Below are 285,854 nucleotides of genomic sequence, written 5' to 3' on the forward strand. Positions count from 1 at the left end.
AAACGCCCTAACTATACTGCAGTACAATGATAATTGTGGCATGAGAAGCGCCCCTCGTGGGCTGTGGAAGAACTGCGCCCTATTTCTTTCCCCAGAGCTAGAGGAGCGCAGTGTGCAGTGCAGTGGGATTTTTTTTTTAATAAAAGAAAATAAAATAATTTATATTTTTTTAGAGAAATGAGATTCGTTTGCTGCTATACTACAATAGGCTACTTTATATAGCGTTAATCCAAATAGCATACAAGAGTCTCGCACAACGATATCATTCAGTGTGTTTTTATTCAAGAGTAAACATTCCCACCATTACAAAAATTTCATACTTCGCAACAATTTTCCTTCCTATTTTCAAGAAGACATTACATTGCAGCAGGCAGTAAAAATAAAGAAATATCAAACATATAAAAGCTTCTAAACACACAAACGGAATAACTTATCCCTGCAGAGCTGCAAGTTTAACCAGTCTTACATACACTATCTAGACAAACCGGCCAGGAGGGCAAAAAAAAACATGGTAATATACAGGGTGTCCGTCTCCGTACACAGGGGAAATGAACACCTTTTAGCAAACTGTCTTCCAAAAAATTTCCAAAATACTTATTTTATATACTATAATATACTCAATACTATAGTTTACATCTGGTGTTATGCATGTAATCGCGTGAAAGACATGCAATTACATGCATAACACCAGATGTGTGACACGAGTTCATCTTGAGTGGGAGAGATGACTCTGTGTGCGTTTACAAAGAAATCATGTACAGGAAGTTTTGGAAATAAAGTTACACTTTGCTGAAAAATAAAAAGTGTTAATTTCCCCCATGTATGGACACTTTTGGGACACCCTGTATTTTGCAGGGGAAAAGAGACGCTTCTTGTCCTAAACCTTTCAGCAATAAAAAAAGGGCATTTCAGGATTAAATTTAGAGACGTCTTGATTACATGCTTGCCCATTTCCTCAAAGGGTATGGACAACTTTGTGCAACTTTGCATAACTTCGTGCAACTTTGTGCTCTATTCGTCATGTGCACTGTGACAGGAGTGCGAGTTCACTTTCACTTATCACTTTCTATAATTTACATATTTTAATTTTATTTTACTACATTATTAATGATTAAAATGTGTTCGTGTATATAAGATTAAAACATTCTAATAATAACATAAACAATTAAAAAATAATTCCACAGTGGTGATTTGGGTCCCCCTAGCGTCCTGGTGGGCCCATATGCCCTGGCATACTCTGCATCCCCCAGAACGGTGCCTCTGGTTGCAGGCAGGCCATAAGACTGCAGGGGCACGATCAAAGGAAGAACAGGAGCCAACAGAGATTTTGACTGCTCAGTCTCTTGGAAAGGAGAGAATGAGTGCCTTTACTGTGATGGAAAGCAAAATAGAGGAGCTGGCAGTGGGCATGGGCTAAATGCAAGAGCTATTAACAACAATGCAATGGTTCAGTGAAATGCAGAGCTCAGTGGAACTTAGTACAACTGTCTCACATTTAGAGACAGACCCTGATGTAATTTTTGTTGCTGCATGTCATTCATTAAACTTGAAAGACATTATTGTGATGAAAGACATTACTGTGACATATACACATGCAGCACATTGAAATTCATTTCTTTGCATATCCCAGCTTGACAGGACTGTCAGGTCAGAGCACAGGGTCATGATGATGACATAAAAATAGATGCAAGTCATCATGATCATACTGATTTGGGTAAAACTAAAATGAACATAATCAAACATTCCACACAGCCATGATTCAGCACACCAGGAGCAGAGGGTTAAGGGCCTTGCTCAAGAACCTGAAAGGGGTAGCTTGGCAGTGCTGGGGCTAGAACTGCTGACCTTCTGATCAGCAGCCCAAACCTTAATCACTGAACCACTGATGTTCATCTGTATGTAAATAGAGACAATCACCATGTAGCGTTCACAGACAGGACAGAAACAATGGCAATGGGCCAGAATGCGTTCAGGTTTTTCCCACTGTCACTGCTACAGTGGATCAAAAGGTCTACACATCGCTGTTAAAATGTCAGGTTTTTGTAATGTGAAAATGAAACCAAGATAAATAATGTCAGACCTTTTCCCATCTTTAATAGGATATAGCAACCAACAGAATTCAAGTAAAAAACAAAGAAATGTTTAAGGGGGAAAAAAAACAATAACCTGGACACCCCTTAACTAATTCTTTATTAAAACACCTTTTGCTTATATTACAGGATTATAAATAAGATTATAACTAATTTCTCTTTTTCGACTCTACTGTATCGAACCACTGGCCAGCCACTCCACTGTCAACAAACCTGAGTGAACTTGTGAACTCATTAAATCCCATCTCTATGCCCATGAACCCTCCAGATCTGCACCTTTACCTAAGAAAAAAATATTAAGGCTTGACTAATCAAATATGTTTTCAGCCTGGACTTAAACACTGAGACTACATCTGAGTCCCGACCACTAATTGGAAGGCTGTTCCATAACTCTGGGACTGTGCAAGATAAATCTCTGCCCCCTGCTTATTATTCAAGGTACCAACAAAGAGTCTGCACCTTTTGTTCAAAGTAGGCATGGTGGATCATAAAAGACTCGAAGTTCACTCAGGTACTGTGGTGCAAGGTTATTCAGTGCTTTATAGGTCAATAGCAGTATTTTATAATCAATACGAAATTTTACTGGGAGCCAATGCAGTGTGGATAAGATAGGGGTGATGTAGTCATATCTTCTTGTTCTAGTAAGGATTCTGGTCGCTACCTTCTGGACTAACTGGAGGTTGTTTATGGACTTACTGGAACATCCAGATTGTGGACATTATACAAAATATAATTCCGCAATCCTGTTGGTGGGATCCCCAGTGTAAAATCATCTGTCTTGTATAGCAACATGTTATTGTATTTCTCTTATTTCGAGGGGGAGAATCAGAGTGAAGAAAACTGAAACATGTTTGGGGCCCTTAGTTCCAGTAAAGAAAAATGTTAAAGCTACAGCATACACAGACAGTTTATACAATCGTGTGCTTTGTGCAACTTCATTTGCAACTTTGTGGCAATAGTTTGGTGCAGGCCCACGGTGTGAGGGTCAGGTGTCCACAAACTTTTGGCCATATAGTGTACTTGTCAGTACCCTATATACCTATATTTAATCTTAATTAGTATTATAATATTTAGTATGCTCTCAGTAAACTTTGCTTAATTTGCTTAATGTTTCCTATATTACATTACTTGAATATATATTGAAGCTAAACTTGAAATGTAATTACATAAATTACATAATTACATAAAAAAATAAAAATACCGAATTCCTCATGGAAACCGGAAATAACGTTCTGAAAAGGCTTTCCGTGATCTGCAGCATCCCCATGAACACACACACAGAGAGCGAGCGAGCGAGCGAGAGAGAGAGAGAGAGAGAGAGAGAGAGAGAGACTGAATGATACTGGATGGATTACGTTTCTCTGACTGTATAGAGTATAGGGGTGGTGGGAGTGGTCTAAAGTGACATACTGAGAGCCAGTGCAGAGCCGGTTTAAAATTATCTCTGCAGCTGAGGGGCATTTTAAACCTGCATTTATACAGCACCTGCGTGTCTGTCAGAGGCCCGTTTTCATCCCTGCGATCCTGCAAGAACTGCAAACGCCCTCCAGGCGCCTTTCAAGGTGAGTAAAATTCCGTTAACAATTTCTCTCGCATCCTTTTTTTCACAATGACATCCACAGTGATGTCCTACAGCACATCAAAGGACAAATCATAAAACCGCTAAATTTGGATTTCTGACAAACAGTGCGTCAAAAAAAAAAAAAAAAAAAAAAAAAAAAAAAAGTTGTCCGGTTGTGTTTAGGTTTACGTTTTCAGTCTTCACAGGAGTATTTAATACATTTGATTTTCTCCGTAATCCCCCCTCCCCCCACTACCCCCAACGGCCATTTTGTGTGGAATTTTACCGGGACTGGAAGGAGATGGCTAACATGTCAAGTTTAAGCTTGATGTATGTGTGTGAATGATGCCTGTATCGCAGATCGTGGGAGAAGCCTTGGGGGTTTGACTTTTGTGGTTTTCCCCAATGATTAATGTACCAGTTCACTTTGTGTCTGTCGTAGCCATGAGTAACGCGAATGTCTAATTAAAGAAATCCGTATAATTAAAGAAATAAAGTCTACAAACGCAACTCTCATCTATCTAGCTTTAATCAGTAAACAGAATCATTTTTGAAAGGATAATATTGCACCGGTCATTGAGTCCTGAGCAGCTGTTTCTGTTGAGTAGCTCGTGACAGAACGCATATCGGTTTCTGCCACTATTCTCGGATTCTGCTCAGCCAGCACAGTTTAATAAATCTGGAAGCTTTACTTCACGGGATTATTTAAGATGAGATATGAAGATATGAAGAAATGGCGTTGATGTCACTGTCAGTATGTGCGCTTTTCTGAGACCAAACAGGGGCCTTGAATAGAATTAAAAACAAATTCTATGAACAATATTATGTTGGATTGTCTTCTCTCTCTTTCTCTCTCTCTCTCTCTCTCTCTCTGTGTGTGTGTGTGTGTGTGTGTGAGAAAGAGAGAGAAAGAGAGCTGTTGGGGGATGGGGCACAGTGGGCTGTATGAGCATGTATGTCAGATATCATGTGCATAATCGTGTTAACTGTACTCTTAAACTGTCTTGCATTATTTTGATCAAGATCCTGCATGCAAGCTTGTTAGGTTATTTATCTTCAGTATGTTTTTGCTATTGATTTTTTTTTTTTTTTAAAAATTGATGATATGATAATGAGAGAGAGAGAGAGAGAGAGAGAGAAATGGCAGTTTTTTTATATGGGCCTTTTAGCAGTTGTTATGTGAATAATTGTAAAGATATTGTAAATAATTATCAGTCTTGTTGAGAAATAAATGTTCTTTGCTTTTGTTATAACCTTTCTAAAGGACAAAACCCAAAACAGGGTAACTAGGTATCTGTAGGAGTCTTTTCATATTCCCACAAAGAAATACCTGTGTTATCCTGTATTGAAAAGACATAGACTCAGTGATTAATGCTGATGAAGTCAAAATGCTGCAGTGACCGATTTACTGCCCCTCTGCAATGCTTGGCCAGTGTCGATGCATCCAAAATTACCGCAAAGTCATTCAGATGATCAGGTCATAATGTATACAGTTAATCATCAATAAGCGAGCATCTAATTATTCTTTCAATTCAAGTCAAGCCAAGTCAAGTAACTCTTTACTGTCATCTCAACCATATACAATGTAAAGTATACAGTGAGATGAAAATGAACCCACATATGCAGTGCTGACAGGACATAACAACGTGCAATAAGAATTTTTTTTTAAAAAAAAGAGAAAAAAAAAAACATGCAGGGAGAGGGTAGTAGAAAACATTCCCAGCCTGATTTTATTAGTGAGTGATACCCGTGGCATAGCCCCGTGGATACCCCCACCCATAATATTTTTCAGTTCAAAATGCTTGTTCCTGGATGGAAATTATTTATAACACAATATTTTTAAAAAGATAAAATCTAATTTTCACAAGTGTCACACTTATCAGTTTAATTGTACAGATCACATGGTGACTTATATTTAGTATATTCTCCCCCGAAATTAATTCCTGACTATGCCATTGAGTAATACCTTAGAAGGCAGGCATTTTTAAAATAGATATTTTTACAACTCCGTTCAAATTTGTTTGGTTTACAACATGTACAGTATATGAAAGTTTGGGTTTGCACTGGTGCGTAATTCATGACAACAAAATGTACTAACGTTTCTGTTGGTGGGTTTTGGACTTAAAACATTCTATATTTATCTGTTACTGTTACCTTATATGACAGAGATTTTTTAAATTATTTTTTATGCCAGCCATTGACCTTTACTGGAATAAATAATTGGTGTGGAGTCTTTAGCTGGAGTCTTCAACTAGTTATTTAGCTGTAAGTAGAAAGAAATATCCTGTTGGTTATCTATAAACCTAAAAATCTATAGAAATCTTTTATACCCAGGATAATAAATATTCTAATGTGATTCAACCCTTACAGCATTGGCAGTTGATATGCTATGTATTCTTGGTTGAATATCCCCCCTAACAACATCTGTGCTTTAGCATATTATGGTGGTCAAGCCAATATTCAGTTTTACTCCTATAGAATTGGATATAAGTGTTGTTTTTTGATGCCCTTGTATTGTTTGGGCTAAATTATTTTGGGGTTACCAAGGATTACATATAGTGGAAAAAGTGATAACACATTAGTTATGCCACAATAAACTAAATAGACAGCAAGCAAGCCAATGAATGTACAAACATATTATCAGTTAAATAACCACTATCCAATATAAATTCAAGGGCAAATAGTCTTTCGTCTGCCCTTCCATTTGTATTGGATGGAAATCATACCATGTTGTCTGACTGTCTGTGAACAAATCGCTAATGGAATTTTTGTTACGTGACGTTATTGTTAAGCACCCAAATAAGCTGCCCAAGAATGCTTTCAGAGGCAGTATTCCCAACACAAGCTCAGAAATAAGTAGACTACCATGACCCCACAGTGATATTTAATAGACTAAGACAACACACTGATGATTGTTTCTCATATTTCAGCAATGGATTAAAAACCCAGAGGGATAGACACTGAAGTAGGGCAGGATGAATTTGGTTGAGAGTTGCCAGCAATTATGCCAATTTATTATTTATCACCATGTCATTTAACAGTAGGCAGACTTGACATGAAGCAGTGATCATTTCTGGGCTGATACTATAGTGCTGATCACTTGCGTGTGAAAGTTTTCTTGTGGTTAAGCTGTTCTGAGGGATCTTCTCAAAAACCAAGTGCCATGAATTAGGCTTAATGTTAAGTACATACACTTAATATATACAGTAGCTATATGTTAAATAGATACATTTAATCGCACAAAAGACACAACTGGTAAATAAAGACTAGGAATAGATAACAGGAATAGAAAACAAATGAACAATATTTCTTTCCTGCTCCACTGCCAGCAATAAACAATGAAGATTGAGAACAGCCTGACTTGCCTCCCTGAGGTGCCACCTCATACCGGACTACAGTTCACTGTGGCTACCGAGGAAGACTTTGATGACATCATGGCCATAAGCCAGGATATCTATGGTGGTCTAGACTACCTTCCCACCCGCTATCAGGCCTGGTTGCAGGAGACAAACCGTACTGTCATTCTTGCTCGCAAACAAGGCAAAGTGGTAAGAATATCTACAATTATTTATACATAATTACATGTATTATTAGGCATTGCTTGGTAATTGTTATTTGTATACTTATTCTGGAAAGTAAGCACGTAAAATGAACAATATTGAAGAATACGATTGGTACTTAGCTATCTTTAACTTGTTTTTGAGATATTCAAGACACATGGTTTCTGCTGCTGTAAATGCAAACCAGAACAGGATATACTGACTTTTAGTACTTGTATAAACAGCCATATCTTGCATTTTCCAGATTGCACTTGAGTCAGTATGTGTTATTGACGATGGAGAAACTATGCTGGTGGAAGGGCTCCGTGTGGCCCCTCAGGAGAGGGGCAAAGGAGTTGCGCGGGTGCTGCTCCGCTTCTGCTCTCAGCTTGTTAAGTCCAAGTATCCTGAAGTTAAAGTGAGCAGACTGACCAGAGATGACCAGCTGGGGCCCAAGGACTTCCAGAAGTACAGGCTCATCACTAAACAGGTAGGGGTGAACATGAGTACTCAAGTAAGTGACAGCAGTGATAGATCATGATAACACAGTAACTGATTGAATGAACATTTATTTAACCAATTTATTTTGTAAATTTAGCAACTTTATCAAATACATTTTATATTAAGGGAGCCTATTATCAAACATTCCTTTCTGTGCTTTCTTGCAATGGGTAAGTAAATATAGTGTATTGACTGTCACATTGTTCAAACATACCTAAAAAGGCTGAATGTTAACAAAGCTGGAAATTATGACCAACTGCTTGGGCCACTGCTGCTGCAAAAATGTCACCCTTGTACAGTTTTGATTATGACAGTAAGAAACCACTAATGTACCACTCAGGGCAAGCAACAAAACATAGACACAGCGTGTAAAAATAAGCTTGGTGCACAGTGCCTCTGCCAGCTGTGCACACCTAGTATAAAAATCTTAAAAGTCACTGCTTAACATAGGAGCGTATTGCAAGTAGCACTAAAGCAGTATGGTTACTGAGTCTAGTGTAAAGTTGATTCTACTATGAGTATGCTCAATCATCTCACATTTAAACAAATGCTGTGGGAAAACAGACAAAGTGTGGTACACATGGTGTGATGCAGCATAGATAGAATAATACAGATAACTGATGAAAACTGATGAAAATCAAAGAATGTGTGCTACTAAGCAGTTTTTGAGTGTGAAAGCATGATAGGTTACAAAGAATGTTTGCAAGTTGTTGTTTGCAGTAATGACTAAAATGCACATGTACAATCTCACAATACATTGTAGCATAGGCTTTTTTTTTTAAAATAAAATTTTGCATCTGTATATAGTCTCAAACATTTTTTTTTCATTATGTAAATGCTTTAATTCCTTAATTAAATTTGGTGGTACAGAGTGATGAGTAGTAGACAGTGCTGATCCAGTCATACTGTACTGTACATTCTCTCACACCATCATGAAACTCCTGTTTAAAGGGAATCCTGCTGGTACGCTTCCGTGCTGAAGACTTAAAGTTACGCCTGAATGATCTTGGGCTTAATGTGGGTATTGAAGGAGATGGCCTTGCTCCTTCCAGCACCCCAGTGAGGTTAGAGGCTGCAGATGTCCACCAGCTTTTTTTGAGCAGTGAGGCAATGCAGGATGTACTACCCAATGGCACCATTGTGCAAGACTGGCAGCCCTTCAAGCCCATGCAAAGCAACATGGAGATCCTGTTGAAGAAAGACATCGATTGGATGGTCGATGACACTTGTTGCCCATCTATGGCCAGCCTGTGCACTTTCCCCTTTCGTATACCTATTGGTGACGACTGGTACTACCTCAACATTGACATGTTTGGCAAAGATCTGGCTCTGGCTGTGCAGCAGCTCCTATGTCACCTGAGGCGCCACACTAGCACACTGAAGGGCCATGTGATGTGCCAGGTTTTCCTGGACCCACCACTGTGGAAGCCCATGGCTGATTTCTTCAGGGAGACCTTGAAAGTGGAGCTGGTGAAGGAATACACAGAGCAGTGTGTAGTTGAATCCGACCTTGTGTAGCAAGAGGAAGCCCTCCTCAGATACAAGTTAGGGGCTTGAGACACCCCTCACCCCTCCACACGTGGAGGCCCAACATTAGAAACTAGAAGAGCTTTGACATCACTCAAATGGTTTCCTTTCATATTTTGCCCCAGAACAAAACCTTTATCCTACATATATAGACAAACTAAGAATTAAAATGTCCTTTTAGAAATGAAGTTAGTTTAAGTTAGTTTGAGTTTTTGAGATTTTAATAAGGCCTCATCACTGCAAAAAAAATGAGAGCAACAATTTGTTAAATAGAATAAATATGCAACAAGAAAATTTGTTAGGATATTGACCATATTCTAGAATGCAGTACAGTGTGTGTATGTGTGTGTGTGAATTAACACATGCTGAGTTGCAAATAAGACTGCACAATCTTTAGGCACTTTATGATAATCTAAATGTAATATCTCACTATAGATAGTGAGATGTTTGCTTTAGAGACTGTTTTGTCTGAATGTTGTACAGTAGCTGCTAATGGTAATTTTTTTATTACTCTTATAATACCCATAATGAAATATAGAAATATTTCTGTTACTCAAATTTTTGAAGTGGCATTTACACTAGGAAAACCAAGTTTATCTAACGTATAAAAACCCTTTTCTGCTAGGTTACTGGCATTTACTGTAATGACATGCAAAATATGTCAGCCAGAGAAGATTGGTCATAATTTTAGTGGTCATAAGTCCTTATTTTATGCACTGAACCTTATTTACTAGCAACTATACAGTTGACAGCTGCAATATGAAGTTTATAAGTTATAAAACCAAGTTGTAATACAGATGTAGTGTATTCAGTACACTACTACTGTATTCAATACAGCTATGCTAGTACACCTTTTTGGTCATATGTGTTATAATTAAAAACAAATAATGAGATGTAGCTGATGAGTTTGGGTTTTGGTTAATATGTTAATATTTTTGTTAATTATTGTTAATTATTTATCATGCAACAAAAGGATTTAGTTAAGCAGCTAAAACAGTTTATTTATGTAATTCTCATTTAACTGACAGATTTTGATTAAGACAACAGGAAATAGTAGCATTTAGGACTAGACATAATCATTACAATTAAGACACACTGTCACTGTTAATGGGGTTTTGTTAGCAATCCATTTGAGAGGATCTCATAAGCACTTTTTTTGAATACATATGAAGAGCCTCATATTTTTGTCCATCAAAATGCTTGATATTGATCTTGAGATATGAAAACCAGAGATTTGATAACGCACAAATCATTTTTTGTACCCTTGTTGTTATCTACTAGTGATTGCAACAGCTCATTCCAAAATTAGATCACTTACTGCCTCAGTGGATTCAGCCCTCTTATCAGGACACAACTAGAATATTAAACTTATTTTGCAGAAAACAATTGCATTGGTAATCCAGAAATTGACATCCATTTTCAGTTTCAACAGAAATGTTTTAGAGAATGAAGACATTTTCTTCAGCAATTTAACAACTGAGAAACATTTACCAGCATTTCCCATATTTGAAGCCTCAATGAGTACACAGGACACTGAAAAAACAGGGACAGTCACAAACCCAAATTCTACTCCATCTGTCACTGGAAGAGTTTGGAGGAACGACTGCTGAGTCTTTATAAATAGCATATAGTGCACCACAGAACTAAGCCTCTCACTGGCCCTGTAATTGAGAAGAAACACAGAAAATTGATGAAAACCAACAGAAACCAAGCAAAGGAAGGTCTTTTGCCATTCTCCAACTGATCCAAAACATCCAAACAAGCACTAAAGGTCCACAGTCTGCACAAGCAATTATATACAATTATACAATCCTCTCTACCTGCATACCAGTTCTGCCAACATGTCTACTGAGTTTTCCAAAAGCATTGTGAAGTTAAGATCATCTTAACTGAGAGAAAGTGTTCAATGTAATGCTTGCGCTACCATTTAATGATGATCTTTGTGCTATGATGCTTTTGGGGAAACTCAACCCTGGTTACCAAATTTTGAAAGTAAATGGTTGTTATTTGAGCATGTAAAACCAACCATAATATCCATACTGGCCATTCTGTCAATGAACATGTTTTTTGTTGACTGTAAAAGTTATGTAATGAACATAAATGAGATTCCAAACCCATGTGCTATAATATCACACATAATCAGATAGTTCTGCTGGAAAATTGCAGAAATTGCTAAAGTGACGCTGAACTTTATACCATCTTAACAACCAACTCTCATGAAAAAAACCCATAGAAATTCAAGCAAGTGAAGTTTCCCTGTATTCCATATAAATGTAGTTATACAAAATGCAATCACCACTAAACCTGCAACTTGGTCTAATCTGAACCATTTGTAATTTTTCATTTGAGTTGGTTCTTAAGAATTAATATTAAGTTCCTGTGAGATCATGTTGCTGTAATATACCAATCAACACAATGTTCCTTTAAGGTTAAAATGTTTTCAATAACTTTTCAGTATGATTTGTCTTGATGGTCTTAGGGTTTTTGTTTTTTAAAGCAGTGTACACCCAATGAGGAAAAGAAGTTTTCTTCTCCACCTTCACTTGGACTCTCATGTCTAATATGCACAATCCGTCAAATGTCTCAAACACCTGGCCCATCCTAATCTGATTCTTGTATCAGAAATGTATCAGAAATGTAGTCTGATTTAATCTAACTATTCAAGTTTCTGAGTTTATAATTGCTATGATAAATCAAGAGGGACCATCAAAGGAAAAGCATGCTTCTAAACATTTATCCACATTTCATGCTACATCTAGTTATACAGAAACTCTGTGTCAGATTTAGACACTTGTTAAGCAGTTTCTCTTGATTAATCATTAACAATATAACCATTTATGAAGCCCTAATCAGGATGTATTTAAATGCTTAAATTACTGTCAACTTGCTAAATGTATACAGTATGTCGTAACAAGTCTATAAACATGCAGACCAAAAAAGAGATCAGAAGCAACCTGGAATAAATAAAGTATTGTTTCTACTACAGATTTCTGATAAGAAACTGAAGCATGCTTAAAAAAAAAACAAAACAAAAAGAAAAATAGTGTTTAAGTTCAAATTCTGATTAGGGCTGATTACCAGTCTGTATTTTGATTTGATAGCATGTCTTCATTTACTAAGGTAACATAATGGAAAATAGATTGTCTTCAAGAAATATGTTGGCCAGTTACAGTGTGTGGGTTGTGTGCTTTAATAGGAAAAACAGTAACCATTTCATTCCTAATTTATAGTAAAGCAGTGCTTTATGGCCACTGGGCACAATTGGAAGTATGTTAACCGCAAAGCTTGTAAAACCTTACAGACTATACACAATTACTGTCCATTAAGATGGACAACATTTGAACATATTTGAAAAATAATATTTTCCCCTTGTATTCATTCTCATGATTTAGACATGTTGAAGACTGTAATCCTTTTTAAGGACACATCCTTTTAGTGAAGACTTTGATTATCTCGAACCATAGTTTTCAAAATGCACTAAATGCACAAAATGGGTCGGTGAACCACAGCCAGGGGGGTTGTTGTTTTTATATTTTGTTATAGTGGTGAAAATAACAACCCATCATTATCAGAGTTATTAAATATATATCTGAGTTGGTTTAGTTATCATCCTCTTTATTCTGTAAATAATGTCTACTTTTGTCAAATCTAATGACAATTTTAATAAAAATATATTTTGTGCATCTAGGAAAGTTTGAGAATAAAAATCCCTATGGCTCCAATAAATAGCCAAAAGGGGTCCCTGGCTGAAAATGTTTGAGATCTAGAAACTGATCTAGAGACTGATCTAGAGAATGGGTAACTATGTTCTTGTTGCATATGGAGTAAAGTGTTCTTATGAGTACCTTTTTTAAAACAAATTTCTGACATTGTACATTTTCTTTATTGTACTTGGCATTGACTCATGACAGACAAGCCAGTTCACTTATGTTATAAAACTACACGTACAGTGTTTTTTTTTTTTTTTTTTTTTTTTTTTGAGGTGCTGGTAAATGTCAAAGTAATGTATGAGTAAAGAAGAAAACAGCACCACTTAAGCTCCACTGAAATATCTGTGCTGCTCTATTTAAGACAATGAGACAAAGCATTGGTATCCGAACTAACGATATGGATTTTAAGTGTGTGGTTTTCTTTTTCTGTACTTGAATGTATATCACAAACACTATTCATAACAGTGTTCCAACAGCCAATATTAAGATGGTTACTTGAAATGTTATGAATATCTGTATGATTTTAAGGGTGTAATGGTATTCGTATGGGTATTTTTCTTTTCCTTTTTCTTTTTTATTATTATCACCAACCCCCCTCATATTTGATCAAATAAAATGAATAGCAGTGAGAATAGCTAAGGGTGACTTATAAGCATGTTCTATCAGTGTTATAGGAATTTTGCTAACTGGCATTGAAGTGACACCTGTGAGGTGTATGAAGTGAAACCATCACTCACAAAAAGACTATTCACTTTCTTTTGCTAGGCCAGAAAAAAGAAAGGTTACAGACTGAGGTGAAAGGCATAAAAGGGTAATGCAGTGGGCAGATGGTCAGGATAGGATGTATGACGGATATCATGTTACAAAAAGACAGCTATAGTACAGTGAAGTCAGCATAAGCAAGTCACTGGTCAGTAGTTCATAGAAAAAACAGAATGTATTCATAGTCCACAGTTCCCTGTGGACAAAGATAGTCCACAGTTTGGGACTATCTTTGAGACATTAATTGTTATTTTAACAAATCAGTAGGAGAGCTTAGAAAGAGGTAACAAATAAGATCCCAAGAGCTTAGATTACCCGATCTTGTGTCTAAGACAGAGTGAAACAGGATCTGCTGAGTCCTTTGCAGTGTCACCTTGCTGAAGTAGATCTTGTTCAGGGTGGAGGTGCGTTGCCTTACACCTAAACCTTCACTCTGGAAACTTGAATGGAAAAAGTGACCAAGTGAGGTCAAAAGGGGGGTAGACAGCCAGCCTTGTTATGCTAATGAGCTATATTATCTCCTTGGATGATTTTGGCACCCTATTCTTTTAATTGTCTGACTCCTTTACAATGTCTTGGAACATTATGGTTTTATATGTTTAAAAGAAGAGGTATAACAGTTAACAGATGGAATCAGGTGTGAAATTGGAGTGAGAATGAGAGGTTGAATGAACTATGTAAAAACATAACACCATGCAAATATTATTTCAACAAGTAACACAAGGGTGTCCAGTCATTTCTGCAAAGGGCTGCTGTGGCTGAAGTTTTTTGTTCTAACCAAGCAGGAGTAACACCTGTAGCGACACAGACCTTTTGCGGGTAAGATTGGATACACCTGAAGTAACAAAAGTACTGTGTAATGAAGTTCCATCTACTTATTTTCCTGTAACGTTTAAGTAATCTGCAACTGGATGCTCATGTCTGTGATTTTAGTGTTCTACTGTACAACCGTATTATATTATACCTTAATCCTGCAGCTGCACAACTAAATGCTAAAAAGTCCTGTCCTTTTTTTTTCTTAATTAGTCTTGATATTTAGGATACAAGCATCCAAAGCACAAGAAACTGTGTGAGTAATACTTTAATGTAACTTACTGTACCAGTCATGGTCATTCAGTGGTCCAGAAATTTCCTCAGGTGGTTCCTCTAAAGACACCATAATGTTTTAATTGTACACATCACATCTAAGAACATTTGTATTAGGTGTGTGTTTCCAAAACAACATTGGATTGTCCTAACTTGTATGAGTTCATACCAAAGGCTTCAGTTTAAAACTTAAGTCAAGGGTGCTCCTAAGTTTACCATGGACCCTATAGGGTCCTTTCACTAATCTGCTCTGTTTAAGAGCAATTAGTATAGATCCCCACGTAAAGTAAAAATGGTTGATGTGCCTCACAGAGATAGATGACATTACTTGAAACACAAAGAGTTTTCGCAGACATGGTCATTACCATAATAATGCCAGTGTTTACTGATATTCTTATTACTTATTAGGTCCAACTAAATGACCATAGTCTGGGTTAATGAATCTGTACCTGTCTATGTACAGCCGGGTTTGGAGGTGATAAACATACAAACTCCTATAAGTATAGGTATGATTCTTATTTACCTCTGTAAAGTAGGAGTTTAAGTGTGTGTATATGTAACTCATTCCCTTGATGCAGCAGTAACAGCTTAGTTTTCCCCCCCAAAAAATCTCCCCATTGTACAGGGATACACAAATTATATTCAGTGTATTGCTACTCAAAGAAAATAAGATTTAAATAAAGAAATTAGGTAGTGATACAGTTCAAATAGATCCAGGTGAGATTTCCAGTGGAAAACCTAAAGCATTATTGTTAATCAAGGGGGTGAACTGTTCCAATGCCAATGCACAGGCAATGTGATCTAATTTTTAAACAATACTTTTCTATGACCCAATAAGACTGCTTATTCTTAAGCCGTGATTAAAAATGAATGGATTTTTTTTTTCAATTTTTGTGAGATTAAATTTTTTTTCTTTTTAATTTTGTGACAAAACTATTTAAAATACATGTTTAAAAAAATCAATCCCTGAGAAATCATTGGCATGTGTTGTTTGAGTTGGGGATAGGGGTGCGGGGTGGTAATTGGGGCTGTCCTAGAACACGTGGCTAGGTTTACATTAAGCAAAATAGTCTGTAGGTACTTAAATCTCCATTTTAATTCTAGAGATAAATTCAAGGAATTTCTTGCTCACGTGAAATGACACACACACACACACACACACATATTCACTGACACACAATATGGTTTTTGTGTGAACCTAGCCATACTATATTTTGAAAGTTGTACAGTTACACACTGATTGGTTAACTCTAGCAAAGGTAGAGATATTAGTTAAAATTTTCTGGTTTTTGTCTATTTGCATTATATTAATATTGTATAGCTCTGTCCTTGTTTGCATCTGAACCTCTCTTTCTGTAACATGCTCAGTGGTTTAGGAATGTTTGAATTTTATAAACAATATTAATCCTAGAGATACACATAGATATAAGATACAGCAGCAGTTTATAACTTAGACTTGACATGTTATGATAAATTAAAAACATTAAGTTGCTGTTGATTTTGTCATGTAAGTGAAAATTATGTACAGGATAACAAATTCTAGAATTTGAATGATAGACTCTAGCTCGTTTTTAGATTTTTTTTTCTTTTATTTTACATATGTTAAAATCTGTTTGTTTATGCAAGGTGTTAAAAAAGAGAATGTCAGAATATAAAGCTTCACTTTATATACATTGAAAAAATAGATAACAAGATCACTTTGTCAGCATTCCACTAGCCACAATAATTTGCATGTTTTATAAATTAACCATAATGCCTAATGCGACCCTAATGCATTATAGATGCTAGCATCTATTTGGTGTAGTTCATCCAGAATAATTTTTTTATATAATTCATTCAAACATACTAGTTTCCTTTTTTTTTCTCTCTTTTAGACATACAGTTTAGGAATGTAAAAATTTCCTTTATGTCAGGAAGCTCTACAAATATATTAATCAAAATGCAGCTAAAATTTGAGGGCAACAATTGATTGTTTGCACTTTACATCTATGCTTTTGTCAAAAACTATGAAATTAATTCAAAGTAATATATAAAATCTGGAAATAGTCCAAAAAATTGTGATATGCAAATGCATGTTATTTCATATAAATATAAGAACAGTTCATTGTAGTGAAATCTAACATGTGTAGAAACAAACTTTTTAAAGAGGAGATTGTACATCATGATACTTAAAGTATACAATACCCTGGAGGTATTTTTGTAATAAAAATATTGAACATAGAGTAAAGAGGGTGCAGTTTTTAGTGATACATAAACCTGCAGTATTGAGCAAAGTATGTGGTTAATGGCACATCATATTATCCCAGTCTGTTGTTATTATTATTATTATTATTATTATTATTATTATCATTATTATTATTTTGGTAGCATTCTTAGGTTTTTGTGTGTAAAATTAATATAGTATAAATGCTACATTTTCTGTATTACAAAGTTTGTCAAGACCATGTTAGGTAAGAGAACTTAAAATATTTAGAGATCTGTGTATGAAGTAAATTATTTGTACAGGCTTATTAGTTCCAAAAGCCACAATCAGGGATTTAAGAACAAAAAAGCTATTGATTTCAATAAAACACTGGAATGGAAAATATGACTTTCCTGAAAATCAGACCTGCAAAACGAAAACCACTGACATAAGAAGAATTTCATTTGAAAACTTCAAATAATCTATTTTTAGATGTATTTTTGTACTCGTGCACTCTTTTGGCACTTATTAAACAGAGCAAAAATCAGACATAAACAAAAGAGGATCCACCAATCCCTTATTGTGGCATTAAAACGGGGGCTTTGCTTTAGTTGTTATGACTCATTTATAAAAATAACATCTGCAGAGCCTGATGAATAGCTATATGTGATAAGTAGGGGGCAAATAGCCCCCATTTTAAAGAACAAATAGCCTCATACAGAACTGGAGCATTTATTGCTACTTGCTGTGGTTAGAATGTAGCATAATGAACACAGTGTTATATTTTAGCTCAAGTCTATGTTGTTTATGTTGATAGTGAAAGGTTTTTATGTAGGTTTTCTTTAAATGGACCAGATTGAGTGGTAGAATTGTGTGTGTACCTAATTTGTGAAATGTACTGCAGCACCTAACAATTAAAAAAAAAAGTAGAAGATAAAGTACCCCCTAAAATATTCCTCAAGATTCATCATTAAACAAAGACGTATACTTGAACATTCTTTTGTAGTGGCCATTTTTCGATATTGGCTCATAGTAGCCCGTGGCATATTTTCCTTTGGGTTTTCCATTAGCTCCAGTTATCTGTCTTTATTTGTCCTTGTATGACTTTATTCACAGACAGCACATTTATATAGGCATGTACAAGTTCAATATGAAGATGCATTGACATGATATTGATTATTACTTTCATATTTATTTAGATGTCTTCAACCTGTTTCCTAGAACTGAATTTTTCCTCAGATCTAAATAAGGCATAGTTTATAAACAAGCTACCATTTATTCTAAAGGTTGGTTTATTCTAAGCATTGGTCTAATAATGACAGACTCAGACACTGGGGAAGAAACTGTAGTACAAGGAGGTCAGGAGAACAGAAGCCTCAGGATGCTTTATGTATTTCAGGCAACAACAAATGGAAAACATGAGAGGCCAGTTAGCTCAACTCGTCTGACGTGAGAAGCAGGTGCTAGTGTTAACACTGACCCCGCAATTCTGACCTCAACCTCCCTGCCCTTCTATGTAAAGGATTCCTTTACAGTGCTGTATGCATGTGACTTTGCAGAGTGCTGAGAATCAGTGTTTCATTTTTAGATGTGTCAAAAGCCATCTACTTTTGTTTCTGTTAGCATTAAAAATGGATCTTTATTAAGAAAATTGACATTCTTGAAGATAAACATTGCCAATAATACCCTTGACTATCTTAAAAATATGTTCAACTAAGTGCTTACCAACACATTAAACTTGGAGCTTCTCTTGCTACTGGTTAAAACAGGTTTTAAAATACACATAAAACATATCAGAATCCATGTTGTTTCTAGTACAGGACACTTGAAGAAAAAAGAGCACTTTTTATAACTACCTAGGACTATAAAGACTATAACAAAGACTAAGTAGCCTCACTGAAAAGTCTCCCATTTAATTGCTTAAGTGAAGGTATATGGATTGAAGATGTATTTAGAGTTCAGGCACATGGACATTTTCATCAATAGAGAACATCAGTGGGGAGGTATTCAAATTCCTCAGTGTGATTAGAAGCTAAACATAATAGGGTGCTTTGGATTTCTTTATTCAACTAACTCTGCTTTTCTCACTCTTAAATTATTTTACAGAATGTATTTTCTTTTAACTATATTTTTTAAGTGTGCATTTGCACACCAGACCTTAAACAGACTTTAAAATAGACCAGAGGTCTGTTTTCCAGTCTGTTCACAACTCAGCACAGTTTAGCTTTTCTCTTGCTTTGCATCTAACTCACCTAACTCACCAACATTGTTACCTAGTTATTGTAGGTAATGGGTTTAATTAGGTATATAAGTAACATCTTTCAGTGTGATGTGAAAATCACTAGAACAATTTTTTTTCCCATAACTAATAACTTAATAGCTAATAGCTTATTTTTCCATAACCTAAAATTTTGCAGTTTGCACAATTTTAACTCCTGTTGCATTCCACCACTAGAGACTGTTTTCGGGTTGATCTGTAGTATCTGTCCTCCTGTGGATCAAAACATGATTCTCCTAGACTATGAAAAATTCCCATTATTATTCTCAAGCACTGGTAACAAACTACACAGTTTTGTCTGAAATGTAAGAAAACCTCTTCTCTTGCACTTCAGTATCAGTGGAAGGACAGCAAGAGGGGATGGTAAATACTGATCAGGCATTTTGTGTGTGTGTGTGTGTGTGTGTGTATGCAGAAGTAAGGTTGGAGGGTGAAAGAGGTTGGGGTGGGTGAGAGTGTTTAATGGGCTGAGCTGGCCCAGCTGGCCTTGGTTTTTCCTAGGCAACCATGCCAGTCACATAACATGGAGGAAGAGGAAGAATAGAGACCAGAGACTTTCTAGGCTAAAAGTGAGTTATGTAAAAACAAACAAACAAACAAACAAAAAAAGACTTTCTCCAAATCACCAAATTCCCATACCATCCGCGTCTGTATTTTTACTATTTGCCCCACACATACACACAGGATGGCAGCAGAAAACAAATGAGTGTCTTAAAGTCTTAAAGAGACCCAAAGCATATATTAGCAGAAGTTGTAAAAATTCTACCTAAATCCACCAAAACAAACACAAATGAATGTGCATTTATATTATTTAGCATATACATTAACACTACTCCACACCATCCTCATAGCAAAATACCTGCAGTCACGACACAGCTCTTCTGTCTCCCTGTATTCTGCTATGGAACAGACAGATGGGCAGTGGGGGATGGGAGAAATAGGGGGAGGACAGTGACAGATTCAAGCTAAAAAGAAATGCTTTTGGTCTAAAGACACATGAGAGCAATTAACATCACTTAGAGACATCTGGAATGCAACCATATTAAAAGCCAATATTAATGTTAAGCTCTACTACATTTTCACTGAGAGTTCATGAGGCCAGAATCCTTAATAAATCAGTGGTGGGATTAGAGGATAAATCAGAGTTAGTTTTATTTTGTTTTAAAAGCCAAACTGTGAATTGTGCTTAGGTACAGATTGTTTTTTAACCTTTATATAAAGAGACTGCACTCTTTTTTGGTTGCTGATACAATGAAACATTATTTCTTAAAGATCAATAGCTTGCAACACACACTGATTGAACAGGACGTAGATGACCTTGACATTCTCAAATGTTGATTGTCTGAGTGGTGAGAGTTGGTGTTGTGGACCTGAGGGCACATACAGCAGAGGGATCAGGCATGGAATGTGTATGCCCATGTCTTGAATATGTTATAAATATATGTTTTGTAACTCATTCACTCAAACAGAATATCCTCCACAAGGGGGGGCCACAGGATTTGACAAAAGCACATACACGCACGGAGCACTTTATTAGGAACACTATACTAATACTGTGCCCTTTGCTCTCAAAACAGCCTCAATTCTTCATGGCATGGGTTCCACAAGATGTTGGAAACATTCCTTTGAGATTCTGGTCCATGCTGACATGATTAATATAGTATGACATGATCATGTAATTCTTGCAGATTTTTCAGGTGCACTTTAATGCCGCGAATCTCCCGTTTCACCACATCCCAACGGTGTTCTAGTGGAATCAGATCCGGTGACTGGGTAGGTTACTGAAGAACACTGAAATCATTGTCGTGTTCATGAAACCAGTTTGAGATGACTTTTGCTTTGTGACATGGTGCGTTATCATGCTGGAAGTAGCCATTAGAAGATGGGTAAATTATGGTCATGAAGGGAGGCACCATTCTGAGTAAACTCTAGAGACTGTTGTGCATGAAAAACTTATGATATCAGCAGTTATAGGAAACACTCAAACCTTACCTAACGAATAAAACATTACAGGAAATTAATCAAAGATAAGGTGGTATGATGTGACCTGGCACACAACCAACCCTGGAGTTGATCATTTTTAAATAAAAGCACATCCTAATGACTTTTATTCATTTTATTCCTCTTGTACCACAGCAATTTCCCCAACAGTAAGTCATACATTTTATCTGTTTACAGTTACATTTAATGCTGTGAACTGTCTACAAAATAAAATAGCATAACTTTAACAGCAATAAACAACCGTTCCCTCACCAGTCTCACTTTTTTTCTCTATCCTGAGGTTAATATGACAAAAAAAAATGCAGCTTGTCTTGTTACCAAGATACCAAACAAAGCCTTCTGTCTTGAAGATTTTCCTGTAAACGGAAAACTTAAAGTTACAGATTACCTCTGACTTTTACAAAGTCCTGACACTGACACATTCAAAAGTGTTAAACAAACATCTCACAGAAAATTTCACCATATCAAAAATTTGTTTTTTAAATTTGTTTATATGTAGCGGCATCCATACAAGTCACTGTAAATTGATATTACAGAAATAAAAATTGTAAAAATGTGCACATTAGTTTTAACTTGTGACTTGCCTGACAGACAGAACTACAGTCCAAGCCCTGATGTTATAGATTGGGCTGTCCTGAAGATTTTCCAAAAACAGCACTTTCTGAAGTGTTTCTTATTTTTTTTTAAAGAACAACATGCCATACCTTTTATGTTATAGTTATTTTTAATGTTGTGGAATGTCCACATCCAGCACAAATTGATGACAAGTGAACCTGTTTCAATACTGCTTTCACTAATCAGAAATCTCTATACCAAAATCCGATTACCAAGTTTTGTACAGTTCAGCTAGTCTTTGGTGGTTTATTTCCTAAATAACAGAGTATATGTTGGAGTCTAAGCCTTATTAACAACAAATATATGTTGTTACAACAACAGATATATGTTTTACAGATATATGTACTGGCAGTATAGTATAGATGCAGAGTTCTGCTAGTTTCACTTTCATTACCAGTGGAATAACCTATTTATTTGAAACATCTCAACCAAAATATATATATTTTATGTATAAATAGATGAAATGGCATCTGGTTTAATGTGAAATTTGATAATAAGACAGTTCCTATCTGTATTTTTGCATCATCATTAATACACAATGAATACTACTTATACTGTGCAACCATTAAATATACTGTATGTACATGGGTGGATTGTATAGTTCATATAGTTGCCACCTTATGGCAAAAGAGATTATAATGCAAACACTTTGTAAAAATAAAGCTAAATTCTTTTAATTTATTAACTTTTAAAGAATGTTTTTGAATTGTTGAATTCAGTGATACACTCCAAACACCACAGCAACGTACTAATTTATATATCTGTTAAAGTCACCCAAAACCTGGTTTTCAGACCATATTAAGTTAAATGAGAAACAGTGAGGTAAGGTTAGTTTACTCATGGAATTTGGTTATTTAGATATTAGCATGCTAAACTAGGGGAGAGGCATTTTCCTGATCAGCTCAAACAGCCTCTTATTTGAAATCAGTGTTTTCTGGCCTGTTTTTGTGCACACACAAATGTAAAGACTTGGGAGGGTAGTTTCGGTTATTGAAATATCCATAAATGGCCCTTTTCTCAAGTTCTTTCTCAGGGATTCTTTCAGTTGTCATTTTGGGTTAGTGCTAAGTTTGTTACTTAGTGTTCAATACAAAGGTGTCTCTAACCTCGCTTGAGTTTCACACATTTGCACCGTATGTTGATTGCAGCCATGGGCTAATCATTAGTATCTTTCAATCATACACATTTCATGTTATGTATGTAAAGTCTATGATTCTAAATGATGCATAAAATTGAGAACTGAACATAAGGAACAATAAAGAAGTACAGATTTCACATTTCACTCAGTATATAATCATAAAAAAGTCACAATTATTTTATACTGAGCAGTAGGTTCCTCTGCCACCAAAAAAAAACAACAAAAAAAAAAACCCAAAAACAAAACACACACACAAAAACAAGCACATGGTGCACACCACAGAACATTTATTTTCCTTACATCTTCTTAAATTCCCAGTGTTAAGCTGAAAATGATAGATCCTCACACACTAAGTATGGCAGAGGTTTTTTGCATGTACTTTTGTGGTAAGACCTAAGCTTTATGGAAACTCCCACATGTTAAAGAGCACTTGCCATCACTTCCTTCCTCTGAAGACCTGCTGAATTATGTGTGAGCTGACAGTGGAAAATAAGCACAACTGAAAAAAAGATTGGCAGAGCAAGATTTTGATCAGTCGCCAACTTTATAAGATTGTTATTTGCACGCAAGTTCTTTCTTCTACTCTCTTACATGTCCACAGTAAGTTCATAGCAAAGTGGAACAGAAAGAAAAGAGGAAACGGCCTGATATTGTTTGTGTAAAAGAGCAGCCATGAGTAAGAATTCTCTCTGTGTGTTTTTCATCGTTTCCTTCCTGCAAACAGGTACGTGCTAATGCCTAAAGTGTATATGAGACATATAGTGTAGAATGTATGTACAGCATTATGAGGATATCCGATACTTAATATTCTTCATATTGTCTTTGGTCTGTATTTACATCAATTTATCTTCTGTAACTAGAATATATAGTTTGAACTAAAACCTTACTTTAAGGCAGATAGCCTTGCTGTGAGGTAATTTTGGCAATTATAGTCAAATGAAATGCCAACTAAATCAAATGATATAAAATTGTGGAATACAGTGGCATTTATCACAGGCATAATGATACCTTTCAGTTAAGGATATTACTTATCTTTAAGGACAGCTTTGCGATTTTTTTTTTTTTTTAACTGACAGCCTGCATTTTCATTTTTAAAAATCAACATTTTTTTAAAGGATTCAGTGCGCAGGAGGAAACTGGGAACTAACTGATGGGTGGGAATAGCTAAATTGGGGAAAAATTCACAAAAAATCTCAAAGAAGTGTGCAGTTTGAAGAAGTATATGATTAGACATAGAGTCATTGGTATTTCACAATAATGAAAATGCAATATATTTTTCAATTACTTCTTGTGAGAATATGCAAAGATAACTGAATGGATGTGCTTAACATTAAATGTTATATTAATTAAAGATAAGATTGTGTTAAAATAATTCATATTATAAATAAGTCATACTAGGATGTCCACAAGGGGCAGACATCATTTTAAATTAAAATTAATATAAAGTAAAAGTAAAGTCGAAATATATTTAAAAACAAACAAACAAGTAAATACATTTTTCACAGATTAATGTATAAAAAGTGCTCAGTGACTGCTGAGGATTCTCCTAACAGAATTTGGATATGGTCTGATCACTTATCACACAGGAAATCACACATACACAACACAATCTCAGAGGCTGCTTTGTGTTCACTGATGGGTACAATGCTTTACATATAAAATAATGTCTTACATTATTTAAAGCATTAGTTAACATGCACAAACTATGCACATCACCATTAATAGACCATAAGTAATTAGACCATTAACAGTAACTACCACTTTTATTAATTGTTTTTTAAATAATAAACAAGCCAAATAATAAACAAGCCAAATAATCAACACCTGTATAATTTATTATTCATCTTCATCTATTAGTAAAATTAAGGTGACAATGACCTATATAAAGCAACACCTTGATTAACAAATGATTGTTTTGCGGCAAAATTCAGAACTAAGAGAAGTTGTCAGCATTTAGTAACATGCAGATGATTTAATTTTTGCTAATATACGTATGTTAACTTTTTAAATAATGTTAGTTAAGGCAACCTTTATGTGAAGTGTTACTACAATCAGCGACATTATTGTTTACTATTTTGAGCACATAAAGTTTACCTATAGTGACAACGTAAAAGAAAGTAGCTGCTTAGTTTTCAGAATTTATGGTCCTGAAGGAAAAATGTACAACAAAACAAAAAAAGGCTCCAAGTATTGCTGAGCGATTGTAATGAATGCAGAACTAAACTTCGGACCAAGAAACTCAGCACATGTGAGCACTTAATCAGTAAAATATTTGCCATAGAGCTGGCTAAATCTAGTTAGAGAATGCATGCACAGATCAAATGCCAACAATGTCTGCAATGTCAGAAGAATCATGAGATTACAGTACAGATTGTACTATTAGATATGCAGTTGAACATAGAAATACTTTAGACATGCAGTCAACCTGCACATGTCCAACTGCTTCAGTTAACTGCTGAAAAAACACCAAAAAAATCAGTAAATAGAATACATTTACTTCCAGTCAAAATAAATAATAAAAGAAACAGTAATTATCAAATATTAAATTTGATTCTAACAACTGGTTTATATACACAATATTAGAACATGATAAAGATATGTTATTATAAATGATTATAAAGATATATTATTAGTTTAATAGTTATATATCTGTATATCTTTGCCATAAAATAGAAAGACAGTTTTCTAGTCCAGATCTAACAAAATGGCAGCATAAACTATTTCTCTTTTCTGTCTCTACAGGCATCTCCAACAGCAGGATATCCATCAGTCTCAGTCAGGGGGGAGATTACATAATTTTGACCTGTGCCCTAGCTGGAAATGAAAGTCTAACTCAAGTCAACTGGGAGATGGTGCAAGGTTCTAATCACACCAAACTAGGAATCTTCCATCCTAGTCAAGGCATCCACATCTTCTCTGAGCACTCTGGCAAAATAAAGATTCAGGGGAAACAAACCCCTCTGGCAGCCTCAGACCTTTCTTTGCAGAAAGAAGCACTAAATGAGAGTGGACTAATCTGTTGTCAGTTCATTACCTTTCCATCAGGCAGTCTGAAGCAATGTACTGACATCAGCGATGCAGTCATAAGTATAATGATTTTTACACACCGTCCATCTTAATTAGTCTAATTAGTCTCATTGCTATTCACAACAAATATTTACAGTTTGCATGTGTGTTTATGTGTACACCCACAACTTTCTAGGTGGGCCCATATCTCCAGCTGAACCCCATGGAGCAGAACGAAAGCAGGGTTTATTTGGGAAATTTGGAGCTTTGACAGTCGGATGCATTCTTTCTCTCTTATTTCTGGCCATTCCTATCTACACTTGCAAGAAGTGTTTCTGTAGGAGGTACAACTACAATTTACCAATAACATATTTATGTAATGATTTTTGCCAAACCTATACTTATCTTATATAATAATATGACAATTCAGTATTCAAATTCTAAAATGGCAACAATATACAGTGCTATGCAAAAGTCTAAGGCACCCTTTAAAAAATATCATAGATGATTATTTTATGACTTCTGCATTATTGAGTAAAGTAAAAAAAATTAGATTTTTATGTCAGTAAAGAAATTTTATTGTACGTATTATGTAATATTACATTTTCAGACAAAAAAAAAAATGCTAGCTCTCAGGGATTACCTGCAAAACAAATGCAAATTTGACAGTCATAGTCTCCAGAAGAACTGTGGCAGGTTCTCCAAGGTTTAGAGCTGGTTAGAAAAAACAGACAATTTTCATAGAAAACTGCATAAAGTGTACCTGAGACTGCTGATGCATTTTTAAAAAGCAAGGGGTGGTCACACCAAATATATTTATTTTTTATTTTACTACAGTTTACTATTCTTTATGGTAGATTTATGGTAGATTTTAAGTAGAAATGTTCAGTTTCATTATTTTTTTAAGGCATCTTTGATTTGTGCCATGTGCCTAAGACATTTGCAGTGCACACTATATATATGTATATATGTATATATATATATATATATATATATATATGTATGTATATATATATATATATATATATATATGTATGTATATATATATATATATATATATGTATGTATATATATATATGTATATATATATATATATATATATATATATATATATATATATATGAGAGAGAGAGAGAGGATATATTGTCTTTATTACGGAAACATTCTTTTCCTAGAAGACAAGTGCTTGAGATACAGCATGTATCTACAGACCCATCAACATTTATAGAGGTAAGACTTCAGTTCATCTAAAGATAAAATCAGCCAACATTACAATCCAGGTGTGCTACCCTACTGGATTTTACACATACTTTTTACTGTAACTGCATTCAAAAACTTTATTCAGAAATCATTACCTGTGTCGTGTTTTACTTCTGACCTTAGATGAAAGAACTTGCACTAGTGGTATCTGTATTTCCTGTTTTCTTTTTCTGTTACACAGGCACTGTGGTTGATGGTTGAGATTTACTAGCCACTGCCTAGCTCAGCATGTTCACACAGAGATAGATAACACTAACATTTTCCATTAAGTAATGGAAGAAGCCAATATGCAAATACTGTAATTATAGAGTAACAAGCTTAGCCTATGCTGTATGGTGTAAGCTTTAGATAACAAATAACTGATAAAAGCAAAAAAAAATAAAAAATGTCACACAATTAGGTGAGACATGTTCAAAATCTCAGATCAAGTATGTGACACTATATTACAGTGTAAAGCCTGCTCTATACCAAAAGTAGTCTAAAAATAAAAAGGAATGGTAGGCCTACCATGAACAGGCAGTTGTGTGCTTGTGGAAAATAGTTATTAAATGGCGTTAGTTGTGATATAGCTTCAGATTAATTTTTCAATACTGAATACTGCAATATAGAACATATAATATAAGCCTAATAACAATATACAAGGCACTCATTTTGTCTATATTGCTTTAGATGTACACAGAAGAGACACATGAAGTACATCATACACCCTCTCCCTCTGGCTTTGACCCCACAAAATTATACACAAAGATTAAAGAGGATCTATATTACGGCCGGCTATGGAAGGCCTACCAAGGAAGAGCACGAGTATCAACACAAGGGTGCCTGACTGGCTCAAGACAGATTTACCATTTAGGTGAGAATCCTCTACCACAAAGGGATCAGGAACACAGACCAAAAATCCCAGATGCAATGACAAGGTCATCATCAAAAAGCAGTATCTGAACATACTGTCACCCACTAGCTACTAGAAGCTACCACTAGCACAACTGAACATATTGTGAAAAGCATGTAATTGTACTATAAGGCAGTACTGCTTCTGAAGCTTACAATTAATTATTAGGTAGCCAAAGTCATAGGAAACACAGAATGTGGAGTCCTTTTCAAATTAAATACAGCCACTCTACAATGCAAAAACAGCATTCGAATTTCTGTGGTTTTGAATAGTGTTTCTTTTAAGAGATCTGTTTTCACTGGTGACAAAAAAAATCCGGCGTAAAAAAAAAAAGAAAGGAAAAAAAACTGCCAAATCAAATATGCAGACCAGTGATCTGCTGTGGCGACCCCTAATTGGAGCAGCCAAAAGAAGAACAACTGCAATCATATAGCCATCCTTTCTTCCAACCACTTATACACCATATAGAATTATCCATTTACTCCACTTATCTCATTTTAGCTCTTCTTTCTCAGTGAGTCTATTTTTTATACATCCTCAGTGCCTTTCCCCCTACAATTCTGTGGCATGGACTGGATGGGTTTCTGTTAGTTCACAGTTGTCACTGACAGGTTCTAAATAGTCATAGCAGCCACTCTTATAATGGTAGCTGCCACAGCACCAAATATGCTGCACTGCACAGTGGTAGTCACAATAGTATTCATAATGTCACAGTACAAGAATTTTAATGAGAGTTGTAAAGGCAGGTTGGACAGACAGCTCACCTCTGACTTGTGTTCTAGCTTGTGTTCTAGTTAATGTGATGTATTTTAGATATGTATGCAAGTGACTTTTTCTCCATAATCCATCATGCTAGGTGGCATGAGGGCACTGCCCTACTTGAGTCTCCTATGTGTATGCACCAAGGAGCAGGCCATTTCCTTTTATGGCATTTGACAGATGCCCTTATCCAGAGTGACTTACAGAAGTGCTTTGAAGTCTCTATCAATAAATACAACCTGATTCTGGTTCATTAGGTCATGGACTGAGAATACTATCAGTATAAAAAACTCTGTTGGGGTGGTAATATAATAAGAAAAGCATACAGACAACACAATATTTTTTAAATAATTTTTAAAAATAAAGTGCTAATTTAAGTACTTCATGAAGAGGTAGGTCTTTAATCGTTGTTTGAAGACTGCCAGTGACTCAGCTGTACGGACATCTAGGGGAAGTTTAGAGATGGTGGGACCAGTCAAGCAGTGCTAGAAGATTGGAGGGAGTGTGATGCAGTGCGAGGTGTGATAATTTCTTTAAGGTAGTTGGGTGCTGGTCCATTTCTTGCTTTTTAGGCAAGCATCAGTGTTTTAAATCTGATGTGGGCAACTACAGGAAGCCAATGGAGGGAACGTAGCAATGGGGTGGTGTGGGAGAACTTACAGTCAGGTCCATAAATATTGGGACATTGACACAATTCTAACATTTTAGGCTCTATACACCACCACAATGGATTTCAAATGAAATGAACAAGATGTGCTTTAACTGCAGACTGTCAGCTTTAATTTGAGGGTATTTACATCCAAATCAGGTGAACGGTGTAGGAATTACACATATGTGCCTCCCACTTGTTAAGGGACCAAAAGTAATGGGACAATTGGCTTCTCAGCTGTTCCATGGCCAGGTGTGTGTTATTCCCTCATTATCCCAATTACAATGAGCAGATAAAAGGTCCAGAGTTCATTTCAAGTGTGCTATTTGCATTTGGAATCTGTTGCTGTCAACTTTCAAGATGAGATCCAAAGAGCTGTCACTATCAGTGAAGCAAACCATCATTAGGCTGAAAAAACAAAACAAACCCATCAGAGAGATAGCAAAAACATTAGGCATGGCCAAAACAACTGTTTGGAACATTCTTAAAAAGAAGGAACGCACCGGTGAGCTCAGCAACACCAAAAGACCCGGAAGACCACGGAAAACAACTGTGGTGGAAGAATTCTTTCCCTGGTGAAGAAAACACCCTTCACAACAGTTGGCCAGATCAAGAACACTCTCCAGTGTGTCAAAGTCAACAATCAAGAGAAGACTGCACCAGAGTGAATACAGAGGGTTCACCACAAGATGTAAACCATTGGTGAGCCTCAAAAACAGGAAGGCCAGATTAGAGTTTGCCAAACGACATCTAAAAAAGCCTTCACAGTTCTGGAACAACATCCTATGGACAGATGAGACCAAGATCAACTTGTACCAGAGTGATGGGAAGAGAAGAGTATGGAGAAGGAACAGAACTGCTCATGATCCTAAGCATACCACCTCGTCAGTGAAGCATGGTGGTGGTAGTGTCATGGCGTGGGCATGTATGGCTGCCAATGGAACTGGTTCTCTTGTATTTATTGATGATGTGACTGCTGACAAAAGCAGCAGGATAAATTCTGAAGTGTTTCGGGCAATATTATCTGCTCATATTCAGCCAAATGCTTCAGAACTCATTGGACGGCGCTTCACAGTGCAGATGGACAATGACCCAAAGCATACTGCAACCAAAGAGTTTTTGAAGGGAAAGAAGTGGACTGTTATGCAATGGCCAAGTCAATCACCTGACCTGAATCCGATTGAGCATGCATTTCACTTGCTGAAGACAAAACTGAAGGGAAAATGCCCCAAGAACAAGCAGGAACTGAAGACAGTTGCAGTAGAGGCCTGGCAGAGCATCACCAGGGATGAAACCCAGCATCTGGTGATGTCTATGCGTTCCAGACATCGGGCTGTAATTGACTGCAAAGGATTTGCAACCAAGTATTAAAAAGTGAAAGTTTGATTTATGATTATTATTCTGTCCCATTACTTTTGGTCCCTTAACAAGTGGGAGGCACATATGCAAACTGTTGTAATTCCTACAATGTCCCAATATTTATGGACCTGACTGTAGGAAGGTGGAAAACAAGTCATGCAGCCGCAGTCTTGATCAGTTGCAGAGGTTGAATGGGGCTTAGAGGAAGATCTGCCAGGAGTGAGTTGCAATAGTCTAGTCTTGAAATGACAAGGGACTGATCAAGAACCTGAGTTGCCTGTGTGGTTAGAGCCGCACGAATCCTTCTGATGTTGTTAAGGAGAAATCGGCATGAGCGTGTCAGATTATCATTGTGAGAAGAAAAGAACAGGTGATTGTCCATGGTCACCCCAAGGTTGTGTGCAGTGACAGAAGGTCCAGGGAGATCACAATATCCTGACGGGGGATGAATCACCTGGGATGAAGAGCAATTCAGTTTTCCTGGAATTAAGTTTCAGCTGCCATTTATGATGAGATGTCTGCCAGACATGTTGAGACCTGAGCAGAAACATGAGTTTGAGGGAGGGAAGGAGTCGATGAGTTGAGTGTCATCGACATAGCAGTGGTATGAAAACCCATGAGGATATGACCTCACCAATCAAGTTTAGAAGGAGACCAGAAGAGGACCAAGTACTGAGCCTTGTGGAACACCAGTGGAGAGTCTGCGTGGAGCAGATGTGGATCCCCTCCACTGGGGGGACATCACCCACCTTGCACACATTATGGTGTTTGGTGAGGTACTGTCTTCTGTTGAGGATGTTAGGACTGGTGATGGCAGTTATAGCAGTAATTTTCCTAGAGGAGCCTAGCTTGCTGGAACCACAAGGCTTTCTAACAGAAGGTGAGTTTGGGAATGGTGTCCCATTCAATGATTTATTAACAGGTGAGGAAGCCATGTGTTGCCACTGTGTGACCCCAGGTGTAATATCAGAACACATCAACCAGCTAGAATTGAGAGCTGTGCATTATCTTCAACAACAAAAATGGGTCTGGGCCATTTCCTGCTAGCTAGGTGGTGCTGACTAGCTAAAATAGCTGTGGCAGCCACTCAAAATGTTATGGGATATAGGAAAGGTTAGGTAAGGCACAGATGGACCTCTTTGCCAATGCCAAGTTAATGCATTTGTGATTGTTGTTCTCACTGTCAAATGGACAGCTGATACAGGATGCACTGGCCCATGACTGGCCTCACAATCTACTATACACCTTTCCTCCTCTACCACTGATTCTTCCCAAATTACACAGAAGTTAACAACTAGACCACAAAGTCCTGTTTGTGGCCTTCAGATGAGCAGCAAGACCTTGCACTAAAAGTGGGCTTTGAATAGAAAAAATATCTTAACCTTTGTTGGACAGTGCGTTCTTTGCTTGCCCTGTCTGGATGCACGACTTCTCCATATGATGATTCTGAGATCTCTCAAAGGGGTGGAGCCATAACTGCCAGTAACCAACTGCCAGTCACTGAAACGGTAATGCACATGACTCATCTCAAACTTAAACTTATCAATGCCAGTTGGAAATACTTGGAGCTGCAGTAGTGGTTAGTATCCAAAACATTTTTTACACACTAGTATGTCTTAGTTTATCTTTGTAATTTGTAAATATTGTAAATAAATTGTAAGTATAAAGTCCTGTTTAAAATTTGTTGTTTATAAGTCTAGCTACTTTGTTAGCTAGCTAACAAACAAAAGTTAGCTGCTTTGTGGCACAAATTAAAAGACACTGGTAATGTTGTTGACCTGATTTTAGAAAAGCCTTTTGACGCTCAAACTTATGAGGAGAGCATGAAAATTAAACAAGAAAGCAGACATCCAAATTGTAATTCAAAAATCAGGGAGCACTTTTGGTAGAGTAAAAATGATTGGCTGATTGGCAGTGCTGTAGTGATTCTCACTGGAGGTTAGGAGGGGTGAAAAAAATGCTAGTTAGAATGTATCTGTCATTATATAAACCACAGATAATCTCCAGGGTTCCTTGTCATTTGGAACTGACACTGAGAACTCAGTAAGGTTCAGGTTCCAGGGAAAATAATTCAAAATAATGCATCATATGGCACTTTGTAACTTTGTTGAAAAGTTTCAGTGTTTGCACGTGCACTAGAAGGAATTATTGGCCCTGGGGTTCACACAATTATAGTTACTTATGTAGCTAGCAGTTTACTATGTTTTTGTTCTATATGTCTGAATGTTGAATGTCTTCATGCTGAATCATCACTTGAGATTCTCAACTCATATTAATATTTGATGCTTACATGAAGTATACCTGGTTGTATGTTCCAAAATACAATGATAAGTTTTATATATGATGTTTTATATAATAATTTAACTCTACGTGAAAGTCTTTATGTAATTTACTTTAAAATACTTTGTAATTTAATGTAATTCTAATTTCTAATTTGTTAGATCAGTTATTCTTGTTATGTATATGAAAATAATAAATTTCTTTTGCAGTAAAGACTTGATTAATATTGATCGATCTACTTTTTGTTTAGCATAACATCCAACATACACCTACAGTAGACATCATTAAATATTCAGTATTTTCTTGATTCGTCATAACAAAAAAATGTATACCTGTATGTGAAGAAGTGGGAAATGAAAGGGGTTAGGTTACAATCTCTAAATGATAATCCCTAATATAAATAAAGATTCTAATATTGATTAAAATCAGATGACTGGACATGATAGCAAACTGAACGATGTTGTGGTCGTAGGGATTGTGGGAAGGAGCCCGACTTCTGACCTGGTGTGTTGTGTTAGAAATCCAGCTAATGTAATAGGCTAACTATGAGCAGTTCCTCAACTTACTAGCAGCACTTTGCCACAGGGCTGCTAGTGGAATAAATGGCGGGGCACATGAAAATGTATGAGAGGAGATGCAGAATGAGGACCCTATCTGGCAGGGAAAATGTCTGATGTGACCTTAACCCAGATCCTGACAAACCGTTGTGTCTCCTCTCACTCTCCTGACTGTCCTGATTTATCCTGATGCTCTGCTTCTGCTTATTTTTGTTCTTCCTCACTAGAGCCCTAAATCTACATCTGTGTAGCAATGCTGTCCTGTCTAACAAAATGAGTTATTTCACCTGAAATATTGATATGATGCTGCTTTGTTCGCATTAATATTTATGATGCTTCTGTAATGGGTTCTGTTCAATGAAATATAGCCACTTCTGTGTGTCTGACAGTTATTTGATGCTACTCACAACTAGAAAATCTTGACATTTTAATGGAATAAAGAAATCACAAAGCTACAAACAAGGGATCTGGGCTATTCCAAGGTATTCTCACATGTAGATCAAAAAACTGTCTCCCTTCCCACACCCCATTGCCACCTCACTTCCTGTTTAAAATGGTTGCCCACAGGAAGTAGCAAAGGCAGGTGCAATACCTATCATCCACCCCCGGGGGAACACAGAATACAGAAACATGTATTGAAACAGACACTGAAACAAATCTTATAATGGAAAGATTGATACACTATCCAATAATTTCATATATATAACTTTATGGCTCCTAGAGCCCAGCCTCATTAATTGCCATAATGTCCATTACAGTAATTAAATTAAATTCAATTCAATTTTATTTGTATAGCGCTTTTAACAATGAACATTGTGTCAAAGCAGCTTTACAGAACATAAGAAACAAAAAGCAAACAGAATTATCCCTAGTGAGCAAGCCTGAGGCGACTGAGGCGACTGTGACAAGGAAAAACTCCCTTAGATGATATGAGGAAGAAACCTTGAGAGGAACCAGACTCAAAAGGGAACCCATCCTCATTTGGGTGACACTGGAGAGTGTGATATGAACAATGTCCTTTCTGTATTTATTTATAGTCATGTAGGTTGTTGTCTTCCTCAAAGTCCTCAAAGTCCACATAGGGTTGGCAGCGTTGCTTTGAACACCCAAATCCTCATGAGGCAGAAACCGGCTGGAGCAGGTCCATCTCTGGATGCCTCGTGATCCTCATAGGGTTGGCCTCGTCTACTGGAGCTGGCACAATCTCTGTGTGCCTCGGGGATAAGTAGAAGAAGGGAAACAAGTGGAAAAGGAATTAGCGTAGCTGCTGTTCAAATATTAGTAAGCCCTAAGTCATAATTTGCAATTAATCAGATGTACTGAAGCACAAGGTTATGGTGTGTGTTAAGTGTATGCCTGGCTAAAGATATATGTCTTTAATCTACGTTTGAACTGGGAGACTGTGTCTGAGCCCCGAACACTGTCAGGAAGGCTATTCCAAAGTTTAGGAGCTAAATACGAAAACGCTCTACTTCGTTTTGTACACTTTGATATCCTGGGAACTACCAGAAGTCCGGAGTTTTGAGATCTTAAGGAGTGTGGTGGATTGTGACGTGTTAGAAGACTGGCTAGATACGTGGGAGCTAAACCATTTAGAGCCTTGTACGTAAGTAGTGCTAGTTTATAATCAATTCTAAACTTAACAGGTAGCCAGTGCAGGGATGATAATATTGGGGTTATGTGATCATCTTTTCTTGACCTAGTAAGAACTCTGGCGGCTGCATTCTGAACTAACTGTAGCTTGTTTATTGAAGATATATGAATATATTGAAGAGCCATGAAAATATATAGGCCAAAGTCCACTAAGATCCACAAAATACATAATCAATAGGAAACAATATCATAGAAATACAAAAAATGAACCGTCCCCAAAAATTTCAAAAATAGTCCAAAAATATGTTTAAAATAGCAAAATTGTCCATTGAGCTCATTAAAGTCACAAACCGATATAATTACTACTATGTAACCTCTTGAAGAAGACAGTTTATTGAATGATCTCTCCAGGATATTAGACTTTGTTTTCTGCATATGAATCTTCTCAGGGCCAGAATACAGGAGTCTGTATCCAATGAGTAGACCATTTCAAGATGGATGGCTCTGCTTACAAGATATGCAAACAACAGACCATATCTCTTTACCAAATTCTCTCTTCACTTCAAATGGACCAAAATAATCAGGACCTACAAAGGTAAATGGAGGTGAGTCACAGGATAGATGGCTTAAAGGAAAGTCTACCATTTCTGATTCATCACTGGGACATTCCAGTGTCTACAAAGTAGGCAGCTCCTGACCAACTTCCGAGCAGCAGAATTGGCATGAACTATCCAATATCTCTGGCGAAGTTTTGAGAGAATTTGATTTTTTCCCCAATGACTGGCAATTTGATTAATATGATTTAGTGTGGACTGATGACTATTCTTTGGCAAGATAAATAGATTTTTTAAATCTTCAGGCATAGCCATTTTATGCAGCCGCCAACCTACCCTCAAGATTCCATCCGTCGGAAGAGGGTCACGCTTACAAATATTGGTTTTCTTAACAGTATGTCCTTTCTTCAGAGAACTAATTTCACCTGGAAATGACTGCTGTTGGACAAAGCATAGTAATGCCTTCTCTGCATGTATAAGATCCTCCACAGAAAGTTTTGACTTGAATCATCCTGTTTTCAAGCTGACCCAAATTGTTAAATTTGGATTCTGTGAATAGATATGATAGAATAAAATGCTCATCCTTACACATTCTGCTCGATAGCAGAAGCACCTTTTTAAATTTCAAGATCCAGGAAGGAGATTTTTTTTGTTTATTCCATGAGGAGAAATACTCCTTGTTGACTGGGTCGTGGTCCCCCATTAGAGATGTAGAGAAAGCCATAGCCTCCTTTCTTACCTCTAGATTCAAGATTCAAAGCATTTATTGTCATGTGCACAGTAAGGAAACCAAGTTTCTCTGTACAATGAAATTCTTTCTTTGCTGTCCACATTGAATGCCAAGATAAACACAAACTATGTAGAAAATAAAAACAGACATACACATACATACAAACAAACATAATAAAGTGTAGCTATGTTGCAGAAGTAGAAATATAGATTATGTATATAGAAATATAGACTGTGTACATCTGTATGTGTGAGTGTGCACTGTTGACTTGTGTAAAACAATAGTACAGTAACATGTGCAATATTGACTTGTGCAAAACAATATTACAGTACATGTAGTAACAGTAATGTGTTCACATGTAGCAGTAAATGAAGTATATCTCTATGTGCAATATTGACTTATGTACAAAACAATAACAATACAAATACAAAAACAAAAACAATAGTACAGTAGCCTGTAGTAAATTGAGTACAACTACACAATATCAATAGCAGCTGTCACATTTGACAATGTGCAAATCGAAATGAAGCTTCTTGATAAGAATAGCAGCAGTAACATTTACAAATGTGCAAATTGAGCTGTAGCAGTTCAGTCCACCTATTCTATGAGATATGTGAGACTATCTGTGTCCACTTGCTACCCATTTAAAAGTCTAATGGCTGAGGGGAAGAAGGAATTCCTTAGTCTGGAAGTCCTGCATTTCACACTCCTGTACCTCCGTCCTGAGGGCAGGAGTGTGAACAGTCCCTACTGTGGGTGGGTTGGGTCCTTAAGAATGGAGGCAGCTCTCTTGTGGACTCTGCGGTGGTAAATAGTCTGCAGAGAGGGCAGTGGAGTCCTGATGATCTTCTCAGCAGTCCTTACCACTCTCTGCAGACGTTTGCGGTCCCTCACTGTAGTGCTGCCATACCACACAGTCTACATCATCATTTAATATATTCATTGGTTCCTCAGGGAAACGGAGCCAACTTAATTCAGATAATAAAAAAAGGTCTGGACCATTCAGCCATCTGTGCGAACCAAGAAAGGAATCTATTGATATACTACGTGAAGCATCATCTGCAGGGTTTAGTGAGCCATTCACAAAATGCCACTGAGATTTCTTAGACAAATCACATATTTTGCAGACTCTGTTTACGATATATATCTTGGATCATGTTCTGTCATTAAAGATCTTTTTAAAACAGATGTGCTATCTGTCCAGAAAATAGATTCCATGAGAGGAATGTCAAGCTCTTTCTTAAGCATCCTGTGAACACATGCAGCAAGGACAGCAGCTGCAAGCTTGTAGCCTAGGGATAGTTACAGGCTTTAATGGAGCAACTCTGGCCTTGCCCATTACAAAGGCAACATGAACAGCACCATTAATGTTAATAAGTCGCAGGTAGCTAACTGTACCATAGCCTGATTCGCTGGCATCGCAAAAGTGATGTAATTGGGTCACATGTATTTTTCCATAATTAGGTGGTTTGAAGCATCTATGAGTGCTTAAGTTGTTTAATTTATCCAAGCCTTCGAACCATCACTCCCAAGATTTCATTAACTCATCTGGAATTTTGTCATCCCAGCCACAGTTGACTCAACAAAGTTCTTGTTGGATCCTTTTTACAGGAAGAATCAGTGGGGCAAGAAACCCAATCGGACCATAAATAGAATTTGTGATAGAAAGAATGGTCCTCCTTGTGGGTTGTTGCTTCTTTAGGGTAACCTTGAAGAAGAAACAATCTATTTCAGTGCTCACATGTATTCCAAGTGCTCAGGGAGTTTGTCTCTGTTAAATTCCAGCTCCTTAACTCCTTTAGCCTTTTCCTCTACAGCAGGGGTGTCCAGTCTTATCCGGAAGGGCCGATGTGGGTACAGGTTTTCATTCCAACCAAGCAGAAGCCAAGATCAGCTGATTAAGCAGGTGGAATCAGGTGTGGCTCCTGCTTTATTGGAATGAAAACCTGCACCCACACTGGCCCTTTGTGGATAAAATTGGACACCCCTGCTCTACAGGAACTGAAGCTAAGATGGAACAACTGTTCAACAATCCACTTCATCAGTCTAAATCCACTGGTAGCACAAACCGCTCTTAAGTCTTGAATCAGGGCAATGGCCACATCCTTAGGTATGGATTTCTACGTAAAAGGTTCTTTCGAATGTTGCTAAGAACTTCTTTACTAACTTTGCCCTCATTATCCTCTGCTGTATTCTGGAGCATGTAATTAGCACAACTAATTAGTGAGGAAACAGCACCAAAGATATGGACCAACATCAGATACTCTGCCAATGGTTCACTAATGGTACCATTAGGCCACCACAAGAACCATAAGAAGTCAACATCATCTGGAGGAACCTTAACTTGATGAACCATACCTTCGATATCCGCCATAACCGCAGCAGGTTCTAGACGGAATCGAAGAATAACTCCAAGAAGGCTATTTGTAAGGTCAGGGCCTTGAAGAAGCTCTTGATTTAGAGATGTACCTTGGAATAAGGCCCCGCAATCAAAAACAACCCTGATTTTCTTTTTGCTTTTGTGGTACACACCATCATGGGGTATGTACCACACTCTTCCCAATCTTCCTGGCAGTTGATCCTGAGTTATGTTTTCAGCATGCCCCTTCTCCAAGAGACCACTCATGGATACCTTATAGTCATTAAAAAATATATCTTTTTGGAATCTTTTCATGAGGTTAATGGCTTGTTGTAGCAGTCCTTGAAAGGCTGTTAATGAATTTCAACAGCTTGTACATTCAAATGTAGGCCATGCCTGGGCCCACTGCATACTTGACCCTCTTGGGAGTTTTTTGAAGCAATGGCTTCCATTCAATGAAACATAGCCACTTCTGTGTGGGACAGAGTATTTGACACTACTCACAAGTGGAAAAAAAACCAACATTTTTTTCAGAATAAAGAAATCACAAAGCTAGAAACAAGGGATCTAGGCCATTCCAAGGTACTCTCACATATAGATAAAAAAAACTGTCTCCCTTCCCACACTCCATTGCCACCTCACTTCCTGTTTAAAATGGTTGTCGTAACTGTCACTGTTGTAACTGTCAATGTCATTACATGAATGTGAAGGTTATAAGTTGTACAATTGCCAATGGGTAAAGTCCATCTCTGAACCACAGATTTGCCCACTTGAATTTTTTCTGCCTGTAATTAAAGGGGACTTAAATTAAGCAAGGGAGGCAGTGTCTCCTCAAAAAATTGGATGAGAAAATAATCGATATTGCAAAAATAAAACGACGCAAATATTACTAAAAATGACATTAAAAGTATAAAAGTCACTCGTTTTTATAAAGTTACACTGTCCAACAGCGACACCCGCAGGTAAAGTTACAGCGGTGGCTTGCCTCCCCTCAGCCCATTGACTTATAACAGAGACCCCATAACGTGCCGTGGGTTTAGTGGATTGAGAATGAATGGGGGAAAGTCACGTGAGAGGAAGCAATGAAATTGGATGTGATAGGTTCGTTCGATAAATCCCGCCTCTTGTTTTCGTGCGAGCTCTCGGCCTGAACGGACAAAATGATGGCGTTACTGACTAATTATAAAGCAAGTAAACAACTCACCCGCTTAGATATCACTGCTTTGTGTCACGTCAAAAATGAAAACTTGAAATGGCCTGAAAACGTGATGACTGTTAGTTTTTAGTGAGCATTCAGCTTGATGAAATGAAAGCTATATCTTCGTGTCTGTGTTTGTGTTTACTTTGCTTACTGAGCTTTTATGACGATGACCCGAAAATAAGTTGACTATTAAAAAGAACAGCTGAACATCAGTTCACAATTAAAAAAATATTAGTAACACTTTACAGTAAGGTGTCATTTGTTAACATTAGTTAATGTGTTAACTAACATGAACAAACAATGAACATATAGTATTTATTAATCGTTGTTCAAGTTCAAGTTCAAGTGGAGTTTATTGTCATTTCAGCCATATACAAAGTACTTTGTTAACGTTATTTAATAAAAATACAGTTGTTCATTGTTAGTTCATGTTAGTTCACAGTGCATTAACTAATGTTAACAAACACGTTTGATTCTAATAATGCATTAGTAAATGTTGAAAATAATATTAAATAAGATTAATAAATGCTGTAGAATATGTTCAATCTTAGTTCATGTTAACTAAAGTAGTTAACTAATGTTAACTAATGAAACCTTATTCTAAAGTGTTTCCAAAACATTGTTCAAATTGCTACTGCAATAATTGTTACTTTAGTTATTATTTTGGAATAAATGTAAAAATGCATAAAAACACTATGAAATATATAATTAGTATTAAAAATATTAAATAAAATAAAAAAAATAATAAAATACAAAATAGAATTATATTTGTTCTCTCTTTTTTTATTTAATGTTTATCTATCTATCTATCTATCTATCTATATAGATTTTTAAAACACCACCGCACGCCACTGATATATATATCATGAGGTCCAACAGTTTACTCGACTTTACATTTTAAATGAAGTACAATGGTGTATTTACCACAAATGAAGCACAATTCCACAGACACACCTAACTTAAAATCAGCTTTATTGAACAACATAATTAAGCCATTCAGCATCACTACCAGTTTTCTCTGGTGTACTTGGTGTATTTATTAAAGCCTCTTTAGCACATACCATCACCATGCAGGTGTGAACAATACCAATGTAACAATATAACAAATGTAATAAGATTATACTTTCTCAACCCCAGAATTTTTAAAACAGCTAGCTAAAATCTCTAAATAAATATATTTTTTAGATAAATTAATATCTTGCCTCAGGCAATATTTAAAAAATGTTTATTTCGTTTCTTTTTTTAAAAAAATTAATTAGTAGAGAAGTACTCTAAAATTATTCTCCTAAAAATTAAGAAGTAGGCCTACCCATGCTCTGAATATTCATTAATTCACTCATCCTCAGTAACTGCTTTATCCTGGCCAGGGTTGTGGTGGATCCAGAGCCAATCCTGGAAATACTGGATGTGAGGTGGGAATACACCCTAGATAGGATGCCCATTCACACACTGGTTCACACCTTGTGGCAATCTAGTGTAGCCAATCCACCTACTTGCATGTTTTCTGGGAGCTGAAAACCAGAGAACCCACCAGAGAAACCCCACATGGACATGAGGAGAACAAGCACAGAAACTCCACACAGTAACCTGTGCTCAGGATCGAACCAGGGACTCTAGAGCTGTGAGGCAGCAACGCAACCCCCTGCACCACCATGACACCCTACTTTGAATTTGATTGATGATTTTTTTTGCTTTAATGCATCACTTTAATGCATTGCTTTAATGCGTTCTTGATTTAAATGTCACTTGCCACTGTCTTTGAAATTGCATGAATGGTCATCTGTCACTTTGTTGTTTGCTAACGTAAGGTTAAGGCCTCAGCATTCTTTATGTGGAGATGATGTTCAGCTGGCTTCCACTAACAATATGATGTAATTGAGAAAATGGACACTGTGTGGAGGGTTCGCTCGCTGTGCCACACACATGGGAGCTGGGCGAACTCCACAGAAAAACACTCTACACAACCAACAAGTTTATAATGTTGGCACAGCAGGCAATCTTCTCCCTGTAGTTTTGGAAATTGTCATGAAATGTTAATAGTGTCGCCTGCAGTACCAGAGTATGTCTATGCAATCACCAGTATGAAAATGCAGAGAGTACATGAGCCTATAACACCTTACCTCAGATATTCATATGATGGTTTTGTGCATTGTTCAATTAATACTTATGACATTGCCCTGATGGTGCAATTTCAAACTGTATATCCCAAATACCAACATGGATATGGCTTAAGGTGCTGTTATTCTCACATATACTGCAAAAATAAATGGTTGGTACTGTTGAGTTATACTTGTAATGTTGAGTTGTACTATAAACCAAAAACTGGTTTTAACTCTTAGTGTTGTGTCTATTTGTACGTGCTTCATTTATCTATGTATGTACTTTTTAATTCATCCTGGTGCTGGTTGCCTACTTATTTACTATGAAGGGTTTCATTTTTTTTTTATTATACAGGATGAACATACAGCCAGTGCAAAAAAAAAAAAAAAGGCTTTACCTCATAAAGGTTTATGATTTACATGAGTGTAACTTATATATCAAAGGTTCAAAGGTTTGCCAATATACAACAGTTGCCAATGGGTGAAGTCCATCTATGAACCACCGTCACGAGTTTTGCCCAGTTGAACTTTTTCTGCCTGTAATGTAAGGGACATCAGTCATGTTGAGGTAAGGAAACAAATTTCAAAGTAAATTATAATATATTGACATTTAACAAAACTCAAAAAAGCCAACATCGCTGCACCATACATCTAAGGATATTTAAACCTGGCAATAATGTGAATCCTACTACAACAGTATCAATATTAAACACATCCTTTAGAACAAGAGTTTAGTATCAACTACCTGCAACTACCTCAGCTCGATGTTGCACCATGTGTGACCAATAAAAATTGAATTTGAAAAGATGCTTTGAATAACCTACAGTATTGGTTGTTTTAAAGGCTCAGGCTGTTCTAATGTCATAGGTTTGGATTTCCTGGATTTTTCTAAATTCTGGGTATATTCTGTTGACATTCATGTTCATATTTTATAGACCTAATTGTTGCCAAATGTTATGGAACATGTACACTTATTCAATAACCCAGTAAATAAATCATTCAACTTCTGTTAACACTCTGATGTGTGTAGGGTAAACTCATTGTGAATTTCATTGTGGTTATTTCTTCCTCCTGACAAGAGCAACTCGGTAGTGATATTACTAAGCCTTAACAAAACACCTCGTTGTGGCCAGTCTTGGAGAAATGAAAATTGCAAAATGGTCCCAGATTACCTGAGTTCAGCCTTTTATTTATTAATTAAATTTTTGATGCATGTGTCATATAATTGTAGAGGAGTCTGATGCAAGTGCAGAATTCTATTTTAATGAAATACGAACGGTACAGACAACATAAACTATAGTTTCAAGGCAAAAAGACCTACATGGACTAGAGAGCGTGTCATGACAACAAAGGACAACGAAAGACCAAAACTAGACAAAGTGTGCTGTGCAAGACGTGACTTAAATACAAGAGCTCATTGAACCGAAAAATGAATCAGGTGCATGTGTAGTGATCCGGTGAGGTGCAGTGGCTGATGGGAATCGTAGTCCTGCGTCGAAGTCGGCGTAACAATGACAGTATGTATTAGTTAATTTCTGTACTTTTGATACATAGTGACACAATGTACACTCACGTTCCTAATACCACATAGCACACAAGTGTATGCAGACGGTTCTCCTGCAACCCTCACCAGGACAAAGAGGTTAATGAAGATGAATGAATGAATGAATGAATGAATGAAAATAACGCACACATAGAACATATTTAAATATATAATTATATTATGATTACATATTTTGCAAAAGATTGCAGAAAGATTTAGGGTTTAGGCATTTTGATGATGTAGTGGAGAGTGCTGTCTAACATGTCAGTCCAAAATTGGTTTTTGATTGGACTGACGTCTGGTGACTGTCAGGGCCATAACATAAAATTTATATAATTTTCACACTCATTAAACCATTCCGTCTGTCCTCGTACCCTATGGATCGAAACATTTTCATCCTGCAAGAGGCCACTCCCATCAGGATAGGAATGTTTTATCATAGAATAAATGTGATTAGTGTGAATAACTGTGCAGTGATGTGCAGTGACATTGAAGTGCACCCAAACCATTCCAACAAATTGTCTAACCTGCTTAAATTCTTTTGCTTTCAGATTTGTCTCACATGACAAAGTGCATGTCTATAAAACTGAGAAATTGCCACATATAGCTTCAAAGATTTGCTGTTTATCCTCAGAGACGCAATGGAGGCACAGTTTGTAGAAGAAAGTGATGGTCTAACATTCTGGCTGGCCAGACCACAAGACTATGATGAGGTAATGGCCATATCACAGGACATCTACCAGGGCAATGACTACCTTCCACATCGCTATCACACTTGGATGACTGAGTGTGAGAGAGTGGTCATAATTGGCAGGAGAAATGGGAGGCTGGTAAGAATGGTCTGTACTAATAACTGTTTGGAATAATTTAATAATATCCTAGTAGAATGTAAAATTCACTGATCACAATATATTAGCTTTTCCAGTTTTCCCCAAAAGGCATTGCAGAATGTATGTAATTATCATGCAATTATTAATGTCTTTATGCTACAGTCAGATTTCACATGAGTTTTAAAAAGTAGCTCGCACATTTTTCAAACCAAGTGAAGAAAAGTCTTTACTCTCAACCCAAACAAGAGGTACAACACCATTAAAACTATTTTATTTTTAACTCCACATGCCAGAGTTAAAATGCCAATCCCTGCTTGCCTGTAGGTGGCGCTGGACTCTGCACTGCTGGTTGATGGAGGGCAAACTGTGGTGTTGGAGGGATTAAGGGTGTGTCCTAGTGAAAGAGGACGCGGTGTGGCTGGAGTTATCCAGAGAGTAACTGACTGCTACATTAAGCAGGTTTACCCAAGTGTAACAACCAAACGACTGACAAGACATGACAACCCAGGACCTGAAAAACTCTCCAAGTTTATTTTTCTGGCTTGCCGGGTAAATTATAACATCTTGAATAGCATTTTACAAATTGCATCAATATAGTTTGATACAGTTGCCTATGACTGTTTTTTCCACATACTGTATTTATTTCTCTCTCTCTCTCTCTCTCTCTCTCTCAGGCTATTCTGTCTTTGTTTGGAGAGGCTGAGAGATTTAAAGGATTTGTCTCAGGCCTGAAAACAAAACTGGAAAGCACAGAGAAGTCAGATGGGCCCAGCAGCAACAACAACCAAAAATTATTTGTTCTGAAGGACATCCATCAGCTTAAGGCAATACTCCTGGATCCTGATCTTTCCTTGAGACTTCAGCTTCCAGGAGGTGCCATCATCCAAGACTGGCAGCCTCTGAAACCAATGGAAAGCAACCTGGAAATTTTAGAAAGGCGAAACCTAACTTGGATGGTTGACTGTTTTGATGATAAACCAATGTTTATGAGCTTCCACACACCACCCTATCCTGTTCCATTTAATGGAGGTTCTTTGCGGTTCAACATAGACATGTTTGGGACTGATGTATTCATAGCGAAGAAAGCACTGATAGCACATTTAGAGCAGGTAATTGAGGAGATTCATGGCTCTGTTGTGGTTCATGTTTACATGCCTCAAACCTTTTGGGAAGCTATGAGACAGTTTTGTGAGGGAGATGAAGGAGTAAAACAATATATGGATTACTGGGAGCAACTGTTTCTGGAGAAAGAGATAGCATAATTAGTAGACATGGTGAGACAAAGAGATGTATTAGTGGTATCAATGGTGCTAGCGCTCAGAAGAGACAGCACTGAGTATGTTTTTAGTAAATAGAGTTTGTTGATTTTATTGAACAACGTCTGCTATTATTGATCTTTTGCATAATAATTACAAAATACAAATCAAAAGATTTGCATTTAAATATATATGGTAGGATTATACAGCCTAGCTGTGAGACCACCAGACACACAATGGTTCTATGCATTATTTTTTTAATGATCATTTCAAACCCTATACCTCAAATATAATAATGGATGTGATGTTCTTTTCATTCTTGGGAATCCTGAAAAAATTTTAATGTTTTGTTGTAGTTTGCATCGTTGCACACTTGGTGGCGATATGGAACTAGTAATCGAAAACCAAGGCTGATAATTACATGTGAATTTCCTTAACTTATCAGTGCAAATAAATTCATTTTAATCAGTAAAGGGTGATAGCCTTGTGTCAGTTGTACACTTTTCTGTTACTAATCTGTTTACTTCAGTACGCAACATGAATTTACAATTTGCTTGCTAGTCCAACAAAAATAATAATGAACCAAGTGGTTTATGATTTGTCAGAAGCAACTTCTGATAAACTTCTCTATGTTTAATATCTTGTAATTAGGGAATCCTATAATTAATGAAAGTGTACACTTCAGGGTTCATTTCTGTGGAGGATCTGCCAGGCTGAAAATAATTTAAATAAATCTATTAAACTATTAAAAAATGTGTATTTGGGATGAAATCACATAATGTGGGACACTTAAGTTTTATTGTGTCTTCTTCCTTTTGACATCAGCAACTCAGGATCGCTATTTCTAAGACTTAGTAGTAACTGCATGCCACGTTGCAGTCCATCTGTTTTCTTACTATTCTCCTTTGACCACTCTGATGTAGTTTTTGGATTTCTAATAATCATTTTTGCACCCACTCCAGCTATTCAAAGCCATTCAGGTCACTTATTTTGCCCATTCCTATGCTCAGTTGAGCATTAAGTGATGTTAGCATGTTAGAAAGCATGGCTCACATTACCTATGACTTGTCATAATGTACCTAATCAACTGATGATTTAGTGTAAGTAATTAGGTTCTACTTCCTTACCATCCAGACCGCTAGGGTGGTTTCCTTTAGACCTTGTTGAGTCTTTCTGTGTGCTCATTTCTTTGTCCAGTACAAATAAAGTTGTCACCTTGTCACTAAAATGGTTTTGTGCCAGATCGGGGTGTGATTATATGTCCACAACATGATTTGACAAAAGTGCTAAGGACTCTCTACATCTGAAAATATCCAGACAATGTTGGGCATGTTTTCCCCTGCAACTGGTTTGTCTGTCCAGGTTCTTTTCTAGATAATTTCTGAATCTGCCCCACTCGGAATCCAAAAACTCTAAATAGCTTTAGAAAAAACAAAAAACAAAAACAAAACAAACAAACAAACAAAAAAAACAACTGCCAGTCCATATGCTACACATAACAGATACTGTGTGATGTGGCCAGTTACCGAACACAATTGCTTTGTAACCATGCATCTCTAAGGTGTATGGTTACAATTGCTTTGTAACTATACACCTTAGAGATGCATATTTCCACATTGCGATTTGGTGTGGAACACAGGCTGTTCCTCTGCTTTCACATCAGTGGAGTGATTTACCAGTTTAAGGTCCTTCCCTCTGGGTTGACCCTAGAAACCAGGGTGTTCACAAAGTGGGTGCAAACTGCTTTAAAGTCCCTGCATTGCCAGGTGCTGTGTTCTCCTTTATCTGGAAGATAAGTAGTTGTGCAGACAGTCATGACAGCAGACAAAACTCTTTATTTTAAATGTTGAATAGCTAAATGTCAAACACAAAAAGAGTCACTTTACTTATTTACTGACTGTTCAGTTCATTGGGATAAGGCACAACTTGTGTGTCATGAGAGCCTTCTTGATGCAAGACAGAGTCCACGTAATTAGGGATATCGTCATGAAGTCATCCATATGCAGACTTAATATGTGTGCTGGGATACTGGTGCAATTGGGAAGGTTGCGCCTCAGACTGTTGCAACATTGGCTGAATGCTCAGTGGCTTTCAGTTACATAACATAGGCATGTGTCAGTAGTGGTGACAGGAGCATGTGCATGCAGCCTGAGGCACAGCCGGCACATATTTTCTTCTTGACACACATCTTGGATGGTGATAATTCTGGTGTTTGATTTATTGTTTATTGTTGTTAGAACAGACATGTGGCCTATAGTTTACAGTATATTCCATGCAAAGAGAGAGATCGTAAGTAAAGGAAGAAAAATGAGCATGTCATATCAACTTTCCCAAAATGAATGTTGTATTGACAGTTATGCAACATTTCAGGAACCCCTAAGGGGGTCAAACATAATAGTGAGATTGACAACAATACAGTGCTGTTTTATGTGAACCACCAAAGATGCACACAGTCACACGCAGGTTATACTGCCTTGCAGCAGTCCTGTGCCAGAGGGCTGGTTCACAAGGAGTAATTAGGTTGTTTGTTGGTGTTGGCACATAAACTAGTCAAAACTTTTCTCAGGTGCATGGAACGTCACCAGCCTCCAGGCATGTCACACAAAACAGTCAAGTGAATATCTGTAACACTGAGAAATAGCCTCATATAACTTTAAAGAGCTCATGGAGAGAAGAGGTTTCACATTTGCTGTTTATCCTCAGAGAAGCAATGGAGGCACAGTTTGTAGAAGAAAGTGATGGTCTAACATTCTGGCTGGCCAGACCACAAGACTATGATGAGGTAATGGTCATATCACAGGACATCTACCAGGGCAATGACTACCTTCCACATCGCTATCACACCTGGATGACTGAGCGTGAAAGAGTGGTCATTCTTGGCAAGAGGAAGTGGAAGCTAGTAAGAATGGCTTGTACTAATAACTGTCTGGAATCATTTAATAATATCCTAGTTGAATGTAAAATTCACTGATCACAAAACAGTAGCTACTCTAGTTTTCTCCAAAAGGGTATTGCAGAGTCTGTAGTTATCATGCAATTATTAATGTTTTTTTTATTGCATTATATATCACATTGAAGTTCTAAACAATAGCTTGTACATGTTTTAAACCAACCAGTGAAAAGTCTTTACTCTCAGCCCAAACAAGAGGTGCAACACCATTAAAGATAATTGTATGTCCAAGATAACTGTACATGCCAAAGTGATCATGCCAATCCCTGCTTGCCTGTAGGTGGCACTGAACTCTGCACTGCTGGTTGATGGAGGGCAAACTGTGGTGTTGGAGGGATTAAGGGTGTGTCCTAGTGAAAGAGGACGCGGTGTGGCTGGAGTTATTCAGAGAGTGACTGACCGCTACATTAAGCAGGTTTACCCAAGTGTAACAACCAAACGACTGACAAGAAGTGACAACCCAGGACCTGAAAAACTCTCCAAGTTTATTTTTCTGGCTTGCCGGGTAAATTATAGCATTATTTACAAATTGAATCAATATTGTTTGATAAATTTGCTTATTTGCTTTCCCCACATAATTGTATTTATCACTGTACTTCTCTCTCTCTCTTTCTCTCTCTCTCTCTCTCAGGCTATTCTGTCTTTGTTTGGAGAGGCTGAGAGATTTAAAGGATTTGTCTCAGGCCTGAAAACAAAACTGGAAAGCACAGAGAAGTCAGATGGGCCCAGCAACAACCAAAAACTATTTGTTCTGAAGGACATCCATCAGCTTAAGGCAATACTCCTGGACCCTGATCTTTCCTTGAGACTTCAGCTTCCAGGAGGTGCCATCATCCAAGACTGGCAGCCTCTGAAACCAATGGAAAGCAACCTGGAAATTTTAGAAAGGCGAAACCTAACTTGGATGGTTGACTGTTTCGATGATAAACCATGCAAAGAGAGAGATCGTAAGTAAAGGAAGAAAAATGAGCATGTCATATCAACTTTCCCAAAATGAATGTTGTATTGACAGTTATGCAACATTTCAGGAACCCCTAAGGGGGTCAAACATAATAGTGAGATTGACAACAATACAGTGCTGTTTTATGTGAACCACCAAAGATGCACACAGTCACACGCAGGTTATACTGCCTTGCAGCAGTCCTGTGCCAGAGGGCTGGTTCACAAGGAGTAATTAGGTTGTTTGTTGGTGTTGGCACATAAACTAGTCAAAACTTTTCTCAGGTGCATGGAACGTCACCAGCCTCCAGGCATGTCACACAAAACAGTCAAGTGAATATCTGTAACACTGAGAAATAGCCTCATATAACTTTAAAGAGCTCATGGAGAGAAGAGGTTTCACATTTGCTGTTTATCCTCAGAGAAGCAATGGAGGCACAGTTTGTAGAAGAAAGTGATGGTCTAACATTCTGGCTGGCCAGACCACAAGATTTGTCTCAGGCCTGAAAACAAAACTGGAAAGCACAGAGAAGTCAGATGGGCCCAGCAACAACCAAAAACTATTTGTTCTGAAGGACATCCATCAGCTTAAGGCAATACTCCTGGACCCTGATCTTTCCTTGAGACTTCAGCTTCCAGGAGGTGCCATCATCCAAGACTGGCAGCCTCTGAAACCAATGGAAAGCAACCTGGAAATTTTAGAAAGGCGAAACCTAACTTGGATGGTTGACTGTTTCGATGATAAACCAATGTTTATGAGCTTCCACACACCACCCTATCCTGTTCCATTTAATGGAGGTTCTTTGATGCTGAACATAGACATGTTTGGGACTGATGTATTCATAGCGAAGAAAGCACTGATAGCACATTTAGAGCAGGTAATTGAGGAGATTCATGGCTCTGTTGTGGTTCATGTTTACATGCCTCAAACCTTTTGGGAAGCTATGAGACAGTTTTGTGAGGGAGATGAAGGAGTAAAACAATATATGGATTACTGGGAGCAACAGTTTCTGGAGAAAGAGATGTCATAATTAGTAGAGATAGTGAGACAGAGAATGAGAGATGTCCTAGTGATATGGAGGATGGTAGAATTCAGAATAGACAGCACTCAGTAGCAATATTTTTAGTAAATAAGGTTCATTGATTTATAGAAATTTACTAGTTAATTGTTATACAGAGTTTCCCAAAGGTCTCCACACAAAAATGTCTTCAAAAATTTTTCATGCTTAGTTTATATTATGTATATTTTTTCCAGATAGCCTTTAAGAATGAATTTGACAAAAGAAGAATGTATTGAAATCATTATCATGGATAGATTGGAAAGCTGCATGCAACACCAGATGTGTTAACACAAGTTCATCATGAGTGGGAGAGACAACTCTGTGTGTGTTTACAAAGAAATGGCTATCGTGTAGAGGATGTTTTGTAAATAAAGTTACATTTTGCTAAAAAGTGTTAATTGCCCCTATGTCTGGAGACTTTTGGGACACACTGTAGTTAAAGTAATTTAATTTATCCAGAAACACAGTTACAGTTACAGCATATACAGTGCAGTCAAAAAGTCTAAGACGTCTAGTGAAAATGCTTCTATATTGCGTTCTTCTCTAATTTAATACAATTTTCATTACAAATTATGTTATTCACAACAACTAGAGAGAAAAGTAGAATCTTTGAAATATTTACATGTATATTACATTATATTATCTATCTATCTATCTATCTATCTATCTATCTAGGCTCAAAAGTAATTGGACAAACTAACAATCATAAATATTACGATTATTTTTAATACCTGTATGCAAATGATTTGCAGTCAGTGACTGCCTTTCAGAGCTGTTTTGTGTTATGTTATGGCTGGTATACTGCTCAAAAAATAAATAAATAAAGGAACACTTAATCATTACAGTATAATACCAAGTCAATTAAACTTCAGGGATATCAATCTGTCCAGTTACGAAGCATAAGTGATTTTGAATCAGTTTCACCTGCATTGGTGCAAGTTTTGCAGGTGGTGGCCACAGACAATTGCTCCCTCCTTATCCTTCCTGACTGATTTGTCTCTAGTTTTGTGTTTTGTTAGGGTCCTTGTCACTACTTCTAGCATGAGACAGTACCTGCAACCCAATCAGGTTGCACAAGATGTCCAGCTTCTCCAGGATGGCACATCCATACATGTCGTTGCAAAGAGGTTTGTTGTGTCACCCAGCACAGTTTCAAGAGCATGGAGGAGATACCGGGAGACGGGCCGTTACACAAGGAGAGCTGGACAGGGCCATAGAAGGGCAACAGCTCAGCAGCAGGACAGGTTTCTGCTCCTTTGTGCGAGGAGGAACAGGAGGAGCACTGCCAGAGCCCTACAAAATGACCTCCTGCAGGCTACTGGTGTGCATGTTTCTGACCAAACTGTCAGAAACAGACTCCATGAGGGTGGCATGAGGGCCCGATGTCCTCTAGTGGGACCTGTGACCACAGCCCAGCACCGTGCAGCTCAATTGGCATTTGCCAGAGAACACCAGAATTGGCAAGTCCACCACTGGTGCCCCGTTCTCTTCACGTATGAGAGCAGGTTCACACTGAGTGAAAGAGTCTGGAGATGCTGTGGGGAACGTTATGCTGCCTGCAACATCATCCAGCATGACTGGTTTGGCAGTGGGTCAGTGATGGTCTGGGGAGGAATATTCTTGGAGGGTCACACAGACCTCCACGTGCTAGTCAACGGTACCCTTACTGCTGTTAGATACGAGGATGAAATCTTCAGAGCCATCGTCAGACCTTACACTGGTGCAGCGGGCCCTGGGTTCCTTCTGGTGCATGACAATGCCTGGCCTCATGTGGCCAAAGTGTGTAGGCAGTTTCTGGATGACGAAGGCATTGATGCCATTGACTGGCCCTCACATTCCCCAGACCTGAATCCAATTGAGAACCTCCGGAACGTTATGTATTGGCGCATCCGAAGCCACCAAGTAGCACCACAGACTGTCCAGGAGCTCTGATCCAGCAACCTGATCCAGGTCTGGGAGGAGATCCCCCAGGACACCATCTGCCATCTCAACAGGAGCATGCCCAGAAGTTGTGGGGAGTGAATACAGGCACGTGGGAGCCATACACACTACTGACTTACATTATGAGTTGCTGCGATGAAATTTAAAATTTTTACTTTGATTTTTGATGTGATTTTGAATCCAGCCCTCAGTGTGCTGATGACTTTGGCTTCCACTGACCACTGTGACATCATTTTGTTCTCAACAAATTACACAATGTCTATAAGTAAGATTTTCAACTTGAATATTTCGTTCATCGAGATCCAATGTGTGATTTAAATGTTCCCTTAATTTTTTTGATCAGTGTGTGTATATATATATATATATATATATATATATATATATATATATATATATATATATATATATATATATATATATATATACATATATATATAAAATCAAAATCTGTATATATATAAAATCTGTTGTTATTATTATTATTATTATTATTAATTTGTAAAACAAATGTTTACACAAATGTTTAACTGTAACTTTGAAATACATTTTTTCAAACGTGTGATTGTATATCCTTCTTGAAAATGAGAACCGTTTTTTTGTTAATGTGAATAGGCCATGTGTAACTACTTAAAATGCAGCAATGCCATAGCTGGGATGAAACTATACAATTAAGATACCACATACTTCCATCCTATGACTATTGCATCCACTGTGTTACAATGACAAGTACAATCTTTATGAATGATCGATGACTATGCCAAAGAAAGAAATGTAGCAGATGACATTCAAGTGAAAAAAGTGTTTATATAAAAGGTAGCAGGTGTTTCATTCAGAAATCGATACTGCATGATAATGTCTTCATGAAAATTAATTCATAATACACCCTCACAAATCAGCTTGTCCTCCATTTTTACCTTATTCCTTGGTCTGAATGACTGTGAATAAAATGTGTAGAAATCTTAGTACAAACAACTGCAGTTCCTCTTTTACACCAGATGTCTTCCACCCTTGAAGGAGTTTAGAACTATGTTGTATTTAACATTTAATGAAATCTTACAGGCTAGTCTTGCTTATTTACATGAACATGCACTTGCTCTACTAATACTTTTGTAGTTTCGGCCTGAATTTTTTACTGAGTGTTTCTGTGCTTTGTGACTCATTCACATAATAACAGAGTTGAGAGCGATCATCAGGGCAAGAGGAAGGAGGACAATGATGCATATTACAGTTGCTTGTCAGTGACTTGTTGGAGCAAAGATATTAGGAAGGAAAGAGGCAGTAAAAGGATACAGTCACACTGTTCACATTTAAAAGACAGTAGGAAAAATTAGCCAAACAACAATTGTAGTAGATGAGTGAAAGCCAGACTCCGTCTCTCTCTTATTTGCTTCCTGGCCCTGGTACGCACTGACATAGTTGTATGATGCATCTCAAAGATGGAAGAAAAAAGGAAGAAGGGAGAATGAATTGTCGTAGCTGCTGGCACAGATAATCATTCTACTTATGATGATGGTGATAATGGTAATAACCCATTCTCTCTTTCAGTTTTGGTCTCTACATCACTTCTGTTATAAATTACAACCCATTATATCATTCAGTGTACTCACCATGAGGCACTAGCATCTCACACAGGTCTAAAACAACTTTACTTTGAACCTCAAAGTAAGTAAGAAATGGGTAAAGAGGTAAACCACTTAGGTATGTTTAGGTATTTATGTGAGAGAAAGGCCATTTATTGAGATGTAGGCTTTAGCTGTCCTAACAAGCCTAGCAAGACTTTGTGTACTACAAACTTTGGTTTTAATGAAATTTTATTTTCTGATGCACAGTGCCATAGTGGTAAATGACCTCAAATCTTAAATTAACTCTAAAATAAAGATTATATCTTCACTGGTAGGAGATTAATATTCAGACAATAATAATAATAATAATAATAATAATTATTATTATTATTATTATTATTATTATTATTATTATTATTGTAGTTGTTGTTGTTGTTTCTGTTGTATTTATGAAACTGAAGAAGATTGCACATAAAGTCTGCAGATGGCATAGTACACTGCTGTTTACCATAACTATTTTGAAAATAGATATATACAGTATGAATATATATGAATATAGACATACAGTATCTGTGTATATTTTCCATCTTAACCCAGTTAGTATGGGACAGGACTTTTATTCTTCAATCAGCATGGGTTCCTTTTTCTAATTACACAATTCAGCACAAAACAAAACATGCCAGTCCAACATAATTTCTCAAATGAAGCAGTCCTTTAGCACGACACTAATTAGCTGGCTGCTTGGAGAGAGAGGAAGTACTTTAATTGATAAACGTGGGTACATGAGTGTGCAGAAGCAACTGCTGTGCCATGACAGCTTAATCACAGGAAATAAGCCCAGGAATGGGGGGACATGAATGCTATTAAGCCCAGAGCATGCTGGGTAAAGAGGCAGTCATTAGAGAAACATTAAATTAAGCTAATTCTCACTCAGGGAGGAAAAGACTAGTGTGATGGAAACAGAGGTAGCAAGAGATGTGAGCAAGCAAACATGAGTGGATCATGTGGAAGAGCTAGAAGAGTAAGTTTTGGAACAGTGCAGTAATTGTGCCTGTTTAAACAGAAGCACAAGGAGTTGATAGTGCAAGAATATGCATGAAACCAGAAGGCTAGGGAGCAAAGCAGATGTGCAAGTAATATTACAAAATACAGCTGTGACATCCACTGGATATGGATCCTTTGTGAGGTTGTGACTTAGTGCATGAAGTCTCGATGTACCCAAACAGCTATGAATAAGGAAGTAAATTCAGTAGGAGAATTGTAAGCGCTACTCAAACATGGTTACAAAGATGGCTTAAATGTAAATGCATATGTGAGTGTGTGTGTACATATGTATATATATATATATATATATATATATATATATATATATATATATATATATATATATATAGAGAGAGAGAGAGAGAGAGAGAGAGAGAGAGAGAGAGAGAGAGAGAGGTATTACTGCTAATGAAAAGTTGGGTTTCATTTTATTATGTTCTTTTTAATTTTTCATTTTATTTTTGTTTATGTTCTTAATATATTAGAGTGGCACAACATGAGGACTGTTTGCGTTATCATCGAGAGATCATGAGTTCAAATCCTACATACTTTCTCTCCCTTGTCAATCACAGTGACACTAGCCAATCATGGGCGTCTGTGAGCTCATGTATGTGGAAGAGGGCAGATAGCACTTTCATCTCAGTGTGTTCAGCTGTCTGTGCGTGGTTCTTCAGGTTTTGTCTGAATCCACTGAGACCCTGACTAGTATAAAGTGGTTACTGAAGAAAACTGAAAAATAGTTTTCTGTTTCTGTTTGTTGTATCGTTTATATGCATTACCGGACCGGAGTTCATTCATCCTGTGATGTTTCCTTTGTGCAGATTTTATTTGCCATAACTGATCATTTCATTCATTGTTTCAGACTATGGATAAAAATAGATCAATAAAACTTGGGATGTAAATTGATAAACAAATAAATACATACACAATTCTGTGGTTTAAAACTATTTTGTTTACAGAATCATTAAAAAAAAAAATTTTTTTCCATTTGGACAGCTGTCATCCTCTATATATCTAACATTCAACTTCTTTTCTGCAGATCTTTTCTTTCATTTATAGGAGCTGATTCCCTCGCTTTATTATAGTTACGTAGTTAATGTAGTCTCATATTTACATATCTGGGCCATTCTGTCAATATTATTTTTCCTTTTTTTCCCCTAAAATTTTTATTCTGGCATAAAAGTTGGCCAGGACTGTAGGACAGACAGAAGGAAGAACTGCACATTTCCAAATGAGAAGCACAATGCCAGATGAGCAGTTTGGTTGTCTCCCGGTTTATCATTAGCTTTTGATCTACTCTCTCAAATCAAACCAATGACTCATCGTTGTGTTGTGTGCTGATGTCCATAATTCCAGTTTCTCTTCCTTCCCTTTTCTCATTCACATTTAAATTACCTTAATGTAGCACTAGCAGCACCATGTCAAGCTCTAATTCAGAATGAGGCAATGACAAAAGCATGGTAGGACCACCGTGTCTGTTTCAAGCAGATCCACAAAACAATCTGACATTCTCAGTATGACACTCACTACTCAGTCCAAACTGTGGACAGTTCCTGATTAGTACTGACCCATGATCTTAGACCACTAGAGAAAATGCTTCTATTTCTATGATTTTTTTTTCTAATTTAATACAATTTTTCATTACAAATTATATTATCAGCACAACAACATGAGTGAAAAGTAGAATGTTTTAAATATTCTAATCTTACATAATCTAACAATTAAATAATCTAGGATGACAAGTGTCGGTTAAGCTATAACGCAACATAATGCTAGCCCAACATAATTTTGGCAAGCAAGCAGGTAGCTAGGACTTGGCACTCAGGTTGGAGCATGTAATATTAATTATTTAGCTAGCTTTCTTGGTAGAATTTGTCATTTTATTAAAATTGCCTTGATAGCTCAGTCTATCAATGTATATACAGAAAAGCTGTCACATTAACAAGGGAGTTCTGTTGTAGTCTGCATGATGTAATGATGGTTTATCTAATTGGGAAGCTTGATCTAGCACTACATCTAGCATGCAGAATATAATGTTAACACTTTCAGACAGTTATCCTTGTTGTATTGATGTATAATATAAACCTATATGTCTACAGTTTGGATAAAAAAAAAATTTTTTTTTTTTCAACTGAACAAATCTTGGTGTTGCCCCTCACATAATCCCAGACTAGACATAAATTAAAATACATAAAATTCACATAATTATTATAAGAAAGGAATCTGAATAATGGTCATAAAGATGGAAAAATACAAATAGGGCCCCTTGTATTTCCTATCTGAGACCCCCACAGTCCCTAGAATCACACTTGGTTAGATCAAATCCATCGGCGTGTCAACTGAGCATGTACTACAATAGACTGGCTAAGACTGGATTAATATCTCAAGGAAAATCTGACCTTTTGTACAAAGGAATTAACATGCTCAATATAATAGATTTGCTTAAATTCATACAACCTGTTCATGTTATGTGTATGTTTATTTGGTGTATATACTCCACCCGCATTCATCCTGTTATGTTTCCTTTGTGCAGCCCTCTATTTCTCTTTACCCTCCCTGTGTCTGTTCATGGTCTAGCAAATGGACTGCAGGCATGAAACCTCATTACAGAAAGGAGAGAGAGAAGGAAAGAGCAAGATAAGAGAGGGTGGGAGAAAGAGAAGAAAACAGGCTATGTGTGTGCACGAAGGGGACACAGACAAAGATGAAGGGACAGCAAGATGGCAAGGGACACAGTGAGATTAAGTGTGTGTGTGTGTGTGCGTGTATGTGTGTGACAAAGACACACACACAGAGAAAGAGAGAGAGAGAGCGAAAGAGAGAGAGAGAGAGATTTTAGACTTTAGTGTAGACAAGGACTTTATTTACATTCAGCAAAGAAAATAACTACACATACTTGAGAAATATATATATAAACAGAGAAGACACACTCTTCGTTCTTTATTACTCTCAAACATCACACACACACACACACAACCACACACAAATGGTGTCATTGCCCCAATGAATGACCTCCTACAGGAGCAAGTGAGTCTACTACCCAATTTATTAAAGACCTAGGACTGTAACTGATGAAGACTCTTTGAAGTCATTACATAACACATTACATAAGAAAACATAGTCAAGAGAGAAAAAAACAGCATAGCATAATGGTGAAATCACTGAGAGCAGCGTTATTTACCAGCTACTGTAAACAATATACAGTAATAACAAGAGAGAAAATGGTTTGTATCGAGACACTATATGCCACTGAATGAATGGAATAATCTAGCAGTATATGTATATTACTTGAGTTAGCTTTTTATGTATTTATTATAATTCATCCCAACTGTAGATATATTAATGAATTTATACTATTATTTTTAGATATCTTTCTTACTTAAATAAATATTCTGCAAAATTCAATATCACAATTCAGTAGATATCTTTTCCTTTTCAAAATAATAGTATATAGTATGTATTTATAGTGTATGCAGCCCTGTGCTCCAAATTAATATCAAAACCAACACATACAAGAGACAGAATTTCATCAGCCACAGACATCTGAGGAAACATAATGTCAGTTTGGCCAAACCATCTGCTTGGCCTTCGCCTCAATTACCAGTTATTTCCAGCCATCTCTTTCCGAAAGCCTGCCTGTACAACTCTTCCGTTCAAGCATTTTCTCAAAAGTATTACAATGGCAGTTTCTATACTTTGACAGCAGCAGGGGCATTATTTTAGTCAATATCGCTACTGATGCAAAAATTATAAGAGCTTAAATTATTTGATGGTGTTAGCATTTAAATATTCTTGTATACTGCAGAGGCAGTGTAATTTGTCTCAATGCATGTTGCAATAAGAATAATCTCTATTGTTGACATAGCAATCCAGATAATGTTAGGAAAACTGCCATCCACTGCATGCTGAAAGCAACAGGCTTTACGTTAAGCTTTAAGATGTCATTTTTAATCTTGTACATACTGGATGTGTTTGGTAGAAGCAATGGGATCCATTCCCAGAGAAACAAACAGGGTCCATCACTGTCACTGCGACAAGCTGTTCCCTCATCTGCTTCAACAGTAGTTTACTCATCAGAGAGACCAGGGCAGTATGTCTGTCTTCCTCATATATACACACACTCACAGTACATATTGCAACACTGACACAAAACAGATGTGCTTTTGGAGCAGTGTTCCTTGCATGTCCCCTTGGCTTTTGTATTCAGGTTAGCCCTTTCCCCCAGTTACTGATGGGAGGACCATTGTGTGATCTGTGTGTGGAGGTAGACTGTGGTTGCAGTTGTGATAGTTATAGCAGTATATACTACCTTGGACTGCTGCATGTGTGTCTACACAGGCACAGCTGACCTTTTTCAGTTCCTTGATTTTGTGTGTGTGTGTATCACTACAGTGTGTATAAATTGGCAGGCGGTAATTAAATGCACAGAGCACACTATCTCCTCCTCCAGCCCCGCGCCAGTGACGCACAAGCCAGCAGCAGGAGAATGAGTCATACAGCCCCCGGGGATCCGCACCCCTCTTCTTTCTCCCTCTCTCTCTCTCCCTCCCTCCCTGTCTCACTTACTGCTTCTGCTCTTGCTTTCTTTCTGTCCATGCTCTTTTTGCTCACTTTAACATTACAAACCCCTTAAGAATATCCTTTTATCTTTTTGCCCTTTCACCTGGATTCTTGTTGATCATTTATGTTGTCCTCACTCAGCACTACCCTCCACTCTGCATTTCCTCCTTCTCATGCGCTTCCATGTCTAACTCTTCTGGCATCCTTCAGAGTTTGTTTTTTTCCATACACACAAACACTTACCTCGCTTTAGAGTCCCTACTAGCCCTTGGATATGCTCCTTGGCAATACTGCAACCTGTGAGCTTGTCATACTGCGGACAAGCTGCATTATTGACTGTGGTTCTCCTGCTGAGCAAAACAGCCTTTTTCAAATTGAATAACCAGAGGGGGTTATTCAAACCTGGTTCCATGTTTCACACTATGCCTAACCACAGACAGCCAGTGATATCCTACCCTGTTACATGTTTTGTTATGTTGCGAAGGATTATGAATTCGTAAGCTGATTCTGTGCATGTCAGAAGAGAGGGAGAGAGAGAGAGAGAGAGAGAGAGAGAGAGAGAGAAAGAGAGAATATTCACAGCAAAGTGCTTCAACCGAAGTATCTTGGTGTGACTTGAACCAGCTGGCTACCAGAGGTAGCTGGATAGCACCACTTGGATGCCAACCATTACAATGCTGTGCATATCAGAAATATTCCTGTAAAATGCCAGTTTTGAATTATAGACATTATAATTACCACTAGATATGGTTTAAATTTTATGTATGTGGTAAAAAAAAAAAAACTTCCATAAGTTTGTGTCAGTGAATCTGAGTCAAAAGAGTGTCATAACAGCAAGTTTTGGATCTGTGTGTGTGTGATTATCTGTGTGAAAAGTGGTGCTGACACTGAAAAACTGTAGACCTCAGGAACCATAGTGGCTATCCCTCTCTTTCTTCACCCACACATGTGCAGTGAGGGGTGAAAATGTGTGGGAGAGAGTCCAATAGTAAATTGTCAGTTTTAATAACATCAGCTCTCTAGCACTGTTTCAGTGAATGCGACAGTGGGGTGGAGAGGGGGTGGGTGATTAGAGAGAGAGAGAGAGAGATTAAATCAAATTTAGACATGACAACTGGAAATGGATGTGAATTACAGCATACAATTGTGTACTAAGCTCTATTCAACAAACTAATATCTACATAGAAAATTTGCATGTCTGAATACACAAATTTTCTTGTGTAGGTCATATTAATCTCTCTGAATTGCACATAATTGTCCAGTCATCATTTCCACTCCTCTCTCTTCTCTCCCTCCTCTTCTCAGTGACTTTGTCACACCCCACAGAGCTCCCATCTCCCACCCTCCCATCACTTCTAGCTTCCAGACAACTTTCAATTTCAACCCGTTCCATTTTTCAGTTATTTACATTCACAATAAATCATTTTTCAATCAACTCAAAAGAGAGTGCTTCAGGCTTGGGTAAAAGTCAGAGACCTTATAAATGTAAAGTTTAGGATAAATGTCAAGAGAAATCTCTCATTATCTCTTCCACAAGTGATAAAATACCAAGACTGATATAGCAGAGGGTTTTTTCTCTGCCTGGAAAATAAATCCATTTTTGATGTTGTTGAATGACAACATGATTAAGAAATGCTGTGAAGGTAATAAGTAGAAACAGGATCAGAAAATAGAGGAGTGGGGATAAGCATCAAGATGTTGGAGACAATCAAAGTAAAGGGAAGAGAAGAATGACGAATGAGGAGAATGTGAATAAATCTGAGTTAAGCTTCAGGCCTACTACAGATGGGTCAAAATCACCCGCCAAGCTCAAAAAGCACTCATATTAACATTTGGTAGAATGAGTTGAACGGAATAAATAAAGAAAGCAAGTTTCTGGCAGTCCCTGCTGTAGCATCATGCCAATATCCATTGAGGTCAAAAGAATGAAAACTGCAAGGGATAAAGGCAATATAAAGGAAATTCCAAACCAATAAGCTCACAATTAGTGTCACATACCCCGTGACTCCATGATGTAAGGACATTTTTATCGGCTTGTCGTAACTTCATTTTCACTGCAGTAGAACAGGATGCAGCACAGTTGTCTTGATTTTCTTGCTCAAAGGCACTTGATTTAACTCATCAATTAATTTATGAGCTTAATGTTTGTGTGTTAAAGCAGGGAAATCTCCAAGTTGTGCTATACTCAGCTTCCAGAACTGTTGAGCAACACTGCTTTAAAATTATATTGGTGTAAGGAACTATAAGGAATTGAGAACATTATGGATGGAGGCTGCTTGCTTTAACTGCAACAAGTCTGTGATATCACCTAAAAAAGTTGAAAAGTTGAACCATCTTGCAAAAGGGCAATTTTCAACATAATTAAACAGAATTAAAGGCAGCCAAGTAAAAATAAAAAACAAACACACAAAACTCAGTAGAGAATAAAACTACATAAATTCATGCTTTTTCTGCCAAAAGTCCTACATTAAAATTCCTGGGTATGGTCAGTATCAATTAGCCAAAACCAGGATGGTTCATATGTATGAAGCCTTTAACAAAGGCCATTCACATTTGCAAACTGAACCTCATGTGAATATCTGGTTAACCAATTGATGTCTTTCAACATACTTGAATGGTCTTGTAATAATGTGTAATAATGTAATAACAAACTGCAACGTCTGCATTTCCAATGTTCATAGAAATACTTTCATGGGCCATACCTACTTTCACATATGTTTACTGAAGACTGCAGACTTTATAGTGTTGTGGAGATAAAATACTGAACACCACAACAAAATTTATTTTATGCTGAGTGTTATCATTTTTCTTGCTCTGGCTGCCTGTGTGTGGCACACTGCCCAGCTCTGAGAAAGCCTATATGAGCCCAGCCAAACACTGAATCATTCATTTATTTATACACTGATTAAAGATAAAATCCTTACTGCAAAAAGAGCTTAAGAGGCTGGGAATGCCCATAATGCAGAAAGAGTGCCATGAGTGAAAATAAGGTTTAAAACGGATGAGAAGGTTTCTTCTATAGATTATTGACCCCAGTGCAGAGTGCTGATTCAATGTATTGTTTTTAAAATACACTGACATATTTCAACACAGTGACCATATTAGATAATATTACCTTGGGCCTCTTAAAATATAAATGATAATAAGCACAATTTGATGCTTTCTTCAGCCATGATACAGCACCTAACACACAAGCTCTCAAACAGCAGCTATGATCAGCAGTTGCCTTACTGAACAATCTATTTTGTAATACAAGTCATACTTCAGTATAAGGAAGACTGGAAAAACATATGAGCACTCAAGCATATATCACAGCTGCAATGTTTCAGTCTGCAGAAACTGTTCATAGTATACAGCAGTATGCGACTAAAGAAATATAGAATTACAAAAGGATAGTATAACTCAGATTTACACATACTATTTAAGGCAACATAACATTTACAGGTATCTCACTATGTAGCTAATATGCTTTTTTCTGCTTCTTCAAAGATCCCTCCTGTATGGTTGGGGGCTGGAAGCATGGTTTTATATCTTGGTTGACACCAAGGATATGTCCCCACAAGGATAAGTATATCTGACACATTCGACCTTGTGGAGACATTTGGCTGGTCTCAACAAGGAAAAGTGCTTTTACAAACCTGCAGCTTTTATTTAACATTAACTAAAGCAAAACAAAACAAAACACAAAGCTGAACGGTTTCCTTTTAGTTACTGAAGCTAAAGTTAGGGTTAGATAGGTGTAGGCATAGCATTAATTAGCTGCAACGAATGTGTGTGTGTGTGTGTGTGTGTGTGTGTGAGAGAGAGAGAGAGAGAGAGTCGGGGCGGGAGGGGGAGTTGGACCCACGGAGTAAGGGTTTCAGACGCTTACATTAAGATAAGGATTGTCGTTATCTACAAGCCTTTTATTTTGTCAGTGATGGCGGATATTTTACTATAGGTTTGACGAAAAGCACAGCCAGTACCAGTCAATGTATCAAACTGCAAAAGTGTCCACTCTCAGGTTTATCATAATATCAGAAATTGTTTTGGATATATGCACAGGGATTTTAATATACACACGCACACTATTAAGGAATTAGGGGAATCCCTGGAAACTCTACTTCTTTTTGTTTGGTGGGTAGCTCGCGCGTGTAGGCGGGCGGCATTAATCGACTAAGCACGAGTCTCCCACGGGTTTGCCTCGATTATAAATTGGTTCATTTAAAGAAGAGCGCCCTCGGAAGAGTTGCACAGGGTGAAAAGATGGCTGCTGAGAGAAAGAGATTGATCTTGGGGGTAAGAGCATGCCGCCTCATTAACTCCGAGTCAGAGGCGCGAGCGCTGCTGATCAGTCTCCAGCGTCAGCACGCGCACAAACCCGCCAACGCGGCGAAATGACGAGGGCGGTATAATGGCAGTATAAGGCTCCACAAACAGATGGCTGTTAATTCTCTGTAGTTTTTAAGACCTTTATGTGAACAAATGACAGGCTCTGTGTAAGTATAACATATCCAAGCACAGTGACAAATCGTTTCTGACAAATATACAACAAACCCTGTCGGCCATTTCCTGTGTGACCAAATCCAATGAATCCCCTAAACCCCAACGATTCACTGGTAGTATAGGCTATACACTCACCGTCCACTTTATTAGGAACACCTGTACACCACATTCATGCAGTTATCGAAACAGTCAATCATGTGGCAACAGCGCAATGCATAAAATCATGCAGATACAGGTCAAGAGCTTCACATGTTCACATCAAACATCAGAATGAAGAAAAAAATGTGATCTCTGTGACTTTAACCGTGGCATGGTTGTTGGTACCAGATGAGCTGGTTTGAGTATTTTATAAACTGCTGATCTCCTGGGAATTTCACACGCAACATTCTCTGGAGTTTACACAGAATGGTGCAAAAACAAAAAACACTGAGTGAGCAACAGTTCTGTGGGTGGAAACACCTTGTTGAAAAGAGACTCATAGAGTTACTCAAGAGTAACTCATATAATCACTCTTCACAACTGTAGTGAGCAGAAAAGCATCTGAGCATGCACAAAACATCAGCCTTGAGGTAGATGGGCTACAATAGCAGAAGATCACATTGGGTTCCACTCCTGTCAGCCAAGAGCAGGAATCTGAGGCTATCATGACTGGCTGATTAGATAACTGCACAAATGAGTAGGTGTACAGATGTTCCTATTAAAGTGACTGGTGAATGTATACTCCACATGCAGTCTGAAAGGTTGCCTTGCACAATTAATGAGTGTTCAGGTGCTGCTGCCAGGGAATTAATGAGGAAATATAGGTTACTAAATAAAATCCCCATATGCCTTTCTTATTTACCCGATTAAGGCACAATCGATAGGCAACCATTCTTGCCACATTAATGACATTACCACAGAATACTTTTAAAACAGTTCCACTAAAATTTAATAAAATAACATATAACATTAAAATACTATAGGATACTAACATTATAATACTGTAAGTATTAGGGGGGATACATTTTATTTTATAAAACCATAACCAGCATTCTTTTTCTCCTCCTGCACTTCATCGACTGTCACCTTGATATCCCTGAGCTCTGAGTGTAGCTAGTTGGCTTTCAAACCAAAACGAGGAAATGGAAGATCCTGGTTAGTTAAGCCTGTTTCACATCATAGCAGCTGACAACCAATAAAATGTGACTTAAGAAACTAAAGAACAAGTTCATTTGACATTTTCAAATCAGATCAAAGTTTATTTATAGAGCACTTTTTTAAAACAATTGTTTTCCAAAGTGCTGTACAAACATAATCAAGATAAAACAAATTTTACACATTAAAAAAAGTTACAGACATTAACACTGACCAGATACATAAAAGAGCTCTCATACTGAGTTAAATGCTAGAGTATAAAAATATGTTTTAAGACTGGATTTAAAAACAGCAAGTGTTTGGGCCTGCCTAACATATAGAGGCAAGTTATTCCAAAGTTTTGGGGCTGCGACAGCAAAAGCCCGGTCACCCCTGCTTTTTAGCCTTGTTCGAGGTACAACCAAGAGTAAACGTTCAGCAGACCTAAGTGCTCTCGATGGATCATACAGCTGTATTAAATCAGAAAGGTAACTTGGTGCCAACCCCTGTAATGACTTACAACTAAAAACTAAAACTAAAACCTTAAAATCAATTCTAAAATGGACAGGAAGCCAATGAAGAGATGCCAGTATGGGTGTAATTTGTTCATGCTTGTGCGTCCCTGTTAACAGACGAACAGTGGCATTTTGTACCCTCTGTAAACGTTTGAGGGAGGCCTGATTTATACCTACATACAGGCCATTACAATAGTCAAGACGGGTCGAGATAAAAGCATGTATGACCCTTTCAAAATCATTAAAAGACAAAAAAGACTTGACTTTGGATAATTACCTCAATTGGAAAAAACTAGATTTAATTACTGAATTAATTTGTTTATCCAATTTAAAATCATTATCCATTATAACACCCAGGTTTTTAACATTTGGCTTTACATATGGTTTTATAACACTCAAATCTAAATCTGGGGGGTCACCGGTGTTACCAGGTCTAAATATCATAACTTCTGTTTTTTCTTCATTGGACTTTAAAAAATTTGAGGTCATCCAGGCCCTAACTTCCTCAAGACAGTCCAACAATGGTGCTAAAGAGTTTGCATCATGTTGTTTCAAAGGGAGATAGAGTTGTGTATCATCTGCATAGCAATGAAACGAGATGCCATATTTCCTAAAAATGAACCCTAACGGAAGTAGATATAATGAAAATAAAACAGGTCCAAGAATGGAACCCTGAGGGACACCACACGAGAAAGATGCAGATGACACAAAATCCCCAAGGCAGACTGAAAAACTTCTGTCAGACAAATAAGATCTAAACCACTCCAACGCAGACCCCCTAACTCCAACACTATGCTCCAACCAAGAAGTGTCAAATGCAGCCATAAGATCCAGGAGCATGAGGACAGCATAATCACCTGAGTCAGTGGCTAGTAACAGGTCATTAAAAACTTTCAACAGGGCCGTTTCTGTGCTGTGGAGTGATTTAAAACCAGACTGAAACACTTCCTGCAAACCTTGTTGACTTAAAAATGATTGCAATTGTGTAAAAACAACCTTCTCTAATATTTTAGAAAGGAACGGAAGTTTTGAGATAGGCCTAAAATTATCAGGAATCGAGGTATCCAAATTTGGCTTCTTAATCAATGGTTTCACTATTGCATGTTTAAAATTTAGAGGTACAACTCCAGAGGCAAGGCTACTATTTATGATTTCCTGAATTTTAGGTCCAAGGGTTTCAAAAACATTCTTTAAAAAATGAGAAGGAATGATATCTAAGCAACAGGTAGATGATTTTATTTTAGCTACGATGTCTCGCAAAAAAGAAAGAGACACAGGCTCAAACTGGTTAAAAACAGCAGAGCACATAGTGTTGATAGATGAATCAACAGAAGGAGATGAAATGTGTGCTCTAACAATAGCAATCTTGTCAACAAAAAAATGTAAAAAGTTTTCACACATCTCAAAAGAGAACTCCAAACAAGTTGATTGAGGAGCATTCAAAGCAGCATTGATAGTACTGAAAAGAACATGAGGCTTGTGTGAGTTGTTAGAGATAATATTTGAGAAGTAATTAGATTTTTCAGTTTTAACAGTCTTTTGATATTTGTGCAAACATTCCTTTAAAATGTCAGAAGATACCTGTAGCCTATCTTTTTTCCAATTGCGTTCAGCTCTCCTACACTCATGCCTTACAGCACGAGTGGTGTCATTCAGCCATGGTTCAACTTTTGGTTTAGCATGAGTGATCTTAAGTGGAGCGACTATATCTAGAATGTTTTGGCATGTGAAGTTAAGTATTCAGCCAAAAGAGCATTAGTGAGGTCAGGCACTAATGGTAGGCAAGGAGGGTTGGGTGCAGTTGGCATTCAGGTTCATCCCAAAGGTGGTCAGTGGAGTTGAGGTCAGGGCTCTGCACAGGCCATTCAAGCTCTTCAACACCAACCTTGGCTCCTCATGGATCTCATTTTGGCATTGTCATGCTAGAACAGGTTTGGGCCATCTAGTTCCAGTGAAGGGAAATTGTAATGCTACAGCATATAAATACATTCTATACAATTTTGTGCTTCCAACTTTGTGGCAATGGTTTGGGGAAGATTTGCATGCCATTCTACTCTGACAAGGACCATGCTATTTAGGCATTTTTTAACACGAATTTCCCTTTCAGCATTTTGCTGCACATCACTTTCCTCATCAGAGGATAATTCCGCATGCTCTGAATTGATTTCAACATTTGCCTGTGTTTCAGATGCCTCTTTCTCTATTTTATTATCAGAACAGCATCTTGTAAATCATGGCCATGTTCTTGCTCAATGATATCATGGATTTCATAGACTGTGAACCTCCTTTTAGTCAGATTGAAATATGCAGAAAGAAATGTAGACACTGTCCTGTATAGGACCCTTGTATCAGTCTCACCCCTCCATTGACAGGTCTGGGTTATGCTTTCCTGTGAGAAATATTTAATAAACAGATAACACAAAAAACAAAAAACGTGTTGTTATTTAACCAACAAAATGTATAACCGTTGATTTGGTGAAGCTTTCTGTAAGGATACAGTCATTATACATTTATGGAAGGTCTACACCACCCGTCTTGGATTAGGTTATTACTTACTTGTTCTAGATAGAAATCTGATTTTGATTAATTGATCATTATTCCAATTGGTTTCACCCTAAAAACTAGAGGCTATAAATGGCTATCAGCATGACTACATGGAGAGCATGGGATGTGAAAGCTGGCACGCTTGAACAGGCCTTACCACTCCAATTGCTACTCAAACTCCTAACCACACTCCTACTGCAACTCTGCAATTCATGCAGACTTAATAAAACATAACTAGCTAGTGTTGATATGTCATCATTGTGTAATTGTGAATATTTTGATCAAATCTCCTAAATATTAGGAACTAGCCTACTGAGCTGCTATGAAGTCAATAGAGTAATGTACCAGTGTGACCATTCATTTTCCACCAACTTGAAAAAGAAATCAGATATTTTGCTTATGCCATTTTCTCCTATACTTAGAGTATTGTTGAAATGAAACATTTTGAAAATCTCCAACACTTTTTTTTTTTTTACCATGATCACAATCTCATATAATCTAACACGATACCTTGCCACCAGTATACAGGATACCTTGCAGAGCAGAGCAGACTAGGCTAAACCAAACTTCTGCACTGGAGCTGTGCCTATCGCCTCCGGTCAGAAACACTAAATCAATACTGCTATGTGCTCTAGCAAAACCGGCAAACAGCTTCACAACCAGTATAATGCCATTTGTCACGCTTGGGTCCCCGTTTTCCAATAAGACAATTTAATATGAAAAAGCAATGCTCGAAATATTGACTTAAATGTCAATCTATACCACATTCGCATTCATAACAGTGGCTACAAGCTGGAAAGAAATAGAAAGAAAGAAAATCCATTACCAGGTTATATTCTGACAGGCCTGTATTCATGTCTTGAAGTTATGCACTTATCCTCTGTTAATTTTCTCTTCAGCAAATGAACAATATTGCGTGTTCGAGTGCAAAAGTGCAAATGTAAGGAGAGAGATAGAGAGAGAGAGAGAGAGAGAGAGAGAGAGAGAGAGATGAGTCACTGAGTGTGAATAGGAACTGAAAACAGCTTCTTCTCTAATGCTGAGTGGTAGTCTATAATCTACAATATATTCAAACCTACCCATTTGGCATCACCTCTTTCTCCTGCAGGAGAACATATAGGCAACATCATCGCCGTTTAAGTTTAATTGTGTAAGAGTGAAGGTTTTCCTGTTGTAGGTTAACAGGTGTACACCAAACTCTATTAACACACATGCATTACTACTAAATATTATGTGGGCAATTAATACGGTGACACCCAACAACGGAAGCGATCAAAATATTATTATTGTCAAAATATTGTTCTTGAAAATATTTTTGTGTCTGATTCATTTTGGTGGATGTTGCAATTGATAGTAGCAGCAAAACATTAAACATTTCTTCAAGTGAAGCGAACGCATGCAAAATAAGATGAGACATAGATTTATTCCTGTCCCATTTCAGACAGCAGTCATATTTCACAACTTTCTAATGTGTTTTGTATATATTGCTGTATGTTTCTGCAGGAGACAGGTGACTCCCTGATGGCTCTTTCTTATATCATCTCATCCTGCTGTAATGGACTGATCGCTGCTCAGGTTCTGTATTACTGGAATGTCAGTCCAGCAGTTAAGAAGAAGGCTGAGTAAACCTGCCACAAAACAGTGAGGACCTGAGGCTCGTAGTGCTCTATGTCCACTCCAGTTAACTTGCTGCTTTCAGCAACTTGTATGAAATCTACATGTAAATTTGGAATGAAATCCATTTAAGGACATGCAATGACGACCTGCAAGTGCGCCAGTAATAGCCTACAATTAAATAACATGTCAATAACAAAAGTGGCAATCGGTGCACTAATGCTAACCCGCTACAAAGCTGATGAGAAGTGAAACGTCTTCAAGGTTATAGAGAAGACTAGATTTACTTCTACTAGACGGTTAAAATGAATAACAGTAAACCTTCACAGACACATGCTGTACCAGCATTCTTCCGTCCAGCGGAGAGAAATAACAGTTACTGATCGTCTTGCCCCTGATTTCTTCCTTTTCAAACTCTGTTAAACTCTGTTGGCTGACTCTCTATATTAAGTAGGCTTCATTGCTCGCCAACTAAGTATGAGAAAGAGGTAAATGTACCTATTAATTCTAGGGGTAACAAATCATATATTATGGACTGCAACGACTCCTTCCGGGAGGGACTGGCCCCTCTCCTCCAGCCGTAGTGTTATCTCTAGGCCACCCTCCGGCAGGAAAATGCTTTATTTCATTCATCTCGTTTCCGTTCATTCATCAGGGCACTGCAGCGTAGCGAGCGGCTCGGGCTTAGTGCCACACCGAAATTCTTATCAATGGAGTGCTGACGTCAATGAGCAGCGGTGACGCGCGGTCACGTGGGCTCAAGGGGGCCGAAATATAAACATCAGGAGCTGGCCGTGGTCCTGAAAATATCTACAGCGCCGTCACGAAGACGCGAGGCTACGGCGTGAACAAACGAGTCGTATACCTTTTCACCAAGCAAGTTAATTCAAACTGTACATTTACTTTCTAAAAAGAAAGCGTATGTACTAGTAAAGAGAGTAAAGAGAGTGTCCAATCGCGAAGTTCGAAGAACAAAGAGCAAAAGTGCGTCGGACCACGTCACGCCTGGGATCCCGGTAAGTCCTCATTTTCATTCTGGCAGAGAAGTGAAAGCTAGCCTGCATTCTACTACACTGCGATGGTAGCAGAGTCTTGTGTTTTTATAACGTTTAATGCGGATCATCTAAATAAAGTGTTAAAGCAATGGGAATTTCACTAACATTAACCTAAACCTAAAAGAAATTCTGTTCCATACAAAAATGAGAAAGAAAACCTCACTCAGAATCCATAAAAAAGATAAAACATCCAACAACTGTCTTAAAAGAGCCAACCATTTAATATGGAACTTGGGTGGAGTCGGGACTGATGCATCATCATCGTGTTCATTTTGATGGAGCTCAGATGTGCCTGTAAATGACGCCATTACTGATTGCTGATGCATATCATGATGACATTTGTGGGAATTATGATGATCAATAACATTCCCGAAATACCAACCATCACTTCCCCACTCCATTACATTATTTTCCCCATCACCATTGCATATTTTCTCAGCTGTCCTGGATTCCAGTTAGATATGCTTGGCAAAACCAGACACTGAATAGCAAAAAATGTTTTTGTGCTGAATTTTAGCTATGCTTAAGATATTTGATCCTCAGATTTGAGTTTTTTGTTGTTGTTTTTTTTAAGGTAATTAACTTTATATGCTTTGTATGAAGAATATGTCATTACGAATAGGCAATGTTCAGTTTTTATCCAAGCATTTACAATGATTAGCATGTGATAATATGATAATATGGTATCACATATCTGATATTGTGTTCAGTTTGTATTTATAGACTACTGCGCCAGGGCTTTCCCCAGTCTTTAAAATAGAGTGGCTTAGCGTAGATGATTACGTGAAGAGACGGCGTCTTAAAGGCGGCTTACTAATGTGCATTAGCACCTCCTGAGTGCATCAGAATTGAAGCAATGATGAGTGGCAGAAGCAGATAATACTTTCAAGCAATGGTTTCCTCAAGTTCAACGCATAAATCGTGGCTGCAAACACAATACTGATGGTAGACATAAGAATGCTTTAATCTGCAAACTCAGATGCGGAGCTGTGATATAAAACCCAGCAGTAAAAGAAGTGAGAATATGTTACTTTTAAGGTTTTGAAAGAAATGTAACTAATTACATTCCAGCCGGTGCCTAGTTATTAATAAATTTATGATGCTTATTTTCTCTGGTCTAGACGTTTGTCCAGATTTGTGCCTTTTTAGCCTTTCAGGTTACCGGTGTTTTACTCAATAATTAGTTCATTTATTCCATAGAACCCATTTAGAAATTCGAACACACATCTATGTACGTCATGTTTGCCTCAATTACCCATCCGCCTCCAAGGTCTCCGCTCTTAAGCTCTTTTTCTTGTGAGGGTGGTCACTAGCGCAAAGTGCCTCCAAAGGCATCTACGCAAGTTTTCTTGTTATGTCCTTGCAAAATCGGGACAATCAGTAGACGTTTAATTATGTTTAAACGGGAATTAAACTCCGAAATGCTTTTCTTCTGCATGATGAGGTTGCGTGATGCTGAAAGCCTGTTGCTATGATAGAAATCATATACAGACAGAAATCGTGCGTGAATAATCTGTCCAATAAATAAAACTAATCCATAAAAACATGATTTTTTTTAAAATAATGTAGGTACTGACTAAAGTAGATAAGCATGTTTTTAAATAACAAGAAAACATAATTGCTTTTGTTTGCATTGTGTGTGTGTGTGTGTGTGTGTGTGTGTGTGTGTGTGTGTGTGGGTAAGAGAGAATCATGAAAAAGGATTATGATCATCATGATATGGGAACAGTGTTAAACTTCCAAGTCAAATGTTTATGTTATTATGTATTTTTCCATTGTGTGATCATGGTGATTAGTGGTTGTACCTTTTTACAGTTATTGACCTGGCATATATGAAAACAAATATCATATTCTTAATATTTTTTCTTCCTTTCTATGATAGGTGCATCACCATTTTCCTCACTCCTAATCTGCATGGTCATGATTCGGTGCCAAAAAGTCTCTAGAGCGCCAGTTGTGCTTCTCTTCTTCCTCTTCAGTCTTACATCTGAGCCCACAAATAGCATCCCTGTGACTGAACACAGAGTGGGCAATCGATATGAACCCTCCTCTAATGAACTTACACAGGCACAGATTCAGTTCACCCAAACTAGAGATGTTCTGCCAGGGACACCAATTGAAGAGGAGGATGAACTTTTCAAAGATGTTGACCCAAAAACCCTAGCAGCAGTCCTTCTAGAAGCCCTCAACAAGCCTCAGGAGGTAATGAGTGAACAAGAGAAGAATGGGGGGGAGAAGGACAAGGCAGAAGAGGACATAGAGACCCAGAGTTTTGACAGAGAGAGAGATGAAGATCAGGAGCTGGAACTGGTGCGAGCAGCTGCTGAGGCAAAGGGCAGAGAAGAGAGAGAAAAGGAACAGGATGACCAAGAAAGAAAGGAACAGGAAGAAGAACGCCTCACGGAAAAGGTGACCAGTCACACCACCAGTCAAACAGTGCCCGTAAAAGAACAGGAAGTGGTTACAAAGGAGGTGGCAAGCAAGGAAGAGCAGCAAGAAACAGAGGGAGCCACTGATGGGGACAAGGATGAGCAGCTGAGTCCAGAAGAGTTGAAGAACCTGGAAACCATGTTAGAGGAGTTTCAGAGCTACAGTACAGCCACAAAAAGAGAACGTGATTCCTCATCTGGCCAGAGAGAGAGTCGTGGTGATTACTTTGACTATCTGGATCGTAATGGCCTCATGAACAATGAGATCAAGCCCAAACCTAAGGGTTATGATTTGGCACTGTCTAAGAAGAAGCTTAAGTGGCAGCAAGAGCAGGAAAAGAACAGAAATAGGCCATTGTATAAGGGAGGAAATTTCATGGATGATTTTAATGATAATATTGAAGACCAAGAGGAGGAAAATGGAGAGGATGAAGAGGAACTGCTGAGTCCAGAAGAGGAAGAAGCTAGGGCTAAAGCTGAACAGGAAGAGGTGCGCAGACAAGCAGCTGAGGCCCAGAGAGCCAAAGCAGAGGAAGAGAAGCTTGCAGATATTGCATCAGACATGATCTTGCAATACATGGTCAAGCAAGATGGGAAGAAGTACCGAGACAATAATGCTGCAGAAGACAAACGATCAGAGGAAGATGGTGCCAATGATGATGATGATATTGACCCACAAACTATTGACAAATTGATAGAGATCTCCAGCAAGCTTCACTTGCCTGCTGATGATGTGGTAGATATAATCAGTGATGTGGAAAAGAAGAAAAAAAAAGATGCTCCTGAAACTCTGCAATGGCAACGACCTCTTGTACCTCCTCCAGCACCTGATGTCCCATCTACGGTCTTAAGAACATCATCACCCTCAAAACCACCCAAGCCTATCACGAATGTGCTGAAATCATGGTTCAAGGACAGGGCTCCTATTAAGCCCAGTCAACAAGATTTTTGGATCAAGCAACAGTGGCCCTTTTGGACCTACCCCTCCTATCGGCGCTATCAAAAGCCCTACAGTAGTTATTACACCATCTACATCCCACCTCCCAAGCCTAAACCACGCTACTATGCCAAACCCTCCTACTCCCTTAATGACATTCTGGGGAATTCATTGGACTATGAGTTTGATTACCCTCTGAAACAAAGGTATCGTCCCTGGACACAAAGTCGTCCAAGGGCTCCTCTGGCCTTCCGGAGGAACCTCTACTTCCCTAACTACATTGTCCCTCAACCCCGGACTTTCAAAGCCATACCTATGCCCAAACCCCGGTCACCCCTGCGTCATCGGCCTGCTTTCTATTACTCACCCACAGCTTCTGTAGTTGCCCCACAGCATGGCTATTATGGCCACGTGGAGCAGCCACAGGCAGACAGCAATGAGGAGCTGGGTAACTTCATTGAGAAAGTTTTCCTGAAACGTCCCCGCATGTTTCAGTGAAGGTGTAGATAAAGAAAGAAGTAAAGAGGAAATGTAGGTGAGCAAGAATAGCAAAACTGTGAGACTGTTTTTGCCACATATTTCGGTTTCATTTTCAGAAATAAGTTTATCCAGTCCAATTTACCTGTCCTTCCCTCTTCAGTTAAACTGAAAAAAAAAAAAATGCCTGAAGACTGGTGACTGTTGCCATTGTTCAGTGGTGTTTCTCCCTTCCTCATCTATTCTCCTCCTCCCCTACATATACTGATAGACAGTGCAAATGATGTGAAGAAAGGTGCTTTTGTCAATTATGTGGGGTACACACATGACTCAAATACCCAACTACAGTCCTAAAATGTTTTCACACTTCAAGAAGGCCTTTCAAAAAGCAGCGGAAGACAAAAATACGATAGGACATCTTTTGTAAGCCTTATATTTTATTATTTATTATCATTTATAATGTTCAGAAGCCTTTTAAACCATATGGTCATTTTCTCTAACTATGAAAAAAACAGCAAAAATATGTAATTTAAAACCTTTAAAAAATGCATGCATAAACACATGTTTATTCCATGAAACTCAGTCATGATGAAATATTAAGTGCCATATTCTTCTAGAAATGTTCAAGTTTGGTTCATCCCACCCACATAATGTCTTAAGTGTACCTAGTAGTATTCTGACACACTTGGTCCTGTACATAGAATTAATTGTCTATAGGCTGACATTTTATTTTCTTTTTGAGGTGTTTTTAACATTGTTTTTCTACACAGAACATTGTTGAACATAGTTGGTGCAAAGAATGCTCATACATTCCAAATATTTCTAAGAAAAGCCTTTTCATATAAGCTGTTTTAACAACAGTTAGTTATTGCCTTATTTCCTTTTTGAGACTAGCAGCATTTTTGTCATTGATGGGTTGGCAGGATTAATCCTAGTCATGAGGAATTTTGGAGACAAATTCATGTAAATTTACTAGAAATCTATGGATTTAATGGATACATAAGTATGAGGTGTCAGTGCAACAAAAAAAACTTGCACATTCCCAATTACCTACTTGTGTTTATAACTTTGTGTTTCTAAGTTTAAAAAAAGGCATTGACAATCTTTTAATTGAAATCAATCATAATTCCCTAATGTCCCTTGAAGCTTTTGATCAACAGTTACCTTTACATAAATGTTTAGTATCTGGTACCAGAATCACAATTCTGGGTAAGGTCAGACTTAGTGCAGAACAAAGTCGATAGTGCACAGGAAGTGCATGAAAACATAGAAGCACTTTAAACTATGCTTTAGAAATAATATGGGGCACTGTAAATAACAACACTTCTTCACCACTAGTAACTTCAAAGAAAAGCCAAACAAGATTCAGTGCTATAATGTTGACAACAATTTAAGTACCCAAATTGTGTGATACCTTACCCAAAAGGTCAGTGAGGGAGATACAGAATGATTAGAAAAGATATGAAAAGGGGGAGGTGCTTGACATTCAAATTAATTTAAGCAAGCTGCGGATTGAGAGATTGGAGGACATAGAGGAGACAAGTGTCTGCACGTTTATGTGAACTTGCATCTAAAATGTGTTTCTTCTCTGAAGACATTATGAGCATTAAAAAAAGTATAAAAAAAAATACAAAAGACAAATGTTTAGCATACCAGAGTTTAAAAAACTGTCAAGTCTTGTATAAAGAAAATCAGCTGTTTGTCAGTTCTAGATGTATCTTGTATGTATCTTAATAAACATGCGTTTGCTGGATGTAAATAATCGCATGTTGATGACTAGTTTTGCTACACAGAGATAATTCAATAAAATTTACTATTTTTTATTAAGATTGGGTTTTTAATTGTGTTTTGAGGAACCTGTGAATCTGAGCTCTCATTTGTAGCAGATTTGACACTATCCACACATTTTATTTTTGCCAGTTACAATTTTGCTGACCACAGGAAAGATCATGCTACGATTTCCTCTTAGCTTGATGTGTGTCAAACATGCACCACTCAAACCAATAGGTTTAAACAGGAAAGTCCCATTAACAGTTATTCCCTAAGAAGTGTAAGGGAAATATCTCAAAGAAATCCAAATACTACCTGTGTGTTAGGACTTCTTTGAGGCTGCATTCCCTAAGAAGTGTAAGGGAAATATCTCAAAGAAGTCCAAATACTACCTGTGTGTTAGATTACCGAGAGATACAGGTTCTGTCTATGAGGCTATTTAAGTGTACTAATGTCCATGTGGAGCAAGCTTTATCTCTGAGTTCTGTCTTTTAGTGCTTTGTAGGGAGTGTGCCACTTCTACCTAGTGTATTTCCTCATGCTAAGAGTCTTTGATTCTGCTCAGCAGTCCTGTGGCTCAGACAGTTTGCTTGGATAATTACTTTAGTAAACAAGAATCCCTGCAGCACTGTGGTATGATCACACCAGAGCCCATTAGTAGGATCCTCTTTGAAGGGAAACTCGGAAGGAACAGTGAACACACCCATCTGATACTACTTAATATCATATTGCAAAGTATATGTAACAGTACAAACACACACACACACACACACACACACACACACACACACATATACATATATATATATCATCCCCATTGGGATGATGAACATGGTTCGTTAAAGAAATATCAATAAATAAATAAATATAAATAATTGCGCAAGGCTGCAGTGAATAATAATAATAATAATAATAATATTAACAATAATAATAATAATAATAATAATAATAAAGAGGAAAAGCAAGTAATAAACACACAGGGAGAAAACGAGAGGGCGAGAGTGTGGGGGTGGCGAGGTTGATGAGAACAGCACAGCCCACGGAGGTGCAGTGATTCATGAGTCACATGGTTGAGGTGTGAGTCATACTCCTTCTACTGCAGAACCCCCATCCACCAACACACATAAAGCTTGCACTTTTGTCATATTTACTGATGCATGGGCACTGGGTCCTTTTAGTAAAATTCAGCGGAATAGGTAACATTTTATTTTACAAGGAGAGACATCTCGCAATAGCTGTTCAATTCACATGTGTATTACTTCATGGCGTGATACACAAAGCAATGCTAGAAGGCTTCTTCACTGTTTGGATGACCTCTTACAGACACACACATCTAGGCACAAACATTATCCTTTATAAGATATTATGGTAATCTTATTAAACAGTGTCTGAATCATACAACAAAAGACACTTTGTTGTTCTCTTCAAATATTGATTTTTCTTCACATTCTGTATGAGTCAACACCAGAGAGAGAGAAAAAAACATAATGGAAAAAACCCACAGAATGCCAAATTGTCCAGCCTCCAATAAACCACCAGCTCATCAGCATCAGGCCTGTGGCAGATTCTTCGCAGTTTGGAATGTTTGTAAGCAGCTCCAGCTGCCAAAAAAAAGCTATATCTGGTATCCTGAGATAGAATGGCAACATAATGTACATATGCACGTGTTATGATGTTGTTCAGCAGGAGATACTGTAGCCAGTTACAGTCCATATGCACAATATGGGAAGGCTGTTAAATCCTGGCATTAAAAATTCATGCTGATAAGTGTAGAGGAGCCAGTCCGCATAATGTGTGGAAGCAGCAGAGCGCAAAGAAATTTGGCAGAGTCTCAGTCACCACTGGAGCTGAGCTCAGGCCAGATTAGTCCAAGTACGCATCTTGTAGGAGAGAGGCAAAGGCAAGCTGATACACATCTCTTTTTCTGGATTTTCAAAGTGGCCTGTTGTCTAAATAAAAATGTAGGTTACTTTAGAGACAAAAGATATTTCAGAATCCATACATGTATATACAGTATGTATATATGTCTGTGTACTAATATAATCATGTCCAGAATCACTGGAATTCTTGAAACTCACTCACTGTAATATACTGTAATTTCCTGTAAGTAGAGAATCTTAAAGTTTTACACCTGTCTCTTTACAGTTCTTTGTCTTTTACTATGGTAACAAATGGCAAAGTTGATTTTGTATTTGTTTAAACAGCCTAGTCAAAATAGAATGCTGCTAATATAAACACTGCACTGCTACACAGTACAAAGGTATTCGATTCTGCTTGAGAGCTATCACTAGAAATCAACTAGAGCCTCTGAGTTGAATTAGTAAGTTCCCGAAAACCGCTTAAGTAAACATTTATACCCGAGAATTGGCACAATTTTGCAGCTCACAGTTCATTTTCCACTCAAAAGTTCCATTTAAATTACTAAAAATGTTGTGTATTTTTGTATTACGTATTCTTCAAAAGCCACTGTAGTTTAATCTTGTGATGCTGCCTATGTCATTCCTGGTGAATGAGTAACACTAGTAGTAATGTAGAGAATGACTATGCTGTAAAATGCACATTACCCCCAGTAAAGTGAGTTAAACAGAACACTCAACTCTGTCTTTATTTTTGCTCATGAGAAGATATAACAGAAAATACCAAAAATTATTAACATAAGGACATTTATATATCCTTTTTTAAAAAAAAAACATACTAAACAAATTACTTTAAGTAATGCACACAAGTTGTTATCCTTGGGGGAAAAAAATCTGTTCTTCAGTAATTTTATTGCTAGCTTCTTTTACCATGGGGAAAATAAAAGGGCTTTCAGCACAAGAGACAGATGGGTGTTGACAAGTTTTATAATGAACACTGTAAAAAGAAAAAAAAAAGTACCTTATAAATTTATAGTAACTTATTGGCAGCAGTTAGTAGCCCAGCGGAGGCACTGAAAGGACAATGCATATTATATTTTAAGGAAGCCGAGGGCTTTTAATGTTTTACCGCAGTGTTATGATCAGTGTATTTCTTTATGCTAGAAGGCTGGCTCAGACAACTCTGGAGGAAACAATTTAGGCAAAAAGGAAAGCAAAAAACTTTTACTCACTTTCAAAATGCTTTTTTCCTAGGGTTTATTATGCCAACATGCTCTATGGAGCATTGTAGACATTCCTTCCTGCTGGCTGCTATCAGATGTTTTAAAGATGTTTTGAGATTATTGTTTGGCTAATTAGATTTTTCTTTATTAATCATCTTTTAATCTAAAAAAATAATTACTGTTATTATTTTAAGGTTAAGACCTATGCACAGAATATTCCATTTCTGTGTAGTTTGTCCATCCATCCACCCACTATTTATCTATCTAATTAATATTTGACACATTCACACTGTAATGTTTCTTTACAGAAGAAGCACAAAATTATATTTTCACAGGACTATAGTATATTAATAGCATATTAATGTAAAATATTACTGTCATTTTAAAATGATACTGTTCAACTCTTCCATTGCTAAATACACATCTTAAAATATTGAAGGTCAAAATTACTAACAAAAGAATCCAATAAAAATGTGTTTAGTAAAGCAATCATTTTTGTTCACATAGAACAAACATATCAAATTACACAATAAGAACTTGCTAGATTAAACAATGAAGTTACACAATAAGAGACCACTGCTAGAATGAACAATGAGAAAAGCAGTGACAGAATCAGCAGATCACTACAGTGGAAAACTACAGGAAAACCAAAAAAAGCAAGCTTGGGTTATCTACACTACATGTCCAAAGGTTCGTGGACACCTGATCATCACAATCATGTGTGGTTCTTCCCCAAACTGTTTCCACAAAGTTTAAAACATACAGTTGTGTAGGATGTCTTTGTATGCTGTAGCATTACAATTTCCCTTCACAGGAACTAAGAGCCCAAACCTATTCCAGCATGACAATGCCCATGTGACGGTCAGGCGTCCACATACTTTCGGCCATATAGTGTATTTAAAATATCAGGCTAGCTAGCAAATGTTACTACTTAACTAGGCTAACATTACCTCTTCTTGCCTTGCTTTACCTCCAGTTTAAACTTGTTGCACTTACCATGTTTCACTAAAATAATTTACAGCTACACTTTTTTATATAAATTTATTATGATAGAATAAAGAAGAAATGAAAAATAGAAATATAGCCATATGAGGTTCCTTTGCTGCTTTGGGTAAATGCTTTTAGCACCCAGTATTACAGCAATGTTAATGACACTGTATGTTTTATTGTTATCACAAAATAGTCGCAGAAGTGTTACAGTATCTGTACAGTAAAGACCACTGATGCAGTATACTCTGCCATTACTGTAAATATTTTCCCAGAAAACCAGGCGGGCTGCTGTATCAACCTGTAAAACTCATTTAAAGTATTATATTGGCTTCAGAGCAGCATTTTATTGACTACAGAAAAAGTTTACAGTGAATATAAAAAATGTAAGTAGTTTAAACCCATTGGCATGTTTGGTGAAAAAAATACATCCAATACCTACTGTACTACCTACATTGGGCTGTCTTTCAGCCTATGGTCCAGGAGTTCTTGTAATCAGTGTTCCTCTGCCAAAAGGATAACATTTGGCTGGAGATGGATCTTTCTGCAAAATAATGGGCCCAAACATATACAGAATTGAGGGATACCAAATCAGTGTTTTCCAACTGCTGATTTGAACCTTATTGAAAACTTAACATAATCATAAATTAAAATGTCATTTTTTAATCTGGAACCCATAGACATCACCAGGTGCTGGGTTTCTTCCCTGGTGATACACTGCTGGGCCTTTACTGCAGCTGTCTTCAGTTCCTGCTTGTTCTTGGGGTGTTTTGCCTTCAGTTTTGCCTGCAGCAAGTGAAATGCATACTTAACTGAATTCAAGTCAGGTGACAGGCTTGGCCATTGCAGAACATTCCAGTTCTTTGCCTTAAAAATTCTTTGGTTACTTTTAAAGTATGCTTTGAGTCATTGTCCAAGAGACTTTGAGTACTATGAAGCGCTGTCCTGTGAACCATTTGGATTGTAAAGCAGATAATATGGTCCTATACACTTCAAAATTCATCCTGATGCTTTTGTCAGCAGACACATCATCAATAAATACAATGGAAACAGTTCCATTGGCAGCCGTACATGCCCACGCCTTGAGGTGACATGTTTCGGATCAAGAGCAGCTCCTTCCTTTCTCCATACTCTTCTCTTCCCATCATTCTGGTACAAGTTGATCTTTGTCTCATCTGTCCTTAGGATGATGTTCCAGAATTGTATGGGTTTCTAATAAGGTCTAATCTGGTTTTTAAGGTATACATCTTGTGGTAAACCTGGAGGGTGTTCTTGATCTGGCCAATTGTTGTGAATGGGTTTTTCTGTACCAGGGAAGGAATTCTTCTGTCATCCACCACACTTGTTTTCCACTGTCTTTCAGGTCTTTTGGTGTTCCTGATCTCACCAGTGTGTTCTTTCTTTTTAAGAATGCACCACATGGTTAATTTGACCACATCCGCTGTATTTTCTAATCTCTCTGATGGGTTTGTTTTGAATTTTCAGGCTAATAATGGCTTGCTTCACTGGCAGTGACAGCTGCTTAGACTTCATATTGAGAGTTAACAGCAACATATTCCAAGTGCTAATGCCACACATGAAATAATCTCTAAAACCTGTAAGTGAAATAATGAGGGAATAACACTCACCCGGCCATGGAACAGCTGAGCAGACAACATATAAAAAGTACTGTAATTCCTACACCATTCACCTGATTTGGATGTACACACCCTCAAATTAAAGCTGAAGGTCTGCACATTATTTAATTTTCACTCCAATATACTGTAGTAGACAGCTAAGATAACTATAACTTTTATAAGGAGGGCAGCTCACATGCACAAGCCTAAAAATACAATAGAGCTTGAAATGTTCTGTACTGTGGAGTGATCCAAGTTCCCTTTATAATTTTTTCCTTAACCTTGTTAGACATTACAGGAGGATACTAAGTGCTGTTATTCTCCCTTGGCGAGGCTTTGCCAAATATAAATTGTGGATGTGCCAATAATTTTAAAACCAGTATCTTGCAGAAACATGCTCCTACACTGGGAAAACATGCTTTTAAAGGATATAGTTAAGCTACAAAACAATTTATAATTTATTGCATGTGTCTGTTATCCTTTGCTCATTTTCCATGAAAGGTGCCAGTAGTTCTGTGGTTCACTTGTATTTTACAGTAGATCATTAGTTGCACATACTGCAATTGTATAAATATGAACTATAACCCAAGTGCGTAGATTATTTAACTTCAGACATGTTTGACACCGTATGCTTTTAAATAAATAAAGTCTACCACATTAATATTAGGTTTTAGATATGAAGTAAATAAAGTGCATCATATACACTCAGAGAGCACTTTATAAGGAACACCTGTACACCTACACATTCATGCAATTATCTAATCAGCCAATCATGTTGCAGCAGTGCAATGCATAAAATTATGCAGATGCAGGCCAGCAGCTTCGGGTAATGTTCACATCAACCATCAGAATGGGGAAAAAAATGTGATCTCAGCAATTATTGACTGTGGCATGATTGTTGGTGTCAGACGGTATGGTTTGAGTATTTCTACAACTGCTCAACTCCTGGGACTTACTCTAGAGTTTACTCAGAATGGTGCAATAAAGAAAAAAACATCCAGCAAGCAGCAGTTCTCTGGACAGAAACAATGAGAGAGGTCAGCAGAGAATGGCCAGACTGGCTCGAGCTGACAGAAAGACTACAGTAACTCAGATAACCACTCTGCACAACTGTGAAGAGCAGAAAAGCATCTTAGAATGCACAACATAACGAACCTTGAGGTGCATGGGCTACGACAGCAAAAGACCACGTCGGGTTCCAATTCTGTCAGCCAAGAACAGAACGCTGAGGCTGCAGGGACACAGGCTAACCATAATTGGACAATTGAAGACTGGAAAAACATAGCCTGGTCTGATGAATCTCAATTTCTGCTGAGGCACATAGCAGGTAGGGTCAGAATTTAGCACCAAAAGCATGAATGCATGGACCCAACCTGCCTTGTGTCAACAGTCCAGGCTAGTGGAGGTGGTGTAATGGTGTGGGGAATGTTTTCTTGGCACACTTTGGGCCCGTTAATATCAATCAATCCTCACTTGAATGCCACAGCCTATTTGAGTATTGTTGCTGACCATGTGCATCCCTTCATGGCTACAACTTACCCATCTAATGGCTACTTCCAGCATGACAATGCACCCTGTCACAAAGCAAAAGTCATCTCAAACTGGTTTCATGAACATGACAATGAGTTCAGTGTTCTTCAGTTGCCTTCCCAGTCACCAGATCTGAATCCAAAAGAACACCTTTGGGATGTGGTAGAATGGGAGATTTGCAACATGAAAGGGTACCTGAAAAATCTGCAGGAAATGTGTGATGCAATCATGTCAATATGGACCAGGATCTCAAAGGAATATTTCCAACATCTTGTGGAATTCATGCCATGAAGAATTGAGGCTGTTCTGAGAACAAAGGGAGGCCGTATCCAGTATTAGTATAGTGTTCCTAATAAAGTGTTTAGAGAATGTAAATAACAGTATTTATTACACATTCATTTTTTGTTACTAATAAAGTTCACGTTTGGTATAATATTTAGCTATTTGAATGGTGCACTACAGTTAAAACTATACAGACCTAACTATTAACACTCATTTCAGATAAGTACCTTTTATAGTTTGCAATCTATCATGAAACAATTTATTTGAGTTCAGATATATGCAACATTCATATTAGAGAAATTTAAAAGTGGTATATGGGGGAAAAGCAAATACCTCAGTGGCATATTGAAGTTATCTACTAAGTACACATTGGCACCATCACTGTTCTCAAGTTAGATCATGCAATTTTCAAAATGAATACTGCTCTATTTGATGTCCTTGGTAGAGGAAAGTGCAAAAATATATGACTCAGTTGTGCCAAATAAGATGGCTTCTCTGTGTACGCCCACAGATTATTAACGCGAATCCTGTGCAAGTGCATTACCACTGAGGTAATACATCTACATTTTACATGAGAGTGACAGGAGTTGAGTATTTACATTACCAAACTGAGAAGTTATTTTAAATGTTTCTTTCTTACAGATGAAAATACTAAGATAATTTTAACATGTGTAACGATGGCATCTTGGATTTTTTCAGCTGGTACCTCTACAACTATAACTCTTCTGTCCAAATGGTAATCTATTGGAATGTTTAAGGCAGTGTGGAAACTTTAAACCGCTGTACATTAAAATTTAGTCCGTATTCTTTTAGGAATAGCCTTACAGGTTTTTTAATATTTAACCCCACATTATGTTTAGAAGCATCAATCACTTATGAGAAAATTGTGTTGCCAAATGGAATACATCACTTTCTAATTCTGTAAAATGTAGGGTTAATAGTACAGCAAAAGAAATTAGAGCTTCAAAACATGCTCCGTCAGCTTAAATTTGTATTTGCATCCAAAGCTTTGTCAATTAAATGTTGGAAAGGACTTTTTGTTCTACGTAGTTAAAATAGTAACCGAGTAGGTTAATGTGAACATACCATTTGTACATCCAGCTGGATTTTTGTATAACTGCATTGAATATTATTTAAGCTAGACATAATTTTTTTTGACAGAGGGAGAAAGAAAGAAGCCAAGAGGGAAAATTGCAAAAGAATATGAGATATGGACTGACAATAAGACAATAAAAATGTACAGACTACCCTTCTCCAAAGAGAAGTGAGTTCAGTGTGTTCCAGTTAATGTGAAAATAGATTTTCTCCACTCTCCCTCACACACTCATCCTATGTCTTTCTTGTCGTGATGGTGCAGTCAGTTTCACTGCACCACTGTGACAAAAGACTGGTGACTCATCCACTTACATGCTCCATCTCTCGGTCCCATTTTCTCAGTCGCTAACTCTAACACAGTGTTACATCTCCGCTCCACACAAACAGTGAAAAACAAACGAATGGTTTCTATAAAGAAACTGCCATTATTTTCTTGTCAAACACTAATTTTACAAGATCTGTCAGTTAATTCAAAAAAGGCAGAAGAAATGCTCCATACAGACCCAAATTTACAGTGAAATTGGGTTTTTATTTCATTATAAAAAATTACATTCACACACAATCTGATAGCTAATGGACAGGGAGACATGTCCTCATGCGACGTTAATTAATTTAGTTTTTCCATAAACTTACATCTTGGGTCTGTATCAGAAGACAGCTAAAGATGTGGCTCTTCAAACTTTTTATTTATTTATTTTTACTGAATTCAAAGAAAAATGTTACAATTTTAACAGACAATTTTGTGTTTCTCAATTTTACACAGTAAATCAGTTTCTGACCAACAATAGCTATTCTTCAAATGAGAACTCAAATTAAAAATGTTTAAATAAAATATTATGAGCAATATATAAAATCAGACTGCAGACTTTTCATTAACGGACTAACCTATTATCAGGAAGAATAAAACATAACTACCTGCATAAATTTACCCAGCAATGGCAGACTGCATAATTATGCTACAACTGTCAGATTCCAAGACTTGATATGAGGTTTTAGTTTCATTTGTGCAATCTGCTATTTTATAATTTTTATAGAGCTTATTATTTCTATGAGAGAACTTGTCTGCATTTCTTTTTCCATCTAATTAACATTCTTTCAATCAGTTTAAACAGAATCTGCATCTTTATGTACTTTCTTATGAATCAGCTCCAAAACATGGGTCAGGTGGTGAAAGCACCAGCGATTTGACACAGAATAGCTCAGTATTACGGAAGGAAAATACACAACTCTACTCAAAACATTCTTTTTATTTCAGACAATACATTAAAAAACTTTTTATTTTTAAATTTTTATCCTAACTACGTCATACATGATGCCAAAGCCCTCATTTTTTAAAGGAGTTATTCAAATATTATTCCCTTTTTATTCCAAGACTACGCATTTACAGTCAGACACATCTCTTTGGAAAGCAGGAAGTAAAAACAGACAAAACAGGAAAGAGGTTAGGTACCATTTGGTGGGTATTTTTTCCCTCTTGTATTAAAATAAACATTCAGTGACTTTGCAGATGTGGTTCATAGAACTAGAACTGAATGAATAGACCATATGCAGCAGCCTATTCAATATTCTACCAACTCAAAGGCCTATTCAATATTTCTCTTCTATTTCCTATGTCACACATCACAGTTTATTTTTAAATCTGGCTCATGGAAAACTGTTTTAATGGTAGACTGTGCAAGCGAAGAGCACAGATACGCCTCCCACTCACTATAAACACACATACACACACTTTTTTTACACATACACTCACACACATACACAGATTTACTGTGTGGTCCCTATACTGCAGAGCAAGCAGTTCAGGCCTGATAGGTCATCTACTTTAAATCTTGCATCACATTTAAAAATAGACATGCATGAATGGTTACAGCCAATCTTTCCTGAGCAGCAAAAATACAATCTAAGTATTTCTGAATATATTAATTTGAGATTGCAGAAATAAATAACTGCTCCTCATAGACTAATAGCATATTGTGCAATTGTCTCCTTTTGTTGACATGGTAAGGCTTGATGCACTTTCATTTCATTACAAATAAATGGCTGTGTATCGAGTTCAAGTGTCTAATCTGTATCCCACACTATAATCTGTATAGTGTGTCTTCAGAAAGAGAGTCCTGGTTAGACGCAGCTATTTTAACATTATGAATACAAATGGGGCTGAAAAAAGTACAATCACATGCGGAACTCAGTAGTATAAAAACTGTATACACACTTTCAAACCATCCCTCTATCCTGTGTGTCCTTTTTCGTGCCATCCTTGACCCTCCCTCCCCAAACATACTCTAATAAAGTCCATTCCCTCGCCAAATGCAGTAGTAGTACCTAAAGCTGTCCTTCTAAAACTCAGTAGATTCTATGCCAGACCCATCTCTTCCAGTACACTCCTTGGAGACTCATCCTCCTGAGACACACACAAGAAAAAGTTTTAGATGTGCTGGAGAATCAGGCACCAAAATTTTAAGCAGTTTTTGACACGTTTCATTTTCTGAGATACACATATCGTCATTATATAAAGATTTACAGATCATTTCAATCATAATATAGGTTAGAAATAGCGTTTCAAACGAGCATTTGCTGTGCTATTTCTTGCTCATTGCTGACACATTCACACTAAATCACCACCTTTTTCAGTGTTGCCAAATTAAGCAGCATCCGCTGAGATTAGGATATTTTTAATCACCTTGAGCTGAAAAAAGGTCTAGGGCTGGCAGCCATCATTTCTGAAACTAAGCAGCTGGCACCATGCACACAAACTTTTTGTGGCAGTGGCCAATGACAAAATTTCAGTTTTCATGTGTTTAATACAGTGATGGATTATCAGAATAATTCAGTGATTTTTTGCATTACAATGCAGTTTTTCAATTAAGTTCTATATAGAAGCACGAATAAAGAGGAAAATAAAATAATACAACCTATGCAATAGTACAGAAAAAGCAAATTAATAATGATAAATATATGATCATTTGTTTTTTTTTGTTTTTTCGTTTTGTTTTCAGCTCAGTATACACTAAATTTCAGTTTAAGACCATTTTTATTTCTGTGCATTGCTACATCAGGCAATAGCTATATGGGGATATATCCAAAATCAGTCTTAACCAGAATCTATAGTAGATTCCAGACTAGGAATATGACCAAATCAGATTTTTAAGAACTTTACCATAATTACATTGTGTGTGAAAAGGCACACAAAGATATACACACCTCTTGCAGCAGGTCAGCCTGTTCAATAGCCTTCAGTACACTTTTTTTTGAAGTGTCCTGGATTTCTCCCCCCATCAGAAATTCATCCAAGATAAAGTAAGCCTTCTCAAAATTAAAAATGATGTCAAGTTCACACACCTAGAGGGGGGAGACACAAATGTAGCAGGAAAGCACAAATTAGAGAATCTGAATTCAGAATACAATTTACTTTTAATTATTAATTTTTAATTGTTTTTACTGTGTGGGTTAAGAAAAACAGTCAATAACTGTCATTAAAAAAAACACACACACAAAAAAAAAAATCAAACAATCTGATTTTTTTTTTTTTTTTTTTTTTTTTTTTTAAGACATTACGTAAGCCGAAATATATCAACTTATGACCTGAAGCAAAAATTCTACAGAGAAAATAGGATCAGGAATGAAGAACAAAATGGTAGAAAGAACAGAAGAAAAGGAGTGCTAGGGCCAAAGCTATGAAATGTAGAGAGATACAGAAAAAAAGAGCTAATAGCAAATAGAAAGGATAGGTCAGTGAAGGCGATAGAGAGAGACAGATGGAGAAAAGAGGTAAAATTGAGGAATGACTCACACTGCCAAAGTACTTATCCAGCAGCTCCACAAAGCGATGGATGACCTCTAGGGTAATCAGCTCGTTGTCCTGCTCTTCAACTGCACAGCAGAAATACAGACTGGCATACCTACACACACACACACACCGCAGGTGAGAACAGATGTTAACCAACAGATTTCCAAGTACACACTTTTACTGCCTTTGACGCACCCTCCTATATACACGTAACAAGCATTAACAGACCAGTATAGAAGCACATGCATGTAAGTGTAACCATTATGTAACTGGATAGCAAACATGGACAATGCTGATAACAGTGGAATAGAGACTGAATCAATAGGTACAACTTGTCTTACTGTGAAATTTTCTACCAACTTTCTGCTCTTTTTGAATGTGCAAAGCATTGTGATGCACAAAAAACAGAAAGTTTGCATTACTTTAGTAGTCTATGTCAGAAAAATCAGTAAGATATATTTTACTATCTGACGGACCGAGTGTCAGGCCGAATCACTTTGGCTCCGTGCACTGACTTTTGGCTGCGTACACTGAGAAGCCTTTTCTGTAAGAGCCCCCTAGTGGGCAGAACATAAATATGCTCAATAGAACATATCTCCAAACACCACCAAACCTGCACTATCAAGTCAAAAGTCAGGTACCATGTACTGTGCAGCAACAGTGCAACAAGCCAGAGCCACAGTATGAGAGTGGTTAAATAAATGCTGAGGCTGACTGCAGTGAGATTTGTACTGGCTCATGTCACCCTGTCTCACAGAACAGCAAGTAAAGAGTAATAGATGTCATGTTTTGATGTGGTTCCACACTGACGCACAGAGTAAGTCATCGCCAACATCTGACGTGGCAACTTCTGACATTTAAGGTCAACTCAGTCCACAGAACCTCACAGAAGTGCCAGGTTTCACACTGAAATATTACAAGTAATCATATTACACAACTGGAGAGAGTACTCAAGGAGATACATTTGTCTCTCTGCACATGTATGAGCTACATTCACCCATTATCACCACATGCATGCATGTAGCTGACCTTCAACAGAACATAAAGTAAGTGTGTACGTGTGTCTGTGTATTGTGCAACTATGAGAAGTTAGATCTAATCTTTATAGATCTATAAAGACAGGAAATGCAGCTATGAAACACTAGTTGAACAAATGCTTGAACACATGGAAAAAATGTCACTGTTCCTCTTGAACAAAATGAATAAGTCCACAATAAATCAATAAGTTTAAGTTACAGATGGCAGTTAATAAAGCTGTAACGATTGGAAGATTTGGATTGCTGCATCAGTTTAAAAGGCAACGATTAAAATTAATCAAGGCAAAAATAATAAATCAATTATTATCTATTTTAATTGATTATAAATTTGCTATTAGTGAAAAAGGACAGACAACAGGTGTGCAAACAATAAGTCATATTTTTAAAACTGATATGTAAATAGGCTAGGAAGGTGATTTGCCCGTAACTCTGATACTTAAAGCAGGCTTCCTCCATGTCATCATCATTCACGAATTAACGCTGGGCCTAACCCAAATTCTGAACAAAGTTGGATACTTTTCATTCAGAGGCTACGAAATCAATTCATATGTATCATAGCAGATTCAGTGGTATCATAAAATATTGAATCGTTGTCTTATGAATCAAAAATCATAGCATATGGACGCCTGAGGTTTACACCCCTACTATTTAATGCAGATATCTACTTCTGTTGAAAGGAGGTTGGAAGGAATAACAGATTTTTGTACCATTAAAACCACCTTGTAGATACAGAAATAGTATATGAATCAGCTGTGTCTTATCAAAAAAAAAATTATGATCTATAAGCAGTACACTTTAGAGTTGAAATAACTGAATTTTTTTGTTATTTTTATTTACGTGTAAATCCACATGTAAATCCACAAAAAAAAAAACATAAAATGTTGGACATAACAACCAAATAGTTATTAGTCATTTTGGTCAACTAACAAGGTGTCCAGAAGGAATATGTCAACCAAAGAGAATAATGCAAAGAGAGAATAGCAATGTGTGTACAGAATATAATATTTTAAACACGAAAAGAAGCTCTGTGCTCTTCACAAATGGAATATGCCTCACTTAAATTTGCTCTTGAAAAATGTCTTCACAATAAATATAAAAAAGAATGTTATTTCTGAAACACCATGTATATATTTATTGTGTCACCTCACCTCTTGTAGACTATCTTTAGGTCTCTCCACTCCAGGAAGCTGCACATTTTGGGCTTCCGAGCAAGCACCACCTGCATGAGCTCTCGCACCATTTTTTTCTTGTCACGCTCAGCTGTGGCTGTATACCATTTCTGCAGTCGCAGCTTCCCCTGCCGGCTAAACAACAGCATAAAACGCATCTACACACAGACACAGAAAGAGGAAGAGGAGAGAGTGAGAGAGAGAGACACAGAGCGAACAAATAGGGGATTGTTTATTATCACCTTTTACATAAACTAAAATTCATATTCCCTGTGAAACTAAATGAAGCAAGCTAAAAACAGGCTACAGCACATAAATAAAAGCTGTTCTGTAAACGTTAGGGCAATGCTTACTGACAGCTCTTTGTATCTTTGTATGGTTTCATACAAAGATACACAAGGGGGTGCAAAGTAATTCACAAATGTTTAATCAGTCCCCTTTTTTATTCTATGGGGGCTTTAACTCTAATTTTAATAGATGTGGCACAGATTTAGATCACAGATCATTCTAGCAATATAAATAGACTAAAGTACTCTAAAACATCAAATAAATGTGGCCTAAAAAGGAAAACTGCTGATAAAAATGGTCAGCTTTGGCTAATACAAACGTTCGATCATTTAGCTCCTCCGCAGCACAATTTCAACATCATTCATCATTTCAAAATTAGACCATTAGCTGGGTCGATATATTTCACATCTGTTAAATATTTGAGAGAGTTGGAGAGCGCTGCATTAGTCCCTGTGGTTCTGGCCTACATATGCTATCCTGCATTGAGCTCACTCCGTCCAGAACTAGTAAGCTATGTCAGAGAATCTCAATTCAGTCCTCATGGGGTGACAAAGAACAGGGTTGTTCTCTACCAACCACTGATTATAACTGCACCAGGACAGCAGACCCCCTGATGAACTGGACCAGAGTAAATACACAGACTGACTGAGAGGCTGTATGGGACCCGTGCACTTATCTACTGTAGAGATGGGCGATAACTGGAAGTTACCCTGACATAACATTTCTACATCCCACAGAACAAATTGAACAAAAAGTGTGTACTGTGAAATTATGATAAAGCAAGTTTAATCAATGTTACAAGGCATCAGTATGGACAATCTGGGCTAGAGCAGCAAGGGCTGACACCAATATATGACATTTATTTTGGAACGCAATATCAACATGTATGCAGCACTGTCTAAAATATTAGACACAATACACCTTTATATGTGTGCTAGTAGCACATAAAAATATTTGCCTGTGAGAGTTTTAATGTGATTAAAACTCATGAACTGGATGCAGAGGCTTCATTCACAGATGGTTTTAATGACCATGTAAGTTTACACAAAAAGGAATTCAACAGTACTTCATTTACATACAAAACTGCCCTTCAGAGACACCATGTTCAATAAATCCCATGTTATGGTCTTCAATGCCACTTCATATACAACGTATAATACGCATACACCTATTATCAATGCCAATTAAACTAATGTGTGTGACTACACTTTGTCTAAAACACAGATGTGTGTCCACTCACTCTGGCTAATTAATGTATTACCATATCCCAGGTATCATACTGACACAAATCAAGTTTTGTTTTGTTTTTTTTTTTACATCTGGTACCATCTTCCTCTAGCCTGGTGTGATAAGGAGTGTTTTTAAAAAAAAAAAAAAAAAAAAAAAAAAAAGATTAATTGAGGACATGGCCAAAAATAGCAATCTCCAAAGAGGGAAGGACTACATCTGTCTGCTCATGTGTAGCATCAGCTGTGCTTGCTCTCATTTTAAAATATATATTTACCAGATTTCATTAAGTAGTATTATGGCTATAAGAAACACAAACATGGATAAATCACAACTGAGAAACAAATCAAGGCCATCAGTGAAAGTGATAGCCAACACAGTGTATAATCTGGTTGAAAATGAATTTCTATCACAAAAACACAGATGTTAGTTTCAAAATAACATGCAAAAAAGCAAACCATCAGCTTAAAATATGTTTTACAGCTATTGTTACCTTTGTACAAACATAGCCAGACCACAGTTTACGGCTAATCTAATTATTTTACTTACTGTGGTGAATGATCTCTGCTGTTTGTGTATGTCTAGTTTCACAAAGAGAAGGAGAGAGAACTTATATTGTAGCAAAATGAAAAGTCTACAATATTCTAAGCTGACTGAATAAATGAGTGCTACATTTTCTCATCAATGATGATTATTTAGGTTGTGTAGGCATGAAGGACAACATATGACAAAAACCTGCTGAATATATAAATTTATTAATGTTGAATGCTTTCAGAACTGCTGGAATAAATTCAGTTCATCAGGGCACACAAACTACTTTACAAGCCACAAATGAATCCTTATCATCTTGAACATAAAGGAAATAACTTCCTTGCCAGAGTAGTTGGTGAAATACAGGAAGTCTACTGATAAATTTCCCACTAAAGTTCACTCCGCCCGGTCATATGACTATGCATATGGCAGGATTAACAAGTTGCAATTTCAGCTGTAGCTTACATTCTCATAATCTTATCTCAGCATCTGGAGTAAACTGCAGCACATCTGGAACAGTTTTGGTTCTGTAAATACTTAATTTCAAATGATTATGAAACAGCAATTTTTTTTAATATTTATGTATTACAAAATAAATGCTATTAATTTTCAGCAACTTAATGATGTACCTACAGGAAATACTCATGTGACCATTCACACTGAAATTGGTGACTTGGTAACTAATTTGGGTATGGACAGTTACCCAAAACAGCTGAGTGCCCTTTGGCACTAAAGGGCTTTGTCCTTTGTGAAAACAGCTTACCATTTATGGCAAAGTGAAGGTATGCTGGCTGCTGAGGGGTTAGTGACCACAAATGGCTAAAAAAAGGACATCCAATTCCATATTAATGTTTTTTGTATACCCCTCATCAAGCATGTCTTCTAACTAACAGTAGTATGTAGGATCTTACTGTCACTGTTTGTTGTAGGTGTACTGAAACATTTCTATCAAATTCTCCATGAACATCCTGACAAAAACAAACTGCAGGTGTCACTTATGATAAGGTGCTAGCATGATTTTTGACAGCTGATTTACCACCAGCGGATGGCTCTTACACCAGCTGCTAGGGTCTCAGAAATGAATTTAAGTATATGACTAACTTTATGCCTAAGGGTCAGAGTGGGTGTTACAGAAGAATTTCTATAAAACTGTTATAAACGTCTGAGTAGAGTAGAGTGTGTTGGGACAGTGTAGCGAGTCTAAATTTGATCAAGCTTGTCCTGCAGTACTTACACTATAAAAGTACAGTACACTTTAAAAATCAGCACTACTCTGTGGCCATTTTATTAGATACAACTACGTTGTATGCTGGCCATAGGATCACAAGTGACCAGGTATGATTTTGGGTGTGGGAACATTCTCAGCACAGTAGTGACCCTGACATGTTAGTAACGCATGTACGAGGTGCAGCAGCAATTGCTGTTGTCTTTAAACACTGTGCACCTTTGTAGGTGTACTGTTCACGAAAAGATCACATTTTTCCATGTACACTGTGTTAAATGTCCTCTATCCATTCATTATGGTCCAGTTTGTGACTAACTGGTTAATACTGACTGGATACTTTGGGAGAGGTTCAGCCCAGCAGCAAAACTGAAATATTGAAAAGTCCCTGCACTAAAGGTGTGACTGAAACACTCATATCACTGCAACATTCTCTAATATGTCACTAAAGTCAGTGTCATTGCTGTTGAGAATGATCCACCACTAAATAATATCTATCCACTGGTAGACAGGGTCTAGGGGAGCTAACAGATAGGCTACAGTCATTAGTGGTAATCCTACATGTAGACGTACTTGATAAAACAGACAATGAATAGATGTATAAGATAGGTGTACTGTTGAAGAAGTCAGTGAGCACAGGTGTGTACCCACCGTTTCCGCTTTTGTTCATAAATAGCTCTATAGAATATGGAAAGTCTGAAATCTAATAAAACATATAAAACAACAAAATATTAGAGTTGTCGAAGCTGTCAAATGCATTGGAAACGAGAGCTAAAAGTTAGCTCTTATCTAACCAATTACTTAGCTAGCTATGCTAAGAGGTTAAACTGAGGAAGGAGTGCACAGGTTTTGCACTAGCTATCGACACAAACAACTTCGACACATTCGACACGTCAAACACACTGACCTCTCTCCTATATATACATACATACCAAATAAGACAAACACTGAGCTAACTTACTTGCAGCACTATAAATTACTAAAATATTTTGTATTCATTTATCCACGACGTTATCACCGAGGGTATGTTTTTATTCTAACCATCCCTTAGGGTTTTATTAGAATCTGAGCTAGCTAGCGAAAAGCTGTTCTGCTTGCTTTAGCTCATCCGGTAACGTTAGCCGAGAAAGTCTCTCTCGGTTTCAGCACGCGAATTAACTTACCATTTTCTCAGCTTCTCAAGAGTGTCCAGTTCAACCAAAATATACGATAAAGACGTTTTAATCAGAAACGCAAAATACTAATTATTCATGTCTATTTCACACTCTTAGCAGTTCGGTGGATTCAAAAGCCCCATTGAGACTGGAAAGGAAGCGTCAGCGCCTCCTGTGCGCATGCGCACTGCGGGATACCGCTTTAAGAGGCTGCTTTCGTGCAGGGAATTCATGTCATGGCTCGGTAACTAGGAGATCCGCCTTCCTGCCGTCACTTATGCGTTTTACGACTGGTTTAACTGCCATTCTGTGTGCAGGCTACAGTGTACTGTTCTGGTTTTGAATCAATATTTTTGTATTTGTGATAGCCGTTAGTAAGTGTCGTGAATGAGGTGCTGTTGCCATGACAAACTCGTAGGCTGATTTTGGTTTCCATGGTGATGGGACTCGGACGATCTTACGTATGCGTCTGCAGGAAAAAAGTGTTACCAACAAGTTCATTTGCAAGGGGAGATGCTGATTTTTAAGGAGAATATAGTAAAATGTCCAACTACTGAATGCAGAACTTGATCTATATATCTCTGTCTAACCCTACCCCTTAACGCTGGTGTCCGAAGCCACGCCCTACTGACTATACTATATAGTGCACCACTTAGAATGTGTTGTCATTTTGCGGTCATGTTATACATAAGGAATATTCTGCTTGACATCCCACAGTGCAATACAGTAGGTCTGAGTGATGTACCCTAGTAGGTCCAGATTACTGGACCAGTTATTGGGACACCAGTCTCGACACACATAAGTACTTTTGTAGTACAATACTGCAATATTGATCTGATGACCAAATTTAGCAATAGCCCCATCCCATAATCTCTCTCTCTCTCTCTCTCACACACACACACAAACACACACACACACACACACACACAGTGTGAATGTGTGAACACCAGGTGTCCTCAGTTGCAAATGAAACACCAAAAGGAGCAAAGAAGCACGCTGAGTTTTTCATTATAAAGTATGTTTATTATAGTTTATTATGCTCCATGTACAAATATGCCATCTTCACACAAATAAAAGTCTTCATATAGAAATAAATATATGTCTTAAAAAAAATACAACTTTGCATTAAATATAATATGTAAAGTAAACATCATGATATCAAAATATTCCCTAGCAAATTTCATACATCACCTTGTCCTTGCAGGTTAAAAATATTGTTTCAGAATACTGCTTTTTTAATTATAAAAATGGGATAATGGCTTTTATAAATCTGTCTGTATTTAAAAAGTGCCAATATAATCCTACAGCAATAGTAACATTTGTTGTGTTTTAAACTACACAGGTGTTTTCCTTCATTGACAAATAGTTTTTACAATGTCTTCCTCCACACACACACTACACTATACTGTCTTTACTGATATATAATTTCCAGTTAGTGATGAGAGACCTTCCAGTCAAACAAAGGACTTAAATTTAGGAAATCTTCTTCAAACTTATTGATCCTTTTGTTTGGAGGCTTACATTAAGTACACCTTCTAGTGGTCTCCAGGTTGCATGTAAGATTATTGCTTCTTTATCTTGTTCCCAAACCTGCACTGACTCAGTAGTAATTTCTTTGAAGAGAGTGACAGTAATCTTCTTAGTCTTTGTGCTTCTGGGATTGCTAATGATTCTGAGGTTGGTTCACTTGACCCGTGAATAGCACAGCACCTGTGGAATTAAACAGAGAATTCAGAATAAACAACAAGAAACTGTTAACAAAATCCCATTCACAAAAACTCTACAACAAAACTGACCTGTTGGCTTGTGCTGTACAAGGAAGAGGAATGGACGGTTCAAAATATGCTCTGTTATGGCCATGCGAGAGTAGATGATGACACCTAAAGAGATACACGTAAGTGTTAAGTGTGACCTTCTTTATCAGTTCGTATATTTAAAGAAGCAACACAACTATTTTAGGTGGAAATTATCTGTACCTCCAGCAGAAGATCCTTTGGTTCCCTCTTCATTCACCTCAAACTTTACTCGCTGTAAAATCTTTGATACATACAATGGCTCATCAGCTGAGGGTGAAAAAGAAAATAAATCATTAATAGCAAATAATAAATATATGAAATGTATGAAGAGTATGTTTTTCTTTACTTACTAGTAATGCGGGAGAAATCAGCCTCAGTCTGACTGAAGATTTTGCCAAGACCCAGTTTACTCAGTGCTGACTTCAGATCGACTTCTGTGTCTAAGGAAAACCTGGACATAGCATTGACACAAACACCAGTATTAGGCTTACATAATGTAAACCCGAAAGAGTTACCTGTGGTATAATGTGTTTATTTTACCTGGGAATCACCAGCTCTCGGTTAACCTTCCTCAACTGCTCTCTCCATTCTTGGATTTTGTTGCTGCTCAGCTCTCCGGTTAGGGCAGAAAGTGGTACATCCCTCTCAAATGACGATACAATGAGCATGCTCAGTGAGTCCCCTGCGTATGGCACCTCAATAACATCATATTCAATGCCGTCCTGTGTAACAAACTCACCTGGGTGGAGAGAGATATGAAAGCAATATTTAAAACAATGTTGGCTGGATGTTACTTAGAACTAACAAGTCCATTCATTTGTTCATTCACTTATTTAACCATCTATCCACATTAAATCATACATTCATATGTACGTTTTTCATTACATCTTTCGTACTCACCGTAGTTGAACTTCTGTGTTGATCTCATCATTGACACTGACACTGCACTGCCATTAGCTGTGTGGAAGGTCGCCTCTGCAGTCAGCCTAGGGTCAAAAGGGTTCTTCCAAAGCCCATGGAAGTGGAGGGCATTCAACAGCAACAAACGTGTCTGGTCACTCAGCACTCCAGGTTGTAGGAAATTTGGGATCATGCCTAAACAAAAAAAGGAGAGGAAGAAGGAGAAATTCAAGACTTGTACAGACTTATTTTATGGGTTTCATGAGAATTACACATTCATACACATATCAACTATACTTTCACACTTATAAAATGCTTTAGAATGAACCTCAGACTTCTGAGAATATCGGTTTCTAAGAGTTATTTGAAGGTACTTAAAATAAACACCCAATCCTGCTCCCAAATTCTCACCACACACACAAACACACCTCCAGTGTTGTCTGACATCCAGGAGTTGATGACCTCCAGGGCACTGTCAGGATGACTGAAGTCCACCTGGTGTGGCACACTCTGAAATGCCTTTAATAGGCTACGTCGGAAGATTTTCTCCAAGACTACCTTCCTGTCTACCATTATGGCACTCGCCACTTCCACTCCTTCTTCACTGGCCAGGTCTCTCTGAAGAAGCCTCTGTTGACGTGACATTCCACGATCTGTACATGTAAGGAAGTGTAGGAAGTTAGAGAAATGCATAAAATTATTTCCCTACTACATTCACAAATTGATCATATTTTAGACTGCTGTCTTGATTCCTACCTCGCAGAGAGTAGCCCATGTGTTGTTTGAGAGTCTGAAAAGTGGCACCCTTGGCTCCCAGCTGAGCCATCCCCAGCATTGAGGAGATGCCATAAGGAGACAGAATGAGATTTTGATGTGGATGGGATTGGGCAGCTTCTGAAAACACACGTAGTCCAAAATCTGTCTGCTGCTTCTGTAGGAGGTTACCCAGAGCTGACCCACAAAAGGTGAGAATCACCAGTACACACAGTCTCTGCATCCTGCTTTGAGAGAAATAGCATATGATATTTAGATTTTAGCTAATTGCAGGACTAATAATAAATTCAAACAAACAAAGAAATAAGGTCCATTGAAAGCTGACTATTGCTCCTACATATAAATCCACAGAGCAACCGGTATGATTAAGAATAATCTTAGTATTTTATAACACTAATTAGATTATTTCAACATATTAAAACAAATGAAAACTGCTAAAACCTCAAGGAAAATTTAAGTGCATACATATGTTTGCTCTCCACTGGGCTACAATACACACAGTTTAAATGCCATGCTTTCATTTGGCTGCCTTGACTCACCTTTCTTTTTCTCAAAAGGTTCATTCATAACTGTCTGGAAATACACTGGGCCAGTTACATGAGCCATTCTTGTAATGGAAAGAAAGTGCTTTCTGTTGCAAGCCTAAGTATTGCAACTTTCCACAGTGGACATAAAGCACTTTTCTCTATATTGCTTTTTTACTAAAAATTTCAATTTCTACATCTCGGTGACAATGTGGTTTTGGTTCACTGAAGTTGTTGGTCACATGAGCTTGGCTATTAATTCAAAACACCTTGTTCAGATATCAGTTAAAGTTTTATAATACATCAGATTCAAATTTCAGTAGTAATCATTAGTGCTTTAAACATTACCATAAACACCAACATAGATAAACTATATGTAGATAAAATTTAATTCTCTGTGTGTGTTACCAAACAAGTCAGCTTCATAATACTAAGTGTAAGCTGGTTTCCCTTTCCTATCATTCATTAACTGACTGGCTAGAAAAGTAAATATAGCAATACGAGTAGGTTGAAGCATTTTAAAATGTGCAAAAATGTAGATAACAAAGCTTACTTCCAAACAAAACATTGTATGCAAACCAAAATCATTACCTGAGTAGGTTTTGTAGGCTCTTCCAATGAGTTAACCTTGCAGACTGTTCTTCTGGATCTGCCTGTCAAGCATGAGCTGAGTCTCAGCAAATTTCTTCAGTATTTAAAGGACACAGAACTCCGCCCCCAAGCTAACGGAAGTTGTGAAGTCATATCTGTCTGTCTTTCCAGTCTGCCCCATACCTCCTCCCTGCTTTCACTTCACACAGACATGAAAAAAATTGTGTGTAGACTAAAAAAAAAACCTGAGTCATATGCATTGCACTAAAGATTCACTGAGGCCAAGGATTTGGCAAAATGTCAAAGTCAGTGGATCTTTTGCGTGTGCTTCCTAATTTAGTTCCTAAATAGTTCACGACATTCACTCAATATGTTAAACTACACACAGCACGTCTTGATGCCAGACATTGTCAGCATTGTCTTGATGCCAGACAGGGGAAAGTATCCCTCAGACTTTAGACTTACATAGTCATATATTACTTGGAAGCAGACACATATAAGATGGGAAACAGATTTAAGAGCATGTTTTACACATGATTTTAATGTGTATTAACAGTATTCCAATTAAACTAGCCTTTGACATCATTATCTATTCTTATATGTCATTAAGATGAGAGATCATACTGAAAAGAAACACAATAAGTTTCTGTCTCAAACTCATTTCACTGACTGGATCCTCCAGTGAATGTGACACACTATACTATTATAGTTTGTACTAGAGAACAAGCATTCCAGGGCACATGCTCATGAGAGGCCTGAGTTCGCTTAGATGACTGAGCGTCTGGTGACACAATGATGAGAAAAACAGGAGAGATATAAAGTGGAGACAGTTGTGGTGTCACATTTTGAGCAACCATGGATGGCATAATAATTTGGCAGTGACTCAATATTCTTGTCTATACCTGGAGATGAGAATTATGAGTAGAGGATAAAGCCAAACTCTTGAAGAGTATAATGACATCAAATAATTTAAAATAAAAGGAAATGCTTTTCCTAAAGGTATTACAACACAAGTTAATAATTAAATGGTTGAGTGTTACACTTTTATTAGAACTGCTTGTTAGAGCAGACACTCTTGACAAAGCACACCAACAATAAAATTAGTAACACTCTAAACAAGTGTTGTCACACAAATTTCAGATGTCTACATGAGCTTCATATCACATTCATTTCCTTTCCATGTAATTGTTAAGCTATTTTTAGTTTATGTACACAGCATTTCCTAAATTAGCAGCATTCCATATCGCAAATGGAAATGTAGACCACAGATTCGGACCCCAGTGAGATCACCCACCTATTTCACATTACAGACAAACATGGGAACTCACTTTAGCTGATGACTCATTGTAACCATATGAGCCAAAAACCAAGGGGATTTTGGAAAATCCATTAACTCAAGCCATTCTGGAGCAAACACAGAATCCTTTTATGCCGTTTACAACTATGACATCTTTTCAGTTTTACTAGCTCATTACATTGTTTAAGGTCTATCGCATACAGCACACAGCAAGTTTAACTAACATTACTTTTGTCAGCAGTAACAATTTTGGTGTCTAGGAAAAAAGCAATTCTGAAAGTACTCAGATTTGTTTCCAGTATTTACCCAAATTATACATGTTTGTCCAATAACTGTTAATTGCTGGAATATTAATACGTAGAATGATGTAGTCCTACTGTGCCCTGCGATGGGTTGGCACCCCATCCAGGGTGTCCCCCACCTTGTGTGCTGAGTCTGCTGGGATAGGCTCCAGGCTCCCCGTGACCCTGTGTAGGATAAGCGGTACAGAATACCATTTTTGTTTGCTTTCATCTTTTCGTTTGATCCTATGTGACATAGTAGCTATCAGCTATCAGTTAAGTTCTAATAAATTACTGAAATAAACAGTGATAATACACACTAATGCAATAGTCTGTATAATTTTTGCTATTTATATCTGCAAAAAAAAACCCATTAAAACAGTAAAATGATATTGGGTAAGAAATGACATGCAAAAGCTGAAGTAAGAGAAAGTAGAAGCAGTGTGGATGTGTGTCCAAGGCTATGAAAGAGAGTAGGAACTGCCTTCTATGTGTGCCATCAGACCTCTGACCCCAACTGTGAACGTGACAGAAGGTAAGATCTGTGTCAACTGATGATGACTCTACACTTCCACTTTTAGTGAAAACACACCACAAAGTTTAAAAAAGGCGGAACCTCATACAACTGTTTTTTGCGCAAATGGAGTTATCTGTAGATTTTTAAAAATGCATAAATGGCACTTTGATTATACTTGATTAAACACAATTTGAAGCTTCTAATGTGTGACAAGTATCAAGAGACATCCAAATGCTAAGACACTTTTGATATCATTTGAACCTAGAGTAAAATCATCAACTATTCACCTGGGACCTTAGGCCAATACACTCAGCACCCAGTAACACAGAATTGCTCAGTAATTCCAAAGTTTCTTAATGCTTAATCAGATTTAAAGCATGCAGTTATTGTCAAAATATTCAGCACAGGATGTGACCAACGGGGCAAAAGAATGGAAAAAAGGGGGAAAACATTTCATGTGTCTTCCACTCAGAAACAAAGAATGTTATTTGAAATTCTTATGTTAGCTTTAAGATAGTGAGAGTGTTTAAAAATATGTGGAAAAATTTACAGAGATCAGGAAAACAAACAAACCAGAATTTTATAGCACACCTCAGTGCATGTTTCACATTTTCTTGATTCAATGAGTTCAACCAAACAACAGTGAGACGGAAATGTGCAGTAGCTGTCAAGACTAAAAAGCATCTGTTACTATGCGAATGGAGTGCTTTTATGCAAAAGACATATGCAAAAGAATATGTAAAAGAAATATTTCTATTGTCTCATATGAATGTATTACTCCTACCATATTGAGGCCTATATTTATAACCCTCAGTCTTATAAATATAAAATTTGGAGGCTGTGGGCTGGATGTTAACTCTGGCAACGTGTTTCAGTTCAAAGTAAAATTCTTGTTTAGGACATAATTTCTTCAAGATTTCAACACAAATTTTTGATCTCGGTGAAGGATAACAAGGCAAAAGTTGTTTAATCTACTTTCATTTACTTTGTTTCAATGACGGTCGTCTAATGGCGCATGACGGGTGTTGACACCATCACTTAATGTGGTGGAAAAGGATTAGTTCAGCAACTAAAACAGTTATATGGGTGACTGGATGTCCTTAAGGGTACAGATTGTATGAACTTGTTTTGTGGTTGAAGTGACTAAGGCAAGAGGTTGCACATACTGTACACTGAAGTCCATATCTCTCCCTCATCTACACATACATGAACACACCAGACCTTAGACAGACAGCTAGAGGTGAGTAACACATTACATCTACTTTTTTTGTTCTGTTTGGAATGTAGTTTTAGAGAACCTGTAATTTATATATGCAATTCTTTTCCATATAAAGTGTCCAGGAAACTTACAATTCATTATCACTGGAACTCATTCAACACATTCTCTCTAAGCCATGAAGTTACATTTCATAGGAAAAAAACTTCTCAACTCTGTGAATACTACAATTAGACATATATTCTGTGCCAACACAAATATTTACAGGTTTTGTCTACACTGTGATTCACAGACCTTTGAAATGAATTAGAGTGTGTAAACTCATTATGAGTGTGTAAATGTGTGTGTTGCCCTGTAATCCCATTAAGGGTGTGTTCCTGGGATAGGGTCTGGATCTCTGCAACACTGACAAGAAAAAAGTGTTTATCAAAAATGGTTGAATGAATGTGAACTCATGACGCTGGATTTCCCTCTGGATTATAATAATATAATAATTATAAAAATATAAGTTATTTCTGATTAACCTGGTTATGCCTACATTTACTTGTGATTCTCATGTTTATTTGAATAAAGTACTTTGTTGTTTGAGTTGACCCAAGCAGGAGCGACACCTGGTTCTACTTATTTATCTGTCATCTTGGTCTTCAATCAATTTCTAGTTGTGGCTTCTATTTGGCTGGAATGAAAAACTGCCGCCACATCAGCCCTTTGTGGATATGTTTGGACACCTCTGTATAAGTTATTACAACACTCTCAAGTATTTTTCCAACACATCTGACTACACAAGCATATAGTATTGGCTAGCATTAAACATAATGATTGGGTAAAAAAGGACCTTGCTACCATTCCCCCTAATCAAAGCACAGTCAGTTGCACACGTGTCATTAGAAGCCACCACATGGCATTTATATGCAAGAGAAAATACATACAAACATATCTGGTCAGCAGTATGCTTTTGTTGATGGTACTGTTTTGGCAAAGTACTCCAGCACATCGAATGAAATGAAAAATGGTCACTGAGGCAATAGTTTAAAAGATAATAGCTTCAAATTAAAGCTGACTTCCTTCACTTTACTCTCCTAGCCTTTGTTTCTTTCAAAACTAATGGCTTAGGAAGCTAACAAAACCTTGTGCTACTTTCCTGGTGCACATGAAGTGGGCTCTCTGCACAGGCCCAACAACTTCCAGACAGTTACATAACTTTCTTTGCTCTGTGTTGTCTAGACATGCACCTTGGAGACACACTGAGCCAAGGTACACACCCTGTCCACAAATACAAAATACCTGTGAAAACATTTTCCAATATAAAGCAGATCTAACAGCATTAGATCATTTTTTGCATAATCAATTTTAACACAGTTTCTAGTTTTTAACACAGTTTGTGTTTTTGTGTGTGTGTGTGTGTGTGTGTGTTTCCCTGACAACGGGCTAGCATTGCCAGAACCACGTCAACTCCATGTCCTTGTATAATAAATATTACCCTGTCATAGTTTGAAGGGAAGTTAAGTAAATATTAAATCTTTCAGGAAAGTAACTAAAAGGCATTTGACTTCCTGTCTGGATGGTTTTGGAACATGTACTGCATTGCCAATAGTGTGTTTCTAGCTTACACATGGCCAAGTATCTCACATATTTATTATGTGTCTCAGAATAAAAAGAGATATATGCAGAGATATATTCATAAGAGTTTATGTTATGCTTCACTAAACATCCATCTGTTGGTCATTAGCTCCAAAAAAAAAAAAAAAGCATTTGTTTCTGCATTACAATCATGTCCAATCTCATTCACACAAGACTAATGATACAATGTGAAAGCAGGAGTAACTTCATAACACCCCTTCTACACCATGCTTAGATCAACCTATAGCTGGAAGGCGAGTGGGAGCCACAGTGGGAGAACTGTCTATAATAATATTTCATTTAAATTCATCACCACCACTTACATGTACTGTATTCAGGAGACAAGAAATATATTCTCAAACTAGTACAAATAGGCCACAACAATAAATAAATGAATAAATAAATAAAAAAAAAAAAGGCAGGCAGTGACTCAGCAGTCCAGACAGCCAAGGGTAGGTGGGTACGTGGGAGATGGCCCGCTTTTGACTTTGTTTGCAATCATCAGTGTTTTTAATCTGATGTGCAGCTATTGGGATCCAGTGGTGGGAATTTCTATGCGGTCTATATTTAATCTATGCAAAACCCACCTAGATGAATTTATTCAGCCTGTTACCTTCTTCCCTTTTTGACCTACATATACACTATATAGCCAAAACACACAACCACACAACAAACAAACATGTCACATGGAGTACAAACACTTCTGAATAGTTTATAATAGTTTAGTTTGGTTTGAAGCATATATAACGTAAAACGTGATCCAAATTCTATTGTATCATCATATTTCTTTGGCAACTCTCACTAAACAGCAAATCCCATTAGCAAGTCACAGAACCTTTGTACCACAAAACATTCTGTATCTTTATTTGCATGTTGCCCAGTAAACAATGACTATTGACTCATAATCAGCCAATCTCTAATTTGTAAGCATTCTAACTGTGTGTACTACTGAAATGCGTGCTCAGATTTCCCAGTTTCCAAGGGTGATGCTTTCACAAACACACTGTGTTATGACTGTGTAATGTGAATGGTATTCCTACAGATGCTTCATGCCCTGCTTCAAAACAAACTATAAACAAAGAGGACACAATGTTCCAGCTCCATATCAAAGGGCTTCCTGAGGCAAGGAAAACTTGAATATCTTTTTTTTGAGCAAATCAACACAAGATGTGAGACTTAGCCTTAAAAGATTTAATGTTGGGCATGTGAACATACAACACAGTGACCCAGGGCCATTTATAGAACATATTAGATCATGTCTAATAAATGTAAATATAGCATGAATTCAGGTATGTAGCAGCATTTATTCTGTGGCTGGATAAGTGAAAGTCAAAGCTCACATCACTAAACCCTTGCAGTGGAGCTGCTTGATAGAAATAGCATGACCTAATTCATGTGATATCAAATAAGGGGTGTGGTCACCATCAAACAGAGAGTTGACCCCAAAAATCTTGAGGTCAGAAAAATGCCTTGACTTTTGTGTTTCCTCATAAAATTATGAAATTGCTATGACTAGCATGCACATGTTTATGATGCAAATATGTATAAGATGTACTACTGTAACAAAAATAAGCATAAAGTTCATTAAAATCATGTACATATGTTTATAATTTAATCACTTTCATGATTCAGATTAACTGGAACAGTCTTAAAATACAATTAAAGAGAGAGGAAAATAATCTGAACCTTAATAATGTAGACTGGGAAATATAGAACTTTAATTAGGCCTACTACCGTATATGCAGAGATTTCTGTTGTGTGTACGGTGTACATATAATTAAATGTTAATTTTCTCTTAGTATTGTTCTGTTTACTGTGATTTTTACTCTTATCTGTTCATCTTGAATTTTAGAAAGATTCGTTATGAATTTGGAAGATTGAAGATTTTCTAAACCCTTTTGTTGTTATTGCTAAAAAAATGAATTATTATTGAATGTTACTTAGAGCAACTACTTAATATATAGTCAATTTTACTTAGTCTGCTGTGTTCATACAATAATAGCTATCCACGATTCCTTCAATCTTGACAAGAGCCCAATCCCAGGTGAAGAGAAGCAGCCCATAAAATGATGCTGCCACCACCATGCTTCACTGTGGGTATGGTGTTCTTTGGGTGATAAGCTGTCTTGATTTTGCACCAACTATATCTTTTAGAATTATGGCCAAAAAAATTCTACTTTGCTCTCATCAGACCATAACACGTTTTGTTACATGGTTTGGGGTGATTTATGTGGGCTTGAATTTTTTTTTTTTCGTGAGAAAGGCCTTCTGTCCAATCATCCTACCCCATAGCCCAGCCATGTAAAGAATACGAGAGACTGCCATATTCAGGGAGTGACCAGTAGTTGCGAGATATTCCTGGAGCACCTTTACTATTGCTTTAGGTCTCTTGGCAGCCTTGCTGATAAGTTTTTGTCTTGTCCTTTCATCAATTTTGGAGGGACATCATGTTCATTGTAATGTAACTGTGGTGTCCCATTTTCTCCACTTGTTGATGACAGCCTTCATGGTGTTCCATGGTACATCTAATGTTTTGGAAATTCTTTTATACCCCTCTCCTGATTGATACCTTTCAACAGAGAGATCCTGTACATGCTTTGTAAGCTCTTTGTGGATTGTAGCTTCAGCAGTTGGATAAAACCAAAAAGATGTCAAGAAAATCTTAGACAAACACCTGATTTTTATTTGGGGTTAACCAGATCACTTTATTGATGACTGCTGTATGATCAATAAAGTGATCTGATTAACCCCAATGAAAGATCAGATTTTGAAGGTGACTGGTCATGTCTGAGTCATATGCCCATGCACACTTGTGTAACCGGGTTTTTTCTTTGTTTTTCGCTTGAATTTTGGTGGTCGTTATACCACATTAAAGGTATAAAAAGATCTGACGTGATTTATCTTGGTTTCATTTTTCCTTCCAAAACCTGCAATTGTAACAGGGATGTGTAGACTTTTATATCTACTGTATGTTGTATTTTTTCATAAGTGGATAGTGTGTGCTCTAAACATTTTAACTGGAGTTTTAAATAATCAGTGTAAACCTGAACACCCTTGTTCATTCTCATTTATGACGCAGTTCTGGCTCCTGCTTTTCCATGTGTTTTCCCATTCTCCCATAAAACTCTATCCTGTGAGTCATTCCCACAGTCCATATACTCCAGTTCATATATAAATGCTTATCCAGATAGCCAAGCTTATATAATAGCAGTTCCACAAGACAGATATAGTATTGCACTGAAAAGCATTAGAGAAATGGTATTATGGTAGTATAAATCCAATACTAATTAATGGGTGAAATAGTACAAATAGTACATGTTTCTGGAACAACGTTCCTTTTAACCAGCCACCGGCATCTGACATCTTCAGTACATGTATCCTATTGTTCCCATTCCTGAGCTGGTTAAATTCTCTTAAAATATATCATCTTCTATCCAGGAAAGTCCTTAATTCAGCTCTGCATTCCATTCTTTCTTTGTTCTTTCTTCATGTACTTCAGTGTGTTTATGTTCATTTTTAACAAAACCTGCAGCTACATTATGGTATATCTCCCTGGAAAACAGCAGGAGGGAACTTTCTGAAGGACTCAGCTAACTTTAGGTAATTATACAAACTAAATAAATACTTGTTTGGGCGTAAATTGTTGTCTGCATCTAACATAATTTTATTGTAAGTTTAATGTCATTTTATTTTTAATTTTATGAACTGAATGCCGAGCTACACAATAATTTTTCTGTCTAGAATCTCACTGGTGTGTGGGGAACATTTAAGCATCTCAGAAGTGGGAGGAGTCTGAGGCACACGCTGATGACATTAGTGGTAGTGGTTGGATGAAGCAATGCTGTTCCAGGAAAAATAAAGTGAAGTTGATCCAGTAACGTGTCCAAAACCACATTCACCAGTATGAATGTACAAACCAATCATGAGTCAACTACTATTTAAATTTTAGTTGTGTAGCTTTTCTTATCTCGTATTGGGGCCTAGGGTGGATTCCTTCAATGACTGTGTCAGTGATTGACTCTGCTTAACTGCGTAATGTAATTTTAGAATTCAGTAACATCTGGGCTTTTGAAACTAGCTTAACATTTCAGGGGTGTCACTTGTTTTGTGTTATACAGGCTTCTGGCACATCATAAACTGTTTTGAACTGGTTAATAAACAGAGTAACAACACAGATATCAAGCAAAAAAAAGAAGGGGGGTATTTTGTTGGTTAAAAAACACATTTTGTCCTCAGCCAAATGTGCTGATCTAAATTATACTGTAATTTCATTAAAGAAATACAAGTACAGTAACAGCAGTTTTTAATCTAATTTCAGAAGAAATTATGTTTCACAAGACATCTTTCACAAAAACTATGTCATGAAGTCATGATTATGAGCAGTCATGCATTTCCTTGAAACGTTATCATTCTGAGTTCATTCTGGGTATCATTCAAGAATCTACAGATGAGTAGTAAATCAGACATGATACATACATACATAGCAACCTAAAGGGCTCTTCTTTTCTTCTGGGGAACCCTTAATAAGGTTCTCTTTCAAAATAATTTCCAAACAGAACTCATATAAGAACTTAAGAGCTCCCAACTGTACAAAGAAACCATGAGGAGCTCATGTTTTTAAGAGTGTATAGGCAAAGAAAGTACTGTGATAAAACACTGTGACATTTAGACTCAAGTCGTACTGTATTCCTAACACAAAAACTATATAATGCAATGTTTGGCTAAATCTAATAAAAGAGTTACAGCAAGCTCCTGTATTAGACTTCAGTAGAACAATTAAGAGTTGAATCTCTGACAGATGGTTTATTCCAGAAAATCTCAATGAGATCATTTAGAGATATGGAATCTACTGCTCATCTATTCCAGAAAGACAGACAGACAGACAGACAGACAGACAGAAAGAAAGAAAGAAAGAAAGAAAGAAAGAAAGAAAGAAAGAACTGTGCAGTAACATTTTTCATTTGATTTAAGACCACAAACATTTCCAGAAATTGCTCTGCTAACTGATGTTGTTTGAAGGTGTTTTTACAGGAAGCTCCCATGTGATTAACAATGCTTGAATTTCAGAGTTCCATCACATCCTGAACATCCTGTCCACCTCCAATGTTGTTTATGGCCTATATTTTATTATGAGTCATTAGCCAAAGAATAGTGGCTGACTTGTAATGGGGCCAAAATTTTGTTCCAAAACGTTGGCTATTGCTCTTCCTTTAAATTATTTGAGATGATTTGACTTATTGCAGTCTGAGATTAAGGGGTTTGTGAGATTAAAATGCTTTCAAAGGGAAAGGTTGAAACACACACACACACACACACACAAATTCCTGACTGCTGCTTTCCTTCTTAATAGAGGTTTCATCAATAACAATGTGTGTGTGTGTTTGTGTGAGTGTGGCCCCACCTCACAACTTACAGGACTTAAAGGATCTACTTCTAATGTCTTGGTGCCAGATACCACAGCACACCTTCAGAGGTCTTGTGGAGTCCTCTGACTTGTACCACCAAAACAGCTCTTGACAGGTCATTGATGTTTTGGTGGCACAAGGGGGATCCACACAATATTAGGCAGATGGTTTTAATGTTTATATATCCAGTCAAAGGTTTATGATCACTGTATATTAATATTTTTAGTTAAACTTCAATAAATACGTTCAACTTAAAAACTATGGAATTAGAAAATAAAAGTAAGAAACATGGGGATTTAGTGGTTAGCACTCTTGCCTCACACCTCCAGGGCTCGGGTTTCGATTTCTGCCTCCGCCCTGTGTGTGCACAGTTTGAATGTTCTCCCCATGCTTTGGGGGCTTCCTCCCCAAGGCCAAAGATGTAGCTTGCTGTAGCTTGATTGGCATCATCTGTGAGTGTGTGTGCAGTTGTGCCCCAAGTCTCCTGGGATAGGCTCCAGGCTCCCTGGATAAGTGTGTAGGATAGGCAGTACAGAGAATGGATGGATGGAAGTAAGAAATATGTATAAATGAACTGAGGAATGTTTCACTTCAAAATATTTCCTTTTATTTTATTGGAAAAACCACCTACACTATATGCCCAAAAGTATGTGGACATCTGACCATCAGAGCCATATGTGGTTTTCCCCAAACTGCTGCCACAACATTCAAAGCACACAATTTATATAGGATGTGATTGTATGCTGTAGCATTACAGTTTCTCTTCACTGGAACTAAGAGGCTCAATCCTGTTCCAGCATGACAATGCCTCTGTGCACAAAGCGAGCTCCCTGAAGACATGGTGTGTGAAAGTTGGAGTGGAAGAACTTGAGTGTCCTGCACAGAGCCCTGACCTCAACCCCACTGAACACCTTTGGGATGAACTGGAACACCAGCTGAACCCCAGACCTCCTCACCCAACATCAGTGCCTGACCTCACTAAAGCTCTTGTAGCTGAACAATCACAAATCCCCACAGCTAAGCTCCAAAATCTAGTGGAAAGCCTTCCCAGAAGAGTGGATGTTATTATAACAGGAAAATGGGGACTAAATCTGGAATGAGATGTTCAGCAAGCACATATGGGTGTGATGGTGTCAGGTGTCCACAAACTTTTGTCAATATGTGCAGATCTTGATAGAAAAGGGGTATCTGGATGATTAGGTGCACGACATTTGAAAAGCAATGAGTAAGTCTTTAATATATAAAGATTTAGGTATGTGGAGGAACCTGAAGGGCATACATACATACATACATACATACATACATACAAGTTATTCTGACTGATCATGTTTATCCTATGGTGAAACATTTCTGTGACTTCAAGAATTCATTAAATATTATCATTCCTTTGTTGGCCAGAAATCTAAGCAGTTACACTGTAAGATGTAGGTCTCTAATATTTAATGATGTCAATATACCACTGTCACCACTTCACCACTCAGTCCACACCTTTTAGAATCCTTGAAATATGATTTCTTTTGATCAAGTATAGACATATAGACAAATTATTAAACTCCTAAAAGGCCCAGAACAGTTTAAACTCACATCATCATGAATCCCTCAACCCTACCAAAATCCATGGAAAAACATGAGTCATAAGAAATAAAGGGTGTTCCAATTCACCCTGTAACCTAGGGTGTTCCAATTCATCTCAAAGGTGTTCAGTGGGGTTTACATCAGGGATCTATACAGGCCACTACATCACTACCTGCCATCTAACATATATCAGCCATTCCCTGGTCATTTTCAGTGAGGCTATGCCACTGTAGCCTCAGATTCCTGTTCATGTTTGAAGTGGAGTGGAGGAGTGGAGCCCATATGGTCTTCTGCTGTTGTAGCTCATCCGCCTCAAGGTTTGACATTTGAGCTCTAAGATGCTTTTCTGCTCATCACAGTAAAGAGTGGTTATTTGAGTTACCATTGCCTTTCTTTCAGCTCATACCAGTCTGGCCATTCTCCTTGAAACATTAAAATATTTTTCCATGCTACTATAAGCTAGTGAACACAACCACTATCAGACAAAGCCTTCACGTCAGTTATCATTTTTAATTACAATGTTGCTGCCACTATGTGGCTGAGAAGGGAACAACAGAATAATAAATCCACCCAATAGGGCACTAGTTACATGTATTCAACAAATCAGAAATCAATCAATCAGTCAGTCAGTCAGTCAGTCAATCAGAGTGTTACTATAATTGGTGTTATATCATTATTTATCTCACCACACCTAACGTTTATTAGGATCACTATTTTAAAATAGCTAGATGGCTGTGTTGTGGACACACGATTAAAACTGTAGGCAGCAAGATAGCAGGTAGTTAGTAATTTGTATCTATTTCTGACTGAATAGCACACTTTGTTTGACTGTGCATTACATTTCAAATAACCTTTAATAGTCCTTAAGGTTATTTGAACGTAAACGTTGAACCTATTTTTGAACCTAAGGATTCAAAACCTATATTTGAACCTAAAGGTTCAAATAACCTTTGGCCCATTAGAACGACGACACGCGTGATGCGTGTTCATGATACTCTGATTTAACCCTATACCCGCGGCGCCGTGGCTTAGTTGGTTAAAGCGCCTGTCTAGTAAACAGGAGATCCTGGGTTCGAATCCCAGCGGTGCCTTTTCAGCAGCACCATTAATCTCCCTCAGTCCTGTCCCTCATCTTGTAATGTGAATACTAGTCGTATTATGACGTCACGTTGAGCAGTGTTACTGTGCGCCACCCTGCAAGGGTTAGTTCCTTCCTCAAAGTTAGCATTTGGTTCCACTTTGGCTCTTATTTCATAACGTTCTGGGAGCATTTATTTTGGTTAACATCGAAAGAGCAGTTCCCAAAGCGTTTTAAAGGAACTTTAAAACAAGGTTCTCTCATGGTTATATGACAACTGACAAAGAACTTTCACCAAAGGTACTTTTAGGTACAATTTTTGTAACTACAAAAACTAATTCTGGGAACATTTTTGTAAAGTTTTCGTACGCTTTTGAAGTTTGCCAAATTGATTTTAAGTTTTTTTTATAGACAAACTACAAATTATATATATATATATATATATATATATATATATATATATATATATATATATATATATCCTGCAAGACTGCCCAGAGAGTTACAACAATGTTTGTGTAACTAGTGAATTTTTAGTCAACCATACAGCAAAATGCATAAAATTTTAAACATTTTCACTCATGAAATAGGAGTTGTATAAACACCGTTAGCTGTAAAATGTAAGTAAAATTAAAACAGAAACTGAATTGAGTATTTTTTAAAATTTCTTTTAATGTATATGGCCGAGTTATCTATAACCATAATAAAGGTAAGATCATGTAAAATGGTAGAGAAAACGTTTAATGAGATGCTCACTCTATTATATAAATGGTACCCCCTGCTGTGTTGGTTTTGTGGCACTGAGCCCTGAGTAGTTCAAGTTGCTAAACTGGCATCAGTCTCTAATACCAGTAGTCAGAAAGTACTAATTTGACACAGTAACTCAAATATAGTAATAAGCTACTACATTCATTTTCAATTGAAGGGTGCATAGTAAATGCCTTCACTGATCTAATTATATATGTTTAAGTTGTGGTTTTTCCACCTGTTGTCCTTGCAGATTCTGCACCATCCACTCTGTCTCACTGAGTACATTATAGTTGTAGGTTTTATAGTTGAGCATATCCCGGGTACGGAAAACCTTGTTGGACTCATACAGATTGCTCCAGTAGCGAGGAAGGGGCTGGAAGCCACCCAAGTGGGCTAAATGGTCATTATAGGCCCACTGTTCAGAGTCCAGTTTGAGGATGTGTCGGGTGGCGACACCACGAGCTCGACAAGCAGCCACGTCCAGCTCAAAATCCTTTTCCATTTCTTCACGTGAGGGGAGGGAGAACGAACCATCCAGCACAGAGATGGCAAACTGAGACTGAAAGAGTAAGAGCAGAGAAAGGAGGAGAGGGGGAAAGAGTAGCAAGAGAACAGAAAGTAAAATGTGATAAAATCAATCAAAAATCAGAATGACAGAGTCTAGTGCAAACAAAACTTAAAACTGAAAACATAAGTTATTTTTACACTCTTAATAGCCTTCTAAGCCATACTTCATATACCACTTAATTTAGACTGTAGTTAAGATGTTGAAGAGTCACATTTGGTCATTGATCGGTGTTCCATGCTTCAAAAATTATGTGAGTTTTGATCTGCATTAGTACTGACATAGACACTTGAGACACTCAGTATTTAAAACCCTTTTTTTTTATTTGGATAAAGCCTTCAAGCAGAACACTGCTCAAAGGTGAAATAAGTGAGGGTATATGAGACTCACCTGTATGTGGAAGTGTGGAAAGGGACATATGGCTCTGCAGATGCCTACAATGAAGAGTGATGGATAGGCAGGAGGTATCAGAAACTTGTAGAGAGGATAGACCAAGTGCTCTTTCACCTGCACTCCGATTTGCTCATTCAGAAAAGGGAAGACAAAGTTGTAGCCTGTGCAGAGCAAAAACACCTCTGGCTCTGCTTGCTTCCCATCCTGAAATTCCAGAGTGCCATCCTCCAGCACTTTGCTTACTGGAGGAGCCTGTTCCACTCCCTGGGGCATGGGGCAAGTCAGGGGCTTCTGACCATGACTTAGGATCACCTGATTGGAGGATATATAGTCTGTCACACAATGTGGTTGAATCTTAGTTTTATAAACATGTGCATTCTTGAAATTTCTAAAGAAATGAACAATTAATACACGTGAAACCACATTAAAATGCTCATATATGCCTTGCTACAATAACATGGCAGAGATGGACAGATGAAAGAATGCAGTGAAAGACCTTAGCATTGACGTTGGCGAGTTCCATAGCAATGTCCAGCCCAGAAAGACCAGCACCGAGCACCAGCACTGACTTGTCTGCGAAGGGCTCTGCACTCCGATAATCATGGCTATGCATCAACATACCTGTCAAAAATCAACATATCATACATAAATCCTAGTCTCCAAAAAATGTATTTGGCTACCCTTCATGAATTGTACATGAAATAATTTTAAAATACACATCTCCCAAAAGACAGAATAAGCCGAAATTAATGAACATGGACTCTGAACAGTTTCGTTTTTTTGTTTATACAAGTTCCAGACATTCTATTTCCAGAGTAGACTCAACCCCGCAAATAAACAGAAGCTTTTAAAGTACAACATTAATCAAACAATTGCTAGGCTCATGTGCTTTATTGACTCTATATTGACATTACATAAGCTACAAAGCTATGGTGGCATACTCAGACTTTCCTCAAATCCTTGTCTATTGCACTTCTAAGAACTGATCAAAGGCCCATTAGTCTTACGTAATATGATACGACTTCATGGACATGGCTTCAAATTATAAAAGCTTTGAGCAGAATTTCTGATTGGTGATTAACTGGCCATGTGTCAATCCAAAAACTCGCATAGGCAAAGATAGCAACTGACACTGATAAATGAACAGGTACCAAAATCCAACATAAACAGATGTTAACATTACATAACAGGCAGGTACACATACCTTTGAACTTCTTCAGTCCAGGTATATCAGGGATGTACGGGTCAAAGAAATGTCTAGGATTTAAAATCAGTAGAAAACAAATAGGTATTTTAGTCTCACTCTGATTTTAAAAATTTGCTACAATAGTTAGCCAAATAATGGCTCATTCAGCCTTCATATTTAACAATATATGACAGTTGGCTGTTTGTTATAAAATATGGACTAACAACACATGTACAGTTTTGTTCACAAGCACAATTTTGTTTGAACAGGACTACAGCAGATAAGTCTTCTGAGCCATTTTACTTGATAAGCTGAAAACTGATCAACCTTTGCTCTAAAACTATCTGAATGTCTGACATGACTACAACAATGCCACAACCATTTTAGCACTCATCTAGGATCCATTCTCATTTGTTGACAACTTTATCTGACTCATACCTCATATCTTCATAAAAAATTGACACATATTCTTATCTTGTAATCTTTTTCTAGCGCTAAAGAAAATATATTGTATTTCAGAAAACATTGGTTAATTATCATTTGTCTTATAATCTAAATCATTGTCTATTCTAAACAATTTTAGCACACATAGGTTCGGTATACCTTTAGGCACGTCATAAGTGTAAAAAGGTTATACACACCCATTGCACACCATAACAGCATCAAAGCGCTCTGTGATGGATTTGCTCCGGTCCACACTATCACTGCTGGTGATGTCCCATGCCAAACCTTTCCAGCCACTCTTCACGTTTACTGGGTCCACTGCGTCCACATTCGTGCCAAACTGAAAAGGGGATTTCAGAAGTGCAAGTATGTATACAGTTTACACAGTCACTGAACAGATTATACATAACTTTTTTTTTTGTATTAAATACTGCAATAGAAATGCAAGCAGTTCTGCACCTTGCTTGTAGGATGGACTTAATGTGGAACAGGGCAATAAAATCATCAATTAAATAAACCATTATATGATTTATAAATTTTATGCTTGCTTGGCACATTTGGCACACATAGAATGGCTGGCAAAGGTTGTGCTGAACTCATACCCTGATGTGGTCCCAAAGGCGGAAATGATCACAGTACTGCTCGATGTACTTGCGCACTTCTGTATGATGGACAAACGAAGGAAGATGCTTTGCGAAGGGGAAATCAGGAAATGACATGACCTCTTTGGGAATATTGGTTCTGCCAAATGGGGAAAATAATGACCGTTTACTAACAGAAAGTATTCAAAACATGCACAACACATAAAGGCCAATTTGCAAATGTGACAGGGGGAAATGATGATGCAATATGTAGACATCTAGATACGGTTCTAGGAGACAACAGTGTGACCTCGGGGTGGCACAGAGTGAAAAAAAAGTGAAATCTTCTAGAGAAGATTTCATGAATCATATGTAACTTGTGTCGATGTAAATGAACACTGTAGAGCTACGGGTTTTTTTTTTTGGCAAATTCCTTCAGTATTAAGAAATATTGAGAAGGTATAATGGAAAAACTATGAATGTCATTATGTGGCTAGTTATTTTCAATAAATAAACCCCACCCCCCACCACCTGTGTCGAACGTGTGTCGAAAAACATACTGAGACAACACTAGAGGTCATTCACCTGAGGTCCCTGTACATGCTGCTGTGGATAGGCAGGCCGTTGTCATAGCGGCCCACGCGCTCTTCGTAAACCCACGTGCCGCCCACGTGCTTGGTGATCTCGAACATCACCGGCGGTGCGAACAGGTCCTGGCGCGCGAGGAGGTGACGTGCGGCGCACAGCCCCGCCGCCCCTGCGCCCACCACGGCCACGCGCAGCTTCTGCAAGCCAGCCATGATCCTACACACATGATCGAGGGGAAAAAAACACCCTGCTCATGTGACGAATTTGCATTGCAATACACAATTGCGCGGACACAGATTACAATTTTAAGCCACTTAGAAAAGTAATCAAACACTGATAAGGTGTCTATGCCATGGCATCATGCTATCACTTTACACGGATTACCCGAGGCTTAAAGTAGTCTAATACAATTTATAGAATTAATTACAGGGCACATTTTGGACCTTTTTTGGTCATCCAAATGCTAATTTGGATTTAAATACTAATAAGTGCTTAACTAGTCCTGGAGAAGTAACAAAATCATTCAGTCCATGCATGCATGCTCAGGAAAGTAGAAAGGATTACAGTTTGTTCTGATCAATATTTATACTTTTTATTAACATTCGCTGCATATAGTGATATACCAATATGCAACTCATTGCATATTAAAATATGTTATTAATCAGGCTGCAAACTATTTTACTGCCTATTAGTAACAATCACTAACAAATATTAACAATTATTAACGTGTTGCACAATTCTATATGTTGTCTATAAGTCTATATTTTACAAAATTATGGCCAAAAGCCGTTCCTCATAAACAGATTCACATGAGATTATTCTGGCTACTTACTATAACACAAGCCAGTGGAAGCTACTACTCCAGTCCAACATGAGCCCCGGAGCTGAGGAGGAGGAGGAGGAGGGAAAACGCTCAGCTATATTTAAGCACTTTGGCCTCTACCCAAATACCTCAACGCTTAAGACTAATTAACCCTTTAATAGACAGTCTGTCTGATTGTCTGATAATTAGGGCCAGCTCTAATACCAAATCCAACAGCCATCTTACAGTAAATGAAAATGGTTTTCAACACTGGCTCTGATCTGGCTTTTCTGTGTGTACGGTAAGTCTGCTTACTGTAGGCGAAAGAGAAGCGGTGACTGCTAAAAATGAAAATGCAATGAAAACATTAGATTTAAATATTAAATTAAGCTGCAATAAAAATTTTAAATTTAGTTGAAGTTGAAACTTTGAATTGAATAAACTCAAGAAACTGCTTAAAGTTTACAGCAAGTTTAGTTGTTATTTTTCCCTTTCTGTTTGTGCAACTATTAGGTTATTCTTTTCCACTACACTGCATTAGTATTATATTAATCTTACATTGCCTTTGGTGTACTCAGCAGCTGGGCCAGCTGGACACTGTAAAAATGTTGTAATTTATTTAACAGCACTGCGCATGCGGGCACTGACTGGTTTTTGAAGAAATAGATCAACATGACTAACAGCCTTGCCTATCATTATCTTTAAACTTGCTGCACTTAATTACAGTTAAATGAGTAACTGAAATATATGACAGACAAAGTTCCTTTGCTGTTTCAGGTAAATGCTCCTGGCGGCTCTTTTACTGTAGCCTGTTGTAGCCTATTGTGTTTTTACAATACAGTCCCAGTGGTGTTACTGTACAGTACAGAAAAGCCCTTTGATATAGTATAATCTATTCTGATAATTATAGATAACAATATATTGCTGTGTGTAAGCACTTTGTCGAAATAAAAAAAAAGGACAGCAAAGGTTATTGTTCACACGGTTACCTAAAGATGATTCTGTTACTGGCACAGGCCTATATTTAAATATTATATTGGTTTGAAATCAGGTCACGGAATTCTTTACAGTGCAATGGAGATACTGCAGGTAGCTTTATTTATTTATTTATTTATTTATTGTTATTATTATTATTATTAGTTAGCCGAGTGTAAATATAGGGTGTTGGAACAAATTCCACATTTGCCCCAACACGACACATTTTTGCAATCCTCAGTGCGTCGAGTATCAGCCATTTCGGATTAAACCTAGGTGTAAACGGGTTCTCTGTAACACTGGTGATCTTTTGTGTCAGAAAGCTGTACCAAGAGCACCTTCAACAAAACGCATCAAACCGCTGCGAGCAGGGTTCGAACCTGCGCGGGGAGACCCCATTGGATTTCAAGTCCAACGCCTTAACCACTCGGCCATCGCAGCTGAGCGGATACAAAGCCACTGCAACTGCAGCTTTAAGTACTCTGATAAGTACTCTAACACCTGACTACCAGCTCTGGGATTAATGATTTAACCCTTCGTTACGTTTTTGCTGTGAATTATTGACAATACTTCATTAAGTGTTTGCATCAGTATGTAATTCGAGTCTAAAATAAACTCCATAAAATACATTAGCAGAAAATACACACCGCATTGGGTTCAACACAAACTAATGAGGCACCGAACAACCAGAGCGATATATAAATATAAGTGGCTAAAAAAAGCATGATTTTGGTCAAAGCTTACTTGGTCAATACCTACTGTTTTCTGCCAGGGGTGTTACACTGAAATCTTTAAATACGAAAACTTGTTACCCATTATTGAGGGCGCTTTTGATTGGTTAATATTATCACGTGGATTATCTACGTCACGCGGCCAAAACAATTTATCTTCATCTTCTTCATCTTTTCTTAATAAGTAACTTAAAACGATAGATGTTTTAGTGTGAATTTATATATGTTTTATTTAATGCTAACATTAAGAAGTTTCTTATGGTTATCATGTTGATCTTACTATAACTGTATCAGTGTATTAAAATACTTTTATAGACATCTTAGTTAAAGACAGTAATTAAAAACTAAATGCAGCACATTGCCTTTCTTTCCTGTGTGCACTTTTAAGATTCTTTTTAAAAGCCGGGAGAGAGACGAGTCTGGTCCACATCGTGACCCTAACCAAAAGCAGCCTCTTTTGGTAGCATGTTACAGCGGTAACCGATTTCGGTGTTACACCGTTAACAAACGCCATTTCCTGTATCTCTTCCGCGTAGTATACAGTAGAGCAATTCTGTTATGATAGAGTTTAACCGTGACGCACATTTTTTCTCACTCGATTCGGGAAGTACAGTATAGGGCCACCTGATCATCACACTCACATATATATATATATATATATATATATATATATATATATATATATATATATATATATATATATATATATATATTATTATGTATATATATATATATATAATAGGAAACGCCCCTGAGATATATATATATATATATATATATATATATATATATATATATATATATATATATATATATCTCAGGCAAGGGAGGCAGTGTCTCCTCAAAAAATTGGATGAGAAAATAATCGATATTGCAAAAATAAAACGACGCAAATATTACTAAAAATGACATTAAAAGTATAAAAGTCACTCGTTTTTATAAAGTTACACTGTCCAACAGCGACACCCGCAGGTAAAGTTACAGCGGTGGCTTGCCTCCCCTCAGCCCATTGACTTATAACAGAGACCCCATAACGTGCCGTGGGTTTAGTGGATTGAGAATGAATGGGGGAAAGTCACGTGAGAGGAAGCAATGAAATTGGATGTGATAGGTTCGTTCGATAAATCCCGCCTCTTGTTTTCGTGCGAGCTCTCGGCCTGAACGGACAAAATGATGGCGTTACTGACTAATTATAAAGTAAGTAAACAACTCACTGCTTTGTGTGACGTCAAAAATGAAAACTTGAAAACGTGATGACTGTTAGTTTTTAGTGAGCATTCAGCTTGATGAAATGAAAGCTATATCTTCGTGTCTGTGTTTGTGTTTACTTTGCTTACTGAGCTTTTATGACGATGACCCGAAAATAAGTTGACTATTAAAAAGAACAGCTGAACATCAGTTCACAATTAAAAAAATATTAGTAACACTTTACAGTAAGGTGTCATTTGTTAACATTAGTTAATGTGTTAACTAACATGAACAATGAACATTTATTACAGTATTTATTAATCTTTGTTAACGTTATTTAATAAAAATACAGTTGTTCGTTGTTAGTTCACGTTAGTTCACAGTGCATTAACTAATGTTAACAAACACGTTTGATTCTAATAATGCATTAGTAAATGTTGAAAATAATATTAAATAAGATTAATAAATGCTGTAGAATATGTTCATTCTTAGTTCATGTTAACTAAAGTAGTTAACTAATGTTAACTAATGAAACCTTATTCTAAAGTGTTTCCAAAACATTGTTCAAATTGTTACTGCAGTAATTGTTACTTTAGTTATTAGTTTGGAATAAATGTAAAAATGCATAAAAACACTATGAAATGTATAATTAGTATTAAAAATATAAAATAAAATAAAATAAAATAATAATAAAATACAAAATAGAATGATATTTGTTCTCTCTTTTTTATGTAATGTTTTATATATATATATATATATATATATATATATATATATATATACATATACATACACACACACACACACACACACACACACACACGCACCACCACAGTGGAGTTGTGCAATCAAGATGTGATTGAAGTGTAGACTTTCAACATTAATTCAAGGGATTTATCAAAAATATTGCATTAACTGTTTAGAAATTGCGGCCATTCTTACCGAGTACCTCCATTTTCACAGGCTCAAAAGTAATTGGACAATCTAACATAATAATAAATACACAAGCCGGGCTCGAACTTGGGTCTCTGGTGTGGTGGATGAGAGCTCTACCACTTAGCCACAGAGGCAGTGATGTTGGACCCAAACAAAACACTCAAGGCAGTACTTCAGGCAATGTAGATTTATTAAAAAAAAGTCTTTGCAAAAAAAAAAAAAGAATCCAACAAAAGTTCTTCTCGGACAGAGATATTAATAACAGTAGAGATAATGAAAAAAAAAAACACATGGGAAAATAAAAACTCCACAAGGGGAGAAAACAAAACAAGAGAACATTAACAAACAAATAACTAAGAACTCCTTACTTGAGGTAGCTTGGAAGGACTTGGTGAAACAACATAGGAAACTCCCAGCCAAGACTCAAAAACCATGTGAGGAACAAGGGGAAAAAACGCAACTAAAATACCCTAGGGGAAACAAGGCACAGGTGACCTGGATAATGCTAACAAGGACACACGAGGAAGAACTAAGGCAGAGGGGAACACAGGGGGCCTATAGAGGCACGGAGACCAACTACAGGAGGTAGGATGCTGACACTTTACTGCAGCCGCTGTCAGTTCCTGCTTGTTTGTGGGTCTTTCTGCCTTCAGTTTTGTCTGCAATAAGTGAAAAGCATGTGCAGTTGGGTTGAGGTCAGGTGACTGACTCAACAATTAAAGAACATTCCATTTCCAAACTCTTGGGCTGCTCTCGTGGTATGATTTGGGTCATTATCCATCTATACTGTGAAGCGCTGTCCTATTAGTTTTGCAGCATTTGACTGAATCTGAGCAGAAAGTGTAGCTTTATATGCTTCAGAATTTATCCTGCTACTTCTATCAGCAGTCACATCATCAATAAACACCAGTGGCCCAGTTCCACCGGCAGCCATACATGCCCATGCCATAACACTGCCTCCACATGGTTGACAGATGAGGTGGTGTGCTTTGGATCATGAGCCCTTCCTTTCCTTCTTCATACTCCATTCTCTTCCCATTGTACATGTTCTGGTACAAGTTAATCTTAAATCTGAACTGGTCAGGCTTTTTTTTTTTAGAGGTTTTGTAGCAAAGTCTAATCTGGCCTTTCTGTTCTTAAGTGTTACCAGTGGTTTTCATCTTGGGTCAAACCATCTGTATTTACATTCAGCAAGGCATATCTTGATTATAGACTTTGACATTGATACACCTACCTCTTCCAGAGTATTCTTGACTTGGCTAGATGTTGTGAAGGGGTTTTTCTTTAACAAGAAAAGAATCCTGTGATCATCTTATTTAGCTGTCTTCTGTAGTCTTCCAGGCCTTTTGATGTTGCTGAGCTCGCCAGTGCTTTCTTTCTGATAGGTCTGTTTTGTTTTCCAGCCTAGTGATGGCCTCTGTCACTTGCATCAACACCTCTTTGGACCGCATAGTGAGAGTTGCCATGAACAGCTACCAAATGCAAATTCAAAGCTTGGAATCAACTCCAGACCTTTTATCCCCTTAATTTATCATGAAATAAGGAGGAAACAGGCCGCACCTGGTTATTAAACTCTTTATCAGTCAATTGTCTAATTACTTTTGAGCCTGTGAAAATGGAGGGCCTATGTAAAAAATGTCTGTGATTCCTAAACGATTAATGTAAAACGATTAATGCAATATTTTTGTAAACTCCTTGAATTAAAGCTGAAAGTCTACATTTCAATCACATCTTGATTGCTTCATTTCAAATCCATTTGAGGATTTGCCAAAATTATGAAAACTGTGTCACAATTCAAATACTTGACCTGACTGTGTGTGTGTGTGTGTGTGTGTAATATATATATATATATAAAAAAACCAAAGAATATTATATTATAAACATAATGGTAAATTTCATGCCTAATTTCTTATTCACAAATGGAAAATTTAACAATTCCAAGTGAGAATTATGTTCAAATCGTTTTGGTCAGAATAAATGGATGGCATGAGAAAACTTTTGTTTTTCATTTATTTTTTGTATCATTAATGACAAGAAATTTTATTAGCCTTACTGAAAGAACCTGAGAATCTGAATAGTTAACGTGCAAAATTACCACTTAAATCTTACTGTCTGCTGCAGGCAGCACATATTTATATACATACATCTCCACCTCAGAAAGCCAGGGGTTGAGTTACTGGGGGTTGAGTCACAGAAGTTGAGTTACTGATATGCAATTATGACACTGTGGTACCATTCAAATTTGTTTACTTCGTAATTACAATATTTCCGACAGGATATGAAGGCAGCACGTGATTACATGTGGCACCAGGCCAACAAATCACTCCTACTGGTGTGATATTGCCTAAATATAGTTGGTTAACATATAAGCAATAGAAACAGCAGATGGTCCAACATTCGCACTCGTGATTTCAACCACATAAGCAATGGAAATTTGCTTTTTAAAACATAAGATATACCTAGCTGAGCTCCCAAATTGGGCTGTGAGCATTAAGCTAGCTAGCTTTGTGGGATACCCCACTATTTTGGATGTGTACTCCTAATGTGAGTGTTTGGTCTGCTGAGCAAACTCTAACATTAACGAAAACACTGTTCTTTATGAGTCAGAGTTTTATCTTTATAAACAATGGCTAGTTTAGCAAGGGAGCAGGTTTTTTATAAATTGTGTCTCTGCATCATTAAGATCAATTTTCATTTATGCTGATAATCCACAGCCCAAATGCACTTCACTGTGTGCAGTCCATCTTCAACAAGCAGCAGTGCAGCAGCTCAGCTGTGTCATGCGGATTCAAAGACCACAACTTAGAGTCAAACACAAGGCTCACTGTTCGCAAACTGTTCGCAAATGTTGTCAAAATCATGTTGGAAAATGGTTTGCTTGAATGCATTTGGATTAAATTACACTGCATACATAAAAAAAGAGACAAACAGCCAGCTCGTGAACGACACATCACTTTTGTTTCTACACTACAATTCTAAAATAAAACTTAGAAAGCTTTGTTTGGTTATTTGTGTTTTTAAATGCTACTTCATATACCACATTTAGTGATGGGCATAACACAGCTTTGAATTTGACACCCATATTGACAACAAAAAAAAATCTTCTCCTGTGTGTCTATTGAGATGCTTTGCACTTTCCTACACTAGGAAAAAACTGAACTGGAAGTGTTTTGTATCATTTGATTCCAAAATTGTATGCATCAGCAAAATATTTGTATTTAATAAATAAGAGTGTGCACTCATTATTTGTATTAGTCTGTATAGGGTATGTGCTTTCTCAAATTTGCTTGTTTATTACTTTCTGCAGATGATATTCTATAATGTATAATGGAAAATATGTATGAAGGTAGGAAATATTGAAACTATTGAATTGTGTTTTTGTGACTAAGTCGATAGAATACAGAAACAAATATAAATAAATACATAAACACATGGGTCTCAGTGTCAACACACCATTTATTCATCTTTGGCCAAATAACTAGTGCATGTACACCAACACTGGGATAGAGCAACTGGTGCAACTTATACACTATATGGCCAAAAGATTGTAGACATCTAACCATCACACACATATGTGCTTGTTGAACATCCCATTCTAGATTATTATTGCTGCTATAATAACCTCCACTCTTCTGGGAAGCCTTTCCACTTGAATTTGGAACGTGACTGTGTTGCGATTTGTTCATTCGGCCACAAGATCATTAGTGAGGTCAGGTACTGATGTTGGGTGAGGAGGTCTAGGGTGCAGTCAGCATTCCAGTTCATCCCAAAGATGTTCAGTGAGGTTGAGGTCAGGGCTTTGTTCAGGCCACTCGAGTTCTCCAGGTCCAGCCTTGGCAAAACAAGTCTTCATGGACCACACTTTGTGCACATGAGCATTGTCATGCTTGACCAGGTTTGGGCCCCTTAGTTCCAGTGAAAGGAAACTGTAATGCTACAGTATACAAAGCCAGTCTAGACAATTCTGTATTTTCAACTTTGTGGCAACAGTGTGGGGAAGAAGCACGTATGGGTGTGATGGTCAGGTGTCCACAAACATTTGGCCATATACTGTATTTGAGACCATGATGCTTCAGTGATGTAATGAAGGTTCATTTTCAGTGGACACATGACACTGTCATTTTGAAGTGTGGCTCCAGAACACAGTTTCACTGCTTCAGACTGCATATCGAGCAGCCCATCCCTACAGCAATCCTTCACATGACTTATGACTTCACTATAACAGACAAAAAATGATAAAAGGATACATAAAACAAAGTTTTTATGATAAAAGATCATAAAAACACATAAAACAGGTTCCTTATTTAGAAAAGCTGCTACTTAGAACATGGGTTAATGTTAGCAGAAAAAATCTGGAATGCCATTCCGGTACCCTCAGTAAGTTGGAGAGGGTAAAATTGGAGTTTTCTGCTTCTACCTGCAGTATGATGGACAGTAGGATCCAAACCCGCAGTCACTGCATCACAGTCTTACATTTTTTTAATATTAATGAAATACCTCAAGGGCATTCTTGTGTTTATATAACAATTCATTTAATATTTTAACATGCAAAATTGCTAAATGTTGTAAATGGGGAAAAAAAAAAGTGACCACTGGCAGGCCACTGCATCTTGTGGATTAGACCTCTCGAAATCAGCAGAGAGGTCATCTGACACTTCACTTTAGTCTGGGTGTTGGGGTGTTTCTGGCAGGTATATAAGACACTTTTTAAAAAGAACACTTAATGAGATAAACATTAACATGTGGCTTGTAGCATAGATGGCAGAATATCTGCACTTTTAATAAACACCAATCAGCCATAACATTAAAACCACCTGCCTAATATTGTGTAGGTCCTCCCTGTGCCACCAAAACAGCTCTAACCCATCAAGGCATGGACTCCACAAGACCTCTGAAGGTGTGCTGTGGTATCTGGCACCAAGACATTAGCAGTAGATCCTTTAAGTCCTGTAAGGTGCAAGGTGGGACCTCCATAGATCGGACTTGTTTGTTCCAGCATATCCCACAGATGTTTGATTGGACTGAGCTCTGGGGAATTTGGAGGCCAAGTCAACACCTTGAACTCTTTGTCATGTTCATCAAACCATTCCTGAACAATGTTTGCACTGTCTATGATACTCCTAATTTCACCTGGAAAAAACCCAATCTTATCTTGTCCAATTAAAAATGATCTCTGCACTTTGGAGAGTTTCATTACCCCACGGAAGCACCAGTTAATTTGATGCTTAAAAACAAACAGAGAGTTACAATAGTTGGTAAATAAAGCATGTTGTGAAAAAAGGAAATTATTTTCTATGGACAAATGTGAACTTTAATAAATGTTAATAAATATTTAAACCCTGAATGTATCCACAGGCGAACGTGCACGTGGAGATAAATGTCCTCAGCCTACAACCTAATTTAAGGCACTAGATAACTTTACCTGATTAATAGGTAATATAAAAACAACAACCAAGACACTAATTTACAATAGCAAAGAACACTAAATTGCACTAGTCTATACTGTAAACTGCGGGTTGACTAATTAATGATTAACTACTGCTGTATGAAACTATCTAGGTAGAACAACTACCTATGAGAATGTCTGCATTAAATAAATGAATAATTAACTCATTTAAACAACAATTAACATGTAAATTATGAATAAATGAATTATAAATTACTATTAAACCACTATCATCAAAAGAAAAAATTAAACTGCAATGTGTCACAGATTGCTAAACCAATTTGAATGTTTGTGGAGTCCAGCTTGTTCATCAACATTTCATTTTATGTATTAATACAGACAGGCAACCTAAGAAAACCTAAAAGAAATCTTTGGCAAACTTTGCATAAGAAAACATTATGGAATGTTCCCAGAACCTTAGTTTGTAGTTACAAAAAAATTATACCTATTTGGTACTTAGTTGGTAGAGGAAAAAGTAATACCTATGAGACTATGAAACAAAAGTAACCTTTGGCAGACATTCTTTGTCAGTTGTTATATAATCATCAGAGAATGGAGTGCTATAAAGTTTTCTGGTCACTCTTTACATTCATCAGGACTGTTTTTTTCCTTTGTAAGTGACCAAAGTTAATTTAAGACCGAATATTTTCAAAGACAGCTGAAGAAATATAATCTTCAGCACTGCTGTGTCCCTCTATGCACAGCATCTTCAATATTTAACAGCTTTAAGCTTCCACTGCTTTCCAGCTCAGATTGAGCTCAGGAGATGATGGTTACCAAAACTACATTCAGGTCCATAAGTATTTGGACAGTGACACAATTCTTTTGCCATTTTGTACTGAGTACCTCCATTTTCACAGGCTCAAAAGTAATTGGACAAACTAAAAATCATAAATATTAGGATTATTTTTAATACTTAGATGCAAATCAATGACTGAAGTCTGGAACTCATGGACATCATCAAATGCTGAGTTTCCTCCTTGGAGATGCTTTGCCAGGCCTTTACTGAAGCGACCTTCAGTTGCTGCTTGTTTATGGGTCTTTCTGCCTTCAGTTTTGTCTGCAATAAGTGAAAAAAAACATGCACAATTGGGTTGAGGTCAGGTGACTCGACAATTAAAGAACATTCTATTTCCAAACTCTTGGGCTGCTCTCGCAGTATGTTTTGGTCATTATCCGTCTGTACTGTGAAGCACTGTCCTATCAGTTTTGCAGCATTTGACTGAATCTGAGCAGAATGTATAGCTCTATACACTTCAGAATTTATCCTGCTACTTCTATCAGCAGTCACATTATCAATAAACACCAGTGACCCAGTTCCACTGGCAGCCATACCTGCCCATGCCATAACGCTTCCTCCACAAGGTTGACAGATGAGGTGGTGTGCTTTGGATCATGAGCCCTTCCTTTGTTTCTCCATACTCCATTCTCTTCCCATCATTCTGGGACAAGTTAATCTTGTACCAGAACTGGTCAGGCTTTTTTTTTTAAGAGGTTTTGTAGTCTAATCTGGCCTTTCTGTTCTTGAATGTTGCCAGCGGTTTGCATTTTGAGATAAACTATCTGTATTTACATTCATGAAGGTGTCTCTTGATTGTAGACTTTGACAATGATATACCTACCTCCTCCAGAGTGTTCTTGACTTGGCTAGATGTTGTGAAGGGGTTTTTCTTCGACAAGGAAAGAATTCTTCCACTTTAGCTGTCTTCTGTAGTCTTCCAGGCCTTTTGATGTTGTTGGGCTCACCAGTGCATTCCTTCTTTTTAAGAATGTACCAAATTGTTGATTTGGTCTACACTTCAGTTTGCTTCATTTCAAATCCATTGTGGTGGTACACAGAGGCAAAATTATGAAAATCGTGTCACTGTCCAAATACCAACGGGCCTGACTGTAGGTCAAGACCATTTAAATATTTCCACCCATATGAAGGTCTGCAGCAGACACTTCACACCAAAATCAGGTAGCTGAACCCAAAATCACGGAGGGTCAGAGAAGAAAGGGCAAAACACACAGTATCATGGCTCTTTTAATGGAACAGCTACACCCGGTGTGTGGGAGAAGATAACAACAAACATCTAACAAGATATATTATTATTATTATTATTATTATCATTATTATTATTAAATTACCAAACACATTTTTACATGCTGATAACATGGCTAACATGCATTAGCAATGTTTACCTTTATAGCATATGGGTTATTGTGATTTTTTTTTTTAAATGACAGACTGTCATGATAAATTGTCAAAGAAATTTACAAAAATAATTAAATATATTTGTCTAGAAGCTAATATCATGAGTAGTATCCAGTTTCAAATGAACAAACCCCATTAGAAACAGCACAAGCTACTTTGCAGTGAACTGTGTGGGCTAACATTAGCTTGGGTTTTTGTTTCTGTTAATAGGTATTATCTTACTTATCTTACTATTATCTTACACAATTGTGTATTTATGATGAAGCACACAGTTTGAAGCTTTTCTCCAGTTTTCTAAAAGGGGCTTTGCATGTACTCTTGCGCAGAACGTCATTGACATTCGGGTTCCGGAGCTCTTGCAGAAACCGACTTAAAAAAAAAACAACTCAATTACAAGTGAAGTGAATGAACCGGAAATGCAGCAACAGTGATAAATAAAATGCAGAAGTGTTTGTGCAAGTAGCTCATTGGGAGACCAAGAAGGGAAGTGATGCATCTATCAAATTAGGTTGATTCTGCTTTATTTGCCACCTCATGATCCGATTTAAAATGGTTTAACCTTAACTGAATAAAAGATAAAAGTACTTATGTGAATTAAAAAATATTAAATAACATTGTATGTACTGTATCAAGCACAGTACACAAGTGCAGTAACAGTAAACATGGTATTTTAATTTCTAGATAACCTTAGCAGTAATGTTAATTTTTGCTAGATATAATGCTAGCTAGCTTACTTTTATCTTATTATGCAATTAATTACATTGTGTAAATAGTATACAAATATACCATGTTTCTATCAGCAATAAGCAATAAAAAAGGAGGAGACTATCCAGGGATAACTGTCAGATTCATGGTGTATTTACATACATTCAGTTCAAGACTTTTCATAACTAAGCAAGCAACTTACAAATAATTAAGCTAGGATACAGTGATTTAGTCTTATGTTGTGAATTCTTGCAGATTCTCATACTTTTTATGACTGAATGTGCACAATGTATGTCCCTCATTTTGCACCTGCAAATAATATAGTACATGTAAATCTGAAGATCACTGAAAATGGATCATTAGTAGCTCCTGTTTGTAGATTTACATGACCATGTCTTGAACCAAAACATCCCCATTAGCCATTTCTAAAATTAGAGCATTCGACAAAAAAAATCTAAAATAGTTTTAAATAACTCTGAATACTATATTGTTACATTGTTTGTTTAACAGTGGAGTCTTCATTTAGAACTAATCAGTCAAGTATTCCAGTAGGAAAAACGTTCAATCAGACAGCTTACAGGATGGGCAGGTAAATCCTTGCTATGATTTACAAGCAAACGCTAACACTGCACAGGAAGCAAACCTTTCCCTGAAATCTCGCAATGTCTCAGTCAAAGGTTTAACAGAGTTGCAATAATACTCATGACTCCTGTAATTTATTATAATAGCACCTAAAAAGTGTACAAATCCAGTGAACCTTGCCCATAGAACACCAATGATAAAGGTGAATATTTGTTGAAAAAAAGTCAATTTGGTTACAATACCTAGACATTTGGTTTCAGTTAAAGTCAAAGAGGACATCATAAATGCTTCTGCAGGAAAAAAAAAAAATCTAAATGTCTAATGACCCAAGGCGGTATTTTTTGCATCGGGGTTCACTGTTGTACTGAATGACAGACCTCTTCTAAAATCTTGTAAAAACCATGATTGAGTCTCATATTTAAAACATAAGGATCATGTTGTAATTTTTCAAACATGACGGACACAACTAATGTTGGTGACTCGATCTTATTAAAATTCTATGACCTCTTACCTATAAAGAGAGACTAAAATTAACATACCAGTGCCTAATATTAAGTGTTTTTTAATCCCTTTTTGATATTTTGATATTATGATTAATTATTTATATAATGCAAACACACAACAGAACCAAACTGGAAAGATGGATTTGTGGATAGAAGGGATAAATTGCACTGCTGACCATATGATATTTAAAAGGCATTGACATAATTACTATTTACTTGGTAGAAGTGTTCAGCTGGGAGAAATACATCCAGTAGAGTTTACTATACCTAGAATTACAGAAAATATATATAAATTAAATCTGTGATTACAGTAACATTTATTTCCTAGGTGTGGATCTTTATTGTGTGTTCAGTAACCAGGAAGAAGACTTGCACAGCTTTATTGGCACGAAAAGGTTGACAGATGCCCTTTGGACAAGTTGTTTTCATGACTCATGTTAGGACTTGCCCCAAAGGTTCTCTGGGGTAAAAAATGGTATTTTCCTCAAATCCTGGCCAAGTTAATTACAAATACAGTAGTGGTTCACAACTTTATGTGTAATTGAAGGAAGTGCAACAAGTATAGGGGAACAAAGGCAAGAACGATATTGCAAAATTGCTTAACTTTCATCATGTCCATATTTTGAAATTTGGAGGGTTTAATTACAAGATTGACTGGCAAAATGTTAAGTACAAAACTGAATTTGTGTAATAACAGACCTCAGGACAGGTTACAGGTTACACTCTGAAACTTTCAGAGTTCATGGAAGTGAGATAACAGCTTGTATTTTGTTGTCATAATAACCAAGTACAACTGGTAGTCTCTCAAGAAAGTACTCTTTTATAGCACTCATAAACATGTTATCAGAGGGTGGAACACCTCTGACGGCAGTGATTTTGCTGGATTATGAGCATATGACACAATTAGAAATCAAGGCTGGGTTGTACTGATGGTTCATATATTTCCAGTTGAAGGTATAAAATTGATAAGAAAAGCGTTTCATAAGCTCAAAGTTGTATTTACTTTGAGCCAAAAAAAATGATCTTATAAAAGTGAGAACAGAAATAAACTATGTATAGTGGAGTCTATAAGTCTAAAACCACATTGAAAATCTTGAATTTTTGTTTTCTTTTAAAACTGGAAATAAACAGAAAAATGTTTAAAAACAAAGAACAGAAATGTTCAGGACTGCACTATTTGTAGGTCACATTTTAAATTTAAGCAAATTTGTGACATTAACCATGTTAACTCCTTTGTACAAACAGTCAACTTTTTTTTTTTTTTTTTTGGCGTCCTGAATGACGCTCCGAAGGATTTGCTCTAACATGGATGGTCAGGTTTTGCACAAATTTGTGGAGTCCATCCCTGCATGAGTACAAGCTTTCATTAATACAAAGCGGGACATACCAAATACTAAGACATTATGAAATATTTTTAAGATTCTAATTTTACTCAAGTTGTTGCTGATAATATAAATTGTAATTAAAAATTTTCAATTAAAATAGAAAAGAATGCAAGATAGAAGCATTTAGTGGAGACTTTTGTTCCCTGCTGTATGTGTTATTTTCTATTATGACTTAAAAATTGTAATGAAGAATTTATTACAAGAAAAAGTATTATTCTATATTCTAAGATTATTCTATTATGATGATGTATATTTATTGTAAGAAACATATGGCTGTAATAGTTAGACTCTTACCTATACACATTTGTATGAGATTTGAGCATCAGTGGTGCAGTTTTGAACGTACAGCTTCCAACAGGACAAAGGCACGCCCTGACACCTACACAAACAGTTACTGATTTACTCAATTGGTTGTGCAATAAGGTATGTAAGAATATGAAAGAACATGACATGATAGTATTCTCCCCCCACCTCCTCCCTTTCTGAAATACAGGCTAACCTTTATAAAGTCCCTTTGCTCCATCGCATCTGTCTCTGTAAAGCTAACTGCATCAGCTTTCGATGGGTCATCTAAAACTAATATTAATTTTAACCTGGATAAATCACATCTATACTTTTGGAAATACTGAGAATAGGTGAGGTTAAATGAATTAATCAATTAGAGATTTTCGGGGTGGGTGGGCTTTGCTTTTTTGTTCCTTTGTTTAATATTAATTATTTTGTTTGATATTAATGTGATATCTCTTATGGTGTTACAGCTTACTTACTACAATAATATGTGATGTATTCTATGCTTAATATATGAACTACAGAATATAATTATTATTTAACTTGTTGGAGGCTTAACATTTAAAATTACCTGTAAAAGATCTGACCTAATCTAATGACTTCATCTTCTGTTTACTGATGTAATGGGATGGATATTTATTTTCTCTCTTAAAATGTATAAAATATATTAATGCATAAAAGTTATAAAAATAAATTAATATATTTTTTAAAATGATTAATATTTATAATATTTTTTATTCACATGCTACTATACTACATAGTTACTAGATGTAATTATTGAAGAATGCTGTTTTAATGTAATGAAAATTCATTACATTTTTTATCTTATTTAATCTTAAAAGCAGTATTCAACATAAGTATAGAGTTAAATAAGTTATTTGATTTGTACCTGATCATAAATCACATAGTCTTTAAATATATTTTATAGTAATAAATTTTTCAGTAATTAAGGATGAAATGTAGTGATTTATTAGTCATTTTCCATTGTTTCATTATATTAATCTGATATTCTGTCTCTTTATAGGAATGATTATATTGAAAGTGATGCTGGTAGGTTTGCTTCATTAATTTTTGTCGATATGGCAAAAAAAAAAGCAGTTAATATAGCAAATGGTACACACTTTCCACTATTCTCCTGATCTGTTTGCATTATGGTCTAACTTGCTTATCTGCTCTCATAACAACCCATCCTTTGAGTGAGATTAGCTTTATTCTTTCATAAAGCATGGTTCCAAAGTTCTTATGCATCCATGTAATGTGTTTATCACCTGACAACCTACATGCACAGAAGTCCTGTAAAAGAGCTCAGAGCACAAAACGCAATCAGAGGGTGTAAGGGTGGAGTATAGTACACTCTATAAAATGTATCTGTAATTGGTGTCCTCTAAAACACATTAACACAGCATTATGGCATTGTTCCAGGGTTATTCCAGGCTTAGTTTAACAATATTCTATACTATTAGGTATCTGCCATTTTATTACTAAACCATCTTAAAGACAACATCGCATATTGTCCTTTGTCCATGCTGGCAAATCGAGTCTTACTTTTCTTGCAATTTTTCTCTCTCTCTGATTTATAATTCTGATTTAAAGTATATCTCTCTCTAATTTATAATAAAAAAAAAAACGGGATGTATCAATGGAGCATTATGACCTAAATTCTCTCTTTTTTTGTCCATTACAGTTGTGATAACCGCCTGTGACTTCAATAACAACGAATTGCCGTTCTGTGATTTTCGGCAAGACAATACAGATGACAGTGATTGGATTCGCCATAAGGGTCCCACACCCACATCTGGCACTGGACCCAATGGGGACTATCCTGATGGCGGTAAGTCCAGGGTTCAAGGCATAAAAGCAATTTTAAAAAATTATATTGTGTGTGTGTGTGTGTGTGTGTGCGCGCGCGCACTGTTTATGCACTGCAATGTCATTGCTTGGTTTAAAATAGTTCACCAGATGTATCCAACTATCAGCTGACCGCTGATGATAGGTGTGTCTAATAAAGTGGCCAGTGTTTAAAACTTCAGCAACACTGAATGTACTGTATGTGCTTGATACAGTTGTACCAGCGTGACACTATGGCAGTGGCTTTGCTGTGTTAATAATGGTCTATCATCCAAATAATATGTGGTCAGTGATCATGTGGTAGTCCCATTCACTGAGGGAGTGGAGTGGAGCTGACAAACTGTGCATAGCAATATTGAGTAATTATATATCCACAAAGTGTACATACATATAAGATGTGTTAAATTAACTTCTGTTTCCATCCTCAGAGGGCTATTACATATACCAAGAAGCGGATAATGTCAGTAATGGACAGAAAACACGCCTGCTCAGTCCTGTGTTGAGCTCCACGCCAGCTCAGATTTGTGTGCAGTTTCGGTACTACATGTATGGCGCACTTGACCACAACACTTTGACAGTGCTGGCCAAGCGACCTGGTGTAGAGGAAATGCTATGGCAGAAAATTGGGATCCAGAGTCCGTCATGGCTCGGAGCAGCTATTACTGTGTCCAAACCAGTCGAGCAGTCTGTTGAAGTGAGTACATAATAATGCTATGTGATGGGAAACCAACATGCCATAGGCCTGGATACTCATAATCCTCTGTTCTAAAAAGTGCAAAAAGTTCAGTTTGAATCATGTTCTGGTAGTGAAACTCACTCAACCATGTAATAGGAATTTGTTGTTTTGCAAATTGTAGCTTAATAAGGTTTGCTAATTTAATGTGCCAGTCTTGAGTTGGTTTGGACATGCTTATTCTAAGGTGTCCCAAAAGTCTCCATACATAGGGGAAATAAACAACAAGCAAAAGATAACTTTATTTACAAAACATCCTCAACATGGTTGCCATTTCTTTGCAAACACACACAAAGCTGTCTCTCCCACTCATGATGAACTTGTTATGTTGTGCATGTAATTGTGCATGTAATTGCATGTCCATCGCAACCTTGTGACAGCTTCCCGATCTAGCCATGAGAATGAATTCAATATGTTCTTCTTTTGTCAAAGGCATTCTTAAAGGCTATCTGAAAAAAAAATGTAATATAAACCAAGTATGAAAAATGTTGGAAGACATTTTGCTTAAAGGTGTTAATTTCTCCTATGTATGGAGACATTTGGGACACCCTGAAGTTCTATATTGTCTACGATTGGTAGGGCTTTTATACTATATAACATTTTTGGTGGTAGTGGCATAATACTTGTGTGAATTTTTTTTTTTTTTTAAATCGTTTCAAATAACAAACAGGCATTAACTTATAATCATTGTTAAACACATTAACAATAAAACCAAGCAGCATTTTGTAAACAGCATAATAATAACATAACTAAAAAAATAAATAAATAATTTTTTTTTAAAAAAATTTTAATAAATAACTAAACAAATAAATAAATAAATAAAATAGGTTTTTTGTTACTGTAAAAAAAACTTGTGTGAAAAATAAAATTAATTAAAATGTTTTGAATATCTGTGCAATTGTTTATGAGAAAATTTTATTTTATCATTCAGATTGTATTTGAAGCAAAGCGTGGGTCAACTTCATCATGTGATACAGCTTTGGACAACATTAAAATTACAGAAGGAGCTTGTCCTGGTACATTCACCTATTTATTCTTCTTTGAACTGACAATTAATCAATCAATCAATAACTAAATAAATACATTTATTTTAAGAAATGACCAAATTTTTTGAGACGTGTGGATATGTTCACGTGTTTACACAGGTTGTATATCTCAGTGTGACTTCGATGAAATGGATAACCTCTGTGGATGGACAAATGAAGTCTCAGTTCCAGACCTGCCTGGTTGGATTTTTTGGACTGGAGCCACTGATACACCTGATACGGGTCCTAATGATGATTTCTCCAAACCAGGCTGTAAGGAAAAAAAAAATTCTCTGACTTTCATTACAGACTTTCAATGTCTTCTTTATTCTGTTTTCTATGTTTCGTTTTAATTATTTATTGTTCACATGTAACAAATTATCACAGGTCTGATTTTTAATGCACTACTTTAAAAGGTCCCTAACTTAAAATTATGTAGTAACTTGTTTCAGCTAATTTTTTTTTTATGTTAGCGCAGTTAAAGTTTTGTAAATCAGCTGTTTTGAGTGCTGCGAGCAGCATTACTATATTGGATCAAATAGAAATGTTAAGCTGAAGAGAAGCATAAGAAATGTAATATGCTTCTAGTTGCTCTAATAAAATATTTTTTGTTGTACTTGCTAATGTTGCTAAAGTGCCCTAATCATAGATCAAATATCAAAAAGCGAACCCAACTATGAAAAGCAAGTGCATTGCATTACAATGTAAACCTTATCAAGTCTAATGCTGTCAAACATTACATACAATCTAATGTCATGCCAAATTTATTGACAAACTTCTGTATATTATATATAATATTATACATTAAAAGACACATAAATGACTATCTTAACAGAAATTGTTGAGTGTGAGAGAAATGTGGATAACATACCTGCCTTGCTCCTTTGAAGAGAAGTTGGTAGAATATTCTCCTATCTGTGCATGGCCGTTACATTAGCCTTGTTCAGTACTTGCCCAGAAATCATGGATTTTGTGTCTGATTGAAAAGGTTGACTGAGCTCGGTTTTGAGACAAATATTTTAACAAGTTTTTTTTTTTTGAGCCAATATGTATCTCATAAAGAACCAAAACGTTTTTATTTGTACAAATTTTTGTTTGCACAAATGTTTTACACTTTGTGCGCTTATAACCTATCATTGGATTTGATAGTATGTACAGTATGTTCCTAAACTCTTTTCAAAAACAAACCGGTTGTTAACCATACAAATCTATTGTTACAGTGGGATCATACCTCTTGATGGATTCCTTTGATAGTGAACCAGGGGCCTCAGCTGAACTGTGGAGTCCATCTATACCAGCACCTTCTTCGAACTGCCTGCAGCTGAACTTCCATTATTATATGTATGGCACTGCCACAGACATGGAGCTTAATGTTCATGTTGTCATGAATGGTAAGCACCTTCTAGAAAAATAGATTTATACTTTAGAGGAAGTAATGTTTTTAGTGTTTAGTTCAGTACTTATTAAGCACTACATAATGAACAAACACTTTATAGACCAATCACAAATGTTGCTGTGAAAATCCTTAGGAGGAACACTGGGGAATCCTGTTTTCAGTCTGAAAGGAAACCAAGGACAGGATTGGAAGCCAGCAGAGGTCAAATACACTGCTACAAGAAATATACAGGTATGGGTTGTACTTAGTAGCTTTTAACTAATGAATCCCCCCTATATCTTAAATTAATTTCTTAATGGCAAATTCGGCTGTATAATGCAACCACTTAAAGCCATTTACAATGGAACTGATTGTATTCTTTATAATGTAAAACTCTATCTGTGTTTCAGTTTGTGATTGTTGGTGTCTATGGAAGTACAGACAAGACAGATATTGCAATAGACAGTGTGTGTATCACAACTTGTGATGGTAAGACCACTTACTTGAGCATCGTAAGATGAACATGCATCTTAATACTTTTGTGATTCCACATTTATCTTTATAAGGGCCTTGAAATACAGATCTTTATAAGCACTTTGTATGTTGTCTATTTATTTTAGCTGTAACATCAACAACCCCAAAACCCTCAACCCCACAGCCAACCACACCTACACCAACAACCCCAAAACCCACAACACCCCAGCCTTCAACACCAAAGCCCCCCACACCTCAGCCCACGACTCCTAAACCCACAACACCCCAGCCTTCAACACCAAAGCCCCCCACACCTCAGCCCACGACTCCAAAACCAACTTCTCCTACACCACCAACAACAACACCAGGTAAAAATGATTGAATTTTCCTCTCTACTGCATACCCAGCAATACAACCATGTTCTAACCACTTCTCCTGTCCACTAATAGTGAAGTGTCCTCCTGATGCTGAGTACATAGAGTGTGGTCCAGCTTGCATTCCCAGCTGTAAAGAACCCTCCACCAACTGCACTGGCTCCTGTATCAGTGGCTGCTTCTGCAAACCAGGTTTTGTGTTCCGGGGAAAACGCTGTGTTCCCATTGAGAAGTGTGGATGTCTGGATGAAGATAATAACTACTATGAGGTAAATACATTTCACACTTGTTTATGGCAAATCTACATTCAGCCCTGAAGCAGCGCTATTCATTCTGTAAGTGGGATTTTCTTTCAGCCAGGAGAGATTGTCTTTGGGAATGGCTGCTCCAAGCTGTGTCGCTGTGCAGGCAATTATACCTTGAGCTGTGTGGACAACACCTGTGACCCCACAGAAGAATGTCGGCAAGTGGGAGGAATCCATGGCTGCTATCCTAAAGGTGCTGTGTAAAACTCACTTACAATGGTGTTATTGGATTATATCAGTTTTATTGGCTGTTATAATGTTGAAAAATAAAAAGCTACTTAATAAAGTCATATTTTTTGCCCACCAATTTTATGTTATTTGCAATTCTAACACTTATTTACCGTTTCCATGTACAGACACCTCGACTTGTATCGCCTCAGGTGACCCACACTATACCACCTTTGATAAGCGGAAATATGACTTCATGGGCAACTGCACTTACTTAATGTCTGAGCCATGTAACAGCACGGACGTGCCTCACTTCGCTGTCTATGTTGACAATGAGAATCGCTACAACATTCCCACGATCAGTTATGTGAGTGCTGTCCATGTCCATGTTCTGGGAGTGAAGGTGTCCATCCTGAAAGGAGGAGCTGTGCAGGTGAGGAAATAGAGAGGAAAACAGTGTAGAAAATAAAGGAAGTGAAAATCTGGATTCTGCAGTAATGTTGTAAGAAACTAAATTTCTGAATACTCTTCACCAACTGTTCTCAGGTGAATGGAACCAAAGTGAACGTACCACTGAGCCCTGTTCCTGGAGTGGACATCTTTAAAAAGGGGACACTCTACACAGTGTCCATGAACTTTGGTGTGACAGTTCGCTATGATGGAAACCACTTTATGGACATCAAAGTTATCAAAGAGTGAGTGTTGTGTTACACTGATAATGATTAATGTCCATTTAATACAGTGTGCAGCTGGCATGCCCAAATGTTTATCTGACAGAAAGCGGTTTGTGACCAATATTAAGTTTTCAATCTATCTTTAAAAAAAAAAAATTAGCCTATTTGCAACCAATCCACTGATACCCACATCATATTTATCAGACCAGTCACTAACCTATTAAAATTTTCCAAATTATTATGTTATCTTAAAAACTAACATTGGTCATTTTGTATGTATTAATGAGTAAACTGAACAGCTTAAATATTTACATGATAATGAATGGTTGAAAGAGTGTGTCCCATTTTTGATTTTATCACTTGGCTTTAAAATCACAGTTGTATGTGTGGCAGAAACATGGGGACAAATAGTGCACATTTATGTTATCATGGAATAGTAATGTGTATTAAGTCTATGGCTAAATTTGGGCTTTAGTAAATCCATTTGATTAATTGTAATAAATGTAATTAATTATTTATTCATTTCAAAAATTCAATTCAATTTTGTTTGTATAGCGCTTTTAACAATGGACATTGTCACAAACTAGCTTTACAGAAATATATACACTTATATCTAAGGCCACACTATTGCTGTCATTCTTATATAATGGCTTAAAAAAGGGGCTTTTATAGCTCTAAATTGTTCCACTCTTTATTTTCTGCTTCTGTTTTGGCACATCTTGTGTAGTTATAGAATGTACCTATATTTATATCTAAGGCTACACTATTGCTGTCATTCTCACATAATGTGCTTGTGTGTGTGTGTTTGTGCAGCTATCAGGACAAGCTTTGTGGCCTGTGTGGAGACTATAATGGCAACATTAAGGATGACTTCCGTAGCCCCTCCGGTGAACTGGTCAACAGTCCAACTGAGTTTGGCAACAGCTGGAACACAAACCCTGAGTGAGCCACTGGTTTTGTATTGTATATATACAGAGGGATTGGGTATACCTTACTCCCTCCATTGTCTGCACAATGACAGCGCAGTAACACTTATTCCACTTACATTTCAGCTGTAATAAACCCTCACCTGACCCAATCCCAGACTGCACAGACACAGAACAGGACCTTTATGAGAGTCCGGCTTACTGTGGAATCATATTGGACAGCAAAGGCCCATTTGCTGTCTGTCACGCAAAAGTCAATCCTAATGTAAGTTAATTACACCAGACCATTTACAGCTGAGCAGAAAACTACTTTAGTCATTTAATAGTAACACTGTGCTTTTTGTTTTAATTGTGTGTTTTTGTGTAGAGTTTCTTCCAAAACTGTGTGTTTGACCTGTGTGCGTTGGGTGGCCCTCACTCTGCATTGTGTGAAGCGATTGAAGCCTACGTAAACGAGTGTCAGGACCGTGGTGTCAGCATCGGACCCTGGAGAAACAGTACCTTCTGCCGTAAGTCTCAAACACATCTTAAATTCACACTCACTCGCACTTTGGTCACTTTTGTGTACCTGTTTTCAAATACCACTTTCAAATGTAATGCAAATAGAAGCATATGCATGTAGAATATATCATGTTCTTATTTTAAAACAAGTTGGTATACTACAGTAACATTTTGTGTTTTTCTTTAGCTATTACATGCCCACCCAACAGCCACTACAACTCCTGCGTGTCTCCTTGCCAGCCCTCCTGTATCCCTCCTCCAACCAGCCAGTGCACTGGCCCCTGTTCTGAGGGGTGTGTGTGTGACCCTGGATATGTACTCAGTGGTGACAAGTGTGTGAATGCAGACTCATGCGGCTGCACGCATAATGGACAATATTACCAGGTGAGTGAGTCAGTATTTCTTTGTCAAGTCAGCCAATGAGTTCATTATACAGTTCTCTAAAATGTTTTGCCTTCTGTCCCTGTATGTTAGCCTGGAGACAAGTTCTACACTAAGGACTGTGAGCAGCTCTGCAAATGTGATCCTCCATTCGTCACCTGCAGTGCTGCTGAATGCCCTCCCAAGCAGCAGTGTGGTGTGCAGGGAGGAGAAATAGGATGCTACCCAGTTGGTTAGTACTTTTTACAGTATAATATTTTTTATAATATATTTTTGCAAGACATTGCCTGGGACAATGATGTTCTTTTGAAAAAGAGCAATGACTTTTCTTTAAGAGAGTGTGTCAATCTCTCTATGCTCTATTCCCAACTAGATTCACAGGACTGTATTATTTCTGGTGACCCCCATTACAACACCTTTGATGGTAAATTCTACACCTTCATGGGTACCTGCACCTACACACTGGCCCGCACCTGCAAAAACAACACTGGTGAGTTGTTTCCATCATAGCAATCTGAATGTCAGCCTGGTGTAATTATTACACTAAAGTTCACATTTATTTGGTTGTTTTTATCATGTGTCACTGTTTAAGTGGAAAACCATTGCATATGTACACATTAATGTTAATTAAGTTTGTGCAGTTTATTGAAAATCCATAAAATCATGGAAAATTCTTTTCTTTTTTGGGGGGTTTTGAACATTTGTTCAGTGTAGGTGTAAAGTTCAGTGTTTAGTGTATTTATTGTGTGTTTTACAGGCCCCTGGTTCTCTGTGGAGGGAAAAAATGAAGAGAGAGGAATCGCGGGTGTATCTTATCTCAGGAAGTTGTATGTTACTGTCAACGGCATCACTGTAACGATGTCGAAGAGCAGAAAGACTCTGGTCAGTCTAAAAATCGCTTCTTTGCTCTTCTCTTTTTTAATCCTGCCATGTTGACAAAACGTTTTAAGCAAGACATTTTTAATTCCCTCATCTTTTCCTTTACAATGTATTTTACATGTGGTTAATCCCTATCATTTTATAAAGGCAATTTATCCCTTACATCCACCTTTATCTCTCTGTTTCTATCCAAATCTTTCCCACCGCTGCAGGTGAACGGTCGTAAAGTAGCTCTACCGCACTCTCCCTCTCCTCTGATCTCTTTAACTTCGGCTGGGCAGTATGTTATCCTCACCACTCCTTTTGGTCTGGAGGTGCGCTGGGATGGCAACCACTACGCTAAGATCACTGTTCCCAGGTACTGTTTCATGGATGAGATTTTGAGGCTTGAGTACATGCAGAGTTTAGATTTAAGTTTAAAATATTTTAACTTGAAAGAAAGGTGAGAAATTGCAAGAATGTTTAAAAGCTAAATAACTTTTGCTTGCTTCGAACATAGATTGCAACATTAATAGGAGAAAAGCTTCAACAAATTTTTAAGGAAACACTAAGCTCTTAGTATTTGCAAAGAGAGGCAGGCTAAATCAAATGATAGTAGAACAAAGTCTCTTGGTTACTGATATTTCTTATGGTTTCATAACATCATTGTCTCTCTCTCTCTCTCTCTCTCTCTCTCTCTCTTTCTCTCTCAGTACTTACTATGATCAGATGTGTGGTTTGTGTGGAGACTACAATGGAAACCCCAACAACGATTTTACCAAACCAGACGGTTCCCTGGCTGGCAGCTCAGATCAGTTCGGCAACAGCTGGCAAACTGATAAAGATGAAGATGAAACGTTAGTCCATTCTGTGTTACTTTCTGTGTTTGATTCCTCTGTCTGACCCTTTGTACATAGGACATACCTTTTTTAAATGACAAACATACAGTATATTTGATAATCACTGGGCAACTTGAGCAATAGGATGTAAAAGGAATGCATGATGTGTTTCTAGGTGCAAGCCTGATATCACACCTGACCCACCGTGTGACCCAAGTCTTGAGGCTGAAGTGTCTAAACCAGAGAAATGTGGACAAATCACTAGCACTACAGGACCATTCAGGTGAGTGAATATCACACAAGTAGATTTCAAGAGAATTACCAATCAGACTATTAAAATTGCTGAAGACATACAACAAGACTTTATCTATTGATCTGCTGGTATCCCAAGCACCTGAACACTTCAGTAAAATTAATGTTCAAACACCAGGATACAAGTGTGTAAATTAAACAGAACACAATTTCAAAATAACAAAAAATATTAATAATAATTTCAAATAAGATATCAAGACATGAGAGCTATAAACCAAACAAGAACACACAACAATAAATCACATCAGGTGTGTTTAAATTTAATATAGTAATGAGAGAATTGGGTGAGATAAAGATAGGCAGAAATAAATAACCCAATGAATGTAAAGCTTGACAGGGATAAGACACCGAGACGAAAACATGGGCACATGGCATTAATGCTCTGGGAGAAGTGTGTAGAAGTTGAAAATCTGAACTAAGTTGTTATGTTCTAATTAGTTAAAATTTATTTTATGTTACTTTCAATCTTATTGTTACTTTCTTGTTCGTTCTCTCTCTCTCTCGCTCTCTCCCTCTCTCTTTCTCTCTCTCTCTCTCTCTCCCCCCCCCCCCCCCGAAAACCCCTGTGTCCCCCTTACACACATAGGGATTGTATAAAGGTGGTGGACCCTTTGCCATTCTTCCAGAGCTGTGTGTTTGATATGTGCCGCTATGACGGACTGCTGGAGACTCTGTGTGACCAGCTCCAGGCTTATACTGATGCCTGTCTCAGTGCAGGAGCTCCAGTGCACCAGTGGAGGGAGCCAGACTTCTGCCGTGAGTCTCACCATACAGTAGTCTGGAGAAAGACAATTCCACACACCCATATTCAGTGACTTACTGCCCAATTCATTGAAATGAAGGTTTCTTTTTCTGGGTGTAAAAATTTTAACTCATTTCCAATTTGTTTTTTTTTTTTCACTTTGCTTATGGAACAAAAATCATATGACTGACAAGGAAAACGAATGTGTTATAGATTTCAAGGTTTTTCTTTCTCTTGCAATAGTTTTTTTCTCTTTTTTCTCCACAGCTCTGGTTTGTCCCCCTAACAGCCACTACTCCATGTGTGTGAGTTCATGTCCAGAGACATGTGTGGGTGTGAATGGCCCACCTGGTTGTGGACAGAAGTGTGTTGAAGGCTGCAAGTGTGACCCTGGATTTGTCCTGAGCCACAACAAGTGTGTACCTCTCAAAGACTGTGGCTGTGTGGACCTTGATGGCTCCTACCACCCTGTGAGTTTCACACAACACATACACACACACTTTTAAACATACAGTATTAATGTACTGAGCTGAAATGCCTAACTACATAAAATTGCATTGTGTAGTCACATCATTTCAATTGACTAAAAAGTGTCTTTGTATACTGTCTAGGTGAATGAGAGCTGGTACCTGGAAGGCTGTGAACATCAGTGTATGTGTCTAAGTGGAAGAACCATTCTGTGCTACAACACCAGTTGTTTACCTACAGAGACCTGCCAACTGCTGGATGGAGAGTACATCTGTAAACCAAATGGTACCATCTCACATAACACTTAACATAACAAGAGAGGTGATCAACATCTACTCAACTAATTTTAAACCAGCTACAATACACATCTAATTCAATCTCTCTGATTTTTCTCTTCTAACAATTTGGACCTATAGTTACTCAGTCTACAACTCCAGAACCCGCAACACCCCAGCCATCAACACCAAAGCCCCCCACACCTCAGCCCACGACTCCTAAACCTACAACACCCCAGCCTTCAACACCAAAGCCCCCCACACCTCAGCCGACGACTCCAAAACCTACAACACCCCAGCCTTCAACACCAAAGCCCCCCACACCTCAGCCCACGACTCCTAAACCCACAACACCCCAGCCATCAACACCAAAGCCCCCCACATCTCAGCCCACGACTCCAAAACCAACTTCTCCTACACCACCAACAACAACACCAGGTAAAAATGATTGAATTTTCCTCTCTACTGCATACCCAGCAATACAACCATGTTCTAACCACTTCTCCTGTCCACTAATAGTGAAGTGTCCTCCTGATGCTGAGTACATAGAGTGTGGTCCAGCTTGCATTCCCAGCTGTAAAGAACCCTCCACCAACTGCACTGGCTCCTGTATCAGTGGCTGCTTCTGCAAACCAGGTTTTGTGTTCCGGGGAAAACGCTGTGTTCCCATTGAGAAGTGTGGATGTCTGGATGAAGATAATAACTACTATGAGGTAAATACATTTCACACTTGTTTATGGCAGATCTGCATTCAGCCCTGAAGCAGTGCTATTCATTCTGTAAGTGGGATTTTCTTTCAGCCAGGAGAGATTGTCTTTGGGAATGGCTGCTCCAAGCTGTGTCGCTGTGCAGGCAATTATACCTTGAGCTGTGTGGACAACACCTGTGACCCCACAGAAGAATGTCGGCAAGTGGGAGGAATCCATGGCTGCTATCCTAAAGGTGCTGTGTAAAACTCACTTAGAATGGTGTTATTGGATTATATCAGTTTTATTGGCTGTTATAGTGTTGAAAAATAAAAAGCTACTTAATAAAGTCATATTTTTTGCCCACCAATTTTATGTTATTTGCAATTCTAACACTTATTTACCGTTTCCATGTACAGACACCTCGACTTGTATCGCCTCAGGTGACCCACACTATACCACCTTTGATAAGCGGAAATATGACTTCATGGGCAACTGCACTTACTTAATGTCTGAGCCATGTAACAGCACGGACGTGCCTCACTTCGCTGTCTATGTTGACAATGAGAATCGCTACAACATTCCCACGATCAGTTATGTGAGTGCTGTCCATGTCCATGTTCTGGGAGTGAAGGTGTCCATCCTGAAAGGAGGAGCTGTGCAGGTGAGGAAATAGAGAGGAAAACACTAGAAAAAAAAGGAAGTGAAAATCTGGATTCTGCAGTAATGTTGTAAGAAACTAATTTTCTGAATACTCTTCTCCACCTGTTCTCAGGTGAATGGAACCAAAGTGAACGTACCACTGAGCCCTGTTCCTGGAGTGGACATCTTTAAAAAGGGGACACTCTACACAGTGTCCATGAACTTTGGTGTGACAGTTCGCTATGATGGAAACCACTTTATGGACATCAAAGTTATCAAAGAGTGAGTGTTGTGTTACACTGATAATGATTAATGTCCATTTAATACAGTGTGCAGCTGGCATGCCCAAATGTTTATCTGACAGAAAGCCATTTAATAAATAAATAAATAAGCAAGCAAGCAAGCCTATTTGCAAACAATCCACTGATACCCACATCATATTTATCAGACCAGTCACCAACCTATTAAGATTTTCCAAATTATTATGTTATCTTAAACACTAACATTGGTCATTTTGTATCTTAAACACTAACATTGTGTCCCATTTTTGATTTTATCACTTGGCGTTAAAATCGCACACTTGTTTGAGTGGTAGAAATGTGGGAAAAAATAGTGCACATTTAGGATATCATGTAAATGTAATATCATGTAATGTGTATTAATTCTATGGCTAAATTTGGGCTTTAATGAATCTAATTGATTAATTATAATATATGTAATACATTATTTATACATTTTAATTCATTTTTATTTCTATAGCACTTTTAACAATGGACATTGTCACAAAGTAGCTTTACAGAAATATATACACTTATATCTAAGGCCACACTATATTCTCACATAATGTGCTTGTGTGTATGTGTTTGTGCAGCTATCAGGACAAGCTTTGTGGCCTGTGTGGAGACTATAATGGCAACATTAAGGATGACTTCCGTACCCCCTCCGGTGAACTGGTCAACAGTCCAACTGAGTTTGGCAACAGCTGGAACACAAACCCTGAGTGAGCCACTGGTTTTGTATTGTATATATACAGAGGGATTGGGTATACCTTACTCCCTCCATTGTCTGCACAATGACAGCGCAGTAACACTTATTCCACTTACATTTCAGCTGTAATAAACCCTCACCCGACCCAATCCCAGACTGCACAGACACAGAACAGGACCTTTATGAGAGTCCGGCTTACTGTGGAATCATATTGGACAGCAAAGGCCCATTTGCTGTCTGTCACGCAAAAGTCAATCCTAATGTAAGTTAATTACACCAGACCATTTACAGCTGAGCAGAAAACTACTTTAGTCATTTAATAGTAACACTGTTCTTTTGGTTTTAATTGTGTGTTTTTGTGTAGAGTTTCTTCCAAAACTGTGTGTTTGACCTGTGTGCGTTGGGTGGCCCTCACTCTGCATTGTGTGAAGCGATTGAAGCCTACGTAAACGAGTGTCAGGACCGTGGTGTCAGCATCGGACCCTGGAGAAACAGTACCTTCTGCCGTAAGTCTCAAACACATCTTAAATTCACACTCACTCGCACTTTGGTCACTTTTGTGTACCTGTTTTCAAATACCACTTTCAAATGTAATGCAAATAGAAGCATATGCATGTAGAATATATCATGTTCTTATTTTAAAACAAGCTGGTATACTACAGTAACATTTTGTGTTTTTCTTTAGCTATTACATGCCCACCCAACAGCCACTACAACTCCTGCGTGTCTCCTTGCCAGCCCTCCTGTATCCCTCCTCCAACCAGCCAGTGCACTGGCCCCTGTTCTGAGGGGTGTGTGTGTGACCCTGGATATGTACTCAGTGGTGACAAGTGTGTGAATGCAGACGCATGCGGCTGCACGCATAATGGACAATATTACCAGGTGAGTGAGTCAGTATTTCTTTGTCAAGTCAGCCAATGAGTTCATTATACAGTTCTCTAAAATGTTTTGCCTTCTGTCCCTGTATGTTAGCCTGGAGACAAGTTCTACACTAAGGACTGTGAGCAGCTCTGCAAATGTGATCCTCCATTCGTCACCTGCAGTGCTGCTGAATGCCCTCCCAAGCAGCAGTGTGGTGTGCAGGGAGGAGAAATAGGATGCTACCCAGTTGGTTAGTACTTTTTACAGTATAATATTTTTTATAATATATTTTTGCAAGACATTGCCTGGGACAATGATGTTCTTTTGAAAAAGAGCAATGACGTTTCTTTAAGAGAGTGTGTCAATCTCTCTATGCTCTATTCCCAACTAGATTCACAGGACTGTATTATTTCTGGTGACCCCCATTACAACACCTTTGATGGTAAATTCTACACCTTCATGGGTACCTGCACCTACACACTGGCCCGCACCTGCAAAAACAACACTGGTGAGTTGTTTCCATCATAGCAATCTGAATGTCAGCCTGGTGTAATTATTACACTAAAGTTCACATTTATTTGGTTGTTTTTATCATGTGTCACTGTTTAAGTGGAAAACCATTGCATATGTACACATTAATGTTAATTAAGTTTGTGCAGTTTATTGAAAATCCATAAAATCATGGAAAATTCTTTTCTTTTTTGGGGGGTTTTGAACATTTGTTCAGTGTAGGTGTAAAGTTCAGTGTTTAGTGTATTTATTGTGTGTTTTACAGGCCCCTGGTTCTCTGTGGAGGGAAAAAATGAAGAGAGAGGAATCGCGGGTGTATCTTATCTCAGGAAGTTGTATGTTACTGTCAACGGCATCACTGTAACGATGTCGAAGAGCAGAAAGACTCTGGTCAGTCTAAAAATCGCTTCTTTGCTCTTCTCTTTTTTAATCCTGCCATGTTGACAAAACGTTTTAAGCTAGACATTTTTAATTCCCTCATCTTTTCCTTTACAATGTATTTTACATGTGGTTAATCCCTATCATTTTATAAAGGCAATTTATCCCTTACATCCACCTTTATCTCTCTGTTTCTATCCAAATCTTTCCCACCACTGCAGGTGAACGGTCATAAAGTAGCTCTACCGCACTCTCCCTCTCCTCTGATCTCTTTAACTTCGGCTGGGCAGTATGTTATCCTCACCACTCCTTTTGGTCTGGAGGTGCGCTGGGATGGCAACCACTACGCTAAGATCACTGTTCCCAGGTACTGTTTCATGGATGAGATTTTGAGGCTTGAGTACATGCAGAGTTTAGATTTAAGTTTAAAATATTTTAACTTGAAAGAAAGGTGAGAAATTGCAAGAATGTTTAAAAGCTAAATAACTTTTGCTTGCTTCGAACATAGATTGTAACATTTAAAAGGAGAAAAGCTTCAACAAATTTTTAAGGAAACACTAAGCTCTTAGTATTTGCAAAGAGAGGCAGGCTAAATCAAATGATAGTAGAACAAAGTCTCTTGGTTACTGATATTTCTTATGGTTTCATAACATCATTGTCTCTCTCTCTCTCTCTCTCTCTCTCTCTCTCTCTCTCTCTCTTTCTCTCTCAGTACTTACTATGATCAGATGTGTGGTTTGTGTGGAGACTACAATGGAAACCCCAACAACGATTTTACCAAACCAGACGGTTCCCTGGCTGGCAGCTCAGATCAGTTCGGCAACAGCTGGCAAACTGATAAAGATGAAGATGAAACGTTAGTCCATTCTGTGTTACTTTCTGTGTTTGATTCCTCTGTCTGACCCTTTGTACATAGGACATACCTTTTTTAAATGACAAACATACAGTATATTTGATAATCACTGGGCAACTTGAGCAATAGGATGTAAAAGGAATGCATGATGTGTTTCTAGGTGCAAGCCTGATATCACACCTGACCCACCGTGTGACCCAAGTCTTGAGGCTGAAGTGTCTAAACCAGAGAAATGTGGAAAAATCACTAGCACTACAGGACCATTCAGGTGAGTGAATATCACACAAGTAGATTTCAAGAGAATTACCAATCAGACTATTAAAATTGCTGAAGACATACAACAAGACATTATCTATTGATCTGCTGGTATCCCAAGCACCTGAACACTTCAGTAAAATTAATGTTCAAACACCAGGATACAAGTGTGTAAATTAAACAGAACACAATTTCAAAAGAACAAAAATTATTAATAATAATTTCAAATAAGATATCAAGACATGAGAGCTATAAACCAAACAAGAACACACAACAATAAATCACATCAGGTGTGTTTAAATTTAATATAGTAATGAGAGAATTGGGTGAGATAAAGATAGGCAGAAATAAATAACCCAATGAATGTAAAGCTAGGCAGTGATAAGATACCGAGACAAAAACATGGGCACATGGCATTAATGCTCTGGGAGAAGTGACTAAAAGTTGACATTATGTTCTAGTTAAAATTTGTTTTATTTTTTTTTTGTTCGTTCTCTCTCTCTCTCTCTCTCTCTCTCTCTCCTCCCCCAACCCCTGTGTCCCCCTTACACACATAGGGATTGTATAAAGGTGGTGGACCCTTTGCCGTTCTTCCAGAGCTGTGTGTTTGATATGTGCCGCTATGACGGACTGCTGCAGACTCTGTGTGACCAGCTCCAGGCTTATACTGATGCCTGTGTCAGTGCAGGAGCTCCAGTGCACCAGTGGAGGGAGCCAGACTTCTGCCGTGAGTCTCACCATACAGTAGTCTGGAGAAAGACAATTCCACACACCCATATTCAGTGACTTACTGCCCAATTCATTGAAATGAAGGTTTCTTTTTCTGGGTGTAAAAATTTTAACTCATTTCCAATTCGTTTTTTGCTTTTTCTTCCACTTTGTTTATGGAACAAAAATCATATGAATGACAAGGAAAATGAATGTGTTATAGATTTCAAGGTTTTTCTTTCTCTTGCAATAGTTTTTTTCTCTTTTTTCTCCACAGCTCTGGTTTGTCCCCCTAACAGCCACTACTCTATGTGTGTGAGTTCATGTCCAGAGACATGTGTGGGTGTGAATGGCCCACCTGGTTGTGGACAGAAGTGTGTTGAAGGCTGCAAGTGTGACCCTGGCTTTGTCCTGAGCCACAACAAGTGTGTACCTCTCAAAGACTGTGGCTGTGTGGACCTTGATGGCTCCTACCACCCTGTGAGTTTCACACAACACATACACACACACTTTTAAACATACAGTATTAATGTACTGAGCTGAAATGCCTAACTACATAAAATCGCATTGTGTAGTCACATCATTTCAATTGACTAAAAAGTGTCTTTGTATACTGTCTAGGTGAATGAGAGCTGGTACCTGGAAGGCTGTGAACATCAGTGTATGTGTCTAAGTGGAAGAACCATTCTGTGCTACAACACCAGTTGTTTACCTACAGAGACCTGCCAACTGCTGGATGGAGAGTACATCTGTAAACCAAATGGTACCATCTCACATAACACTTAACATAACAAGAGAGGTGAACTATACACCTACTCAACTAATTTTAAACCAGCTACAATACACATCTAATTCAATCTCTCTGATTTTTCTCTTCTAACAATTTGGACCTATAGTTACTCAGTCTACAACTCCAGAACCCGCAACAACCCAGCCTTCAACACCAAAGCCCCCCACACCTCACCCGACGACTCCAAAACCAACTTCTCCTACACCACCAACAACAACACCAGGTAAAAATGATTGAATTTTCCTCTCTACTGCATACCCAGCAATACAACCATGTTCTAACCACTTCTCCTGTCCACTAATAGTGAAGTGTCCTCCTGATGCTGAGTACATAGAGTGTGGTCCAGCTTGCATTCCCAGCTGTAAAGAACCCTCCACCAACTGCACTGGCTCCTGTATCAGTGGCTGCTTCTGCAAACCAGGTTTTGTGTTCCGGGGAAAACGCTGTGTTCCCATTGAGAAGTGTGGATGTCTGGATGAAGATAATAACTACTATGAGGTAAATACATTTCACACTTGTTTATGGCAGATCTGCATTCAGCCCTGAAGCAGCGCTATTCATTCTGTAAGTGGGATTTTCTTTCAGCCAGGAGAGATTGTCTTTGGGAATGGCTGCTCCAAGCTGTGTCGCTGTGCAGGCAATTATACCTTGAGCTGTGTGGACAACACCTGTGACCCCACAGAAGAATGTCGGCAAGTGGGAGGAATCCATGGCTGCTATCCTAAAGGTGCTGTGTAAAACTCACTTAGAATGGTGTTATTGGATTATATCAGTTTTATTGGCTGTTATAGTGTTGAAAAATAAAAAGCTACTTAATAAAGTCATATTTTTTGCCCACCAATTTTATGTTATTTGCAATTCTAACACTTATTTACCGTTTCCATGTACAGACACCTCGACTTGTATCGCCTCAGGTGACCCACACTATACCACCTTTGATAAGCGGAAATATGACTTCATGGGCAACTGCACTTACTTAATGTCTGAGCCATGTAACAGCACGGACGTGCCTCACTTCGCTGTCTATGTTGACAATGAGAATCGCTACAACATTCCCACGATCAGTTATGTGAGTGCTGTCCATGTCCATGTTCTGGGAGTGAAGGTGTCCATCCTGAAAGGAGGAGCTGTGCAGGTGAGGAAATAGAGAGGAAAACAGTGTAGAAAATAAAGGAAGTGAAAATCTGGATTCTGCAGTAATGTTGTAAGAAGCTAATTTTCTGAATACTCTTCTCCACCTGTTCTCAGGTGAATGGAACCAAAGTGAACGTACCACTGAGCCCTGTTCCTGGAGTGGACATCTTTAAAAAGGGGACACTCTACACAGTGTCCATGAACTTTGGTGTGACAGTTCGCTATGATGGAAACCACTTTATGGACATCAAAGTTATCAAAGAGTGAGTGTTGTGTTACACTGATAATGATTAATGTCCATTTAATACAGTGTGCAGCTGGCATGCCCAAATGTTTATCTGACAGAAAGCCATTTAATAAATAAATAAATAAATAAATAAATAAGCAAGCAAGCAAGCCTATTTGCAAACAATCCACTGATACCCACATCATATTTATCAGACCAGTCACCAACCTATTAAGATTTTCCAACTTATTATGTTATCTTAAACACTAACATTGGTCATTTTGTATGTATTAATAAGTAAATTGAACAGCTTCAGTGTTTACATGATAATGAATGGTTGAAAGAGTGTGTCCCATTTTTGATTTTATCACTTGGCTTTAAAATCGCACACTTGTTTGAGTGGTAGAAATGTGGGGAAAAAATAGTGCACGTTTAGGATATCATGTAAATGTAATATCATGTAATGTGTATTAATTCTATGGCTAAATTTGGGCTTAATAAATCTAATTGATTAATTATAATATATGTAATACATTATTTATACATTTCAATTCAATTTTATTTCTATAGCACTTTTAACAATGGACATTGTCACAAAGTAGCTTTACAGAAATATATACACTTATATCTAAGACTACACTATTGCCGTCATTCTCACATAATGTGCTTGTGTGTGTGTGTGTTTGTGCAGCTATCAGGACAAGCTTTGTGGCCTGTGTGGAGACTATAATGGCAACATTAAGGATGACTTCCGTACCCCCTCCGGTGAACTGGTCAACAGTCCAACTGAGTTTGGCAACAGCTGGAACACAAACCCTGAGTGAGCCACTGGTTTTGTATTGTATATATACAGAGGGATTGGATATACCTTACTCCCTCCATTGTCTGCACAATGACAGCGCAGTAACACTTATTCCACTTACATTTCAGCTGTAATAAACCCTCACCCGACCCAATCCCAGACTGCACAGACACAGAACAGGACCTTTATGAGAGTCCGGCTTACTGTGGAATCATATTGGACAGCAAAGGCCCATTTGCTGTCTGTCACGCAAAAGTCAATCCTAATGTAAGTTAATTACACCAGACCATTTACAGCTGAGCAGAAAACTACTTTAGTCATTTAATAGTAACACTGTGCTTTTTGTTTTAATTGTGTGTTTTTGTGTAGAGTTTCTTCCAAAACTGTGTGTTTGACCTGTGTGCGTTGGGTGGCCCTCACTCTGCATTGTGTGAAGCGATTGAAGCCTACGTAAACGAGTGTCAGGACCGTGGTGTCAGCATCGGACCCTGGAGAAACAGTACCTTCTGCCGTAAGTCTCAAACACATCTTAAATTCACACTCACTCGCACTTTGGTCACTTTTGTGTACCTGTTTTCAAATACCACTTTCAAATGTAATGCAAATAGAAGCATATGCATGTAGAATATATCATGTTCTTATTTTAAAACAAGTTGGTATACTACAGTAACATTTTGTGTTTTTCTTTAGCTATTACATGCCCACCCAACAGCCACTACAACTCCTGCGTGTCTCCTTGCCAGCCCTCCTGTATCCCTCCTCCAACCAGCCAGTGCACTGGCCCCTGTTCTGAGGGGTGTGTGTGTGACCCTGGATATGTACTCAGTGGTGACAAGTGTGTGAATGCAGACGCATGCGGCTGCACGCATAATGGACAATATTACCAGGTGAGTGAGTCAGTATTTCTTTGTCAAGTCAGCCAATGAGTTCATTATACAGTTCTCTAAAATGTTTTGCCTTCTGTCCCTGTATGTTAGCCTGGAGACAAGTTCTACACTAAGGACTGTGAGCAGCTCTGCAAATGTGATCCTCCATTCGTCACCTGCAGTGCTGCTGAATGCCCTCCCAAGCAGCAGTGTGGTGTGCAGGGAGGAGAAATAGGATGCTACCCAGTTGGTTAGTACTTTTTACAGTATAATATTTTTTATAATATATTTTTGCAAGACATTGCCTGGGACAATGATGTTCTTTTGAAAAAGAGCAATGACTTTTCTTTAAGAGAGTGTGTCAATCTCTCTATGCTCTATTCCCAACTAGATTCACAGGACTGTATTATTTCTGGTGACCCCCATTACAACACCTTTGATGGTAAATTCTACACCTTCATGGGTACCTGCACCTACACACTGGCCCGCACCTGCAGAAACAACACTGGTGAGTTGTTTCCATCATAGCAATCTGAATGACAGCCTGGTGTAATTATTACACTAAAGTTCACATTTATTTGGTTGTTTTTATCATGTGTCACTGTTTAAGTGGAAAACCATTGCATATGTACACATTAATGTTAATTAAGTTTGTGCAGTTTATTGAAAATCCATAAAATCATGGAAAATGCTTTTCTTTTTTTGTATTTTGAACATTTGTTCAGTGTAGGTGTAAAGTTCAGTGTTTAGTGTATTTATTGTGTGTTTTACAGGCCCCTGGTTCTCTGTGGAGGGAAAAAATGAAGAGAGAGGAATCGCGGGTGTATCTTATCTCAGGAAGTTGTATGTTACTGTCAACGGCATCACTGTAACGATGTCGAAGAGCAGAAAGACTCTGGTCAGTCTAAAAATCGCTTCTTTGCTCTTCTCTTTTTTAATCCTGCCATGTTGACAAAACGTTTTAAGCTAGACATTTTTAATTCCCTCATCTTTTTCTTTACAATGTATTTTACATGTGGTTAATCCCTATCATTTTATAAAGGCAATTTATCCCTTACATCCACCTTTATCTCTCTGTTTCTATCCAAATCTTTCCCACCACTGCAGGTGAACGGTCGTAAAGTAGCTCTACCGCACTCTCCCTCTCCTCTGATCTCTTTAACTTCGGCTGGGCAGTATGTTATCCTCACCACTCCTTTTGGTCTGGAGGTGCGCTGGGATGGCAACCACTACGCTAAGATCACTGTTCCCAGGTACTGTTTCATGGATGAGATTTTGAGGCTTGAGTACATGCAGAGTTTAGATTTAAGTTTAAAATATTTTAACTTGAAAGAAAGGTGAGAAATTGCAAGAATGTTTAAAAGCTAAATAACTTTTGCTTGCTTCGAACATAGATTGTAACATTTAAAAGGAGAAAAGCTTCAACAAATTTTTAAGGAAACACTAAGCTCTTAGTATTTGCAAAGAGAGGCAGGCTAAATCAAATGATAGTAGAACAAAGTCTCTTGGTTACTGATATTTCTTATGGTTTCATAACATCATTGTCTCTCTCTCTCTCTCTCTCTCTCTCTCTCTCTCTCTCTCTTCTCTCTCAGTACTTACTATGATCAGATGTGTGGTTTGTGTGGAGACTACAATGGAAACCCCAACAACGATTTTACCAAACCAGACGGTTCCCTGGCTGGCAGCTCAGATCAGTTCGGCAACAGCTGGCAAACTGATAAAGATGAAGATGAAACGTTAGTCCATTCTGTGTTACTTTCTGTGTTTGATTCCTCTGTCTGACCCTTTGTACATAGGACATACCTTTTTTAAATGACAAACATACAGTATATTTGATAATCACTGGGCAACTTGAGCAATAGGATGTAAAAGGAATGCATGATGTGTTTCTAGGTGCAAGCCTGATATCACACCTGACCCACCGTGTGACCCAAGTCTTGAGGCTGAAGTGTCTAAACCAGAGAAATGTGGAAAAATCACTAGCACTACAGGACCATTCAGGTGAGTGAATATCACACAAGTAGATTTCAAGAGAATTACCAATCAGACTATTAAAATTGCTGAAGACATACAACAAGACATTATCTATTGATCTGCTGGTATCCCAAGCACCTGAACACTTCAGTAAAATTAATGTTCAAACACCAGGATACAAGTGTGTAAATTAAACAGAACACAATTTCAAAAGAACAAAAATTATTAATAATAATTTCAAATAAGATATCAAGACATGAGAGCTATAAACCAAACAAGAACACACAACAATAAATCACATCAGGTGTGTTTAAATTTAATATAGTAATGAGAGAATTGGGTGAGATAAAGATAGGCAGAAATAAATAACCCAATGAATGTAAAGCTTGGCAGGGATAAGACACCGAGACGAAAACATGGGCACATGGCATTAATGTTCTGGGAGAAGTGTGTAGAAGTTGAAAATCTGAACTAAGTTGTTATGTTCTAATTAGTTAAAATTTATTTTATGTTACTTTCAATCTTATTGTTACTTTCTTGTTCGTTCTCTCTCTCTCTCTCTCTCTCTCTCTCTCTTTCTCTCTCTCTCTCTCTCTCTCCTCCCCCAACCCCTGTGTCCCCCTTACACACATAGGGATTGTATAAAGGTGGTGGACCCTTTGCCGTTCTTCCAGAGCTGTGTGTTTGATATGTGCCGCTATGACGGACTGCTGGAGACTCTGTGTGACCAGCTCCAGGCTTATACTGATGCCTGTGTCAGTGCAGGAGCTCCAGTGCACCAGTGGAGGGAGCCAGACTTCTGCCGTGAGTCTCACCATACAGTAGTCTGGAGAAAGACAATTCCACACACCCATATTCAGTGACTTACTGCCCAATTCATTGAAATGAAGGTTTCTTTTTCTGGGTGTAAAAAATTTTAACTCATTTCCAATTCGTTTTTTTTTTCACTTTGCTTATGGAACAAAAATCATATGAATGACAAGGAAAACGAATGTGTTATAGATTTCAAGGTTTTTCTTTCTCTTGCAATAGTTTTTTTCTCTTTTTTCTCCACAGCTCTGGTTTGTCCCCCTAACAGCCACTACTCTATGTGTGTGAGTTCATGTCCAGAGACATGTGTGGGTGTGAATGGCCCACCTGGTTGTGGACAGAAGTGTGTTGAAGGCTGCAAGTGTGACCCTGGCTTTGTCCTGAGCCACAACAAGTGTGTACCTCTCAAAGACTGTGGCTGTGTGGACCTTGATGGCTCCTACCACCCTGTGAGTTTCACACAACACATACACACACACTTTTAAACATACAGTATTAATGTACTGAGCTGAAATGCCTAACTACATAAAATTGCATTGTGTAGTCACATCATTTCAATTGACTAAAAAGTGTCTTTGTATACTGTCTAGGTGAATGAGAGCTGGTACCTGGAAGGCTGTGAACATCAGTGTATGTGTCTAAGTGGAAGAACCATTCTGTGCTACAACACCAGTTGTTTACCTACAGAGACCTGCCAACTGCTGGATGGAGAGTACATCTGTAAACCAAATGGTACCATCTCACATAACACTTAACATAACAAGAGAGGTGAACTATACACCTACTCAACTAATTTTAAACCAGCTACAATACACATCTAATTCAATCTCTCTGATTTTTCTCTTCTAACAATTTGGACCTATAGTTACTCAGTCTACAACTCCAGAACCCGCAACAACCCAGCCTTCAACACCAAAGCCCCCCACACCTCACCCGACGACTCCAAAACCAACTTCTCCTACACCACCAACAACAACACCAGGTAAAAATGATTGAATTTTCCTCTCTACTGCATACCCAGCAATACAACCATGTTCTAACCACTTCTCCTGTCCACTAATAGTGAAGTGTCCTCCTGATGCTGAGTACATAGAGTGTGGTCCAGCTTGCATTCCCAGCTGTAAAGAACCCTCCACCAACTGCACTGGCTCCTGTATCAGTGGCTGCTTCTGCAAACCAGGTTTTGTGTTCCGGGGAAAACGCTGCGTTCCCATTGAGAAGTGTGGATGTCTGGATGAAGATAATAACTACTATGAGGTAAATACATTTCACACTTGTTTATGGCAAATCTACATTCAGCCCTGAAGCAGTGCTATTCATTCTGTAAGTGGGATTTTCTTTCAGCCAGGAGAGATTGTCTTTGGGAATGGCTGCTCCAAGCTGTGTCGCTGTGCAGGCAATTATACCTTGAGCTGTGTGGACAACACCTGTGACCCCACAGAAGAATGTCGGCAAGTGGGAGGAATCCATGGCTGCTATCCTAAAGGTGCTGTGTAAAACTCACTTAGAATGGTGTTATTGGATTATATCAGTTTTATTGGCTGTTATAATGTTGAAAAATAAAAAGCTACTTAATAAAGTCATATTTTTTCTCCACCAATTTTATGTTGTTTGCAATTCTAACACTTATTTACTGTTTCCATGTACAGACACCTCGACTTGTATCGCCTCAGGTGACCCACACTATACCACCTTTGATAAGCGGAAATATGACTTCATGGGCAACTGCACTTACTTAATGTCTGAGCCATGTAACAGCACGGACGTGCCTCACTTCGCTGTCTATGTTGACAATGAGAATCGCTACAACATTCCCACGATCAGTTATGTGAGTGCTGTCCATGTCCATGTTCTGGGAGTGAAGGTGTCCATCCTGAAAGGAGGAGCTGTGCAGGTGAGGAAATAGAGAGGAAAACACTAGAAAAAAAAAGGAAGTAAAAATCTGGATTCTGCAGTAATGTTGTAAGAAACTAATTTTCTGAATACTCTTCTCCACCTGTTCTCAGGTGAATGGAACCAAAGTGAACGTACCACTGAGCCCTGTTCCTGGAGTGGACATCTTTAAAAAGGGGACACTCTACACAGTGTCCATGAACTTTGGTGTGACAGTTCGCTATGATGGAAACCACTTTATGGACATCAAAGTTATCAAAGAGTGAGTGTTGTGTTACACTGATAATGATTAATGTCCATTTAATACAGTGTGCAGCTGGCATGCCCAAATGTTTATCTGACAGAAATCCGTTTTAAAAATAAATACATACATACATACATACATACATTAGCCTATTTGCAAACAATCCACTGATACCCACATCATATTTATCAGACCAGTCACCAACCTATTAAGATTTTCCAAATTATTATGTTATCCTAAACACTAACATTGGTTATTTTGTATGTATTAATGAGTAAATTGAACATCTTCTCTGTTTACATTATAATGAATGGTTGAAAGAGTGTGTCCCATTTTTGATTTTATCATTTGGCTTTAAAATCGCACACTTGTTTGAGTGGCAGAATTGTGGGAAGAAAATAGTGCACATTTATGTTATCATGGAATAGTAATGTGTATTAAGTCTATGGCTAAATTTGGGCTTTAGTAAATCTAATTGATTAAATGAATATATGTAATACACTATTTATACATTTTAATTCAGTTCAATTTTATTTGTATAGCGCTTTTAACAATGGACATTGTCACGAAGTATATACATTTATATCTAAGACTACACTATTGCCGTCATTCTCACATAATGTGCTTGTGTGTGTGTTTGTGCAGCTATCAGGACAAGCTTTGTGGCCTGTGTGGAGACTATAATGGCAACATTAAGGATGACTTCCGTAGCCCCTCCGGTGAACTGGTCAACAGTCCAACTGAGTTTGGCAACAGCTGGAACACAAACCCTGAGTGAGCCACTGGTTTTGTATTGTATATATACAGAGGGATTGGGTATACCTTACTCCCTCCATTGTCTGCACAATGACAGCGCAGTAACACTTATTCCACTTACATTTCAGCTGTAATAAACCCTCACCCGACCCAATCCCAGACTGCACAGACACAGAACAGGACCTTTATGAGAGTCCGGCTTACTGTGGAATCATATTGGACAGCAAAGGCCCATTTGCTGTCTGTCACGCAAAAGTCAATCCTAATGTAAGTTAATTACACCAGACCATTTACAGCTGAGCAGAAAACTACTTTAGTCATTTAATAGTAACACTGTGCTTTTTGTTTTAATTGTGTGTTTTTGTGTAGAGTTTCTTCCAAAACTGTGTGTTTGACCTGTGTGCGTTGGGTGGCCCTCACTCTGCATTGTGTGAAGCGATTGAAGCCTACGTAAACGAGTGTCAGGACCGTGGTGTCAGCATCGGACCCTGGAGAAACAGTACCTTCTGCCGTAAGTCTCAAACACATCTTAAATTCACACTCACTCGCACTTTGGTCACTTTTGTGTACCTGTTTTCAAATACCACTTTCAAATGTAATGCAAATAGAAGCATATGCATGTAGAATATATCATGTTCTTATTTTAAAACAAGTTGGTATACTACAGTAACATTTTGTGTTTTTCTTTAGCTATTACATGCCCACCCAACAGCCACTACAACTCCTGCGTGTCTCCTTGCCAGCCCTCCTGTATCCCTCCTCCAACCAGCCAGTGCACTGGCCCCTGTTCTGAGGGGTGTGTGTGTGACCCTGGATATGTACTCAGTGGTGACAAGTGTGTGAATGCAGACTCATGCGGCTGCACGCATAATGGACAATATTACCAGGTGAGTGAGTCAGTATTTCTTTGTCAAGTCAGCCAATGAGTTCATTATACAGTTCTCTAAAATGTTTTGCCTTCTGTCCCTGTATGTTAGCCTGGAGACAAGTTCTACACTAAGGACTGTGAGCAGCTCTGCAAATGTGATCCTCCATTCGTCACCTGCAGTGCTGCTGAATGCCCTCCCAAGCAGCAGTGTGGTGTGCAGGGAGGAGAAATAGGATGCTACCCAGTTGGTTAGTACTTTTTACAGTATAATATTTTTTATAATATATTTTTGCAAGACATTGCCTGGGACAATGATGTTCTTTTGAAAAAGAGCAATGACTTTTCTTTAAGAGAGTGTGTCAGTGTCTCTATGCTCTATTCCCAACTAGATTCACAGGACTGTATTATTTCTGGTGACCCCCATTACAACACCTTTGATGGTAAATTCTACACCTTCATGGGTACCTGCACCTACACACTGGCCCGCACCTGCAGAAACAACACTGGTGAGTTGTTTCCATCATAGCAATCTGAATGTCAGCCTGTAGTGTAGGACCGTAAGATGTAATTATCAGAATAATGTTTCCATTTATTTAGTTGTATTTTACATCATTTCAAAATGTGGCCAAGAATTGCACCCACACAATATATATGTAGCCTACTCTATTCAAAATGCTTTTGAATATTTTTGAACATCTTGACATGCATGACGGTGAATGTTTGTTGCCAATATGATGTGTTTACAGGCCCCTGGTTCTCTGTGGAGGGAAAGAATGAAGAAAGAGGAATCGCTGGTGTATCATACCTCAGGAAGTTGTATGTGACTGTCAATGACATTACTGTGACAATGAGGAAGAGCAGAACCACTCTGGTCAGTATGAACTGTTAAACATAAAGAGTTTTTTTTTTTAAGTGTTTTATGCGATATGTGTTTGGATTTAATTCCTCATTATTCCAATGGATTTGTCTAGCATTAACGGCATGAATGAGATTTTAAAACTCATGCTTATTTTTTCCCTTTTCCATTCATTTAATCTATTCATATTATCTTTCCTTTGTTATATAAAATTCTAATCTGCTAACCTGGTAAATATATACAATATGTATATTACCCAGACTGGATTCATACAATGTATTAAAATTAAAATTTTGCATTGTTCATCATGTTCCTTAAATTCCTGCTCCTGTAAAGGCTGTTTCTATGTCTAATTCTCTTTTGATTCTTCACCACTGCAGGTGAACGGTCGTAAAGTAGCTCTACCGCACTCTCCCTCTCCTCTGATCTCTTTAACTTCGGCTGGGCAGTATGTTATTCTCACCACTCCTTTTGGCCTGGAAGTGCGCTGGGATGGCAACCACTACGCTAAGATCACTGTGCCCAGGTATTACCTCAGGGACTGACTGATTTACCAACTTTTCCAAGAAGTTGTTTCTTAGGATCATTAAGGGTAACAAGGCAAAAGATCTTTAAGATGAAGATCAATAACCATTACAATCTCTCTCTCTCTCTCTCTCTCTCTCTCTCTCTCTTTCTCTTTCTCTCAGTACTTACTATGATCAGATGTGTGGTTTGTGTGGAGACTACAATGGAAACCCCAACAACGATTTTACCAAACCAGACGGTTCCCTGGCTGGCAGCTCAGATCAGTTCGGCAACAGCTGGCAAACTGATAAAGATGAAGATGAAACGTTAGTCCATTCTGTTGTTTCCCATTTGCTCTTTGTGTATTAGCTTCTTTTTAATGGCTTCATTGGATAGCCTATTTTCTCAATTTATTTTTTAGGTGCAAGCCTGGTGTCACACCTGACCCATCATGTGAACCAAGTCTTGAGGCTGAAGTGTCTAAACCAGAGAAATGTGGGAAAATCACTGACACCAGTGGACCATTCAGGTGAGCAAATTTGATTTATAAGATTAGATTAGTTGGCTTTTAACACAGATATAAATAATCCAAAAAGATACAGTATGTTCATTGTTTTTTTACCCACTTACTGTGACTGGTAAAATATTGTATGTTCTTTTTCTCTCATCTGCTATATCTCCCTTACACACACAGGGATTGTATAGAGGTGGTGGACCCATTGCCGTTCTTCCAGAGCTGTGTGTTTGATATGTGCCGCTATGACGGACTGCTGCAGACTCTGTGTGACCAGCTCCAGGCTTATACTGATGCCTGTGTCAGTGCAGGAGCTCCAGTGCACCAGTGGAGGGAGCCAGACTTCTGCCGTGAGTCTCACCATAAAGTCGTATTCAGAAGCACAGCTGTGGTTTAACTCACTGAAATGACTGAATCTCTATATTGAACAGTGTTTAGCACTATAGATCCAAGATGCACTCAAGTTTTTCACTTTAATGTTTTGTTTATACAAAATAAGTAATGTTACCAGTAGTTGATTTTTAAGTACCTTTCCAATTTTGGGTTTTTATGTGAGCTAATTTTGTAAAGACTGCAGATCACAAGTGCTAAGAATGCTGTAATTACATTGCATTCAACTTTTTTCTCTCTCTTTTCTCCACAGCTCTGGTTTGTCCCCCTAACAGCCACTACTCTATGTGTGTGAGTTCATGTCCAGAGACATGTGTGGGTGTGAATGGCCCACCTGGTTGTGGACAGAAGTGTGTTGAAGGCTGCAAGTGTGACCCTGGCTTTGTCCTGAGCCACAACAAGTGTGTACCTCTCAAAGACTGTGGCTGTGTGGACCTTGATGGCTCCTACCACCCTGTGAGTTTCACACAACACATACACACACACAGAATAGAAGACACACTTATATGAATTATCTAGCCATATAGAATAATAAATTTATCACTAAACTAATTGACCAGTATGTGTGTTTCTGCATGGTCTAGGTGAATGAGAGCTGGCTCTTGGAAGGCTGTGAACATCAGTGTGTGTGTCTAAGTGGAAAAATCATCCACTGCTCCAAAACCAGTTGTCTACCTACGGAGACCTGCCAACTGCTAGATGGAGAGTATATCTGTAAACCAACAGGTAAAAAAAAAAATCCCTGTAGCATATACTCCTTATAGTTGATGAACACTTCAGACAGTTTAGAGTAATCACGTTCTCTCTGCTTTTCTTACAGAGCCTACAAGTCCAGGAATCTGTTCTGTGTCTGGTGACCCCCACTACACCTCCTTTGATAAGAAGGTCCATCATTTCATGGGCTCCTGCTCCTATACCCTCACCAAACCCTGCAATGAGACATCAGGGATGCCATACTTCACTGTTGACACTCAAAATGAACATCGGAGCAATAACAAGAAAGTGTCCTACGTGAAATCAGTCATCATCAATGTGTATGGAAGTAAGATTATCCTGGACAAAGGCCGTAAAGTCCAGGTGAGAGGCAGACTTTATATTGAATTGGAGTCATGTGTATATGGCTATTTAGTACTGTATATCTGTTTGTTCATCCAGCAGTACAACAGCATTACCTTTCTTATTACAGGTAAATGGAGTTCAGGTGACTTTGCCCATCACTCTGACAAATGGTGTAAAGATCTTCCTCAGTGGAAAGTTTGTAGTGCTGGAGACAAACTTTGGCCTGCGTGTTCGCTTTGATGGCAATCACCACGCCGATGTCAGTCTTCCCTCCTCTTACAAAGGCTTGTTGTGTGGAATGTGTGGTAAGATTCAAGGGCACAGTTCAACAGAATGATTAACAATCCATTCATATATTTCTTGTAGCAATTAAAGTCAATAATCCATCTTATAACTGATAAATTTAGATGGTATAAAGGGTGCTCAAATTATCTAGTTATTAATATTTACATTTTTACATCAATGTCACAGGAAATTACAACGATAACCCAACAGACGACAACATTATGTCAGATGGCACGCCTACAAGCAACAGCAATGAGCTTGGAGAGAGCTGGCAGGTGCCTGATGATAGACCAGAGTGAGTGATAGCGTTCTTAACTATTGTAATATAGTAAAGGCAAATGCAGGGTGTGTGATGATCAAATAGCTAAGGTACATGTTGGTACATGCCTAATAATTACAGAAGAAAACCTTGGAATGTGGGACTCATGAATTAATGCCCAAGGGTAAAACATGTTAGGACAAATACTCTGTATTCAGTTGTCTGTGCATATAACTGATGGCTATAGAATTCTCTTGTTTTGTTTAGGTATTTGAAATGATCTTTCTGTTTCTTCCTTATTCTGGCTTCCAGTTGTACTCATGGAGGTGGAGATATTGAATGTAATAAAGATATTGAGAATGAAGCTAAGAAACCAACCAGTTGTGGAATGATCACTGATCCTGATGGTGAGAACACACACACACACACACACACACACACAAACACACCAGTCTCAGGCTGAACTTCACAGAGCTTATTGACAGACTGTGTGCCATCTGGTGTCTTTGCCTAAGCTCTATCCCTCCTCTGTCTTCTCAGGAATCTTCAAAGAATGCCATAAAGTTGTGCCGCCTAACCCATACTTTGAGAACTGTGTGTTTGACCAGTGTGGCACAGATGGATCTCCCGTGTCCCTCTGCCAGGCTATTGAGAGCTATGCTGACCTGTGTGCCCAAGCTGGGGTGCCAATTAACTGGAGGAACAACACTTTCTGTCGTAAGTATTTGTCCATGGGCATGAGGTGTGCCTTAGTTAGCAAATTTTGTTTCTTAGTTATCAATGAGGTAAATTCAGGCATGTTTGTCAACTTTTGTTCCTGTATATCATTAGCTGTCATCTTCTCCCATCCTGCTTCTTCCAACCTTTAAATATCTTTCTGCAAATCAATTTGATGGTTTATTTCAGCCACTTAATCAGTCTGCTTTTTTTCTATGTCCTTCAGCCCTGAAATGTCCTGTTGGCAGCCACTACGAGTACTGTGCTACTGCATGCCCCCCCAGCTGTCAGGATCCTGGCTCAGCCAGCACATGCACACAGCCATGTGTAGAAGGATGTGTTTGCGACGAAGGACTAATATTGAGCGGAGACAAATGTGTGCCCTTCAGTCAGTGTGGATGTACCGATAAGAACAGCAACTACAGACCTGTATGTAAAAGTTAATGAGTGTGCAAGTCTAGAAAGTGTGACAGAAAGAATTTAAAATTAGCCCCAGCCCCATCTATGATGCCCTTAGTCATCATATGCTAACAGCATGTTGTGTTGTTTATTGTACAATTTTAATAGTTGAGCTCTACATACAATCATGTTTTTAATTACAAAAGATGTCAATATCTGCATGATTGCATTATTCAGGTGGGCGAAAGCTGGTTTACTAAGGATGACTGCTCCGAACGCTGCATGTGTTATCCTTTGAACAATGTGACATGTGAAGCATGGAAGTGTAGCCCTGCACAGGAGTGTAAAGTTCACGAAGGCCAGCTGGCCTGTGTGGATACAGGTATGCACTGCTCCACTCCCACAGTACAGTGGGTGTATTCACACAAGGCACATCCTAGTGCAAGGTCAACTTTTTTGCTACATTTAAAATGCTATTTCTTGACTCATAAAGTTTGCAAATCACCATTCCCTGTTCAAGCTGTATGAGGTAACAGCTAACCAACAACCATGATTTAAACTTTCTTCTATTACATCAGTTATTCATTCAGTCTTTGATGTAAATGTCATAATTTATTGACATGTACATTAATATGACAGCATAGGAACAAACTATGTACAAAATAAAGATTCCTTCATTAAGATACACGACAAACTCATATGGTAAGCCGGCACCAGTCCACTACAGAGGAAATTTCTAAACTCTATAAATCTCTGTGTGTGCAGGAGTGGGTATTTGCCACATAGCTGGTGATCCTCATTACTACACCTTTGATGGTATCATGCACACCTACATGGGCACATGTACCTACACATTGGTGGAAGTGTGCAGCAGTTCCATGGTGACTCCTTTTACCATTGTGGCCAAGAATGAAGAGCGTGGCCAGCCTGATGCCTCCTACGTTCGGTCTGTCACTGTCTACCTTCCAGGAGCCAATGTCACACTGAGCAAGAGCAAGAGAGTACTGGTAAGGGTCATAATAACAGAGAGTGTAAATAGGAAGACATGAAATGGATGGCGTAAAATGTTTTGAACGGATTGGTCATATAGGCATGTATATAATGTAGTATCGCTAAGAATATAGTACACCTATGTAGTAGAAAAAAAGATTTGATCATATAGTCTTCTGGTTTTGCTGTCTATAGCTGGATGGCAAAAAGATTCGTACCCCCATGGATATTGCTATAGCCAAGGCCAGGGTGTTCACCAGTGGAGTCAACAGCGTGCTGTCCACAGACTTTGGCCTCATTGTCCAGTTTGATGGTGTTCACCATGTAGAGATCACTGTACCTGGAGACTACTTCAACAAGGTGAGAAAACATGCTGATGACACTGACAAGAAATAACTGCTCAGTGGCTTCTAGTTAGCCCTTTTAACCCATGAAAAGAACTACAGGCAATATTCCATCACAGACATAACACACTGTAAAAATGAATCATTTCAGTCAGTTGTAGTCAAGAATTATTGCTCTTTCCTCTGCTGCTCACATTTGTTTTCTACGATGTTTGTAGGTATGTGGTATGTGTGGTAACTACAATGGTAATTCCAGTGATGACAACTTGATGCCAAATGGCCAGCCAGCTAAAGATGTCATAGAGTTGGGTAACAGCTGGAAGGCAGAGGGAGACAGCGATCTAGGGTAAGTACCTGACATACTCCTGACAGTGTACATATATATATATATATATATATATATATATATATATATATATATATATATATAGGTGTGTGTGTGTGTGTACTTCAATTCCAGTTATAATTAATATTCTGAGACACGATGAATATCTAACACCCCAAGAATCAGGTGCAGAGAAAGAAGATGATTTGAGTGATTTGCTCAAAAAGTTATTTGATTATTTCTTCCTACAGTAAAATTGATCGTCTTGGAAGTCAAATCATCTTCCAGCTCCTAACTAGAGAAACTTCAGACACAAGGGAGATAATGCAAAAGTCAAATCTGCAGGTGGCAGATTCAATTCAATTAAATTTTATTTGTCTAGCGCTTTTAACAACAGACATTGTCACAAAGCAGCTTTACCGAAATAAATACATTCAGATTAAATTGTAAATATGTGATTTTGTCCCTAATGAGCAAGCCACATATAAAGCATATATAAAGTATACATAAAATATAAAGCAGTGTAGGGGAAACAAAGTAGCGTCTGCTCGTTTGAACCTTTGCGTAAGGCATTATTTTTTAAAGTTGAGTCCAACATATATATAAAGTCCCAGGAAGCATAATGTAAAATAATGTTAAAAAAAAAAAAAAAAAAAGCGTGCATGATACAAATTTTTACCAGGTGAATTTGCTAAATAGATGACCATGTTTGATTAACATCCATTTGTCCAAGACTCCCTACTGGTACTTCACTGTGTAGTTCTATTTAAGTTGGAATCCATATTGTTTACTGTTAGCCTACAGAATAAAAACACTTGCTTAAAGTACATTTTCCATATTGAATGGAACATAAACACAGATAATTGGCTGAGTTGGTCTTATTATCATATTTATTTCATTAATTAATTCATTCATTCTTTCTTTTATCTCTCTGTCAATCTCTGTCTCTGTAGATGCCAGCCAGACACACGACCGGATATTCACCCAAACTGCACAGCCGAGGAAGAGGAGGCCATCCGTGGTCTGTGCGCCAGCATCATCAAGTCAAACCAGTTCTTACCGTGCCACTCGCTCATCCCTCCTGAACCCTTCCTGGGCAACTGCATCTATGACATGTGCGAGTATAATGGCATGGAGTCCACACTGTGTAACAGCGTGGAGGCCTATGCCCAGGCCTGCCAGAGCGCTGGTGTCAGCATCAGCTGGAGGAACACTACCTTCTGCCGTGAGTGATCCTCAGGCTACTCAGCTAAAGAAAACTTAGTCTTGAGCAGCCTTCATACTGCAGTGATCACTAACAATGACCTCTTAGTATTTAAAAATGTAATGTCATGTTGTTATAGAGTCAGCTAATGAAGTTACAGGGGTTAAGTAAAGAAAGCTCAAATGCAGAATGCCTCAGATGTATAACAACAGCTTCCCTGTTCTGACCTTCCATACAGCACTTCCGTGCCCTGCAAACAGCCACTACTCAGACTGCACACCACCATGCCCTCCCACCTGTGCAGACCTTTTCCCTATTTTCTGCCCCCTGCCATCAAATGGCTGTGTGGAGGGCTGCCAGTGTAACGCAGGCTTTGTGCTGAGTGACGGATCGTGTGTACCACTTTCCAACTGTGGATGTGTGGACAGCAAAGGAGAATATTATGACGTAAGTTGCAAGTCAACCATGATCCACATACAAGTTAGAATTTTTCTAGGTTGAGCTTTAAAATTAGTGTAGTGTTATCTGAAAGGAATATTTACCTGCCGTTTAGACCATTAGGCTTCATTGGGAAGCTCTAAAATTTGTAACACACACAATGTTCTGAATTTGTGATACAGAGAAAACCACTGTGGTCAGTAATCCTGCTGTGTGTTACAGGTTGGGGATTCTTGGGTGACAGAACACTGTGACCAGAAGTGCACATGCAGTCAGGGAGGAGTACTGAGCTGCAAGGACTTTCAGTGCAGCTCCAGCTCAGTTTGTGCCCTGAACAATGATGGCGAGCGCTACTGCAAACCTGAGCGTAAGTCCTAGGAACTAATAACCCTAAAAACACAAGTTTTATTTCTTTCATCCTCCACAGGCCTTTTCTCTTTTGGTGTACTTATAAGATATAATCCTTTATACGTACATTATAATACCCTTTTCCCCAAAATCAATCTTCCATCATGAGAGTGCTGTTCAAGCAATATATATGTAAAATGCCATACATGCATGTGACACACCTCTGAGATTAATATTCTTTTATTCTTTTTTATATTTATAGGTTTTGACAAGTGCACAATTTCTGGAGATCCGCATTACCGCACCTTTGACAAATTCAACCACCACTACCAGGGCCCGTATACATATGTGTTAACCAAGGATAATGATCTACCCAGCTTCCTCACACCCCTTACTGTGAGGGGTAAGAATGCCCGCAGAGGTGGCAACAGCCGTATCTCCTACCTGCATGAGGTTTATGTGGAAGTGTATGGTGTCAGCATTCACATGCTCCAGAAGAAGCGGCTACTGGTAAGAAAATGCAGGATTTGTGTTAAATGCAGCATACATGTATGCAGTAAAATTACACATATAGTCTCAGGCACTACTGTAATGAAATTGAAAAGTTGTCAAAAATGTAGTTTATAATTGTTGGGGATGAAAAATTAACCATACAGTTTCTTAAATCTAGAGTACTTTACTCTAGTTTGCTCATGTCTGTGTTGTGGGGATCCCTCCCACAGGTTAATGGTGAGAGTGTGTCCCCTCCATTGAGACCTAACCAGGGTATCAAGATCTCCTTGAACTCCCGCTACCTACAGCTCACAACTGACTTTGGCCTAACCGTGCGCTTTGATGGCAACATGCAAGGAGGTGAGAATAAAGACAAACCTCATGTGTGCATATTTATATGTTGGCCTAGTCACATGCACACACACTACATACAACACAGAACAAACACACACCTCAGCACTGACAGCACAAACCCCCTTCCCCCTGAACAGAGGTGATTTTGCCGAGCACCTACAAGACACTCGTGCGTGGCCTTTGTGGAAACTATGATGGACGCTCTAATAATGAATATGTGAAGCCTGACGGCAGCCTCACCCGCAACCTCAATGAGTTTGGAGATAGCTGGAGAGTGAGTGACAAGCAAGAAAGGGAGTTCCACACCTCAGATCTGCCCCGGCTCAGCCGTTTGCACAAGTGAGTAAAGCACTTTCAAACTGGGCCTTAGTCACACCATTATCATCTGATCAGTTCTTACCTCACTTTTTTTTTTTACGCTAATAGTAATCATAATTAGACAAAACTACACATTACACTATATGGTATACTACTCTACACACATACATTCTAGCGTATAAATAGCTTTAATTTTGATTAAAGAATATCACTGGTGTGTCATTTTAAGCTTTCTTCCTACAGACTCTTCCCTTGTATCCCATACCCAGCCACAAAAACCATGGCTCTAATGAAGTCTCTCTCTCTCTCTCCCTCTCTCTCTCTCTGTGTGTGTGTGTGTGTGTGTGTGTGTGTGTGTGTCTCAGGAGAGAGGTGGAAGGAGATTTGGACTCAGGCTTTGAGACAATCGGATGCACTGAAGCTCAGCTGGAGGAGCTGAAAGGGAAGAATCAGTGTGGAGCATTGAGTGACCCTTCAGGGCCCTTCGCTCCCTGCCACACCTCTATTGTACCTGATCCGTTCCAGGAGTAAGTACAGTGACCTTTATTGTTATAATGAGTTCTACCTGCAGAACACAGATGTTAGGAGTGTGTGTGTGTGTGTGTGTGTGTATGTTCTGTACTCCAGGTTTCCTTTACTTCCTGTACTTCCTTTACTGCAATGATTGTACTGTGTGCAGATAATTTCCTTATTGTAAAAACATTCCTGGTAGAGAAAGTGTACATTACTATGACCATGATTGTGTGTGTGTGTGTTGCAGCGATTGTGTGTTCGACTTGTGTGCAGAGCAGAGCAATTCCACACTGCGCTGTCAGAGCTATGCTGCTTATGCCCTGGCTTGTCAGGAACAGGGAATTACATTAGGGGCTTGGAGGAGAGAACTGGAGTGTGGTATGTCACACTCACAGAGGAACAAACACACACACACACACTCTCTCTCTCTCTCTCTCTCTCTCTCTCTCTCTCTCTGTCACACTTAAGCTTTATCTTTGTTAATTTGCAGTAACTTGTTCATTTCATCAGACTAACCGGATCATGTGTAATACCTTGTGTTTGTGACAATAACAATGAGTTATACTATGTGTACTATACGTGAGAATGGTTTTCATGTTCTCAGCCCAGTAAAAATACTCTTTAAGCAGTAGACTGCAGATTCCTCTAAATGACCTGGAGAAAAAAATTGTTTGTCTGTTACTATTGTTCCCAGATGTCTCAGTGTGGAAAAGCTTTGATTTTTTTTTTTTATTATATACTGTATTTGCAGGCCATACAATAAAGCATTAGCAGATATAAAATTGCTAACATTTTAATATGTAATATAATTTACATTAAGTGTTCACATAAAAAAAATCAGTATTGTTATTCTAACAGTAGAGGGTGCAAAAGCGTCAGCCGCATCTCTAGAAAAATCACTAATGCAGTATATAAAAATTCACTTCTTTCTCCTGCCTCACACATACCATCTGAATTTTACTGACAAACACACACAAAAATAACATGAAAATGCAAGCCAATAGCTTTAACATTCCTCCTGACTGGATTTTCTCACTGTGTGCATTATGTTTGTATTGGGTTGTAGCTCTGTCCTGTGGTGCCAACAGTATCTACACAGCCTGCATGACTGCATGTCCAGCATCATGCGCAGACTTAGCAGCACCCTCGGAGTGCGATCAGACTGCATGCTTAGAGGGATGTCAGTGTAATCCTGGATTTGCAATGAGTGGCGACGAGTGTGTTCCATACAATGAGTGTGGATGCACCTATTTGGGCCGCTACTACACTGTGAGTCCCCAGTTATGTCTGTCTGCTGTACTGAGTTAGTATTGATTCAAGTAAGTAAGGTAATATGAGCTCAGAACAATGTGCATCCCATCACTTTTCTCTTTGCATGCACACACAGCTGAATGAGCCATTTGTGACTGAGGACTGTGTGCAGAGCTGTCAATGTACAACCACTGGTGCTGTTTGTCAGCCCAAAGGCTGCACAGACAACCAAGTCTGTACCATCATCGACACCATACTTGATTGCTACACCTGTGAGTGCCTCCACTTAAAACACTAACAATATGCGCCTTCCAGTATGAGTTAGAAAATGTGTTTATATAAATCATACATTGAAAATGAGTTCACATACATTGCTGCTTGTTTTCTAACCAGTATAGTTTCACAATGTACTTTGTTAAGCAAATATAAGTCCACTTTAATTTCCTCTGTCTTTCTCAGTGAGCCCATGCTCAGACTCAACATGCTTGAATGGTGGCACTTGTGTTGAGAACGCGAACAACAGCTACACCTGCATATGTCCAGAAGGCTTTAAGGGGAACAACTGTGAGGAAAAAGAAGACCTAGGTAACTAAAGAAATAACAAAATAATCAAAAATATATCTGAAATTATTAAGCAGAATTTGCCTCAGTGATACTGTACTCATAAAATTGCTGCAAATATAAGTCCGCTCTAAATTCCTGTCTTTCTCAGTGAGCCCATGCTTAAACTCAACATGCTTGAACGGTGGCACTTGTATTGAGGACGGCAACAGCTACACCTGTGAATGTCCAAAAGGCTTTAAGGGGATCAACTGTGAGGATAATGCAGGCCTAGGTAACTAGAAAAAAAACCCAAAATAATCGAAAATATATCTGAAACTATTAAGCAGAATTTGCCTCAGTGATACTGTACTCATAAAATAGCTGTAATGTGCTTTAAGGACTGACTGTCATACTTCCCCTACTGTTCTAACAGATCAGACAAGCATTATTCTGATTGGAGTCTTGGTACCACTTGCTGTCATCATCATTATCGTAACAACTGTGTGCCTCTGCAAGAAATCAAACAAGTATGTACAGGAAACAAAAAGAATTCAGTTTTCACAGTTAAATATTGTCCAACCTTGACATTCCCCATAGCAATCAAAATTAAAAGGTTGTTCATTATCTATGCATATTGCATTCAAAATGTCAGTTGTAACGAGGACAGTGATCAGATAGTGACTGTTCTTTTCAGTACTCTGTACTGTAGCATTTGGATTTCAACTGAAATAATAACTATCAGGTTAAAGAATTTCAAATATATTTGATTTGAATAATGTATGTTGTAAAGAGTATAACAATGAATGTGAAATGGCATTCTCTTCTCAGGTACAGAAAATACAGTTATGATAGCAGTAGCAGTAACAGTCTACCACTGGGAAATAAAGGTATGTGTGGTGTTTTCCAGTAGAAGTTGTTTTTGATAATACTGATAAACTGTATAACTTGATTAATGGACCTAACATTTGCCAACAGATCTTCCCTATGAAAATCTGGATGACCACAGGAAAAGTGTGGACAGCTCGGTGATAATGTCTTCCAAGTTATGAGTCAGCCGTATGTTCTAATTGAGACATGATTTCATTTTGTATTTATTGAAATGAGAATTAACACATGAACAAGAACTATTCAATTCCAGTGGATATGTTTGCCAATTGTGAATTTGTTTTGTAATTATCTTTCATAAGTTATTTGTAAACCTTATTGTAATTGTTGGTACAAGGTGCAATAATCTATTGACTTAATGAAACAATACGTTTTTTAAACACCGTATGTTGTTTTTTTTTTTAAAAAAAAAGAAACATTACAAATGCCCACATCCATTTATTCGGTTCTTTCAAGTGCATTACCCAGTAGGGTTGTCACAAGCTTTAAACACATTTTGCAATTTAAACACTTCAGATAAGAGTAAACCTTTAGACATCAGCAATCAAACAATCCAATGACAATCCAAGAAAGATAAAAGAATTGCAATAAAGTGCTTAGATGAAAAAAAAAAAAACTTCAATAACCCATATGATAAATGTACCAATTTGATTCCTATGATGTAATACAAAAAAAATACAAAATAATAAAACATGAAACTTCATGTATTGAGCATGTTTATGGAGTAGTATCAACTTCAAGTCCAAAGTTTGAAATAGTTTGTTGAACATTGAAATAACGAGAGGAGTTCTTCTTACTGAAGCTATGGCATTATGATCACATTTTCGTGCCTCATACAGTAAAGTAGGTCAGTCAGGTTGATCATACTTGTAGATATTAGACCACAGAGAACTGCAAAAGAGAGAGCTTTTAAGCAGGTAGCTGCACTGTCTAGCTAAAATTTTGTTATGGAATACAAACAAACAGGTCCTCATCATACAAGCACTGAATATTAATGCACACCAATTCTCTATTCAAGGGGTCAAATCAGATCAGTCATGCAATGATTGTAATGTGAAATCAGGCAGGGGGGCTTAAAGCCTTCTGTTCAATTATCAATACAGCTGAGAGGCATGTCAGCATCTGCCCCCAAAGACCGGCACAAAATCAATACACACAAATCAATAACATGGTGCTGGTAGCCACCGTTGGAGCACAGAACTGGAACATGGGACTCATTGAATATAAGTATAAAGCATAGAAATAAATCAAAATGATGTCAGACAACATGACGCCCACCAGGAGGAACATAAAGTGGCTCATCAACTCACCTGTGGGCATCGGCATGGTTGTGTGTATGTGTGTGTATGAGGGAGAGTGCTTATGTCAAGCAAAGCACTATGAGAAAGGGGAGGGTGGAGGGGGGGGACCTCAAGCTGGATATGGCTGAGATCAAGAGAGAACATTCCATATTCCATTATATGTATAACAATCATGTATTAGAGAAGGAAGCTGTTATGTGTGAGAATGTTACTAATATCAAAGACTATGCTACACTAGGGCACTGTAGTTTCCATCCAAAGATTGCATAATATTTTAATTTGGCCTTTCAGAACATTTTTTTAACCATCAGGATCATAGTCAGTCAAAGAGACAGTCAAAAACAGACGCTGCACTGCCTCAGGAATTTGCATTTAAGTTTCCCAAAAACAACACTTAAGATTGAAATGTACTGTGATACATAATAGCAGCTTATATCAGGTATCAATAATCAAAAAACCCAATCAATTTAAAGGCTCATAAATAAACAATATATATATATTAAAACATTAAAACAAAGAAATACAAAGGATTGCGCAGGAGCAAAGGAATGGATGTAGATATTAAGACTGGCAAGACCACGAAAAATAAATAAATACATTTACATTCAGAAATAATTTTAAAAATTAAAAAAAAAAAAAAAGGTATCCACTGGTGGAGGTCAGTGGAACAGCATACTGTAATAGAGAACAGTCAGAAAAGACTGACTCACAAATGTTATAAACAAACATTCAGGCAGGTTGACTTCCAGTCAATTCCAGGTTCATGACCCCATGTGTTTCCTCAGACACTAGTCTTCACATAGTGCACTGTGCACTGAATTAAGGAGTGACAAATTTAAAACAAGGCCTTAAAGTGACTGAACTACTTCATAAGTTTGTGGATTACAGCATTTCTGTGTTCTTATTTTACCTGCCTTTCAGAATGATGTCAGTAGACAGTAGCATATTTTGCGCCTGATCTGAAAGCAGATGCGGAGCCTTAATGCACAGCATGTAAACAATGAACGTGTAGAAACATAAAAATCAACCCCTCACTTGAACACTACTAAAACTAAAAGACCCTGTGTCTGCTACATTACAGAGAACCTTAAACATTCCACGTTACACTTTTCCAGAACAAATCAGTTCAAGTTGGATAATTAACAACTCACTACAACTAAGATTTCAAAATTAAATTCCAGTGTGACACTTCCTGTTCTTCCCAGTGATGCATTTGTGTGTGTGTGTGTGCGTGTGTGTGTGTACATTTAGCTGTGTGACTCCAGCACCAGCACTTTGCACTCGCGCTTGGCGATCTTGTCGAGCGATAAAATGCTCCGCTCCGGGGGGAGGTAGAGTGGCCGACCGACAGGAGAACCGACAGGAGGAGTGATTGCACGCCGTTCCATAACACTGCCTGTCCTGCAATCAGAAGGAAGTACAAGTTAACAGTTTCAGTGTCTGAAGAGACAGTGTGGCTGCTAGCACAATCATATAGCTTTTGATCAGTTGAAATCTCCCGTGATTTTGTTCATTTAGGCAGGTGAGAACACAGAATCTGCACTCAGTGGTAGACCAAAAGTAATCAGTCTGCTCCCAAGTTAACTGTAGCATGGTTCAATTGCAGTGAGAAGTGATACAAAGCAAACATGCCGTGTATTTTGGGCTGTGGGCCACTTTTTTTTTTTGTAGATGCGAGCTGCTAAACTGAGACATGAGGTGCAAACTAAATCAAATGAGAGAGCTGTAGAGTGCTGCAGAAATGCTATGTGTTCTAAATATATGAAACAGCAAATAAAAAGAGAAAATAAAAGCTGGATGTGATGCACAAAATATTTTAAACTAGTTATTTATATAATTATCTAACCATTTATTTATAACTGGCTCCATGTTCTCTGGGCTCAGGTGATTTTTGTGATTTGTGACTAATGAATGAATGAGTTTTACAAATATGTTTTCAGCCCTACCTGCTTTTTTGTTTTGTTTTTTATTTAGTTTAATTATGTGCAACCAAGCCAAGAAGAAAATGAATGAAGTACCAATTTTACTCAGATTCTGACTCAACAAACTGATTAATAGGTATGAAAGCCCGCTTATATTAATTCTGTGCACACAAGATCTGTCACCTTGTCAGTGTGTGTGTCCATACCTGGTGAGGTGGGACTTGGAGGGCTGCTGATGGGAGAAAGACTGCGAGCGGCCCAGGCTCAGGCTGGCCTGGTGTCGGTCCAGTATGTCTCGTACAGCAGGACTGGACGGACTGTTCTTACGTGAGAGAGGACGGGCTTCAGGGGGCGGGTTCGACACGGATGCTGTAAACTGCAGCTTTAGTTTCATGTGCTGACTCAGCTAAAGGGGGGAAGGGGTTGGATAATGGAAGCAAGATAAGGTAAGGGAATGATGAGTTGCATTCGCTCTAACAAGCTGGTAAAAGATTTAATCTTATTCTGGAAAGTACTTCAAATGAGAATTTTGTCCACTGATACAAAGCTAATTACTCTGCCTTCAATTCAATCTTTCTCGATTTCAGACAGTGAGCTATTTTTGCAACTCAAACACACACTACCTCAAAGAGGCCAGCTTTGAGGATCTGGAAGGCCACAGAGACAGAGAGAGTGCTGCCTTTGCGACAGTAACCAAGGTTACTTAGAGGAGAATGACACACTACTGCATTTACTGCCGGGTCCTCCTTCTGCCCACGGCCTAGAGGGAACAGGGAGAAGGATGAGAAGATTAGCTGTAAAATAAGAGAAAAAATGAGGACAAGAGGTGGAGTGAAAATGAAGAGTGATCTCCTGAGTCTAACCATTTTCTCACAGCCATGATGTCTAGTTTTAAACTTAAACCCAGATTTTAGTTCCCCCACATTTCCTTCTTCCATCTGCAGGGTGTGTATTACATATTGCTTATTAGCACAGGAAAAAACCCTGGTCCAATAAGCCTGATGTCAGTTCATCTGGCATGCTAACACACAAACACACACTGCTACACTCGTACCCAATGCACTCCCTGAAACAACAGCAACTTCACTGACATTTTTACTTCTTTGACTTTTAAAACTGTATATAAAGCTGTCTACTTTAACACATCCATACTTTATCTAAGAGTTTCTATATTTGGGCTGTTAACAGCTTGCTTTTCACCTTGTTAGGGTTTTTCTTGGTAACCTTTTCTTTTCATCTCTTAGTCTAATGCTGTTTTAACCTTTAACCACTCACTTCCTTTTCTTACTTCTCACCATTCTGTACATCTGCCTTCTGCTTCTCTCTGTTCTTTATGATTCTCTTCACATTTCCTCACTTCATATTTTCTCTCTGTTATCCCTTCATTTACTACTCTTGTAATTATAGTCTTCTCTCCAATCATCCAAGATCTCTCTCACTCTCTCTCTCTCTCTCTCACACACACACACACACACACACACACACACACACACACACACACACACACACACACACGCAAAGCTATCCTTCAGAATTTTTTCACCACCCAAGGCATCAACATATCTAACTGTTTGAACATCAGACACCCATTCTATATCAGTGTTTCTCAACTGATCTTACTTTAGGATATGTCACTCGCCCACATTCAGAAACCACTTTATCCTGGTCAGGGTCGCAGTGGCTCTGGAACAGTGAGCTTGAGTTGAGAATACACCCTGGTTGGGATGCCAATCCACTGCAAGGCACCATGCACACACACATTTATACACACATTCACACCTAGGGGTAATTTAGAGTCGCCAATAAGCCAACTGGCATGTTTTCGGGAGGTTGAAGGAAACCCATACAAATCAAAGCTATGAGTCAGCAATGCTACACTAGGCTTACATGTCACGGTTTAATGTTAAGATACTTATGATAAGTTTCAGACTTAGTAAGATAAACCAGGATTTAAGATGGCTTTTAAAATGGGAAGTTCTATACATCAACCTTTTTGTAAATAAAAGTTTAATGTTTTGAAGGAAGAACCCAACAGAGCTCAGAGAAACAATGAGCTCCATAATTTCTATCTCTAGAATTCTATCAGCTATTTTTGTCATCCCTCCATGGCCTTCCTCCTCACCTTCTGGTGTCCAGACGAGCCGTACAGCCAGGAAGTCCTGCAGGTTGTTGAGGAGTGTGTAGCGCACTCTGAAGTGCTCGTGAGCTCTTACGGCACTGGGGCAGCTTGCGGTCATGATGAAGTGAGGCCGGTCCAGTCTGATGCTAGGCACACTGTAGTGTGTGTAGATGGAGCTGGTAAATGGCAGCTTGGGAGTGGACCACTGGAGGACTGCTATCAGTGGCACCTCAAGACCCTGGGTCACAAACATTCACTCAGCTCAACAAGTCTCTTAGCTGATCACAGCTGGGTTTGCCATTATATATAGCAAGTACACAAACTGTTTTACTAATTGATCTTAATATTAATCAGTTTATGGAATTAATATTAAATAATAAAATCTCCATAATACTACAAAGCTCCATCATCATTATTCTCTTCACACACCTCATTAGAATCATCCTGGGCCTGGTCACTGAGCTGCAGTTGAAACAGGAAGTTTTGCTGCTCTAGAGCACTGAGCATGCTGGGAAGGTGACTAGACTCACTGTCCATCCTGTAGAAGGACGCCATGGCAACCTCACCTGACTGATGGCTGCAGCAGGATAGAGAAAGTGAAAAGATTAGTATTCAAATACTAATTCACACCAACCAGGGCCACAGTTTACTTAATTCTTTAGCATATATTGAAGTTACACACTTAAAAGTTTCTAAAAAGTTGGAATTAATATAATTAGTTGAGTTGTATGAGTTTGATGTAATGAGTTGATGAGTTTAGCAGTAACGTGTTTATAGAGGGGCACATCAATGAAACATGCATTATCTACTTTAAATAATGATCTACTTAAAAATAAAAATCATTTAGTACACAAAGTTTAATAATATCATACCACACATTGTCGACCAGCAGCACGGAGCCATCAGGCATCATGGGTAAATAAGAGGCATTGAAGTTGGGCAGGATTCGTACATCATGTACACACACGTCCTCCTGAGAGCTTCCGTTTAACACTGACATGCATAAACAGGATGTAGCACACACAGGGACGGAAGTCACAGAAATGAAGCACTGGTGCATAACCACGTCAGGTTATCTCCAGCTGTCTAAAAGCTGGCTTACTCCTTATTCCATGATCAAACCACAACATAAATACACAAGTAACCTTACACTGAGCAACCTGACACCACCTGTGTAAATATATTTTATAAAGGTTATTAGAAATGGGGCTCAGGTGAACTATTTCTATAATAATATGAAGATAGTTCTGTTCTCATTTCTATCAGATATTCTCAGAGGACCTGATTACAGTATCTGCTCAAAGAGTAAAATTACACTCCACTTGCTTTTAGACAGTCGTTCATTTTATAAAGAGATGTGATATTTTGCTTACTGTGGAAGCAATGACCCCTATAAATCTTGTACTTTCCCCTTAATAACTCACAAAGTATACACGCTATGAAGAAGAACCCAAGTACGTTTATATAATTCTTTTTACGCAGAATCAGAATCAACTCAAATGCAATCAAAATGGGCATATCTGTAATGATCTCAAATGTCAAAAAATACTTTTGGGGAATACCCATGTTTGATGCCCCAAACCCTACTTCTGTCAACCTGTATCAATGAGATCTAATGAGACCTTTAACTTCACTTCACTTTAAATTAAGTGACAACTGTGTGTGTGTTATGCCCCATTACAAAGAAATATATATAAAAAAAATCAATAATCTATTGTTTTCGCACATTTTGCCAAAATATGTACAGGCATATACATAGAAACGTAGACAGTGGGTAGAATAGCAATTTCACACTTGATAAACAATATCTAGCTAAATAAGTACATTTTAAGAACCAAAAACAATTTTCACCTTAATCAGAATTGCACTGAATCTAATTTTTAAAGTCTAATTTTTAAAGGTCTGTTTTTTTTTTTTTTTAATTAATAACACACCATAATATGGTAATAAGCTTTCCAACATACCTTTAAGTACAGTCAGATGCTTTCCAGACACAGTCATCTGCTGACACTTCACTGTGGGTGGAGGAAGGACGTTTAGAGTGGTGCTGACTGAAAGTAGAAAATATGGGGAAAAACTGATTGTTGAATTTCTTCATTACAGTCACAAAACAATATATTTTCACCCTTATTCTGCAAAATGCACATCATTCATTGAAATAAATTAGAATTAAAATGCATTAAGCTGACCCCAATAATAATGGATAACAAATCGGTCAGTTTAAAACAAAAAAAAAGACAAATAGAATAGAACAGAATGAAACATTTAGAATAACTAAAACTGGAGATGTGTGGCATAATTCCCAACTTATGATCAGGAAAAACCCAAAGAAAACTCAACTCAATTCATAATTCCTACTCAGGAACTCAGAATGGTCTCCTCAATTCTTAGTTCCTCGAGTTCAGCAAGTGGTGTCAAATCAACATCAAACATTACACTGAGCTGGCTAGCTTGTTGCTCCGAGCTCTGACTTCCTACTTCTGAGGTGTCAAATGCAGCATTAGAAACTGAACACATCATGATATTGTGTTGCTTGGTTTTACTGAGTAGAAAGTGAGCACTTACCTTGGGCTTTGAAGGTGTTGAGGTCCTGGCGGAAGGTTTGGCACGGGCTCTTCTGCTGAAGAATGCTGAGGTAGCCATGTTCCTGGATCTCAGCCTTCTCCTCCTCCTGTTTCCATACAGTCACTATGATCTGGACAAGGCACAAGCAGAACAAATCTACAATTCCTGATCCAAAAGGGGACATTTATCATTTTTGAGTCAGTCATTATTAGAAGGTGCAGGTACACCATAATCAACAATAAAACATTATTTTTATTAGGTATAATTTTGGCTAAAATGCAAGACTTATGATTTATGATATCACTTTTCTGTTTTCACGATTCTTCTGATCACATAGAATACAGTGAATGTAAAAAGTCTACACGCCCCTGTTAAAATGGCAGGTTTTTGTAAAAAAAAAAAAAAAAGGGAACCAAGATGAATCATGTCAGAACTTTTTCCATCCTCAATGCAAAATTAAAACATATAAAAATTAAGCGAAACACAATCAAACATTTTAGGGGAAAAAAATAAAAATTTTAAACTTAATAACCTAGTTGCATAAGTGTGCTCACCCCTAAACTAATACATTGTTGAAGCACCTTTTGATTTTATTACACCACTTTTGGGGTAAGAGTCTATCAGTGTGGCACATCTTGACTTGGCAATACTTTCTCACTCCTTCTTGCAAAAACATTCTAGATCCATCAAACTGTAAGGGCATCTCCTGTGCACAGCCAGCTTCAAGTCACCCCATAGACTTTTAGTTGAATTCAAGTCTAGGTCAAGGCACGGGCTCTAGACCATTCAGAAACGGTGATCTTCTTTTCGTTAAGCTATTCATTGGTTGATTTGGATGTACGCTTTTGGTCACTGTCATGATGAAAGGTGAAATTCCTTTTCATCTTCAGCTTACTAGCAGACACTTGAATGTTTTGCACTAAAATCGACAGGTTTATGATTCATGGCTCCCTCCTCCTTGATAAAAGCCCCAGTTCTGGTTGAAGAAACTGCATAATGCTGCCACCACCATGCTTCACTGTGGGTATGGTGTTCTTTTGGTGATGTGCTTTTTTTTTCTTTTTTTTTTGCACCAAACATACCTTTTGGAATTGGTCTCATCAGACCATAACACAGTTTGCCATATGGTTTGGGGTGATTTATTTGAGCTTGGATGTTTTTTTTGTTTTTTTTTTGTGAGAAAGGGCTTCCGTCTAGCCACCCTACCCCATAGCCCAGAACTATGAAGAATATGAGAGATAGTTGTCACATGCAGAGAGTAATTAGTACTTGTCAGATATTCCTGCAGCTCCTTTAATGTTGTCGTTGGTCTCTTGGCAGCCTCCCTGGTAAGTTTTTGTCTTGTCCTTTTGTAAATTATGGAGGGACATCCTGTTCTTGGTGATTTCACTGTGGTGCTCCATTTTCTCCACTTGTTCATGATGGCCTTTATGGTGCTCCATAGTACATATAATGTTTTTGAAATTTTTTATACCCCTCTCCTGATCAGTATCTTTCGACAGTGAGACCCTGTACAGGATTTGTCAGCTCTTTGCAGACCATGGCTTCAGCAGTAAGACGAAACCAAGAAGATGGGAAGAAACAGTGGTCTTTATTTGGTGTTAATCAGAATAATTTTACTAATGACAGCTGTATGATAATTACTTTTGAACATGAGATTGAATGTGATTGGTTCATTCTGAGCACAGCCACATCCCCAATCATAAAAGGGTAGGCACACTTATGCAACTAGGTTATTGTAACTTTTTTATTTTTCCTGTTTTCCCCTGAAATGTTTCTGACTGTATTTCACTTAATTTTTATATGTTGTAATTTTACATTGCAGGTGGAAAAAGTTATGATTTATCTTGGTTTCATTTTTTTTTTACATCACAAAAACCTGCCATTTTTACAGGGGTGTGTAGACTTTTTATATCCACTGTATGTGTGGCAGTCTGCAAAAACCAGCCAGATGTCACTGTGGCTGAATTCTGCCAAACAGACAAAAATGATGAAGAAACAGGTTTTGACCAAAATCGAGTTTTTCCTGCCAGTAATACTGTTTGACATCTCTACTTCAGGAAATCATAAATATATTTCACCAAAAAAAATGGAAATATTTTAGATAGTTACATGTCATAATAAAATGGACACAAGCCTAATGAAATCAATCTGTGATCAGGTACCAGCTGTCAAAATGTCTGAGATGCTCCTGCATCATCACATCATCATCAAAACAGAGAGGAGTGCTTACATACTCTGCACAGATGACAGTGAACAAAGTCTTTGAAATGTTTAAAAGACCAAATAAAAACATTAATAACAAGAAATTTAACCAACAAAACATATTTTATTGACTAAATGAGAAGAGACGATGATGAGACTCGCGTTTAAATTCCACGAGTGACTTTTACCTCAGGTGATGAGACAGAGACTGACGTGGATGATACTGAAAATCAAAGGTGTAATATATTTCCTATTGTTAACTTCTTAAAATTCTTTATAATGTGACAGTGGTGTTGTTTCTCCTTAAGCAAGCTAGGTTATATATAGAAAGATCTTGCTCCTACTGAAATTGAATCTTTAAATGTAAATGAAATGCTCTCCCTTTTTCATTTTTGGTGGTAACCAGGTATTAAAATGCTTTAACTGTACTTCTGGTTGTCATACATATAAAAGAGAAACACATTTCAGTTCAGGAAAGCCTGTAGTTTGCATAAAAATATGTAGCATAAAAATTTGATCATGTGAAAGGGTTTTCAAGGCCGCCATACACAAAGACTACAACGCTATAAAATTTTGGTAATCTTGCAAATGACAAAACCTAAGACAAATGGACAAATGCAAAATACCATCACTGTAAAAACATGTTTTTTACCATTATTATGTTAGCGACTACAAAGTACCGCCTGCCACTGAGCTGCATTTGGGCACATCCAGCTAACATTTCTGAGCACATAGGAGAAAGAGGTAAGAAACCCAAATACACAGTTGCAAATATATGCAATTACCTCTAGGCTAATAATATGCTGTTCTTACCTTCACTTTGAGTGTGTTGACTGGGAGTTTATCCAAGGACACAGTCAGGGGGAAGATGACTTCATCATTCAGAACCACTGGCTCATCCACAGGTGACTGAACAAGATCACAAGTTGGAGAAACACATAACACAAAGGGCAATAAGCACGTTGTAACCACCCACTACATTACTCCTTACAGATAACTTGTCACTTGTATTTGAGGAGCATTTAGCATAAAGGTTTACACAAATGGGTGTAACTACAGAGACAGCTGTGCAAACACTAGACCAAGGCCCAGACTTCATTCGGAGACTCGTTATTCTCATGGAGGGTTTTCATACATATATTTTAAAGCATACAAATAACGGTTTTATTGTGTAAGACATGTGGTATTGGCTTCTCAGCAACAAGATGACTACACCATTGCTGGAGCTAGTGTTATTGTTAGGTTACGGTCCCTCATACTGCATAAGGAACCATTCAGAAGGCCAAACATTAAACCACAACCCATTTAGGAAACCGCATGTATTCACCTCAGTCCTCAGGTGTAGGTATACAATTAGTAACTGCAGCCAATCTTTTGCTTTGTACAGAATACAATGGAAATATATATAATATCAGACCAGAATAAATGATTACTACTATTATTATTATTATTATTAATAGCAGTAGTAGTATTCAGCGATTGATCACTACGAGCAGAGCAATGACACCGACATGGTAGTGGCCAATGCATTTGTATGAGAGTTCTTGTTTATTTATTTATTTTTTTCCAAACACTATAGACATACTGGCCACATTGCCGCACATCTTGTTGGTCAATCTGATATCTGTACAGTCTGACAGTATAGCTGACCTTTTTTTTCATCTACAGTTTAAGCCAAATGCCGTCTCTAACCTTTATTCAGTGATCAGCTTCTAACCAAGGGAAATTTTAGGTTCACAACTCTGTGAGTGTTTAATAAAAACCCTGCAACACAGCTGCACCTGAGACATTTGTACCAGTGCCATACTTACCCTAACATACCTCTACATGTCAGTGTCATTACTGCAAATTACTGCAAACACAATAGCTCACCACCCAAATATTATCCAGTCAGTAATGTTTCTATGGCACCTTCTTTCCAGTGATGGATTGGGCAAAGGATGTGAAGCAAATTGTATATAAAGTAGATGCACCACAGTCAGCAGATGTAAACCTACAAGGCGCAACAGCATGGCAGGTGTACCTGATAAAAGGGCCAGTGAATGCTATGTGTACCTAAGAAAGTGGAGTGTAGGTATAGGGCCAGTTCAAACAATCTGTTTTTACTCATGCGTCTGATGGCGTCTATGAAAGAGCAAATATTATAAGGAAGCTAGTTATTGCTCAGACATCACACACACACACACACACACATACATATATACACACACATACATATATATACACATATACACATATATATATATACACATATATATATATATATATATATATATATATATATATATATATATATATATATATATATATATATGTAGTACCTTAGGCACCCTATTTTTTTTAGTACAAACTTTGCTATAGATTTTTGTTTTATGACTTCTACATTATTGATTCACTACAAAAACATTTCAGAATTCCAAGCATTAGTTTTCCTGCACAAAATTAAATGTTACAGAAAAATGTTTGTATGTCAGTAAAGAAAGCAGCAGATTACATAAGAGACACTTTTCAGACAAAAAACATAATGAAGGCTGCTGGGTTTCGCTGCAAAAATAAGAAGCAAGTGCGACAGTCAAAGTCTCCAGAAGAACTGTGACTGCTTCTGCAAGATGCTCAGTAACACTTACAGCTCATTTCCTTATAAAACTGCACACACTGCACCTGAGACTACTATATATATTTTTTAAAGCGAAGGATCGTCACATCAAATATTGACTTTGTTTCATTTATTACTGTTTACTGCTCTTTATAGTATTTTTTTTAATGTAGAAACATTTAGTTTCATTATGTTTGAAGGCATCTTAGCGCTACAGCAATTCTTTGCTGAAATTCTATATATATATATATATATATATATATATATATATATATATATATATATATATTATTTATCTATTAGATGACGCTGGGTCATTCAACAGATAAATAAGTTGTAGTCTCTAAAGGTGGCCCACCTGCACCGGAGCTCTGCGGAACTCCCTGGCGCCGTTACCGGGGTTATTGTGGATGAGAAGCGGCTTACACTCCCTGAATCCCCGGTATGTCGCGGCTCCTCTGGCTGAGCAGCTCGCCGCTCCATCATCTTCATCACTCTCCTCCTCCTCGGCTGCATCTTCCCCGGAACGCTCTCTCCCCCGCGCCCTGCTCTCACCCGGACACACGCTGGCGAGCGCGCGCAGAGACGCAGCCAGTTCCCGCCAGCCGCGGCCCGCGCGCTCCTCACTGCACCCGGAGCCCGAGCCGCTCTGCGCGCGCAGCACCAGCAGGAAGCGCACCGTCTCCCCCAGGTACAGATGGCTGCGGCGCGGGAGGCTGCGGTACCGAGCCGGGTCTGACAGGTCGGAAATGGGCACGGCGGGGAAATACATAAAATACTCGCACTGCGATTCCATCATCAAAACCATGACTGGGATGTTATTATCACCGCGAAAGCAGAGAGCTAGCCAGCTAAGCTAATAGATCCGGGTGGCCTGTTTAACTAGCAGCGGGAAAACATCCTCTCCCCAGACATAAATCATCGAATCGCCCTGATTCGTCTCTCGTGTAGGTCTATTTACATGACAATTATCCGCAATAAATACAATTAAAATACAGCCTGTTTTGGGCCATGTCGTTGTTCTGTCAGCTCCTGTGGTACATTCAAACCAGCCTGCAGGCCTATTAATCGAATCACGATGGCGTACAGCTAAGGAGCTGAAACCCAACTAGGCAGGAACAGTAGATTATCGATTAACAATCCTGAGATAGTTCTATGCTAACAAACATGAGCTGACATGGACTTTAATAAAGCTAACCAGATACTGTCTTCTGTTGGAAAAAAAATGTGAGCATTTAAAAAATACCACCTCCAATTATCACTAGCTATGCAGCTATCTAATCCTTTTTGATAGCACTTTTTCCAACCCTGCTGGAAATCAAGTTCAGTCTGATCAGCTGCCAAAACACAGGACAAGCTGGTTAATATGGTAGACCATCTTTGCCAGTTTTTTTCCAGCCTTATTTGATATGGAGTGTTAAGTTTTAGCCTTCACCCTCCCCAGTTGTTAGGGGAGAACTGGCTGGTGGTGGGATTTTGACAGGTGACCAAACTGGGGAGGACTTGGCAACATACATACATACATACATACCTAAGGATTTGAGTTTTCTACTTGCTTTACTGTTGTTTCTTTGAAATTAACATGTCTATGATAGTGCACTAGTAACTGTAAATCAGAAATTGTTTCCATCTGCTGGCACTTACCAGCGGGAAAAGATGGTGGTCAGTGGCCATTTTTAGCACCCTGCCCTGTGTTTTGGCTTTTTCATCAGGAGAAATACTGATACTGACTCTGAATACTAGCTGATACCCAGTAATGATTCAATATTGACATCCTCTTAGTAACCAATCAGACTCTCTGCAAGCCTCTGTTTGTTATGCAAAGCCTCAGTCTTGATAGACAAGTTCAAGCTGTATTCTGTGTTCATGTGCCGTTCAATTATCTGTGTCATGTCAGTGAACATAATTCATGTTCACGGCAAAAAAAACAACAAAAAACAGTCAGATCCTTTTTTCTCATAGTGGGGTATGCGATATGTAGCCAGGGGGTCCATGATTCTTATGTAGTTTAGTTACAGCAAGGGAAATCACAACCCAAAAATAGCAAACTTATTATATTTATTATTGAGTTCTTTCAGTTATTAGTTTGTTTGGACACATTAATTGAATGGGTTTAATTAAAACTGCAATAAGAAGTAGAGTTATAAAATAACGTCAACTTACTTGCTCTTACTGTGTTCTGTCGGTGAAGAATTTAGTAAAATATAGTGCTATGGCTCTAGTAAACAGACAAAATATTTTGTACACATTTAAATCTTTACAGAGTGGATCCTTGGAATTTATTTTACAGTTAAAGGGCCACTGGATGCAAAAAGTTTGAGAACCTCTGGTGTAGGCTACTGAATAAATTTAAGAAACTTGGCCTGTTCAATACAAAAAACAATTCAGTTGTTTCTGTTATTGAAAGTTTTGTTTTTATTCCATTCAACCTTTTTCCCCCATTTATCTACATACAAGTAAACTATAGAGCCAAGACAAGATACTTACAAAGGTAGTTTGAAAAGTTATTTCTAACCAAACATCAATATTCAAGTAACAAAAAGAAATAGAATAAATATAATACACAAATTACTAAGGTTCAAATGGAATATTTACTGTATTGTAAATTTACTATAATGTAAAACATTAGGACACGGTGACAGTATCACATTAAATTTGCAGCATAGACATAAGATTCTGGTACTGAGAAAAGACTGTTGGGTCAGCAAAGCTTTCTTGCTTCATATTTCTTAGAAATCTCCCTGTTAAGATTTTGTTTGGTGTTGCATCCAATCTCCAATGACTCTGTAACTTCCTGTGCCTTAGGAGGGTGTTTTGTCAGATATAATAGTAAAAAAAAAAAATCATTTCATTTATAGCTAAGGATTTCCATTTTCACAGTCACAGGTTCTGTATTTCATAACTAAAAAGTATCGGCAACTCTTTGGTGTACCTTTCACATCTCTGATGCTATTTCAGTTAATGTAAATTCAAGTTTTCTTTTGTGTACCATCTTTGACTGTAAGATAACCCCTCTTGAGATGACAAAGCAGCAAACTAATACAGTTGTAGACAGAATAATGGAAACACCAGCAGACCAATAATAAGGGCAATTTTTTCTACAAAGCCATTTCTCTTGGTTATTATTATTATTTTTTTTTTTTTGGAATACCATCATGTCAGTGCAAAACAAATATGAACTGCCAGATGCAAGCAAAATGAGCTGAAGGCTTCCTTTAGTCTTGTCAAAAAAAAAACAAAAAAAAACAACAATTTCAGCAAGAGCTGATAAAAAGGCTACAACACATCTAAATCAAATCATATTGCTTTCTTACAATCCCCTAAAGTCTGTTAGATACTTGTGTATTTCCTGGTTGAAAAAGGGCAGCCCCTATACAGTACAAACTTTGTGAATATAAAGATCCAACGCTTTGGTTGAGACCAAGGAGTCTTAATTAGTGTAGAGCTTCATTTCCATCATGCAATATGCTGGCATAAGTGTCTGTATTGGTTGGCACACACTTTCAATCCTCCTACTATTTGCGATCTTTTACAAAACATTAGCTCTAAATATTGATTTAGAACATGAAAAAAAAAAAGATAACAAACAGATTTTACATTTCTCTGACTCCAACATTCCCCTATAGATATTGCCCTCGGCTCAAGTGGATTTGTTATAGAAAAGTATAGCAAAATACAAAATCAAGATGTAGTATGACAATAACACAGGTGACTATATTCCTATTAAATACTGTCAGTGAGTGCTATTTATAATCATGCACAAATTATTTTAACATACACTACACATCATCAGTTACTATAATTATAATGACTACACATGGCGTGTTCTGCTTTAATAATTATGCTTGAACCGATAAAAGTTATAAACTTAAAATTTTAAACATGGAAGCTAAATGACCCGTTAATACGTTCAGCTTTATCAAGATGTACGGTGCATTTCAGTCAGCTTCATACTAAATTTACACACCATTCATCATTCTACATACCACAAGACTGAGACACTTGCATTTTCAGAAAACTATAAATACATTACATACATTAAGATTTGTTTTTAGAAGAAAAAACATGAATACAACAAGCATTAATAATCAAGCCCTGTTCCAATTTGTTTCATACAGTAAGGCAAAATCACTAAATTTTAGACTTTAGATGTATTTGATTATTTACGGACATTCTAGATTTCTTGTATTCAGTTAACATTCACCATCTGCAAAGTATTCAACTCTGTCATGCCAAATTCACTAGAAAACCTCAGCATAATCATGAACAATTCTACCTACATCAAGTCTGTTAAGTGGTATCGATTCACTGTCATTAAAAAAAAAAAAAAAAAAAACACTGAAAGGCTGACATCATTGGTTATACTACATTAATGTTTAAGTCTTTACTAATGATTCAAATTCAAATTCATCTGGAATGACAAATAAATACCATTTTAGACACAGATATTCAAAACTGCAACATAAATAAGAAAAAATAACCTCTGACAGGAGCCAAGAGGTAGATTACAGTGAGCGGAATAGCCTACTCCATCTGATGGACCAAAAAGCCAATTACATTTAATTTATGCTAAATTATTTCAGTGCCATCAACTGGAGACATTTTATGTAGCTTATATAATATGCGCCATGATACAATGCCATGACCGTGACAAGCCCTGTTATGGTAACTAATGCAAAAAAAAAAAAAAAAAGGGCTGCAGCTGCTTTCCTCCTGCAGTCCTGCACTACAAAGCTGATCAGTTGCTGACACACAAACCAATATCATTGATTTTCTTTGCATTTATTTCCAAGATTCTGTTTTAGTGGTATTTGTTCTCCAGTTGATGGCTTTGCGCTCTATTTCAGCGCTGTCACTAGGCACAGAAGCAGTGTCAATCTGAAAAGTGCTATGTGGCTCAATGCCAAATTGTCTGTGTGTGGGAGGGAGTGTGAAATGAGTTGGTGGGAGTGAGTGACAATGGGTAGCATTCAAAATGCTTTTGTACATCACAGCTCAAGGAAAGCAGCAGCAGAATCCGACACCATGCACCATGATGTAAACGAGCTGCATCACATATCACCCAGCATGCATCATTCCCACTTCTGTATACTGGGGCCATTTGCATTGTATTCATACCACTGCATACCTCAATACAGTGCTCTTTACACACTGACATCCAAGTCACATGATATAATGCATGATACCTAAACAGGGCAAGATGAAGAGGAGTTCAGAAGCCGAGCAAGTATTACAAGTCAGGATCTAACTCTGACTCTGAGTAGTGCAGTGCAGAGGCCCAGTGGAGCCATAAATCAGGAAAACAAGTGTGGCTGTTTCACTCACTATCTCAATTTTCCCTTAATGTCCACATGTTCTTGGGATTGATTACGGACCAATATGGTTCCTTCCCAATCCCTCTCTAATGACTCTCCGGCATGCTGTCCATTCCTATGAGGTGACGAATCCTTCTTAACAGCAAGCCCATTTGCAGCCACTGCTGCTCCTGGAAGTTGTTGGGCACGTGGAAACTGTCGGAGATCCAAAAGATCCTTGTATTGGATCTCTGGTCTAATCATACGCAGACAGGCTTGCCTCGTAGCATTGTCCAGACCTGGCTGCAACTCATACCCTAAAATCTTCACCAGGCCACTCTGGAAGGGACGGATGGCCCTGTCCCGAATGCGGCTAGCTTCAACCGGCCGGCCTCCATCGCGCAAACACACGCGGGCCAATACCTCTCGTCTGCTCCTCAATAAGGTCACCTCAGTGTCCATCTTCGCTCGGCCAAATCTCTCCACCTCATCCCAGAAAGTGCGGTTAAAGGCTTGGTACAGGTGCCAGTCCAGGGCGTTCCACTCACGCAGCTTCTGACGCTGCTCTTCCGTCAGTTGCAAAGATGCTGGAGCAGCTGCCTTCCCTACCCACCCTGACCTGCTCTTGGATATCTGCTGTCTGGCATTCAGGCTAAAGGACACAACAGCGTCCAGAGGCCAGCAGAGAGCATGTCGGAGCAGCACCATGGACTGGTCAAAGTACTCAGACAAAAGGATAAGTTTAAAGTTGCGTCTTACTTCTGCTTCACCGCGCTTTGCAAGAGCCAAGGAGTAGTTAGCATTGTGATCAAGGCCAAAGTCAAACCATAGCAGGTTGCGGGCATAGTGGTTGTTGCGCAGTCGGGGGTCATAGTATTTGTTCGGGTTATCTGCAAAGTCGCCTAGTCCCTTTGAACGTCGGAAGGCAGGGGCAACATTTTTGTAATAGGCATAGGAGGACTCGGCTAATGCCACAGGGTCTCGTAAAATGGAGAAATAGAAAGTATTTGTAGGCATGACTTTCTCTACCTGTGGACAGAGAATAAACATGATATCACATTTAGTATTATGTCTAGTTAATATTATGTGTACTGTACATGTATACAATAATGAACTGGTTCATAGCTCTATTCCTGGAAAGCCACTGCCCTATAGAGTTTGAGGTTTCCCATACTCTCAACATGTTAGCTAATCTTTAAGCCCTTCACTTTACAGAACTGTACTGAGTGGGATGGATGTAGGGAAAACTGCAAACTGTGCAGGGCAGTGTGTCTCCTGCAGTTATGTAAATGTCTACACACTTTCTAGTACTTTGACATGGGTCAGCACTAGAACAAGCCTAACAAACTTATTTTGCTGTTAGAGTAGTTGCTCCCCCTTGTGGACCATCCTCTGCCTGCTAAGTTTGAGTAGGTGATTGAGTGAGTGACTGAGTGGATCACATGTATTCCTAAGAGTGTGTGGGATTTACTATAAGTTTCACAACTGGATCATGAACACAGTATTATTGATGCAAAGCACTATTCTTACAGAGCATCCTGTTTTTAAGCTGAGTTCATCTCTACAACCCATCTGAAGTACAGTTCTGGGCTGAATACTGAGCTGAATATTTCTAGATGAGATAGCTGAAGCATATACTTGTTTAAATATGGACGTTTTTCTGTTTTTAATGTTCTAATTAAAGTGATACAATATTAGAATTATGGAAGCTTTTAAATATTTCTTTTTCAAAGAGGGTTAACAGACAGCTTTGTATCTATAACAGGTGAAACTCTCCTGGCTGTATGGGTTTGGTTATGAGTGCACTAAATTGCTAATGTCATCTGTGAGTAGATACGTGAAAGTAATTTTTTACAAAGTTATGTGTTACAAGCTAAGTCCAAGAATTGCTTCACTACTAAAAATCACCTCATTCAGAGGACACACTGCAGTATTGTTGCATGAAAAAAACTACAATGACATCAAAACATACTTAACGACATTTATTCCCATACCTCTGGCTTGTTGAAGCGCATGTGGTTTCCCATGATGTCAAACTTGGCAACATGGGGACCCCTGTACCCTTTGACCCTCTGGGCTATGAAGGGGAGTGGATAGCCAAATTGGTAGCCCATTGGGAGGGCAAAACGCAGGCGCTGCTCCTCACCAAAGCGGTAGAGCATGTTGAGAACAGTGCTGCTGGCTGTCTTGTGGGTCTTCAGGAACATGATGTGTGTCTGAGGCCTGCAGGAGCCCAGAGGAGGCCCCTGACCGTTCTCAGAAAGAGAGAACAGAGACCGAGGCCGCTCTGGCTGCACCCAGCTAACAGCACAAGAGACAAACAAAAACAAACGGTTGTGTTTAGTCAGATATCAGATAATAAGAGATAATAAGAGATAATAATAGAGAAATAGCATGGTGGTGTAATACTAAGTAAAATGGGTTGTACTGGCATCCCCCCATGTAACTACCACCACCACTCTTTGGATGACTATTGAGACTTTGTTAGTGTTATTAGATGCTTCAGCCAGTAAGTTTCTATAAAAGGGGGACTACAGATTGATACAAATGTGAAAATCAGCAATAAGACAACAAAAACTGAGAGTTGAAACAGATGTAAGACACTACAAGACAAATAAATGAACAAAACAAACATATACAGTATTACATTTGCAAATACAATTATAGATTCATCCAGCACAGTCATTTCCACACATGTGGTGCCCAGAATCTTGGCCATTGTTACTTTGCACTTTGGGACAGTTGCAAAGCATACAGAGACTCAAACAGAAATTCCAATTTCTGTTTCACAAAATTTTTTCTACTTTTATCAGTAGAATGAAGATACTATCAGCATATTTCAAGATTGCTTTGAAACTACAGACTGGCAGATGGTACACTATTTCTTGTGAAAGCCTAAGAAGTTTGGACTGGACCCTAACATCCTCGCCAACTTCTACCTCTGTAGCAGAGAAATCATCCTGACTGGATGCATCGCTGTGTGGTATGGAAGTTGCTCCACCCACAACCGTAAGGCTCTCCAGAGAGTGCTGAGAATAGCAGAACTCATCACAGGCAATAGAGTCCCAGCCATACAAGACATCTACCAGACACAATATCTGAAAGCAGACCTCATCCAGTACAAAAACTGTTTTCTCGATTGCTATTTGGCACAAACTACTCGAGTAACCATTCATGGAGATGCAGGCTAAAGAATAGTTTTACCTAAAGGCTATTAGGTAAATGGCCTGTAGGCCAGCTTATTACCATTCTCATTGTCACTGAGTCAATTCACATACTTTTTCCATTGCCCCTTGGTCACTTTACACTTCACTGCTTTACAACTCACTTAGCACAGTGCAATACTTCGTCTTATGCTCACCAAACACATTACTTCACTTACAAGGTCTAGAGTTGATTTCTTTAGTTGATTTGAAGTATTCATTATTTAATTTCAACTGCTATATACTGTGGTAGACAGATAAAATAACAATAACTTTGTCAATGTCCAAATATTTACGGACCTGTATGTCTCAACATACTGTGCAAATGATAAATAAACTTTACTTGAGGATAATGTAATAGTAGTAACAATAACCAACCAACAATCATTTGGATTGTGTGCGTGTGTGTTCATGTCATTTATATACATGTGTGAATGAATGTTTCAGTGAAAGTCTACAGATGTTTGGGATGACTGTGATTATGTGCTGTGGCTGCAGTGTTCCAGTCTTGTGATTGGTTGTTCTTGTTATATTACAGGTATATAGTTAGGGGGTCACTGATTTATGTAGGTGTGTTCTTTAATTTCCAATTTCTCAGAATAGTTTTCTTGGTGATGGTTAGTACTGTGAGAAGAACTTTGGTGATTCTCTTAGTAATGTTAATTGCTGATGTGTCTCCAAGCAGACAAAGTGATGGTGATAGTGGTATGGAATGGTTCAGCAGGAAGGATAATTGCCTAGTGACATTTTTGTCAAAAAATGTTTAATTGGTGTGCAGTCCTACAAGGAACTACTTAAGTGCAAGTGAAGCCTGAGAAGAAAGTTCCCTGTAGTCTATCTGACAAAGACTAGGAAATGTCGCCGCAAAAGAAAAAGAGTGAGACAGAGAAGCTTCTGTTTCGTCACAAGAGACTGATAGGGAATGAAGGAAAGGGGAATAAATAAAGAAAGGTAATAAGGGGGAAAAAACTAAAGAAACCCAAGGAGAAAGAAGCAGGTCAAGCTCCATGACTTCCCAAAGTAAATGTGATCGGTCTGAGTGATACTGTAGCTGCAATCAAAGTAGTATTTAAAAAAAAAAGGACACCCCACAAGTAATTCACTAAAAATCTTCAAAACTGATTAATGTTTAGTACACTAACAGCCCACGCAACAATTAATTTAGTAATGCTTTAACTGCAGACTTTTAAAGTAAAAAAAAAAAAAAAAAGAGGAAATGTTTCTGGAAAAGGTGAAAATACCAAGAGAAAAGAAAGAAAAAGAACAGTATACTCATGCAGTGGGGAAAAAAAACAATAACTAAATAGAGAATACACTTTCTATTACTCATTTTATTTATACTTGACTTATACTTATGGCACTGTATATACTTACACTTACTGTACTTTATCTATGATCTGGAATATAATATAATTAAACTAAATAAAATAACATGAAAATAAGTCGTATAATACAGCAGAAGAGGATAGTAAATGCTGTGAACAGTGAGAAACATATCACGGTACATTTTCACTATAAGCCTTTTACAGTTAGATTGTGTAATGTCCCTAGTGAAACCATGAATGGAGAGCAAAGCAAACAAAGTGTTTGCTTTGTTCAGTGTACAATAGTCAGTACAATTACAATTATTTGTAACCATTGTAACCATGCAAATTATTTGTAAAGTCAAAGAATATGCCTTAGTTGTAGGCCTATCTTTTTTATCTTTAGTCAGAATTTTCAGCCTTTTTTCTCTTTTGGCCAAAAACCAAAAGATTTTTCTCTAAAAAGGTCATCGCTAATTAATAGTTAACTGTTGCTAACTATATACTTATTTTATAGTTAAGTCAGACAAACAGTATATTGATAGTTCTTACTTGACATTAATGAACTAAAAACGATTCATGACAGAAAACAAGGGTTCCATCAGCACATCTTCCAAATGGAGAGTTCAAAACACCTGACAACTGTCAGTCATTCTGGATTCATATGTTGACTGGCTCATCTGCCACTTTTTTTTTTTTAGGGAAAAAAGACTGTTCTCATGGCATGTTTTGTGTTCTGCTGTTACAATGCAGAGCTCCTACGTAAAATGTGTTGGCAGGTCTGAAACAGTCATTTAAATTTTTTGTGTGTATTTTCCATCTCACCCGCACCGCTCTGCAATGCCCCACAGATTGAATACCTCTGTATTAGGTGATGTTTCATGTCCAGTGTTTTCCTTCCTGACAATCTAGCACAATATGTCGTTCTATCAATAGAGAGGATGAAAAGTCTTAATAAAAATACTTACAATAAAACAGCTAGGCATACCAGACATGTGGGCAGTATGATGGTTGATTTGGTATACCAGCTGTAATTTTCTCAAAAATTATGGATTTCTCCATGTTATTAAACTGGTACAGAACACCTTTAGGTGAGAAAACAACAAATAATCCACACAGAATGCGACACTATGGACAGAAAGACTGAACAATGTGAAAAAACAGACAACATGATTTTCTATTGCGATATCCAGACTGTGTGTGTCAACAAGCACAGCACAACTATGCTCACTACCTGAAATCCTACATTCTCAAGCAAGTGACAAGGTGACAGACGATTATTCATTCTCGAAGTACGAGTGACACAGGGCTGCAATTTCAGCGACAGCAAGCAACAAGCCCCATTGTGACAAGTAGCATCTGAATTGAGATTTTCTCAAGTCTGTGCAAATTAGGTATCATAAATTAAACTGACCATCTAACTACTGGACCGAATAATTCCTTGGCCCAGTTCCTATTGTATGCGTGGTCTGAGATTTCATCAAATTAACAACTTTAGTTTGGTTTAGTTCCTCTTAGGAATAAAAATTAGTACATTAGGAAGTACATTAGGAAGAAAAATAAAGCTTTTAAGGAAGCAGCAGAGATCCCTGTTGCCTCGAGTGAGTGTATGCAGCTGGCAACAAAGCTAGTACGAAGCCTAGAATGTAAGGTGTAAATCAAACAACCAATGTACACCGCTAAATACATTATTTAATTTACTTTTAATTAGTTAGCTTTAGAAGCATTTAAGTTTTGGCTCCTACCTTCTATCATCAGAACTGCACACCTATGACTGTAAATATGAGTGGACAACATGGCACCATTTACTCCCATTGTGCAGTTTTGAAGCCTTTTTGGTTGATTTGAAAGTCACCATCTTTGACTGAGTAGTAGGTCAACACATTATTATGAACAGATTGGTTAGCATTTCAGCATTGGACATGCCCGCTATGTTGAGAGCTCGCATACTGGTCTTTCCCGTTTAAAAAACTGAACAGATTTTGCTTGTTAGCAGCATGTGAGGTTATGTTAGTGGGATCACAAACTCAAAACATGATGTTTATTTTTATTTATGGAAATAAAACCCATTATTTACTTTTATAGCCATTAAATAAATAGTGATTAATAGTGATCATGATTAATGTTGGCATAGTTTATATTTCATTTGCTTTGTCTTGAATACATACAGTATAATGCATATTCATTTTGGTTTTCATTTGAACCAAAGAATACAAAAAAAAACTTTGATCAATAAATATGGCCCTAGTGGAAGGACAACATGTTATCACAGATATACTAATACCAGGGTTATTCTGAACTATACCATGATATACTTTTTTTGACATACCTCCCACTACTACTGGAAAATAAAATTTCAAAAATGCTGTCTGCACTCTGTACAGGGTGAGGGGTGTAAAAACTGCCCCACAAGTACTTACAGGACGAGCCTTCACGAATAACTATACACTACAAATGGGCTTCTTTGATCACAAAAGGTAATGACCAAGAAAAAATGCTATGATGTGAAATGCTGAAGGGGACCAGGCCACCTTCTGACCTTTTATTGAAGAGGACCCCCAGGAGTTGGCCCGCAAAGGCGATGACCACAAACACCAGGAGTGCTTTCCACATGGGTCCCAGCCGATAGCATCCCAGCCAGCGCATCCTCCTAGTGCAAAGAAAAAAAATACGAAAAAAAAAAGAAATTAATATTTAGAATAATCTGTCATGGCAGATGATGTAAGAACGGAGAAATGAGGTGTTCACCCAGCAGCAGAAAATAAGCATGAAGATAGATGGAGACAAACAAAAGTGGATTTATACAGTAAACCAAGACTAAGAATATTGAAGCAAAAAAACGGTCTTAAACTGAAATGAAAATGTACATTGGAAATGAAAATTACAAACACTACCATTAAAACTAACTGAATTATTATAATTGCTTTTTGTAGCAAATGTACATTACATTGGTAGACTATGGGTCTTGTTGATCACAGCCTAAAGGGCTGAACTTTAGGCTGAACTAAGCCAGGCAAAAAGTAAATAAAACTAAAAAGAAAAAAATTACAAGTACAGAAGATCAATAACAAAATTGCACAGGTAAATGGAAGGTAATCTGTGAAAAAAACAACATTAAGAACAAAATATTATGATACGTGAAGCATTAAAACAGGAAATTACAAAAAACAGTGCGGGATATCATAAAGTATCGAGTTAAAAGCACTCTCTCAGGCATGTGGGTACGTTTTACCAAAGCAATCCTTGTTTCTAGTAACTGGTTGGTAATAGGATCTTGATCCAATGATAGTGACAATGGAATGCTGATAATTATAATTAAGTGCAGACCTAATTTGGGAATTGGGAAATATATCAGGAAATGTCAAAGAGGCTGCAATCAGCCACATGCAAGGATATTACAACGTAACAAGTGTGTGTGTGTGTGTGTGTGTGTGTGTGAATGAACAATGGCCTATTGGGTGGCGTCATGCAAAGTATGAGTATGCTTGTGTGTACATACAGGAAATATTTAGAAACCCCCCAATTCAGGGGACCTATATCACTGACCTTTCATAGAGCTAGGAAATTATCAAGGTTTATGATCCAGAAAGACAAAACTGATGGCTGGCTATTACTATAAATAAAGTCAGACATCACTGAAAATTATTGTACATGACTGTGTGAATTGCTGCTGGACTAAATGTGATACAATGAGTAAAGCTTAAGCAGATTCATGTTCTACATTAAGAGATATGATTTCAACACTGATCTTATGTCCAGCCAGCTGATCTCAGCACATAAACACCTGGTGTATTGCTTAACAACATGCTTTCAAGGAATAACGTTTCATGTCATGAGAAGGATGCCTGATCAGATAGAGGAGGAGTAGGAGGAATGTTGTGCATGTCGGGTGGAGTGGGTGTGGATGTGGGTTGAGAGTGCTCTCTTTTTTTTTTTTTCCTCCTTTCTTCCAAAATGTCTGTGCAGAGCCAGAGGAAGAGCTAGACCGTCAAACACGTTCAGCATACACTGACTAGGCTGTGAGTCTTACCACTGTATTGTTAGGCAAGTGCACACAATCAGGCTATTTTGCCAGGCATTGAGAAATGTTACAACATAGCATTGAGTGTAAAAAAATAAAATTCAATCTAAAAAATAAACAAGGAGAGGATTGTGTGGAGACCAGGGCTCCGTTTCGCTAAAGAATGAAGAAAACAATAGTCTCTTTATCCTGTAATCTGATGCACAAAGCAGCAGCAATGGCTAATAACTGCATGTTATATTCAGTTATAATTTTAACTCCAGTGCATAGAAAAAGGAAAGAAAAAGGAAAAGTGTGTGCGATGATCGAGGAGGCGGAACAGCCTTTGTTTTGACATGAATGTTATTGAATGTCTCGTACATCGCTTCCCACAATGGCAGCCACATCCTCTCTCAGCAATCAGCACTCACAGCCTGCACTCAGTCCCTGCACTCACAGCCTGCACTCAGTCCCTGCACTCAGTCCCTGCGGCGCGCGCTTACCTCGCGAAGAGTCTGAACAGCATGATAAAGCCGGGCCGCTGTCGCCAGAGACCGCGTGCATGTCGGCTAAGATCGGCAGCAACGCTTCAGATCCACCCAGCCATCACGACACCCTGCGACCGATCCATGGACACAAATCCAGTCCAGCTGAAAGGACAGCGGAATGAACTGCTGTCTTACGCGTACTGTCTCTGTCTCCACTCCGCACTGATTCGGCTTCTGTGCAACAGCAGATTGAGGTGGTGACGCGCCTTTTGTGTGTGTGTGTGTGTGTGTGTGTGTGATCGGAGAGAGGAAGGGGAGTGAGTGGGTGTGTTTTGGAGCGGCTTCACGCAGCTTCATATCAGCCCCTGTGTGACGTCATACCCCAGCGGTGCGGTGCGGTCAAATGCACACAAATCTTATTTGCGACAAAGTCTAAGGAGTTTCATTTCTATTTACTACACAAATCCAGTTCTTCTGTTACACAGGTTACATTACCTTAATCTGAAAAGGTCGCAACTGTGAGCTAGCCCAAGACTCCAAGTAAACAGAAGAAGCAACACCAGGAAGTTGTTAAAGTTGGGTTTTTTTTTTTTCCACACTGAGCTAATGTGTAGTCAGTGCCAAGTGCGAATGCAGAAAAAATCACTACAAGGGCAAAGAGGTGAAATAGTGCCAAGATTTTAATGCTGGCTTTCTGTGGAGTCATAGTGGCTACTTTGGAAAGACATAGCTGGATGCCAAACTACAGCATGGATGTGTTCAGAGCATCAAGGGCGACTCTGACATACCTCTCAGTGACTTTCTGCAAAAAAACAACAAAAAAAGTATTCTGACATGCCTTTAAACTGAAGGCTAGTTGCCATGTACAGTATCAGATGTGGATCAGATTTCAATACAGCATATGAGAATTGAAAATGCCATACTGCCTGTGGTTTTTGCTGTGCATGCTGTCAAAAACTAGATTTGGGTCACACTTCCCTGCAGTGTCATGAGTTCTTTGAACATGTGTTATTCGGTAGTAATCATTTTAACTTCTAAATCTGAACAATAAAAAATAGTATAAATCTTGCAACATTACTGGTTAAATTTCATATATCTATATATCTATACATATATATATATATATATATATATATATATATATATAGATAGATAGATAGATAGATATAGATAGATAGATAGATAGACAGATAGATAGATATAGATCAAAACAAAAAAAATCCTTCTTTGCTCTCTTTGACTGTGAATTATACCCAATACTGAGTTACACACTGCTTCCAGGCAATAAGTGAGCAATCAAACCAGGGACTATTTTGGGATGTTTATGTGATTTAGGATGTGTGTTGCTGCTCTGTACTATGCTTGCACAGTCACTGTGTGATATGGTGCAAAAATACATTTTTAAACATTCTTTGCTGATTAGTTAAATAGTATTATGAATTATGCAACTCAAGTGTTAAATAAAAGGAAACATGGAAAGAGACATGAGCACGAGTATAAAGCCAGACTGTGGGTTCTACAAATGGGAAGAGAGCATTGAGCTATTGAGAAACTAATGACTAACACTAACTCACAAAGAAGAAATAAAATGGTAGACCAATAAATTGGTAGACAAATAGTTGGCCTTTTTTTAAATGTCAAGTGTCAAGATGGTCATTACCATGTGTTACAGTGATTTTGGGAAATAACACTCATATCCTACTGTAAATGTTGCAACACAATCTTTTTTTTTTTTTTTTTTTTTAATTTTTGTCAGAACAACGTACATTGAAAGTATTCAGTGACAGAGGCACTTTCAGAGGCATTAATTTTTCACTTTGTCTACCCACAGCTCAAAATAAATAAATAAATAAAATTTAAAAAATAAATAAATAAAACATGGGGCAGTGGGGAGGAGGGAGGAGGGAGGGGATTGGGGGGGGGGGGGGGGGGGGGGGGGGGGCCTCAAAGTTGGAGGAGTACATTCTTCTCGATATAGATTATTAAAGGATCCCATGTTTCGTAAAACGTTCTGGTTGATCCTCTGAGAAAATATTTGATTTTTTCAGTTTTTAGAAACAACATTACATCACTAAGCCATAGTGACAGTTTAGGTGGCATTGGTGATTTCCACTCTAAAAGAATTCTTCTTCTAGCTATTGATGTTGCAAATGCCAAGGCATTTTCTTTATCTCTAGTTATGTGAGTGTCGTCACCTGTGACTCCAAACAAAGCCATTATTGGGTTAGGGTGAATTCTTAAATTAAATGCAAAGTTTAAAATCTCAAATATTGAAAACCAAAATTGTCTCAGTTTAGTACATGACCAGAACATATAGGTTAGATCTGCCTTAAATGCATTGTAACGATCACATGTTTCATCTATATTTGGGTATAGTTTAGCCAATTTGGTTTTACTATAGTGAATACGGTAGAGAACTTTCATCAGATTGAGTCGTGCACAAGATGAAGTCTTATTTATTCTGTCAACAGCTTTATCCCAAGTGTCTTCGGATATGTCAATTCCCAACTCTCCTATCCATTCTGTTTTGATCTTCTCTAGTGATATATTTTGGAATGTCATAATTAAGTTATATATTTTGGAAATGAGGCCCTTGAGGTGTATAGGGGTCTTAAGAACCAAGTCCAATTCTGATTCAGAGGGCATTTGAGGAAACACAGAGCAATGGGCCTGAATAAAGTGACGAACCTGAAGATATCAAAAAAAAAATCTCACTTTTGAATATTAAATTTTTGAATCAGATCATTGTAATTAGCAAAAATATTATCAATGAAAAAGTCACTACAAAAGAACCGCCAGTGATGTTGATTTGCAAGATTTAACCTCTGCTTCACACCGTTCTGTATGTGGGGACTGAAACCAATAAACAACTTTTTGTAAATTTGCTGCCCAATAATAATTCAGCAAATTTGGTAGAGCCAGTCCTCCATCCTTTTTAGGTCTTTCAAGAAACTCTCTGCGTATCCTTGGCGTATCCCCCCAAGTATTATTATTGTAATAAATACAATAATCTGGGTAGTACATTCATTTTAACACAATTGATTTTACCAGCTAAAGACAAATATATAACACTCCACCGTTGGAAATCTGATTCAAGTTTTTTACATATGGGATTAAAATTTGCTTTAAACAGATCAGTGTTTGAACGAGTAATATTTATTCCTAAGTATTTAAATCCTGATTTTGATATACAAAAGGGCAAGTCTGTATCTGTAATCTGATCTGCCATATGAATTATAGGGAAGCATATACTTTTAGAGAAGTTTAATTTATAACCTGAAAAGTACCCATACTCTTTTAATATCTTCACAACTTCAGAGACACATGATAGTGGGTCAGTTATATATAATAACAGATCGTCAGCATATAGAGAGGCTTTATACTCTACACCCATTCTTTTAATACCACTAATAGACTGTGATGATCTGAGTACTTATGATAATGGCTCTATAGCCAAAATAAATAGCAAAGGGCTAAAGGGGGCATCCTTGCCATGTGCCTCTAGACTAGGGATGGCTCAATACCACAATTTTGACTTTGGTACGATACTAGGATCTAATACCTCGGTATCGATACTAAATCGATACCATAGGTGACAAATAACCAGCCTCAAAATATAAGTGAATTGAAAACAATTCTATTAAACACACTGCTTGAAACTCTGCATGAACAATTGTGCAAAGAAAATGTAAAAAAAAAAAACTACATGGAACATAGGTCAAATTTTAATTTTGGAAGAAAAAAAAAACTGAAGAGATGACATTAAAATAGGATCATCTCTTCATATCTTTTCAACCTTTATCAAATGGTGCAAAGAAAATGTATCACAATCAGGTTCATCAATGCCGTTAATTTATTAATGAAAAATTATTTATTTTTTTGTTTGTTTGTTGATCACAAAGTACAAAGTAGATGAGGAAAACTAGGATGCCAGGTGTATTACATGTTTACTGTTTACAATGCGTGGAATGGTGCGCTGTGATTGGTTGAGCGGATGTACCGCATTCTGCAGAGAAGAGAGACTGGCGTTTGTCGCGGTTTGGAAAGATAGGGAGAAAACATGACAGAATAACACGGCGGATATCGCATTTTGCGTAAAATTTAAAATTGACTTTTCAGTACCGACCAGATACAATACTGATTTTGGCGGGAAGTCAATTTTTTTAAAAATGGCGTTTATCACGTTTTGGAACCAAACTCTTCATTTATACTTCTCACTCTCTCTCTCTCTCTCTCTCTCACTCACTCAGCTGCTTCCCTTTAGAGGTCGTCACAGCAGTAATATGCCCTTCATCACTATTACTAATACTAAAAATAATATTAAGGATCTCTTTAAAATAAAAGTCTAAATTAAATCAGTTAAAAGAGACACTCACCTGTCAATCTTTTAACTCCTTGAACAAATCAGGATGAGCGAGTGACAAATGTTTGCTAAGATTTGATGTGTTGCCTCCCGGGGCAGCACATGACTTATCGCGGCGCTTGCAGACTGGTGAATTAAGGTCGGCTGGTTCACCTTTTTCATCACTTTTGTAGGCAAAGTAATGCCATATTTCACTTCTACCGCTTTCTTTATTTATTCATTTCGGATGTGTAGAGTGAGTTTCACTTGTTTGATCCATTGTCGTTTTCACACTTGCCGGTTTCGCGTCAGTAACACTGCCGCATAGTGGTGAACTTCGGAATAGCAGCGAATGAAATACCAAACTGAGCAAAATTATGATATCGTACCGTTTGAAATATAATATATACCGGTATTTTTCCAGTACCGGTATACCGCACATCCCTACTCTAGACAAGGAAAAATATTGTGATACTATCTTATTTGTGACTACGGCTGCCATTGGTTGATGATAAAGCAGGTGAATCCAGGAAATGAATTTTGAGCAGAATCCAAATTTATCTAATACAGCAAATAAATAGTTCCATTCGACTCTATCAGATGCTTTCTCTGCGTCTAGAGAAATAATCACTTCAGGATTACTCTCTGACGCAGCAGAATGCACAACATTAAGAAGTTTCCTAATATTAATGAAAGAGTGGCGCCCTTTTATGAAGCCTGTCTGGTCTTGTAAAATAATATCTGGTATTATATACTCTATTCTAGAGGCCAGTACTTTAGATAAAATTTTAACAACTACATTTAGTAAGGAAATAGGTCTATAAGAACTACAGTCAAGGGCATCTTTATCTGGCTTCAGGAGAACTGTGATATGGGCCTGCAAAGACTTGATGGCAGTTTTGATTGATCAAGAGAGTGATTGAACATATTAAGAAGCAAAGGGACAGTTGTAAGGAAATTTTTTATAAAACTCAACGGGAAACCCGTCTGGTCCCGGAGCTTTACCACTCTGCATGGCTCTGATTGAATCCTCTATCTCTTGAAGTTGTAGTGGTTTATCAAGATTATTCTTATGATCTAATTTAACTGTGGGTAGGTTAACATTAGCCAAAAATGTTGACATGAAAGTCATCATGTGGAAATTCTGAACTACAGATCTAAATAATATTTATGAAAAATAGAACTAATTTCCTGGGGATCTACTGTAGTTTCTTGCGATGTTTTCCTAATCTTTGGAATAAGCCGAGATGCTGATTTACTTTTTAACTGTTGAGCAAGGAGACAGCCTGCCTTTTCACCGTGTTCGTAAAACCTGGCAAGGGCAAAAACTAAATCACATTCTGTTTTTTCTGTTGATAATAAATCATATTTTGTCTTAAGACAAAGTTTTTCTCTATACAGCTCTGCTGTTGGGGCCTTAGCATACTGACGGTCAGTTTTCTGTATAGATTCAATGAGTTTCTGCTGTGTTTTTTTCCTTTCTTTATTACATGAGGCAGAGTACGATATTATTTCTCCCCTTATTACAGCCTTAAATGTCTCCCATAATAGTGATGGTGATATAGAATCTGTTTTATTAGTTAGTAGAAAATTGCCAATTGCACAAGATATGAATTGGCAAAAGTTTGCATCTGAAAGTAAAGTTGTGTTTAGTCTCCATACTGGCCGTGTTGGGTAGTTATAAGAAAAACAAATATCAAGAATTACGGGGACGTGGTCCGACAGTAGCAGAGTATTCTATGTTTTTTATTGCCGGGATAAGCCTTTTATCAGTGAAGAAATAATCTATCAAGTTAAGCATAAAATGCAAAATCAAGAATACAAATAAGTGTATAAACAGGCCTGAAGCACTATTAATAAATACAGTACTGCATAATAACAAATAAGTATATAAGCAGATCTGAAGCACTATTAATAAATACAGTACTGCATAATAACAAATAAGTATATAAGCAGATCTGAAGCACTATTAATAAATACAGTACTGCATAATAACAAATAAGTATATAAGCAGATCTGAAGCACTATTAATAAATACAGTACTGCATAATAACAAATAAGTGTATAAGCAGATCTGAAGCACTATTAATAAATACAGTACTGCATAATAACAAATAAGTGTATAAGCAGATCTGAAGCACTATTAATATAGTACCGCATAATAACAAAACTACAGAAGCAAGACATCAATTTTTTGCCAAACTACAGTCACTGAGTCATTGATCATGAATACGTAAATTAGCTCAGCTAAATAAAGTGCATTGTGTAATATAGCAGACCAATCACTGTTTTAAACCTTATCATATATAAAGTCAATGACATATTCAATGAATGAAAATAAGGCGTCAAGGAAGAGACCCTATATAAATCACCCTATATAAATCACCCTAAAACAGAAGGTGCACACCTTCATTGCTTGAAGTTAGACCTAATATTCAGGATCTAGGATCAATAATATAACCAATGAATTATAAAAATAAAATAAATAAGGCATTGCAAGTATCAGCACAGAGAAAAACATATAAACCCCTCTAAAACAGAAAGTGCACTTAGAAATAGGGGTGTCCTGAAAAGGCTTTTCCGGTTATCATGGTGTCTTAGGCCTACCTCAAAGTCAACATGTCTCTTCTGTAATTCACTGTATCGTTGCAATGATACCAGGAGTTATTCACGTGTAGCAATCCTCTGATCGTAACACTGCTGCGCTTCCTCAGGCGTATTGAAGAGGAATGTCTCGTCCTCATGATGAACTCGTAGCCCTGCTGGATGAAGCAACTGGAATCGCATGTTCTTCTGATACAGCAGCGGTCTTTAAATGTGGCGCGCTTTCAGGCGAGATCAGCGGAGATGTCTGAATAGATTCTCATAGTCGAGCCCCTGTATTTTGCCTCATTCTGTCTGGCCCATCTCAGCGCTTTTTCCTTCTCCGGGAATCTGTGAGAACACAGAGCCAGTGGCCGGGGAGCTCGACCTTCCTGTGGTTTTGGACCCAGCGATCGGTGTGCTCGTTCTAGCGCGGGAGGCTTTTCAAAAACTTCCTCACCCATGATTTCCATTAGCATCTCGGACACGAACTTGACAGTAGACTGGCCTTTCTCGATGTTCTCTGGAACGTTGAAATCCTGAGATTTGCTCTCCGTCACCGGTTTTCTAAGTCAACTCGATCCTCAAGCGTCGCGTTTTGCTCTTGAAGAGTTTTAACAGCTTTAAGTTATCGCTCGCGAGCGTCTCTGTGGCGCACAGGCGGGACTGAAAACTTGCTAACGCCTCTGTTAAAGCATTCACCGATGTCTGAAGCGGCACCATGGCCTCTTGAATCAGAGCCGAGATGTCTGCTTTTATCGAAGCTCGTTGCTTTGTTAACTCCGTTACTAGCTCATAGAGACACCGTCGTTATCTGCAGGGATTTCTTCAGATTTCTCTGCGCTAGCCATCGTTGCTAATTTGCTAGCTATGCTGGTTCTCGTTGTTGGCGGGGCATTTACTGCTCATTTGTTCTTGCTCATCTTGCTGTATCAATACGATTGCACTAAGCACTGTTTTAACACTTATAAAAACGTTTTAATTACTTAAATGGCACTATTAAAGCATATATTATCAGAAACTATCGAGAGCTCTGCAAACACGCGTCTTCACCTCACATTGCCAAACCGGAAGTCGCAACACTTAATCATTTAACCCAGTAAATCATTTATGTACTCTTGACCAAGTTATTTTCAGTCTGTGCAATAAAAATATGCCTTTTACTGCGCCATGTGCCACGTTAAATAAACATAACTTGAGCATATGGAACTGTAATTGGAAGTCCAGTGTATGTATTTCCCAGCAGCAGCAGCAGCAGCAGAGAGATGAAAGAGGTTTAGTGAATACTGAAGACCATACCAGAGTGTGTCTACATTTCTCTGGCTGAATTTCAAAAAGACAGACATCATATTTGAATTTCACATTTTGCAGATAATAAGAAATGTTCACAGCAGCATACTGTAATAAGCAACTCTCAACAGGATACACAGTGTTGAACTGAATATGGCTGTCAGTTATTCTGATGTGATTTGCTTGGCCTAAATAGTGCTTTTTAGACACACTTTGAACATAAAACCCGATCGATCACGTTTGACCATGTTTAGACAACAGAATTACAAATCACTGAGTTTATGCATGGCTCAGACATTAGAAGGGTCTTAATCTGTCCAGCTCTAATCGAAACCTTCTTAAGCTGTTCATAGCAACCATCACTGGCATCTAAACCACACACCTTGGCTTGATTATCTGTGTAATGTCTCATTGATTTCCTCAGTCAATTGGCAAAAGTCAATTGGCAATCCAAGGTAGTTACAAGGGACTATATCCCTTTAAATGTCAGATACCTTACTTCCCCCTGTAATATAATATTAAACTAGGGCTAAATTCTTCTGCTTTGCACCCAGTGCTACCTGGACAGGCTCCGGAGCCACTGCAACCCTGACCAGGGTAAAACTGTTAGTGAGCATTAGTGATATATTGTGCATCATGGAGATGTCTTGTGATTTTTTTTATTTTTTATTTTTGCCATTATCAGCAACCTCAATATTAACTACAGAATGTGGAGTCATGTTTACATTGTATATATTTAGAGGATCTTGGAAACTACAACAGAAGGTATGAAAGTAATACTTATTACACATTCTCATAGAGATCCCTATATTCACCATATGGCCAAAAGTATGCAGACACCTGGCATTCATATGTGCTTTTTGAATATCCCATTCCAGATTTAGTGCCCTCCACTCTTCTGGGAAGATGTTTCATTAGATTTTGGAGCATAGCTGTGGTGATTTGCGCATTCATTCAGCCACATGAACATTAGTGAGATCAGGCACTGATGTTAGGCAAGGAGGCCTGGGGTGCAGTCAGCGTTCCAGGTCATCCCAAAGATGTTCAAAGGGGTTGAGGTCAGGGCTCTGTGCAGGCCACTCAAGTTCTTATACACCAATGTTAGCTAACCATGTCTTTATGGACAGTGCACTGGGGCATTGTCATCCCGGAACAGGTTTGTGCCCAATTAAGGGAAATCATAATCCTACAGCATACAAAGACATTCTATGCAATTGTGTGGTTCCACCTTTGTGGCAACAGATTGGAGAAGGCCCACATGTGGGTGTGCTGGTCAGGTGTCCACATGCTTTTGGCCATATGGTGTAGGTCCAAATATCTTCACAGTTTATCAGAGAAATCATATAAACATCTGAAAGAACTGCTAAACAAGCAACACGAGAGTCAGCCAGTTCTCAAAGTCTTTTATATACCATGTAGTATATATAATATACATGCTATAAATATATAATATACTAGGGACTAGAGCTTGTTGTGACTGTCCTATCTGTTTGTTTCAGACATTATTCCAAAGGTATCTATTGGGTTCAGGCAGAATGTTCTCAGGCTATTGCTGGGTCACTTTCAGCAGGGTTGAAAACCACAGACCAGAAAGCTGGGATGGGCAGAACAACCGTGTAGCCTTCTGGCCCAGTTTCTCCACATTAATATTTTATCAAGCAGGGCCATGTTCGCATAGACGTGTATTATTTAGCAGGGTTATGGAGCTGTTGTGGAAAAGGCAGACGGAGAATCCAGCAGACGGAGAGCAAATGCCGCAAGCAGTGGTATGCAAACCTTAGATGTTTAAAATAGGCTTGTTGCCATAACATGACAGTTGCTTAGAAGAAAGGATTTATAAAGATATGGTATTGTTTAGGATTTGTGTCAAGAGTGAATCAAACCACTGGCTCAGAGGAATTTTTAATCATTTCTGGAATGGCTTGGTTCTTATTTACCTCATGCTCCTGCTGCCTGATCCAATATAAGCAGGTTTCCCATAAAGCATACAACCTGGAGTAACCCTTTTCCAAGAATACCATTCAGTCAAAGGACAGATAGGTGAGAAAACTGATCTGTGCATTGGTTTAATTCATGTATGCAAATCAGAAGAGGTTTTCAAATAAATTTCTAATTTTTTTTGTGAGTTTTTATTGAGTGGAATGTACTCTATTTTATTATTTTTTTTAAGTTCAGGCAGTTTCAAGTGCTAGTTTGTTGACTGTGCAAATGATTTTGCATACAGCTCATGCACAGTAGGTTACAAGCCTGAATTATGGACTGCACACTGACTTTAATTAGTTAGTGACTGTGAAATGGGATAAACCCGAACAAGCTTAGCCTCACTAATCGACCAGCCAGAATAATCTGATTAATGTCAAGGTAGGTAAGACAACTCCTGAACATCCATTTAAGGACTGTTATAAAAAGAACTTCTGGATCAACGCTGAACAAGTACGCACATGCAAAGACATCTGTATGAACTCTTTAAGTCCTTATAGTAGGTTTAACAAGCAGTAAAAATGCTCCTACAGACTCAAACAGATATGTGATGTTTTATATCATTTATTTCAGGATAGACTTTTCTAGTTTCAAGTCAGGAGACTATAAAAATCAGTGAAATCAAAAGACAATAGAAGTCCAAAAAAATGAAAACTTCTTTGTTAGTTCTGTTATCTGTTTACTTGTTGTTTTACAGTAAAGTTACTAATTTCACACAGTGGAAAATTACATCCTACACTTTGAGTCCTACCATGCCAAAAGCCTTGGGATCATTTTAACACCAAAACAAACACAATACAACCAAACAGAGCAAAACTGTATTTTACTAAGAGGAATCCCAAACTGGATAATGTGGCTTACAGCTCAGAAAGCGTGTAGTTATGTTGTGTTGTTGTGTTGGCATATAAACCGCATGCACACCATGGTTATATTGTTACTGTAAAAATCACAACTGTTGTGATTTCCCATCAGTCCACGCGCATGTGGGAATCCGCTCGGTTTACTGAAAAAGAGGAATACAGTTGCTGCGTGTTAAACTTTCAGGTGGGGTTGTTTCTGTTGGAAAGCGCAATGGGAACTCTATAAAACGTCCCTAGTACGCTTGTGCTAGCTGTGGGGACACTTGTGTACTCACCGTGCTGCTCACTACTGAAGCTGTAGCCGCGCTGAGAGAAGAATCTGGTGAAATTTCGCCTAGCGGTCCGAGAACTCGGTCATTCCCGCTGGAGCTGTTTGCCCTGTCCGCCTCCAGGAGCCACAGCCGGGTGTGAGAGCACTGAGGACACTCTGAAAATATGCTCTTGTGGTACACGAGGGAAAACAAAAACGCAGTCCAGCTGACGGAGTGAGCGCTTTTTGGACGAAATACACTTCAGTGTTATGTGCTCGACCCCTCTTAGTGTGTTTATCAGGTACATGCAACCTAAGCCAGTGTCTGGCAGTCCACCATCCCCCACTGCATCTCCGTCTGTCCCTCACGTGTGTGTGTGAGAGAGAGAGAGTGTGAGTGAGAGAGTGAGTGTGTGTGTGTGTGTGTGTGTGTGTGAGAGAGAGAGAGAGAGAGACAGTGTGTGTTTTGTGTGAGAGAGAGAGAGAGTTTTGTGTGTGTGAGAGAGAGAGAGTGAGTGTGTGTGTGTAAGTGAGAGAGAGAGAGTGTGTGTGTGTGTGTGTGTGTGAGAGAGAGAGAGAGTGAGTGTGTGTGTGTAAGTGAGAGAGAGAGAGTGTGTGTGTGTGTGTGTGTGAGAGAGAGAGAGAGAGTGAGATAGAGTGTGTGTGTGTGTGTGTGTGTGTGCTGTGTAATTTCTCCACTTAGGTCAAGCCCATTCTAAAATAACCCACATTAGGTACTGCTTCTTCAGTGCCATTTAATACACACTAGTATGAAAAATGAGTTCTGCAGTGGTTCTAAACATGATTAACCAGCTCTAGTTTTACTTGGAACATTTTATGAAAGAGAACCCTTCATTTTGGAATCTATGATATGGAGGTTTAGCAAAGAATGGGTTAAATTTTGAGAGTAGTTAATGCACAAAGCAGATTCTGTTGTGGAAACTAGGGAAAACGTTTTCCTAGCTTTGTTGCATCAGTTAACACTAGAACTACTTTACACATACAGTATGTGTCATATGGTTCCATGGTGTATCGCTTGGCTCTAATTAAATTATTTTTAAAAATCGCTCTTTCATGTGTTCTTTATTTAGCCAAAGAGACATTGAGAAGCTCAGCTGTGAGTGGTGTGTTGTTAGCTTGGCTCTGTTTTTCTGTTCCTTACTGTACTCCATTCAGCAGAACAAATGCACTCATTCATTCAACTCTGCCTGCTGGACGGCACACAAAACCCACACATGGTTCACATCTGACTCTTTGAAAAAGACTGACAGTATCTACCAAGTAAAGATTAAGGCAAGGGTTCATTCATAGACCCGTTTAAAATCACCAGTTATTGCTGAATTTTCTACCCACAATTCTACTCACAATGTTCTTTGTTTCATTAAATTTCCAGTTGACATTTTTATGTTTATGTTTTAAGTTTTTGAGTTTTACTTTAGGCTTAACTCATAAAATTCAAGTGGCCAGTCAGTTAGACTTACAACCATAACATAATAATATAGCTATAACACAATCACTATAGCAACTATACCAGGTCTGATAGCGGTTTATCATGATCCCCACCACTGTAACATCATTAACCAAAAAAAAGGTCAGAGGTGCAAGGCTTCTAGGCATGTTTACAGACACCTAGATGTTTTAGTTCCCTCTGAGTTTGGTAAGACACTTAAGGACTTTTCTCGTGCTTTAAAGTCTGTTAACTGTGATATTAGCATTTTCTGTGTATACAGCTGAATCAATTTGCCTTTGCACAATAATAAGGTCAGGAACTAGAATACACATTCACCTACTGTTGCAGAGTGGAAGATAGGAACAGATTTCCATGTCTCATCTGGCATCAGTGATGGTTCTGTGGTTGAAACTAATAATTGGAAGATTTGGTAAACTGATAAATTGAAATCTCAGAACTGCCAGAGAGCCACCATTGGTTCCTTAAGCAAGATTGTCAACTACACGGCTTGGATTGTATCTAGTCTTGAAGGCCTCAGAAGTGTGTCATTGCTTACATTTCAGGTTTATTCCTGCACTCACACGCACAAAAAAAACATACATAAATGTATTTATTTGCAATGTCTAGCATGTCACTACAAAATGTCTCTTAAATGTTCAATTGGGTTGAGATCTGTTGACTGAGAAAGTCATAGCATATGACTACATTTTCATACTCATCAAACTAATCACCTCGTCTACTGTGGATGCGGACTTTGTCATCCTGGAATGCTTCACAACAGGATAAAGGTGATCCAGGAGAATAACTTTTATCCTCCAGCATAGCAGAGCTATCAGTTTTTCCTTTGTTACCCGTCTGAATATTTATACAGTTTTATCATGGTTATGACACAGTTTCCATGTACGCTCCAAGTGACATCTAGAGGTGCAATGAGCACTAGCACTGCCTCTGACAGCTTCCTCCAGCATACATTTACACTGCTCTGTTTAATGAACCTGGTGGTTTTTTAAAAACACAAGCTTTTGTTTCATTGTCAGATTCTCCAACAGTAAAAGCATTTTTTATTTAAAATTAACATGTAAAGAGTATCATTATTATAAGAAAGCAAATTTAAAAGTGGGACTGAACTACAAATAGCATAGGCTTCACACTTCAAAAAATGACATCAAGTGGAAATATCTTGAATATAGTCGACTTTATCTAGTATTTCCTATTATAAGGTTACAATAAACCAAATATAAGATTATTAAACCTATTTCAAGCTGTTTGTACTCATTTCAACCTTGAAATAGTCTTGTTCTATTGGCATTGTTCTATTTTACTCATTTTAAGCATTTATTTCTAAAAAGAAGCAAAATTATCTGCGATTAGAATAAGAAAACTACAAGCTTGAAATAAGTAATAATGTCCAGAAATAGGGTTAATTATCTTATATTTGGTTTATTGTAATATTGTAATAAGAAATACTTGATAAATATGACTATATTCAAGATATTTTCACTTGCTAAGATGACATTAAATTGGTTATTGAACATGTGAAAACACTTTGTTAAACACACACACACACACACACACACACTTTGTGTTATTCCAGCCTGGAAGTCATGATTTCCTCAATGCATAAACAATAATAAAAAATGATTGGGCAATTTAGTCTTGACACTCATATTGCTTTGTCTCTGTTCTTTCTGTCATCAATCATCTCAGGAAACTTAGTCATTGTAACACTCTCAGGTCTTTAACAGCTCTGTACTGAATATTATCTAACTTACAGAAAGATGAACAAAATCATCTGCTAAACAAATAAATGTAAATGTAAAATTTTGTAACATGGTGATTACATTTAAAACACTTTGTAGTCTAATACACTGGCACCTATGAGGTAGACATACTCATATGTTGGCCCTGGTTTTGGCAGGAAAGTGACTCTTGACTGTGCCTGTAGGTGGCCACCACAGACTGCTTTACCAGACTGAAAAGACTAATAAACCTAGAATGCCACAGCTATGAATGAGAAAGTAACACTTACAAAGCAAAACAAAGAAATGTGATCAAATGGCTCAAATGAGAATTTTCCTTTCTGTTTCATTATATATTTTTTTTTCCACACCAACCTAATTTTAAAAGTCACAGATATTGTACTCACTATCAAACAGTGAGTACTATTTAGCTTTACATTACTAACACTTACACTAAACCCATGCAACAGCAGATCTAAACAGAAACTATCCACAAATCTTTACACAATCATAGGCTATATGCAAAGGTATGTACAAAGATGCTAGCCAAATATTATATTAATTTACATTATACTTAAGCCTTTTAAATGGTTTTGAAGATTTTAGAGAACTACCAAACATTACTACACTAATCCCAAATTAAAAAGCTCTTATATAGAACAAGGCAGTTGTAACTATTTATTCTCCCAGAATACACTACAATACAGAACACATGTAGGATTGCAATGACAATTAAGAATGTCATCTATTCTATATAATCTAGATCTTTTGCACTTTAGCTGCCAAAACAGTTAATCAGGTTAAATTAAGTTAAACAGTCTCAATCCTTGAATTTAACAAGGCTGTTTTGTGATGCCCAGATTGTCTCAGTCTTGTGATGTCAGTCACCAGTTGGATAGACTGAATCTCAAATCTCAGCTATTGGGTCTTCAGATACACAAATGAAAATATTCTTGAATTTTGTCCCTTCCAATTTCTTGATTTAGATGTAAAATCTGCTATTTGGGTATCAAATCTACTTTAATGAATGAAAAGTCAAACAGCACACCATGGATGTTTATGTCTTTATTCACAGAAATGTTTACAGCGTATTCTGATACCCAGCACACAGAGTGGGCATGTAAATAACATATGTTTTGCACCTGAACTTGATTTTATGTACAAAATGCTCCAAGTCAGACAACTGGAGACCAGTAAAGTCTAAACATCTAGTGTCAGCAAGAAAAGTGTCAGAGGTCACGGCATCTCAGGCACATATTTACATACTCAGTGTATTCAGGACATTCCAACACTTGTCCATTATTTTGTAGCAGAAACCAGTCACTACCAGTTGATCAGAGGTATAGTGTAAAATGCATCAGGCCACACTAAACTTTAGTGAAATGGCCACACTAAAAATAGTGAAAAGGAAAAACATAAGAGGCAAAGAACCATTTAAAAATATTTTCAAAATGAAATACAATTAAGCAAAGTATATTGCTTCCTGGTTTACCAAAATAACAGTACAATCAAGTAATGAAGCAACAATTCTTTTTCTCATGCACTCAATTCTAAGTGAGCATCCTTGGTGGTGGTTCCCTTTTGTTTTTCAAATTTCCAAACAAGCCCACACCGTAGTAAATCAACCATAAAGAATAGTGCTTCAAACGATGCCACAAAACCCCCAGGGGCTCGGAGACCTACTATTATTCGGTGACCTCTCCGCTTTCAGAGTGAAAAGGCCCAGCACTCAAACATCCCGGGAGATGAGGATGTAATGGACACTATTAGGGAAGAGTGGAAGAAGGGGGGAAAGGGCAAATGAAAAGTGGTAGAGGGTTTCACTTCTTCACCACGGCCTCCACATAGAAGGGTCACCCCCTGGGAAGGCGGGGGGAAGGGCAGAAGGGGCTAAAGGTTGGGGGGAGGGTGATCGGGGTGGGGAGGGCCTCATGCCAGCCCCGTCTCTCTGCAAGAGAATTCCAGGAGAGCAGTGGGGGCTGCTGGGTGAGGGGGGGCTCGCAGGAGAGGGAGGGGTGTGTAGTTGGAGAGGACGGGGTTGAAAGGAGGGAAGAGCCAGTGGAGATTGTGTAGGCGAGGTGGGAAGAGGAAGAGGACTGGTGGTGGCAGCACTGCCCGTGGCACCGCTCTCTCCACTGATTTGGGGCAGAGCCTTCAGCAGGTGGTTCAGAAGACGAGCGCCCAGTGATTTGTCCATGCCAGGGCAGTTGAGGAGCAAATTATGCACCTCGTGCATACACTGGATATAACCACTACTGTATCGCTGGCGAGATTCAAAAGCCACACTGGGTCCCTGACTGGCCGCTGCGTATAAAAAAACACACAGAAAAATGGGAATTATGAACTTTGCACATGATAATAAGTATGGATCTTTTTTTACATTTCATTATTGTGTAGATATATCAGAGATGTAAATCCAATATGAGTAGTTCACTAATGGCATTACTAATTTCCCGTTTCATAACACAACTGACAATGACAAAGACTTGTCACAACCGACACAGAAGTTGTCCACAGAGCATTTAATAGTCTCACCTGGTCCAAGGCCCCTTTGAAGGCCCTCCATGTGTTGCACAGTTATCTCCAGAACATCCGCCTTCTCCAGCTTTGATTGCTTAACAAAAGAACACAATAACAAAATACAACTTTTTTGCAGATATAAAGAGTTATGAATCCTTATTTTAATTCACACCAGTAAAAGCCAATGAATAGCTTAACAGGTGGTGTGTATGTGGACATGTGCATGTTGTTTTCTTGTTTTTTTGTTAAAGTAAACTCACATCCAAATTGTAGGCATCCACCATAATACCCTTGAGCTGCTCCAGGCTTGAATTGATGCGTTCTCTACGTCTCTTCTCTATCAGAGGCTTTCGAAGCTAAAATAGAAGTGTTTAGATGCTTGATTACTGTAAAGCAAAGGGTGTTAAAAGGGTAAACTCAGCTGAGAGCTGTGGCATGCACGCGCAGCTATCACCTATCCACTGCAGTATTCTCTAGTGTAATTAATAGCCTGTAATCAGCACGTGGTGTCAAAATCATAAACAGTACAACAACGTCTCGCCCATCAACTCCACCCAAGTCATCGGATGAGGTAAGATTACTTTACCTTACGCTCCTCTTTGGCGCTGAAGCTCTTTTCCGGTCCATTGCCGAGATTTGAAGCAGTCATGGCTGTCAAACGTCTGACGCAAAGTAAAAGTAAATCTGAGACTCGCGGTGATCAGTTTCTGGCGTCGCGACTTTCTCATAAGTGTAGGTTAATGGTGCCTGCTAGTCTGGGAAAATGAGTGTGCCAGCTCGTTTTAAACGTGTAGCTGCTGAAACCTCCCCTCCAAACCACCACCCAGCCATTAACATGACAATGCATGGGTGCTTTAAGCAGCACACTTTCCCACAGTCTCAGGGGAAGGCCATGAAGAGCAAAGCTAAGAATGGAAAGTTTGAGAATAACGAAACTTGTTTCACAGAAAAGCAGAAAGGTCGGTCGGGTCAGATGCAGGTCACCGGAACAGAGAGATTTTGGTGAGAAAATAAGAAAGTGAAAATGCCCAGTGTGGGTACAGTGAGCTGTGCCAATGGGTAAATGACTTTATATACTACTTAATGGTTGTTTATTGACCATCTACAAGAGTGTGATATAACACAGGGCACTGAATTTATTATTATTATTATCATTATTATTATTATAAGGATAGGTTTCCTGTTAATGATTTGATGTAAGTTACCTGAGTTACCTGAGGAATTTTATCTTCAGCAGGATTAAAACAACACTAGACCTGAGGGCAGGAAGGTGGGAACTGCTTGGAGGAGGGTATCACGCTAATTGAGAGAAAAGAAAGCTCATTTTCCCAAGGGATGAAAAACTGAGGGGAATTCTTGATGATTATCTCCACGTTTAGCTGACCCCATTCCCTGTTATTGTTCCCTCCTTTATCTGTGGGACAGACACACTCTGGTGAAGCGAGCTAAAGTCTCTCTCTCTCTCTGTCTCTCTCTCTCTCTCTCTCTCTCTCTGCTCTTGTTAGGCGTTAATGAGCCACAGTCTGCAGGAGAATAGACAAGGTGCCAAAGCTATAATGGCCAGTATAGGCATTTAAACTCGACTTAGTTTTCCTTTCTCACTTGGTTTTAAAATCAATTTACTTGTCCCTCTCACTTCTCACTTCCCGTGATATTTACCAGCACGTGACGTAACTAACTAACTAACTAACAAACAAAATAAACCAACTAAACATAATTAAACTAACAAAAATAAACAACTAAGTAAGCATCTAAAGGAAATTCAGCTAAAAAAAAAACTAAAGAAAAACTAATAAAATAAACAACTAACAAACTAAAGGAACATCAACTAAATAAACAAATATCCATCCACTTTCTGTACCACTTATCCTACACAGGGTCGTGGAGAGCATGGAGTCTATCCCAGGGGACTCGGGGCACAAGGCAGGGGACACTCTGGACAGGGTGCCAACCCATTACAGGTCACAGCTGCACACACACACGCATTCACACATTACGGACAATTTAGAGATGTCAGTCAGCATACAACGCATGTCTTTGGACTGTGGGAGGAAACCAGACTACCCGGAGGAAACCCCCGAAGCACAGAGAGATCATGCACACGGGCAGAACAACTCCACACATATAGAATCAAACCTTCAAACTCGGAGGTGTGAGGCAAAGTGCTAACCACTAAGCCACCGAGCCCCCGTAAATAAACTCCTAAAACTCCTAAAATAACTCCTTTCAACTAACAGACTAAAGGAACTAAAGTAACAAAATGAACAACTAACAACCAAATAAACAACTAAAGCAAATAAAGTCAACAACAAAAAATAAAGTTGGGTTAATAATACTTTTCATTTAATGTAGCTGAACAAAAGAGCTTACCCATTGCAATATAATCATTTGCAGTTTGTCTCTGGTACAAAAATATATGCTAATAGTGCAGCATATTTCAGATGCAAGCACACACCTACCTTTCTGTCAACTACAAATTTAGCAACCATAAACAGTATACTGTGTGGGTGTGTACATATCTATATAAATAATTTAATTTTATTAAATTACTTTTACTTTTATTTATACTCTTGTACACTTTTAGTAAAAAAAAGGTTTAATATAGCACAAAGTTGTATGTACAATGCCACAGTAATAAAACCCATTTAGAAAGCTGTTAACTGTTTTACTGTGAGTACAATTTATTTTAATCTACATGTGGTCATCAGAGTAACCACATGTAGACTAAAATAAATTGTACTCATGCTACATCATTTTCTCCATGTTGTAACAAAGATCACCAGAACAGTGGGACTAAAACATCCATTTAATAATTAGAAAAAAAATTTAAGCAACACATTAGAAAGCTAATGAAATCTCATGCCATAATCTTGCATGCAGGACAATAATAAAATGTTGCACACTCAGTTCAGTACATAAACCTTTCACACCTTTGTTGCTGACGCGACACTTTTCAGATTGTAATGCTTCAGAGATGTCGGCTCTAAGTATGCAAGAAAGATACAATCTTACACGAGCAAAACGGTTGTAAAACATTCACACTTTTCCACTACAGGATTGTTTATTATTATGAAAGCTTTTTTAAATGTTGTGGTTCACTGAACACAAGGTCACCGTTAATAATAACAAGAACACATTTACATTTACTAACTTCTAACAGTCTCTGAGCAGTCATATGTAGGTCTGTTTGTCTGATGAACTTTTGTTTTTCGAGAAGATTACATTACTCTAGACATTAAATGACATTAGACTTTTCACAGCTTTACTTAAATAAAAATAAAGGGCCTTTAAGTCTTATACTACAAGGCTCAGTTTCATATCTTGCACCACTGTTTTATCTTATAGCCAAAACCTTTCCTCCCATGGGTGAGAATATGAACATTTCAGACAACTTAACTGCTACTTAAATTTAATTTAGTCTATGTCTCACAGAACAAGATCAGACATTTTTACAATACTGGTGTTTATAGGGCTCTTTGGAGGACTCTTAATTATTTTTTTGGCTCTATAGAATTGTTGTACACAGTACAAATGGCATTTAGTTAACTGAAAGGAAAGAATAATACAGGAAGAAGTGGTATGTAGTTAACAGAAACAAAGATAAATGTTTTTTCTCAGAAGTGATATGCTGACCATACACAACCCTGTGTTAGGTATACATCTTTGTGTTACATAGGTTCATAGGGGTCCTGACAAAAAACATAATGTATTACAGGATTTTAATGATAACATGGAAATGCTCTGTATAGACCAGACATTTATTAAAACTATTTCTATACTGTGTCACAGAAGGTGTTTTTTTTTTTCAAAGTAATAGCAGTTTTTGGCAGAGAGGAGAGTGTGAAAAAAGATTTTACAAGTAGATGTTCATTTTGGCATGCTCAGTATTTTGAGCTAAGTAGAAAAACTATAAGGGTCTTACTCAAAGGCTCAACAGTGGCTGTTATATCACGGCACATTAAGTAAGGCAGTCATGGCAATACTCTCTCCAGTATTTTGAGTGTGGTTTATAATCAGTTCATGCTACAAAACATAGAGGCCTGTTCTGTGAATGTCTCGGGTTAACCTAACAAAATTAATATCTTTTTAATTACTTTTTTTTTTAATTCAGTATATTTTAATGGCTTTTGCAAAAAAATAAAAAAGTTTTGACAACTTTGATCCATTTTATTTCTTAAAAATGAAAAAATAAAACAAACAAAAAATAAAACATATTTTTCACAAATGCATGCATGTTGTTTATAACATAGAATACAGAATATCATTATATATCAGCATATACTTATCAACATAGTTTGTTTACTTTCTCTTCTCTGTCACTTCTATAAAAATAATGGCAATAACAAGAAAAAAAATAATAATAAAATCCAATACTGCTTAAGAATTCAGTTTTTAGAACACTATATAAATCTATTCTTCTAGCTATTAATAACAGTTCAAATAAATTACCTAAATATCCATAAACCCATTTTTGTTGCTCTTTGCAACCCCTGCCAGCCCCAGTTACACTAATTTAACAATAGAAACAGAATCAACTAATTGTGCATACTCTGACAATATAAATTTAATGGAGGGATTATTATTATTATCAAAAAGTCATTCCATCCCCACAATCATAGCACCTACTCTTAAGGTACCTCTTATACTTCAATATCTAAGAGGTATTTGCTACAAAAAATTATGTTAAAATTATGTTATTATGTTATATGCTATTTGCTACAAAAAATTATGTTATATGCTATAGTTCCTATGGTTTGTCTTCTTTTATTACTATGTATTATATACATTTTCAGTAGAAATCTTTTATAACACCAGATATGAATCATTCAACAGATAATAATTATATAGTTTATAATATTTAAATATTTAATTATATTTAATATTTAGTTTAAATAATATTTGTTTTTGAACTTAAGCAAAAAAAAAAAAGAACCACATAATTAAATTGTTAAAAGTGCTATACAAATAAAATTGAATTGAATTGAATAATTATTACATCCTTGTTTCAACAATTCAGTTACATGCTATGACTTTGTAAATGACACTTGTAATATGTGCTTCATTTTTCAGTTTTGTATATGAATAAATCCAGCCCCATGAAATATTATCAGCTCTGTATTGTGATCCTAGCATTTAATGTGACTTTCTCATTTCCCATGTGGTGCAGTTAGTAAAATCCTGTTGAGAAGACAGCCATATCACCATAATGATTATTTGCAGATGTCTGTCAATGGTAATGTTTATTTGCAGATGTCTGTCGATGGTAATTTCCACTACTTCCAGCCAAAAAGACTATTTTAGATTTTAACTACTGACAAGTGCTCTGGAGCGGGTGTTTCCGTCAGAGCTCAGATTGTTCATGGGCAGCATTCTTCGAACAGTGTCAATTTCGACATTTTTGCGGAAAGTCTCTGTGGTAAAATAGTAAGCCAGTGGGTCCAGAATGGCATTCAGACAACTTATCATCAAAGCATAGTAGTAGGCAGATATCACTGAACATGGTATTATTTCGATATGGTCTCTGTAGGAGTAAATCACCGCCAGCATGAAATGATATGGCAGAAAGCAGCACAGAAATATGGCCAGGTTAATGCTTACCATCCTCTGGATCTTGCAGCTGTCAAGCAAGCCGGACATCTGGGCTGCTGTGCTTTTGCTGACAGCACGTACTAACCCCCAAGAACAGAGAATCATGATGATCAGCGGCATCCCAAATCCTACTGTCAGTGAGGAGGTAAGGTTAACAGCGTTTAAGGCATATGCTGGAAAGCTTCTAAAACAGATGGTTTCGTTTTTATTGTTTCCTCTTAATTTACTGTTCGGGTACATGGACAGGCTGGCTCCAACTGTTAGCATCCAAATCCCCAGACAGACTAGTGGTGCCTTTTTGCGGCCTTCACGCACTCGGGATGACATAGGGAAGCAGACAGCCAGGCAGCGGTCAAGGCTAACACAGGTAAGGAGCAAGATGCTTCCATACATGTTGGCTAACAGTATAAGACCAGCAAACTCACAGACCTTTTGTGATAGGCCTTGAAATCCCAAGTGATAATAGATCCGTAATGGTAGAGTACAAACCAGAAGGAGATCTGCTATTGCAAGGTTGGTCATGTATACAATGGTGTGTGAGCGTGACTTAGTGCAGCAGAAAAAAACTACAAGTGCCATAAGGTTGAGAGTGATCCCAGATATACAGACCACACTATACACTGCAACAAAAACATGGTTTGTCTGATTCTGACACCGTTCAGCTGTGGCATCCTGACACGTCAAGTTACACGACATAGTTCCTCTTTTGGATGGGGCTTAGAATAGTTTATAGCAAGCTGCATTGAAACACAGACAAATGAACGTTAACAAAGAATGGTAGCAAAAAGTTCAAGTCATTTTGCAATATACTTAGGCACAATGTAGAAATGTACTTCTCTATCTCATAGAAAGATAAAGGTCGTGAACTGAAAACCTCAAAATATTACTCAACTCTCTATGTAGTTGCGTGTGAATAACCAAAAGGTGGGAAACTAACGGCTGATTCTTCTAACAGCCAACACGGTGTTGACATTACACAAATGTTGCATGTTGGTAAAATTAATCTCAGGGTAAAAGGGGAAAATATTTCTTAAATGTTTGTGATGTAAAATGCTGTCTTTGCCTACCATACAATATTTGTAGAAACCTTGCACTATATTCAGCTTTAGACAAAATCTATCACAAATATCATTTAAAAAAAAACCTACAATGGATTTGATCCATTTCTATATTTGCAATTATTTAATTGTTAAGCTTTTTTAAATTTGTTCCCATCTGATTTTACAAATAGGGAAAGATATGATATAAGCAAAGAATTGTCATTCTAGGGGTATCCCACAAAATAGCAGTTATGATGTCAATTTCCTTTTTTTTACTAGGAACCTAATTTCTATTGTACCACTGGCAATCAATTTATATTATTTTTTAATTATATGTAACTATAAAAATCTTACTGTTTGGGAGCATGATATTTTAATGTTCTGAAGAGGGTTTCCTGTATTTTATATAATATATTCCACAAACCTGGTTTTGTCATTTTTATATGAAAAATTCACTTTAGATTTTTTTAGTCTGTCTCTACAATGTTCATCTTTATGCCAATGACTGAATTGAAATAGTCCTTGTTACAGTAACTGTAGGTTGTAATACAGTAGAAAACGAGATAAACGTGTCGACCCCCACTGTGGTTTCTAGCAAGCACATGTTGGATGGTCTTTACAGCTAAGACTCAAACATGAAATGTATATTATTTTAGCACATAATATAAACTGTTCAAATTTAAGATAATAGTTGCAGCAAACATTTTATACATAGCATTATAGCATGATATTATCCTTGACTTTGTTGGCTCTGTTTAAAACTTTTCACAGTAAAGCTGAAAACCTGAAATGATCTTTTGTATACTTGTATACATAGAAACTCTAAACACAAAATACTTTCTCTTCCATTTACTTCAAATGTATTTATTATTACATCACTTAGGGTGGCTTTCAGGAAAATTCTCTTTCATACAACTCGCACAGTAAACTAGTTTTTAAAAAGTTTTTTTTAAGAAACATTAAACTGTAACAAAAGTATTTTTGAGTCATGACCCTGAACCATATGGTTCATCATCACACTTACCTGTAAAACATTTAGGAGTGAAGGGAATTCGTTGTGTCAGTTTAGATCCTGCAGTATGGCTCATTTGTTTAGATGTTGCATTCTCATTTTTCTTACTGTGCAGGAGCTAAAGTATATCATGTTAAACGTGTCTTCTCAGGAAGTACCATTTCAGTAGAGCAAAGAGCATGTCTCTCATTTTTTTTCCCCCGAGACCTTTTTACAAAGCTTCCGTTTCTGTTGGTAAAAAGTAGCCAGATAAGCCTATGGGCCAGAGGTATGAACACAGCCTCAATTACAACATAAATAAATTCCCACTCAAAGAGACAAGCCCTTCCTGCAACAATTTATGTGACTTCAGATAAAAATAAGGGCATTACAATTCATATCAGCTTGACTCTACCTACGAAACCTACAGAAGATTACTAAATGTGAAACTGTTGTGGGTGTGACACTTGCACAGCATTAGATAGGGTAAAACAACATAAATGAACCACATTCATGCTCATCAGCTTAAACATCAGATTTCCTTTTGCAAGAATTGCATATGCACCACATACTGAACAAATAAAGCTGAAGACCAAAACACATGCCAAAATAAAATGACAAAATTCAGGCAACAAATAAGAGTCTATGGCTATAATCTTTTGAGAACTAAAAATTGTGATGCAGGACTCACAATATTGCGGTTAACACAGCAGCCAGATGCCTACTCAGCATTTCCAGAAAAAAATGCAGATTTTGTCCATTTCAGTAGATGTCCATTTCCAAACTTTCTGATCAGCAGCGTTAGACGAGTGGCAGGCAGGAAGCTGAGTTGTAGTAGCTTCAGTGTCAATATCATTGTGGCTGGAAATGTTTAGATTGAGTTGATGGAATTATTAATTAATAATGAATTGTCATGTAATAAATTACTATGTAATTAATTATGATTGTGTTATTCTCTGTGGAGAGATGTGAGTGTGTGTGTGCTTGGTGAACTGCGACTGACTCGACCCAGACCAGGATAAAGTGGTTACTGAAGAATGAACAAATGAATTTTTAATTACAGTGTGTCATGCTAATAAATGTCCCAGTAAGTTCTGTAAGCTACAGAAAACACACTGTAATAAATTTTAAGAGCAAAAATAACTGAAGTGCTGAAGAATACAGATTTAAAAATTCAAACAGTAATTTGCAAATGATATTTTCAATTTAAAACAAAGGTGGTTACGTGAATTAACAAATCATTTTTAGGATGAATAAATAACTACTAAGCAACTTATTTGCTAAATATTAACTAAGAGCCTTGGTATCAGCTTGAAGTCCATACAAAGTTTAAAATAAAGTCTAGTCTACAAACTGAAAATTGCTTATTGTCTTTCTGATTTACAGTGTAGCAACCATCAAGAACCTGTTAAAAATTGCATAACCTGTTGTACACACAAACCCAAAACAAAATAGGGACAAAGATTCAGAAAGTCTCACACCAACCCAGGCCACCTCAGACACCTACAACAGGTTTTAACACCACTAACCACCTACAGTTATTTACACTCACTGATCAATTTATTAGGAACCCTTGGACATCTGCACCTTCATTCAAATATCGAATCAGGCTTTAATGAAGCAGCAGCTCAGTGAATAAAATCATGTAGGCACGAGCTTCAGTTAACGTTAACATCAAACATCAGAATGGGCAAAAAATGATCGAAGTGACTTTGACCACAGCAAGGTTGTTGGTGCAAAGACAGAGCAGTTTAAAAATTGCAGAAACTACTGATCATTCACAGATAAGCTTTCTAGAGATTACACAGAATTGTGTGAAAAACAACACCAATAAAATGCCCTTTGTGCAGCAGTTCTGTAAGTGGAAGCATCTTGTTAATGAGAGAGGTCAAAGGAGAACAGGCAGATTTAGGGCTTAGATTCAAGCGAACAGGAAGGCTATGGTGACTCAACCACTCAACCAGAGCCCAGACCTGAATCCAACTAAAAATCTGTGGGATGATATGAAACTGGCTGTGCACAGGAGATGCCTTCACAATTTGATTAATCTACAATGTTTTTGCAAGAAAGAATGGGGAAATACTGCCAAGTCAAGATGGTACTGATAGATTCTTACCCAAAAAGACTGCCTGGTGTAATAAAATCAAAAGGTGCTTCAACAAAGTATTAGTTTAGGGATGTGCACACTTATACAACTAGGTTATTGTAAGGGTTTTTTTCCCCATAAAAACGTTTCTGTTTTATTTTTTACTTTATCTGTATACTTTGCAACTTCATGTTAAAGGTGGGAAAAGATCTGAGATGATTTATCTTAGTTTCATTCTTTTACTTCACAAAAACCTGCCATTTTAACAGGGCTGTGTAGACTTTTTATATCCACTGTAGCCTACCACTATACCCTGGAAAACAATGAAGAAAAAAAAGGGCTGTTGAGAATAAAAGGCATTCACAAATTATAACAACATATAACAACATATAGAACATAATTCAACTCCTGAACCAGACATCCTGTGGAACCTTCTGGCAAGCTTTCTATCTTCTGTCTAATGTGACTGAGTAAGCAAGCTAACTATATTTCAAAGCAACAGTATCTTTCCCAAATCAAGGAACTATTATTTATAGATGACAACAATAGCCATCTGCTAATATTTTACTAGATTTACTTCAGTTTTTTGGGGTTGTTACATTCCAAAAAGATCACTGGGCACACTATCAGAATCTACTATAAAGCTGGGATGCAGTGCTACTGCGAGTCAATATGGAGTCTTTTAATCAGCATTTCATTATAATGACCATGTGATTTTCTAAGAAGATTTCTTTTAATAGCGAGAGAGAACAATCATTTAAGAAAAATACACGAATGAATGTACAAGGACAGTGTGTTGTATCTTGGGCTCAATATCTAAAAACATATTACTTTTGTTTGTACAGAAATATGGTAGATATATTCTTTTATTTTGGAGCTGAATAAGCCACTGCTTTGGTCAGACTACTGTGATGTGTAGTGCATCTCCTATTAGTATCCATGTTAACAATCTTTGTATTTGTCTAGCAAGCAGGGTTGCCAGGTCCTGCATATACTGGCCTTGTATTGCCTATACTGCAAATCATTGTGTGGTTTCTGAGTTGTAGTTGAGATGGGAATTTGCTGACATCTGGCAACTCTCCCACAAGCTTCTCTTTAAAGCTCCATAATAAAAACCTCTTGCTCCCATGAAAAAGCAAACAAGTCAAATCAGGATTTCTCCCAGAACAGTTACTGGACATGAATGAATGAATGAATGGTTTCGATATGTTTCAGGTTGGGCTGTCTCTAAATTCACAATCACTTATTCTTTGCTAAATGTTTATTTTAGACATCAAAATAAAAAATAAGGAAATCTGTTGTTTTCTACTGATATTCTTTTCCTAAGTAGCATACATTTTAAATTCCAACATTTTTAAAGCAGAGTGTTCTTAAAAAAATAAATAATTAATTAAAAAATCAGAAATTAAAATACTTCACTTTCAAACTGCCCTGCCACTGACCCTTAGTCATAAAGCACAGGTACCAAGAGGCATGCTGTGAAACACAAAAAAATAAACAATAGTGACACTGCACAATAATGTGAATAATAAAAGTGGGGTTTTTTTTGTATTCCAATGATTTTCCACTGAATATCTAATATTAGACGTGGTTTGTGCCACAGACTCAACTATACTTCAGTGGTTTGGACAGATTTCCGGTCCTCAGTCTCCTGATTCCCTGAACACCCTGAATGGTGCTCCATGTCCAGGAATGATGACATCAGCAATCCTTAAAGCAGTCCGCCGACTCACATCCTGCACCTCTGGGTTCTCGCTAAGCTCCCTCCACGAGTCTTCATCGGCGCAACACTCAAACAGATCCCCAGCCACGAGAACTTGTCCCACAACTGTTCCCTTAACAAGAACACTGACATCACGTCCTGTATGGCCAGGCGTAGGGATGATGGACACCTGATGGATAACAAAGATTTCTGCCTCAGCTTCATGAGAAACCAACATGACAGTGAAGGTGTATGTTTGAAACAGGTCTTATTTAAATGCTAAACTTGTAGCATAAATGGAAGATCATTTCAGGACAGTTTTGACTTGAAAACTAAGCAAGTATTCTGCCCTCAAACACTGTCATTAAGTACCACTACCATATATAAATATTAGTCATCAACGGACATTCTACAATACCTACGGTAAGCTTGGTGCAGCTTCTACTCAGCCAGCACTTCTACTTTATAAGAGTGAGGCATACCATAACTAAATCCAGTAGTAAAGCTTTGACACACACACTTCCCTTTTCAAAGGCAAAGTGGTGTGTTCATGACCAAATTAATTCCAGTTCTCACTCATGCTTTTTGACCTCGATGTCTGTTTTTGTACTTCAACATTTTTTTCATAGATCTTTCCATGAGCCTTTTCATTTTCTCATAACAATATACAGTGAGATCATTTTCATTTTCTCATAACAATATATATATATATATATATATATATATATATATATATATATATATATATACGCACACACACAATGATTCTCTTGCTAATTAATTATTATTATTATAATTATTATTACTGTTACAGATAGATTATTATTACCACTAAAAAACACTTTATTTCACTATATAGGGGTGTGTGTCATTTTCTCATAGCAGTATACAAAGTTCAATGACATCATAAATGTGTTAAACTGTTCTTCAGTCAGTATACATATATATATACTGACATCATGTCCTGTGTGTGTGTGTGTGTGTGTATATATATACATATATACATATATATATATATATATGTATATATATACATATATACATATATATATATATATATATATATATATATATATATATATATATATATATACATACACACATATATATATATATATATATATATATATATATATATATACATATATATATATATATATATATATATATATATATATATATGCACACACACAGTGATTGTTGCGCTAATTATTTATTATTATTATTATTATTATTATTATATTTATAATAATAATAATAATAATAATAATAATTATTATTATTATTATTATTATTATTATTATTATTGTTGTTGTTGTTGTTGTTGTTACAGATAGATTATTATTACCACTAAAAAACACTTTACTTCACTATATAGGTGTGTGTGTGTGTGTGTGTGTGTGTGTGTCAGGTCTTACATATGGGTCGATGGGGTAGGGTGACCCTTCCGCAAGCCTATTCGGCAGGTATCTATCCCCTTGGCTTACGTCACACCCCACGACTACTGTTGCTCTGGGAAACAGGTTTAAATTGCCCACGTGGTCAGAGTGTCCGTGTGTACCGACCACCAAACTCACATCGGCAGGGGACAGTCCTTTTTCTTTCAGTTTAGAGAGTAGGAAGTCTCGGTCCCATGGCCCTCCAGTGTCCACCAGTATAGTTTTTGGTCCGGTCAGTAAGGTAATGCTGCCGTCTGCCCGAAAAGAGCCATCAGTGTGGCTCAGGCAGTAGCCATGTTTCAGCACGGACACACAGTAAGGGTCACCCACAATAACCTCACTAACTTCAGCACACTCACTCTTCCTAATCCTGCACTCCGCAGCCATCCCCGTGTCAACGTATACTGCCTAGTTTCAATAATTCATATGGTAATGGATACACACGAACTAGCACCCTTTTCTGTTATTACTCCTACGGAAACATACTTGGGACAAAATCGCGTTTTCGCTGCGTTACTGCACTGTAGACAAATGGCGCCATCTTCTGCCATGGTGCATGAGGCGAGAGCGGGGTCTCAGTGCAGCTCAGCTCAGTGTGGGACTTCACTGGGACTTGTATGGAGGAAACATAACACTTAATATAAGACTAATATTTGAAAACAAAGCCAATCAAATGTACCAAAAGAATTTTTTTTTGCTTGCTTAAATGTTGAATTCCACCTATTTATACTGTATGTTTGTACATATTTGTTAAATCTGAAACAGATTTTCCCAGCTAAAACATTAATAACTTGGAGTACAGTCATCATCAACTAGAGGAACATTTCCATCTCTTAGAAGCAGCCTTTGTTTTTTTTTTTTGTTTTTTTTTTTTGTAAATGCATTACAGCACAGTGAAATTCTTTTCTTCAGATATCCCAGCTTGTTTGGAAGCTAGGGTCAGAGCACAGGCTCAGCGCCCCTGGAGCAGGTTAAGGGCTTTGCTCAAGGGCCCAGCAGTGGCAGCTTGGCAGTGCTAGGGCTTGAACCCCTGCGCTTCTGATCAGTAACATAGAGCCTTAACCACTGAGCCAGCACTGGGTAGGTCTGGATCTTAGGTTGAGTGGGTCGTTGGTCACTGGTGTTAGGTCTAGTGGGTCATGCTTTTGGATTTTGTTCCTCTTCCCATAGTTGTGTCTTACTCGAGCAATGCAAAGAATCAAATCCCATGGCAAAGAGCAAGGCATCTTCACTGCACTGTTTCTCAAGTGGATGTTTTGTTTTAGGGGAGGTTGATAAAATTACATGAAACATATTGTTTAGTTAAACTCATGCTCGTGCAGTTATTTACACTGAAAGTCAATTATTTTATTCGAATACAACTATCAATCATGACATCTCTGTAGATTGGATTCTGTGCACAATGAATAGAAATTGTAGTTTTGTGATTTCACTGGGTTTCTGTAGAGTTTACTATTTTTTTTTTTACTAGTTTACTTTTTTTGTTTGTTTTAATTTCATGTGCACTAGTGAACAGCCTGAAGCATAAATCAAGAGCATTTTGGAATTAAAGCTTCACTAAAGCACCTGTGATGCAGCCAGTGTGGACTGAAATGTTTTTAAATGGATTTCAATGTGGATTTGACGTGTTGTGTGCTGCTACTTGCAATGCGTGACACTACCTGCATCCCTTAACGTGACACGTTTAGTGTGAATTGGCCTAAAGGAATTGGTGAAAAGAACATGTATCAGTTACATTTTGTGAAATGATACAGGTATCTTTTAGCTCAATATTACTATCTTGGACAAAATCCAGACAAACACAAGGCCAATTAGACCTTTATAGCAGCTGTTACAGTCACGCTGTTTTTGAGACCTTGAGTCTAGTGTCAGTAGTCCCATAAAATTGTGATCTTCCCTTTCCTTTGTTGGCACGGACCTAATTTTGCTGATTTCATTTTCATCATCAATAAAAGAAACAATATGTTATTAAATTCTTTCCTATGGAAAAAGAAAGGACAGACTCTATGGCTGAAAACTCATCACCGGCCTCTCAGACAGGGCTTACCAACAACAGAAAAGCCACTTAAATTAACATGCACATACTTTTTAAACTTCTGAATTTGACTATAAATGGCTATTTTCTAAATTAAATAGGATTTCTGTTGGCTGACATTTGAACTTTACATATTCTAAGTCAAAGTTCTTCCTTTATTATAATTTATTATTAATTCAGACATTAAGAAAGACAAGGAAATTAAAACCACATTTAAAAACATATTTTTTCCCCCAGACAATGTTTCCCATCTAACGGCAAATCCTACCATCAAAACATACACAGGATTTTCCAGAAAATGCAAGGGTTGCACATTCTGCACCCTGGCGTAAGCCTAATCTCAGTAATAAGATGCATCTGTGAACATACCTGAGTGCTTGGTCTTTCTCAAGCTTTAATTTGCAATGCCATGTTGGTTAGGATTATTTATCATGGCACTGGTTAATGGCTTAAAGTATGACTGGACTGACCCTCTATGAAAAATTCACATAATAAGGAAAAGCACTGTTTTTTTTTTTTGTTTTTTTTTACCAAAACCTTTATTTAAAAAAATCTTTACATGAACACTCAAGATTTCTTTTGATAATTACAAAAAAATGTATTTACTTATTAATGCATCTTCAGGAACTGCTTTATTCTGGTTACGATCATGATTAAGGAAAAAGAAAACTGTTGCACAGCTCTACACAGAATCTCTAAGGGTTTCTCCAGAGGAACAAAGCATAAAACCTTCATGGGGTTGAGATTTAACCCTTTTCCTAAGAGTGTACACAATTTGTAAAGACATGCCTTGTTTTAAAATCAAACTGGTGATAATTGTTCCTGATAAATAATCAATTTTTTATCTAATTATATCTGAATCAGCTGTTTAAGCACTTTAGCCTGAAGCATCCTGTTTCTCTGTGTGTTCTGTGCTGTTTCAATGAATTCTTTTTAAATGGAACTAATTATATCTACTGTAGCCCTATCTGACGCAAATTCAAAGCCTAGGGGAAATGTTTTCAGTTGCTCACAGACATGGCCAAGGAGTTAGAAAATATCAGCAAGTTACAACGCATTTATTCAGGTATATAGAGTAATGCAGTTTTATTTAGTAAATTCTATGCATACGGAATTACAGTACTTAGGGAATTACAATGAAATACACTTTTTGACCTGCAGGGCAGAAATAAAAGCACACTGGAAAGGTACAAGAAAGTTTCAGGAGAAGACTCTGTACCAGGCGACGTGGAGAGCAGCAAGAGTCTCATTCTGTCATGGGCTAAAGAGATGGACACGCTCAACATGTCAAGAGGAGTGACAAAGAAAGCATCCATGAAAGCAGAGGTTACACGAATGAGGAATAACGATGTGTGTGATTTCTCAAAAGACAGGGAGAGGATCATGAAGTGGGCACATGAGTTACAGACTGTCACAGAGGTTAGAAATAAATATTAACTGGAAAATAATATCAGAATGTGAAGTGAAAATGTGTGTGATCACAGAATTTGGGTCTGACAGATGGAGATTTAAAGCAGATTCTCATAATCACAGCATAACACACAGAAAGCTAGATGAAGTTCTTCTTTCCTAGAGTTTGTGGTGTGGTCTCTTATCTCACATGACACTGAGGTGAGACGATATGACACCAAGACCAGATTACAAACTTTTAATATGTGCATTATCAACTCAGATTGTGACAATAAATAATTCAATTACATTATTTTTTAAAGAGTTCAATCTGATTTTTCTTCCAGGAGCATGTTTCAAAAATATGGTGGCCAGCCAAGCAGAGGGAATGGAAGATAATAAGAGTTTTCATTCTTTCTCAGTGGTGAGTCTGATAGACACTTTATTGACAGGGTTTTTTTTTTTACATTTTGTATTTCAGGCAGACAGAAATATGTCAATTTTTTTTAATCTAGGGAAGATACATATTTCAAAGATTGATGCACACATACCGTAGATCATGAAATTTGAATAATAATCCTATTTTCCTTGAAATTTGGCAATAGATTTAGAGTGCCTCAGGTATCAATTAAACAAACACATATTAATATATGTGTCAGAAGATAAACTGAAAGTGTATGAATTGCCCGAGGCCCCTCGAGGGCAGCAGTGGGACAACCCTCAACAGTTTGACAAGCTGCCGTTCATCCTAGGGCTCAACGGATTCTCCACTGGGAGACACTACTGGCAGGTGAATACTCTGCTAAAAATCTGTACATCATAAATGTCTGTATTTGATGAAAAGCAAGAACCGACAAGAACTTACTTAACTGCACATACCACTATTTCTCTGTTCTGTGTCTCACACACATGATGATTATAGAACATTTCTGTTTATCATCAACTGAATTTTTGTATCAACATATTTCATGGAAATTCAAGCATATTTTATTTGCCTTTTATGCCAGATCTTTTTTATTACAATTTTATTTTCATTTTGTTGTTAATTGTCTGTTTTCACTTAATCAATAAAAAATGCAATATTTACAATTTTGGTGAATGGCTGTAGAAGGTGCATATAGAAGTTCATATACAACATGAAAAGGAGACCTTAATTTAATGCAGTATCTGGTGAATGGTGAAAAATTGACACTTGAACTATCAAACTCTGGTTGTATGCCACTATGTCTATATTACACAAAGTGTGGTGCAAAGCAGTTGTATAGACTGTGTTGTGGAGATTTTTTGCACAAGTCCAAGTTCAGCTCACTTTCAGTAACCCCTTTTCTTGGTCAGGGTCATGGTGGATCCAGAGCCTATCCGGGTAACAGGCAGAAATATACCCTGAATGGAATACCGGTCCATCTCCGAGCACATTGCACACACATATTCACACACAGGGGCACTTCATCGTAGCCACTCCACCTACTGGCATATTTTAGAAGGTGGGAGGAAACCAGAGAACCCTGGGGAAACCCACGTGGGTATGGGGAGTATATAGTATGGCAGCTGGTAGCTGGTTAGACTGATCAAGAGCCTCCTGAACAAGCTACAAGTATTTGCCAACTACTGCCTTGGGCGCATCCTCAACGTCAGATGACCAGAGGAGATCACAAATGAAAAGCTGTGGAAGAAGACCAACCAGCCACCAATAGAGCAAGAACTCAAAAAGTGGAAATGGAAATGGATCGGGCATATACTGCAGACGCCAAAAATACCATCACTCAGCAAGCTCTGCAGTGGAACCCGGAGGAAAGCGTTGCAAAAGATGGCGCAGAAACACCAGGAAAAGGAGTGTAGTAGCTGAAATGGAGAAGGAGGGATGCAAGTGGCAAGATCTGGAGAGGCTGGCTCAACACTGGTCGAAGTGAAGGATTATCATCAGTGGGCTATACACCACTCATGCCTATGCAGGAACAGGCTTAAGTCAAATAAGTCAAGCCGGTCAGACTACACTGGAATTTTCATTGGGAGTTGTGGTGGAGGTGATACATGTCCCACTTATTTTTAAAAATAAGGTAACCAAAATGTTTAAAAGATGTGTTCTGTGCCTCAGGACCTCAAGATCCTCAAGATTTTCCCCCAAGTCATGCTGCAGCCTAGAGAACCAGTGGGCGTGACAATTAGCCGAAGACACTGTCAAACATTGTCTGCATCAGCCATTTATATAATACAGAGCCCAGTTGATGACATCCCTACTTACAAAAAATAATCTGTGGCCACGACTCAGTAACACATAGGAATGAGATCCTAAAGAGTGGCCGCAAGTTAGTAACACACTGTTTTTTCAAAAGTAGGCATGTCACGAGCAGGGCTCCAATTTTAGAATGGGATGTTCAACAAGCACATATGCATATGATGGTCAGGTGTCCACATACCTTTGGCCATATAGTGTATAACATCTATAGTCTTGAGCAGCAGCATTTCCCTACTGCATTTTAGTGCAGAAAAATGCAAGGGCCAAAATAGCATTTACTCTGTGTTACTGCACTGTAGACAAATGGCACCGTCTTCTGTTATGATCCATTAGGAAAGAGTTGGATTTCTGTGCTTACATAGTAGTGCCATTTTAGGTACAGCTAGATTACAGTATAACTATCTTTATTAGACAGTTCACCATATACTACTTTGAGTATACAATTACTCCTTTTTGTAGCCCAGGTGTTGACGAACTGTGAAAATCAACATATTTGCTAAAGTTATAGTTAGTTTGTATGTATAGGGCTACGACTTTAGCAAATATGTTGATATGTTGAAGTAAGCCCACCATAGACAACATCTATTTGATTTTGCTTATAGCAAAACAGATTTTATATAGTATATAACACCTTAAGCATTTCCTTGTTATTAGCATTTCTATCTATCTATCTATCTATCTATCTATCTGTCTGTCTGTCTGTCTGCCTATCCATCTATCTCAGAATTCTTTTTTCCCCACATTGAATGACTTAAAAGTCTTTCTAATTAGATCCTTAAATGAATAGAATGATTACTAGCTAAAGTAACGATTATTTAGTTTAAACATTAGATATTTGGTTACATTTGTGAAATCTCAGGCTTTTTTAATGCTCCCATGGACAAAATCTAAACAAACACAAGATCATCTGTACCTTTGTAGCACTGTACAGGCATGCTGTTTTTGAAACCTTTGCACTCATGTCAGTAGTCATAAAATTTTATTTTCCCTTTACTGTCACACACCTTAGTTCACTGCTTCAGGGAACACTTTATTTTCATCGTCAACAGAGGAAACGATGGTATGTTAAATTTTAATCAACAAAACATGATATAACACAATCTTCTTGATTATTTGGTCTTGTTTAGAATCAATCTTGGGAAGAATATTCTTTTGCCTAGAAAAAAAGAAGAACAGACTCTTCGGGTGAAAACTCATCACCAGTCTCTCAGGTAGGGTTTACCAAAAATATATTACAGCAGAAAATCCTTCTAAATTAACAACATCTATTATCTTGTGTAATGCCTATACCTGACTTAAAATCCTATGTCCACTTTATAAATTTATATACTTTATAAATTAGATTAAATTAGATTCTGTTGCTTGAGACGCTTTGCATAATCTATTATTCCATTATAATTTACTATTAATTCAGACATTAAGGAAGTCAATGAAGTTAAAACTTAATAGTTAAAATCTTTCCCTCAGACAATGTTTCCCATTGATTGGCGAAGCCTGCCACCAAAATTGTCACAGGAATTCCCAGAGAAGGCAACAGCTGCACAATCTGCCCCCTGGAGTAAGCCTACTCTCAGTAATAAGGTATGTTAAAGGTGATTTTAGTTTCTGAATCTGTTTTCATTTGCGTCTACGAACATCCCTGAGTGCTTGGTCTTTATAAAATCTTGTTTAATTTGCAATGGCATGCATTGGCTAGGTGTATTTATCATGACATTGGTTAATGGCTTAAACTATGACTGGACTATTCCTCTATGAACCAAGGTGTGTCTTGATTCCCATAAACAGTCACATAAGGAAACACACTGGGTTATTTATTCACCAAAACCTTTATCAAAAGTTTTAAAAAAAAATTATTCAAGAGTTCTTTTGGTAATTATGGACATTTAGCTTTCTAAAGTGGTTTTACTTGAAAATTGTATTTAATCATTAATGCATCTTCTGCTTTATTCTGGTTAGGGTCATGTTATGGACTAGCTATGATAAACGTAAAATCTGTTGTATGGCTCTACACAGAACCCTAAGGGTTTCCCCAGTGGGACAAATCATAGAATCCTCAGGGGTTTGAGATTTAACCTTTTTCCCAGGAGTGTACACAATTAATATTAACAATTATCTCTGTTTAATCACTTTAGTCTGAAACATCCTGTTTCTCTTATAATGTTGTGTTCTATGCTATTGTAATACATTGTTATAATTAACCCTTTTTAAATTTAACTCTTTCTATCTGCTGTAGCCTGCCCTGGGGCGAATGCAAAGCCTGGAGGAATGTTTTCAGTTGCTCACAGACATGGCCAAGGAGCTAGAAGATATCAGCAAGGTACAAGGCAATTTATTTATTATTTATTTATTATAAATGCAGCTTCACTGTGAAAAGCTTAAGCTCAGGGAACTACAATAGTGTGTTTATGGCCTGCAGGGCAGAAATAAAAGCACACTGGAAAGGTACAAGAAAGTTTCAGGAGAAGACTCTGTGCCAGGAGACGTGGAGAGCAGCAAGAGTCTCATTCTGTCATGGGCTAAAGAAATGGACACGCTCAACATGTCAAGAGGAGTGAAAAAGAAAGCATCCTTGAAAGCAGAGGTTACACGAATGAGCAATAACGATGTGTGTGATTTCTCAAAAGACAGGGAGAGGATCATGAAGTGGGCACACGAGTTACAGACTGTCACAGAGGTAAGAAATAAATATTAACTGGAAAAAATAATGCCTGAATGTGAACTGAAGTAACTGAATAGTGTGTGTGTGTGTGTGTGTGTGTGTGCAGAACCTGAGTCTGTTAGATGGAGACTTAAAGCAGATTCTTACTAACCACAGCAAAATGAATAGAAAAGTAGATGAAGTTCTTCCCTTTCTGGAGTTTGTGGTCTGGTCTCTTCTCTCACGTGACTCTGAGGTGAGACGATATGACACATAATTTAAAAGCAACTCTGACAGTAGTCATACATGTATATTAATATATTAATAATATGAATGCACTCATTCTAAAATGTTACTTTTTCTGTAGTAACAACTCATTCACAGGGACATGTAATAGGGCACTCCACATAACCTAAGCCTAAAAAACAGATTAAAACATCACATTTTTTAACATAGGAAATATAAACATCTCCTCTCCAAAGGCTTTTAGTCAGGTTTTAGCATGTTGTAATGGCCAGTAAGGTTTCCACCACAGCAGAGACTTTCCAGTTTCTCAGTAACATGACAATCTGCACTCTGCTCCCTTCAGGGACAAGAAGAGAGGCTGGTGATGTTTATAGCTACTATTTATGGATACTATAGCATGAGTGATAGGCTAGGAACCAACTTACCTTTGGACAAGTAACTATAAGAGGTTAAATGTATGACATGTTTTCCTTATTATTACAAACAAAGGTTCCCATAAGAATTGTAATCATTGACAAATTGATGTGCTAGAAGAGGAGCAATAAAACACTTCGGGATGTGCTGTTATTGGAAAATAATCAACTTAGGGGTGGCAACAGTAACTTTACATCTGACCGTATCACACCACCCCATCATGTTTTATTCCGTCCTTAAAAAATGGATTACCAAGAGTAATTGTGACAATAGAAGAATGACATTACATAAAAAAAATTTTAAAAAATTTTTTTAAAAAGTTTAATATGTTTTTTCTTTCAGGAGGATCTTTCAAAAATATGGTTGCCAGCTAAGCAGAGAACATGGAAGACAAGTAAGAGCTCTCATTCTTTCTGAATGGTGGACAGTGAGTCTGATGACGCTCTCTTGACATTGTTTACATTTGCATTTCAGGCAGCCAGAAATATATTCCTAATTCAGGTAGGAAAGAATAATAATAATAATAATAATAATAATAATAATAATAATAATATAGTTGCAAACAAGGATCGTGGCATGTTTGAATAATAATCCTATTTTCTTTGAAGTTTGGCAGTGGATTCAGAGTGCCTCAGGTAACAATTAAACAAACAAACAAACAAATATTAATATACCATATTAATCAATTGGTAATATATTAATGAAATCTGTTGTGTCGTGCCAGTGGCTGTACATCTAGATTCCAGTTCATGCCACCCCTGGCTGCATGTGTCAGAAGATAAACTGAAAGTGTATGAATTGCCCGAGGCCCCTCGAGGGCAGCAGTGGGACAACCCTCAACAGTTTGACAAGCTGCCGTTCATCCTAGGGCTCAACGGATTCTCCACTGGGAGACACTATTGGGAGGTGGAGGTTCCAGCAAAAGGAAAATGGAGGTTAGGGGTAGCAGCTGCATCTGCTCAAAGAAAAGGCCGCTTCCACATTGCTCCAGGAGCAGGGTACTGGACTATTTGTCACAGGCCTGAGAATCTCCAGGCATGCACTGATCCCCGTATCGAGCTACCAAATTCTGTACCTCTTCAGGTGGTTGGGGTTTATGTGGACTGTGAGGAAGGACAAGTGTCCTTCTATAATGCTAACAGCAGATTCCATATCTACACTTTCACACAGACTTTCAGAGAAGTGATTTTCCCTGTTTTTGCTTGTCTGGATGGGAACACTGTGCTAAAAATCTGTACATCATAAATCTGTATTTGATGAAAAGCAAAAACTGATGCAAGTTCGAGAGAACTTCAACTGCATACACCACTATTTCTCTGTCCCTAAAATTGCAATGTGCACAGGAGCATTGTCATGCTGAAACAGGTTTGTGCCCCTTAGTTCCAGTGAAGGGAAATTGTAATGTTATAGGCTACAAAGACATTATATACAATTGTGTGCTTCCAAATTTGCGGAACCAGTTTGGGGAAGAACCACATATGGGTGTGACGGTCAGGTGTCTGCAAACTTGTGGCCATATAGTGTATATGTTGGAGAGTTGTATCAGCCTGTCTCTTACCAGTTGAGTTGAGGTGGACAAGAGAATATGAAAAATAAGGAACTGATTATACAGACTCGAAATTTAAAGTGGAACAGCACTTATAGTTGTGTTGGAGCTCCTAAACGTGTTATTCAATCATAATAATAATATTAATCAATTATAAGTAATGATGTCACATTAAGATGTTAATCACTAATTATAATTAATTATGTTACTGAAGTATGTTAATCCATATTAACATATGGGACATATTAACACATATGTTAAACCAATTAGTCCATTATATTACTGTATATTGTTATTCTGTTTACTCAGTAGTATATGTAGTTATTTTAGATCAAATCTATTTATAGTTGCAAAAAAAATATGCTTGAAAACATGTTTATTCCAGAGGTGGTAAGATGTTGGGTCAGAGTGACATATGAACTAATATACTGATTTGATGTATTTGTTACATAAAACGAACTGATTCCTGATTTGGTAATTTTAAGTAATTATTAGCATCATTTCAGCTGACCAAATGTGTAAGTTAAAGCATAAAGGTGATAGAAAGTAAATACTTTTGCAGTTATAATTTTCCTTTCTTTTCTCTTTTCCTTATATTTACTTTAAACCTTTTTTTGTAAGAAGAGTTTTGCAAATAAATCTGAAAAGGCATTTTGGAGATTATTGAGTCTTTTGTATTTTGGCCCAAACAAGATTTCTTGCACAGCTAGTAAGACTTTTAAAACCACTTTAAACAGGGAGCATGTACATGTGCATGACACTATACAGTTTAACAAAATAGAAAGTAGAGCTTGATGGGAGAAAATGTTGAATAATTAAAGGCAAATGTGGAAGATAGTAAATAATTCAGGCATCTGCACTCTATACAGCAATTGTCAAGCTGATAGCTGATAGAGAGTCACAATAGCCAAACATGTTGGGGAAGTAAGGTTTAGGGTGTAAGTTTAAGTTAGAGAGCTACCCTGCTCAAAAAATCCAGCCTGGTCTGATGAGCTACTAGCTGCCAAAACACAGGTCAAGCTAGTCAAACTGGTAAACCATCTTTGGCAACTGGTTATTTTCCAGCTTTCTTATTACTTGACCAAACTGATCAATAAACGTTTCAGAATTGCCTTAATGTTATTTTCTTAAAACAATGTACAGCAGCTGGTAGCTGGTCAGACAAAGCTGGTTTTCTTCATCTGAGAAGTGTGGTGTAGGGGACAAGGTGGCTTAGTAGGTAGTACTCCAGGGTTGGGGGTTCAAATCCCACCTCTGCTGTTTCCGTGCTCTCCCTATGCTTCAGGGTTTTCCTCTGAGTACTCTGGTGTTAGCTTATAAACTATAGTTATAACTGTATAATTTATGTTAATACTGTCACACTCGCCACTCGTACAGCAATGTAGAATGTAGAATGTAGATCATTATGTTCGTGTCTGTTGGTGAATTGTTGTTGAGAACATATAAGCAGGCATTTCCTTGCATATTGTACCTCCTGCTTGTTTACATGTCCAGTGTACAGGCCAGGCGCTAGGTGAAGTACCGGTCTGAAGCGCTGAGAGGCAGTAACACGCCGCAGCGGCGTCTAAACCTGCACCAGAAGAAGAAACGACACTGGCGCATTCTAGCTCTGAAATCCTGCTCACTTCCTCTTCATGGCTTTGAATAAGTCATATAGTAAGTTGTCAGTGATGCTGGACTTCGGTCGGTTTCCGGGTCACAGGCTGTAGGAGGACCGAATATCCGTCAGTTGAATTATATTGAGAAAGAGAGAGAGACAGTTTCCTGTTTGGAACAATGGCGGCGTCCGAGAAAGCTGTTTCTGCATCATTCATGGAGCCTTTCAAAGACATTCTGGTGAATTATTTAATGCCAGAGAAATGTTACGACGAGTTCTTCCTGAATTTTAATTTTCTACATGGTAAGATGGATCACTTCTAAATGAACGATTTTTACTAATTTGACTCGAAGATGTTACAAGTTGTCATTGACTCTGACTTGAGAGTTGGATAGATTTTCTGAATTTTAATTCTTACCTTAATAAAATAAAAGTTGACTGAAATGTGTAAAGCCTGTTCATGTCAGTTAGCTAACGCTAGCTGTCAGTGTCACTTTTCTAACCCTTACTAGAATTCATGTGGAGGAACTAGTCAAATTATAGAAGATTCATTTGATTGTGCACAGTATCAAAGTGTCTGTTTCTTTATTTTTACAGAAATGCTGTTTCCATGGTTAGAGATATTTAATGACTTGGCTAGTTGTGTATGTGGTGTATGTTAGAGGCGTGGCTTTACACAGGGCACATTTTCATTGGTTGGCTCAGGCTCGCGCTTTCATTCTAATCGCCTGTGTTTACGTGCAATACACAGTCACAGTCCCTCTATTTACTGTGTGTGATAATGTTTTTATTATTACTCCCCTCAGTGGACTGTCTGAAGATAATAATTAGCAAAGGTTTAGGCATTGGAATCATCCTTGGCTCTGTACTTGGTAAGGAAAAGCCTCAGCTTTTCTTTTTTTTTAATTCCCTGTCTTAGTTGTAGTGTCACTTATTATGCTTGTCCTCCTTGTTCTACACAGTGAAATTGCCTCAGATCTTGAAAGTGATCGGTGCTAAGAGTGCAGAAGGACTGAGTTTTAAATCTGTGATGCTGGAGCTGCTTGCCATCACAGGCACTATGGCCTACAGTATTGCCAAAAGCTTTCCCTTCAGGTAGGAATGAATGTCACAACACTGACACAGTTTTCCCCCAAAAGCACTTGTATACACTCAGTGACCACTTTACACCAAATGACCACCGTGGAACGGATATTATTTGGGTGGTGGCTCATTCTGAACAGTTTAGTGTGGTGCTGGAGATTTGTAAACACTGCTGTATACTTACTGCTCATTTAGTCACACGTACCTTGTTGGTACACTTTGTAACTGTACAGTTACACACGATAGGTCAGCTTACACTTTTGTGTTAATCGTTGCCTAACCCTTAACCACAGCACTGCCGATGGCTAGATGATAATTTATTTACACCGCAGCGGTGACTTTAGCAACACTTATTCCAGCACCACACTCACTAACATGCCACTGCCTTGTCAGAGTATATAATGAATATATATTTATGTGTGTGTGTGGGTGTGTGTGTGTGTGGGGGTGTGTGTGTGTGTGTGTGTGTGTGTGTGTGTGTGTGGGTGGGTGGGTGTGGGTGTGGGTGTGTGTGTGTGTGTGTGTGTGTGTTTAAAATGGTATCCATCATCTTGCTTACACAGATGACCTGGCTCTGTTTTAAGCCACTATTTTTATGCTCATTATCTTGCTGAAATTTGTCATGCATGTTGTATGTTTTTGTAGGTTTTGTTTACGTGATATTTGAGAAGTTGTTAAGTTGTTTTCTTCAGTGGTTAAATATGGTTGTTTGTGTGATTTTTTTTATTATTATTATTATTATTATTATTTATTTTTTTTACTGCACTTTAATTCACAGTGCCTGGGGTGAAGCGTTATTCCTCATGTTGCAGACAGTGACTATTGGATTTCTTATCCAGCATTATAAAGGAAGCACCGTTAAAGGTACCAGGTTGCACATTAATAATAATAATAATAATAATAATAATAATAATAATAATGCATCAGTAAGATGAGAAATTACCTGTAATTTAATCATTTCTGTGTGGTTATTTGCAGGATTGGGCTTTCTGGTCATCTATTTTTGCCTGGTGGCTGTCCTTATTTCTCCTCTCACCCCCATGTCTGTTGTCACCACCATGCAAGCCTCCAACATGCCAGCAATAATCTTTGGAAGGGTGAGTAACCACGTGTCTCACTGTTTCACTAAATTATGACAAAATGTAGTGTCGTTGGAAAGTCATCCACTGAAAGCATTAAATCACCTCTTTGGATTCTGTTTGTTTATAGCTCATTCAGGCAGGTACCAACTACAGGAACGGCCACACAGGACAGCTGTCAGCTATTTCTGTGTTCCTGCTGTTTGGTGGTTCCCTGGCACGTATATTCACTACAGTGCAGGTAAGCTTACAGCCCACATTTGGATTGTTCTAGCTGCTTCTCTTGCTTACTTATACAGGTATGTAGGCAATATATGAGCAGTGGTGGCTCTGGTTAAGGTTCTGGTCTACTGATCAGAAGATTTAGAGTTCCAGCATTTCAAAGCTGCCATAGTTAGCGGCCTTAAGCAAGCCCTTAACCCTTAACTTCTGCAGTGACCCTGTATTCAAGAAGCATTTCGTCTTTTTCTGTGCGTATGCATGATTGCTACAAAGGCCATGAGATAAATTGGTTATGAGATAAATTATCTAACTTCACACTGTAGACATATCTATTCTAGTCTGTTTCTAGGCAAAATGAAATTGTCTTGTTGCTTTGGTAGATAATTTTGATTCTTTGGGGTTTTTTTAATACGTAAAAATAAATCTAGCCATGGATTAAGAATGCATCTAAGGGGGTTTTCACACCTTTAACCCGGCACTACAACGCGGTCTGCAAATGTGTCTGCATGTGTAGCTCACTGCATACTATGCTGTAAAAACTTTTTTAAGATCCACAATAAACTTAAATATATTAATAAACTTAAATATAATTTTTTAATAGTCTTTGTATATTTAGTATATCATTGCAAATGCAAATTTGCTACACATTTGAATAAAATCTTGAAAATTGCATTTACCTTGATGATACCTGAAGACACCTTGATTAATATTTGGTTTGAATAACTATTGTATAACTATCAGTGGAAGTAGTTCTTCAGACTTATTATACCTCAGACTAACACTGATCATTGCATCTAAGTTTCTAATGTGTTTTGTATATATTGCTGTATGTTTCTGCAGGAGACAGGTGACTCCCTGATGGCTCTTTCTTATATCATCTCATCCTGCTGTAATGGACTGATCGCTGCTCAGGTTCTGTATTACTGGAATGTCAGTCCAGCAGTTAAGAAGAAGGCTGAGTAAACCTGCCACAAAACAGTGAGGACCTGAGGCTCGTAGTGCTCTACGTCCACTCCAGTTAACTTGCTGCTTTCAGCAACTTGTATGGAATCTACATGTAAATTTGGAATGAAATCCATTTAAGTGGTTTTGAATGTTGATCTCTTTTGAGATCGGTTGTTTAAAGCAGCAGGTTTCACAGTGTTGGTACATACACACTTTAAACAAGTAGTGAGTGGAAAGGTATGCCTACAGAGGTATGCCTATACAGAAGGGTATCTATTATTACACCTGTTAAAAAGCATTGTTGTGGCCTAAACTGTAGGACCAAAAAGGAACTTTCAGAAGGACCCCTTATCTCAGTGATTGATGATATTTCCATTGACTGTGGGTTGCAATGCCTATTCTGTCCAGTTTTCCTTATTTCCTTATAATTTCTTTAGCTCAGGGAAAGGAGAAATTTTATTCATATTTTAGAAACCTGTGCACCATGGAAATACGTTTTACTGTTTGTTGGGTTCATTGTTTATATTCCTTAATTGTTATAGATGTACCAATTTTTTCTAGTAAAGGTAAAGGTAAAACATCACAAATGAAATCAATGGCCAGCTAAATGTGACTCACAGATTTTTGTTTGCGTGAAATGTTGTTGAAGATCGTGTTGATGTAATGGTTTTACTCATTTAGTATGAGTGTTACCTCAAAGTTTTGTTCCAAACACATCTGAATTGTGCATAGAGAAATATCTTTTTCCATACAGTTCTGATATTTTTAAGCTTATTGCAGAATGAAACAGAAATCTTCAGTTTGGTAATAACCAGTCATTATCAAGTAGGAACTGAAATGTGGCAAAATGTGAATGGATAGCTGAATAACGTCCTTTACACTTGTCCTTGTAACATGCCTATATTGCTGTATTGAAGGATGAACAAAGTGGTGAGTTGGACAAATTGATTGGTTGGCTGCAGAAAATTAGAATTCTTGAACTGAATTTTTGTTACATTGAAACTGTGTTAGTTTGTCTGTTAAAATTTTGTTTTGACACTATATGCTTCCTTGGTAGTAGTTTAAGCATTTCAGTTAATTTAGTTAAACTGCTGGATACAGTGAATTCTATAATCTGTCCACAGATCATACTGTCTTTTTCTTTTCCCCAAGTCAGTGGGTCCACCAACATAACGTACACTATGAATTCTTCTTCTGAATTAAAATGTAATAAACCCAAAGCCAGTGTGTCATTTAGCTTGGTGCTTTCTAACAAAGAGCACTGTGTGGTTATTGATTCATTTAGACTGTAGAGGGCAGCAGATTGCCTGCTGGGTTACTGCACACACTCTTAAACTTTACCCCCATTTACACAACAGCTTCTATGATCCCACTTCAAACCAGCATTAAAACTCTCTCTCTCACTTCCCACTGGCAACTTTCACTTGTGTCACTCAGTGTTGCAGTGATGCAAATGTTTATTTTCTAAATGGAATGGTATTACATTTTCAGGGCATTTTTCCTCCAAGAGTTACTTTGGTTAAACCAACAGAGCAATTCAAGCAATTCAAATTCTTCTGCATTTCCCATGCTGAAAAACAAATAGCAATAGTTCTGCCAGTACATCTAATCCAGCCAAGATCAACCCTGATCTTGAAATAAGCCACAGGAAGTGTGATCTGTTCACTTCCGTAAATTAAGAAAAAACAGAAGGATGAAACAGAGAGGTGTGTGATAGTGAAATATGCGTTGAGATAAACTTGGGCTTATCACCTTTGTGTTCTTGGGAGGTCTGCTCTTGAGGTCGCTTCTCCAGAAGTGAATGGTCTGTCGGCTTTTCTTTCTTTCTTTCTTTCTGTCTTTTTTTTTTTTTTTTTTTTAAAGCACAGCTGTTCAGATCTCTTCAGTGTGTGGGCTAAATGCTTATCTCCCCCCCACCTGAGAGTGCATTTTCTATGTCCATATCTTTTAATCAGTGGAACACACCACTGCCTTGCCTTTGTTTGGTGACGATAACGGCCAGACGTTCGTGTGCCAGACCGGTTTGTCACAGATTTTTTAGGTTCTAAAATGAATCTCTTGTTTTGCTGAACAGGAAATGAAAAACACTATTAACACACATATAATCATGTAAAAGAGATCAAAGGTATGAGATATTGTGAATTTAAGTTAGTAAGCAGTTTTCTGAATTTAGATTTGTGGAATTGTGTGTGTGTGTGTGTGTGTCTCTCTCTCTCTCTCTCTCTCTTTCCCTCTCCCTCTCTCTCTCCCTCTCCCTCTCTCTCTCCCCTCCCTCTACGTCGTTGCTGCAGGACCAGTCTAGTCCAGGGTGTGGCTCATTAATGTTAGTTGTCAGTCATTCTCTCCACACTTGGCAAACACTATTAGGTGCATTAGCCTTGGTCTAATGTACACATACTTTGTCAATGCCCTCTGCACCTGCTCACCAAGGTGGGCTCTGACCTCATACCTTCAGGTAGAAATCTCGCAGTTCAGTATTGGCCTTCACCACAAATAATGAAAACTGGTTAGCGAATAGTGTTTTCTTATGTTTTGCTTTTGCATAAAATCTCAAGATTAAATGTATGCAGCTTTATTTCTGACGTTTTTGAGAAATTCATTTCCTTCTTGTTTGAATGGAACTTGTAAATGTCTCTGTTTTTTATTTCTAATGATTCAGCCAAAGTAGAATTTTGGATGTATTTTATATTTCTAGAAGTTCTACCTACAGATTATGTATATTTAGACCAAATAGTTTGGTTTCACAGCGACTTTGACAGAAATGACTTGTTACATGGGGAACTGTCTTATCTTGATAGTGGTAACATATCACCAGCTTGCCAGTGGTGAGGCAAATGAATAGCTGATGTTTGTGTGTGGCTCAGCGCCAGCTGTTTGAAGTTGAGGCTCTATGTTTCAGTGACTTGCAGGAACCCATGTGTCTGATCTGATCACAAACTGTGTTCTAAACAACTACGGCACCTCACCAGCTCAAGATGTCATCTGCACCAATCTGGCAGTAACAAAAAATGCAACCCTTGACAGCAACTGTTGAAAGATTTGGCAGAAACTTCCCTCCCACAGTGAGGAGACATGCCCCTGTCAAATAAGAGTTTTAAGTTTCCTTAATAAGGACAACTCAATAAGGCTGGACACAGTTGTTTTTTGGTTATATTTTGGTCATCATGTTTTTTAAATGGCTGTTTAAACACCAATTTTTGACAGTTATTGATAGTAAGGTGGATGGATGTCCACACATACCCATATCAGCCAGACATAACAGACGTTATCGGTCAGATCTTTCCCCTCCTCTTGCAGAGCTCCGCTGCTATTGCGTGAGAGCGATGTTCAGCTGTGTTGTGTGAGGGTGAGTCAAACATGCATGTGTACAGCGTTGGTGGCATTTCAACCAACCGGAACAGTTCTATTAAAAAGACAAGGGAAAAAAACTACGCCCACTCACTCACCTGCGTGCAAACAACATTTGGGGCAGGTCTGTCAACGCATTGTGCAAGTTGGTGATCGAGTAGTTCTCTCTCTCTCTCTCTCTCTCTCTCTCTCTCTCTCTCTCTCTCTCTCTCTCAATAAAACCAATTTGTTTGCTCCTAAAAACTTAGTTCTTCGTCCTTTCTGACCTAAACTGTAGTTATTTTAGACATTTCACTATTTTATAATGACTCTGTGTATTAAGTTTTATTCATTATATTTAGTTGAGTATAGACACAGATTGGTCATTACCCTGGTCAGAAATACTCAGTGATTGAATCAGAGAAAAAAATCAAGGGGGATTGTGGATTCAAACGATGTGAGACCCACTAGTTTTACCCTGCGAGAAAAAATTAGGCTACTCAGTGAAACCCATATAAACCACTTAATAAGCTTTTTCTTTTTTTTTTCTTTTTAAAGGGTCCATAGTTCTTAAACATGGTGTTAATTTTGGTACTACTTGTATCATAAATGCATATGTGATATTAGTGATATTAGTTCATTAGTTCATAGAGGGTGGAGGGGTGTCAAGTTTTATTTTTCCCCTCCCCTGGAGGACAGCATTGACATTCTTCTCTCACTTGCATTCCTCCACAAATCAAGGCTTGGGAATACCTGATTCAGTTCATTTATTAATTACTAGGTGTAGTGGTCGTTGGAGCAGGGAAATTAGCACTCTGAGCCTGAATCAGTGCAGACCAAGACCTGTCCTTTTGACCTTTCCTGGGATTTTTTTTTTTTATTAGGATATATTTTCCTGTCTGTAATCCCTCAATTGAATAAATTAGACTCTTAACAGCACATACTGTGTTACTTTCTCTTCCCTGCGTGTATCGTGCGTGCGGAATGGGCGCGGTCTGCAGTCTTCCCTAGGAATGCAGGTAAATACGCGCCCGTCTCCATAGTAACCTTTAATGTTTGTTTCCCTGTATACGCTACTGACATTAGATGCACGTAATCGGTTGCACATAAACCGGAACTCTTTATGGTAATATTAAAACCGCAGTCAAACTGTTCTTGGATAATTTGTGAACCCCCACTAGTTAACTAACCCCTCTATATCGCAGCTTCCGCTAATTGTCGTAATCTCCCCGCGCACTTGCTCACCGGCCTGCGGAAACCATGGTAACCACTTGTTGAAGCCTGGCTGCTTGTTGCTAAGAGACCGCACACGTTATATGAGAAAATCCTGCTCCCCGCTTTAAGTCTCTCCAACATTACGCACATGCCTGGCCACCTTCCAGCTGCTTTATCATTTCTGCTTGTGTGCTTACGTCAGATTATTGGTGACCCACACACACACACACACACACACACACACACACAGATGATCGGAGATTTTCAAATTTGTCTCGAATAAAGACGTAAGGCGCACTCTGTGAAAAGCCGAGCGCAAGTTTTGTTCATTTTCTTTCTCACACCTCACACCTGACTGAAGTCACCAGTAACCTGGAGTTGCTTTAAAGCAGGGGAGACACCACACTCCACTTAGACAACCCTGAGCTAGCTTATGCAGCCGTGTATAAACCAAGGCTTGAGGATTTATGCTGTTAAAGCGAAATGGGATTGTATATCCCATGATTCCTGCGCCCTGCACCCCTCCCGTGGGCCTCCGATTAGCCCAAGCGGACTCTTGTATTTCCATGAGAATAGCGGAGCTTGGTGAAAGGGTTAAAGTCCGCGGAGAAGAGGGGGGAGAGGACGGCAACACTAATTTTCTGCGCGGCGGGGAGCGCTAAAAAGGGAACAAAGCGATGCAGGGGAGGCGCTCAGGATTGGGCTCCTTTACTATGCACACCTGCGAGCTGAAAAGCGGCGGCCAATCTGCCTCAGACACGGCCAATTACGAGCCGGACCCAAGAGCCGCTTTCACTCCGGAGAAGGATGGGAGAGCGCTGAGGGGGAGGACAGGAGAGTTTTCAAAAGAAGAAAGGGGAGAGATTTAAATCGATTGGCCCTAAATTATTCGAGCCCTCTGCCTTGTGACGGATGAGTCCCCCGAACTTTCCCTGCAAGTGGCTCAGAGAGTCCTCCTCTTATCTTTTCTCCTCAGGTTCAATATGGCACACTTACGGAGTTAATCTTGTGCCAAAAGTAATAAACAAAATGGCAAGATCCGCAAGTTATATCTAATTCAAATGTTTGTTAAAAAAATCTAACTCCCAAAAATTAATTTAAAACTGCATATACTACTTGGTCTCTACTGCTCTTATTATTATTATTATTATTATTTAAATAAATAAATAAATAAATAAATCTCAGGGAATCTCAGCACACAGGCATATAGTCAGATTCTGAGATTTGGATCAGAATGTGTACACATGTGTTTAACATGTACACAGAGAATGTCCTGCAGAAATGAATCTTAAAATGTTGTAAACGAGCACAAAATGCCAGTTAAACAGATGTCTTCCCCATCTGTCTTGGGAAGTCTTGTGGTAAGAACCCCGAGGCTACTTACTAACTTTGTGTGTGATATATTTATATTACACACACACAAATTTATGCATCGTATATACATACACACTTTTTAATAAGACATTTTGAAACCATTATCATTTTAGTTTTTAAGATTGATGTGAGTGGATCTTAGAAATAGAAACCTTCAATGTTAAAATAGTCAATCATTCTTTATGTTTTTACATGTTGTTTAATATTTGGCATGTGCCTCTATACATTCTCCTCTTTGCTAAATTTATTAGTGTTAAAAGCCCCTTAAATAGATACTTTATGACCTTACAGAATTATTAAAACACAGCCACTATTATCATTTGCATAACTGTGAACAAGATTAATAGATCTTAATTCTTATTTCTACCATGAAGACCATGACAAGATTCAGACCAAAGACACTTTTTTTTTTTTTTACAATTTATTTTTAACTTTTTTTTGTTTATGCAAAAGACCCTTATAAGGGCCATAAAAACTGTACAAAGGCTATTTACAGACAGTATTAAAAGGACTTTAAAAAAATTACATTGAAACGGCAAGTTGCACACTCACCTGGACGGCAAATGTAAACATTCACTCATTTCATTACTTTAATATAAATTACATTAAAGTTCTTAACTCATTAGTGACCACTAGATTCCTACACTAAAACTTGTTCGACAAACGGAAAATGCTAGACTGACCGAGTTAGACCATCAAAAACCCCAAAAAAGGAAACACGCTTCCGATTTAGCTGCACTTAGCAGCACCTGCATACTACTTTTGCCATTTGAATTATGCAAATCTGGCATTATACAAGCAATAAGCAGGCTCCTCATGCACCCAAAGGATGTACAAATTATTTTAAAAGATACACCCTCCTTTTCCAATTTTCACAACCAAGTAGTAAAAGCCCCTCCACGTGGACTCCAACATACTAGTACATAGACGGTCTTGGTCTAAGGCAATACCTGGTACTGATCGGAGGGTAAAGAACAGTGCATTCAGATTGGTTTAAAAATCAGCAATTAAAGGGGAATGGCATAGTGCTAGTCTCATGCAAAAAAAGGTAAACGCATTGGACATGTTCTTACTGAAATGATTTCTTTGTGTAGACTACTTCCCATGGCGACTGATAGTTCATTTGTGCAACTAATGCATACTCTACTCTGTTAAACGGATGGTGTGGGAAAGTAAGGTATTCTTAATCGTCAAAGAATTTGTCATGACAAGAACAAAGCCATTGTGACTGGCTGCTTCATGTCCTTCAAAAAGTAAGCAGAAAAAAGGAAACAATTACAGCCAACTTTCAAAGTTGATCACGATGCCCGTTTTTCCTACTCAGACTGTTAAATTCAATTAGCTCTACTTCACCCAAAATTTAAAATATCATCACTTTTGTTAAAAAAAAAAAAAAAAAAAAAAAGGCACAGATTATAAAACTGGCTTACACTTGCTCCATAGGTCACATGATTTGCACATCAGTGACTATAGTGATCGTGAGTGGACATGATTTCCGTGTGCCTATGTCCCCTATTCTATGCCCCATTTTGGTTTTTGATCATGATTGCCTTTTACTGCATGAATGTCCCCAATCCCTGTTAATGAAGCACAGCACAAAGGCACACAGTCAGATTCCGAGATTTGGATCATATGTACAAAAGGAATGTCCTACAATGAAAACTGAATTTTCAAAAGATGTAAACAGCCACAAAATGACAAAATCACACAGACATGTCATGCCCGTCTATATTAGGAAGTTGTTGTGGAAAGAACCTCCAAGCTGCATTAAGGGTGAAATTCTGGGCAGAGAAAAAGAAAAAAAAAAAAAAACACACAAAAAAGGGGCTGGGGGAAGGGGATGAACAAATCTACAGGGAAAAAAGGGGAAAAAAAGAAAAAAGAAAAAAGAAAAAGAAAAAAAAAAAAAAAAAAAAAAAAAAAAAAAACAGAGCAAGATCACTCAAAGAGGTAGAAAATGTTCCTATGTGCAACAGGTACTCACAACATCCACCAAGAATCCATACAGATTACTTGTTGCACTACAAGTCTACGTAGTGATCCAGCTGAGCTAGTCCCAGTCCTTTTCCTTCTCTACTTCAGATGTGTGTGAGGGGCACAGTACTGCCCAGATAGTGCTGCTGGACACTTGGGTAACCCCTCTGTGCTGTAGGGTCCCCTACATCACCTCCAGGGATGTACATGCTGATCATGTCCCTAAGGTCACCTTGAACTGCCCCACGGTGGTGGTTTGTTGCTCCGGTGGGCGAGTGAGTGAAGGCCTCTGGCTTGACCATAGACATTACAGGGCTGGGCTGCTGGGGACTGCTGCTGTATGACATTGGGCTGAGGAGGAAAGATTATAACCACATGATGAGAAACCAAACCAGAGATGAAGGAATACTATCCGACAGGTGATAAAGTAAAAGCGCAAGCAATAACTGAGGCATGATATTGTCCACAACTATACAGGCAGAATTACACTAAAAATTGAAAGGACATTTGTTGAGTCAAGCAATACAGATAACAGATACAAACCTGATCTTATCAAATGTTAAACAATTCAAGTCATTAAGTTAACTTCACTGTTTGGTTTGGCATGCTTTTAAAAAAAAAAGGACCAAATAAGCCACTAAACATGGCAAGTAACCCTGTACTTTAACTGTAAAGCATACAAACATTTAGCAGCATACAAACACTAACTTGATCACAAAGTTGTGCTTTTATTTTAACGCAGAAGATGAATACCGGACCTGTAAGAGTTGGCGCCGTTCATGTAGGTCTGCGACATGGGGGCTGCGTACTGGAGCGGGAGCTCGTACCGGTGCAGCTGCTGCTGGTACGCGAGCGCGTCACCCTGCACGGCCGCGTAGCTTCCAGCCGGAGCCCAGCCGTAGCTGTCCACGCGCGGACTCCCACTCTGCGCATGCGCCGCGGCCAGCAGGCTGCCGCCGGGGAGCGGAGGATACTTCGCCGCAGAGTTGTCCTTCTTCACCGGCGGCTTGCTCTTGCGCCGAGGCTTGTACTTGTAGTCGGGGTACTCCTTCATGTGCGCGGCGCGCAGCCGCTTGGCCTCGTCGATGAACGGCCGCTTCTCGGCGTCGGTCAGCAGTTTCCACTCGGCGCCCAGGCGCTTGCTGATCTCCGAGTTGTGCATCTTTGGGTTCTCCTGGGCCATCTTGCGCCTCTGAGCTCGGGACCACACCATAAACGCGTTCATGGGCCGCTTCACCTTGTCCATGGGGTCTGCGCCGGGCGGGCACGCGCTTTTCGGAGCCGCCTGTGGCACGTTTCCGGAGCCGCCGTGTTGCGACATGATTTGGCCGTTCGGGTGAGGATTCTGCTGACCCGGCTGGGGCTTAAGTTCGTGCTCCATCATGCTGTACATCATTATGATCTTCCACGGAAGCTTGTTTGAGTCGTAAGTTAAGTATCAGCCGAAATAATCTCAAGGCAAACAAACAGGGCGCAGGTGCAGCTTATTGCCGCATGCTACATACACTATAGGCGAGTTTGCCTGAGCGGAAAAAAAAAAAAAAAGAAAGGAAAAACCTCTAAAGTCTAAAAACTTCCACGGGTCATAAAAAGTTTACCATTCCGACGCTTTGATGCTTATGGCAGTGAGATAGTTTAACGCACACAGAAAGAGAGAATAACTAAATCACAGCTGCGCTACTCCAACTCCAAACTCTACAAAGCCACCTGTTGAACAGCGATTGACTCTGTGAATAATAACCGGGGGCATGACAAAAACAGTCTCTACCCGCTCGTGGTTTTAGGGAAAATTGTATTCCACTCAGGACCAATCAGAGCGCAGGGTCCTTCCCTCACCTAATTTACATAAGGCCAACTAGCGCAGGGGCGGGGCCAAAGCACTTGTTGCTTAAACTCAGCTGGACTGGGCCGCTTTATACACACTATTTATATAATGAAGAAAGAATTATTTATCGAATCTAATGGAACTTCCATAGAAGGTGTAAGAAGTTTCCGCGTCCTGTCTTTGTGTTTGAGACAATATATTGTCATAGTAGCAGGGAATTGTCATTTTTAATGGGAATTGTTCCAATTCCCACACAACTTTAGATTTTTTTATTGATTATACAAAAATACTAGAGAATTGCCAGTTTTCTTCTTTGTTTATATACCAAATGTGATCATCTAAATGCTGAACACACAATGACACAATTAATACAATGTTTTAAAGATGGCATTGAAAATAATAAAACTTTTTTTTTTGCCTAATATATTGTCAAATTGTAATTCTGTTTCATTCAGTTCTGTTTCTGTAAGAGCTACTTGAAATACCTACATGTCATTTTCCACTTCAGTTATCCATGCCATTTGTTGTTACTATCCTTAATCCTAACACAATCAGCATGAGATCCCTGACAGGATTAATACATGGGCTGTGAATTGTACGCTAACAAAATTATTCAAGTCATACATTTTCAGAAATAATGATTAAACCTCTTCTTGGATTAAAAACCTGAAAGTCAGCACTGATTTTTAATCAGCACACCTAGAACTTTAATTCTGGACATGGTTTAATTTCCCCAGTACAGACCTTTTTAAGTCAAATACATCACTTTTTACATATCCCAAAACAGTGTAGAACAGTAAAAAACAATTTAGTGTTGGTTAAACTGTTAATATGCACTTAATGGGCCCCATAACATGTCCTTTAATCATGTAAAAAAATTGCTTTGAGATGTGTCAGAAGGCCATAACTACACAGAAACAACATTCCAACTTGCTTCTGTGCTGGTAATTAATGATATATGCATGTCAAGATTTTCTGGAGGTGTGAGATTTTTAGTGTGTCAGCCACAACTCAGGAAAATGGGTGTGGGTGCAAGAGGGTAATTTTTGTGCAGACAAAGGTGTGTGATGGAGTTTGCAAGAGTATGAGTTGTGAAGTCATTTTGAGATTGACCGTTACACCCTAATGTCAATCATGCTGTGAATTGTGGGGCTCCACTCTCCCGTTTCCGTATCCAAGACAACGTCTTTTTGGAGCTTTTCCAGGACTATCTTCCCTTTTCTCCTCTCCGCTTCCTCTCTCGCTCTCGCGCTCTCTCCCTTTGTGCTCAGATTAATCAGTCTGATTTTGAACAAAGACAACTCAGTGGCTCAAAGTTGGGGCTTTACATTCATAATGCCTCCTCTCACCACCACTCCTACCCACCTCCACAAAATACACACATACACACGTGCACATATACACAGTGAATAAGGCAGTATATCCTTATGTGTGCATACACATGCAGCACCCCCAGCTGGATGTGGTATGCTCTAAAGCCCATGTTTTAGGAGTTGAAAAGTGTAAGTCTTAAACAAGTTGGGACAAAGCTGTTATTCCATGCCGTGCAAAAGAAAAGCACTGATGAGTGGGTTTTAAGCTCTTCTACCAGAGCTATCAGAATGGTATCAACTATACAAGCATAACATTAAATTGACAAACACTCTCCTTTTTTTCTCCAGCATTGCAACAAGCTACTTCTCATTCCCTTGCATTAAGTATTTGGTATTTTACTTGTTGCAGCAAATTAAACATGAAATTGACAAAATTAGCAAATTAATGTCCATCAGATAACCTCAGATAAACTGACCCTTTTAAATGTAATTAATCGTTTCCTTTTTTAAGGGATGTAAAGATTTTGAGAAGTTGTTCCAAATCAAGTTACAAGGCAAAAGTCAAACCAGAATCTCTGAAGAATTGCTTGAGGTGCCTTAGATAAGTTCTGAATGATAATCACAAGATAATTAAGATCAACTTAAAATAATAAACATAGTGTTCGGACTAAATGGAATTTCAAAGTAGAATACCAACCAGTAGAATTAACGTCAAGGTCTTGAATTTAAAATTGGGCTTTAATATGAAGAATTGATGTTTATTTTAAATAGATAAAGGCTTTTAGTAAAATTGATTGACAGTCTGTTGTCCTTTGCACAAAACAGCAAGAATGAGAGAGTTTTGACACAGATTCTTGTCTTGGCCGTTACTTCTCACATTTGGCATTGTAAAGCCGTTGTGGTGGTAGTTTCGGGATCATTAAGTGTGATCACTCTGACACCTTGGTGACTCTCCTAAGTGTGTAACATCACATCTTCTCTCACTTTAAAGGTGTGAATGGCCAGTAGCCAAGTCGATCTACAATCTCTTGTTGGCAACCTTCATTGACAGTGGCTAAATGCAGATGATGATGGGTGGACCGCAGCAAAATTTACATTGGAAATATATTAGTAGAATTTGGAACAATGTTGCTCCTGCTGTGAGAGTACCACCAGGCGAGGAAAGGGTGACCTTGCACTACAGCTACTGCTACCACTTAAGGCAGTTATGGGTCACATAATTGGCATTTTGTAAAATGTTACCACTGAAAAAAAAAAAGGTTTGAATAATGCTCACCTTTATGGTAGAATAAACACATAAATGAAAAGGTTCTTAACTAATAAAGTGCTTTCATATAGACAATTACATAAAGCATCCATTAGGTTTTCAAAATGAACAAGTTATTCAAAAGGAAACACAAGACTATCTGGTCTACAAAGACTATAAATAATTTAGGTTTGTGTAGCATCTGTCTGATCCCATTTTATCCACATTATAGCCCATTGTCAGCTGTAAACTTTAAAGAATTGTAATGGTAAGAAAAAGATTTTGTTATGAACTGGAAACAAATCTGAAAGGATGGAAATGAAGAGGGATGAAATGGAAATGAAGTGGGATGAAAATGAAGAGATGAGGTGCATGATGCATCAGGGAAGCCAGAATTAAGAAGGAAGGATGAGGAGAAGATAAAGAAGCAAACAGGAGCTCAGAGGGGAAGAGGGCTAGTTGGAAAGAGCGCAGTTTGTCCCCGAGTCCTCCCTGACAGGCCAGCTGAATGGGGCTTCTGTTCTCCCTCTTCTCATGTAAATCGGCCCTTCAGTCTTGCAGCCATCCGTCACTGCACAGAAGGAGCCTGGCAGGCCCTTTACGAGCCTCCCACTCGCATAATCCCCCCTGCCACAATTGCGCCCCCAGCAGGGGGGTGAGCTGTGGTGGGGGAGGGAGGGCTGGGGGGGCAACTGTGGGGGTTGCCATCCAGACACGGTGAAAGTGTTGGAAGGGCCACCTACACTGAGGACGCATAATCAAAACAACATCCAACCTGGGGGGAAGGGGTTTCGGGGGGCTCTTTGGGTTTCACTGGAGGCCAGCAATGGTAAGAGCACAGCAATGCAGCTATAGAAACCCTAGGACAGGGGAACAGTGTGAAATGAATGAAACGGAGGAAAATGAGACAGGAGTACATGATGCGGGAATTAGCATAGAGTTTCTTTGATGGATAGATGAATGAGACTACGTCTTTGTGAGCAGCACATGTGTGACAGAGGATGGTGGTGGTGGGGGTGACAATTTGGCTGAAGTGATCAGAAGTTGTTAGCATAGAATTAAAATGACATACACGCAACACCACAAAGCATTGGCATGCAGGGAGAGGAATAACACTCTTTTATAGAGCCAGGCGATGTGCTGGACTGAGGTGCCTGGCTTAGTACACTGTCCATTTAACCTTTTCTCACCACAACCTTTAAATTCTTGCCTGCCCCCCGGTGGACAGTGCTCTAACAAGGTTTAGTGGAACTTGACAAATGTGGATGTTCATGACTAACATTTGTTCACGTATTTTGAACATAGGATAGAAATGTACAGCCTAAAATGATACAAAAATTAACTTAGTTAGATTTCACAGTAGGTCATGTAAATGACAATAGCAAAAGTCTCTGAAGCTCCTTGGGGGTTGGTGGAATAGTATCCCAGTCTCTCTGATTAATTAGTGTTCCACAGTTCATACAGAAATACTTCTCAATACAAATTATATCTGGTGTGGTGGAGTCTGGACAGGGCCACAGCGCAGCAAAGTTTAGCATTTCATCTTATATGACTCGTTACCTCAAAACCCTGAGTTTGACACTCCTTCAATATTTTATCTTGTCTACAATCTAAACGACAGCATTCACTTCTATAATTAGACTAAACACGATGCACAACTAAAGTAAAACAGCATTCCTCCTGCGTGACCTCTCGCCAGTGTGCTCTTAGGACACACCAGCTAAATTCATCTTTGCAACTTTGGCTCTGATGGTCACATGACCAGTCAGCATGGACAGTAAAGTCTATCCAAGGGTCTATATGAACAGTATTTACATTTTAACTAATAAAATACAAAATATTGCACCACTACATACTATTTCCTCAATATTTTTCAGTTATACCACAGCAAAGATGTTTTTTTTGCTTAGACCTGCATGGTTGAGTTTTTGAACTACTTAAAGTGGACTGTTTGTATAGTACTTAACTTTACTAGGCTTATAGACCATGCCCTGGCATGGTGCCTCAAAGGACTCCCCAGAAAACATGTTTGACTTGTTAAAAAGAAATACCTTTATTTAAGAAAATTAAAATAAATACTATACAGAATCCAATGTAGAAAAAGTTTAATACACGGCTTCTGTCTGAAAAAGGTTATCACATTTTAATAAATTCATTTAAAAAAACAGCACTGAGCAATGTAAACTGCACAGCCAACCCTCCATTCCCACTCCACAAGACAGGCTTTTTAAACCAGAGGAGAAAAAAAAAAAAAAAAAAAAAAAAAAAAAAAAAAAAAAAGAAAAAAAAAAAAGTAACGTTAGAATCTCTACATAATCATTTGTAGTTTGGTCCTTTAAAGACCCCTCCAATCTCTTTTGGTGAGGTAGGTTACTGGAGCAACACTCCTCAATACAGGACTTACACAGATTCTATACAATACACTATGTGGTGATAATGTCCCAACACCTAGCCATGTGTGGCATGGGTGAAATGAGAAATGTCTATTTAGAAGAAAATGCTACTGTAAAATGGCACTATACAAGATTAAGATGTAAAAATCATGTCCGGTAATACAACGCTTATTGATTCAGCAATTTCTAACAGAAGTGATGGCAGTGTTTCTGTTCAAGCACTGCAAAAAAAAAAAAGCACAAAGGCTCACACTCCACCCTGAAAGCACAGAAGAGTTAATACTTTGAATGCAAGACAGATCTATACCCAAATACCTGGCTGAGCAAGATGAGAGTTTCACACTCATCACCTTATATTTTCTGCCATACTTTTCCATAAACTATTAGAGCAGCCACAATTTATGGCAAAATGGAAAGTCAAATAAACAGGTCCACTTCAACCATTTGGTGCTCAGCTCTTTAGTCAATAGATACAAATATACAGAACAATAAAATAGGTGGATGGAACATGTCATAGGGATAACGTCACTGCACAAGGCTCACTCCAAATGAATCAATCATCTTTAAATGCTAAAAAGAACACTCAAGAAAGTCTTTTCAAAGACACCCATGATGCAGATTTTATAATGTCTTGCTGTGAACAGTGATAATCATTGGGGCAGAGTGGTGGATTTAGAGGGGAAAGGAGCATATACAAGTCCAGACAAACAGGAGACAAAGAAATGAAGTGGGGGAAGAAAGGAGTGGAAAGATGTTTTCAGATCAAGTCAGCCACATTCATGGGCATCTCCTCCACGGTGGTGTTGTAGAAGGTCTCAATGTCCCGGAGCGTGCGCTTGTCATCCTCAGTCACCATGTTGATAGCAACACCCTTTCTACCAAAACGGCCACCGCGCCCGATCCTAAACAGAGTAATCATAGTTAGAATTCCTAAAAACTATTCTTTACCTCATAATATAAAAACAAAGTAAACATCTGGAGGAGAGCTGTGGTCAGTACTTGCCTGTGGATGTAATTCTCCCTGTTTGTGGGCAAATCATAGTTGATAACCAGGGAAACCTGCTGCACATCAATGCCTCGAGCCTGGTGGACAGAAAACAGTGTGTATTAAAGTGTACATGGAGGCCAACTAAATTTATTCAACTACACAAAGCATTATGGGTTTGCTACAATATTATATCCCTGACACTGTTCCTAAATAAACATTAATTAAGAGACAAACCTACCAGCAGGTCAGTGGTGATGAGGACACGACTGGAGCCAGAGCGGAACTCCTTCATGATTAAATCTCTCTCCTTCTGGTCCATGTCTCCATGCTAGAAAACCAATACAATGGTCAGCTCATGGTTAGCAAACTCACAATTTCACCTTCAGTCTGAAGTGAAAGTGTGCCCATAGCATGAAACAGTCTTATGCTCACGGTACTGAGTAGACTGGGATGAATATGGACTGCATTTTTTCTTCCCTTAGCAGATATAGAACCAAGTGCCACAGACAGACACTGCCTTGCCCAGTTGTTAAGGGTGGACATGTCACCTCACCCCAGTTCTCAGATAATTCACTTACCAAAGCAGAGACTGTAAAGTCTCTGGCATGCATCTTCTCAGTCAGCCAATCCACCTTCCGGCGAGTGTTAATGAAGATAACAGCTTGAGTGATGGTCAGTGTCTCATACAGATCACACAGAGTGTCCAGCTTCCACTCCTATGACACATGAGTAAAGGGAGACATTTACACACCATGCCAAGTAATAATTTAAATGACAACTCTAATCCTTAAAGGGTTTAAATACACAACAACCTTAGAATATCTATGGCAACAGAAGTCAGTTGACCTAGATTAAACCAAGTCCTACAACTTATGTACTGACAAGGTATTGCCACCAGATGGTGCTTTTCAACCCCCCAAGAAACAAAGCTGGGACTACAGACAAATCAATATGCTCGTGCAGAAATTAATGCAAGCAGCTCCTTTACCTCCCTCTCCACGTTAATGTAGAACTGACGAATACCCTCCAGGGTCAGCTCCTCTTTCTTGACCAGGATCCTTACAGGGTCTCGCATGAACTTGGTGGTGACATCCAGCACCTCCTGGGGCATGGTGGCCGACAACAGAATCACCTGTAGGAAGACAAACATGTATTAGCATAAAGTTTACAATGCCTTTTTTTTTTTTTATAAATCACTAAATGCAGCAAATGCATTTGCAAAATGAAATGTCAACTGCTTTATAGTCGTGAAGAGGTACAGGGAGACCCAGTCACTGTGGAGAGCAGCAGGAATACTCTACCAAAGAACTTTGTTCCCTCCACAGCAAAGATGGCTGGGGGGAGAGGGATCTCTGGCCAACGCATACTCTCATACAAAACAACCATCGTAGAAAACAGATCATTTATTAAGTTATATACGGAATGTCAGTACATGACATTTTTACCTGAATGTCAGTTGACAGCTTCTGGAAAATCTCGTAGATTTGGTCCTTGAATCCTCGGCTCAACATCTCATCAGCTTCATCCAATGCAAACATCTTGATGTATTTGGGAGCTGATGAAGGTAAAGATCTATGGTCAGTGTTCTACAGGGCAAGCCATCAACACCACACCATGGCAAAATACCTTGAAGCTACATTTCAGCACAACTTCAAACTGAACATAAACCTAGTTTAACGCATTACACACAACACATTTATTCCTGAATTTGCTAACCAACAAAACATTGTGGCACACTACTGGAGTCTTCACAAATCATCCAACACTAAAAGAGGGGCAATGCTGTGATCAGGTCAGTGAGGTCAGATCATGCCTCCAGAGAGCTGTGAACCCTGTACACACCCCAACAGAACGCTGAGACGTGGCAGAGGAGCACAGGAGACTCTGGAGTCAGTTGACACGCATGGGGATCATCATTACAGCATTTAAGCCCTGCGATATGGATGAAAGTGTCTGGCACGAGTGCTTACAGAGATAGCGTCGGTTAAGCATGTCAAAGACCCGCCCAGGGGTTCCAACCACTATGTGGGGCACATCAGCCTGGAGCTTCTGCACCTCGTTACGGACGTTGGTGCCACCAATGCAGGCATGGCAGGTAGCACCCATGTAGTCTCCAAGGGCAAGAACCACCTTCTGGATCTAAAGTTGGATACAGACAAACCAGACAGATTAAATGTGATGTTTTCTGGAATCCATATGCATTAAGTCAAGCTTTTATAAATGTTAATCAGACACCATTTGATCAATACAATCAGCTGCTTTAGATAAACTTCACAACCTTAATCCACTTACAAGTGATCAAGGGCTGAGGTCACGTGCTAATGAGCCACAGTAAAATGTGCCCATAGCATGAAACAGTCTTTAGCTCATGGTACTGAGTAGACTGGGATGAATACGGGCTGCCTGCTTTTCCCCTAACAGACATAGGAAGGTGCCACTGAGACACTACCTTGCCCAGTTGATAAGGGGATCTAGATTTCTACAGGCTCTAAGTGCTTGATACTTCCACAGTTCAATAAAAGACTAACTACATGCGTGCAACTGAAAGCACTACAGTGGACTGAGTCTTACCTGTTGAGCAAGCTCTCTGGTTGGGGCCAGGACCATGGCTTGAGTGCCCTTCAGCTCAATATCAATCTGTTGCAGGATGGAGATGGCAAACGTGGCTGTCTTCCCCGTTCCGGACTGAGCCTGAGCGATGACATCATACCCTACACAAATATGTTTGAATTAAACATTTCCACAAACAAGGTGTCCAAAACAAAATAGTACTTTCATTCTGTGCCCATAGCATGAAACAGTCTTATGCTCACGGTACTGAGTAGACTGGGATGAATATGGGCTGCATTTGCTCTTCCCTTACCAGATATAGAACCACGTGCCAAAGACAGACACTGCCTTGCCCAGTTGATAAGGGTGGCAGAAGAGCAACATGATGGTGCCCCATTACAAAAAAAAATAATAAGTCTTTACAAATACATACCCTTGATACAAGGGAGAATGGCCCTCTGCTGAATGGCAGAAGGTTTCTCAAAACCATAGGCATATATTCCCCTGAGAAGATTCTCACGCAGGTTCATGTCATCAAAACTGTCGACAATCTCCTTCCAGTTGCCCTAACAAGACAAGAAAAAAAGTTGGTTAACAGGTTAACACCTTAGCGTCAATCTGAAACTATCACAAACACTTGCAAAGTCTTGGTGTTAGCCCGAGGCATACATGCAGCAGAGATATCACTAGTATGAACAGAAACCTGATCCTATAGGTTTCTGGTAGGGCAGTGGTGGTTAAGGCTTGGGGTTACTGGTCAGTAGGTTGGGGGTTCAAGCCCCCAGCACTGCCAAGCTGCTGCTGTAGGGCATTTGAGCAACAAATTGTCCAGGGGGTGCTGTAACATGGCCCTGATCCCAGCTTCCTAGCAAGCTGGGATATGCAAAATCTACTGCATTTCACTGGCTCTGTACTCGTACTCTGCACAAGGACAATACGGCTGAATCGTAATCTTATCTCTATAAGGATGCTAAATCAACAGAGGTACCACTGCAGAATGGATCAAGACAATTTGCAGCCTATGTTCATTTACATTATCTGCGTTGCCAATCACATGCACTGAACGAATATATAAGTACAAACACACTTAGATTAATTTAACTAATTTTAAATATAGATTAGAACTTACCTCAATGACTCCATCTGGCTCCATGCCCTCGGGGCCATTGTCTCTAGGTCTGAACAAACACACACAAAAAAAAAAAAAAAAGGGTGAAATTAATTCAATCACTTCCAAGCATTTCCGACGTTATGATACAGTGCATATAAATCGCTCGAGATTAGTCAGTGGATCGACGAGAGAATGGTAAAGAGGAGACATGAAATGGAGGGAAGCTTCCCCCTGGACAGGAGACACGTCGCAGGGCTCTGGAGGAGGCCTCCATCCAGACCCTCTACTATTACTGGGGGGAGGTTTGGCCTCGCTATGTAAGAAAAGCTAGAAAAGCATCACTGAATAAAATTTATCTTATTCAGTCATTTGATGATCAGAGTAAAATGCACCCAGGCGTACAAACGGAATAAAGTCAGCTAAGCTAATCTAATCTAGCAACTAGCTAGAACATGAAGCCAATGCGATCAGACTTGTTTAAATAAACTGCTCTTATTAAAATGAAGAAAACGAAGATCGAGCACAAGTGATGCGGTGTAAATGGTCATTTGTGGAGTAGTTTAAAAAACAGGAGTGCCGGTGTGGGTTAGACTGAGGCTGAGGTCAGGCCCTGGCCTACTCCCGCACTACCGGACACTTCTCTTTTGTCTAACCGGTAGGCCATGTGCTCGAGGCTCCTTCTCGCCAAATATACTTAATCCTGATTAACACGACACAGCGGGATAAAGAATCACACACTAAACCGTCAGAAAAAGTCATATCGTCTTTTTTTTCACTAAATGCTGATAGACAGCGACTGAGAGAAGCGCTCGACAGACAGAGCCAGGAGGCGGCCATGTGGATGAGGCCGAGCCGGCATCTAGCGGAGCTGCTAGCACTCAGCTACAGCCCCGGCACCATTTTATTTCATTTTAATGTCAGAATGAAAGACAGTATATCCACCCACCCAGAACAGTTCGACACTTACGCGTACTGTTCAAGATAATAAATAAAAAAAAACTACTAAAGCCAACAAAATGAATGAAGTTACCCCAAACCGCGGCCTTCTTCCACTTACACATGTGAACTAGCTCACTAGCTAACGAGCCTGTTCACGGGCCACGCCGCCACAGAGCCACCATTTCAGTCCGGATTCATACAAGGCAAAAACCGCAAAATCGCTTCGGTTGCTTCTCATGTGTACGTATAATTACACTAAAACTACCGTTTCAATTTTTTACAACCGTAAAACCAACTAAAACGTTTGCTGAAGTCAGCATTTACTCACCTATGTTCATGTTGAGCCGACATTATCACAAAGAAAGGCAGAAGGGCGGAAAAGTGCTAAATACGTGCGCAGTGAAGCCAACCGAAGAATTTTAATTGGAGCAGTCGCCTATCAATCAGAACTGAGGCGGGCCATAGTGACCGCTCATTGGCTGAATTCTACCTCACAAGAGCAAAGAAATCCCGCCCATATCGTGATTCACGTCGAGGCAGCGTGACATCACCGGAAACGTTAACTCAATAATTTCCGACAAATTTGGAATTGGGTAACAATTACAAACCTATAATATGTTGATTCAAACTATAACATACTGATATTGCTGAATTTGGTAGATAGATAGATAGATAGATAGATAGATAGATAGAAAGAATTCATCTTCTTCAGTAATCGCTTTATGGTCAGGCAGTTGGACTATTTTGTACTGTCAGAGTTTAATACTAACCAGAAAGGTAAGGCCTGTGTTCAAGAAATTTGATCATCTTTTAAAATTGTGTACAATTTACAAACCTCTGTACTAATGTAAATGGTAAAATAGCAAACCACTATATTAAATATAATATGACATTCCAGTGAACACACAAAACACCATACATAAAATGATGATTGTCACAGTGGTGTGAACACTTTACACAGAAATACAGGAGGATACAGACATAATAGACTGTGTCTTTTCACTCTTAAAAATGTCTCGATTTAATCTAATTATGTCTTCTGAGAGATCTCCACAAGTGGTCCAAAACAAATCACATAAAGAGAAAGGAGCTATAGCTTAATCAGAAAGCAGTAAACAAACTGCATATTTTCCACACACTTCCATACAAATACACAAAAACTGACAGAATGACAATATACAGTCAATAGTGATCAGATCAGGCCCATCCGTCATTTTACACAGGACATGATTTATTGAAAAAAAAAAAAAGGAACATGATTATACTTGCACATTTGAGTAACATAACACTCTTTTTAACAATTAATAAAAAGTCTCATTAGACATTTACAGATGGTGAGAAAAATCCAAGAAGGCATTCTACCCCACTGATGAAGCCTTTTACAAGAGTCCAAAAAGGCTGTCACCAAGATGTCAAATCTCAAAAAGGTAGCCATTAGAAAAAAAAGCCTGGCCTCTGACAACCACAAGAAAAAAATAACACTGATACAAAACAAAAAATATTTTAAAAAGTGGGTCTGACAATGTGATATCCTGTTTTATAGTCTCTCTCTGCCTTCTGGGAAGGTGAAGGTTTCCAGCTGTTTCTTCCCCCCACCTCTTGCTGCACAACCCTTAAACAGTTATCACAGTGACAGCTTGCAGTGACAGAGCTCTTTGTACATGAGTCTTCTCAGTTTAGGCATATCCTGCTGACTGAAGCTGAAAGGCTGCCCCAACGCCAGACACTTACAGTACTAGAATGGAAAAAAGTGAAAGTGAGCAAGGTGACACAAAATATGGTGTATTATTTCTCCTGTAACATATATTTAGGTTTATTCTTGCATGTATTTGGGCATGATCCTAAATCAAAGTTATGCCTCTCTGGAATGACATGAACAGCTATACAAAACCACACAAGACATGAAAGCGGCAAAGACAAGTTTTCTTAACTCACCTGAAGGACAAACGCCCCACAGTCGCTGTCATTATTCTGCCTTCCTACATTCTAAGATACAAATACAGCATCAATAACAGCTTGTAAAAAGGGACTATGAAATACAGCTCAATTGTCTGTAAACCAATAGTACCAGCACAAATTCCTATGTGATTCCATACATAGCATGCACTTTACTTCAACTTAACCTGTATGTAAACTGCTTTAGACAACACACACACAATGATTGTATGTAATTGCCATAGATTTGTTTAAAAAAAAAAATTACACGCATGCACACTCACGAAAAGACTGTATGTAATTGCCAGAGTTTAGTACATAGCAGTTTGTGGTCAATTGTCCTAAAAGACTGCAACTATGACTCACCATTTTGAAAAAGCCTCTCCACCCAGTGAGAAAATCTCTCTGCTGTTTTATAATAGCTTCTGCCTGGAGGTACTTAAAAATATGCTATAAGCGGAAAAGAGAAAGAAGTGGATTTGATAATACAAACTTTGTGTATGTTAAATGCAAATTTATGTTTAATCACTGAGATTGTGAGAAAATGAATGCTATCAGAAAAGAAAAAAAAAAAGACAAGGCCGGACCTTGGGACACCGTCGGTTAAGGGTTCGCTGGGAGTCAAAGTAAGTGATGAAACGCTGTTTGATGTCCACTGATACAAGTGACCAATGCACTTCCAGGTGAATGGGAATCAAGAGAAGATCCTTACTGAAGATGTCAACCTAAAGCAAAGAATACATTGAAGACATATGCCTTATACATTCACTTTAGGGCTGAGTACAGAGTCTATGCCAGGAGTTCAAATCTGTGCTGACAATTCTCTTAACACATAATTATAACATGGATGCTGAATGAATGGCTGCACCTACATTCTCACCTACATTCTCACCTTATATCTAAGCAATGGACTGATTCCAATTCAAATTCTAAAAGCATTATTATTTACCTTCCTATCATTATCACCTTCCCTCAACTCCTAAATCTCTTTTTTTTTAAACGTTCATTAGAATATTCCATATGACTGCTAAGAGGGAAAAAAATCTTACATTTTTTGTCCACCGTTTAACTCCTTCATAACCTTTAGTTCGCAGCTTATCATAAAAGAAGCTGTTGAAGAAATGGACCTAAAATAAATTGAAAAAGAGTAAAGTTTAAAATTTAGGCATTACATAAAGCAACACGGGCATACTCTAAATCAGGGGCTCTCAAACTTTTTGTAGTCAGGGACCCTTTTAACTGAGAAAAAAAAACCCTCAGTACAGATTTATATCACAAACAAACTATTCAAAAGAATTAGTCATATGCTTAATAGTGCTGCGTCATCTTTACAAGGTGGGAAGTGCCCAGGACCTGATGCTTTCCCATCAGAGTTTCCTAAGAAATTCTGGTACAAGTTGGCACCTCTTTTAATGAATATGTTTAATCAATCTTTTAACTCTGGCCATCTTCCCCAAACTCTCACTCAGGCTTCTATTTCCCTCCTGTTGAAAAAAGACATAGATCCACTGGACTGCACCTCTTATCGTCCAATTAGTTTGTTAAATGTTGTCTTTATATTGTTATCAAACTTACTGACATTACACCTGGAAATGTTCTCCTATTATTATCGGACCAAACATGCTTTAGTCATTCTAGATATACTTTTTCTAATATAATATGTCTGTTTAATGCAATTAATAACTATTCCACTCCAAACTCTCAAGAAGCTTTAGTTTCTTTGGATGTGGAGAAAAGCTTCAACAGAGTGGAGAGGTAAAACTACCTCTTTTACACTTCAGAGAGGGTTGGTTTTGGGAAGAAGTTTGTCTCCTGGATCAGACTGCTTTATTCTTCTCTAGAAGCCTCGGTTACTACAAACAATATTCATTCTGAGTATTTCCCTCATCACCGCTCTAGTTTAATATTTAACTGCATCAGAACCCCTGGCTGTGGCTCTTAGTTCTAACTCTTACATCACGGGTAAACATAGACTTGGAGTAGAATTGAAGGCCTTTATTTATGTGGACAACCTTCTTATATACATATATATTTGGCCAAATATCTAGATATAAATAAAATTAAAGCTAAAATATTTTGGGTATTTATTGTAACCAGAGAAGGTTTTTTTTTTATTTCAGAATTTTCTAATCAAAGAACCAATTTTTATTAAGTTTGTATGCAGACTCCAGTTGACATAATTTATAAGCTTAATATCTTTCATACTAGTGGGTTGTAGTTTCCACCACTATAACAACATTAGAAAAATCACAGAACTCCTAGTCCCTGGATCCCACTTTTAAAACAACTGCTCAAAATTGCTGGAAAAGTAATTTTATTATTCATCACCTTGTCAGGCACTGAATCCATTACAAGGTCTCCATACATGTTCATAACCTGAAAAAATTAAAAGAGGTATGAAGGAACAGACAAGGTGAGTGTCTGAACAGTTAGATTTTACTAAATAACTGTAGGTGAAATTTACTATACTTGGTCATTGAGCCAGTTTTGTCCATATAGAGTGCTGAGATCATCCATTGTGAGAACATGGCGCTTGTAGTTAACACTGAACCCTCGCACCATGCTTGTACCTGGGGACCTCTGGTAGGACTGGATTATCTGGTGCACCTCTGCTTTCCTAAGATGACCATCATGTGCCCATTTATAATAAATCACATGTGCAAAAATGGCTTGTATAGAAATACAACAGCTATGTGTACTTAAATTCACTGAATAAATCTAGCTTGTATCAGTGCCAAACAACTTTCTCTTTTTTTTCCATTAATACATTTGTATACTAATTGTGTGAACATTCATGTTTGTTTAGCTATACCTGTAAGCTTGAGAGAAGCTCTCACTGAAAATCTCCTGCAGTTGTTCCACAATATCATCAGTATGTATGGGTATCAGACTGCCATATTTATGGAGAGACTCATCCAAAATGCCTGGGAGATAAAGAAGATATTTATGAATTTACCTGGTAGCATGGTCTTGAAGCCAGTTTAATCTTTTTGTTAGAAGTATAAAATATAATTGCATACAAAAGTCTCCATATCCTTAAAATTCAAAAATGAAAAAATAAATTTATAGAAACAAGATATTTTAGTGTGTTCGGTTTCACAGATGCTCTTTTACTATCGTAGGATAGCTAAATTGTAATATAGAGGTACATTTACATCCAGAAAACATGGGGATTGCAAACCTTTGCACTTAATAGTGCATTCAGGACAGACCTGTCTGAACTGCCAGGTTTCTGAAGGCAATTTCTTCCCCCAATACATTTGTCGTACATACTCAATGAATCCCAGAGCATCTCTTCTGCCTAATCAGAACTCATGATCATGCTAAGCAGAGGACTTTTGAGCTGTTCTAATTAAAAACACAATTTTATGCATTAAAAAATTTTGCTCCACATGTAAATGGTTGTTGGTTCCTGCATTCAGAGGTACACCTATGAATTTAGAAATAAGTGAATATCTCCTAGTCTGGTGTAGAACTTAGTGGTTTTGAAATTTCTGATTATTGTTTTCACTGCACAAGAGACGGTAGCTCTTAAAGCTCCTGTCAATTCATTTTCATAATTAGCTTCTTATAGTTATCTATAAATTCTGTGGTGAATTTACTACTGACTGCTAAAGAAAGAACAATATTGGCTTTCTTTCAGTCAAGCGATTTCTTTTTAAATTATTTTTTCTGCTTTTTTCTTCAGGCTTATTCAAGCTGGACAGGACTATATTTGGTAGAAGTGGAATCAAAGCTACCAATCAGATTTAGCCACCTGCTTACAACCCTTTTGCCCCAACTACAGCAACTAAAGTGATTTTGTTCCTGATCATTGTAGCCTATTTGTACCTGACAACTTTTAGCATTTGATATATACACTAAACTAGTGTAGTGGTAATACTGAGCAGTTATACCTCAGACTTTTTAAGGGGGAATGGAATGAGAACTAGCAGAGTGGCTGTTATTTATTTTTTTTTTAAATAAATTTACACACAGCTTTCGCCCTATCGATCAAGAGTTTGAATCCCGACAATGCCACAGCCATCAATGGCCAGATGTTCTCTGGGTGGGAGGGACGGCATACTCTCTCTAGCCTATCAAAAACAGCAACACTAGCCAATCGTGGGCGTCTGTGAGCTAACAGACATCACTTTCCTCTGAGCGGCAGTTCGGAAAGGTTGGGTGGAAGCACTGAAGAAGCATGCGATAGCCTTCACCCTGCCTAGCTGGTAGCTGTCGTTCCTAACTGGGGGGTGGGAATTGGCGAAGACTAAATTAGGGAAAAATCTGAGGTGAAAAAACTAGCTGGAAGGGGGATGCAGCAGTGAAGTGACACAAACAGTAATCTTACATTATTTTGTTGCATTTTGCAAGCCCCGTGCAAAATACGCACAATACGACAACCATAACTTGCATATAAAACCAGAAGTGTTGTGGAAGCTCCACGGTGTGATACCTACACACTTTCTACTAGCCCAACTTGTGTATATTGCTGTGGAAACACCACTGTCAATCAATATGCAATGTGACACGCCCACAGAGTTGTGATCAGACTGAAAAGACGACTTTTGCAGCATGTAGCTATAATTAAATTTTAGTTATGGATAAACATTTCTTCAAAGTACCATTGGTAAATGCTTGTTTAATGACGGACGTTAGTATTAAATTTTTTTTAAACATTTGAAACCATGCTGCCAGGTGCTTCAATGAATATAAACATTTACCTTGGACACAGGACACATGCTCTTTTGTGAGGGCCATCTCCACTCTTGGCATGGAAACTGAGGGGAAATCTTGCCTTTCGCTGTTTCCAGCACTGACAGCTGAGCAGGACTGGGAAATGCCGTGATACCCATTCAAATCACTAAATGAAGCTTTTGAGAAGGGATGGACACATATTTATGAGGTATTACTTGGATAAGAAACATACTGATAAATGCCACTGTTTCTCCATGAAATATTAGACTTACCTGTCTCACTTTCATTTGCAGTCTGTGCTGTTACTCTCGAGCTGTTCGACACCTGGTCCCGCCTCTGCCTGCTTGGATAAAGATTATACTGACGCCACCGCCTTGCCCGTCTGTACCCAAGTGTGCCAACCCACTGTGCCCGTTGCCGCCATGTTTTCCAGTTCTGAGCAAGCCGGAAACGCAGCCGTGTCGAGGCCCGGAGCCTCCTCCACCGCTTCAGCCTCTGCTGCCTGAGGCCATGAAGCCGAGCCCAGAGGGGTCTCTCAGAGACATCCCTGGCTTCAGGTTTGTCTTGCTCTTTATTTGAAGGTGAAAAGTTCTGGTAGTAATGTGCCATTTGTGGCAACGATTCGTGTAGGTCATGCCAGTCCCCCATTCCCTCCTCCTCGTCTTCTACTGGAGCACATTCAGAACTGATCTCCTCACCTTCGTCCACCTGGTCCTCTTCTAATTCCTCCTCCTCTTCCTCTTCATCAAATCCATCTTCTTCATCCATCTCATCAGTCTCTATGTATTCTCCAGTCCACCCCCTCTCCTTGTGGCCCACTTTGAAGTCCATAGCACTTTGGGCATTAGGAGGAGAATCGGGGCCCAAGAGGTGTCCTCCTGCCATACCACCGCCACTGCCCTCATGGCTCACAGTCAAAGAGAGCTCTCCCTGCCAGCGGTTTGGAGCCAAGCTTGCCCCGCTGTCCCTCATGGTCCACGGGCACCCTGCTACCTGCGCCAGCTCGCCGTCTGCAACAATACAGGTCAAAGGAATAGGTGGCTGCACAATGTAATACTGAGTAATTGTTAGGGTGAATCTGGCCTTTGCAATATTATATATAGCAGCAAGCTGCGATTAGTAGGGATGGGCTGGTTGACACTGAAGTACTGATACTTTTGATCCTTTTTGTTTAATTTTGAAAATCGATCCTAATCCTTTGGACTTATAAATACAAAATACTATGTGCCTATTTTTTTCAGGCCTGCAGAAATAAACAACAGAGAGAGTGAACACCTGAGTGATATGGTTTATTTCTCTAAGAGAGAGAAAACTCTTGATTTATTCATTTCGCATATAATTTTTGCTATCCATGCTTGCAAATTACAAAAGTATAAATCACGAATTTCCCCATTTTATATATACAAGAAGACTTCTCAAAGTATATGTATTGTTAACTTTATCAGGATACTAGTCTTGGTGTTGGCTTGAGGGGAAAAAATATACAGTGGTCTCACCCATCCCTAGCAATAAGTACGGAAGTACTGAAGCCCTTAACCAATCACTCAGTGTTTGTGTGCTGTGAGCAGTCTGACAAATATCATACATTCCAGATAACTCTGTGGGTGTATTGATAAATTATGACAGTGATTTTATTTAAAATCGTGGTGGCAATCTTTAAACATGCTACATGCATATTTTAATGAATTATAACACATAACAAAATCGCAATATGTATTAGTATAATTGCCATATAGTATTCTGTAGGGACGCACGATATATCAGCGGCCATATCGGTATCGGCCAATAAACGTTCATTTTTAACATTATTGTTTTCGGTCCGATAAGAAAGTTAGTTCGATGTATTAAAGCCGATAAATTATGGATTATTTCCTCAGGTTGAACCACTCCAGATGCATGCTGCTCACCATAAGACTGTGTGCTGATGTGTCTTGTAATGCGGAAGGCACCAATCAAAACCATCATGGTATAATTTTCTAAATTTATATCAAGGTTCAGATTTATCGATCAATATATCGGTTATCGGCTTCCAAATATAAAGAATAATTGGTTATCGATATCAGCCAAAATTTCCATGTCGGTGCATTCCTAGTATTCTGTCAATATCATGCAGCAACTTCTGGCTTCTTGTGTTTTTTTTTTTTAAATTGAGATGACATTTCTCTGGGAATTTCCTGGTTGAAACTAAATTAATCAGGATATGCAGCAATTTTTAAAAATGATTTATTGCAGGCTTTAGGCACAGCTCTAGGAAGTTTGTAGTGTACAAGTGTAGAGTTTAAAGGCACTCATTTCCATACTTTTTTTTTAAAATATTAATATAAAATATATACATTCTGTTGTCAAAGTAGGACTCGACACAAAAAGTAAACAGTTTCTCCACTAACACAGCCTCCATGATGCACATTACGTATCTCCCAGAGTGAAGGTGTAAAACGCTCTATTATTCCTGCAGTGTATTTCTTCAGCTAGGAGTGTAATTGACTTCGACATGTTCTCACAGGCTACAAATATAGCTAATAAAATAATGCTAGAACATGCCAGTTAAACACTTTCTTACAGTTTTGGCCAGAACAAATGACCTTCTTGCTCTGCAGAGAAAAATAAAGCCGTGTTTGTCTGCGGAAGCATCTACTATAATTCACCCGCTCCTACTAACAGGTTAGCATTTAGCCGCAGCCGAACATGTTTATAAACGTGTCTTCGTGAGGTACGGCTGCATTTGCTCATGAACATATGACTGATTTTTCGGATGATGCTATGCATGTTCAGTAATCGCACTGACTCCTGCCGGGACTCGCTTTAGGATCCGCGATATGTTTTTTTCAGTCCCTGCAATGTGATGGTAATAAAGCGTGCATAATTAGCAGGCTAGGTAGCTAGCTGGCCTAAACACTGGTCATCACACCGTATCTTTTTGCATTTTGTTTATTTATATCAAGATAACACTCACCGTCCGAGTGCAGTTTTGAATGAGTTACAGTAGATGCGTATTAGCTGTGCAGTTCACTATGTGTCAAATATTTTTCGCAGATTTGGTATGAGGAGAATTTCAGCCCTAATCAATGAAGCCCGTCGCCTTCTTTCAACGAAGCTGTGACGCGGCTGTTGCCGAGCCTTTGTTGATGACGTCAGCAGCTCTCCCACCGCGGTCCTGCAGAGGTGATGAGGAGTGTAGAGAGCGAAGTGTGTGTGTGACTTTACATAACTAATAGTCTGAATATCTACCTCTGACTCCCCATACTGATGTACTTCTGTAAAAAAAAAATACTACTTTTTTATTTTTAAATAGTAGTTGGCATGCAGCTTGGACATAGCTAAGCTGTGAAGGTGGCAGAGTATTTAACTTGCATCAGTGGTTAGAAAATAGATGCAGAATTGTCAGATAACTGGTGAGACATAGCTTGCAGGGCCAACATCTAGCATAGTATAGTCCTAATGCTAGTTTCATATGTCATTGGGGTTCTGTGAACATCAGATAAATGCCAGTATTCACCACAAATACCGCCACCATACGCTATAAGGCCAAAGGTTTGTGGACACCTGACCGTCAAACCCCTACGTGCATTTTGAACATCTCATTCCAGATTTAGTCCCCTTTTGCTGTTATAATACCCTCCACTCTTCAGGCTTTCCACTAGGTTGTGGAGTAGGGACATGCAGAGAGTTCCTCAGGGGCAGAGGCTCAAATGTAAAAAAAAAAAAAAAAAAAAAAGAAAGAAAAGAGGCATCTATCACTACAGAGTAATTCCAATATAACAATGACTAATAATAAGATAGATAACCTTATCATTATCACCCTGATAGACATTGTAAACAGACAGTGAGGTCACAATTATGAATATGGGACTACTGATTTAAACTTTTTGTTTTTTATTTTTACAATGAGCAGAATAATTACATTAAAAAAAAAAAATAGTGGAGAGATTAATCCAACAGGATCTTTAAAGTAAAATCAGCATTATGAAATAAAAAACAACTGTATATGCATCTGGACAGACTATCAATCCCAATTAAAAAAAACAGCTTGATTAAGCACAGAGAAGGAACATATAAATACAGAGAAGATTATTTTCATGGTAGCACTGCTTGCTGAACTATGAACTGGCTTTTTGGTCTCACATTTTTAACCTTCTGTTGGGAACCATCTGCTCAAAGATGTTGATAACTTCCTCTTTTATGGCTTTTGGCAGACACCCTTACCCAGAGTGACTTACATTTTTGCATGTCATTTTTTTTAAACAGTTGAGCAGTTGAAGGTTAAGGGCCTTGCTCAAGGGCTCAGTCATAGTAGTGCTAGGATTTGAACTCATAACCTTCTGAACAGTAGTCCAACACCTCAACCACTTTGCCCACCTCTTTATCAATAGGAATGGCCCTCTCTATGCCAAGTAGCAGCAACTCAGACAGCCTTTCCTCTCCTCAATCTGGACTTGACCAGCTTAAGCTTAAACTGTGTTTATGCTATGGAAACTGGTAGAGTAGCATATATTTTCACCAAATGATGTAATAATAATAATAATAATAATAATAATAATACATTTTATTTATAATGCGCCTTTCTTACACTCAAGGCACTACAACAGTATAAAACAACAATAAAAGAAACAACACAACTCCATGATAGCAATCACAATGACAACACAATAACAACAATGACAACAACAACTGTAAGATTATAACCTAAAAGCTTCACTAAAGAGATATGTTTTAAGTAATTTCTTAAAACAATCAAAAGATGGAGCATTCCTAATAGGAAGAGGCAGAGAATTCCACAACCTGGGAGCAATACAAGAGAATGACCTCCCACCCATAGTTTTGAGTTTACAGCGAGGCTGGTACAGAGTAAGAGAACCAGCAGAGCGGAGAGACCGAGATGGTGTGGACACTGAGACCAAATTACAAATATACTCTGGGGCTAGCCCATGTACTGCTTTATAAGTTAAGATAAGAACTTTAAAATCAATACGTGATTGAACTGGAAGCCAGTGTAGTTGAGAAATCACAGGAGTGATATGACTGCAGGATGGTGTGTAAGTTAAAACACGAGCAGCTGAATTTTGCACATATTGCAAAATTAATCAAATTTGCAGGTAACAGTGAATTACAATAATCAAGCCTAGATGTTATAAAGGCATGAATAAGCCTTTCTGCATCAGGCATAGAGAGAAACGGTCTTATACGTGCAATATTCCGAAGATGATAAAAAGCTACTTTAGTAACATTCTTAAAATGAGTATTAAAAGTCAGCTGTGCATCAAAAATCACACCCAAATTCCACACCTGCACAGAAGGGAGAATCTGGCAATCATCCACTGTAAGTTTGAAATTTTTACATCTATTTACAGCAGTTGATGTGCCATTCAATAGAACTTCAGTTTTTGAACAGTTTAACTGTAGGAAGTTCTGTTTCATCCAGGTCTGTATTTCCAATAAACAAGCAGATAAAGTTGAAAGTGCTGATGTAACATCAGGTTGAGTACTAATGTAAATCTGGGTATCATCTGCATAGCAATGATAACCCAGACCATGCTTTTGAATAATCTGCCCAAGAGGCAACATAAAAAGAGTAGGACCCAACACCGGGTAGTAGGATATAAGGCTGGGAACACAAGGTGAACCCTGTTTTCTTTGAAAATCTCTAACATTACCTTGGCACTTTTCACTGTGCATCTATGGGCAGAGTGAAACACTCTGACTTCCCTCAGGAGCTGCTTTTCTCCTCAACTCTGTAAAAGCTGCAGAGGATATGAGCAGGCCTCATCGTCCAACACACCCATCCATTTAGATGCATCTATCAGTGTATGGAGTGACTTTATGATCTTGTTAGTCTGTTTCTGCATTTTTGGGTTCTCTTTCCCTTCAAACTGCTTCTGGAACTCTTGCAAACAGACATCCAAAAATGTATCAAAGAGTGTAACCCTGTAAAATTCCTCGAGTGTGTGTGGCTCATGATCTTCAGCTGCTAATGTTGAGCAGTGCATCAGCTTTGCGGGTATTTTTCTTCGTCGTCTATGTCCAGGAATGACATCAGGAACATCAATACCTGCTGCCTCAGAATGGCTGGTGGCTCTTTCATAGATGGTCTTGAACTCTTCTTCAGTCCTTAGGTCTCTCAGTCGAGTGACTACGCCACTCACGATGTTGTATGCAGCTCCCAAATCCAAGTCTTCCTTTTGAAGGGCATTGGAGGCACTTGCTGTTTCAAGGAAGACAGGAGTTGTCATTTCCAAACAAAGAAGGAATTCAAAGTTTATTGAATGCAGCAGTATCTTTGCTTCTCCGATGGCTGCATCAGGTGGGTCTTGTTTTATTAGTGTGGTCAAGAATTTCACAACTGCTAGCAGGTTCTTCTTTAAGGTCTTCAAGGCTTTCTCCCTGCATGCCCACCATATGTCATAGAGTCTTTATAGTTCCATTGGACGCTGACCTGGATACATTTCTTTCTGCGTCTTCACAAAAGAAGCATGCCGCTTTGAGGAGTTTGCAATGAATGCATAAAGCTTTTCCACCAAAGCAAAAAAGCTTGCCAAAGGAATGCTTGACTTTGCCGATTCCACAAGCACTAAATTTAAGCAGTGTGCCTGGCAATGGACATACAGCGCTTTTTCATTTTGTTGTTGGATTGGCGACTGAATTCCTTAGTAGCAACCATTCATATTAGCAGTCCCATCATATCCTTGGCCATATATGTTTTCCACTCTGTGGTCATTCTCACTGAGAACTCTCATGACCATTTTCTCAAGCTTTTCTCCTGTTGTGGAATCTACAGGGCAGAAGCCAATGACTGGCTCTTTTATTACCATCTGATGCACAAATCTTATAGCAAATGATGCTTGCTCTGTATAGGAGATGTCAGTGGTTTCATCAAATTGAAAAAAATGGATGCATCTTGGATTTCACTGCATACGATTTTTCAAATGTACAAAGCAAGGGCTGAGATAACGTCATTCTGTGTTCGATTTGAAAGGAGAGACGCCTATGGTCGTGTTTTGGACTCCTTTTGTTCTTTGACTGTCTCAAGATAGAGTTGTAGTGTGCTGTCATATATGTCCTAGGAGTTCAACTAGCTCCAGAAAGTTTCCCTTACATAAACTAAGAACGTTCATCATCACCACAGAAGGCAATTCCTTGTCTTGCCAGGAACAGTGTTACATCTTAAACGAGACAACAGGGACCTATTCCTCTGTCTTTCCTGTTCTCAGGCAGCAAGCATTTCTTGGTCAGCTCTTTCAAATGCTGTGATTACAGCATTTCTCTTGAGTGCACGTCATTTTTATTATACTCAGCATATGACACTCACTACTACTGTGCTCTTTAATCTTTTGTTTTGCATTCTTCCAGTTTTTAACACCAGCTGTCATCCATCCACCTTGGTTTTTGAACCTGTCTTCATGGCTTATAAATAATCGACAGCTGAAACAGTGCATTCTGTCATTTTAAGGTGGATATTCAAGCCAGGGACTCTCACTATACCACTACTTTTGGAAAGAGCACCCTTTCATTTTTAGAGAATTTCATATCAGGTCAGCATGGTCTTTTTTTGATGGCAAACATAATATAACCTTGATTGAACTTGATGTCATATTTCTGTACCAAACCTGGTTCTGTTAGATGTTTATGTTGTAAAAAAAAAAAAAAATCTAATTCTGTGATGCTTTCTTCATCAATCTGTGTATCTGGTACTTTCATTTCAACTGTTTGTCCCAGATCACATTCAGCATATGCTCTCTCTCTCCCTCCTCAACATGAATCTCTGACTGTTCTCTTACTTCAACATTTTCTTTCTCTCCCTCCTCAACACACATCTCTGGCTGGTCATTTTTGTCTGCTAAGTTTCATTTTAAATAGGTAAATTGATATTTTAATGAATATATGACAATTACTTCCTATTATTAAGCATTAGCCTATTTTGTTAGGCTATATTAGGCTGCAGAAATAAATTTACTATATTAGTTACCATAACAAGATGAAAGTAACACTAACTGTATTTATTATTTTTCAACAAAATAAAAATTAAGGCAAAATTGAAGCGGTTGACTCTTTGAGGTTGTCCACATATGATGAATGCCTTTTCGCAACCTATCAGTCTCAGATTAGTTCACCTTTTTTATCCATGTTGATAGAGAACCTGTCCCTTTCGCTGCCTCCTTCTTCAAATTTTCTTTAATTTTCTGCTGTCTCTGTTTGTTTGGCATCTTGCCTTTACTCCCTTTATAACAGATAAAATTAAAAGGTTGCTTGCACTCTCGTGTCTGGAAATGTTACTTCCCAACACATCCCCTGTTGAATGATTTGAAATCTGCCGATGACAAGCATACAAAAATGCTCTAATATTGTTAGCAAGCAAACTCGCGGTGTCAGATTGCCAATCTGTCAGTCAGGTCCGAAGCAAGACACAATGCATAGCAACATGTTATGGCAACGATGTCTCAGACAGTCTGACGGCGGATAGCGTGGCAAATAAATGGGAATTTTCTGACTTTCGAGTGATTCGTTACTGTTCTGTAAACATTGTAATATTAATTATAATACAAATGCATTTTGTTTTATTGACCACAATATAATTGTTGATAATTGTTGAGAGGGGGAGTTTTGATTAATTTTGAAAAAGAGCAGGGGCTCAAGCCACCAGAGCTCCCACCACCACTGCTTGTGCCTGTTGTGGAGCTTGGCTGTAGAGATTTGTGCTCATTCAGTCACAAGAGCATTAGTGAAGTCAGGGAACTATGTCGGGCTAGGAGGCCTGGGGTGCAGTCAGCATTCCAGTTCATCCCCGAGGTCTTCAGTGGGGTTGAGGTCAGGGTTCTGTGCAGGATCCTCGAGTTCTTCCACAACATACATGGCAAACCATGTCTTTATGAACCTCACTTTGTGCACAGGGGCATTGTCATGCTTCAGCAGGTTTGGGCCCCATAGTTTCAGTGAAGAGAAATTGCAATGCTACAGCATACAAAGACATGCTACACAACTGTGTGTTTCCAACTTTGTGGCAACAGTTTGGGGAAGGTCCACATATGGGTGTGCTGGTCAGGTGTCCACAAACCTTTGGCCATATAGTGTAGATCAGTCATTCCCCAGGACAGGGATCTTAAATCTTATCTGCTGGTGTGGTTGCTTTCATTCCAGCCAAATAGGTTAGTATGGACAAAATTGAAGACCCCTGCCCTAGAGTCTTCTCAGGTAGTCAGCACAGGGTCATAGAAACATGGTTACATATATAACTAGCTTTACATTTTATGCTGATTTAAATCCAGAGATGGTGTATAAAACCCGGATAATGTGTACCAACAACATTATGAAGTACAAGACTCATTTTAGGACTGCCTTGGAAGGTGCTTAAAGATCAACACAGTGCAGGAGTGGCATACCTCTAAATATGACCTATGAGGAGCAGATGCTCCTTGGGGAATGGCATGTCACAGTAGCTGAGTGTCCAGCCTGTTTATGAGCTATAGAGTGAAGATTTGGCATCAGATTCCATTTCCCATAACGCACCTCCTCCTACAAACATGGCCAGCATGGACTCCTACTCCCAAGCTCACATGCTGAAGTTCACCCGCTTACTGATTGCACACAACTGGACTCAGTTACCACCACACAGTATACATAAACACTCACAGCACAAGGACTTTGCAAATTATTTGTTCAGCTCTGTTTTTCCAACTGACATGCCACGTTTTTGTTCATGTTTGCTACTTCTGTGTTTTTACCCACATTTGTTTTCTCATTTTGTGATCCTTGCCTTGCTCTTTGATAACCTGTTCGTACAGCACCTGAGCTCATGCCTGTTTCTTGACTCTGACTTTTGTTTTCTATTTGGATTTGTGTGTATCTGCCAGTACCTTTTAATAAAACCGCAACTGTTGCCATCTCTGCCGTCTGACAGCATATTTCGCCATCAACCTGGAGTCAGCGGGAATGTGTGACTGGCAACAGTCGATAGCAGCTCTGCCCCCTAGTCGAGGAGCAATAACAACAGATAATCATGCTCAATGCCAGAATCGCACAGCTGTCTACCACGCAGACAGCACTTGGCACTAAGATGGCGGCAACTTTTGCATCGTCTCCCCCCTCATTGCTTGGCCCAAGAGGTATTCGGGTAACCCAGCTCAGTGTAAAGCGTTCCTGCTCCAGAGTTCTCTGTACTTCTCTGAACAAGGAAGAGTTTCAGGACAACGTAAGGTGGCTCAGTTCAACCTCCTCATGAACAAAGCATTAACCTGGGCGACTGCACTATGGAACCAAGGTGGCGAACACACTTCATCCTACAAGCAATTCATCGAATTATTTCGCCACGTCTTTGATCATGCTCCGGAAGGTAAAGAAATGGGAGAGCAACTAATGACAGTGAGCAGAGAAATTGAGGAACGTCTGAATACACCCTGGAGTTCAGGACACATGCTGCTGGAAGCAGATGGAATGAACCATAAATATAAATAATAAATATTATAAAGAATAAATATTTATCTTGTTTAACTGTATCTCCATTGATATGGAACGTAACCACCACAGTTAAGACTTTTTTTTTTATTCTGTGTGTTCAATTTTTAACATTATGAAATTACTGTTCAAAAGCATTAATCTAAAGCATATGTTTTATTTGGATGTCATCAAATGGACATGTAAAAATGTGTATAAAGTACTTTTGAAAGGTCCTCATTCTTCTGACTTTTTGTTACTGCTACCATGCTTCTCTTCAGAATGAAGATTTTCCATGTGACATTCAAATGGGCAAATAGGTCTATGTAAATCAATCAGTGAACTTTCTCTTAATTTTATAAATGTAATGAAGAAAAATCACTTGATCATGTGACATCCAAAATGGAATCAGGGTCTGAAGCTATTAGACTGAGGAGCCTGGGTCAGATGTGGTTGTGAGCCTGAATTCAAAACTGTGTAAGTTGTTCAATGTTGCAGGTTGTTCTCTGCTGTCCACAATCTGATTTCTTGTATTTTGTCCTAAACAATATTGCAAGATGAGCATCTTGCATTTATAAGCATCCTTCTGAGCCCCAAAAAGAGAGTCCTGGAAAACTGTCACAAGTCTAGCACACTTGATTTAGTAGCTGTGCCTTAATATGGACAGTGGTTGCTGAGAACTAGTGAACAAAAGATCCCAGAACTGCAAAGAACCAATGTTGAATCCTTGAGCAAGCCACTTAGCCACCTGTGTTGGACTTCAGTTTTCCAGGACATGATGATTTATGGCCTACGGCTTTACATGCACCCACCCCCCACCCCAGGCACATGCAAATGTGGACTGCAAGAAAAAGCTGCGCTATCACAAACAGGGGCTTTCTGTGTCTGTGTGAAAGATATAGAGAAAAGAAAGGGGGGGAGCTGGAAGCAACTGTAAGAATCTAGTCAGACTGGCCCGACCAGATCAGGTAGTCAGAAACTGAGCATGTTAAATAGAGCTTGAGAGAAAGTCTCTTTTTTTCT

The 285,854-nt window shown here is 38.1% G+C and overlaps 19 protein-coding genes, 2 long non-coding RNA genes and 3 other non-coding genes across 31 annotated transcripts; 11 read left to right on the forward strand and 13 right to left on the reverse strand.

The window, feature by feature from the left end:
- Window positions 1–3,464: 3,464 nt before the first annotated feature.
- nat16 (N-acetyltransferase 16) lies at window positions 3,465–13,078 on the forward strand. Its single transcript, XM_026936060.3, has 4 exons — window positions 3,465–3,652; window positions 6,981–7,199; window positions 7,456–7,680; window positions 8,643–13,078. The coding sequence occupies exons 2-4, from the start codon at window positions 6,990–6,992 to the stop codon at window positions 9,207–9,209; spliced, it is 1,002 nt and encodes a 333-aa protein (XP_026791861.1). The 5' UTR covers window positions 3,465–3,652; window positions 6,981–6,989; the 3' UTR covers window positions 9,210–13,078.
- Window positions 13,079–18,235: 5,157 nt separating this feature from the next.
- Window positions 18,236–33,409, forward strand: si:ch211-196f2.6 (immunoglobulin domain-containing protein). The gene is made up of 5 exons (XM_026936067.3): window positions 18,236–23,714; window positions 25,733–26,077; window positions 26,193–26,340; window positions 27,172–27,226; window positions 27,926–33,409. The coding sequence occupies exons 1-5, from the start codon at window positions 23,663–23,665 to the stop codon at window positions 28,196–28,198; spliced, it is 873 nt and encodes a 290-aa protein (XP_026791868.1). The 5' UTR covers window positions 18,236–23,662; the 3' UTR covers window positions 28,199–33,409.
- A 9,349-nt stretch (window positions 33,410–42,758) lies between these two features.
- Window positions 42,759–46,390, forward strand: LOC113539928 (histidine N-acetyltransferase). 3 transcript variants are annotated; one of them, XM_026936056.3, is made up of 4 exons: window positions 42,759–42,856; window positions 44,466–44,670; window positions 44,986–45,210; window positions 45,336–46,390. In XM_026936056.3, the coding sequence occupies exons 1-4, from the start codon at window positions 42,849–42,851 to the stop codon at window positions 45,921–45,923; spliced, it is 1,026 nt and encodes a 341-aa protein (XP_026791857.2). In that variant the 5' UTR covers window positions 42,759–42,848; the 3' UTR covers window positions 45,924–46,390. The 3 variants fall into 3 exon arrangements, with proteins under 3 accessions (XP_026791857.2, XP_026791858.2, XP_053089752.1); XM_026936057.3 differs by having other exon boundaries at window positions 44,466–44,661; XM_053233777.1 differs by having other exon boundaries at window positions 42,770–42,856; window positions 44,383–44,670.
- A 2,206-nt stretch (window positions 46,391–48,596) lies between these two features.
- Window positions 48,597–52,803, forward strand: LOC113539938 (histidine N-acetyltransferase-like). The gene is made up of 4 exons (XM_053233778.1): window positions 48,597–48,816; window positions 49,148–49,372; window positions 49,499–49,590; window positions 50,354–52,803. Exons 1-4 carry the CDS (start codon window positions 48,628–48,630, stop codon window positions 50,835–50,837), a joined length of 990 nt encoding a protein of 329 aa, XP_053089753.1. The 5' UTR covers window positions 48,597–48,627; the 3' UTR covers window positions 50,838–52,803.
- Window positions 52,804–71,066: 18,263 nt separating this feature from the next.
- On the forward strand, window positions 71,067–76,970 carry vgf (VGF nerve growth factor inducible). The gene is made up of 2 exons (XM_026936031.3): window positions 71,067–71,261; window positions 73,183–76,970. Exon 2 carries the CDS (start codon window positions 73,215–73,217, stop codon window positions 75,162–75,164), a length of 1,950 nt encoding a protein of 649 aa, XP_026791832.3. The 5' UTR covers window positions 71,067–71,261; window positions 73,183–73,214; the 3' UTR covers window positions 75,165–76,970.
- Window positions 76,971–86,729: 9,759 nt separating this feature from the next.
- Window positions 86,730–96,107, reverse strand: ap1s1 (adaptor related protein complex 1 subunit sigma 1). Its single transcript, XM_026936078.3, has 5 exons — window positions 95,927–96,107; window positions 91,475–91,653; window positions 89,293–89,401; window positions 88,704–88,841; window positions 86,730–87,903 (listed from the first exon to the last, which is right to left on the reverse strand). The coding sequence occupies exons 1-5, from the start codon at window positions 95,927–95,929 to the stop codon at window positions 87,856–87,858; spliced, it is 477 nt and encodes a 158-aa protein (XP_026791879.1). The 5' UTR covers window positions 95,930–96,107; the 3' UTR covers window positions 86,730–87,855.
- An 811-nt stretch (window positions 96,108–96,918) lies between these two features.
- On the reverse strand, window positions 96,919–100,652 carry serpine1 (serpin peptidase inhibitor, clade E (nexin, plasminogen activator inhibitor type 1), member 1). 2 transcript variants are annotated; one of them, XM_026936054.3, is made up of 9 exons: window positions 100,503–100,652; window positions 99,370–99,611; window positions 99,042–99,266; window positions 98,614–98,808; window positions 98,254–98,452; window positions 98,064–98,164; window positions 97,894–97,980; window positions 97,714–97,797; window positions 96,919–97,627 (listed from the first exon to the last, which is right to left on the reverse strand). In XM_026936054.3, the coding sequence occupies exons 2-9, from the start codon at window positions 99,608–99,610 to the stop codon at window positions 97,581–97,583; spliced, it is 1,179 nt and encodes a 392-aa protein (XP_026791855.1). In that variant the 5' UTR covers window position 99,611; window positions 100,503–100,652; the 3' UTR covers window positions 96,919–97,580. The 2 variants fall into 2 exon arrangements, with proteins under 2 accessions (XP_026791855.1, XP_026791856.1); XM_026936055.3 differs by having other exon boundaries at window positions 99,370–99,614; window positions 100,503–100,650.
- Window positions 100,653–112,903: 12,251 nt separating this feature from the next.
- Window positions 112,904–118,971, reverse strand: zgc:77439 (uncharacterized protein LOC378987 homolog). Its single transcript, XM_026936046.3, has 8 exons — window positions 118,831–118,971; window positions 117,996–118,214; window positions 117,432–117,570; window positions 117,027–117,169; window positions 116,404–116,456; window positions 115,696–115,820; window positions 115,197–115,511; window positions 112,904–114,800 (listed from the first exon to the last, which is right to left on the reverse strand). Exons 2-8 carry the CDS (start codon window positions 118,208–118,210, stop codon window positions 114,447–114,449), a joined length of 1,344 nt encoding a protein of 447 aa, XP_026791847.3. The 5' UTR covers window positions 118,211–118,214; window positions 118,831–118,971; the 3' UTR covers window positions 112,904–114,446.
- trnat-agu (transfer RNA threonine (anticodon AGU)) lies at window positions 113,431–113,504 on the forward strand. The gene has a single exon. It is a non-coding gene; the product is annotated as a tRNA-Thr (tRNA).
- A 1,163-nt stretch (window positions 118,972–120,134) lies between the features above and the next one.
- trnas-uga (transfer RNA serine (anticodon UGA)) lies at window positions 120,135–120,216 on the reverse strand. Its single transcript has one exon. It is a non-coding gene; the product is annotated as a tRNA-Ser (tRNA).
- A 1,115-nt stretch (window positions 120,217–121,331) lies between these two features.
- LOC128318092 (uncharacterized) lies at window positions 121,332–124,355 on the forward strand. The gene is made up of 2 exons (XR_008301582.1): window positions 121,332–121,703; window positions 124,034–124,355. It is a non-coding gene; the product is annotated as an uncharacterized LOC128318092 (long non-coding RNA).
- A 9,595-nt stretch (window positions 124,356–133,950) lies between these two features.
- On the forward strand, window positions 133,951–175,631 carry zanl (zonadhesin, like). Of its 2 annotated transcripts, XM_053233100.1 has the most exons (107): window positions 133,951–134,083; window positions 134,761–134,786; window positions 135,421–135,567; window positions 136,013–136,278; window positions 137,249–137,333; window positions 137,463–137,615; window positions 138,563–138,733; window positions 138,872–138,969; window positions 139,128–139,206; window positions 139,338–139,559; window positions 139,641–139,834; window positions 139,922–140,063; window positions 140,227–140,471; window positions 140,585–140,733; window positions 141,526–141,654; window positions 141,765–141,903; window positions 142,006–142,147; window positions 142,327–142,523; window positions 142,614–142,752; window positions 142,894–143,010; window positions 143,278–143,402; window positions 143,612–143,757; window positions 144,092–144,235; window positions 144,393–144,500; window positions 145,116–145,285; window positions 145,539–145,741; window positions 145,883–146,024; window positions 146,156–146,182; window positions 146,258–146,452; window positions 146,534–146,727; window positions 146,815–146,956; window positions 147,120–147,364; window positions 147,476–147,624; window positions 148,214–148,342; window positions 148,453–148,591; window positions 148,694–148,835; window positions 149,015–149,211; window positions 149,302–149,440; window positions 149,582–149,698; window positions 149,966–150,090; window positions 150,300–150,445; window positions 150,791–150,934; window positions 151,092–151,199; window positions 151,744–151,913; window positions 152,172–152,374; window positions 152,516–152,657; window positions 152,791–152,907; window positions 152,989–153,182; window positions 153,270–153,411; window positions 153,575–153,819; window positions 153,933–154,081; window positions 154,736–154,864; window positions 154,975–155,113; window positions 155,216–155,357; window positions 155,537–155,733; window positions 155,824–155,962; window positions 156,104–156,220; window positions 156,486–156,610; window positions 156,820–156,965; window positions 157,308–157,451; window positions 157,609–157,716; window positions 158,324–158,493; window positions 158,746–158,948; window positions 159,090–159,231; window positions 159,365–159,481; window positions 159,563–159,756; window positions 159,844–159,985; window positions 160,149–160,393; window positions 160,506–160,654; window positions 161,282–161,410; window positions 161,521–161,659; window positions 161,762–161,903; window positions 162,083–162,279; window positions 162,370–162,508; window positions 162,650–162,766; window positions 163,007–163,131; window positions 163,497–163,642; window positions 163,806–163,949; window positions 164,045–164,152; window positions 164,318–164,487; window positions 164,781–164,983; window positions 165,112–165,253; window positions 165,348–165,604; window positions 165,714–165,891; window positions 166,058–166,166; window positions 166,443–166,537; window positions 166,671–166,847; window positions 167,074–167,276; window positions 167,484–167,628; window positions 168,012–168,253; window positions 168,432–168,596; window positions 168,799–168,926; window positions 169,859–170,130; window positions 170,348–170,556; window positions 170,770–170,914; window positions 171,158–171,405; window positions 171,618–171,747; window positions 171,879–172,080; window positions 172,425–172,586; window positions 172,820–172,950; window positions 173,639–173,841; window positions 173,960–174,095; window positions 174,283–174,408; window positions 174,536–174,658; window positions 174,800–174,893; window positions 175,195–175,253; window positions 175,342–175,631. In XM_053233100.1, exons 1-107 carry the CDS (start codon window positions 134,010–134,012, stop codon window positions 175,413–175,415), a joined length of 16,314 nt encoding a protein of 5,437 aa, XP_053089075.1. In that variant the 5' UTR covers window positions 133,951–134,009; the 3' UTR covers window positions 175,416–175,631. The 2 variants fall into 2 exon arrangements, with proteins under 2 accessions (XP_053089075.1, XP_053089074.1); XM_053233099.1 differs by having other exon boundaries at window positions 146,156–146,452.
- A 29-nt stretch (window positions 175,632–175,660) lies between these two features.
- On the reverse strand, window positions 175,661–189,024 carry trappc14 (trafficking protein particle complex subunit 14). Its single transcript, XM_026936039.3, has 10 exons — window positions 188,318–189,024; window positions 186,177–186,272; window positions 183,159–183,288; window positions 182,558–182,644; window positions 181,466–181,586; window positions 181,023–181,170; window positions 180,597–180,831; window positions 179,098–179,234; window positions 178,681–178,880; window positions 175,661–177,953 (listed from the first exon to the last, which is right to left on the reverse strand). Exons 1-10 carry the CDS (start codon window positions 188,765–188,767, stop codon window positions 177,800–177,802), a joined length of 1,758 nt encoding a protein of 585 aa, XP_026791840.3. The 5' UTR covers window positions 188,768–189,024; the 3' UTR covers window positions 175,661–177,799.
- A 1,339-nt stretch (window positions 189,025–190,363) lies between these two features.
- On the reverse strand, window positions 190,364–214,079 carry gal3st4 (galactose-3-O-sulfotransferase 4). 2 transcript variants are annotated; one of them, XM_053233101.1, is made up of 4 exons: window positions 213,579–214,079; window positions 200,300–200,410; window positions 195,248–195,554; window positions 190,364–194,282 (listed from the first exon to the last, which is right to left on the reverse strand). In XM_053233101.1, the coding sequence occupies exons 2-4, from the start codon at window positions 200,404–200,406 to the stop codon at window positions 193,284–193,286; spliced, it is 1,413 nt and encodes a 470-aa protein (XP_053089076.1). In that variant the 5' UTR covers window positions 200,407–200,410; window positions 213,579–214,079; the 3' UTR covers window positions 190,364–193,283. The 2 variants fall into 2 exon arrangements, with proteins under 2 accessions (XP_053089076.1, XP_026791841.3); XM_026936040.3 differs by lacking the exon at window positions 213,579–214,079 and adding an exon at window positions 202,264–203,284.
- A 3,713-nt stretch (window positions 214,080–217,792) lies between these two features.
- her8a (hairy-related 8a) lies at window positions 217,793–220,097 on the reverse strand. The gene is made up of 4 exons (XM_026936071.3): window positions 219,849–220,097; window positions 219,523–219,618; window positions 219,278–219,356; window positions 217,793–219,046 (listed from the first exon to the last, which is right to left on the reverse strand). The coding sequence occupies exons 1-4, from the start codon at window positions 219,909–219,911 to the stop codon at window positions 218,571–218,573; spliced, it is 714 nt and encodes a 237-aa protein (XP_026791872.2). The 5' UTR covers window positions 219,912–220,097; the 3' UTR covers window positions 217,793–218,570.
- On the forward strand, window positions 219,541–225,218 carry LOC128318200 (uncharacterized). 2 transcript variants are annotated; one of them, XR_008301670.1, is made up of 3 exons: window positions 219,541–219,833; window positions 224,880–224,996; window positions 225,098–225,218. It is a non-coding gene; the product is annotated as an uncharacterized LOC128318200 (long non-coding RNA). The 2 variants fall into 2 exon arrangements; XR_008301671.1 differs by lacking the exon at window positions 219,541–219,833 and adding an exon at window positions 220,475–221,223.
- LOC113539930 (lysophosphatidic acid receptor 6) lies at window positions 222,058–229,542 on the reverse strand. Its single transcript, XM_026936061.3, has 2 exons — window positions 226,916–229,542; window positions 222,058–225,588 (listed from the first exon to the last, which is right to left on the reverse strand). Exon 2 carries the CDS (start codon window positions 225,545–225,547, stop codon window positions 224,567–224,569), a length of 981 nt encoding a protein of 326 aa, XP_026791862.1. The 5' UTR covers window positions 225,548–225,588; window positions 226,916–229,542; the 3' UTR covers window positions 222,058–224,566.
- A 140-nt stretch (window positions 229,543–229,682) lies between these two features.
- On the reverse strand, window positions 229,683–232,617 carry mblac1 (metallo-beta-lactamase domain containing 1). Its single transcript, XM_026936072.3, has 2 exons — window positions 232,089–232,617; window positions 229,683–230,860 (listed from the first exon to the last, which is right to left on the reverse strand). The coding sequence occupies exons 1-2, from the start codon at window positions 232,494–232,496 to the stop codon at window positions 230,612–230,614; spliced, it is 657 nt and encodes a 218-aa protein (XP_026791873.1). The 5' UTR covers window positions 232,497–232,617; the 3' UTR covers window positions 229,683–230,611.
- Window positions 232,618–238,769: 6,152 nt separating this feature from the next.
- Window positions 238,770–243,258, forward strand: LOC113539925 (erythroid membrane-associated protein). 2 transcript variants are annotated; one of them, XM_026936049.3, is made up of 10 exons: window positions 238,770–238,829; window positions 238,930–238,980; window positions 239,237–239,350; window positions 240,003–240,086; window positions 240,186–240,443; window positions 240,535–240,663; window positions 241,410–241,461; window positions 241,542–241,568; window positions 241,676–241,702; window positions 241,792–243,258. In XM_026936049.3, the coding sequence occupies exons 1-10, from the start codon at window positions 238,827–238,829 to the stop codon at window positions 242,310–242,312; spliced, it is 1,266 nt and encodes a 421-aa protein (XP_026791850.3). In that variant the 5' UTR covers window positions 238,770–238,826; the 3' UTR covers window positions 242,313–243,258. The 2 variants fall into 2 exon arrangements, with proteins under 2 accessions (XP_026791850.3, XP_026791853.3); XM_026936052.3 differs by having other exon boundaries at window positions 238,796–238,829; window positions 238,913–238,980.
- Window positions 243,259–244,188: 930 nt separating this feature from the next.
- Window positions 244,189–248,759, forward strand: mpdu1b (mannose-P-dolichol utilization defect 1b). Its single transcript, XM_026937074.3, has 7 exons — window positions 244,189–244,513; window positions 245,017–245,082; window positions 245,173–245,305; window positions 246,072–246,157; window positions 246,272–246,390; window positions 246,503–246,613; window positions 247,435–248,759. The coding sequence occupies exons 1-7, from the start codon at window positions 244,390–244,392 to the stop codon at window positions 247,555–247,557; spliced, it is 762 nt and encodes a 253-aa protein (XP_026792875.1). The 5' UTR covers window positions 244,189–244,389; the 3' UTR covers window positions 247,558–248,759.
- A 5,098-nt stretch (window positions 248,760–253,857) lies between these two features.
- On the reverse strand, window positions 253,858–257,207 carry sox19b (SRY-box transcription factor 19b). Its single transcript, XM_026937073.3, has 2 exons — window positions 256,188–257,207; window positions 253,858–255,780 (listed from the first exon to the last, which is right to left on the reverse strand). The coding sequence occupies exons 1-2, from the start codon at window positions 256,823–256,825 to the stop codon at window positions 255,534–255,536; spliced, it is 885 nt and encodes a 294-aa protein (XP_026792874.1). The 5' UTR covers window positions 256,826–257,207; the 3' UTR covers window positions 253,858–255,533.
- Window positions 257,208–261,841: 4,634 nt separating this feature from the next.
- On the reverse strand, window positions 261,842–268,226 carry eif4a1a (eukaryotic translation initiation factor 4A1A). Its single transcript, XM_026936844.3, has 11 exons — window positions 268,123–268,226; window positions 266,874–266,922; window positions 266,178–266,310; window positions 265,766–265,905; window positions 265,165–265,333; window positions 264,640–264,749; window positions 264,183–264,326; window positions 263,773–263,910; window positions 263,433–263,522; window positions 263,210–263,289; window positions 261,842–263,108 (listed from the first exon to the last, which is right to left on the reverse strand). The coding sequence occupies exons 1-11, from the start codon at window positions 268,143–268,145 to the stop codon at window positions 262,964–262,966; spliced, it is 1,221 nt and encodes a 406-aa protein (XP_026792645.1). The 5' UTR covers window positions 268,146–268,226; the 3' UTR covers window positions 261,842–262,963.
- Window positions 264,976–265,117, reverse strand: LOC113540701 (small nucleolar RNA SNORD10). The gene has a single exon (XR_003404075.1). It is a non-coding gene; the product is annotated as a small nucleolar RNA SNORD10 (small nucleolar RNA).
- Window positions 268,227–268,523: 297 nt separating the features above from the next.
- Window positions 268,524–277,546, reverse strand: senp3b (SUMO specific peptidase 3b). Its single transcript, XM_026935839.3, has 11 exons — window positions 277,363–277,546; window positions 274,682–275,419; window positions 274,436–274,585; window positions 272,542–272,653; window positions 272,199–272,346; window positions 272,058–272,105; window positions 270,779–270,856; window positions 270,317–270,454; window positions 270,096–270,179; window positions 269,730–269,780; window positions 268,524–269,529 (listed from the first exon to the last, which is right to left on the reverse strand). Exons 2-11 carry the CDS (start codon window positions 275,379–275,381, stop codon window positions 269,419–269,421), a joined length of 1,620 nt encoding a protein of 539 aa, XP_026791640.2. The 5' UTR covers window positions 275,382–275,419; window positions 277,363–277,546; the 3' UTR covers window positions 268,524–269,418.
- Between the last annotated feature and the right edge of the window lie 8,308 nt (window positions 277,547–285,854).

This window comes from Pangasianodon hypophthalmus, chromosome 4 (assembly GCF_027358585.1).
Source record: "Pangasianodon hypophthalmus isolate fPanHyp1 chromosome 4, fPanHyp1.pri, whole genome shotgun sequence".
Lineage (NCBI taxonomy): Eukaryota > Metazoa > Chordata > Actinopteri > Siluriformes > Pangasiidae > Pangasianodon > Pangasianodon hypophthalmus.

Coding starts and splice junctions, on each gene's coding strand:
- LOC113539930 (XM_026936061.3), bottom strand. CDS start 225,547: ATGTCGTGTAACTTGACGTGTCAGGATGCCACAGCTGAACGGTGTCAG.
- nat16 (XM_026936060.3), top strand. CDS start 6,990: ATGAAGATTGAGAACAGCCTGACTTGCCTCCCTGAGGTGCCACCTCAT. Junction 7,200..7,455: donor CTCGCAAACAAGGCAAAGTG/GTAAGAATATCT, acceptor TGCATTTTCCAG/ATTGCACTTGAGTCAGTATG. Junction 7,681..8,642: donor ACAGGCTCATCACTAAACAG/GTAGGGGTGAAC, acceptor TCCTGTTTAAAG/GGAATCCTGCTGGTACGCTT.
- ap1s1 (XM_026936078.3), bottom strand. Junction 89,402..91,474: donor CTAAAGATAGTCTACAAGAG/GTGAGGTGACAC, acceptor GTGTGTGTGTAG/GTATGCCAGTCTGTATTTCT. Junction 87,904..88,703: donor AGGCTGACCTGCTGCAAGAG/GTGTGTATATCT, acceptor TGTGTGTCTCAG/GAGGATGAGTCTCCAAGGAG.
- eif4a1a (XM_026936844.3), bottom strand. CDS start 268,145: ATGTCGGCTCAACATGAACATAG. Junction 263,290..263,432: donor TCATCACCACTGACCTGCTG/GTAGGTTTGTCT, acceptor TCTGTCCACCAG/GCTCGAGGCATTGATGTGCA. Junction 263,109..263,209: donor AGGGAGAATTACATCCACAG/GCAAGTACTGAC, acceptor TACTCTGTTTAG/GATCGGGCGCGGTGGCCGTT.
- LOC113539938 (XM_053233778.1), top strand. CDS start 48,628: ATGGAGGCACAGTTTGTAGAAGAAAGTGATGGTCTAACATTCTGGCTG. Junction 49,373..49,498: donor TTATTTTTCTGGCTTGCCGG/GTAAATTATAGC, acceptor TCTCTCTCTCAG/GCTATTCTGTCTTTGTTTGG. Junction 49,591..50,353: donor AGCACAGAGAAGTCAGATGG/GCCCAGCAACAA, acceptor AGATGGGCCCAG/CAACAACCAAAAACTATTTG.
- si:ch211-196f2.6 (XM_026936067.3), top strand. CDS start 23,663: ATGAGTAAGAATTCTCTCTGTGTGTTTTTCATCGTTTCCTTCCTGCAA. Junction 23,715..25,732: donor CGTTTCCTTCCTGCAAACAG/GTACGTGCTAAT, acceptor CTGTCTCTACAG/GCATCTCCAACAGCAGGATA. Junction 26,078..26,192: donor CATCAGCGATGCAGTCATAA/GTATAATGATTT, acceptor ACAACTTTCTAG/GTGGGCCCATATCTCCAGCT.
- LOC113539928 (XM_026936056.3), top strand. Junction 44,671..44,985: donor ATGGGAGGCTGGTAAGAATG/GTCTGTACTAAT, acceptor GCTTGCCTGTAG/GTGGCGCTGGACTCTGCACT. Junction 45,211..45,335: donor TTATTTTTCTGGCTTGCCGG/GTAAATTATAAC, acceptor TCTCTCTCTCAG/GCTATTCTGTCTTTGTTTGG.
- serpine1 (XM_026936054.3), bottom strand. CDS start 99,610: ATGCAGAGACTGTGTGTACTGGTGATTCTCACCTTTTGTGGGTCAGCT. Junction 98,453..98,613: donor AACACAGAAGTTCAACTACG/GTGAGTACGAAA, acceptor CTCTCCACCCAG/GTGAGTTTGTTACACAGGAC. Junction 97,628..97,713: donor TGTACAGCACAAGCCAACAG/GTCAGTTTTGTT, acceptor TTAATTCCACAG/GTGCTGTGCTATTCACGGGT.
- vgf (XM_026936031.3), top strand. CDS start 73,215: ATGGTCATGATTCGGTGCCAAAAAGTCTCTAGAGCGCCAGTTGTGCTT.
- LOC113539925 (XM_026936049.3), top strand. Junction 240,087..240,185: donor AGCTAGAAGATATCAGCAAG/GTACAAGGCAAT, acceptor TATGGCCTGCAG/GGCAGAAATAAAAGCACACT. Junction 241,462..241,541: donor GCAGAGAACATGGAAGACAA/GTAAGAGCTCTC, acceptor TTTGCATTTCAG/GCAGCCAGAAATATATTCCT.
- mpdu1b (XM_026937074.3), top strand. CDS start 244,390: ATGGCGGCGTCCGAGAAAGCTGTTTCTGCATCATTCATGGAGCCTTTC. Junction 246,158..246,271: donor TAAAGGAAGCACCGTTAAAG/GTACCAGGTTGC, acceptor GGTTATTTGCAG/GATTGGGCTTTCTGGTCATC. Junction 246,614..247,434: donor GTATATTCACTACAGTGCAG/GTAAGCTTACAG, acceptor ATGTTTCTGCAG/GAGACAGGTGACTCCCTGAT.
- mblac1 (XM_026936072.3), bottom strand. CDS start 232,496: ATGGCTGCGGAGTGCAGGATTAGGAAGAGTGAGTGTGCTGAAGTTAGT. Junction 230,861..232,088: donor CCTACCCCATCGACCCATAT/GTAAGACCTGAC, acceptor GTTATCCATCAG/GTGTCCATCATCCCTACGCC.
- trappc14 (XM_026936039.3), bottom strand. CDS start 188,767: ATGGTTTTGATGATGGAATCGCAGTGCGAGTATTTTATGTATTTCCCC. Junction 182,645..183,158: donor CAACACCTTCAAAGCCCAAG/GTAAGTGCTCAC, acceptor TTCTACTTTCAG/TCAGCACCACTCTAAACGTC. Junction 177,954..178,680: donor TCCAAGTCCCACCTCACCAG/GTATGGACACAC, acceptor TTCTGATTGCAG/GACAGGCAGTGTTATGGAAC.
- gal3st4 (XM_026936040.3), bottom strand. CDS start 202,286: ATGCTGTTCAGACTCTTCGCGAG. Junction 195,555..200,299: donor GGGGTCCTCTTCAATAAAAG/GTCAGAAGGTGG, acceptor TTGTGCTGTTAG/CTGGGTGCAGCCAGAGCGGC. Junction 194,283..195,247: donor TGCGCTTCAACAAGCCAGAG/GTATGGGAATAA, acceptor CTCTGTCCACAG/GTAGAGAAAGTCATGCCTAC.
- sox19b (XM_026937073.3), bottom strand. CDS start 256,825: ATGATGTACAGCATGATGGAGCACGAACTTAAGCCCCAGCCGGGTCAG. Junction 255,781..256,187: donor AACGGCGCCAACTCTTACAG/GTCCGGTATTCA, acceptor TTTCCTCCTCAG/CCCAATGTCATACAGCAGCA.
- senp3b (XM_026935839.3), bottom strand. CDS start 275,381: ATGAGGGACAGCGGGGCAAGCTTGGCTCCAAACCGCTGGCAGGGAGAG. Junction 270,455..270,778: donor TTAAACGGTGGACAAAAAAT/GTAAGATTTTTT, acceptor TCTTTGCTTTAG/GTTGACATCTTCAGTAAGGA. Junction 269,530..269,729: donor GTGGGGCGTTTGTCCTTCAG/GTGAGTTAAGAA, acceptor TTTCCATTCTAG/TACTGTAAGTGTCTGGCGTT.
- zanl (XM_053233099.1), top strand. CDS start 134,010: ATGGGTCATCTAAAACTAATATTAATTTTAACCTGGATAAATCACATC. Junction 143,011..143,277: donor CACCTGCAAAAACAACACTG/GTGAGTTGTTTC, acceptor TGTGTTTTACAG/GCCCCTGGTTCTCTGTGGAG. Junction 165,892..166,057: donor CTTGTTGTGTGGAATGTGTG/GTAAGATTCAAG, acceptor TCAATGTCACAG/GAAATTACAACGATAACCCA.
- zgc:77439 (XM_026936046.3), bottom strand. CDS start 118,210: ATGGCTGGCTTGCAGAAGCTGCGCGTGGCCGTGGTGGGCGCAGGGGCG. Junction 117,170..117,431: donor GCCTTTGGGACCACATCAGG/GTATGAGTTCAG, acceptor TCCCCTTTTCAG/TTTGGCACGAATGTGGACGC. Junction 116,457..117,026: donor GCTGTTATGGTGTGCAATGG/GTGTGTATAACC, acceptor TTTAAATCCTAG/ACATTTCTTTGACCCGTACA.
- her8a (XM_026936071.3), bottom strand. CDS start 219,911: ATGACTGCTTCAAATCTCGGCAATGGACCGGAAAAGAGCTTCAGCGCC. Junction 219,619..219,848: donor GCGCCAAAGAGGAGCGTAAG/GTAAAGTAATCT, acceptor CTTCTATTTTAG/CTTCGAAAGCCTCTGATAGA. Junction 219,047..219,277: donor TCAAAGGGGCCTTGGACCAG/GTGAGACTATTA, acceptor TTTTATACGCAG/CGGCCAGTCAGGGACCCAGT.